The following is a 209,392-nucleotide window of genomic DNA, read 5'->3' on the forward strand; positions in this document are numbered from 1 at the left end:
GGAGGAACTTTTCAAAAAAAAAAAAAAAAAAAAAAAAAAAGAAAATTACCCGTCTAATTCGATAAAAAAAAAGAGAGAGCGAAACGACGCTTCTTTGTCAATTTCTGCGTTGATGCAACATTTTCAAAAGATAACGAAACCTATTCTTTCGCTTTTCCAATGATGGAACCAATTACTTTGACCAACGAGAACTCATTCATCTCCCGCATATTTCCCTTTCGTTTTAATTTTACATCGGAGTGCCTCTGATTCCATCCTTGTGTTTTATCCCCCCCCCCCTTCCCCTCCTCTCTCTCTTTCTCTCTCTTTTTTTTAACTTTCAGCGAATTTTTTCGCAGCGAGGAGCAGAGTCTTTGAAAGCACGTGAGGTGGAATCGGTATTGCGTTCGCGTAAAAAAAAAAAGGAAAGGGGAGAGGGATTCCGTTTTGAATCGTTAGCAAACGGGGCCAGGAGCGCGATTGTATAAGCGAAACAAATACAATTCTTTTGTAAATCGCGCGGTTAGATCAGTCTGGCGAACGGCGCACAAAGAACGAGCGTAATCGCGCGCGCTCGTTCCGTTATTGCCACGATTACAATCCTGCCGTTTTATCTTTCACCGTGTCGTGCCGTCCATCACGCTCCGCTCTTTCACTGCATTTACTTCCATCGGCGTTTGTTTTCGTTTCTTCCTTTACCCACGTACGTACCTATTTTTTCTTCTTTCCTTTCTTTCTTTTTTCTTTTCTTTTTTTTTTTTTGTACGTTTGTTTGTTTTCCGTTCCGTTCTCCCTCGCCCCGCCATTTCGTTCTATTTATTTATTTATTTTTCGAAAAAGTAGGGAAATTTCCAGGCTCGTTGAAACTTTCGACTCGACTCGATTCCGTCGTTTGACGATAGTTTTTCAACTGATGACTGTTGCTCTTTGAAGATCGAACAAGAGAGGAGGATGGGGGGGGGGATGAACTTAGGCTTATCAATTTTAAAGTCTCAATATTATAATTAATTAATAATATATTATTATATTATTATAATTTATTAATATTATTATAATTATAATTAATATTCACATCGGGATTATCAATTCAGTTGGAATAATTGAAGTTCGTTTAATTTTCATTCCTGTCTGTGTTTTCTTCATACTCTATCTATTTTATTGTCACTTGTTGAAATTTTGAACATTTTCAAATTATTACGAATACTATGAATACTGACGCAACACTGCGAACACTTGTCTCTTTAATTACCTTATCTTTGCCAAATCGTGAAATATACTTCATGTTATTAATTGTAAGTATCATAATAATTCTGTTCTAGATACTTCGTTATCAATATATTGTCGTAGCTTCGGATTTCCCTAAAATTAATAAAAATCCACAATCTAATTGCGATACAAACTTCCACTCAAAATCACATCATTGTCAATTAATTGATCAACTTCCAATTGTGAACTTCATAATTTGTTAATCTTCGCGTAAATAAATCGTACGGAAGACAACAATTACTTGATGAACTCCTTGACAAATTGTATTTACTAAATACTCTGCTCTTCGTATTCTACTTCATATATTATTATCGTGCCATATTGTACTCATTTTTGCACCTAAATCCTCCCACCGTAAATTCATAAAGATCCACGATCTGAAATCATATAATGCCTCGACTTTTACTCGAGCCTGGTCGACCGAAAGTCGAGACCGCGAGTCCGCTTGGAAAATTTTCTCGCACAGCCGCCGGAGAACAAGGGTGGAGAATCGATAAATCAGATTTGTCCCCTTCCTGGAAGCTTGGACGTTTTTCCGCAGGTACGTTCGTTAAATTGAATCGCGAGGCGAGAGCGAGAGACAGTACATGTGTGTGTGTGTGTGTGTGTGTGTATGTGTGTGTACCACCAACGCCGTAGTATGCCCGGCCGCAATTACTTTGTCCCCTTTCGCCGGAAATAACCGCGGATCCGGCCGCTGATTCCAGCCTGGTCATAATAATAGCCCCGTCGGTTAGCCCTTTGTGCACGCAGCGTTGTGTTCTTCTTGCTGCGGCCGAAAATAAGCGTGGGAGGGTTGCGTTTCGTATGGAGGAGGGTGGGTCGAAACGAATGTCACGCGTCCAGCAGAGAGGCAAAGGGGTTGAATGGTCCGACGTGATTACTACGAGTCAGGGGGAATAATCGATGGGGTTGATGCAGGTTGAGGGAAGGGTTCAATTTGTCCAAGTATTTTTCTTTTTATTTTTCTACCTTTCTTCTTTTTCTTTTTTTTTTTTTCTTTTTTTCTGTTTTGTTTTGTGTTTCTGCTTTCTGGTTAATAAAGAGACTGCTTTCTGGAAATGATTTTTGAATGGGACTTTCGTTAGTTGTATTTTTTAGTTGATTACTTTGATTTTTGGAAGGATTTAACAAAGAATGAAATTTTTGTAGGGATGATTTCTTTAGGTAGAGTATTAGGTTGATGTAAATCGAGGGGTTTTTTTTTTTTTTTTTTTTTTTTTTTGTTTTATTTCTAGAGTTTCTAAAAATGTTTTCGATGAATTTTTATAGATATCCTTTTCATCAAATTTATTACTTAGAATAGATACCTTCTATAGTGACTCGTAGAAGTATTAAAATAGCTGGAGGATAGCTGGTTCATGAATTTCCGGAAAAATGGGACAATTCAAAATGTAAATTCCTCAGAGATGGAATGTGGGAATGTAGGAATGTTTGAGAATTAATATCTAATTTCTAATCATTTTAAAATCTTGTACTTTTACACGTCGAATTCTTTCGTGTGGATCGCGATTAACCACATATTCTCGTTACCGAAATAAATTTCTGCTAGGAAATAGATCAATCTTCTTTTTTTTTTTTTTTTGTTTGCAATCTAATCAAGACTTCGTGACCTGTTTTGAAACTACAGAGTAGATTGAGACAAGAGATTGGAAAGAAGTTGAAGATGTTTGAAAGCAGAATGGAAAAGGAATTTATGAATAAAGTGTCTCATAGAAAACAATTTGTATCGCGTGATGACGTGAAACATGTCGTCTGAATTAATGTTGTAAACGTAGGTAGTTGTTATTAAACGAATTATTTGCGAGTGAATTTTTTTAATGAAATTGAAACGAATAATGAGGAGAATATTTAATTAGACGTTATGAAGTTCACTGTTACAGGAGAACTTGCGACGTTAAAAGTACTGCAGATTCTTTTGACATTAAACGAAACCTTATTAAATTCCGGGAATTGAAAAATATCTACTTCAGTGTTCCTTCATAAATTCGTTCAGTAATTAATTTCAGAGTGAAGGGAGCGATTAACGTCGAATAAATAAGAATTGTTTATTGAAAAGAATAGGCGAACCTAATTTCAAAATTATGAATTATTATGAAAGCAAGCTACATAGAATGTATCGAGAAATTTAATTACAGTGATTTTAAATATAATAAATGCGACGCATGTTTCTTAAAAATGATCTGGGTACAAAATATATTGTCAAAAAATTTACACAGTTACTATTATACAAAATATAACATATCACAAAGTAATATCAATATTATCAATATAGCAGACTACCATGCATTTGTAAGGAACTTCGAAATACAAGAATATATAAAATGCGCAGAATATTGCAAAATATTATAAATATAGAATATAAAAAATAAACAAATATAATATAAAAAATAATATAAATATAAAATATAAAAATACAGTAATAATGTAGTAATAATGTAGTAATAAAATATGAAAATACACAAATGTAGTAATCCTTCAAGATCGAACTTCTCGATCAATCCTCTAGCATACTCTTTCTAATTCCCCGGATTATGTTAATAAAAATGTAAAACTACTTTAAATTATCACTGGAAGTTTTATTAACAATTGAACCTGTCAAAAATTTTCGCCAACTTTTTCACGAAATCCATTCGCTACAAAATAAAACAACGACAACGTAAGAAGCGACAGAGATACCTATACTTCTCTGTTTCATAAATCTTGTCTCGCGCGGCGCTAGTTGTCTCATTTTAATGGCGGCATAAATTCCGACGAGGGGAGAGAAAAGAAAGCAGTGGCCACTGCCGATTCGTGCGTTCAACTTGTTACTTTGATTCCAATAACAATCGTGCCAGCCGCTCGTAAATTTCATCTGCGTAACGATACGAGCAATTACGCGATATCTATATAATTTAATCGTGTATCGAAACCGGAATAACCGCGTGATCCTTCCCGTGTTGAGCGTCCGCGTTCACCATTCCACCAACTTTATCTCCTCTGGTTATCGTTCGTGCCTTCAGACGACACGCACACACGAGCCACGCGAGTTCTACGCGTGTGTGTGCGTGTGTCTGTGTGTGTTATACACAGTGTTCTTGAAAATGATTCCACGTGTAAAAAAAAGAAATTAACCGAGACGGAAGAGTAAAATTTTTCTTTCGTTCGAGGCAAAATCAAATCGTCGTTTCCGCCTGAGTCTGCGGTTTTCAGGGGAATCAAATTTAAAAATTTATCGAGCGCTAGAACGAACGTAATCGTTTCATAAAACTCGTTCATCCATTGTATGTGCTTATTCATTTATTTATTCACTATATTTAAATACATACGTGTGTATTTAGAGGTAATTCGTTGCATGAAGTAAGAGTTGTCACCTTGTAATATAAACTATTATATATAATATAAATATTTTTTTTATATATAATATTATATATAATATAAATATTTTTTTATATATAATATTGTATATAAAATATTATATATTAATATTGTATACTATAATACACGTACTATATAACGTAATGTATTGACATCATATTATACTATAATACAAATAATGATATAAACTTCAATAAAAAAAGAAAGAGAGAAAATAAGTAATAAAGACGACGTAAAATTTATTTCTTCAGTGAATATATGTTATACACATGGAACGTGAAAGTATGCGATACTACACCCTGTATATGAATTTAAGTGTGTATGGCTGTATCCTTAATTCGGATGCAGCAGCACGTCGTGATTCTTCGCTGATATTCCGCCACGACGACAGATTTCCTCGCGTAATTTAAGCAGTGACCGAGGAATTTTCTTCGTAGGGGAAATTCTCGCGGACAGCGAGTTGTGTCTTTGGGAAATAACGCACGCTGTACGATGCGTTCCTTCCGGTTTTTCCTCGTCGATTTGGTTCTTTTCCTTTTTTTTTTTTTTTTTTTTTTTTTTTTACTGTTCTTTTTTCTTTCGTTTCTATAAGAAAGAATTATTGTCATTGTTGCACTCTTTCGCTGTGTATTTAAATTTTCGGGCGATTCTTGGAAAGTGTCAATTTCAGTGCAAGAGAATATATCATTTTCAAACGCGTGGACTAAAAGCGAGTATAACTGCGTTCAAACTATAATACATTGCGTTCGATGTCACATAATTTTCTCTGGTAGTTTTCTATTGATTTATCTGGGGATATTTTGGGCGAAACTGTCTAAAATTAAATATTCCGTAGTACGTTTCTCGTTGCATGCGAAACTTCCATTAATTTGAACATTTTGCAACTTTCTCGACGATTTCTTACCTTCGAAGTGCTTATAAATTTCTTGGAAATTACTTATGCACAAACGGAAAATCGCATGACGTATTTATCGTTCGATGTGAGACAAATAAATTGCTGTGCCTCTGTGAGAATTTTCTGTATTTTTAACTGTTTATCGTGAACAGAAATTCTTTAAGTATACGCTAGAAAACAGCTCCTCACCATATTTACTGTATTCAGCTTTCAGCATGAAATTTAAATTTCAAGGAACATTGTAATTTAACTTGCATAGCCATCGTTTTCTTTTATACGCATCCGTAGAAATTCTCCATATGTAAAATGAAATATTATCGTAAAAACAAGATTCTAGAATTATATATTTTCGTTCTAACGTTCTACATGCAGGGTAAAGTATTACTTTTTACGATGCTCTATCATGTTCATCGTTCCAGCATAAGTTTTCCATTATTTTCAAGTTTCAAACACAGAGGTCTTTAAAAATATTCCAAACACAAATTATAAACGCATTGTGGTTGAGCATAAAATTTTCCTAAATTCGAAAATTGATAATATCGTAATATCTTCAAACGAGCTAAATAAATTTACCTCTGTGTTCAGAAATGTGTTTTAAACATAAACGATAAACGTATTGTAGTTGAGCGTAAAATTTCCCCAAATTGACAAATTGATAATATCGCAATATCTTCAAACGAGCTAAATGAATTTACCTCAGTGTTCAGAAAATGTTTTAAACACAAATGATAAACACATCGTAGTTGAGCGCAAAATTTCCCTTAAATTATATCCTAACGAACTTCAAACAGATTATAAATTTACCACCGCCTTTAAAAATATTCCAAACACAAATTATTAAACGCTATTGCTGCATCCACGGTTGAGCATGAAATTTCTCTAAATTCGAAAAGCGTCTCGATATCGCCTGACCGATCTCTCCACCCTTCTTCAACAGATTAAAACAGCATTCCTCGCGATATTCGAGTGCGCAACCGGCTCGTAAATTTCACCTCTTAAATCATCACGGCATTCCCAGAATTGCCAAGGAGCCGCAACGAACCGACCGTTATAAATTACCATTACCATCGTTACGTTGTCCCATGGTGAACCGTGATTAACTTTAACGCGCGACGCGACACTGCACGTTATTTATGTCTTTATCGGTCGATGCTTAATCAGTATTACTCACGGCCAGTTATATTGGTAATACGTATTCGTCTTACATCTGGTACGAGAGCCCTCAGTCACGTGGAGTATAGCGGTATCTACTTGTACTACCAGATGTAATTGAACGTGACAACGAGATGATAATACGATCTTATTATAGGATCGCAGACCTTACGGACAGCTAATTATGTATTACGCGGCAATAACCACCTATGAGATTCGGTTGCGTGATTATCTTGCTTGAAATCTCAATCGTCGATCGTTTGCTATGCATGTGATTTTATACATGTGGAGCAATGTCGATTATCCGAACTAATTGGGAGGACGAGTCCGCACGGACAGCGACGGGCTTTTTTCGGATAATCGATCTGGAATTATGAAATGAAAATAAATTTCGTAATTGTATATGTAGCCACAAAACTACGAAAGTTATTATTAAATCTAATTTGTGTGATTTGGAAGAAAAATAAGTATGAAAACTATCATCGACGTATTATATTAAAGCTTCAAGCCAAAATTTGAAATAATCAAACAATGTTTTGTTCAGTCTTCTATTGTAATGATCACGTATCACAAGGTCAGTTCAAACAAGCGGTTTAAGTTTAGGTCAGGTTTTTCGGATAATTACTGGAATTGTAAATAAAAATAAATTTCATAATTATATTACTATTCAAAAGTTATTGTTAATTTGTATAATTTAACTCCAGAATGACCGACAATTAAAGCATAAGATTTCCATCAGAAACGTTAAAGTAAAAGAAATTAGGACAGCTTTATTATACATAATGGAGTACACAAGCTTTTATTTATGCATTTTACGAAAAATCGCTAAAAAAAATACACTGTTTTTCATCTATAAAATTTCTAACAAAAATTATAAACTCGTCGTTTTGACGTCGTGTGAAAATAATCAGACAATGAATTAAAACTCAAAGTCAAAATTTGCCAAATTCGAATAATCGACAGTTCGTTCATTCTTCTATTACAATGATTATACAATCGAGAGACAGACGTGACCGAGGAAAGACTAAACGAACATCGAAAAATTAGACTCGTGCCTAACGAGCAACGTTACAGAGGCGCTCGTAAGAATAATACAACTTCCTGAAGAGAAGCTGCTACGAGAGAACAGACGACCCGCATTGGAAATTCAAATCAGAAAATCTTCATAAAAATATGCAGCCGCGTAAACCTTCGCGGTCCGCTAACCTCTGGTAATATGTACCGGTCCGGTGTATAATTTCAATCGTCATGCAAATAGGTTAACGTCTCGTCGAATCCCTTTCTCTTCCATTAACCAAATATCACGAAACATTTTTCCGATTTCAGCTTTCTCCTAATAAACGACAAACGTCGTTGGTGAACTATAGTATAGTATATCTTCACTTAAGCATTCGGTCCCAAACTGTCGACGCTTAACCTCTTGCCATGCACGTCGAAAATATTTGGCCCAAAATTGCAATATTTTCTCAGTTTTAATCACGTTGCGCTGGCAACTGATTGCGGACCATAACGAGTGATCGAAACCGTATACGATAATTCGTCGCTTTTTCGAGGATTTTAATTTTACAATCGAAACACTAAATTTCGAACGTTCGTACAAACTCAAACGCTTTTCTAAATAAAAATAAGAAATACTATTTATTAAAATATTGCAAAGAATGTTGCAGCTTCGTGCATGTTTGTGTTTCCACCTCTGCATTCCATTAACCACGATGCGCTGGCAACTGATTGCGGACCACAACAAGTGACCAAAACCGTATACAATAATTCGTCGCTTTCTTTTCCTTTTGAACGCGTCGGTATGATATCTATACTGGATAGAAATGATTGAGAAATAATAAATTTATCATTTGTTTTCCCTGTTTTGTTTTACCTGAATATGCTTAAAACTGACATGAAAATATTACAATTTCGGGAGAAAAAGCTCTCGACGTGCGTGGCAAGGGTTAAGTATATTAAAATACGGCCCAGGCAAAACAAATGATAAATTTATTAGTAATTTCTATCCAATGATATACCGATGAATTCAAAAAGGAGACGAATTATTGTTTACTGGGTTTGGTCACTCGTTATGGTCCGCGAACCAGTTACTAGCGCAAGAGGTTAACTGGATCATTCGCTTTGTACCGTACAACAACTTATGTTATGTTTCACACAATTTTGAACACGTCGCGTGAAATATGATAGCGTACAATGAGACAGTCCCAATTACAAGAATTGGTAACGGACGCTTAAGTAGGGATTGCTGTAACGGGTCATCGATTCGAAGGGGCGACTCCTACGATGAAACGGAACCGCGCATTATCGTTTACAGCTTATCCATTACGACCATCTTGGCCATTAGCATCGTCGATCATTCGCCGGGCAAAATGCATGATCGATCGGCACGGTGGCGTACTATCTCCGCGACGTCTAATTCACGCAGAAGTCTGGCCCATTTTGGCCGCATTGTGCCCCTCCGTAATTGTCAATAGCGTAATATACGCTGTAATCGATAACGTAATGCGATTTCGAAGGGCCAAGAGATAGAATTCAGAGAGAGAGAGTGAGAGGGAGAGAGAGAGATCGCTGTACAATCGAAGGGAATAAGATAGACGGATAATTTATGGGGTTAATGGGTTCTTGAAGCTATTACGCCGCGGGGGTGAGTAAACGCGCGCGTTCACCGCGATCGTTAATTTTTTTACGTGACTGACCTTGACGTTAACGAGACTCCGATGCTCGGTTGAAATTGTTCTTAAAACGATTTCCATTCCGTCGGAGGGACGATCCACGTGGCGGGAAATTTGACGTTTCGGTTTTTCATGGGGAGTTATGGGACTTTCGTTTTGTTTGAAAATGGTTACACGCGCCTAAACGATGTTTAGAAAAATGACACAGATGAGAGTCTATATATTGAGTCGCATGTAACGTGGAATCATAATGATTATGATATTATGTAACGACTGTAAAAGTGTTGTAATTTGTCGAAATTGAGAACGACATGGTTGAAAATCCTTAACTCTAATATTAGAAATACTGATTATGTGTAGTCATGAATTTATCATTGTGAAAATGATACAGTTATTAATAAGAACTGCGACTTTATTAATAAGAACACAAAAATCTTCGTACAGTTTATAAGCAGTCATTTCTATTGAAATAAAATGTTCAAGATGATCGAGAGAACTAGTTTATTATTATTTTATGGTTTAAAGTTATTGTAATAATTTTCGATACAGTTCATAAGTGGCTGTTTATTATCAAAGAATAAAAAAAAGAAGAGAACAAATAAATTATACTTTGTGCATCGTATATTTCTGTTAATAATAACAGCCAACAGCGAAGCAACGAAATTATTTCAGAAACGCCGACCGAGTACCAAGTATCTTATAAAATATCGAATATCGTGGCCATAAAATAATCACGCTCCAATAGATGAAATTCCTCCGTCTTCCTGAAATAAAATACGATCGACTTTATTTCAATAATGTTACGTATCGATAAACGCCGCCGACGGTCATAAATTTCGCTGAAACTACGATCAGTGTGATCAAAACGAGCAATTTGTGACTTCTTTTGTGAAAACCTTTTACAACGTTGCACGGTACCAGGGATTTTCATGATTTTTCATCAAATGTACAAACGAACGCTTCTGTTCTTCGCGTTAGAAACTTGATAGAAATTTCTTAATTTAAAATTTAAGAATTGAATTCCTCTGATACTTTTGTACTTTGATCGTCAATAATTCTGCTGTTAAAACGCCAAAGAGAGAGAGAGAAGTAAACTTATATTTAAAAAGAAAGAGAGAACATCAGATGTTAGAGTAGAACACATTATAATTGCAGAGAGACAGCTTACTCAAACGAGAGTGGGCTAATTCGCTTGGAACAATTCCACCGGGCCGATTTTTGTTTCGAAAGTTTCTTCGCGCGCGCGAGATTCTCGCCACGGTCCATTGTCGGCCGACTTAAGGAACTTCAAACACCGTCCCACGAGAACTCGCCCCGATTAGCATATTACAAGCATCGATGTAATTACTTCCGTGGACAGGAAGCTGTTAAGTTCTCTATCTCGTTTGGATTTCGGCTGAACCGTGGGTTCTGCGAATACGCGGAGAGCCACAGCAATGATTGATGAAGAGGAGAAAACGTCTTGTGACGGGCGGATTCAGGATTCGTAGAATCTCTTGGAATCTTTAATAATATAATTTAATATTTATAAAATTAAATTATAATAATAATATTTATAATACAATTATAATAATTATTTATTAATTGACATTCTTTATAATATCAAGAACTTTATAATATGAACTACGTTGTGATACTAGTGTTGTATCGTATACTGTAATATTAGCATCGATATTAGTTAATTTAGACTAATTTTATAATAGTTAATTTTATATCTAACATGACGAAAATTATTAACGGTTGTAAATGGATAAATTAAATTTAAAGAGACTTTTCTGTGGATTTTAGAAAGTCACTTGACATATTATGTATTGAATTTCTTGAAATCTTCAATTTCAAGGCTGATATAAAATTCAGTGTAACATTATTATACCGCCTAATATTAAAATATTTAATTCTGAAAGTCCCAGAATAGTTGAAATAAAAGAAATACGTAGGATTTATCAGAATTATATAGACTTTCTTGGAATTTTCAACTTCGAGGTTTATCCTTTTTAGTACCTACCGATTTTTAATAGTCTTACTCTAAACATTTTTCACGATTGAATATTTCGGCTTTTCCCACTGATATTTTATTTTTACAAAACGTTTCTACTGAGAAACAGCGTCTCTGTTTTACATTTTTACACCGTTCCGTTTCTAACGATGCTTTGTCAAACATAAAAAAAAAATTGTAAAAAAAGTTAATATAAAATCTATTACAATTCATTATAATTCTATATTGTCAGGCTGTCGAGCAAAGTTACAAAATATAAGTTGGTCACAAAAATTGAATGACGCGGTAACAATGATCTTTTTTTTTTTGTGACTCGACTGCGAACAAATTGATCGAACGAATACGAGGTTCCAACAGTAATTCGTTCCGAATTATGAATAATTAGTAACAAAGTAAGGAAGAAACCTTATTAAATTTCGATGTTGCCCGTTCGCTGTTTCACTGACCGAACGCGTTAAGCCCACGATGGAAGAGACAGCCCGTGATGTCTGTCAGAAAGCAAACGTCCGTAGGAATCGTCGAAGCGACGTTGTATCCAATTCACTCGGCGCGAAGCCCCGCGCGGAAACTGTCGGCTCGCATCATTGTCTTCCGCCTTCTTCGAAGGGACACGCAAACTTCCGGCCAACGGATTACCGTCCGCCGGTCTTGTCAATTCCCTCGAAACACCAACGAATCTTGCGTAAATCTACCGTTACAAATGTCCCACGAATATCCAACAATTCGTGCTTCCTTTTTTAACAAAAGTCCGAAATTTTTCCAATCATCGCTGCTGCGATCTTTCGATTTTTATATGTCAATAAGGAGAAGTTCGATGGACGCAAGTGGATCGAAAAAAAATAACCCGACAAATGCGTTGGCGCCTTTTCATAATTGTTGGAATCGAATTTTCGTGAAAGGCGTGAAATTGGAATAAATTCGAAATTAATTTCTGATTATAGACAGCTTTACGAAGAGTATAATGGAATTAATTAGAAGTTTCATTGAAAATCGTGCGAAGCGGGTTTTTTTTCTCTCTTTTTCTTTTGAAAACGAATTTAAAAGAGGGTAATGAAACAAGTGTGTCACTTGCACAGAGAAAAATTGGAGAAGCAATAACGCAGTTTGGAGAAAGAAATAAAAATGTCTAGCGTAATTTAAATGAATATGAGACAGTGGAATTTAATCGTATAAAAACAGTGGTATTATTTCAGAGCTACGCTTGGACAAAATATAAGGATAAAGCATAATGCCTGCATGAAATATGCTGGTATTTTTTATTCGCTCGCCCCATCTCTCTCGTGTAATATAAAGCCAACGTTTTTAAATTATTTCGTGCAATACGTCAAACTAAATATAAATTATTATATTTAATCTTTAAATAGATTCGAATGAATGTATTGAATCTTTAGTTAAACATTTGAAAAAAATAAAAATGCGTTCGATTCGAGCAATAATTCAATAATGCACGACTCTCGCTGTCAGTTTCAAATTATTGGAATTATTGCACATCATTTTTCTTCCTGTAATGTAAAATGTAAAACTGACACTTTGTCGTTCAATTTTATATTCTCATTAATTCCAATACGTGTCGTGCATTTTGCGTCTCATTGATTGCAGACAAGCTACATGAAATAAATCTCTAGATATCCCTCTGTCTGCCAAACAATTTTTCGAACTACCTATTTTAATTGCCCAGAGTCCAACACTAATTTAACCCTCGAATGATTTCGTAATAATTAACAATAATTTCTACGTCGAATTTTCTTAGCTTCTTAGACTATTCAAACACTGTTATCATACTTGTTATTACATTCAGGTGATCCTTCTCCCTTCAGCCATCGAGTGGATTAATTCTCTCTCGCCTGCTAGAACAATTAAAAAGTCCGAAAGATCATCTTCATTATGAAAAAAAAAAGAAATCTCCAGTATCGTTCGTACAGGAAGAACATCGTTCTGTCAGTCACCTTTGTTCTCGTAAATTTCACAAAATACCTTCGACCGTGGCACTCCAATCTCCATTTGCCGCAATTACACCGTTCCTCCGAGTACCGAGCCTCTTTTCTCGCGGCGTTCCATTTGCGAAAAGGTTGGCTTTGCAGCGCGGAAGAGTCGAGGAAGAAGGTTTCGATACCGAGGCCCTTTGAGCGATCGGCTCTTTTTTTTCCAAACCTGTGTACACCGCCTTCTCTAAGCCTTTTAAGGAGAAATCGTGCCGAGAGAGGCCTCCTTAATTCGTAGCCAAGCAGTGACTTTAATCCCGCCTCCGAACGGGATATTACGCCGAGAGTTTGAACACCGTGGCAGCGAACTTTTAATTAGACGCGTAATGGATCCTCTGGCACGGTTTCTCGCCAGTCTCGCTGCATGGTGCTCGCTCGCGATACATTTTTTTCGGGGATCACGCATAGCTTTTATACTTGGAATTGGAGTTATTTTGGGCGAGAATTCTTATCGAATTATTCTGGAATTACTGGATTATGCGTTTGTCTGGAAGTTGAATCTATTTTCAGCATTCGTTCCTTTTTTTCTTTTTAACGGAGTTCGTATGTCGATGTAAATTATATATTTACATCGTATATGTTGAAAATTTAAGTTGAGAAATATTTTGAAATTATTAGATGGCGGATTTTCATTGTACCAGCGGATTGAATACCATCAATATTTAATTGTAAAATTATTGTATAGTATTATTACATTTTTATGCATTTATATTTATTTTATTATTATTTTATTATTAATTGTAATTAGACTACAGCCATCTATCAAGAATATGGAAATTCATTCATTTTTGGGAATCGAACGAAAGTTGAACTAACAAACGAACAAATCGTAATGTTCTGTGTCTAATTTAAATACTTTTACACTGAACTTCCCAACATATAAAACTATAAATATAAAACTATAAAGTATGAAACGTCGAGAGTACAAGTGAAAAAAGAATTTTGTTCTGTCTCTAAGTTGCGTAAAAATTCGCAGTCTAACAGTTGTCAAGGCATCAATGATCGACGTAATTAAACAGTACTGTTTTTCGTTAAACGGTTGGAGAAAGCTCTCGCGAAATGGGTTGATGCGTCATTAGTTGAAAAACACGGCGACATAATTTCTCGATGGAAGTAAAATGCACTCAAATCAACGAGATCGTCGTTATATTTAAAATGTGAGTATCCGTGAATTCATCGAGGTTACATTAAGTACAACAGTCCGCGTAAAAGCGACGAGAGGCCATCCTAGCGAAGTGAAATAGACCTGTACATAGGCAGACAAGTAGAACGATCGTACACATATCCGCATATCTGGAACTAGACCTTATGCAGTGAAATGGAACGAAGCTGTTCTTTGTCTGGCAAGTAGAACAAGAACGACACGTAGTTGAATCAGTGAAATTGGACAGTACATGATCAGAAATTAAATCACCACGTTCTGTATAATAATTTTCCTTATTGGTTTTTAACTCTATGTAACGTCGCGTAACTTGGAAATTACGTATTATATTTCGCTCTTATATTATACAGTGAATGCTCGACTAGAAAAATATAAAAATAAATTTTTATTTGCAACTACAAACTGTTACCATTGTGATAAGTAATACACCACAATTCGTGGTTGAATCAGGGAAGCTGGAGAGTATATGATCAGACAAATATAATAATTTCTTTTTTATTGATTCTCAAATAATTTTTTAACTGGTTGTAACACTCTGTAATTTGAAAATTACACAATCATACTTTTATTCTTATATTTTGTCAATCACTTAATTACGAAAATATCAAATGAATTAGTAACAATTATTATATTTAATTAGTTGCCCGATTTTAAATTGGAGCAAATAATTATAATTAACTAATAATCTTAGTAAATGAAATTTAAATTATTTAGTGGGTTAAATCACTTAAAATTTTTAATGTAGAAATTTTTAATAAATCTGGTGATGCGATGTAATAAAACTAAATAACTGATAGACGTATACAAGCTACAGGTCCATATATAAACAGACAATTACCGAGAAAAGCCGACTATAAATACAGAAACAATAGAAATAAATTTCTACGCGGTTGAATAAACAAAACGAATTAACAGATAGGAACATCTTTCTACCAAACGAGTCACCATAGAAATTTCGTAAAATAAATTAACAGACAGCAATATCTTTCTATCAAACAGTATCGTTCATTACCAACATTTGCTGTATCGATCTTCGTAAAGAGATCTAAAAAGATTAAAAGAATAGAACAACTATCGAATAATTTAAATAATCTAGCAACACATTGATTAAAGAGAAAAAGGAAATATCGGAAGATTTAAATTTGTTTTACCTACCGTCAATTAAATCGCAATTTTCTATTTCTATATCACACTAATTTATCGAACGAACAAAAAAGAAGTCCAAAGATTTTATTACCAAAATCCAAGCCCAAGAATTAGCGAACCATCAAAATTTCGTACATCCGACCGATCGATCAATATAAATTCCTGAAACTATCAATCAGGAAGTAAGGAGTCCTCCATCCATCAATTACCACTACAAAAAACTTCAAATCCGAGCTACTTAAACCGTCGACAAGAAAAAAAAAAAAAAAAAAAAAGAACCCAGATCCAATAATCGCGCGTAAAAAAACCATCGATCAAAGTTTCAAAGACCATCGCTCAAAAGGGCGAAGAGAAAGGGGGCAAAAAAAAAAAAGAGAGAGAGAGAAAAAGAGAAAAGTATGATAAAATCACGGTCTGACTGTCAGTTCAACCGTTCGTTCAGTTACATACAATTTTTCCCGAATATACTAACGACGTCGTTGGGATCTGGCGATCGAGCCAGAAACAGTCGACGAATTGCAGGGGAAATCAGGAGAGAACGTCAGGACAAATCCTTATCGGTTTCACAGGTGAAAAGGTAATGGCGATCCCGCGGGGCAGGGGAGGTGGCAGATGCACCGACGCGATGGCCATGGCCAAACCCCACGGTTCCACGGGGTTAATGGAGAAGAGAGGAATTCGAACCGATGCGGTATGCTCTGTGAAACGACCAATATCGCTTGTCGACTATTTCCACGCGAATGCAATTGCGCCAGGGCCATTGAAACGCTCCGGCCGCAGCGCGTTACATCAAAGAAACGAATCATTTCGCCGTTTCGTGAAAATCCCGGATTGCTTCCTTGCGTTCAACGACAGAATTAGTTTCATCCCTCTTTCTCTCTCTCTCTCTCTCTCTGGCTCTCTTTCATAGGGTTACTTTAACGAGCTCGATCAACCGTAACCCTTTCGCGACTTGCAAATCCATTTTCGATCCTTTAGGAACTAGGTGAAGAGGGGAAGGTTCCCCTCGGATTCCGCCTTTGAGAAATTGATTTTCAGCGGTGAAAGTCAGAAGACGGCGATTGATCCGTCGAAATTGATCAATTGGGGATTTCGGGCTCCTCGCTGATGAAGATTCCCTTGATCTCTCGTCTAGGGAATTTTTTGACGCTGGAAATATCTGGAAAAGCAGCGAGTTTCGCATTTCGAGGAAGAGATTTGCCGTTTTGGAAGTCTGGAGTATTTGTTTCGCATGTTATTATAATTATTTCGCAATATTCAAGAAGGAATTGTGTAAGATGAGCTTCGTGTTACTGTATTGAGAAAGAAGGATAGTCGCTATGGTAGAAAGCTTTAAATTTTGCAATTACTTGTTGAAAAATTGAAAAATTATAGAATTACTTGATTATTCATTTATTATTATTAATATTAACTTATTCGTTGGGTAGAGCTTCTGATAGATTCTCTGAAGTTTTCTAAATGCTTTGTTCTTTATTACTTAACTATTGTTATCGTATATTTGTCGTTAGCATTAATTTATTGATCAAAATTAATATTAGAAAAATATTTCTCTGAGGTAATTCTTTTCAATCAATTTATTAACAACAATTAATTTATCAATTTAATAATTCGAAAGTTATTAAATATCATTACGTATCAATTTTCAATTTCCTTTTTTCTAAGTATTTTAAGGAAACCTTGAGAAGAATGAATAAATCCTTAATGACAAAATTGAATATTAATATTAATTATCCGACTGCATCGAGAGTATTCGATTTAAACAGCACCGAATCTATATTAATGATGTAATGATGCAATTATTGGTAATTAATTCCCCCTTCGTTCTCCTCATTAACTTCCTCATTATTCTTCTCATTAACTTCCTCTTTAATCCTTTCATTAAATATTTTCTTTGAATATCGGTTACAATCTGCGGCTCGACATCAATGTTATAGAATACAATTAATTTCGATCAACAAATTAATTAATCCATCTTTTATTATTTTACATATCTAACATTTGACTGTATATCTCGGTATAGATATTTTGGAAAGATCGAAAAATTTGTAACCTAAAATCAAAGATCAAGATTCCTTCGAAACCTTAATTCTTCTCTTAATTCTTATTAATCCCCTTCTCTTACGATTTTTTTCTAAGTCTTCGGCAAACGTCAGTTATTATCGAAAACGTTACATCGCGTCAGACGTAAAGGGTCGAAAGCATTGTTAATTTTTTATCAAGAATGAAAATTGAAAATTCATACACCACGAGACTGTAATTTGCTTTTTCTTTCAAGTCGAATTCCTCTGCCAGGAGTACGGCTCAATATTGCTCGAAAGGGTTAATTTACTCTTCAGTTTCCTCCGTCGCCAATCTTTCCTCAACTCTAAATCGCACAATCAACAAAGGGGTAATATCGTCGTCGTCGTCGTCGCGTTATCGTCATTATCCCGGTCGTAAGATCTCCCACCCACCCCTCCTCTCCGCCCTCCGTTTTCTTTTGTGCGAACAGTATCGTAAAACGCGAGGAAATCAGGTATTCCTCGGCCGGAAGCGGTCTTAAAATTTAATAAGGTGAAACTACGCGCGTTCCAAGACGTCAATACGCTGGCGGATTACGAGGCCGAGTGGTGTAATATCGACGCACTGAGGGAAGAAAGAGAGAGAGAGAGAGAGAGAGAGAAAAGGAGAGGAAAGCAAACCAGAATTTTTCCACGTCGTCGATCGTGACTGCGAACGCTATAGTTTAATTCTGACGACGAAACGTGAATCCGCGTCTCCGACGTCGTTTACAAGAAATTTTCCCGTCTTTTTAATATCGAACCACGATTCATAGCCGTGAATACCGTCCTTCGTTCTTCTTCGATCTCTTTCTTCTCCTCCTCTTTCTTCCCCCCTCCCCCTTTTTTTCTTTTTCTTTTCATCTCTCAGCTTTCTATGAAACGAAACGATCGCGTTGTCGCGAGGAATTGAAATCGATTGGAAGCAAAGGAAAGAGAGGTGCGGAAAGGGGAGAGAGTGTTGTTGAGGATGGCAGAAGCTCGAAAGCCTTGGGAATTAAATTGGTTTATTGCACCTAAGAGGCCGTAATAATAAAAGATCGATCTATGTAACCACTCGCGATTTTTTAGTTGTACATTGATGTAACAAGGTGAATTCATCGGGAGGGGAAAGTGTCGGAGTAGCTGTTTGAAAATATCTATGTGATCATTCTTTTGCATGAAATTAAAAGGCAAGATTTAAATAGAAATACGTTTTACGTGATTTAGATTCTTCTCGTCTATTTTCGCTGTTTATGGATGGTGGAAAGAAAATTTTCTAATTTTAACAAACGAATTTTAATGAATCAGCTAACGTAATGAAATCTTCAAATTCAACTGAACGTGTCAACGTGTCGTTTTATAATTGTAGATTCATTCGTGTTTGTCTTAAATTATAAATTAGACAATTAAATAACTAAGAATATAATATAACATAATAATAATAATTATTATTATATAATGCAATTAAATAATTAATTAAATATAAATTAAGTAACTAAATAACTGAATAACTCGTGCTTTATTGGTGATAATGATTTCTTGTATTTAATATCAATTCTCTATATTTAAATTTCACATAAATGTACAGACAAAGTATAAGCTAGTGATGAATGATATTTAGAAAAATCGACCTCCTTTCTCAACAACGACTTTTTGATCGTTTCAGGTGAACTTTGTCGTCCACTGAACTGCAAGAAGAAGGACTTGTGTCTCCTGAAGGATACTTTCACCGCCGTTTGTGTTTCCAAGAAGGAACTTGAAAAATCCGGGTGAGCATTTGATTTACATTAAAATATAAAGTACAATAGATTCGTACTATACGTCTTCTGTCAGCTGTCTTATTTGTGCCTGCACGTACCAGTTTCGAAATTCGAAATTTTAATTGGAAATTAACTAACGTGAAACATGAACTGTTCTCTGAAACAGTGACTGACATGACGTAAACCCGTGAGAACGTTAAAATTAGAGTTGGGACATTGGGACTGCCTGCTGCACTCCAAATTAATCACGGTGAACGGTACACCAACGTCGAAGCATACTTACAATTTTAAGTGATCAATAGAAGCTTATCGATTTTAAAAATAAAAATTTTAGTAAAATTCGGCGGTAGAATTCAGCTTAGAGGCACAAAAAACTGCGAATTATGTTTCAAACCAATACCTATTTCTCTTAACATTCTCTCGAGTTGATATCTTTTACGAAAATAAAAATCGAAAATAATTCGAAATAATAATAAATTCAACGACTACGAAACTACTGACGTGGAGGTCCTACTTCAAGGTCTATATTTAAAATCTGTGAAATCTTACTTTCTTCAACGTCACCTCGAATCACCAAGAAATAAAATAAACTGTTCGAAATTCACGACAACCTACATTCAAAAATATTCTCCACCCCAAAGCGTCTCACCCCAGAATCTTCGAAACCCCGTTTCGTTGCTCTGAAACTTTCCAACCTCCCCTCTTTCACAACGAGATGATCCAACTGAATCGTACGATCCACACAGATTCCGAGTGTGTGACCCGAAAAGTCAGAAAAAATTATTTTAGCGTTATTTACACGCTCGAAATCATAATGCAGGGTGATTCACGCAACTTGCACACCTGAAGCATCCAGTTTATCAAAAATTGCACCAACGTGGCTTAATACTTTTTTACTCGAAATTTAACATTCTTTCAATTGACATTTGACGATGAAAAAAGTATATGGTTTGATTAAAAAAGATAAAGATGATCTCGAAAATTTATATTTTCGGCCTTATTTTACCTCCCTTAAAACGATACAACTTTTCATTGTAATTTAAAAGTTATTTCAGATGTGCAAGTTACATGAATCACCCTCTACTGAAGTTTAACTATTCGCGAACGTGTAAACTATAAACTAACTATAAACTATAAATTAACTATAAACTATAAACTAATTATAAACTATAAACTAACTATAAACTATAAACTAACTATAAACTATAAACTAATTATAAACTATAAACGTACAAACGAACGAAAAAGGTTTAACAACTCATTCCTCGGACAACTTTTTTCGATGTGTATGAAATTTTCGAAATTTTGAAACTTTCTCTCCGAACTGTGCGAGGCCACTCGAAACCCACGTCGTTTGACATCGTTTCGCAGAGAGAGAGAGAGATCGTGGAAATAAACAGTTCCATCGAGAGTTAGTCGTCGAAGATCGAGCAGACTCGTTGACGCGGTCGCGACGGATGATTAACGACGATATTATCCATGGAACACGACATTAAACCGAGTAGAACGGGGGCCGGAGAGGAGAAGGGGGAGTAGTTGTCGATGAAGAGGGCACAGGGACGAACTGGCGATCATTGATTTCCGAGCGTGTTTATTGCCAGTTAACCTGTGATTGCAGGTTTCCACCGTGGATGCGACGGAGGCATTCACAGGGGGCCTCTGGAATTTATCTAGAACGGTCGGCGCGAGACATTAAACGGCCTTCGTGGCCAATTAACGCGTGGAGAGAGGGAACACGATCCACGTACGAGAACCATGTCGCTTCTCATCGTCCACATATAGGACACACCACCGAACAGTCGCGTGAATTCGATCGTCTATAATTATCGGCGAATTATAACTCGAGAGGAATATTACCATTTCTCTCTCTCTCTCTCTCTCTCTCTCTCTCTCTGTCTCTGTCTTTCTCTCTGCATGCGTCGATTAGAATTTGATGAACCGCGAACGCGACGATATAAAATGCGTTCGGAGTCGGTGCATCGATATGTTCTGTTTGTTGGTGAATTTCTTGAAGTCAAGACCTTTTTTTTTTTTGGTTAATTAATGAATTATTTTGCAATACGAATTGATTGAAAAGTGACCTACTTCCGACTTCATTTCATTTACGTTCGAACAGAACACCGGATAGTGTTCCAGCTCTGTGCGTGAAATACATAATATATATGAAACATCAGTTACGTAATTTTAATGTTATTTTAATTTTGATACCACGGGTAGAGTTTTCTAATATATTGTACGTAGAGAATGAACACGTATAGTGGAAAGATATGCGAGAATTAAGAAGAATATTAAAGTGAGCGTGAAATACAAAAGCGATGAAAGAGTATCGAAAGTTTTAGTCAATATTGTATATAAATATTGCACCCTCACCTTAGAGAATATTCAGGTAATAAATATAAATATTCCGTTATAAATATAATATCTAACAAACTATAAATACTACGAGCAATAAACGGTGAATTCTTTTTCGAAATTAAATATGAATTTAACGAGCGAAGAAATCGAATGGGGAAAATAATAACGTAGATGTCCATCTTGAAATATTGAAATATTAATATTGATCGTTGTAATCGTTGGATGGGAACAGTCATTTGCAAAATAATGACAGCGTAAAACACGACAATAATACTCAACGTATTTCAGAAAATTTTAAAAGCACCGTCTTCGATAATCGACGACAGTTTTGAACCACTCTCAACGAACGACGCCACGTTTTAAATCATTACGCAGAAATATCAAACGACGCAACACTTATGTGTATCGATCTCGAATATATTGAGGCTGCAGTAAAATTCTATTCTATGTGTAAATTATGCTCCGATTGTGATTGTGTAGTTTTAAAAAGACTGCCTAGAGCAATCACAAACAGGCTGTGAAAATTCGTCGTTCGATCGAAACATCGCGACTCGATTCGAAAACAATATTCAACGCGCCGTTGCTGCGATAAAAAGCAACCAGTTACCTCTCGAAATATTATTCGAAGCTCGTCAACGTCATCCCAACGCGCGAGGATTGATTTTTCAAAATGTCGCGTAACATGGTTGAAACAACGCTGGAACCGAGAATTTATTTATAATCGCTAGACGATTATTTTATCTTTCGAGAATGGAAGCCTTTCGTTCTTTTCCGATTATATTTCTCGTCTCTTTTAGTTTCCTCTCGCGAGGTGGTTGTTTCATCATCTCGAAATGAAAATTTTTCATTCTCTTCTGATTGCCTTCTTTACCTGTTGTCTCTTTCTCTTTTCCAAAAAGAGAAAGTGGTTATTTCATTTCATAAAGCGAGAATTTCTGTTTCTTTTCTGACTATCTTCTCTATTTCTTTTTTTTTTTTTTTTCTTTTCAAGAAGTGGTTCTTTCATCTCCTTAAGGTGAAAATTTCTAATCCCTTTTTGATTACTTTCTCTATCTTTGATTTTTCTTTTTTTTTTTCAAGAAGTGGTTCTTTCAACTCTTTAAAATGGAAATTTTTCCTGATTCTTTTCTTTACCTTTCATCCTTTTTTCTTTCAAAGAGGGAATTTCTTTTCTGATTATCTTCTTTATGTTTTATTTTCCTTTTTTTCTTCAAGAAGGGATTCTTTCATCTTTCCAAATTTCTAATTCCTTTCTGATTATCTTCTCCGTTTCTTTATCTTTCCCTTTCATCTCCTTAAAGCGAAATGTTTTAAATTATTTCCCTTTATTTCGATTATCTTCTCTCTATTTTCGACTTTCTTTTCAAGAGGTGGTTTCATTTCATCTCATTACAATGAAAATCTCTCATTATTTCGTAATCATCTTCCTTCTTCTTTTCCACGTAGCAACTATATCTCGTCCTCTTCAAATGAAAGTATTTCACTCTTTTCTGATTACCTGATCTTTTTCTACCCTCGCTTCGTATATTACATTTCGCTGACGACACTCGCACGCTGCAGTGAAACAGATCGACAAGTTCACGCGTAAACGCGCGTGAAACACGTTGCGAGTAAAAATATTCCATTGAACCGTGCAAACTCCACGTCGTTATCGACGATAGAAATTTTTTTCGCCTGGCCTCCCTAGGAAAATTTACCACTTCTCTCTCTCTCTCTCTCTCTTCTTCCTCGTTTTGCACTCCATTCTCCTCGGCTGCTGGCGGGAAATTATATTCGAAAGCGTTCCACTCTCCTCCCGTAGCCAGGGAAATCGCTTTTAACTTATTCCATTCCAAGTGCGACTCCGGCATCTTGACACCGGTGGATCTGCTTAAATTTTTTAAATTCGCCGACCCTCTTTCGCCTCGGAGATGTTCCAACGGTTCTCTTTTTTTTTTTCTTTTCTTATCTTATTGAATCTTCGTAATATTCAATTTGCTTTTTACACACTTTTATTCGGATGACTTGTCAGTCACAGGAAAATTTCAAATAATTAGATAAAACATTTCACCTACCGCAAAAGACGTTACACACAGAAATTGACTGAATGCAGTGTCGCCAGTATATATATAAATTTAATGATTCGCATTTTGATTACACGCATTAATATATTTTGGTACGTAATGAATTTTACTAGTGACGTTTTACAATTCATGAGATGAATTTGTAATGAATTTGTGTAATTAATTTCCACGGTGAATGTAGCAGTACATTTAGCATTTTATCAATCCTTCATTATGCTAAAGTTAGTATAATTCCGATTTGAATTTGAATTAATTTTCAAATGCGCAAGACGCGGTGATCTTCAGTGGCGAAAAATTTGGCAGAAGAAGCACGTCGACTTCGAAAATTGATTCGTCGTGTCAGCTCGAACACGGAGCTACTCTACTTACTCTGTTCTTTCTTTTCTTTCTTTTTTCAGAGATATCGTGATCCCGAAATCCCGGGCGGTTCAGCAGAACCGACGAATGAGAACAGAGACATCGGAGGACGACGACGCTTTCTTCGATTCCGAAGACGACGACGAGGATCAGGACGAGTCCAAGTGAGTGTTCGCCACTTTCATTTCGTTTCTCGCTCAAAAATTTAGACCGTGCTAAATTTGTGAAAGAGATATAATTACATTCTCGAGTAGATAAAGTTGGAATATCTGTGACAAATAATTTTGGAATATTTGTAAAATTGAAAATTTCTGTTCCAAATTTGCTTCACTTTAATTTCCAAATTCACTTTCACTTTTTTGCTTCACGTTTTTAATTTTAATTTTAATTAATCGAAAGAGTAAGGATTGAAATTTAGATCGAGATGATAATTTGCAATGTCATCTTCTCTTATCGTACTTGGAACTTTGATTAATTGCACTTAAACGAACAATAATTTAAAATTGAACATTTTTATCCCAAAATTAATTTCATCCTAAAAATTGATCGTTCTGATTTTAATTTCATTCAATCGAAAGAGTAAAAATTGAAATTTAGATCGAGGTTATGATCGTAATATTCTCATTTCTGTGTTTCGCCCCAAAGAACCAGAGCTTTAGGCAAGAGTGTATATCAGTCTTTATATACTATTTACATCATCTTGGAACTTAATATCGTCGCTAGATATTCATTTAATATATTTCACCAACACTTTATGGTGCTTTCGCCTCGTGCAACGTTTTAATTTAAACAAATCCATTATTTACACTCGAAATTAATCGAGATATTAATATGGAAATTGAAGGGGCATATTAAAGAGGTTCTAATTATTATCCCCGCGTTATTTATTTAATATCGTTCAAATTACCTGTCGTTTGAAATAATTATATCCCCTTTTTATGCACGCTGCAATATATGCGATAGTTTATAAAATCACAGGTTCCTTGTACATCATCAACATTCTTATTGCTCGTCTTTTTCAAATAAGACGTTTAACACGACAAATAATCTATCTGTCATTTATACAGTTATGATATTTTCTTCTTTCTTTGCGACGTGATTATTTTATAATTGATGATCATGTTATCATCGTTGAAGTGTCTATGCATTAAGCTCATTGTTGATTTATCATCTTTCAACAAACATTGACGAAACGAACCTTTCGACTGAGAAAGTCTTTGTTAAAAAAACCCAACTGTTCCTCGCATATGTTTCCAAACGCCGTGAATTATACCGCGCGTCGTTCTCGTACATAAATAAATTATAGATATCGAACATGACGCCGCATTTCCCTGGGTCTCCGAAATTTCCATCATTTTTACCCGGACCATTACCATTAATTTAAAATTCTATCTCCCTCGTTTTCTCGCTGCGAGCTGAAAGAAATTCGCTGCTGCTCGCTGCTAAATTGCCAGAAAGGAGAAACGAGAGTTTTAATTAATTTATATTCCGAGTGAAACTTGGAACATTTTTTTGCCCTGTTTCTCTTTTTCTTTTCTTTTCTTCTTTCTTTCTCTCTCTCTCTCTCTCTCTCTCTCTCTCTCTCTCTCTCTCGTCTTTTTGGTGAAAGATGAAAATCACGAAGTTGACAGGTGAATTTTCTAACCGAAAAAGAATAACGCGAAAAACGACGGTCGGAAAAAGATGGAGAAACTGGAGCAACTGGAGAATTACTTTTTTTTTTTTTTTTTTTTAGTTTTAAAAAGTCGACGAAATTTCTTTCTTTCTCACGCGAGTCTGTTGGAGAAGTTCTCGTTACTTAAGAAAAAAAATTTTTAATTTGTGTTACATGTATTAGTTAAATATTTGAGAAAAAAAGATGTCAATTTAGTTGAATATTTTACAGCGAACAAAAGAACATTCGAAGAATTAAATGGGAGGGGTGGACAGTAATTTTACAAAGCTAAATATTCAATATAGACTGTTTTTCATCGCCATAACTTAAATATAATAAATATATTAAATATATAACTTAAAAAATTTTTGATATGTTTCAATGAATTAGAAAGCTTAAATACTTGATTAAAACTAAGTCTAATACGAAACTTTCCTTCCATTTGAATCCAAGTGAAAATATAACACGAGATTGAATTAAAAACGAGATTCAAATTTAAAAAACGGGATGTTAACATTTTATAATTACGAATATATTCTTCTCTTCGATTATTATAAGCTGAAATGTTCGGCAAAACGAAAATTTAACAATCACAAAATATCGATTCTCCGATCTTCGATAAATTACTCTCAACTGTGAAAGAACTGGCAAACACTCTTCACGTACGTAAATTCAACCGCTCCGGCAATATTCAATTCTCTCTTCTATAAAGCGCTGTAAAAATACGAAAGCAACGAAATGCAAAATATACTGAAATACATTCATTTTCCGAATTACTACCTTGCCCGCGTATAAATGTCCAGCGGCGTGGAAAACACGGATACATTTCCGTTTAATCGAACGATTACAAATAACCATAAACAGCCCGGTAAGCGTACATTAATACGAATTCATTAAATCCGGTGACCGATCATTTCTCTTTCCAGCCCGGCGAAGAATCGAAACGAATTTAAAACTCTCCCCTCTCCTTCCTAAAAAAAAAAAAAAGAGGAAGAGGAAAACGTTTATCGCTAGAATTTATCTCGATTTCATTTCGCGAGTTATTCTATTTGATGATAAACGAAAGGAAGGGGAGACTGGGTGTATTCGCGCACAGAGCCACTTTCGTGGAGGGGAAAAAAAGAATTGTAGAGAAACACTGTCTGTGACGAGTGGTCGAGTAATTCGATTTAATTGCTTCTCCTCTGTTCCATATCGCCTGCGAGTCTTACTGTGTTTCGTCAAAAAACGTTGATAAAAAACAAAGAAATAGAGAAACAAATGGAAAAGCACGCGGAGAGGGAAAAAAAATGAACGATGAAGAGCGAGCGGAAAACACGCATGCAAAGGGAGAAGCGGGAGGAAAACTTGAAATACAGGGTGCAGCAGATTTCGTGGTACAATCGGGAATTTTTAGGAAAATAGGTCGAAGATGTAGAATAAAATTTTCTCGCGCGACGGGGCCCGTTCCCGGGAAAATTAAATTTTAAAATTTATCAAGTAAAACCGGTGGCACCAAGGCAGTTCTTTCACTGAAGTACAATAAAAATCCATACCCCTGGAAATTTTATTCTGTATATCTGTCTTTTCTTTTCTCTTGTTTCGCTAATATCTTGCACGTGAAATATTTTACTGTCCAGAACGAGCACTGTGTCATATCGGGATAAAATGAACACGTGCTGGTAACAATGCGAATTCTGAAGAATTCTGCTTCCATAGAATTCATTATGGAGATCATACAGAGAAATCTAAATACCACTTAGTACAGCTCGACTTTAAAAATTATCGATTGCAAGAGGATGAAATTTATTGTCACTTGAAATCCAATGTTACTGAGATTTAATTATTAAATTCCGCGTCTAATATAATTACAGAAATTATACGAAGAAATTAAATGTAAAAATAAAAAATAAAGTATTTCTTCTGCCTCTTAGTTTGATAAAATTATTGACGTCCATTTTATTACTTGAAAAATATGCAAAAACCGATTTTCTCAGAAACGAACTCTCAAATGGAAAGAATCTTACTCTTTCTTCCTCGTTTCTCCTCATTTTCGGGATGATTGTGCAGAAACTGGAACACCCTGTATATCGTACGAGTCCCCAACGGGGACGAGAGAAGCAGACGCGGTTCTCTGTTTTGTTTTTTCACGAGACATTAAGCTGGAATTATTGGTTTCGCCGGTTTCTCTCCGTGTGCGTCGAACGCAAACCGAACTACCCACCACCCCCCATGGGGGTAGGATCGGATAAAAGGTTAGCTTTATGGGTCACGTTTTCACGGATGCGTGCCTCTTAAGTTTCAATGCGATCATCCGCACCTGGGAAAAGAGAAACCGTGCCTCACTTTCCACCTCGAGTGCTCCGTTTCGTGGCTTTCATGGCTCTCGTGTGCGCGAAACGCGCGAGACTGGAGAATTTAAAAAAAAAAAATCCCCAGGAAAGTCAATGGCGACGTAGGTCTCGTGAAATTCTTTTGATTGGTTATTTGTAAAAAAAACTGTCTCTTTTTTTCCAAGAGAAATATCACAGCGTGTTTTAGTAACCTATAGTCATTTCGTCTTAATTATACGTTTTTTTGAGAAAGCAGAAAAGGTAATTTTGTAGTTTCGCAGTTTTGCCTTGGAGAAAGTGGGCTTATGAAATTAAAGAATGAGAAAAATGAACATTCCCTTTTAGTAAAAAACTGTCTCTTTTTTTCCAAAAGAAATATCACAGCGTGTTCTAGTAACTTATAGTCATTTCGTTTTAATTACACATTTTTTGAGAAAGCAGAAAAGGTAATTTTGTAGTTTTGCAGTTTTGCCTTAGAGAAAGTGGGCTTATGGAATTAACGAATGAAAAAAATGAGCATTCCCTTTTGCTTTTTTTCAAGAGAAATATCACAGCGTGTTTTAGTAACTTATAGTTATTTCGTACGTTTTTTAAGAAACCAGAAAAAGGTAATTTTGTAGTTTTGCAGTTTTGCCTTGGAGAAAGTGGGCTTATTAAATTAAAGAATGAAAAAATGAACATATACAGTATAAACAATTGATTGTAGCTAATCAATTTATTTCACTCTGTGTGTTTCTAGACATAAAATATTCATTTCTTCATTTCTCTTTTGATTTTGGTCCGTGAATTCTCTTGCGTGTTCACTATTAAAGTCATTTTTAATAATTTCCACATTTTTCAATTTAATGCAAGGAACTAATAAAAAGTCCCTCGCAATTTCAATTTCGATCTAAATCTCATTCCTTGGTAGAATTTTCTAAGACTTCTATCAAGATGTACGATGTCTGACCATGCACGCTCCATTACTACTGGCACTACCTCTCACTTTCGCTACTATAACAAATTGAAATAAAATGATCAATTATTGTACGTTCGAAATGTTGTTCAACACTGCAATACGCTTTTTTAAATATCCAAATAATTGTCTGCAATAAAATAAACAAAATGTCTGATATTCTGATGTTTTAAAATTAATCTTGACACTTTCACGACGAGTGACGCATATATTCACGATTGGCCAAAACTATTAATATAAATAAAACAAAAGTACAATAATAGTTTAAATATTAAAATATTAAATATTAAATAATAGTTTAAATATTTATTCTCCATATTTAATTTAAAATAACCTGAGAAACGTAGCAGGATCTCAAGTCTAACAGATTGTTGTACAATTAAACTGAATTTTTATTAAAACGTGAACAATTAAATTTACTAAATATTATTTCCACGCTAGTCCCCTAAAGTATAATGATATTAAAACTCAATCTTCTCAGTAAGCCCTCTTCTTTCGACGCTCTGTTTCCTTCTTCCCACCTTTCATTTGCAACCTGAATTTCCGAGACACGTTCTCATATACCGAACGATCAAATATGCAAGATGAGAAAGCGTAAAAATTTCGCGTCGACTGAAAGGGGCAGAGTTATGGAATCGAATCCAATATTGTCTCTGCCCGAAACGAGTTGGATTTCCTTGAAATTCAGCCACTTCTGTACCTGCTCATATACACCTACAACTACGAATAAAAAATGAATTCCGAACGACACCGTCGAGAGGTGAAAGAGGAACAACGCGGAAAGACGGTAGACGGTTGTTGAAGGAACACGTGAAACCGGATGCGTTTACTTTAGCGCGAAGCCACGTCAAACAAGAGTTACCCGGATCTTTCCTGACGAGGATCAGTGGTTCTTTACTTTTCTCCAAGTCGGGGAATATTTCTGATTGTGAGACAAATTTGCAGGACGCTAACCACACCGGGATCATAAATGTAACAATAAAAAATAAACATGTGACTGCATCAGTCGCAAAAGAAAAATTGTCGATAATTTAAGCTGCAAGACGAGAACTTTCATCTGAACAACAATCTTTAAACTGAAAGATCATATAACAAAATTGATCTTACTTTTAAGTGTGGAGCTTCTACTTTGACAGTCGCGAGTCCGTCGTTTTCAAAAACGATTTTCATACAGTGAAAAAATACAGTTTTTTCCCTTGAAAATTGTAGAAATTCAAACTTGTGCGAAAGCATTGAAAAATTTGTTTCGTAACTAGATGTCATTTTGAAAACTGAAATGACTTTCTAAAACTTGTGACACGATTTTTCCTCGCCGTCTTATTGAACGTTGAACGTTGGGGTTAAACGACAAAAATTCAGGAAATCCTAATACTTCCTCATCTAATCTAAAAATTCGATAAAATGGTGAAAAAAAATCATACAACGAGTTTTAAGGGATCGTTATAAATAGACGATTCCAACCAAGGTAGATCTAGTCACGAATAACATTTTTCAACGTTTTCACTCTTGTTTGAATTTTTATAATTTTCGAGAAAAAAGGTGTTACATCTCACCGTCCCAGAATCATCTTCGAAAAAAAAAAAGAAACGAGAACGAACTCACGACTGCCAAAATAGAGGCTTTCGTATAAAATATTTCGCCAAAGTATTTCGTGGTTTAGAATGAGACCAAGTGAATCGTTACACAGAGTTCTAGCAACTTAAATTATCGAACACAAGTTTTCATTGCTACTGGTGAAGAACAGTGAAAAAAAAGAGACGAGCAGTAATTCAAAAAATATTTGTGAAAAGACTGTATAACTGAGATGAAGCGTCTTCAAACAAACCTGAGATTCTTTCTTTCTTTCTCTTCATTTGCTCGTCTATATTGGCAACTCTTTCGCGTGTCTCAGTTTCTAAAGAACCTCCCCGGGAAAATCGACAGACAAAGCGAGCGAGCTCACGCGTCCAATCATAAATCGCGTCGAAATTCCTCCCGCGTATATATTTCGCGGGACGCGTGTCTTGTCCTCGCGGAGCGAAGTTCCAGTTAAGAACCACTGGTTGGAGAAAAAGAGAGAAGGGAGAAGGAAGAGGTTTCGAAAGGGGGCTGTTCGCCGTTTCTTTCGGGGAAGGAGGGGGAGGGAGAAAGAAAAATTCCACGGGGAAAACAGCTCAGACGGAAGACGAACGAACGAGAACGAACGAACGGAGGAAAAGACGGGTGGAAAAAGCCGGCGTTCCGCACAGCGAAACATTTCTTCCTACTTAAATTTGCACGAGCGAGCAGAGCAAAGAGGGTTTTCCATCCAGAGTCTCTCCTTCTTCCTCTCTTCCCTTTCATTCTTTCTTTCTTTTTTTTTTTTTTTTCTTTCTTCGATATTTCTGTCCTGTATTCCTCGTCTTTTTCATTCTTCGTCTCGCTTCCCCCTCCCACCTATTCTCGCCACTCCTGTTTCATTTCGAGCGTGTCATTTGAAAATCCCGCGTGAAGACGATGCGAACGTTAGGCTAGGGTGAGAAACGAGACTAATTGCAGAGCAGCGACGCTGGTAAATAACAGATGTTATTTTGATTTGATTGTTCGAGTTTCATCCATTGCAAATTTGCAACGTTTCATCGATTGATTTTAAACGTCACGACTTACGCATTTAAAGATTAATAGCACGCGACGTTCTAAGTACATTTTTTAATTGTTTGATCGAGAAGATTTTTCTTCAAATATTTGAAGTCTTTTGATATCAAATACGTGTATATAATACTATGCAAAACGTTTTAATTGAGAAGATAATTTTCGGGAGGTACGTCAAATTTCTTGGAAATATTCAAGACTGAATTTTCAAGTGTGTACGCTCCATGATATAGAACAACGTTATACAACTATAATTGGAGGAATGACAGTAATTTCTGGAATTAAATCGCTCGTGATTGATTCTCCTGACAGTCCGAAATTGTCTGTTCGAGTAACTGTTCCAAGAGTGCGTGTTTGCCGAGGGAGTTCCGACATAGTTTGATGATCGATTAGAATTAATGAATCAATCACTTTATTCGCAGTAATGTCAATATCCTAAAAGTGAATAACAGTCCCCAGTTTTGCATTCGAGGTGACTCAAATTACAAATTCAGTTCCTCTGGTTTACATTTCCCGGATATTATCGTTGAATTATCCTCCCGTATCCTCGGGAAGCAAACATCGTGGAAAGTTTGAACGTACAAAAATATACAGTACATGGTAAAAATATTCAATATCAAGTATAACAACAGCCTCAAAAATTGCCTATCTTTTATCCTCATAAAAATATACAATTTCACAAATTTATCTTTTATCCTCATAAAAATATACAATTTCACAAATTTATATCAAAAATAACGATTATGTAAAATTAACAGAATTAACCAACGACAACTATCTCTCTTCTGATATAAAATCCAAATTCGCGAAGAAATGAGCAATGTTCTCCGTACAAAAAGAAAAAAAAAGTTAACAAAAATCAAATGACGAGAACCATTGTCTAAAAAAAAATGATCGATAGCCTCGAGCCGTGTCGCAAACCGTGCTAGCCAGGCGCATTATTATCAGGTATAAACGTATGGCTGGTTTTTGGATCGACGTTGCACGGTAGTGTCTGACCAGCACGGTTTTATTGTACTCGTCGGGAGATACGCTGACCTGTTCTTGTCGCGCGCAGTCGAACGCGCGATTCCATTGTGCTCGAAGGTGTTTAATGGTTTGTTCTACTTGTCGGACGGTGTACCGCGCCAAGCTTTTGTCCCGTTTAAGGGCTTAAGCTGAAAAGCTGTGACATGTTTTTATGGGCGATCTCACGCGCGGGAAGGGGACGTTGAACGTCGAAGCTAAATATTGAGATTTCCGTTTTTCCCTCTTACTCGTTAAAGTCAAGAACTCGAGGTATTTTGATATTTTTCAACCGGTCAATAAGTGAATCACACATTTTTCTTTTAACGATCGAAAAATAATATTTTTGTGATACTTGTTTCTCTGTGTTTGATACGTCGTAAAAATATTCATCACGAACGAACAACAATGTTGCGTTTCATGAGACAAGCTTTTGGGAAAGTGACACCAATCTATATTAGTTTGCTCTCTGTTTGCTTATCAAGGTATAATTATTGTATAATAATACAACGTTGAATAAAAATTCAGAATTTAATGAAGAAAGTTAATGATAAAAGAAAGAAAGAAACATAACAGGATTGAGCAATATAAAAAAAAAAATGACTCGACAATAGTTTAACACTAAAAAGTATCCAAATTTCTAAATCACTGCAACTTAAACGGTAACAATTGAAATAAATCACGTCTCTCTAAACAAAAATCAATATTAATTTTGACGAAAATACTCGTGCTCTTTCAGCAATTGTAAAACAAAGAAAACCCGAAATCCATCATATTAACAGTTTTGTCATAGTTACGACGTCAAAAAAAAAAAAAAAAAAAATCGAAATTTCTATCCAAAAGAAAGAGTAACAATTTTACTAATTGTTCAATTTTGACTACTTTCAATTCCAAGCAAGAGCGAATGTCCAAATAAAGTCACATCGATCTCTCAAGCTGTTCAAAATAAAGCAACGATTCAAGAAACAGAAAACAAGCTGATCGAATGATGAAAAACGACCGCTGGATAATTGGACAATTATCAGACGTTTCATCTTCGAAATTGCCGACTTCAACAGAGGTCGCGTAAAACGTTCCACATTTCGCTTTTTAAAATGTCATCGCCAACGAGTTCTCGTGCCTCCTTCGTTGCCGAAAAGAAAAAAAAAGAAGAGAAAGAAGTGCAACGGAAATCCACGATGACGAACGGGTCAGTGTAGGTCACGTGAGAGACTGGCGAGCACGTACGAGCCTCGACGTCGCCAGAAAACTGTACCGGGGATCGTTAACGAGAAGTGGCCGCTTATCCGCGGCCTTAATGGCCCTTTGTCCACTGGCACGCGACTTTCCCGACAAATTCGCCGACATTCCCCAGATTCCAGATCCCCGCCCCGGGCACGATACAGCGAATTATACACCGGAGGGAAAAATTATATATAACGGGCGACTGAAAAATTTCAAGCGTCTTGTTATGCGAATTATTCTCGAATTATACGCGCGAGTTGATTCTGCCCTCCCCCCCTTTCCACCATTCTGTGCCCGCTCGCTGAAAATATTCCCAACGAAAAGTTTATTAAATACTGGCGAATATTTCGCCGCGAGCCTGGCATAGAAGGTTACGAGGATTTTTGTAATTAAGAACATAATTGAGGAGCAATAATGTCAAATATGCCTCTGAGTGAGATAAGAAGGAGAATCGTGAAACGAAGGATTTAGAAGGAAACGATTGCGTGTTGAAAGATGTGTGTTGTTTATTAGAACTGTCGTTGCAGAAGTTTTATAAACAATTGTGTGAACAATTTTATCATTTTAACAGTGCAACAATCGAACCTTGAAAGATATTCTTGTCGAAATTAGTATTGATTTCTTGGACAGAAACGTAACTGTACGAATTTGTCGTCATTTAAACTACAATGATCAGCGAATGATGCTTAATCGTGCATTTCTTCAGTTCGGAACAAGTAAAAAATGAATAAACAACATAAACAATGAAAATTGTAACAAAACATTTGGAAAAAGAATAATAACAATTAATCACGAAAGAATAAAAATTATATTAATTTGTAAATTTATAAATATAATATAATTAATTAATAGAAAATAAAATATAATTTGTAAAATTGTAATTTTTCAATTACATTTGTTTCAAAACAACGACTGCAAAATGTATCGTAGATGATCATTCACGAGAACGAGAAAAGTTAAAGATAGAATTTCATCCGAAAGTTCGTGAGAAAACGTATCAAGTGGAACAAAGAGAGGGAGAATGGAAACGGAAGAATGGAACGAAGGTAGAAAACGAAAGATAGAAACGTTCTGTTTTTCAGAAACGATCGAGAAAAGCGGTGTGAACGAAACAGGCTCGATTCCGGCCAACTAAAGGGTATTCTTCGCCGGTCTAAAAGCGGATTTCAGCGAGCCTCGCTTTTCCGGTTCACAGAGACACGACCCTGGCTGTCCCATTTTCACGAGGGTTCCGCTCTGCCACTCGTCTTTCACGCTTCTCTTTGTCATAATTAGCGAAACGCCGAGCATTCGAAAACGAAAGTAAGGTTTCAAGGCTCGGCCGTGAAACAACGTCCACAGTCACGCTCTTTGTTTTTTCTCCTCTCTTGAAAAATCTCAATCTACTTGAGGGAATTGCTCCTTTGATCCGAGGATTCGTCGATTTGAATATTTACAACGACGAGAAGTTTCATTTTCATTTGTAATAATATTTTTCATTGCGATTCAAGTTCCATTGTGAAAGTAATAATAGAAAAAGAGAGAGAAGAAAGTGAGAATATTTGAGGAGAAAGGAAAATTTGGAAATTTGTCACCGAGGATAAGTGTATTTCTATCAGAACGTGTGATTCAGGTGAAGAAATGGAAAGCAAAAAATGGACGACGATGAATATATATCATCCCGAAGTTGATGATTTCATGAAATCAATTGTTCCTTTCGAAATTAAAAAAATATATAAAACTGATGAATAAAACTGCAGGAAGAAAATTATACGATGACGTATTTACGAAAATTAATAACGATATATATTGGTGGTCCGAGAAATTCTTCAAAATGAAGCGAAGAAACAGAAAGATAGAGAAATGGAATGGAAGCTATTGATATTTGGAGAAACCGAGTGGAATATCGATCGGTGAAAATGTCAGCGAATATTTAACGAAATTGCTTCCTCGACTAACAAGAATATTTTCCACGGTAATGAGAAACATAAAATAATACATAAATCGATCTATGGTAAAAAGAAACGAGAGGAGAGAAACAGATAAAATTTGGGAAATATCTATCGGTGGAAATAGCAATCCGGGAATTTCGTCGAAGTATCGGGCGAATGGTCTTCACCCGGCGAGCTGATTGCAGCTAATAAATATAAATCGTTTAATTTCCGCATAGAAATCGTAGAGAAACTTTAACGGTGGCCATAAATTGGCGATCGTAAATGATCGAGCGTAAACACAGTTATAAAACGAATGGCGGATTTACTTATTTCCCGAAGGAAGTTTCTTCGGGATTCTTTACCCAAGCAAAGCATTTTATTGTTCTTTTCAAATAACACTCGCTATCTATTTTTTTTTTTTTCTTTTTCTTTAGAGAACTTTGATGAATTGTATCAGTCGTAAAATTAACATTTATTTTGACTATCGTTTGATTATCGTTATTGCAACGTACCTACGTGTTTTTTTAATTATTTAGAACTATTTTAATTATTTAGAACTTTATTTGAATGTTAATCAAAAACCATTTGAAATTTAACGTACGATGATATTAATGCCAAATTTGCATTTATCATAAATAATTTGTAACAATGATATCATTGTTATTTACAATAATCGTTATGGTAAATTTGGTACCTTCCACTCGTTAATTATTTAATCCATCGAATCATTAATATAATAGAAATTTGTATCATTTAATTTTTACGTACATCTCTGTTGAAGAGTTTGAATGTGAATTGTTACTTCGGTGTTTAAATAATTACAAATTCGATACGTATAATTCGAAAGATTGAAATATTTAATAAAAGAACAATGTGACGTAACACGTTGTTTACAACTGCAAAATAAATACCACGCGCATCACAACGTACGTAAGTACATTTTTCCTTACAATTATTGCATTTCACAAAATGTGAAAATCCAGTGACAGAAAAATCTAATAAATAAACTCGCTTTGTCTCCCGGGGATTGAAAACACCCATTATTTCATTCAATATCATGCTAATATGCTCCAAACTTTTAAACAGAAGTGCATGATTATTATATTCTCGATCGTTATATTTATTGTCCTCGGTAAATGATAGAAATTTACAATCGCCAAAGAAATTACAAACTTCGTCAATCTCAATGTTCGCCTCCACTCGTCCGTCGCATTCGATTCGGCAAATCGTTTCATCAGAGGGACTCTACCCAGTTCGCAACTAATAACTCGGAAGTCCTTAAAAGCATCAGTGAACAGAGAAAATAACGCGTCTATCGGCTAAAGCCCGTCGGAATCGCGGCGAACACTCGAAAGACGTCGCGGAGTTCCTTTAATGCCGCAAGTTACACCCGGTAAAGGATAGTTTATTCTCTCCTTTTTCCTACATTGTTCCTGGCTGGCTCGATTCCTTCCGGGAACGAGGAAAAGGAGGAAGGGCTTTCGTTCCGGCGAAATGTGTATTTACGACTCCCACTGCGCTCCGGGAACGCGTATCCGGCTATCGATACCGATTTCCTCTTTTCTTTACCCACCACACGCTCGTCGATATATCGGAACGATACTACCAACGGAAGACGAAAATTTTGTGAAGATCACGAATTAACAGCTCCAGGTTAATACGAATTAATACATTTTACTTAAATACATAAATTTTATGTGTAATAATGTTTCTCATTATAATTTATATAATAAATTAATTTATTAAATTAATAGTTTATATATATATATATATATATTTACTATGTTTATTATGATGAAATTAATATGTTATGTTATGATTTAATTGTAAACAAATTATAAATTATGCATTTTATTTAAATACATGTACATAAATTTTATATATAATGAAGTTTCCCATCATATTTGAATAAATAAATAAATAAATATATATATAAATTATTATATTTACTATAGTTATTATTAAATTAATAATTTATACATATATTTACTATATTTATTATGATGAAATTAATATGTTATGTTATGATTTAATTGTAAATAAGTTATAAATTATGCATTATTAATTTAAATACATAAATTTTATATATAATGATGTTTCCCATTATATTTTAATAAATATATATATATATATAAATTATTATATTTACTATATTTATTATGATGAAATTAATATGTTATATTATGATTTAATTGTAAACAAATTATAAATGATGCATTTAATTTAAATTTTATATATAATGATGTTTCCCATTATATTTGAATATATATCTTTCGATTAATTAATTTTCACCTTGCAATTTGTCAAAATTGCCTGTCCATCTACTCGTTAATTTCGTTTGAGATAAATTATTTCATTTCAATTATATTTCGAATCTTCGTGTCAGCCTTCTTTGTTTAAAAGAAACATTTCGCTTCATCGCGAAATAAATTTTTGTAGAAATACACTCGAACAGTAACTACTATATTTCGAATTTCATGGATTTCTGATGATCTACGTGACACCATGATGTAATTAAAAATTCAATACGTTTTCCAAAATAAAATTTAAAAATCGACGAGTTATTTTTAAAATTCAATGTGCCAGCTATATGTGTGTTGTATATTATCTCCAAGGTTCTCCTCCTATCTGCCAAAGATAATATTGGTACATTTTATTTTACAAATAAACTGGGAAGTTGGCAAATATTTTACAACGATCGTCCAGCAGAATAACCGACGAAATCCGCACAAAGAAGCGCGGACTGCACGTCCGCGTCCAGAGGAAATAAAATTTCTATTTTATTTAAAACCAACAGAGACTATATCTATACACGTATATATACACCGACAGACAGAAAAAGAGAGTGAGAGAGAGAGAGAAAAAAAAAAGAGTGACAACGTTAATCTTTCTCCACCCTCCACACGATTTCCATTATTCCCATCAGGAATAGACTGTTTGCTCGATTTGTTTCGACGATCGAACATCGTAAAAATTCCATTATTACAGCCCCGTGGAAATTCATTACAAACGGGACGCATGCGGCCACGCGTGTCGTCCGAGCGTAACGAAATCACTTCGATAATGGAAGCTTTACGATTCCGAAACTCGAACGAGAACCTTTTTTTCGCGAGAGCCTTCTCGATATCTCCGCGACATCGTCCAACGCGGAACGCCCGAATGAAAAAGTTCGTATTATCCCGTCGGGGAAATCGTCGCCGGTGAAATTCGCCGGTCCGCGTATGAAAACTTTCAAGAGAGTTATCAACTCTTTCCGAACCGGAGTGCCTGCTCTAAAATTAGCCTGCAAAAGTACTGCGAAAGTTCGATATCGACCGGACAAGAATGTACTTAACGGATTTAGAACGTAATATGTAACTTCGCATGGAGTTCATACGTGGAATGACTTTTTTTTTTTTTGCTCTTGCGTCATCAACGCCTTGATAGCTGTTTCTTCGATTGAAACGGATAATCGATAGTGTTATCGAGCGTGGCGGTCGTTGGGCTGTTGGACAAGAGTGCACAATTGGTCGAAGGACCATTCAAGTATGGCTACGATTATATAATTTTATATAGATTATATATATAAATATGTTATTATATATATATAAATATACTTTATTAATATTATTATTTATTCATATATTTTTATATATTTTATACATATTATCTATACTTTGTTTGTAATCCATAGATCGCGGATTTTTCAAGAAATTTTCAAGTGCGGAGAAATTTCTTGAATTTCATTCAAGTATGGTCACGATTATATAATTTTATATATATTATATATATATAAATATGTTATAATATATATATAAATATATTTTATTAATATTATTATTTATTCATATATTTCTTAAAATATATAAATATATTTTATACATATTATCTATACTTTGTTTGTAATCCATAGATCGCGGATTTTTCAAGAAATTTTCAAGTGCGGAGAAATTTCTTGAATTTCATTCAAGTATGGTCACGATTATATAATTTTATATATATTATATATATATATAAATATGTTATAATATATATATAAATATATTTTATTAATATTATTATTTATTCATATATTTCTTAAAATATATAAATATATTTTATACATATTATCTATACTTTGTTTGTAATCCATAGATCGCGGATTTTTCAAGAAATTTTCACACACAATTAAAACGTTACATATATTATATACAAAACGTCCAAAGTGCAGCGCTTTTTAACTTGCGCTGGAATGACGTGTCCGCGCACGTCGAAAATATTTTCGCCCAAGATTGCAATATTTTCACAGTTTTAAGTAATATTGAAAATATAACCCAGGCAAAACAAATAATAAATTTATTACGTCTTAGTAATTTCTATCCAGTGATATACCGATGAATTCAAAAAAGAAAACGAATTACTGTATACGGTTTGGTCGCTCGTTATGGTCCGCGAACTAGCGGTTAACAAGGGGTTAAAGCAAATTCTCAAATATTTACGAGCTCCCACAGAAATTCCCAATCAAATGTCCAATAACACCAAAATAACGTCAAATAACACTGAAAATAATTCGCGTGGGATAACTCTCTGAAAGTGTTGCGGCAGAAAGAAAGCCTCGGCTGACAAAAGTCCGTGTCCGTGTCCTCCACTGGGCTGGTGGCAAGGACAAATGGCGAAAAGAGTATCTTCAAGTCGATAAGCAGCCGGGTAATGCGATGATGAACGAGCATCAAGGCTCCGGGTAGCGCGCATTTTGTCGCCCTCGGTTCTCGAGCCCTTCCCAGAGACGAGAAGAAGAGGCCTTCGTCTCGTCTTTATTGCCGAGTAAGCTTCGCTCGTGCCCGAAGTGAACTCTCCTGTTTCTTTCCCCGTCCTTGTCGCTCCTCCCCGCGTCTTTCTTCGCTCTCGTTCGCTCGTTCCTCTTCATCGTCGGCTGAATTGGCGGCTCGTCGAAACAAACGGCATGTAAAATTGCACTCGGCAGGCGCGGCGTGGCTCGCGACCACTGGACGTTTTATCGATCTAGAACGATTTCCTCTCCCCTCGCTCCCCTAGCCACGATGGTGGAAACCTTGTCACGTTTTCGGGACAAAAAGGGAAAATCAATCGTCCGTCTTCTATCGGCCGTCACCGGCCGTGAATAATTGGGAATGTAACTGGATGTCAGGGTTGCTCGACTCGGTCTCCTTTTGGCTTCTTCGTCGTGAAAAACGCGACGTTTTATTATCTCGATTGGTTCTTTGGAATTCGCGGAAACTGAGCAAATTGTGTTTTTTTAGTAGACTTCACGACACGTGGAATTGGAAATTGATTTTAGACCACGGGAAAGATCTTATTAATTACATCGATGATTTGATTGTTAATCATAAATTGTTAAAAAACGTTTTAAAATATCGTAAAGTTGCATTGATTCTCATTAAAATTGTTGAACAACGTTTAGAGTTAGGGAATTTAATTAATTTAATTTGATTATTGTAAAGGAACTATAAAAATCGGGAAGTAATGTTTGAGACATGTTCTGGGAGTAAAATAATTCAATTGTTACATAAATAACTTGTTAAAATTATTAAATAACATTTAGAATTATTATAGCAATGAACTAAAGAAATAATTAAACAATAAAGAAACCAAGATAATTTAATTATATTGTTATAAATTAAGTAATGTTTGGACATATTAAACAAATAAAAAAAAATAAATTGAACGATTAGAAATTAGTAACTGACATTTGAAATGTTGTAGAAATGAATTAACGGTTTAGTTGTTACAAATCAGCTGTTAAATAATGTATAAAAATATAACAGAAATGTATCGAATTTATTCAAAATTTTAAATAATGTTTAAAACGATTAGAATATTCGGAACTCTCATTATTTATTTTTTCGATATTTCACTCGTTGGAATTTATTGCACATTTTTTAACACGACAGCGGACCTACTCAAGTAGATCGAGCCACAAATGGTCAGACATTTCTTCAAGCAATACAACCTCGCAATTAACGCATCGCTGATTACAATAGAATGGGTCGATACGCGGTCAGACGCGATTGATATCAATTCATTGTTTGCTCTTCTTTCGTGCTGCGGATTTTCATCGAAATTTTCAACTAGAGAACGGACGTTAAACTGCGACCGTCCGCTATTAAACATAAAGGTATTTCCTCGTTGACTTTTAACAGAAGAGGAATGTCCCGACGCGTTGCACTTTCAAAGAAATTTCTGTTTACGGCGTCTGGGAGAGCTTGAATTTTTCTCGTGGCCTCCGCGAGACAGGTTGAAATTAATCTTCCACAGTGCCACGAAATTTACGACGCTTGTAATGCCACCCTCGACCGCGCTTATACCGAGTGTCTCCTGTCGTTTTTCACCTCGTAACATATTCCTCTCGATGTCAGAGATTAAAGAGAACGACGAAATTCAATTCGAGCTTGTGAGAAAGAAAATTTGAAAATCCACGTTTAATATAAAAACAAACTCTAGGTCTGCAGTTGCTCGCGAGAGTATTCGAAACTATCCGGAACATTTTCATGAGTACATCACGTGTGTCATAGGAAACATTATATTGTTAATATTTCGTTAACACTGTACTGAGATGTCTGACTAAACGTAATTATATTGGTCAAATTCGAAACCTTTTGTATCTTATTTCTAAGACTTCAAACTACTATTTAAGACAAAAGACAAAAATATCTATTTTTTTGAAAATTTCAAACTGTCCTGACCCCTTCATCATATTACAAAACACTCACAATATTTACTATCTTCCTTTCGATGTATAAATCGCTCTTTTAACTCTCCACTGAACTCCCGATCATTGCATAATGCGATTCGACAAACGAGTTAAAAACCGACAAAAAAAAGGAAGGGGGAATGAGGAAAACAAGTGGACGAAATTCATCGGCAAACAGCGAATTACCTGGATGTAGAGATACAGGATTAACAGCGGGCTCATTTCGAGCGGAAACCGCGTGTTTGCGCGCGGAAACGTATCGACGAGCCGGGGCCAGCGTGCGAATTAGTCTATCCGATTGGATTCCTTGCTGCCCTTTGCCGTTTCTCTGTGCACGCGTCTCGGCCAATGACGCTCGCGCGAATTAGGCTTCCGCATCGTCGTGTATATGCGTGTCTCTGACCGGGCGCCGAAATGAATGCCGGTACATGTAATTGCCGACTGCAATAGACTGCGGTCTCCAAGCGTATTTTGCGGCCAGTGCCACGCGCTCACGGCAGCTAGTTAATGCATTCTCGCCTGGTACAGGGTTGTGCGTTGTTGGCTTCGGTTGTGTGTTGTTATTCGTTAATCGATCTCTCCTCGAGTGACCGATAAATCGTCACCGTGCCCTCTGTTTCCGGTTTTTGTCTTTTCGTCGGGTTTTTCGCGCCGAGAAAGCACGAGGAATTGCAAAAATTGAATCAATGTTGGATTGAAATAGACAGTAGAACTTATTGACCACCAATCTGTATAAAACGTCAAGTTGGGACACGATAAAGGAGGCAAATGTTTCGGGAAAAATTTAAAACTAGACTTTCTAAAAGTGCACGGTTGCAAATGTAGAAAAATCTCTTATAAATATAATATAGAAAATAAATAATATAGAAGATATGTTATAAATAATATGGAAAATATAGCACAAATACAATATAGATAAAGAACAGAATATTCTATTCGTATATTTCAGGGAAAATTCGAGAAATGCACGGTTGTTAACGTAGAAAATCTATTAAAAATACAATAGATATAATAATATAAAAAATATTACATAATAAGAATAAGAATGACACATAATAAGAATAATAATATAGAATATCTATTACAGATAGATTTATTTATAATTCCAATTCTAACAAATAGATTTATTTATTTATGATTCTAATTGTAAATATTAAATTTGTTTTGTCTTCATTCTGAAAAAAAAAATCATAGGAAAAATAAAATCATATTAATCGATCGTCATGGACGATTAATAAATTACGATGGTATATTCAATTTGAGCTTCGTTGGAATTATGAAGAAACAAAATGGTTAATCGATCGGTATGAATGATTGATATATTGCGATTTTATTGTCTGTTCTGTTGAAATGATGAGAATTCAGAACAAATTGTGAGCAAGTGAAAATTGATGAACGTTTGCAATTGTATGTAAAGGGAAAATGACAGGTGGATTAGCGATGGATTTAGATTAGGACTGTCTGATTATCAATGGAATTGTTCTACTTATGTAACATGTTTTTGTACGTTTCCTTATATTATTTCGAAGAATTAATTTGAAAAAGACACGTGTTAACAATGAATAATAGCATTTGAGACAGAGTTGTCTGATCACTGATTGATTATTTCTACTTACGTTCTCGCTCATATCCAATATATATATTAATATTAAGTATATAATATTATTTTATTATTATTATTATTTTATTATTATGTTGGCACATACCAATTTTCACACGCGTTGTGAATTACTTGAAAAACAATCGTTAACATTTAGATTACCTTACAACAAGATTTTTTTTCTTAGTTATCGCAACTTCTAACAAGTACTATGTACACACAAATAACATCAAATAAACAAGATTTTCGTACAACCGTGCAAATGAAATATACTACTCTAGTATAAATTTTACGATCGCGACAGCGTTGGAATGGAATTTTGTAATTTCATTCGCAGTTATTAAAATAATCGAATAATCCTGGAAATTGAGTGTATCCTATGGGACAGCAATTGCATTGCCTTCTTGTATACAGTGACCGGCGACCGCATGCATACACATATATACGTAGAATGGAATATCCCGGGCGATGAACAAGAAACAAATTGAACCGGACTTTTAATTCCCCCGGAAATAATGGCCTCCTTTCCACTGTCTCCGCGCCGGTTTTCACGAAAAATCGAAAATTCACGTTCACGAACTTCGCCCGTCCTCCGTACCGAGTTAAAAAAAATACTCCTACCGAGTTAAAAAAAAAAAAAAGAAACGAAAAGAAAGTGAGAAATCAAAAATTTAGAAAAAACGTACAAAAATGTGGAAACATGTTTTTTCATGTACAGATTCGAAAAAATCGAAGCACGCGTTTTCGCTTGGCGAAGGAGAAAGTTAAAGAAAAAAAAAAGAAAAAAAATCAATCAGCCGTTGCTCGCGAATCGATGAAGCAGCGAATTAGAGACGTTCCCTTGGAATTCATAGCGAGAACGTTGGAAACGATTTCCAAGCTGAAATCGGGCTAACAACGTTTAAACTTTACACGAGCTTGCCATTAACCACTTGGATCTCGGTCTGCGCCCAGCTCTTCCCTCCCCTCGTTTCGCGGTAATTGTTGCAAGAACAAAATAGCATTTTGTACTTTCTACGGAAACGAGGCGGCTCTCGCTCTCCTTCTTTACCTCGGAATTGGCGGAAGAAAAGACGACGATTCCGCGAGGGAAACTCCGCCGTAAAGCGTGAACGAGAAACGAAAAGTATCGCGAATACTGCAAAATAAATAAATGAAAGTATCGCGACAATTGCAGAAGTACTCTCGTAAATTCGTTGTCAGGCGTGTCATTGTTTTGACGTGCGGTAAAAATGTATAAAAAGGCGAATAAATAGGTCTTGTAAATTGAATTAATTGTACCGTGAGAAGATCTCTTTTCTATAACATACACGTAGAATTTAAACAATTTGTTATGTGAGAGAAATTTGATTAACAAGATCAGAGAAATTTGATTCATTTCATAAAATCGTTTAATTTAAGAACGTTTAATTCACTAATAACATGTTATTCGTTCACTTATATGATCGTTCATTTAATAGGATCATAAAATGTCACTGATAAAATATTACTCGTTTATCTCGTCAATAAGATCATGCAATTCATTAACATCATTTGATAATTAAGATCTCGCGTTTCATACGATTGAAGAAACAGATGTAAATGCAAGGAAGTTGGAACGTATTTTTATTTTCAAATAATGGAAATAACAATATTTTCATTATTCGACGATTTCCGAACTGTTATTTCATTCTATCGATTCGATCATTTGCTTTAAATTAAAATCAACAAATCTGCAAATACCTTTTAACTTCTCCAAAACAAATTAACATTTCCATTCGGAAAATTATACTTCATAACGTTCGCGTACAACGAGGCGCATAATATCGAATGTTTTTTTCCGAACAGAGGAAACCTTTTAACGATACAGAAAAACAAAAAAAAAAAGCACGATTGGATTGAAAAACACTCAGTAGCATGGTCAGTGGATATAATGGAAATTTTCCATCCGTTTAAAAACTACAATTACACCGTAAAAAAACGTTCCGTGTTTTCTATCTCTCCCCCGCCATTGTTTCGCCGAGATTGGACCGCCAGAAATAGATTATTTTCAGATTCTATTACATTTCTTCTTTCCCTTCTTGTAGCCACGCGTTTCGGTGATGGTCGAACCACACGTAGAAACAACTATCAGCGAGAGAAAAAAAAAAAAGAAAGTTCAAATTAAATCGAACCGAATCCGCTCCATTCTGCTTCAATCGAATTCCATTCGAATCGAATCGAGTCAAATCATTTGATTATCAGAGTTTGATTAGCTCTCCTCTTCGATTCCCTCGGTTCTTTCACGAATCGTGTGCTTAAACTGTTGGACTAGACCAATTTGTATTCAAGCTTATTCATCCAGCAAAGTACTTTATACTAAATAGATTTTTATCTCGCAGAAGAAAGTAAATCTAGCTTAGAAAGAAATTTAGTTTCGTTTTAAAATACTAAAGTTTATTATTATTTAAAAAAATATCCGAAATTTTGCAAGAATTTCACAAATGAATAAAGCTTTTATTAGAAAAGATACATAAATATTATAAACAACGCCGAATAAATAAACTATTATAATTTTGTAAGAAAAAAAAAAAAGATCTAGTCACCGATAAACCTTCAAACTCACTTTAAAGCTTGAAGACTCTATTTTCAAAATGTGTCGTTCATTTATTGTTCCAGAATATTTTACATCGCATGACAAGTAGATAGAAGATGCTTTTTTTCTCGAAAATACTGCAAATTGTCACACTATGTACAAACTTTTTGTAAATTTTTTCTTCAGCTTACCAACTGCTACATAGTCTCACTTAGAATATATTTCAAACGACATATTTCAAGAAGAGAGGTTTCAAGTTCATCATTGGCACGATTTCTTTGTACAAAATTGTAACAGTTTCGACGTTCACTGTTCGAAAATTTAAATGTTCCAATTTATTAACATGACCGATTTATTATCATGATCTCGTAGATTGTGAAAACTATACGTATTTCATTGCATTTCGCAGCCTAAGAGAGACGGAAAATTACTCAAATCCCTTAATTAAATTAATTAACCCTGATTAATTAACTCTCGTCGGTGATCTAGGGTTAAATTAAATTAAATTAAATTGCGATGGAATAAAATCAAAGAACGATCGTTGCGTTCGACGCACATTAAACGAGGATCGTGATTGGAAATTACGTGCACAGGCATTCAGCTCAATGTCGAGCATTCGAACCCTATTATTTCAGCAACTTACGAGCCCGCGGGCTAATTTCGCGTTTTAATACGCACCGAACCGGCATAAAATTTCAGTGTCGGGGACATTTTACTTCCACTTTGTATTTCACGTGTATTTGTGCTCGACTTAAACGCGCGCAACATCTCCAGTATGTGCATTTCTCTCTTCGCGTGTCGCGGTTAGCATTTACATCGAACGATCCGCTGTTATCGCACGGTCGTAGAAATAAAAGAAGAAGGAGAAAGGGAAAGAGAGAAACAGCCGTGTGTAAAACGGCAGTGAAAGTCTCTGCTTTCATTTTGTTGGCCATTTAATTGCCGAACAATGAATCCGCGTTTCATGGTGGAAAATGTTTTCCATTCGCTGAAACAGCAAGTAGCTTGAAACGCTTGCGGATAAACCGTCTGACAAAGAAACTGAATAAAAAAAACCAAACGAATTAATCTTAACTTTGCACACTTACGTGATACATCCTTTGTGCAAAATTTTTTGATACAAAAAGCGACAAATAAAAGCGAATGAAATGAAAGTTAACAGTTGTACAGAGTTAATAAGCTGAGTTTAATACGTGGAAAAGAGAGTACGACAAATAAGCAAATTAAGCTAGTTTAGTAGTCCAAGCACGGTATTCTTGAAAGACGTAAGAGAAGCAAAAAAAAAAAAAACATCGCGATGGTTGTGCACACAAAGTGAATTTGTTTGTGTAGGAAGAGAAAAGTTAAAAGTTAATTAGTATACTGCGAATTTTTATGAATATTCATGCTTTTCGGAATTATGTGTTTCTTGAAAAGTTTGCACTTTAAAATATCTTATAAATAAATATCTTATAAATAAAAAAAATTCGCGAGAAAAATTGACGAGTTCTTTGCTGATTTCATAAGGAAACCGTGTCGTTTAATACTTTCTTTTCATTGTAAAGAAATTATACATTGAAACCGAAAGTGTTTACACAGGGAACATGAACAGTAATAAAATTTTATAGCATGATTAATAAATTGGTTGAAACGTCTGGGAGTAATTTGGTAAATTATAACGAAATAATGTACGCTGACTGAATTGGAACGCGTGTATGCGAGAATTTACGCTATGCGTTATTAAAATAGAGTCGGTAGAAAATGGAATAAAATTACGACCGTGTAACGAGAATAATAATTTCGGGGATAAGAATTATGTTGTTAAGTACGGAGCCACCGAAAGGTGAAATAATGTTATGAATATACAGCGAGAGCAATTATTTTGGACGCGAAAGTTATGTTATTAAATGAGAGTGTTTAGAAGCTGCAATAAAATTATGATCATATGACGAGAATAATTTCACCTGCTGGTATTATATGGTGTGAATGGGTATGAGCTAAAAGCCCAAGTGAAATTGTGAACGCAGTCGTTTCGAATAAATTTCGAAGGGATGAAACGAAAATTGCACACAGATGAGAATAATAATTTCGTTGCGAATTTAAATGGAATGACCGGAAGCCAAAGCGAAATTGCTAATAACAACTTTGAACTTTAATGTCTTTAGAAACTGAAATGAAACAAAATGAAAAACACTACAAGAAGAGGAATAATGTCAAGCGCGCAATAATTCTTTAGATTGTGGCACAATTTCATCTTCAACTTCTTGACAGAAGTAATATCATTTCTTCAACTCATACTGCTTTACGAAAAATTTTTTCAAACAACGTTCTTCATCGTGCATCTACTGTCAATCAAATTCAAACATTTTATAATATTTAAATTTACTTAACAATCTTCGGAAAGCTATTTAAATACATTCAAATACCACAATTTTAATTATATTTAGCAAATAGTGTATCATTAATATAATTCAGAAACGAGCTAAAATAACAACCTATGTAATTCACCTGCTTATAAATTTCGATTCATTACAAACACCTGATACACGCATTATACTACATTTAGATACATTTAAATATCTCAATTTTATTTATATTTAGCAACTTTTAGAAACTTTAATTTAAATAATATGCCATTAATTATAATTGAAAAACAGGCTCAAAATAATAATCTCAACTTTATTGTAACAACCTATATAGATCATCTGCTTATAAATTTCAATTACCTGATACATGCATTATATTACATTTATACACATTTAAATATCTCAATTTTATTTATATTTAGCAACTTTTAGAAACTTTAATTTAAATAATATATCATTAACTATAATTGAAAAACAGGCTCAAAATAAAACTAAGCCTCAACTTTATTGTAACAACCTGTATAGACCTTATAAATTTCAATTACAACACCTGATACATGCATTATACTACATTTAGACACATTTAAATATCTCAATTTTATTTATATTTAGCAACTTTTAAAAACTTTAATTTAAATAATATATTTAATTAATTATAATTGAAAAACAGGCTCAAAATAAACCTAAACTTTATTGTAACAACCTGTATAGTTCACCTGCTTATAAATTTCAATTACAACACCTGATGCACGCATTATAGTTCATCTTATTACCCGACAGACCGCATTGATTGCCACAAAGCTCGTGAAACTATGAAATCACTTTACCAAGCAGCAGTTCCACTTCCCACGGTCCACCTACACCTTACACAAGAGTGTCAATTCTCCGACCTTTTTTTCCCCCCTCCCCCCTCCCGCTTCCTTTCGCTTTAGATGCCTTTGGCGACGATTCCACTTCCAGAGCCGCAGAAATCGACAAGGGAACGGGACATACAATTAGATGCATTCTGAATGCAGGCTCCCCGCTGTCCATTATCGAGTCCACCAGTTCCCAGACGCGTGTTTCTACGGTTTGGCGAAGAAAAAGGAAACGTGAGAATCGCCCACGGGGACGTATTATGCCAATGAACGAATTCCTTTTGTCGAGAATTTTAATTATCCGCCGGACTCGGGTCGTTGAAGCAATTTTTTCAACCTTTCAAGCGAATTCTTCTCCGGCTAATTTCTTTCCACGTCTCGCCCCTTCGTCCCTTCGATATCTCTTGATTTTTACCGTCCGTGATTTCTTTTTTTTCAATCGACAAGTGGTCAGAAAGCTTGAACGAAAAATTCCACAATTCCTCTTTGTTTCAATTGCTAAGATTGTTTTTATTGAAACTGTTTGATAGAAATTTATTTCTAGAACATGTAAGTTTGTCTTACATTGTCTATTTTCTTCATTTGGAAATTTCTTCCCTCTCTGAGAACTTTTTATTCCGTCATATGAAGCACAACTTCTTACTATTAAAACTCAAAGCAACGCAAAAGTTTGGAGCACGTTAGAAAGCTCCGGAAGAAATAATAATCCTTCCTAATTTCAATAAATAGATATTAAAACTGTGATTGATAGACCGCAAAATATTTTGTGCGCACTGTACAAATTTTTACAGCTTCGAATTTTGCACAAGCGCATAAAAATTCACAGTCTAGTAATTGATCCTATCTAAATTTGTAACTCGTAATTGTAACACACAAGGAAGCCTGTTTCAATAATTCTATATCAACTCAAATTGCGTGAATTCAATAAAATTATCAAGAAGAAATACAAAATTTTGTATATAAATTTGTTAAATTTCAAAAATTATTTCTAATCCAATGATACAATTGTAATATTCTTATAATTTTTTAAAATATACGAAAGAACGAAGGATACTCGAGATTCGTAAGCCTGTTTCAATGATTCTATATTAACTTAAGAAAACTTCTACACTAACTCAAATATACTATATTAACTCAAATTGCGTGAATTCAATAAAAAATCATCAAGAAGAAATAGAAAATTTCAAACTTATTAAATTTCAAAAGTGATTTCCGATCCAATGACACAATTGTAATATTCTTATGTCTACAATTTTTTTAAAATATACGAACGAACGTAGGATGCACCAAACATTCTGATCGACAATGTACATGCCTCATTATCCGCCCCTCGTGACAAACAGCCTTGAAACGACACTAGTAAGCAACTTGCCCCGAAACTTATCGTCGACCAGGGGGAGGGAGAAGGGTGGATGTTCCGCAAAAGAGGGCGAAGAGACGAGAGAAATCGTCGGGAGACGCCGTATTTCGTGGACGAGGACGGGTTTGATGTCGTTTGTTATCCAGTTGGGCCGATCGAAAGGGCGAAGTTTCCGCGGGCCGGTCGACTGCCAGAAATATAGCGACGTAGGAACGCGATGGGACAGAATCGTGGAAAGGGGTGTGTTGCACAGGGGTGGTACCGAAAGAGGAATGGCCAGGGGATTACATTTCGCATTCATGGAATTCCATGGCGCTGGCGTAAATCAAAAGTTCCGCGCGTAGGACGGGGGACGTGTTCGAAAATGCGTGTTCGAGCGAACGAACCGAATCGCTTCAGTTGTAATGGCGCGGGGAAAGTAAAAATCAAACGAGTTACAGGGAATAGATAAGAAGTGAATCACGTGACTTGATTCGTCTTGAATCAACAACCTCTGTTGTTTTTCTGGATATAGGGAAACCTCGTTTAGTATAGAGGGGATATATATCGCCATAATAAGGCAGCAGTAATTTTTTTATAATTTTGAACGAGTTTGGGAGATTTCAAAATCACTCTCACTTTTTTAAACGCAACCCTATATTATTTTCGTAACCCAGTATTGACTTGTTTGTGTCGAAAAATTGAGAAGTTCAGGAACTTTGATTTTATACAATCTGTGAATGATAAATATAATAATTTATGATGTGCGTAACGATATTTAACTATCTAAATATGCTACAGTTTTCGAGATGTAAAATGTTGTTGCACATAGTAATAAAATTAAAGACAATTCAAATTTTCATTTGTTAAATGAATAGAATAGAACGAACAAATGAAACATTTCTGGCAAGTTTCGAAGATTAGACATTAAGGAATAAGTTCTTTACTTATTAGAATAATTTAACTATACCATACATTCTATACTTCTCGTAAGTTTTTGTAATTCTAATGTAAAAATTATTACGCTGCATGAAAAATTATATTTAGCAAAAGAAATTATTCTGACATTTTGTCAGAAATAATAACAAAGAAAATTGAGAACTGTTGCTGGAGATCTGTTTCTTTTTCCTTGACGAGAGAATACCCTACGGTATTCCCCAGGACAAAATCGCTACATATTTAGCGAAATTTAAGCAAGAATAACTGCACAACAAGAGGAAACTACTCCACTACGAAAAATAAATTCTCTGAGGTGGTTTTCAAGCGAAACGCACTTCGTAAGAGGTGGAAAACGCGCTACAAACGTTGTAGGCGAGCTATGCTCGAGTTCTGTTCGGGTATACAGGAAACTCCTTCGGGTATACAGTATGGTAAACGGACTTCGGTGTGGTTACGGAACTGGCGGCGAATGAAATTTCCAGAATTTGAATACAAATTGAGGCGAGAACACAGGGAATGGAATGGTATTCGGGTGTTGTTGGTAAAACTCTTTTTCTTCGTTTTTTTTTTTCATTTCCAGAGTGAGAATTGATGGATCGGTAAACGATATCGTGAATTTAACGACGAGCAAGTTCGTTGTAATGGTGTTTGACTTTTCAGCGAAGAGCATTAACTCTAGGAGAACAATCCTTGTTTGGAGCAAAAAGAAATCTGTAGTAATAATTTACGCGATTGACAAAAAAATTTAATAGCGGCGTTTGAACATTTTGTATTGCACAATGAGCATTTAAAGTAGAAAATCAAACTGACTCCCAAAGAAAAAAAATTCTCCGGGAGATAATTGAGTCGTTACACGTGACTTTACGAGAGCTTTTCTTAAGTTGTAGCTTCTCTTTTAAAACTCCTGAGATAAATTCTCCGTATACTCGTGACGTTTCAAGTTAAACGACCGTCGCCCGAAATGCGAAAATTTCGTAGAGAGAAAGGTCCGAGGGCTCATCGAGGGGCTTCGAAGCAAAAGTTTTTCCCTCCCAATGATACCACCTGATCGAAGTTTCGCGCTTCTCACGAGACAGAATCAATATAAAGACGGAATGGCACGTTCATTATGATCTAATCTTTCTTCTTCCATCGTGTCTTCTTCATCGAAGAACTGCAAGAGACCTGGAAATTTTATACCCTTGGTAAAAGTCTTGGAAGATATATTTTTCAATCTACTTTTATTTCATCATTTATAAGATACTTGCAGCAACGTTCAGTCATTTTGCTGCAAAAATTTTCTGTAAAATTGATAAGCGTGCAAATTATCTTCTACGTGCTTATTATTTGTAATTCTTACTTATATTTATCGTTTATATTTAGTTATATTTAGTTATACTAAGTTTATATTTAATTATATTTATTAGTTTAGTTAGTTATATTTATAGTTTCTGCCGAAAAATTATCGCGCAACACGTCGGAAAAAGTCACCAAGACAATATTTCGAGTAATATTTCGGGAGAGGTTCTCCCTTTTCTTTTCGTTTCGATTTAATATCTTAACCTCGCTCGAGAGACAAGAGAAGTATGAGCGTTCAAACGTGCAAGGGATCGATAAAGAGCCCCTTTCCCACTAACTCCCACCCCCGTAGAAAAGAGAAAAAAAAACAGGCCGGGAAATGAAATCGTCGATTAACAATCTGTAACGACGCTCGATTAATTACAACCAGCGGTTTCGTTTCATCGAGCGAACGAAATTGCGCGAACGCAATCGAACGTACGCGCGAATTAATTCGTTCCCGGAAACAGGCACCGAGATTACGTAGCCAATCGACTCTGACGTTATCGAGCCGATCGAATAATTGATAGGTAATAATTTTGGCCCCGTGGTTTCGACAGTTGGAGTTCTCTCTTTCTCTCTCTCTCTCTCTCTCTCTCTCTCTCTCTCTCTCTCTCTCTCTCTCTTGGTTTAACAAACTGAAAAGATGCTATTTCACGTTACGTACCATACGTGTATCCAATCTTGTAGTTTTACAAATTGTTGAACAACTGAGGTGTAGTTGTATTTTCATTTTTAAAATTGACGAATTGGACGACGAGTTATTTGATGAAATACGATATTTTAATTTTATTGGGATTTTATACGATTTCGTATTTTTACGAACTGAGAATTAAAGGAGTGGGATTTAAGCAGAGATTCGTTTACTAATTTTATGCGTTTTTGAATATTACATTTCACTTAAACATAAAATAACTAGTAAAAAATATTTCTATTATAATTAAGAAAAAACGATATCCTATCCTGGCAAAATTAATCAATAATTTATCAGTTATTTCTAACATTTTGTGTCAAAGATATTTTACACTTTTATCAAATATTTGACCATCGTGAAAGTGACAAATTCTTTTTTACGCATATCTATAAAATTCGAAACCATTCTAATAAAATATACAGATGTATACATTTTTATTTAATCTGAAATATTAAAAATTCGTTATCGAATCTTTCATCCTTGAAACGTCTGTACAAAATTCACAGAATTCGATTGACAAGGTTTTAATCCAATACACAAGCTTAAATTTTGCGTCTGAAATGTAAAATATTAAACTTTCGTTACTGATGCTTTCATCCTTGAAACATCTGTCTGTACAAATTCATAAATATTTACAATCAGTTGAAAATGTTTCAATAAAATATACGGAGATACTGAATTTAAATTTCATTGACTCTAAAACGTTAAATTTTTACTCATCAAAAAATTTGCTTAAAGAAATCTAAATTTTTTCAAATTCATCGATCTGTCAAAAATTTTTTAATAAAATACACAAACACTCTGAATTTTGAATATCTGACAATGAACCTAAGGTATCGAGCTTTCATTATTAAATTTCGCTCCTTAGTCTAAAAATTTATTTAAAAAGACTACCGAAATAAATAGAAATAAATGTATAAAATTCGCAATCAATAAAAATATTCTTTTAATATAAAATACACAGCTGAATTTAATCTGAAAATGTTGACTAACAAGTCTTCGTTATTAAATTCCGTTCCTTCGTCTAAAAAATAATAATAATAATAATTCTGAAATATTAAACCATCGCTCCTTAAAACAAACTCCACTTAAAAATCAATCTACAAAATTCGCGATCAATCAAGTGGTGTTTTTAATAAAATACACAGCTGCCGAGTCTTTTGCCGAGAATTTTGTTGCCGAATCGGAAATATTAAATCCTCGCTCCTCAGAAAATCCATTTGAAAATAAATCGACAAAATTCGCAAATCCACCAATGGATCTTTTAATAAAATGCACAGCTGTTGAGTCTAAATTTCGTCTCTGAACCTAAAATGTCAAGTCTTCGTTATTAAATTCTGTTTCTTTGTCTAAAATCTGAGATATTAAACTGTCGCGCCTTAAAACATCCACTTAAAAATAAATCTACAAAATTCGCGATCAGTCGAGAGATTTTTTTTTTATTAAAATACACAGCTGTTGGATCTAAGTTTCTGGATCGGAAATTAATAAAAATTTATAAAAATCGATCTAAGATACACGACTGTTTAAATTAAACCGAAACATCGAACCCTTCGAAAATCTATTTACTCGCGAATCTATAAAATTCGCAATCGATCAAGGGAATCTTTTTTTCTTTTTTAATGAAATACACAGCTGTTGAGTCTAAATTTTGTTCCGGGACCCGAGAATATTAAACCTTCGTCGTTGCTTTTTCCATCCCGAGAAAAATCAGTTTACAATCCTCCATCCTGGATAAAGTCTGGCGGCGAATTCTCGCGGAGGACGACGTAGACGACTACGGTCGAGAAGCCGCAGGCCTCCGTCTTGATAAAGGAGTTAAACCGGCTTAATTACCGCGTTACTCGGTTTAAACTAATTACGCGTTTGCCGACAACCACAAATTCTCGAGGCGCAAACCTGGCGGGGCCGGCATTGTGGCCGAATCCGCGCAGGGGCCGTTCTTTATTATACGCCGCCATAACCGCTCGTAATTCTACGCGGGGCCATTTGTACCTTGTGGCCCTCTTCGTTACCTTGCAACTGTTGATTCGAGGCTGGCTAATCGACAAAACCAGCTCGAGAATTTCAGCTGACGCAACCGGGAACAACCGTAATCCCCTTCCCGATATTTTTTTTTTTCTTCCCTTTTCGCGAGACCAAAGGGAGAGGAGGAATCATTAAGGGTTATTGGAGGAGAGATTAAAATTTACGATTAGAATTTTTAAAGGCTGATTAATTGGCCAAGGTATAATTGGAAAGTTTTTTTCTTGTAATATTAACGTAGATTCTCGTCGGTTCGACGATAATTGGGACAAAAGTTCATGAATAAAAGTTTATGATTAAAAAAAGAAATAGAAAAGATCTGTTTTGTAAAGAAGATCATTGTAATTAGAACGAGTACCATAAATTCATAGGGAGGGACCCGTAGGTTTCCCAATTAATTAAGTTCCTCTTTACGAAGGAACTCAAGTTGTGATTGAAACGACTGTTGTAGATCCGTAATTAGAAAGAAAGTAGGGGAATTTGTCTGTTGTTTTACGTAATAAATAAAAAAGGAAAGAAAAACTAGAGAAGATCCTTGTAATTGGAACGGAGTGTCACAAATTTGCGACTAGAGAAAAATAGACGAAAGTCATTCTGCTGTTTTTGATAATTGTAAAGAAAGTTGACATGAAATATAAATAAAATAAAGGAGTAATGTAGTCTGCAATAAATGAAAAAAAAGTGATCGTTATAAATTTGCGACTAAGAAAAATAGTAAAAAAAGTTAATATGAAATATAAAGAAATAAAAGAATAATGTAGTCTACGATAGAATCGAAATTACTAAAATTAGTTGCACATCTAAAGAAGCTTGTCACAGCTGAGAGGAGACTACTTCTTTAAAAAAACTCGATGATTTGTCTATTATATATTGATAAAATATTTAACTAAGTATAGGTATCTGGTACTATTAGTTTGCAAGCTAAAAGATAACGTTTGAAAGCTCCTTTGAAATCCGAACGGAAAAGACCGCCGCGGCGTGGCCATAAATCGTTTAATGTACGCGACGCGTGTTATCTGAAATCCGAAAAATAAATTCCAAACACGGGAATGCTTTCATTATCGAGACGCCGAGTGGAATATTCTCGGACTCGTGTTGGAGCATACTTTTCTCATCCGCCGTTTTCCAGCTTGCTTCCGGTGTGTTGCGGAGGATTTTTCGTGGTCGCGTTAAGGGAATCTCCAAACAAGGAGAATTTAACAGCCCCGGCGGATAATTTATGCCGAAAGTAATATTATAAAATTATAATTAACACGGTCGTTCGTGCAAGCACGCTAAACGCATTATAATGGTATTTCAGGTTTACGAGACCGGGGCCCCTTTTCACGGGGCGAGCAACATTGTTGCTGCGCGCAGACCACCGCCAACCCTTATACAGCTTGGTAATTTCGCGTTACGACGATGCAGTGCTTAACGATTATGAAGCTCTCTCGCCGTGCGTTACGGAAATTCTGGAATTTTTCTTTTTCTCTAAACACACACACACACATACACATCGCGAAAGAAAGAGAGGGAAGCAGGGAGCGAGAACGGAGAGTGAATTTTGACAAAGAACCCAACGCCATCACTGTTCTCCCTAGACTTTATCGACGTTATTACGTAATATAATTAGGACACGCGACACGCTCATGCACAGTGAAATTTAGTTTTTAATAGACTTTACTTTATCAACGGTGAGAAATATTCCTCGTCACATAAAAAATCCTTTAATTACTCTTCGTTACGCGACAGAAAAATCGAATACTCCGGTATCAAGTAATGGGGCAATCTAGGTGTTTTTTTTTTTTTTTTTCAATGAAAGCTGATCTAATGAAAATACCTCGCCCCGATTGTTATTTACTGCATCACGTAATAAAGAGTCCATACATCTTCGATCATTTCAGAGATATTACTTCGGGAGATTCAATTTCAGGGAAAATTTTCTCTTAGTTGTTTCGTTTTATTTCGATATTTATCTTGCACGATACAAACAACTGAAATCAATTACCCGGAAGTAATGGTTCTCTGAATTTATTGCTGAGAAGCGGTCGGAAGGATCGAGAGAGAGATGAAATAGAAGAACATTACTAGAAATTGCTAATTATAAATTCACGATACGATTCAATTGCAAAAACAACACGCCCCCGAATTTATTACTGAAAAGAGAATGAATGTTTCCAAGAAAAGATCAACAACGTCGTATTTTGTAATACTGAAAATAAAATATTGATATTAATCTTAATAATTAAAACATATTGATTGATTCAATCAATAATGTCACGATGAATCTTGTAATACTGAAGATTTAATATATTAATATTAATATATAAAATTTAACGTTAATATCAATTAAATTGTTAATTAAAATATTAATATTAATATTATATAGATATTAATTAAATTATTAATTAAAATATCAATATTAATCTTAATAATTAAAAGAAATTGATTGAATTAACATCACCAGAAAAAGATCATAATGAATTTTGTAATACTTAAAGTAAAATATCAATATTAATAATTTAGTACGACGTTAATATATTAACATATTAATCTTGATATTCTATACACGATAATATTAACAATATCGTTGATCGCGAATTAATAATCCTAACTAAAATAAGCCTGCGAAAATAAATCTCTAAATTCATCGTCAAGAGAAAATTCGCGAAAAAGGCGGAGGAAGATCTGCAGAAGAATCTGAAAATGCAGAAGAAAGTCTGCTCGTAGGAAACGTACGTACGCGATATTTTAACACCGTGCCACTTGATGCGGTGGAAACAAAGTTATGAAAATGGAGGAGACTGGCGAGAGGAGAACAGCTGGAAAACGCACTCGAGCAATTAAAACGTTAACACGGTCGACTGTTTCGTTTAACGATGTGCGGCGTCACTCTCCCCCTTTTTTTTGTTTCAGATGTCAAGAATGTCCTGTGGTGAAGCCGACGTTCCTTTGCGGAAATGATAATCGCACGTACAGCTCGCCGTGCCGACTTGAATACCACAACTGCATCCACCACACGTCAGTTCGCATCGCTTGCAAAGGATTCTGCCCGTGCAAAGGTGAGCGCATCGCGTGTAAAACGTTTTCTTTCCGAACGAGGCGAAAAAGCGCGTTCTCTGCACGAGAATCGGCACGTCGGTTGAATTCGACGTCGCGCGAATATTGCTCTTACGTGTTGAACGTAACCTTTGCAGTTACGACTCCCTTCACACAATCGGTATTCAGCAACGACTCGGCGGCTACTGTGACTTTCGAGGTACACGTGCAAATACAGTAGATTTTTACTATTTTTTTTTTTTATAGAACAAAAGAATTGTCGATAAAATTAAATATTGCAGGCAAATATGAATAAATTGACAATATATATATATATATATATATATTTATATATCGAGAAAAATTGGGAATGCCGCTGCTTATTTTAAGATGTGACATCGTGTCGGATATAAATCATTATATATGTTTAGTTTGCGGAATTAAAATTGAAAATTCAAATTCAAATTCAAATTCAGGTTTCACACGGGTCTACAATTTGCTTTTTCTTTCAAATCGAAATCATAATTCCTATCACTCGAAGGGTTCAATTACTCGTGAGACTCGTTTTGTTCAAAATTGAGAAAAAGTGGGGGTGAATATAATTTGACTGGCTGAGAATCATGCACGTGACATTTTCAATCAGTGTAAATTATTTTTAATAGGAAATTACTTTCGTTAAGAATAACTTGCGTTATAGATTCACATTGCAACAACTGAGTATCGTTGCATTCATTATTTTAATAAATAAAGATTATTTTTTTAATAAACAAAGAATATTTGCTTTTAATGAAACGTGACTTGCGTTGCATATTGTTGATCACTGTATTTCCCTAAATCACGAAAACTATGAAATTCTAAAGGAACGCAAGTTTCAAGAGTTTAAATGTATAATTATGGTACTCAGTTTTTTGAAAACTATGTCCCCGAATCAAACAAATTGCTCTTTTCTGTTATATTTATAAAAATATATATATATATATATTCTTCCCGTATGAAGTTACAAAAAAATAATTCGACTCAATCATTGAACAACGAAAAATTCAACGTGAGGAACGTTGCGTCCAAAAACGACGATTGCCATGAACGATGAATCATATAGAAATCAACCTACTTGGCATCAAATAGCATCTGGGGCACGTCACGTGTCCGTTTCCCACGTCAAAATGCAATTTCATTACCAGCATAGCGTCGAATTTAACACCAAATTCCATCCGTTTCGCGAAATTACTCGAACCTGAAGACTGCCCAATTTAAGTCTCCCGTTCGAACACAAAATCCACGATATTACGGATCAAGCAGCGGCCATTCCCTGTTTCAAATTTAATCACTTCCGCGTAAATTCTATCTGAATTTAATCACGCGCCGCTGGAAACGTGACGTACGAACACGAGTTACATTTCAGCGTTCATGTGGGCAACTCGTTCGTGCCGTGTAATTTGCATAGGGTTTTAAAGAGTCCGAAGATAAAAAGTACGTACATACATCTAACTTGATGTACAATTTCGGGAAGAGACGTAGAAAGTTTGTGCATGCAGTTTCCGCCGAGATAAAGTGGCCGCACGGGAACGGGCTGGGGAATTAGATTTCCGCGCGGAAGTCCGGAAGTAGAAGAATTTTACAGTTCTTTCAGCCTTGAGGTGGAACTCGCGTGAGGCAATTTAACCCCGCGACACCCTTTCTTCGCGTGCGGCGAAGAATTCGGGTCAACTGCGTTGTTGAACCTGTTTAAAATACTCGAGATACCGGGAACGTTTGAAATTTCTCCCGCGTCTGTATCCAACCGACATCCTCGCGCTCGATTGCGTCGATTCTTCCACCTTTCCCCCCCCCCTTAATCACTCGTTCTTAACTCGCATTTTTTTGTTTTTTTTCTTTTTTGTATATTTCTTGCATCGTGCACCAGCAAAAACAAATTTGAAGAAAGACGAGGGAGAATTGGAAAATTCAAGAGTCGTCGCGGAGATAACTTTCGAATTAGTATTGCCGAGATATAAACGATTGTAGTGAATGTAAAATTAAATGCAAATTAAAATTAGATACTCCGAGTCTTACTTAAGTGACACGAACGATATAAATTACTAAAATGCAAATCGCTCTTAGGAATTTTTAAATATTCATTGCAATTTATAAACCGCGCCCTTTGAATTTTAGTTTTCTCGTTTCTAATCTCCGAGATTGCAAAGAATTCAAATGAAATACCTTAAATTTTTAGTTGTCCGCCGTTAGAGATCACGGATAAGATAGCAACGAATCTAAAGAGCAATTTGAATTCGGAGGATGACACCGAAGGATAACTTGAATTTAAGAGAATAATTCAAAGAATTTAACTCGAAGAGACAAAACGGCGAAGTAAATTCCGGGATCGGATTGATTGAAGTTCAAGTTGTTAAGCACTTTTCCCAGCGAACGAAGAGTTAAGAAATTAAATTGATAACGGGCGCGATGTCGCGTGAAAAAGAACGCGCGAAAAATATAGGATAAAGGCCATGCAAACTCGATTTATTATCCGTAAAAGCCGGTTTGATTTATCGCGGACAGCTTTTGAGAGGCGAATTAATGGTTCTCCTTCGCGGCGTATCGAAAATTCAGAATCGATATCGATATCGGTATCAAACCGGAGAACATTCCCGATCAGTTCAAAGCGAATCTTCGCCAGTTCCCTTAAATATTTCAGAAAGATTTTATTGTTTCCCATTTCAGAAAGATTTTATCGTTTCTTTAATGAACGAGTCGACGTAACAAAGGTGAACCAAAACGTGTTTGCACGTTCGATAAAAAATGATCGATATTTGAAACTGCTTGAACTTTAAACAGTTGGCTTTGTTTTTTGAAACTTCTATTTTACCAGCGTTGAGTTCGTTTTTCCAAAGATGTTTTTATGTATTATGCAGCGGATGGAAAAAACGGGAAATTGTAAAAATTTCAAAATCGCCAAAAATCATTGAAAAATTTTTTTCATGATTGCATCTACTATGATCTTGGAGAATGAAGTCTTCCTTTTATGTCAAGCCCTTAAAACGTACTGTACAATCTTTCTTCGCCATTTTATTGAACCCTGAACATCACATTTCAGCGACAAAAATTCAAGAAGTCCCAGAATTTTTAAAGTTCAATAAAATGGCGATTAAAAAACATCGTACAACAAATTTTAATAGGTCGTTGCAAAGAAGAGATCTCAATCTTTAAGACCATGATAAATTTAGTCACGAAAAAAATTTTTTAATTTTTTCGGAGACATTGGAATTTTTACAATTCTCGGGGACAAAACTTTGTCACTCGCTACGTGACAAAAAAAAAAAGAAAAAAACAAACGCAGAGCAGTAAAAATAGAGGCTTCACACTTCAAAATGAGAGCAACTAAATTGTTACACGACTTTTTTTATGAAATTACAGCAATTAAAAAAAATAGACAATTTCTCATCGATTGTGCGAATACTTTACTTATCTCTTTGATGAATAAATTTGCATATATTTTTTTTCAACGATTCTCACATATATATATATTTTGAAAATAGAATATACGCAAAGAGGACGTTACCTTAACGAACCATTCGTAATCTCGAATCCGTGCGGACATTTTCTGATTTTACACGTGGAATTAATTCGTTAGTTTATTCATAGGCAACGGCGCATAGTCGGTTTAACAGTGGGGAGGGGGAGGGAGGAGGGCTCGTGTTTGCGTCTCTTCGCCTGCTCGCCAGGGACAAACACATCGACTATGAATATTCATAATTGCCTGTTAGAACAATAATGTCACTGTTAAAGCGTACGAGGTCGCGTGTCTCGCAATGACGGGGTTGAGAAGTCCAAGTTCAAGTCGAGTCTATGTGTTTTGGAATTCAGAATATCTCTTTGCTCCTTCAGCGATTTAACTAGACTGCAGGTTTTTATGCATATTTGTTGAAATTTCAAAGATGCAAAAAATGCGTATAACGCAGATAATAACATAGAAATATATAAAATACATTTAAAATATGAAAATACTCTTGCAGTACTCCTAGGTATATGAAACACGAAAGCTACCTCTATCCCTTTAACGACGCACGTAAAAATTTAAACATCCGCAGTCTGTCGATTAGTCTGAATATTGGCTGCTGAATATTCAGAAATCACGCGGAGTAGATTTATTCCTCTTTAACGCCGTGTAATGAATTTTAAATATATATATCTGAAATCTCAAGCTCGAGCTTAAATTTAAAAATTCCGAGCTAAATTTTAAAAGGGGTTTCAAAGAGGATTGAATAGCCGGGCTATTTCATCAATTTTTCTATCTTCTCCATTATTTGTTTCGTGCAATTAATTTTTTTTTTTTCATATCTCGAACACTTTCCATCTATTTTACGTTTTTTTATATTTTTTATTGTTTTATTTTCCGCTTGTTCTGTCTCAAACAGGGACGAAAAACACCATTGGTAGTAAAAACGGGACGCAAACAAACGCAGGCCGACTAATAAAGCTACGATGGACGTGACATAAAATATTCGGGAACGTGTAAACGTTCGCGAACGAGTTTTATCGTGTTGCGGCCGACAGTCTCGTCGCGTTTGTTTAAAAATCATCGAGGAGCTTGTCGCCGCGTGTGTCGAATGCAAATGCTCATTTATTTACACGCGATTAATGAATTTTCGTTTTAGCCGCTCGAAATTTCCACGGCACAACCGGCCGGAAAATTTTCCGGGATTTCTACATGTAGAAATGGCCTCGACTAATCTTTCGGTAATTCTGAATGAACGTTTTTTGCAATTTAGAATCGCACAAACGGGTTCGTGATCTATTGAACAATAACTGATTCAAATTACGCGTGTTTTGTTCTCTAGGCAAAAGAATAATGAATTTAAATTATACATGTGTTTGTTAATACATCTTACTATAATTATTTATTAATATTACTCGTCAATATTCCTTTGTTTATTAAATTTGGAAAAAGATATTTGTCATCCAATAAATTTTTTATAAATAGTAATAAATTACGTTATATTTACTATTATTAAAAAATTATTGAAAAACTATATATATACGTTTGCATTTATTATCTTAAATTATTTATTACGTTTATTCTATGATAAGTTTTCTTTTTTTCCACGCGAAGCTTTGTTTCCGGGATAATTAATGCTGAATATTTCACGCGAAATTGAAAGCGCAAAATGACGATGAAAGAGACGAATATACCTCGATGCGGTATTATTATTATTCATATTGACGCATGCGAAATCGGAAACCCGATTTATAACGCGTCATTGCGATTGAATAATGCTTTTTCAATCTCGGCGAAGTTTCGGCGTTCTCGTAATGTCGGATTATGAAAATTCAGAGCTTTTGCGAATCGAACTTTTTTCAGCGGCCGATCTACGTGCGCACAACAAGAAGATGCAGCTGCAGAGGCAGAAAGCACTCTCTGGCAAGCTGTCGCGAAACCGTGACATCACGCTGACCCCTCATGTCTTCAACTATGACAATCATCATTACCAATATCTCAAGTACACCAAGCGTGCCAAGGTAAGTTTGAAGATTTTTGAAATCGTTAATTCGTCTGATAAACCAGAAACGTGTAGTTTCGAAGTATTATCATCCACAGTGAGCGTAGAAAGTTTTCGTACGCTCGATGAAAGATTGTTATAATTTTGTAGGGGGGAAAAATCGTACAACAAGTTTTAAGGGGAGACTTGAATCTTCAAGATCGTGGTTACTTTAAACTTTTGTAACTTCGTGAAAAAGAAAATCTTCGTACGACAAATTTTAGGGGATTCTTCTTAGTAAAGGGGAGACTTGAATCTTCAAGATAAGTTGTCGATTTAATTATGAAAAAAATTTTCACGTTCCGAATTTGCAAAATTTTCGAAAAGGAAGCACGTTTGTTCGTCTCCTCTAAAATATTTTTGAAACAAATAAACTCGGTGTTATAAGAATAGAGGCTTTGAAATGAATCCGGGTAGATTATTATACGACTTTCTTCTCACGAAATTATGGTAGTTTAAAGTACAAACAATTTTTCGTCGATCACGAGAATATACAAAGGCCAGACAAAAATATTTTAAACTGTCATAACTTTGTAAAAAAAAAAAATTGTACTATCCAATTGGGCTCGTTTTAAAGTCTCTTACAAAGCCTTTGCTGAATTCGTTTTTTCCAAAGATATTTTTCATCTCATTGTCATTCATCTCACTATTATTATCTCAGAGAAAGTAAGTACTTGTTCTGAAAAGTTATTTTCGTAACACAGCATTCTAAATGCGTGATATTGATGATCAAAGTTCTCCCTCCCCCCGCCCCTTAAATTTGTTGTACGATTGAAAAAAACTTTAATACCAGAACTATCGAAATGGCCAATTTATAATTTTAGATATTTTATAAATACACGATACAAAGAAACAATACACTTTTACAGATTTAGATGATTCCTCGTAAAACGCATAAATAAAGTGCTCGTTTGCACTCTATTGTAACTGAAAGATTTCTGTTTCTTTTATCTCAATGTCTCTGATGGCAATTTTACGCTTTGGTCGTCGTTAACTCCAACGTTCCATCTAAATTATCGAACAATTTTTCATCGCCTGTTCTCTATACCCATTCAAGTATGAATAAGGAGCAGAGTTCCGTGAAAAAAAAAAAAAATATAATTTCAACAATGAAACCGTCGCGCAAGAAACAACGCCGGCTGAAAGAAACGCGGCGAGATGAAAGTCGGTTTGCAAAACGAGCCTGGTAGGAAAATCGCGTTCGTCGACGGTGAATTCGCGCGAAACGCCATTTCTGGGATGAAAGCGACGCGGATTCAGCGGAATTTGAAATTGCTGACTGCCGCGCGGTCCCTGTTTCCTGTTCTCGCGGTTTTATCCGGTGCCGTTCTCCCCGCGGTGGTTTCCGTGTTTACGCCACGTGAACCACCAGTTTTGGCGTATCCTCCTTTCCACCTCCTCTCCTACCTAACCGGCGACGATTATACGTCATAATTTCCGTTTAATTGACTAATATCCTCGCCACGACGGCCAACAACCGGCCGACAAACGATAGTACGAATACACGCAGCCGGTTCTCTGTTTATTAGGTTACGTTATAAACGCTCTGGCATTATCGCGGTTATTACAACGCTGGATGAATGAGCCAGTTGATTTCCTACCGTGCACACACGCGGCCAGCAACCGTTGTAATTAAAATTTGTTGCGTCGGGAACTTTGATCGTAACGGTTAATTATTAGTTGGCCAGCCATTTGGCGAGGAGGGTGGCACGTTAAGTTGAGCTATTGTAAACGACGATGAAAGTTTCGGGTGATCTATGGCTGCCTAATGGATCGTACACGTTAGATCATGGGATTATTATGGATATTGCGATAGCCAGTTTGGCTTGGTTACCGCATGTCGAATAACGTTACTTTTGATCTCGCCAAGCGATACATCGCGTCGCGGTGATTGCGTTACGCGTTGGTTACGAGTTCGCGGGGAAGTTTGTAAGTTGAATTACTTTGGTAAATTGGCTTTCGAGCCAAGGTCAATTTATTTATTTTTCTTTCGGGATCTTTCTTTCACGGAACGATGAAAGTTATATTGGAAGGATGCTCGTAATATTCGGAGTATCAATATCTTTTGAAAAACAATGATTAATTTTTCTTGAAATTCTATTAATACGATAGAACCATCAATTATATATTATTTAATCAGTATTCATATTTTCATTGGACTTCTCTACAAAAGGAGTTGAAATTGAAATAACTAGGATATCCAGTCAGCAAGAGTTTAAATTTACAAAACGTAATTTTTACTGCGTGTAGATGTCTGTGAAAAGTAACAATTAGATTGCAGACGTTTGTGCAATTTTGCATTTTCACAAAGATCATTAAAAGAAAGTAGAACGAAGCTGGAAAACTGTTTTGCTCGCTAGATATGTTAAGAAATATTTACATGCAAATTCAAATTTATATAATTATAATAATTATATACAAATGCAAATTTATATATATATATTATTATAATTGTAAATATAATTATAATAATTACAAAAATTATATTCATTTATATGCCTTCAGGTCTCTCGTAAATGCATGGAAATAATTCGTTTTCAACTGAAAATCGTGTGATGCTACAGCGACGTCATCTAATCCTATCAACGACCATCTATTTGCATACTTGCACCCCATTCTGGGTGCGTCATTGGTCACGGGGCCGGGGAGGGAATATTTCAACCTCTCTCGTTGAAATATTCGCGGCGTCGTTTTGATTTACAATCGTTAATTCAATCGTCACGTAAACAGTTACGGTTTCGTTTGTTTCGAGGGTGGTGGGAGGGAAATCCTTGCGACCTGAATATTTCAGCGGGGAGAGGGGGAGAGGGAGAGAGGGGAAGGAAGGGATTTTAAACGGCCGCCATTACTATTCGTATTAGAGGCTATGAATTATTTAAGTTGGGAATCACAGATTCGCGAGATGAACAGCATACTGTCAGGCTAAATTGCAAAATAAATCTGAACCGAGGGGGTTAAATCGCTTTCCATTTAACTATTCGCGGGACCCTCCCCCTTCCCCCCCCCCCCCCCGGCCCTTTTTTTCCCTCTTCAATCGGACTCGTTATCGTATTTCATCCAACGAAACGATGAAGCTACACGCGTTATGCGGATCTCACGGCGTTCTTCTATCGCTCAGCGATATGGACGATAGGTTTGCTGTATTGTGATCGTAAGAATCACAAGTAAAATTGAGTCGTAGGAGGTAGAAAGTTTCATAAGTTTCTTCTCAATTGAGGAGTAATTTTTCGAAAGAATCGTTTTTAGATGGTAGATATCGGTAAGAGCGTAATACTGACAAGTTAAAAAATGACTGAGAAATAGCGAGGGAGCAACTCTTAAAAAATTATTTTTAGAACGTAAAAATTAACATCCAGTAATTCCAGAATGTGTTTGCAATGCTAAATTTCAATCCTTTGCTATCCGTGGACCAACATTAAACATACTTGTTCTGTTTTGAATTTTAAAACTCGTAGAAATTTAGAGTTAGAAACTTTACTTTTTTATTTATCATTCAACAAATTTGTTAAGCTAATTGTTGAAAGATATTTTGAATAATCGAAAAGAGATACTTTTTCATCGAAAAGTAAAATTTCTTTTAAAAATAAACTCTGGAAGAATATATTATAATCTTCGCTATATTTTTATAAATTATCATAAGTCGTATGAATCCTAGTTAATAGCTAACAAGTATTTTTATTTCACTAAATATTGGTGTATCGTCTTTTGGTCAGAGAATTTTAAGAATTATTGACGAAATGAATTTTTAAATTGGCAAAAGACCAATTCAGTTTTCAATTTTTCATTTTAAAAAATTAAAATGGAGAGAAATATTTTTCGTTGAGACGATAAAAGTCTAGTCGAGGTGAATCTAGACTGAAATAATACCGAGTTGTTAAATTTCATGTTATAGAGTCCTTAATCCTAGGATTTTAGATCCTAGCCTCGTAAATTCCACAGTGCTAATCCTTAGAACGCTAAATTTTAAGATCCCAAGATATATAATACTAAATCCCGGCTACCTAAATTCTAAGGATCTACATTTTAGAAAGGAAAAATTCTCTAGAGCCCAAACTATTTGAAATTCCAAATTTTTTACAGATACCAATTCTGTTACCGTTGAAAACCATAAAATTTTTACTTGAAAAACGCTAATACTTGCTAAACTTCAAAATTCCAAACTAAAAGAATTTTAATTTAAACATTAGAATACACCCAAATCATCAATCCTTCTTTTCCATAGACCATATTTTCTTTAATATCAATCAATACTCAACCCCTTTAAAATTCAGAAAGCAAAAAGAATTAACGATTAACTCGACTCGAATTGCAAAATGAAGACTCCAAATAAATCCCCAATAGTTTAATTTTTAATCTTCAAAATCTTGTAATTCAAATTCTCACGCATGCTATGTACGATTAAAGAAAGAAAAAAAATGTTTTGATACAAATTTTTTAGTGTTCTCAATGAAAGTTTCGTTTCAAATGAGAATCTTTCAGTTCTTCGAATCAATAATTTCCTCCATTTTTTAAAATAAAATATCCAATGTTTATTCGCTATCAATCCCGAAAAATCTCCTAGCTTGAAGCACCCTGTACAAACCAGCCCCCGTGCATCGTACGAAACAAACACGATAACGTTTCGCTAACAACGTTCGAAGTCTTCGTCCCTGACACGACGACTTACACACCAGGGGATACCTGTACTTTGCGAGCTTTCTAGCGGCGACCTTGTAATTTAAGGTTGAAGGTAGGCTGTGGCACCGCTCGATAAAACACCAGCAGTGATAGAAGTCTCACGAACGTAGGGGTTGCAGAAGAATCGACCTGGCCACCCCTTGATTTACGCCATCCAATCGATTCTGCTTACCTCTTTTTTCACCCTCTTTTTTTCCTATATTCCTCGTGTCTTGCGCGGTTCCTTTTCCTCTTTATCCCCTCTCCTCCCGCCTCCCACAACCACCACGGAAGATAAAATTTATGTATCGATTATCCTTACGATTTTCATTGTCAAGCAGTCTCGATGGATGTCAGCAGATTTAAATTGGGCCATTTATCCCGACACTTCTTCCCCCCCTTCTTCGTTCTTGTTTCAAATTCGAAAATCTACGATCGCTGTTTCCACGATTATTGCTAAATTTTACAGCTACTCATCAATTAGCTATAATTTATTGCCTATAGTTGCCGAATTTTGGTAAATAAAACTTGTTTCATAAATTTATGTGAACTTCGGGGGACGAACAGTTTATCATATTCATAATAAGAATCCATCGATTCCCTTTACTCGTTCAAGTTCGAGTAAGTAAATTTAGCCAATTCGGTTCATAAAAAGTAGAATTCCACTGTAAACGTAAAATTAGGACTCGAATGTGTTCTTTAGTTGATGCAACCTCGTGAATTTTGCGGCTGTTTGGTTTATTATCAAGTTTGCTGTCGCAGTATCCGTTGCGTCAGTTAGGTTTGTTAGCCATTCTCGCTCAGTGGGGTTTGATACGCGAAATTTCGCGTGCGTCTCATATTACATTCCTAAAACTACCCTCTCCTCGATTCTCCATTTTCGATACGATACTTCGTCAGCCTGGAAACAAGGGAGAGCCAAAGGCACTGCCAAACTACAAAGTATCGGATCGCTTTCGCCGAAAGGATTAATAAACCGGGGTGGATATCGATGGGAAACGATGCCTGGCGCGGCGATAACGTCTCTCAGGAAATTACGAGCCATTCGACGCGACATGCAGATCCTCCGATAGAACGACGAAAGACTGGCTATGTACTGTTGCCTCTTCTCTAGCCAGCCCCGCGTTCCATCTATTTATACAGGCGGAAGGGCGGAAATGGGGGGTAAATACGAGCGAGATCGCGAAGGGCTGTTGGATACGTTCAGTTTGTTTTTTTACCCCCCCCCCCCTCTCCCCGGGGTAACAAAGGGTCCGTGTATCAAGTTCATGGAACGGAAAAAGGGGAAATGCAGTTATTGTTTTACCTCCTTCCCCCTTCCTCCCTCCTCCGAGGATTGAAATCGCCTTCCTTCCAGCCGAGTGTGACGAACGTTTGAACGTTCGAGGGTTGAAAAGGACGATGGGAAACGCGACGATGCGTTGGAAGCGAGGAGATATTCTGATTATTAGATTTGAGGAATAATGTTACGTTACAACAGCATGGAATATAAAAGTTATGGATACAAAAGCGTTGAGTTGGGATATTTTCGTTTAATGCAGATGCCTGAGGAATGATATTATATTAACATTCTTTCCTTCTATATAGTGTTTTAATTAGTAGAGAGTTGAACAGAGTTGTGAGAGATAAGATGATGTGGTAGAAACGAGAAAATGTTCTGGTTACTAAACTTAAAGAATAATATATAATAATATAATATTATAAAATTATAGAATAATGTGCCATATTACTAGATGGTTCAATTTTGGTATATTAAGGGTTAAATATTAAGGGTTAAAACATCAAATTGTGTTTGCAATAAATTTCAATTACAGTATCGATTTCCAATTCAATTGACAAAATAAGAAATTTTTGCAATAAATAATTTTTTAATATGGTGCGATAGATTTGAAAATTCATATTTTTATGACAATTTGACATCTTCACTATTAATTATTAGACTGCGGATGACAGAAAATAAAATTCTGCACGTATTTTACGCATTGATAGAAAATATTTTTTTGGTTTTTGGATTGAATTTTTAATAGTGATCTTTACAAGAAAAATATTGAAGAAATTCAAGGATTCATAGTGGTTTGATTGAAACACCATATAAAAGAAGAGAATATTAAAAAAGGAATTTCAAGTTCGTAACGGAAAGTTGAAAAAGAAATTATAAAGTAACTAATTCAATAAATTTACAGATGTGCCAGAGTTCAATTTGCTTAATGAAAACTGAAAACTACAACTGTATCGAAAGAAAGGATATTGAATTTCATGAGTGACTCTGAATTTTGCGCGAGCCTGTATAATCGTTCGAAACCCGTTGACAAGGAAACCACCCTCGTCGGTTCGCGATTGAATGCAGGAATATCGCCGATAAATCGCAGTCTTCCTCGGATTGCGCGCGTGCCACGCGATGAATAAAATCACTTACGAGGGACCGTGATGTTCAGTCAAGGGCTAAAAGGCAGCCCACTCCTCGTTCGTGACATTTAACGAAGTTTTAACGACGCAACTTTGAGAAATAGAAATAAGAAAGGAAGAATTCCATTTAGCTTCTTTGCCAATCCGGAAGAAGAACGAAGGGAAGCATGAAGAAAAATATCCTGCGATCCTTCATAGTTACCTACGTAGACTACGCCAGACTACGCCTCCGCCCGTTTGACTATAAATCTCTGATTCTTTCGAATACCTTCATTCAATTTTATTTCAAACTTCCGCCGGTGTTACGATCCATCTCCGAGTGGCATTAATTTCTGCAGTACAGAAAATTTGCTTCGTTCACTGCGTATTTTAATAAATACTCCACTTTTTATTTATTTTTGCTGTATCGCAAATGTTCGATATGCATTCGCGGTCTTTTAATTTTCCATAGATAGAAAATGGAATCTACATTGAAATTTATCGCACCCACTGTACCTCTGTACCTTTTGATCATTTCCAAAAGAGCGATGTATACATGTATCGGATGAGACATGTCTGTTCAACTCTCACAACTCTAACATCAAAATTACTAAATTATTTAATTAATTTATTAAATTTAATAATACTTAAATATAAATTAGTAATTCAAATTTTTTAATATTATATTTAAATATTACACATAATAAATACTCTATTTCATTTCAATTCACACAATTTCATCTCGTCCAATTTCCCACAAGTGCATGAAAATCCACTCGGTACAATAATCACAGTTCTCCAACGGAACAACAACTCTCACGTTGCAAAGATCAAACTACCTTCATCCATTCTTCGAACACCGTGTTCGATTTTCCCACCCCTCTGAAAGCGCTCAAGATATATTCAGTTTCGGTTGCTTCTTTCAACGACGTATATATAATACCGGAAAGAGAAAGAAACGTGGAGGAGTAGGCGAACGCAGTCGCGGAGATAAATAACGTAGTGAAAAGAAGGGAAAGAAGGACGAGCGGGATATCAATAAATAAAAGTTAGCAGCGAAGGGAGGAGGGAAGTCTAACCGTGGCGCGAGAGTAAGTCGCTTGCGTTATGCAGCGAGCCCATCTGAAATTCCCTAGCACCCGGAAACTACCGGCCCCGCGCCCGGAATCGGAAATTAGCGTGTTGCGTCGGTAAATCATAACTTTCTTTGGGACTAGTTTACGCCTCTCAGAGCCGACCAGCGACGTTTCCGATGTCCAACAGCATCGTGGCTCGATAAACGTCGAATTTATACGAAACGAGTGCATCAATTATTTTCGCCTGTCCCTCCCGCGGAGAAAAAGTGGTCCTAGGAAATTGAATATTTAAGGTGCCCTCTCGTTTCTCCTGGGAGGAAATGTCCTAACTTCTGAACGGAGATGTACGTATAACTTGTGGAATATATTTATGATAAAGATCGCAACTTTTCACGATGTGTATATATTAAGAAGTGAAAGATCAGAGTTTTTTAATTCCTAGGGAATTGAAGGTATTTTAGGTATTCTTTTGTTTCTTCTGAGAGCAAATATCCTAGTAACTTCTGAATGGATAGATATATGTAATTTATAGACTATGCTTATAATAATATATTTATATTTATAAATTAAAATAATAAAATAAATATACTTATATTTATAAATTAAAATAATAAAATATATTTATATTTATAAATTATATTTATAATAAAGATCGTAGTTTTGAACGTATACCAAAATACACGTAAAAGATGTATTAAGAAATTTTTTAAAAAAAGGATCGATGTTTTTAATATATGTATGCAGATGGCGCACACATAATGAACCGTCTTTAATTCGTGAACGTATATATTTGAGATATACTTGATTTTCATCTTTTTTTACTGAAATCTCTTATGAGAAATTAATTGACATGATTTAAAACATATGAAAACAAGATCCTACATTTAAGTAAAAACGCTTGGAGTTCAATTTTATTAAATTAATAATAAAATAAAAATATTTATCAAATTCCAGTTTTTGTTTCTTTTTCCTGGCAATTTTAAAATTCATTATATTTAGTACACGTCATATTATCAAAATTGTTTCTTTTATTGCCAAAATTATCCTCTTGAGCATTTTTAAAGAATTGATTACATTGCGAAAAAATGTTTGAACCCGACTTGCGTTATTATTCGTTTCGTTAACACTGAAACAATATAAAATTCAGAAAGATCTTGTCACCCCTTTCAACAGTTGTCTCAATTTGATCAAACGTGGACAGAACAGAAGGAAAAAACAACGAGTTAAAACTCGAGCGACTGTTGTCCGTTCAATTTTCCATTCGGTCACCACGCGATCTTTTTTTTTTTTTTTTTCTATCTGGAATAAGAGAAAATGAAACGATAAAGAATAGCCAGCGGCAAAGTAAACGGTAAAGTGTTCGAACGATTCGAACGTTTCCACTTCGGTAAATGTAACGTCCTGTAGTCGACTTAATTAAATCAACGCTTTAATAGAGCCGACAAACATCCTCGAATTCTCCGCGACACTTTATTCCTATCTTCTCGGGGTTGTTTTTATTCGTCCTCTCCCACCTCTCCTCGTTCTTTCCTCCGTTTCTTTCACCTTTAGTTTTACCTCCTCGCGGAAGATTCTTGAGAAAACGGTAGGATAACGGAGCCCTTCGTCACTTGGGGACACTTCGCTTTTATGATTTTCATTCCAAACGCGGACTGCAAGGTGGAACATTCGTCGCGCTTTTTCCACGGGCCAAGGAAAGGGAACGGTAATAACAGAATCTGGATAAGTTGCTTCTTCGGACGAACTCCCTTGCATCACTCCATGCTGGTTGTTCCGTCAAAATTTTCACGTACCAAAGTTTCAAAGCTCGAAGATACAAACAATGGAAGATCGAGAGATCGCGAGGTTGCAACTCACCGACGTTACGAATTTTTACTCGCCGACAACTTGGATAACTCGCTTCATCTTCGCACGAGCTCCCTTATGTTACTCTGTGTTGATTCCAAAGTTCCAAGACTTCCGAAATACAAACACTGGAAAGATCGAGAGATCGCAATTGACGAGTTACAAATTTTTGTTCGTCGAAACTCGGATAACTCGTTTCTTCACAGATAACTCCGTTATATTGTTATTTATTAGCTGTTTCGTTAAAATTTCAACTCCTCGAGGTTTCGAGGTTCTACAACTTCCGAAATACGAATATTGGAAAATCGAAGGTTGCAACTCGCTGAAATTGCAGATATCAAAATTCCAACATCCCGTGAAAATGTAAATACCGGAGCATGTCGAAGTTCGAAGATCTCGAGAAATAGACAATGTCGAAGAATTCAGAGATGATAAGAATGCAGCTTATGCTCATTATGAAAGTAACGATTGCACAAAAATGGTCAAACGCACCATTGATTGCGCAAAATGTTTAAACAGTTTTTGGATTCGAAGCATAATCCCAGTGCGAGCAAGTTCGAGATACGCGATGCGAGATGTGTTTCCATTATCTTATATCTAATCCCTGTAGGCATCTCACGATTCATCGGGTAATTTTGATATAACATTTACCTGCTCCATTAAATCAACCTGAACAGAACCGAAGAATTCTCAGAAGACGTGAAAATACCCCCATCGTGGCGATTAATAAGCCTACGAGAGAAGCAGAGGTGGTTGTTTGCGCAGCGTCACCCAGAGCGCTCGATTGAAATTTGTTCGCCAGGTATGTGTTCGACAGGGCGCGAGTGGAAAGTTTCGAGCTCTGTATCCACCCCGTTCCTCATCCTCTCCCTCAGACAGGAGACAGGATCGATCGAGTGAAATTAAATTTCCAGGCGAAAGTATCTCGAGAATGGTGACAAAAAAGAAAAAAAAAAAAAAGGAAAAAGAGAAAAAGAGGAAGGAAGAAAGAGAGAAAAAAAATAGAAGAAAGTTTTACGTGGGCCACGAAAATCCGGGCTTATTGTGAGAGCGAAACAGAACTTTTAACGAGACACACCTTTTTCCCTCCGGTCGACGTTTTTCCAACGGGAGCGCGAAATGAAGTTCGGCCCGTGGTTTTTTTCTTTTTTCTTTTTTTTTTTTTTTTTTTTTTTTTTTTTNTTTTTTGTAAAGACAATACAACCACCGGTGAAACGCGCGCCGGCAGGGGTTCGAATAAAGGAACCGGGGAGGAATCCGGTAACTAAGACAAAGGCAGAAATGCATTGAAAATCGAGAATGGAAGACACAGGCCGCGCGGAGGCAAAACGCGCGATGAAATGTTCATTGAATCGACTAATCTATTCAAATGACAAGAGGCCGTGAAGCGTGGAGTAGAATGGAAAAGGAGAGGAGGGCCGGCGGAATTACTGGACAAAAGCTTTCACTCCCATCGCTTAAAAAAAAGAAAGAGAGAAACCTTTTCAAATTGAAAATTTGTCGTATTGTCCCCCTCTTAATTCGCCTAGTTTTCATCTTAGTAGCCATTCCCGTCGCGGCATCCTCTCTCCTTCTCTTCGTTCTTGCTCTTTGGGCGGTGTCCTGTTCACTTTTGTGAGCTTTCTTTCTCAGAAAACGATGATAGATGTGTTTGTTGCTTCATCGTGTGTGTGATTCAACGTGGATAAATCGAACGTAGAGATTCGAAGGATTTTTCGAGAAACTGTTTTTATTTGGAACTTGGTTTCGCGTTTAAAGAAACTGTAGAAGAATTGTAACGATCGGTCTGTAAATGTTTATGCAAATTGATGGAAAATTCTTCTCGTTTCTTGAACAATACGAGTCTGTCTTCATTTTTTTTTTTCAGATAGAGATCTATGTTCTTTCAGTAGATGATTTATTGTTCTGATTGCAGAAATTTCTTTATGGTCACATAAAAATTGAAGAAAATCTGAAATCTCTCGTTCGACAATTATTCAAACAAAAATTTCTAAAATTCACACACCGAAGAATTGTTGCATCCTTATTACACACACACACACACATATTTATACTCGATTGTTCAAAATTTGTAGAATTTGTACATAGAAATATTTGCTAAATATTTCTTTGTCACGCGCGTCCTTTTTTCGTCTTACGTTAAATTTACGAAAATCTCCGTTCGTCGTGTAATCATTCGAGGAGAGAATTTATGGGATTTACACAAGTTCCGTGGAAGTGTAACGGAGGGGAAAGAAGAGTTAGATTAAGAACGGCAGGTTGTGGCGAAAAGCGATCGAAGCGATTCATTTTACGATTCGGTAATCAACGTCCGTCTGAAATCTGGAAATCCATCTCGTCCGCAGATTTCCTTTTCGAAGACTGGGATCTTAATTAATTTCAACGATCCCTCTGGGTCCGGTAGTTTCGCATTTTCTTGCTGATCTCGACACTTTGCAGTCTCAAAGATTCTATCGGCGCCCGGCAACGGTAAATACCGTTTCGAGTTTAACCGCTGTTTTCAGTTTCAATCGACAGTGAAATCCAACAGAAATTGAACGAAAATCAATAGTTTCTATTTTAGAGTGGAAATTCAATTTCCCTTCTGTTGAAAGAGGATTTTTCGTTGAATTTTAATCGAACTTTAACTAAATTTTTCGCGGGCTGATTGAAATTATAGAAACACCGTGTTCAAAGAGTACCGAAGAATTTTAGATTGAATTAAATAAAAAAATAATCGAATTAAAAAAAAACAAGCATTGCGATCATTGTAGCTGCGGTGAAAAATATTCTGGATAAATTAAAAAAGTAAGTTTTAATCACGTTGTATCTTTGATAGAAGCGTGGATCGTTGCAGAAACAATGTTCGATTTCTTTCGATCTCTAAAACGGAGTTAATTCGTCAATTAGATTTCCAATCTCTTGGATAAAATAACTTTCTTATTCGTATCTCTCACTTTTTCGATTCAACGAAAAAAAAATCATTATGTCGGATCCACGTTAGAAAAAAATTAGAGTTGATCTAACTGAAATTTTAATTTTATTTATGAACTATTTATTTATTAACGAAAGTTCGCAAGTAAATCAGGTTTCACAGGTTTTAATGAATTTTCGTAACTGAAAAGAGCTACATAGATTTTTCATTCACTTTCTCTCGTCCTGAATTAATCCTTTTAGTTTCTTTCCGCCGGTAAAAGACGATTATTTCTACCTAAAGTACTATATTTTAATCTATCCCCTGCCGTTCTTATTTTTCATTTCTTCACGACACAATGCGTCGAGATGTGTATACATACATATATATATACACGTACGTATCTTAAAAAGTGACAGGAACATTCGGATGAATCCATTGAGACGTGTCTCTGTATATAAAAAACACCTCTTTCCCATTTCTACGCTCCAAAACAGAAACGATAAAAGATTCAAGCTCCATTCCGCCAGGATTTTCCTATTGGTCCGTGCCATTTCTTTCTTCTCTCCGGAGAGAAACGGCCGGGGAAGAAAACGAAGAAAAACAATAAGTCGCGCGGGAAGATTGAAGATAAACAACCGAAAGAAAATGTACGGAGAGGGGCTAGCTAGCGAATGAACAAAGAGGGAGAGAAACAAGCGTCGACGAGAACGAACGAAGGAGAAAGCGAGAGAGAGAGAATGATAAGGGAGAGTTTAATTCGAGAAGCTGCAGCGGAGCAAAATTAATTCTAGAAGCCTTCTTAAATTATTCCCCACCGCGCCTGTAATTAATACTTATCCCGTCTCCGTTTCTTTATCACGTTCGACTTTCTTTCTCTTCTCTTCTCTGTGGGGAAACAAAAAAAGAAACAGGAGAAGAAACCGGATAATTTAAACGCCGCTGTTGACTCTCCCCCGAAACTAAAGGCATAGATAGAACAGTTTCTAATAAGTCGAGTTGCTCTAGACGAGATGCTACTTTCCACCATGTTAAATCACTATTATTACCTTGGAAATTTGTTTCCAAAAGCTCGATTCGAAGACAAGTTCTCGGAGAAAAATTGCGATTTTGTGATCCGTTGGAATTGTGGAAGTCACAGTGATTTGAATCATTCCGAAGAAAATAAATAATTTTTTCGATATTTAGGAACTTCTAATATTCTATATTCTAACATTCTATATTCTAACATTCTATATTCTAACATTCTATATTCTAACATTCTATATTCTAACATTCTATATTCTAACATTCTATATTCTAACATTCTATATTCTAACATTCTATATTCTAACATTCTATATTCTAATATTCTATATTCTAAAATTTTATATTAAAAATACGACTAACTTAATTAGTCAAAGGTTCTCTGGCTCCTGGAAATTTACATCGTGATTAATCCGTAAAAGGATCACTTCCTGTGATTCTAGTTTATTAATATTATAGAAATAAGTTTATTAATATTATAGAAATAATTTAAATTGCCATTGAGAAATGATAATTTCGCAATCTTCTTCCAATCTCAAACCGTATGAATTTTCTTAAAAACTCGAATCACTATAACAATCTCAACAAATTCTCATTGTATATTTTCAGTCCTTATTTTGCATTCTGATTTCGTTAATATTTCACTGTTATCTGGCTCGGTTAAAATCGGCGCGCATCTTGCTATAACATTTTTTCGAGTAGTCGGATAAAATGATTCTTTCTCTCAAACACAGTCGAATAAACAATCGCTTCCTCGAACAATCAAATGTTCACGTGTGCATAGCACCAATTTCCGTCGCATCGACGTTTCCACGCGAATTATTCACACGAAAAACGAGAAGAAAACAAAAAAAGAACAGAAAAAATGAAAAAAGAAAATAACCGATCGCGTGACGCTAATGAACGCTCATCAATAACAAAACTGAACGATTAATTAATCATCCGGCAGAGAGACGCATTGAATTTCCCGGGGAGGCTGCAAGTACGCGGCCGAAAATTGGCCGTGTATTGTCGAATGCGGAACGAAAAGGATCAATCGACGCATCAATTATCTTTCATAAGCCGGATTCGTTGGACGTGTTCGAAGAAGATCGAGGGAAATTATCGAACGATCACGGTCCATCGTCGAGGCTGTTACCAATTATCGAACTAATTTTACATGGACGATACCAGATTATTAAACGCGAATATCCCTGTATAATTTTGCTTAATCACGCGTGCCGATCCAACGAAATTGAAATATTGCCGGGAAGACACGATTCCCTCGCGTTATTAATTAAATCAACTTCTGTGATGCGATTGACGATCTGTTACCCTGAAAAATGATAATCGTTTTACCAATAGCTGTTGTACAATGAAATTGAGTTTATCTGTTCTTATTTTGGCAATTATTTTAACACTGAATGATAAATACGACGTACGATTTCGATACGTGTTAAATGGATCATAATAATGAAAGTTGCTATTTTTTTATGATTATTAGGCATTAGTGTTTTCTGATGATTCAAATTCGAATCATTTTTACAATGTCAAATACAGAATCACAACTATCGTTTTTTAAAATGGCTTCTCATAAAAATTAACTCCGACTTAATCTTCAGAAGTAAATTTCACGAAAGAGTTCATAAAAGTGGATAATAGCGATCTGATACGATCCAAAGAAGCTTTAAGTAATTAAGTTAATACTCATATTAGAAATCCTTTCCATCGTGACCAATTACGTGCAACTTTAATAAATAGCTGCAGAAAATAATTCCCGTGGTAAATAATAAATTCCCAGTTGAAATGATAAATAAATAAATTTCTCTCTCTCTCTCTCTCTCTTTCTACTAATTCCTTTCCACGATTTTTTCAAATACAAAATTTCCAAAATTTGTAAATTCGCGCTTTCGGCCAGACCAGCAGGCCTCCTCCTAATTAAAGTTTGAGACAAATCAAGGAAATGGTTAGACCAGTTAGATCTGTTATTTTAGCCATCAGCGTGTTAATAAACCCGCTATTGATTCGGTGTTTCCACGGTAACGTGGGGTTATCATCCCTTGAAAGGAAATTCTAGATCCCCCTCGGCTCGAGGTTTAGACCATCCGTGCAACGCCATCGCCGAGATAAATATGAGTTTCCCCCCGGACTAATTAAAGGATCAACGAAACGCCGTTACGTTTCTTCAAATTGAAACGTCGCTCGTCTTTAATCCACCCAAGGATCCTCTCTCTTGATTGCTTTTCTTTTATCGTTCGGTCAGTTTTCCTCGCCAGGGAAGAATCCTCCGCGAAGCCATCGACTGTCAGTGGCTAAAGTCAAGAGCAAAAGTTGATACACGAATTTATCTCTTCCGTGAGCTAATCGATCGATTGACAGAAAGAGCGACGTTTCCTCAATTACGAGGATAATTATTTATATATTTTGACATTGATATATTTTGTTAGTTGATATGTTCGTTAGTGTTTCCCGAATGAAAATTGATGAACTGGCAAGTTTTAATTCTTAGAGTATCTTTATAAATAATCGAGTATTTATACTTAGTTATAAATTAATTTATATTATATTTGCAAAATACTCGAATATTTTTATAAATTATACCGCGAAAATAAAAAATTGCATAAAGTATCACGTAATATGAAAAGCTATACAGTTGCCATTCGTACACATGTAAAGTATTTGCACATAGCATATATTGTATGAAGTTCTGTGTCTATGTCTCAGTTTCATAATATCTAATTTTCGTAGTTGCATAAAAGTGCTGGTAAATGACGCGAAATTTAATATACTTGTACCCAATCGAGTATATAGGTTACAATGGTGTGTGACCAACTTTCTGTATAATAATACAACGTTTGGTACACGAAACAATTTTCTATTTTTTAAATACGAATTTGCGTGAAAATCCTCAATCCACGTACGTAATAAATTCTCAACTTGAAGAAAAACAAGAACACAGGATAGAATAAAAATTCAAGTCCCGCGGATGTTGACAGGAAATATTTAGGACAAACTATCGAGGATGGTGAAAATGGCGAGGATAAGCATTCGATTCATAGACGTCGAGCGAAAATCGAGCCTCGATCCTTTACGAGAAGGTCGAGCATCCTTCAATGGCGGTGAAGCTCTCATTGGTCGCCTGTAAGCCCCCACGAGTCGATGGCTCGTATTTTCAAGCAGCCTAGACGTGGCGTCTTTCGCATCGATCCGACGGAAAGCGTCGCCAGACGACGAGGAGCCATAATATCGTTATGGACGGTTACAACCCCGTAAGACTCGATGACGTACAGAAGGATACTCGGCCTCGGATCTAGCCCGCTTGCCAAAAGTCGCGTCGCCATTGGAAAGCATGCAATTGGACTTTTTTTGGAATTTTTTTCTAACCATTATATGAAATGATTTTTAAACGGATCTCCACTGATCCGAAGGTGTAAAATTACCTCCAAAAACTTCATGACAAATAATCATTTAAGATTCTGTATACTGGAAGAATACTAGTGATTCATAATATTTATTTCTTCAACTATAATGGTATTCATTGAAAAATTGTATGAATTATAATAATTGTATAAAATTATACACATATCATGTTATACATGTAATATTGTAATAATGTATAAAATTGTACGTATAAATTGTATATTAATCTTTGATGATTCTCATTGTGATTTTTGTCAAAGTATTATATTATAACATTTATTCTCTTGATTCAATTTTGGACCCCTTTATTCTAATCTACGTGAAATTTCTACAATTCTAAAACCCGTTAAATTTACACAATATGAAAAATACATTTTTTTTCGAATTTCAAACACTCTAAAATTTGTGACGAAAAATCTACAAATCTCGAATATCGGTACTTCAAAACGATTTTGCCTTTAGATAATGAAATTTAATTCTAAAGCACGCTAATTTAATTGTTTTATACTAGATACGTTCATTTGATTAATGATCGCTCTATCGTCAATTTCTTCATCTTTCTTCGGTGACCGTAGCTCATAAAAATTCAAAACAACGACTACGTTCTTCCAAACAGCAAAGATCTCCACAAAATGTAATTTTCGACGAGAAAATTGAATCAGGAAAATCGAAAACCATAAGTGTATCTTGGAAGCATCGAAAGCGTGCCCTCGAGGGTTGAATGAAGGGGTGGCGAACCATGGGAAAAGAGAAGAAAAGGAAGCGACAAGAGATGAGGACGAAGCTCGATTGTTTTTACGAGGAGGCGCGTATGAAGTGGCAAGGTTGGCAAGATTTGCGAGATAAGAATTTAGAATAAAGCAGAGGACAAGATACATCGTTTCTACTTATTGTTGGCAATTCTCCGCAGGGGAGAAAATTAACGTAGTACAAGCTCGAAGTTCACAACGCGAAGACTTGAGCAGAGAAGTGAAAAACGAGAGGTTCTTCGTGCAGGGAAGTCTCGATGAACGAATCTATTATCCCGGTCCTGTGTTCCAGACGTGTATTTACACCGAAATTACACGTCCGTATGGTTAATGATCGGTCTGGGCAAACTCACCATCGTTTCATTTCGCCGTGATTCAAACCACGAATTTATCTCGAAGAAAAATTATTATTCGAGTAGTAATTTCGTGGTTGCTATCTTTCTTTGTGTTGAATCTTATACTGCAGTTATTGACTTAATATTCAGTAGAATATTTTTTTTTTTAATTATTTTCTTACAGAATATTACTTTGTTATGCAATATTCAGTTCAAAAATCTATAGAGCAAGATCTCTCGTCTGTGAAATTTTGAGTTCAAATCCGTCGAGACGTATTTGTATTGTCGATTTTAAATTCTATAGAACATCGAGACTTTTGCTGTATATTAATTTCAAGCGTGGATTTTCCAACAGAATTGGAAAATTCAAAATTCTGTAGAATATCAAGCCTATCGAATTATACATGCTTTATGCATTTTTTCGTCTTCAAAATTTTCATAAATGCAACAGAAGATCTCCCGAAAATTTCGTGACTTTTAACTTTTAACGCGTACACAATAAACGTATGAGAATACAGTAATGTTAACGATAGAGCGAATCTATAATTTTTCAGCAAATATTGTGTCTCGTGTTACCAATTGATCATCGTTAGTAAATATTAATCTCGACGAATCGTTTCAACCGTGTATAATCCGACTCGAATCAGCAATCAAAGAGTCATTGAACGAGGCGTTAAAAACGTGTAAATTCGTGTGAAAAGATTCTTGATTAACGGACAATGATTGTGTTCGCGGATAGGACAGAGAGTTATTATCGGTCCTCGTGAATTCGGCCTCGTTGATGATTAATTGCGAACGAAACACGGGGTCCTGGCTTTATTTGCCTGTGCAACCAACGATGTTTCCTTTGTTCCGCGAGGAATTTTCAGCTCTTTCTGAAAAAGAACACCGCTCAGAGATGGAAATTGGCACGATAACGAGACGCTTAATTATTCAAAACGACATACAATTCGGAACGTCCAAACGACTTTTTAAAAATTCAACAGAGCGAGAACACCGGCTCTTATTATACCGACGAATATTATAGAATATAAATAATAAACAAGCGTTTATGCACAGTAGGAAAGGAACGCAGAGTCGTTATTTTATACTTTTGACAATCGCGTTTTATGTACTTAATCCTTTATTTGTCATTAGTTTCTCGTTTGCTTTAGTACCGATGAATTCTGTATTACAGATTATTTAAATTCCTCTTTTAATCGTGTTTCTCTATTATAAAAAAAGTTTTCCTGAACTCGAAGAAAATATAGAACGATCATTAATATAGATAGAATCTTTGGTAGAAATAAAAGGAACGAAAATGATATTCCAAAAAAAAGAACATTTACTGAAATATTTTATTCATTATTATATTTCGTATTTTATGCTTGAATGTTTATTTCAGAAGATATTTAAAATTATCATTTTCATATCGGTCACGTTTCACACCTAAAGGTTAATTAACAAAATATCGATATCGTTACTATTGTAGAAAATGTATACATATTGTACAATATGATTAACAGTACCACATTATGTACATATTGTACAATATCATTAACAGTACCACAGACGAGATATAGAAAACATAAAACATAAAACATTTTGTTTCTAAAGACACAGTATTATTTGTAAAAATTTAATAATGATAAATTTGTAAAAGTTTTAATAATGATTAGGAAAAATTGGGACAAATAAGTGAATTTATTTTATTATTATAATTTTATATTCGACTTCAATAGAAAGAGAATTGTAAAGAAAAAAATTTAAATACAACATGTATATAAAGTACTTACATTTTCAACTTTTGAAGCATCATAGAATTCTTGGAGGATTAGGAGAAATGGAGACCATAGAGAATCTGTAACAAAATAATATAAAACATTAGAATTTGTATTTAAAAGCAAAGCAGAATCTTAAGTTCGAGATAATAAAAGATTCTTACATTCTTGGTTTTGGAGCCACTGTTGGATTTTCCGCAAAATCAAAAAGTTGATACTGCGAATAGTCTGTAATAAAACATCAAACATAATACTTTGTTGTTAAATTTGAAAAATTGAGTAAATTGAAGTGCAATGTATAAAATTACAATCTTGATCTCCTGGAGAGGCCTTATCCTCTTCAACACTGACTCTAATACCGAAAACGAACACTGAACAAGAAAAAATACAATAAAAGAAAAATGAAAAAACTATCAATGCGCGCATTTAAGTAATAATCGGCGGACTCACTGATTTTAACTTCACGAAATATAATTTAAATGAATTAATTTAATTTAATGAGAGCCATTTTGCTCAGAAAAATATTAAACTATTGCGCAACAAACACTGACTCTACTGACCGCATTGCACGCGGTGTAAAAAATTTTCTGAAAATAAACCTACAGAAAATAGAGGAAGAATACGTTTATTTAGAAAATACTGCTATTTTTTCTAGAATATGATTGTAAAGAAACGTGAATATGTATTAAAAATATTAGTTTTAAATTATTTCAGTACTGAATACTATAAATGGAAGACAATTATTGTATTCTTTGTTATTAGAGTAGGACATATGCACATTAGTAATATATCACGTCACGTGTTATAAATATTCGAAAATGTTTGCACAAATCAAAAATGTGAACAATGTACAGCTATTTACAGCTAAGTATATTTAAGAAACAATACGTGTGAAATCTTGCTTTGAATCGTTTCAATTGCACGTCAGCATTCGAAAGAAGCAAATACAGTATAATAAAGTACATATAAATGAAAACTTTGAATATGATAATCTAATACAAGAATATACATCCATTTGACAATATATGTAGACTGTTAATTTGATCTATATCCAAATAAAATATTAATTGACTTAATCTTTTCTATTTTCATCCAAATAATTACGAAATTACGTATTATATATTGTATCCCAAATATATATGAATTGTATATTAAATGTTACTCAAAGTGAATAAAATATTGCTAAATTTCCGTGAAAGTTCATCAAATTCCATTAATGATCGTGGCATTCTATGCTATCATTGCAACCAAGGAATAACCTGCATAAAAAAAAAAACCAAAAGTTAGAACAAATATGTTAAATGAAGACAAATATGTAAAAGTGAACCGATAATCAACTTGGAATTCTATTAAAAAAGCGTGTGAGACAAGGTACCGTGAGAGTGAAATCAGTGATTGAAGAAAAATCAAAAAAGATTCAAACTCTTATTCGATTTCGTTATTGCTTAATGAATCATTACACATGCGTATTAATTACACCGACACTATTAATAAAGTATAAATGGAAGTAAAAGAGTGTCCAAGAAACGACGCTATCGAGGAGACGCCACCGATAGGTTAGAAAAGTTACGAATCTAATGCGACGAAATACGTGTTATTGTCACGAAATTCAATAACCGAATGACTTTTCACGACTCGTCTCGTCACGCAGTTGGGAAAATAGTAGGGGATGGGGTGATCCTGTCAGAACAGACACGGTAAACATAAATATTGTGTTCGTGTTGTTTTTTACTTCGAATTTCCAGCTCCAAGGCCTTCTACGTTTTGCTTTATTTGAGAACTGAACAATTTCATTGTATTACGCAGTAAAATTATTATTTTAACTATTAAACACGTACATTCTCAATAAATTATTGTTAATACAATTATTAGAATTATGCAGTATGAAGTTATATACATATATAACAATGAGTTAGATCAATTACAAGGTTATATTTCTATTGGTTAGAATTGGAATTAAATTTTGATATAAAATTATAAATAACTTTTAGCGTAATATATTCTATTTAAATGTTTATATGCTATTATTTAATTGTGGAAAATTATATGTAATAATTATTAATTTGATTAAATCTTACCTTGAATAGAAACCAAAAATGTGCGTTTTATTTTAAAAATTGTATTTCACAATACAAACACAAATCCAACAATTATTGGTTTAATTTTTACACGAAAACTTTTAGATGATACTTCATTCTGGATAAGTCTTCTGGATAAAAAAAACTTCCTTCTTTACAGATGAGACGTGCTCTTCCTTCCCCCATGTTTCTCGTTTAAAAATCGATCGTGAGAAATATCGATTATTCGAGAATCGTAGGATGTGTATTGCGTACTTCTCCGTAGTCGCACGTTTCACACAATATTTATAGAATTGAAATGTTTGTAAAATTATTTAAATTGCAATTACATTTTGGTATAAAATTATAAATAACTTTTAGCATGGTATATTCTGTTTAAATGTTTATATGCTATTATTTGTTTAATTGTTGAAAATTATATGTGATAATTGTTTGGTTAAATTTTACTTTGAGTAAGCCAAAAATGCACGTTTTATTTTAAAAATACAAAACAAACACAACTCTAACATCTACTGATTTAAATTTTTACCTGAGAACTTCTGAATGACACTTCTTTCTGTGATTTTTCTGAATAATACTTTCTTCTTTACAGACAAGGTGTGCTCCCTTCCGCCATTGTTCTCGTTTAAAAATCGATCGTGAGAAATATATCGATTATCGTTCGAGAATCGTAGGAAGTGTATTTATGTATTTCACTAATTTACCCAATACGCGCGCATTTCGCACGAAATATCAACTAATAAAAAATAAAAAAATTCTAGTCTAAGTCGGTAAATTAATATCTTCGATTTAAATTCAATAGAAATTTTTTACTTATCTCGTTTCAGGCACTAGCCGGAAGTAAATACGACGACAAGCATCTGATGAGCAACGAGGTAATGGAGAAGACACCGTCCCCGTTGAAATCGACCTACAATTCTCAATCATCGCGAAACTCTGATTGCCCGCCGTCATCCAAACCCGCAATGGCGAATCGTCTGTTGGATTGGTTTTCCGTCGTGATGGCTGACTCTAAACACCGTCGTCAACATCCTAAACCGAAAGGTACGAATGTACATACAGGCACTGGGAACTGGGTCAGTCTTGAGTTTGTACCTTACGATATGTCGGCTCAATTGAATTTCGATAATTAATACTGCGGGGAGTCGTGAGTCCTTGAACTTTCTCTGACATTCCTGGTTATTTCAGTCGAATGATCACTGAAAAAATTATAAGCAGTTAGAAAATTAATAGAAAAGTGAATTATATGTATATATTGTAAGATAGGTTTTTATCTCAATGTCTGAAACAATTTTTTTAATTCAGGAAGAAGTTGTGGAAATTGTATTCAATTATTTTAATTAGTATTGATAATTTTCTTTCATCTGTATTTATTGGAAATAACAAAGAAGGATAATAATTAACCCTTTGATATTGGACAGTGCATATAAGCAAAGCTAAATCTTAATTGTAATGCACATTTTAATGCACTTTGCTAGAAAATCAGAAATTAACACAAGGTCTATAGTTCTATTTTTTATTATTAGTCATTAGTCAATTCCAGAAAGAATTTATTATTACCGATAAATTAAAAGAGTATAAACAAGTTAATGGATCGGTATATTATAACAGAAGAATTTGAGTGAGATTATTAATAGTGCGAAGAAGATTTCAGTGGTTGTTAATTACACTTTGAAAATAGATAGTCGATCTGTTCCTCAAGTAATGAGCAAAATGCTCGCATCGGGCGATAATTTCAGTTAATTTTAGTCGCGTAAACAATAGTCGGGCATAAAAATCGCGTGACCACTGTAACGATAATTGCTGCGCGTGGCATGCTTAACAGCCGGTAGAAACGGAAACGGCGGTGACGTGCTAAAAGTTGCCTTAATTATCAGTGAACTGCACATGCGATGACGTGGCGCAACGAATTAGGGACATAGGTAACGGCCATCGAAATTCTTGCACAGTCACTCGTGTTGTCGTGAACGACGTGTAGCGACAACAAACTAGTTCGGAAATCGTGAACTTGCTTCTAAATTATGTTTCCACTGACGATAATCGTGCGAAATTCTTCCTTAAGGGGCAATTTGGAATCTTTGAGAGGTCCATTGGAAAATTGAATAAAAAAAGGTCTAACATAATACAGAGAATAATCAAATTCCTAATTTTCATAATACATTCGTGAGAAATATAAAAGTGAAATTTTACTATTTTTACTTTATAATAAAGTTTTATGCTACTTAAAAAAAGGCAATATTTTACTACAAATAGACTCTTAAAATATTCACAATATTTTTTACTCTTAATTTTTATGTTTAACTTAATTTCGATTTGTATTTATATTTAAATTTCTTCAACCCTTATATTTTTATTTTGTTGTTATAAAATATGTTGTTTCTCGAGTATTTGAAATAAAAACTCTGTTTGGAAGAAAGATTACGATGACGTAATAGTGGGCTTACAGAGTTAAGACAGTCTCTAAGCTATTTAATCCCTATGGAGATGATTCCCGAGTTGTCAAGTACGACTCGGATGGCTGGTGATTCGTGAAAGCCCGTTAAAACGGTTCCTGAATCACCAGTCCCGATTAGAACGATCATCAAACCGATAATCCAGTCGCAATGACCCTAGAGTCGATACCGACACACTCCTGACACACCAAACCAAAGTCATTCATGATCGCTAGTATTAAAACAGATATTGGTAAAGTTACTGTTTTTTACAAATTTCCCTAAAATTAATGAAATTCATACATATAAGATAATTTGAAAATCAAAAATTTCAACAATCAATCCTTCAGTTGTCATTCTTTTGTTTGATAATACAAATGTTTGATGTCATGGTTTATCGTTATTGATTTTTCTGTTAATAAATGCCAAATAAAACGGATTTTATATTAAAAATATACATGTTTCATCAATGAGTGAAACGTTTTCATTTAATAATTTCATTTACGAGTACGGAAATAATTCTGACTCGAGATACGTTTATCTTTTGTTGTAACTTGTTATTTATATTTAAAACAAATATTTGTACCTTGATGTTTAAATATACCTTATAAATATTTAAAATCTAAACTTTTGCCATTTTAAAACACACTAAAGTTTAACTTTAGCCAAAAATTAACTTTCTCAAATTAAGATTTTTAGGACTTCTAATTTAACTCTTCATTCCACACTTTCATCATTGAAAATGCTCTAAATTACGTAAATCAAAGCTACTCAAATTCTATAATATACAAAACTGATGGAATATTCTTATATAAAAATTAATTTTTACAAAATCTCTTAACCATTCGAGGAATTGAGAGGATTATCTTATCTCGTTGAGCAGCAATACGTTAAACATTGTTCGAAAATCGTCGTTGGCTACAAACTTGAGAATGATCATGCCTCTCGTTGTAGAAACCTCGACGATTGAAGTGAATATACAAGATACTAATTGCTCCACATGAAAAGGGTGGTTTTGAGGCATTACAACGCTCACGATTCGGCATAGTTCGGAACTGTCCCACGTCACTACACGCTATTCGACTTCGATACAATCACCAGTACGAAACGGGAATTGTCCCGTTCAAATCGCTTCCCCTTCGATTATTCGAGTCTATCTCCGTCGATATTGTTTCCAATTTCTAACATTTATCAATGAAATTAAAAACTACGTATTTAATACTTTATAAAAATTCATTTATCTGCTCGAATTTTTCCACCAATCTTTTATAATTTTCATCACTTTCGCTTGTAACTAAAGAGTTTTTAATGATATTATTATATTATTATATAATATAGTAGACTATACGATATAGTATATTACATATACAATATAATACTGAGTTTTATTAGCACTATTACGAAACTCGCCCATTATGATTATATTGGCAAGATTCGAAATAAATGAAGAAATTACAAGATATTTCGCAGAGATCAAGAAAGTATTTAAACAATCAATTATTCATTATATTCAGTGGGATCAGATTATACATTAATGTTTTAACTAATTATAAATAATTGTAACTTTTACATATATTTTCAATTTGGTTTCAAATGTTAACAAGATGAAATTTCAAAACATAACATACACGAACATGATATTCCTCTGCAAGTAGCATACCTCTTACGAGCCAGTGTAACCACGTTCGTCCCGCAGTTACTTTTATTTATCATAAATAAAATGGTAACCATGGGTGTCTCTGATGTAGAGATGCAGCGATATTTATATTTCATCTGCGTCTATCTACAGTGACGCAGCCATCGGAATTCATATTTCATTCGTCCACCGTTTCCAGGTCACTTCCCCATCGGTTGCCAGAGCGAGGTCAGGTGGATGTTCGGACATTTGGACAGCGACAACGACGGCAGGCTCTCTCTTTCCGAGTTGTACGGCCTGGAGCATGATCAGAACGAGCCGTGTCTGAAACCGTTCCTCGACGGCTGCGACACCGACGGGTAAGAACATGACTTCCGGCCACGCGATTATTCCATCCACGTATCCTCCCGCCATGTTGTAAACCGTTTGTCACATCGCGGCGAATTTTTCCTCCCCCTTTCTTTCTTTCCATTTGTTTTCTTTTTTTCTTCTTCTTTTTTTTTTCTTTTTTTCTATGTAATAAAACCCTCGTCCGCTGCTTATAAATCATTAAACTCCGCGGATACGTGACCTGAAAAGAGAGCGAGAGGAGAAACGAGGAAGAAGATAGAGAAACCCTTTCAGTTTTTAATACCTTCGAGGGGCTTGACGCTCGAGCGTAATAGGTCTCGAGCGTACGTGCCTCCGAAGCGGAGTGGGCTGGTCGTTAAGAGCCTGGCACATGGATCGTGTGTGAAACTTTCGTCCCGAGTCAATTGCTTTTTGCTCCGTATGCATACCAGGCAAATAAGGAACGATGCCTCGTTGCGTTTGTTACACCCTCAAGAAGTAGAATTTCCGTTCTCAGGGCGTAGAGATTAAGTCGAGATATTAAGGGGTTGTTACGCAACCTCCATGGAAGGTTTCTCTCGCCATTCTGGGACAGTGAACTCTGTTACCTGGAATGTCGGTCGTTTCGTACAGTTAATTCATAGTAACTTCTTGATGTAATACTGTAAATGCGATGCATTCCTTTGGTATCTATGATGCGAATCAAATGTAGCAGATCAAAGGCATTGAGGATCTAATTACTGAATAGAGGGAGCATATTAGCGGAAATGAAGATCGAATTTGCTCGAGTAGGTAATTCTCGACTGACTTTAAGATCCAAGTAAAATAATTTATTCGAAAAAGGAAGAGATGTCTGAGTAACAAAACTCTCGCAATTACCATCAATCGTTATTCGCAGTATGTTTTATAGTTATATAGTTTTCAATACGCAATGTAGTTTCTACAATCTCCTATAACTTTGAGTGCGTTCTTATCTAACACAATTAAATTATTTTAAAAATCAAAACACAATGCATTCCAAAAGCAACATGTAAATCTAAACCAATTTAATCATCGCAGTTCCAGTGTTAAAATCAATAAAAATCCCTTTTCAATCAAAAGATATATTTGCTACCTACAGAAATAATTCCACATTGCTAGAAATAAACCACATTCAACAATTTCCAGAGACATCTTCGTAAATGGTCCCGAATGGTGCGGATGTTTCTCAAAGGCTGAACGTCCATGCGCCGCTGTACGTAAGCGATCATCCCCTGACGTTGCACCTGCATGCGATTCCCGAGGGTATTACCGAAGTACCCAGTGTCACCGTGGTTTGGGACTCTGCTGGTGTGTAGATCCCCATGGTGTTGAATTCGCCGGAACTAGAACACGTGGCAGCAAGCCAGATTGCGGTAAGTGTCTTTCAATTGCCAAAAGAAATGCTCTTTCGAACGATTATTATTACTTCACTCGTACGTTGATATTTCAGACACGATCGTGAACAAGATCAGCAGCGGAGGATTAAAGACAAACAGCGTGGACCTGGACGACGACGAGGACGGCGGTACAGATTCTGCTCAGGATCTCGAGGGTTCCGCCGATCAGCCGTTAGACTTCTAGACTCCTTAATATCAGCCAGTAACAGCAGCAATGGGAGCAGCACCTTAACGTGATATCGAACAGCCGGACGACGGTGTTCCCTTTGTGAAGGGGAATGAAGAACGCTTGTCCTGGTCGTCCGCTGGTTTCGAGTATCGCCGTTGTGATTGGAGGTGTCTTCAAATGAGAGACAGGTCGGCGAAGGCACGCGTGAGCCTAAAACAAAGAAGTCAGAAAAGCAACGAATAAGTACGAGGATTGATGAAGATGTGACACGAGCAGCGGATACACCCTCTGGCATCGTGGTTGCACGAATTCGGTTGCGTCCTCTTTATCGATTGGTCATGATCCTTAACCCGGGAATGATCATTTTTCAACGATTAATTTCTCGTAACAGTTCGTTCATTGAATTTGTAGATTGAATTGAAACATGGATATTTTATACGAAGGTCTTTTATACGAAAGTCTTTCTGTTTCTGGTTTTTCTTTTTCTTTTCCTTTCGTTGTTTCACGTTGGTGATTAACGTATGTAAATTGATCTGTTCGAGAACACAAGTGCCAAACGGGTTAAGAAGCTGCTGAATCAGAGAAATCGTAAGAAGCTTGTACAGTGCAATAACTAAGGGGCTACATCGTGCAATGGCAATCTCGTGTGATGCTCTATTTCGATCAAAGACCACGACAGGGGACGCGACGAAAGGATCTAACCAATGATCCTTGATCAGATACGTTGTACCCTGTGTACCCATCGAGGTACCTCCATGCACAACTCGTCTATAAATAATATAATTATATACTATTTATGCATATACAAACTAGAGGATTCGCGAGAAAGAGAGAGAGAAAGAGAGAAAGAAAGAGAGAGAAAGTAAAAGAAACAAGAAAGGAAAAAGCAGAAAGAAACAAAAAGAAAGAAGCTCATTCTTCATCGGGTAAAATTCACATGTCCACTCCACGACGTATAGAGATTATGATACCTTTAACAAGAAGAAATACAAAAACAAAAAAGAAAAAAAAGGAAAAAGAATGCTCTATGTAATTATGATTTCTAACCGCGCTAGATTAACGATATCTCGATTTATAATGTCTAAGCATAATATATATATATAAAAATATAATTATATATATATAATACTGTCTATGACTTACGATAATACAGCGGACGAAGACAAGCTGGCTGAGAGAGAAAACCTGGCTGATCGTCAGCAAATGTAAAAGATGCGTCTAACACACTCTTAGAAAGATGCACATGCTTGAAGATGTAGGATACTAAACAGAAAAAGTATTTGCATAAACCGAGTCACGAGTTATAGATTTAATTGAGCTCTCTCTTAATAACGCACCTTCGCTGATTCTTAACACAGAAAAAGAAAGCTAATATAAATTTCCGTGCTTATTTATTTTTTTCACGCTAACGATTAGTCCTCTTTCATCACTTTTGTCTTTATCTTTTTTAATTTTCTTTTCTCTCGTAGCCATCTTGCGTTGCGAGGTTTAATGTAAGATATACTGCATAAAAAAAGAATGACCTATTTCATACTCGCTAACTACTGAATCGTAGTTCAATCACGACGAGAAATTTTTTTTAATCATTATTTTCATGGATTGTAATTAATATTTGACCTTTTCTTGTATCAATAAACACATGTAATTGATTTCCACCGCTAAGAACTATTTCTTCTTTATCTGTAGTAATTTTATATAATTTATAATACAACAACCAAGGATGAAGAACATTTTTATAATGTTCAACGAACATGTCGTGATTCGTCTGCGTTTATTGTAATTATAAGCATTTTTACTTGACTTTTACTTAACGAGTGTGTGGTACACCGTAGGTACTAGAGTATAACATGTAATCCGTAGAAAAACTGATCGGTGTGACTATGTGAATATGCCCTAGTATTAGAAGGCAATTTACGTAGGAATAGCCAGTGCAAATTATACCTATCTCTCATCTAGAACAAACATGGAGATTAATTTTCAAATACATTTTATTTCACTGTACTCGTTGAAATTCAAATCATTTAGCTGTCTGATATATTATTGATTAGAGTTACATGTACTCTGAATTTCAGTACTTACATTTTTATCAAATATCTGTATTTTTTTTCCCAAACAATCAATGGTATATCGAGTAGATAACATCATTACAATGTACACTAAAAATAAATTGTATGTTTTACCATTCTACGTAAACTGACAGAGAATAAAGTTTTTGCATTTTAACAACTAACGTAATAGGTGCCGCATCACTTTGAAACATTTAAAGTAACATAAAATAAGAATTCGTAGAAACTCTCCGTGCCATTAAACATTTGGTGTACGGGAACCTCGTCCGCGATGAATTAATCAATTAACGTGTATACTCTTTGCTATGTTGAGCGCAATTTATATTCCGCCTGAATTATTATTATACCGTCGACCTAGATTAACAAGCATATTAACTTCAAGCAAACATACATAGTTTTACCAAAAGTCTTGCATATTGTATATACATAATTATATACAATGAAAAATCATCGTCTATGATCTTCGTACCGTGATGATTTTGTAAGGTATGCACCTGGTCAAAGCGTAAAGAATTTTTACTTCATTCCAGAGCTACTATTAATATTTCACCAAATTGGTATTGTACATGTGGCTGTAAGAATTCTTTATGAATAAAGATTGTTGTAGAAATCTGGAGGTGTCAGTTACTTTCAACCTAATTAATTACAAGTATAAAAAAGTATGTTCATAAAGAAATATATTAACTTTATTTGTAAAGAGTATTACAAAACATTAGATGTGTTCAAGCCATAGTTGAAATATAAACAATATAAAACCCAGTAAAAATTTTTTTTTAGTATTTGAGCACTACTCTTACGCTGCAATTAAATAAAATTTATATTAGGAAAATATACTTCGAACAACTTCTTAAACGAAAATTATTGACAACTCACCAGTCGCCTAAGCGCAATAACTCGAATCCCTCGTTAATCTTTTCAAAAGGAAGAGTATGTGTAATAAATTCATCGAGAAGTAACTTCTTTGCCATGTAATCTTGTACTAATTGAGGAACACTGTCTTTAGATTTCCATCCACCAAACGCAGTTCCTTTCCACACGCGTCCCGTTACCAGTTGGAATGGACGGGTGCTGATTTCTTGACCAGCTGCAGCTACACCCACTATAACGGATGTACCCCAACCTTTATGACAAGACTCCAATGCAGCTCTCTAAATATAAAAAATATTACTCTTTTATAAATAAAATCAGTAAAAAAATATCCAGTAATTTATTACAATTTTGTTTAAAAACTTACCATTGTATTCACATCACCAATACATTCAAAAGTAAAATCTAATCCACCATCAGTTAATTCTATCAGCACTTCCTGAATCGGTTTATCATGATCCTTAGGATTAACAAACTCAGTACATCCAAACGTTTTAGCTTGAAAAAATAAATTGATTTTATTATCTATCAACATTTTTCATGAAAAACTTCAATAAATTCTTTTATCTTACCTAGTTCGAATTTAGTTGAATTGATATCTATTCCAATAATACGATTGGCACCAGCTTGCTTACAACCAAATGCAACTGCCAATCCAACTGCACCCAATCCCCATATAGCACATGAACTTCCAGGCGTTACATTAGCAGTGTTCAGAGCAGCACCATATCCAGTAGATACTCCACATGCTAGCAAACATACTTTATCAAGTGGTGCAACAGGATCAATCTGAATTACATAATGTTTTTAGATAATGTTTGACAACAACAAGAAATATCTACAAAAATTAGAAGTACCTTAGCAAGAGAAATGTCTGCCACTACAGTATATTCAGAGAAAGTAGAACAACCCATGAAATGACTAATGAGTTGACCTCTGCAGGTAAATCTAGAAGTACCATCAGGCATTACACCTTTACCTTGCGTAGCACGAATTTTGCCACATAAATTTGTACTTGGATGTTTGCAGAATTTGCATTCTCTGCATTGGGGAATATATAATGGAATCACATGATCACCTGTAATTTATATATAAAATTTTTCAGTAATTAAATATGCAATAACACGGAATGTAATAGAATATAATACCAGGTTTAAATTCTGTAACTCCTTCTCCAATACTTTCAACAATACCACTGCCTTCATGACCAAGAATACAAGGAAAACTCCCTTCTGGGTCTAACCCACTCATAGTATAAGCATCAGTGTGGCACAAAGCCACAGCTACAACTTTTACTCTAACTTCATGAGCTTTTGGAGGTGCAACTTCGACTTCTTCCAGTGCGAGAGGCTGTTTGCTCCCCCATGCCACAGCAGCTCTACATTTGATTACCTAACAAGCAAAATTATTTTAATTCATCATTTGTTTGATTATATATTATGTATTCATAATTTCTATCTTTAACTTAAGCAAAAAAGATAATTATCAAAGTTACGTATAAAAAGCTACATTTTCTCAATGTAGTTTTTTTTAATTAATTGAAGATTGCTTCTATATAATCGGCTTATTGTAACAAATGAATTAGTTACAATTATACTACCTACTTTAATCACAACAATGAACCAAGTAATATATAATGAAAAAATCAATACCTTTCCAGTGGTACTCGACATTATTCTAAAATATAATTATTAACTAACGGCGGAAAGAAGAGCAAAAAATCGAACAATACCACGAAGGATATTAATCACACTGATAGCGATATCTTCAACGATAAAATGAATTTAAGGCCATGGTTTGCACAGTTTCTATGTAGCGACCGCTACCACCGCGCTATTTGAAACTTTTCCTGCAAGCCTAACCTCGCCTCATTATGCAAACAAATCACACAAATATCTACAAACTAATAATATCAATCTTCAAGCGAGTTAAAGGGCACTCCAAGCCCAAGGTACTGCAGACAAGACATCCTGACTAATTTAAAAAAAAAAAAAAGAAGGATATTGATAGACTAAAAGAATTACGTATATTTTGCGAACCTACGGCAGAATCCTGCCTTACCAACTCAGGTTCCTACATCTATTTTAATACTACTGGCAGTAGTTTACTCTAAAATCTTATAAAGATCTGTATTTATACATTGACTAATAGGAATTTATAAAATTTGAATGCACGATTTCTAAATGTATTGAATGTAATAATTTTTTAATACAACTCAAATAAATCTCTTATTCAATATATTAATGTCAATAATTAACATTTGATTTCTGTAATTTTTAAATACAAAAACAAAATTAGATGAAGTATTTGGCATATTTTGGAAATAGTATTTAACAAAATTTGTATTTACATAATTTATTGATCACAGTGTTTCAATAAAAAAGTTTATAACAATTTTTATTGGAACAAAATTTTAATCTGACACTTTGATTTCACGCATTATCACGTTATTACATCAGAAGCTTTATGTAATTTGACCTAACATGACATTTATCAAAGATAAAACTTATTTTGTACAGAAAAATGTTTATTCTATCGAGTTGTTTTCCGCAAATTTATACATCTATTTCTTAACATGTTTATTTTTCATATTGCATTGTACAAAATATCAAATTATATAAAGTCATTTCTCAGTGAGACTAGAATGACAAGAATTATTTATTCTGAGTTGAGTTATTTGTTTCAAATTGAGTCATTTGTTCAAAACTATGTTAGTATAAGAGATCACTTTGTTACAAACATGTTTGTATAAAATTTGTCAATTCTATAATGTTCAATTTTAGCTATTTGTCTAAGTGTATAATCACTGATATTTATCTATGAACTTTTTTACCTAATCTTAACATAGGTAGTGTTTTTACAAGAGTAATAAAATGTGCAACTGTATAACCAAGAAGAGCACCTAAAACACATGGAATTGGCCAAGCTTGCCATGGTCGATCCCAGTCTAATGGAATCACAATAGCACCTAACCATGTACCTAAGAGAGTAGCTTGAATATTTGTCTTCAAAGCATCAATTAAAACATTGCCTTTCTGTAATTGTCCTCCTGTTATTATTTCTATTGCACCATCCACTCCTAAATGGAAACTTGCAGGAATAAACGTGAGTGTAATCAAAGTGGCAGTAAGCATAGTAGTTTCTTCATGGCGCATAAATACTGGTGCACCAAACAGTATAATTACAATGTAATATATGACGGACAAAAGAAAACCAGCTAAAAGAAATTTGATAATTTCCTTCATATACTTAGACCAAGTCCTTTTATATCTTGAAGATGTTCTTAATTCAGTTTTTGTTATAAGTGTTGATTCAGAGTGAAACATAGGAAACATCAATTTAATTACTTCCGCAAAAAGCAGAATTAATAGTACTGGAATAAATTTATATTTTCCCACATTATATAAGTTATCATTTAGCTTAAGTAGAATCAAAATGCCAGGAAAATAAATGCAAGTAAATGAACAATATGACAATAACAACCTCTGACTCAATTTGTTTCCAACGATCATCTTTCTTATCTTCCTAACCTGTAATGGAAAATTGAAATGTATTCGTAAAAATACGAAAAAAATATAAGTACATTTAATAATTGCTTACTTGGTGCAATATAAAATAAATCCTTCCTAATTTAATACTTGATATAATACTAGTTTTGTATAATATATCGTCATGTTTTGTCACACTTTTCTTGCCTAGGCCTAATGAGATTTTTATACATGTTATTCTTCAACAAAATAATACTGTCAAGATATATAAATAAATAAAAACTACGCACAATTTCAACTTTTAACTGAATGAGAATATCTACATTGAAATAAAAAAGAATATGTTCAAATATCATACGAACATTAATACTACAAACGCAATAAAACATTTGAACTCGTTGACATAAAATAGCAATCAAGTAAATCACCATAAATGATTCTTTCTATAAAAAAAATTAGTTTTTCATCTTCTATAATTATAATCATTTCTCTCGTAATTCCCAAAACAAAACAACATTGTAAAATTTGATATATTATTATTTTTATATTTTGTATAAAATTAAATATGTTCTTACCGAACTCAACTGTAATAACTCAATAATCACAAGATTCGAAACAATAACTTGCATCAACACGTGTTGTACAGAGATAAGAAATTCCTCGAAAAAAATGTGGGTCTGATTGGTTATTTCCAATCCATTCTTAAATTTAAGAATATCTATTGGTTGAGAATGTCACGCAGATCAAACAAAAGCTAGTGGATCGGTTACTGAAAGAAGGAACTGTTTCCTTTGCTCTTGCAGGACTTTTCATTTTTGTACATAGATACAGCTATAAATAACTGAAAATATACAATTTGCAATTCGTGGATGGTACTAAGGGTGAAATTTCTGTAGCGGATGATTTTATGTATAATGTGAGGTTATAAAGGATATAGAAGGTGGAGTGTATTCGTCTTCGAGTTACCGCCAGATTCATCAATAGGGTTGATGTCGGCGACCCCTAACCTCAGACGCTTGATTTATTAGGAACCTCTAGCTTGCGCCAAGAAACGGCACCCATTCTAGAGGTGCAATCTTAACCTAGACATCGCACTTGATCCGTAGCTAAGCGGCATCCACTTACGATTTGTAATATTCGTGCCTTTGGTATACTAAGGCTGGACGTGCTAGCCGCTAGAGGCATTAAAATACTAGCATCGCACAGCGGTAAAACGGTGGAACTAATTTTTGTCCTTGTCACACGCTATTACTCTCCTTGTCTACCGCGCAAATATATATCTCTTTGTCACACACTATCGCTCTCCTTGTCTATCGTGTCTATATGTCTGTCCTTGTTGCACGCTAGTGCTCTCTTTGTCTAATGACGCTAGACAAGGAAAGCAATAGTGTGCGACAAGGACATCTTTCGATCTATTGAAAAAAAAATTCAATTTTTTAGACACACGTTTTTCTAGGACAAAACACACATAGAAAGAAAGCAGGGAGCCTAATTCTAAGGAGGCATATAAAAAAGTTCGAAAATTATTCCCCTTAATTAGGTTTTTTTCGTAATTAGTGCGAACTGTCACAAAATGGACATGGTGGTGCCATCTAGCGGTAACTCAGTGGTACTAATTATTTATAAAAATACTTATTTCTACATTTTACGGGTCAAATGGGGTATGAAAAGAAAGCTAAGAGTCTAATTAGGGTAATACAATCACAAAAGTTCACAATTCATTTCGCTAAATTAGGTTTTTTCGCAAAATTTCTGTTTTACGGGGTAAGAAACACTAGCGCCGCGTTGTGACAGACCGGTGGAACTAAACGCTCTATAACCATATAAGGAAAATCATTAATTTTACTTTTTCACGCTACTAATTTGCACTCCACGAGCACATATTTCAAAGATAATGCTATCAGTTACGTTCGCAAATAAATCTAAATCTAATATTCAGTATAGTTTGCACGAAATTATGCACTCACTACTGGCACTATGCTAACGTAAACGAAATTGAAACATTCTTTATATACGTAAACTATATTTAAACGAAACATAAAACGCAAGCTTAGAGTCTCTAAAATCGGAGACGCAACCATAACAGTTCACAAATGGTTCCTCTTAATTAATTTCTTCTCGTAATTTGTGGAAAAACTGTCACCTGTCAATGTTAGAGGCAATAGCGGCGCCATCTTTTCTGTTACATATAACTTTGTTTTTAATATTCATTTTTAATTTATCCATTTATGATATTTTACAGATTGTTGGACAGAATGGAGGTTAGACCGTACTGTGTGTTGGATGTACATAAACAGTTTGAAGTATTTACCAGTGTTGGTAAGACAATGATGGAACACTGCTGATAGTAAAGTCAGTGTAAAGATCACAACTCATTACGTTAGCTCTATCCTTTGTCAAGCATAAATTTCTTAAGAATAAATTATACGACGCTGAAAATATACAAGTACATCCAGCATTCCATGAAGTGATAGTCTTGTATCAAATAGATGATACAAAATCAGAACTTATATTGTCACCTAATCATCCATTAGAATCAGCTACTGTTAAATATGAACAATACGCAGGTAGAGCAAATTTGAGGAATTGTCACATCCAGTGATCTATATTTCTGGTACACCAGGTAATAATTTATTAATTTAAACTATAATTATCAATTAAATTATATTTATATTTGGATTAAATAATTAAGGAAATATTTTATTCCCTTTTCATAGAATAAATCAATACATAATAGCCTTGTATCATGGAAAAGAAATTTGGATAAAAAATTCACTGGTGTGGAAGAATGTTGTACATATTATAGTATTTTTCAAACAAATACATATCAAATACCAAAATTATCCTGTCATACGTGCCGCAAGAAATTTCATGTTTGGTAAGTTTATTATATTCTCTGTAATATTTAGTGAAATTTTGTACAATTAATACCTCTTCTGAAATTAATATTCATTTTTCTTTTTCAGCGTGGTTTAATACAAATCAAAATTTCACGTGTCCCATGTGTAGAAATACATTTTACTATGTTATACTATTTATATTAAGAATTTCTACTTTTATTTAATTTGATAAATATTTGATAAAATAATTTGACTAAATAGAAATTCCTAATATAATTAATATAACATAGTAAAATTTGTTTGTGCATATATTAAACTTACGGACATTTTTTGTATATAGAAAAATTTATCTGTACATAATAAAATTTGTTTGTACAAACATTAGATTTATGGTTTCTTGTATATAATTGTAAATTTATCTGTACATAATAAAATTTATTAGAAATTTATCTCTAGAATTACGGGCATTTTTTGTATATCTATTTTTACGTCGAACTGATGTTCGTAGAAATAGATACAAAACTTCAAAATTTTCGTATTATTTTATTAATAAAAGTCAGTAAAAATTGCCAAGAAAAGACCGTAAAAATTTTTTTTAAATTTTGCTCATTGTGTTAACGAAAGAGTGTTTTATAAATTTTTATAAAAATTAGTTTTGTATAAATTTTCCGTCCATTTGTATAACTTTTTGTAAATTATATACAGAAGGAACAATAAATTTAAATTTATAACAAATTACTTAGATTATGTTTTTTAATACCTTTTATTAGTTAATTAAGAATTATCTTTAGAAGTATGTAATATTAAATTTTTTAATTTTTAATTAGATTTTTAACATGAATAATCACTTAGTCGATAAACAAACTCCTTGATAAGAAAATATTCCAAGTCATTAATCATTTCCGGTCATATTCCGGGGAGCATATTCTGGGAAGAGCCGCCTCATCCGGTTTAACATTTTGCAGACAGTAAAGCACATATTCAAAGTTATATTGATCAAAAATTATATTATTCAAATACTTTAGGCTTGGCATTTTCTTAAATATCAGTTATAGTCAGCAAAATAGCGACTAGTCAAATCGAAACAAATAAGCAAAACATCTCAGAGCAGACAGCGGATCGTAAAGTATTAAAGAACAGAAAAAGTACGATATATGATAAGATTACAATTGCTTTTAATCAGCTGCAGTCAGAAGATAAGTTTCACTCTTTTTTGGCGAGTCAACCGATCAAGATGCCAGGTAAGTTGTACTATAATTTTATACCAGTCAATTTATTACATTAAATTTATATTCAAGTCAATCCATATTTTTAATAGACCATCGCTGTATCTCTATATATTTCCAATAGCATCTTTTTTGTTCAGGAAATTTAAACATTCTCTATTTGCAATCTCTATCTTTGGAAATATGTAACATTAAATTTTTCAATTTTTTTTCAATTGTACATTCATCCTAATAAATTGAAAGATTTACAAATTTTAATTCTTTTACTTTGCTCTCAGCAAGCAATAAAAATATTCGCTCAGAAGTTGTAAGCATTAAATGAAATAATTCTGGAAAGTTTTTTCTCGTACACATATGGGCGCCAGACACTTTTTATTTGTTATTCTCTTATCAGCCGAGAAATTGAATTCCAGAAAAGTCTTATCGAGGAATGGACGATTATCTGTAACGTTGTATATGATCCATGTTATGCCTACGCCTGTTTCACATAAGTCTTTTTTTTCTATTTTTCTGAATACGCTATATTTAAGTACTTGCAAAAATAATAATTCTCTGGCCATCACAGGCAAATATATTTTCAATCAGTGTAGTAGACATAAATTTAATAAGAAAAAAATCACGTACGACTCAAAAAAATTGCTTTGATCAAAGCTTACAGGTGGCTTAGCCGAAGCGCAGGGCAAAGCATGCCGCCCACTGCGGTTGTCGGAGGTCGTGATATAGATGGATCAACTATCTATGTCGGCAGAGCTTACCACGAGGGTGACATGCTTCCGGCAAAAGTAATCCCCGACAAAAGCGTTGCCTACGTCTGTCACAATGGTGAAGAACACCCCAAACATGACTTTGAAGTAAGTAAAACACAAAAAACTAGTGCAGTCCTTTCGTCAAAATCGTTCATTCTTTTAGAAATGATCGAGTAAAAAGCAAAAATCATTCGGTTTTTTTTTTTTTTTAATAAATAAATGTTCATTAATAACGATAATCGTTCAAAAGAACGAAAATCAAATCAATTCAGCGTCGATTATTAAAATAAATCTTAATGATTATCTTTAAAAGGAAGGAAATCTTCGAATTTTTAAATATTATAAAGTAAATTTTTGCTAAGTATAACATTCAACTGTGAGAAATTAATTTTTCACCTCGAACGATAGAGATTTTCAAGGATAAGAAAATACGACTGATTGAAAAAGAAATTACCACGTCACACCTAGTTTTACCTTCTTGCTACCCATAATCTAATCTTTTTCATCGGCGAGAAGTCCATTATCTTTATCTGTTTTTAACTTTTTATTCCAAGAACTAACGGATTAAGATGGATTACGTTCAAAAGCTATTCGGCTGAGTGGTTTCAGTAAATAATAAATTTTCCCACTAACGAGCCTAATCATCGGTGTAACCACGATCAACCTCTGTACACGCGCAAACATGGAATCGTGATTTTGTGTCAAGGCGAAGCCGTTTCGCTGCACGAAATTGAAATACGATTTGCATCAACCTTTAGCCAATTTCGAATCACACGATCGCCTTGGATTTTGAAAACGTAGAACTGATGACTCTTTACTTGCATTTGTTATCTGATTTTTTCTTTCGTTCAAATATACGTTTTGACTTATCAGTTCACGTTAATAATGAGACAAAACTGGTGAATCATACCAAATCTCCCATATTTGCTATTTTGAATAATCGACTAATTTACGAAGCTTCTTATTATTCTATGGAAAAATATAAAACATCATGTCAAAGTAGGTAGATGATCAAGCCTCGCAGAAATTAACAATGAAGTTAATCATTCGATTTCTAAGAAATTGAATTTTAATTAGAACGAAGAGTGTAAAGCATAAGGCCTCTACTTTGGCAGGACTAATTGTAAGTTCGTTCTCTTCGAAGATGCTTTTACATCATGCAGCGGGTGGGAAAGTCAGGATACTTTTGTTCTGAAAAATAGCTATTGCAACTGAGCGACTTCTAGAATTTTTAGTTCAACCCAACGCAATTCCAATGCAATATTTAAAATTAATACGTGTTTAACGACTCGGAAGTTACTCGTATAAAATTATGGAACAATGGAATGCTAAGTTCTCGTTAATTTTTATATTTCGTAGGTTTTGGCCCAAGGAGAGTTCGCATGGGAGTTTTGCAGCAACGGATCAGTCCCAAGCGATGCGGTGATGGCAGGACAGACATCCGATGGAGAACCTCTGTATGTCGGCCGTGTTCTCCATAATGGAGCCCAAACAATTGGCAAGGTCGGAGTTTACTGTTTCTTTTGCCGTACAGGAAATTTATTTACACTGATTTCAATTTCGATATAGACACATGTCACGTAAAATTGACGCACGTGTGTGTGTCTCATGACAAAAGAAAATCTCTTGAAGTTTGGAAGAAGATCTTCGAAATAAGATCATCAATGAAAATATTTTTTTCTTATAGGTTCAGCCCAGCCACGGATGCTTATACATCCCCTTCGACGGTGAAGAACTGTCCTTCAAAGACTACGAAGTGCTCGTAATTCATTAAGTATTACAAAACCAAGATTACCTGAACGACTATCACGTTTCATTTATAACAATATATTTCAACCAAAATTGTATGCACTCATCAAAATAAGTGAGAAAAATAAATAAATTATAGCTCATTCTCTTTTTATAAACTGTTTTGCTAGCCAAATATGATATTTGATAATCAAATATGACATTTGATAATCAATCGGATAAAAATGGCTGTATTAATGTTAATTAAAATTATTCATCCTGGCTCATCAACTTTTTCAAAGAACGAATTTAACAAAATCAGAAAATTTTGGCGCTAAAATTAATTATTCGCGAAACGACTTTGTATACTCAGGTGTGAAGGTGTCAATTTTGATATATTTATACTTGAGGAATCGCGCTCTCTCTGCACAAAATTTTACAAGAAAAGCTGATCTCTGGTTAATATCCCAAGTTTCAAAGTTTAATAAAGAATCGTGTTTTGCGTAAAATTACACAGAATTTTACAAGGAAAATTAATCAACAATATAATTCCTGCGAATTAACGTCACGATTGTCTCACAGACGTTGACATAAATTCATAAAGAAAAAAAAAAATCATCGCGTCAAGTATCATACGTAAAATTTGTGTTAACTAAATTAGTAACGCGTGGGATGGAAATCGGGATCGGGATGACCGGATTTCGACCGGATTTCGTCGCTTGATCATCGAGCCAGTCTGTTCCGAGTTGAAGCACGCGTTGCCAGCGGATGTGCCGGGGAAACACGAAAACAACGGGTCTGTTATACGGCTCTGGATCGAATATTTTATAGCATTGCTCGAATTACGAGCATTACTCACTTGACGACGTCATGACGATCAACTTAAAAGCCAGGGCCGTAACTTACACCTCTAATCCTGCAACGAGTCATTTTCACTAGTTTCAAGATCCCTATGAAACATCCCTTACATTCTCATATTTAAACTCTTTAGACCTGAAACTTTTTCATTTCTTTTTCTTGCATTAGAAACTGTCGAACATATTCGACAGTTTGTTCGAATAAGACGCGCGTGTCTCTGAAGTGTTAAACGTTCTTTGTATAAGTGAACGTATATCTTTAAAAAAAAGTCCATTCGAATTTTCAATTTAGAAAATAATAAATCCTCCGTTAGACGTATGAACTCTAGGAAGATATACTTTAGAAGAAAAATTTACTTCTGAATCTCTTCGTTGGTCAATAAACGACGATGTCCAAATTTCGACGAAAGCTGCGAAAGGTCTAGAAAAATCTTAAGGCCAGCGGGCAACGCGGGAACGAAAGAATGTAATTGCCAATTCGTCGCAATTGGTCGCCCAGCAAAACGTGATTACGGGACCAGAAAGGTCCGGCGTGCAAATCGTCATATACATCGTTGAATATACATATATGCTTAACACGATCTTTGAGTTATCGTTGTATGTGGCCTCCGAAGGGTGGGCACACGGCCCTGCTTGAAATAGGCTCTAGCCATAGAAGACAAGACGGTCAGTTATGATTATTTTATCAACAAATTGCTACATTTAAACGGCACCTCGGTGCTGGCCTACCGAGAGAAGTCGCTTTCAACCATGTTCTCGCTGTGTTTACGCGTATCTTCGACCACGTAGCAGAATAGCAGAACGTCCGCTGTTTCTAAGATAAAATTCGATCAATTCCTCTGGATTTTGGTAAAAATGTACAGTACGGAGGAATCTTTCATTGGCACGTTCATTATTGATGAAATTAATTCTTCCAGAAGTAAATCTATGGTTTTCTTTTATTTGTTATTAGTAAGAAAAGCAGCTATTTCTGAGAATGATTTTGTAAAGAAGACACGACACGCCGAGATACGTTTGTCATTCGGTTAATTAATAACTTGTCAAATATTATGTCGTTATTGATATCTATCAGGAATATTTTGACAAGGCAGGACGAGAATTTTGCGATACGAGATTTATTGCAATATAACGATATTAACGCGTCGATAAATATAATCTTAATGAAACTGAGAAAACACACTGTGATCTTCAACGAGACAAACGAGAGTTTCGTGCTTGACCCACATTCGTTTGGCTCTAAAGTGAAACGTGCGAAACATACGGGAATAAACGAGAAATCGATGAAATAACAAATAATAATATAACAATGAATGAAATAAAAATAAATGTAACAATAAATAATAATAAGAAGAAAAAGAAGAGAGAGATATTTCATGTAAAGTTGAACAATCCGCAAAGTTACAAAACTCCTCCACAAAGTCACAGTCTTCTAAATTAAAAAAGAATATATGTACATCCTGTAAATGTAACGAAAATTAATTAATATTCCTCCATAAGCTCGATGGTTGGCGATGGTGAAATCGAAAGGAACCGTCGTGCATCGACTCTGAGAGCTAACCTTGACCCGAAAAGCGTCCAAGAGCGGAACCGGAAGCGTGGACGTTAAGCGCGTGGTTGTCGATCGTCGCAGAAACGATTCGCACCGGCGACGTTTCGTCGTGTCACCAGCTGCATATGTTATATATTCAGCTAGGTGGATGTACCCTCGGATGTACTCTCCCCGTACGTGGAGAGGATCGTCGAAGAGTTTCAGAGGGGACAATATGGAGGGAACATGGTGGAGATGGTGGAGGAACAGCAGCATGGAGCAGGAGGTGGCCGAGAGGAAGAAGAAGGGAAAAGAGGTAACACGCGTATCGTAATGCACAATGGTGCATTAGCCAGGAGTAGACGGTCAGACGGTCTCTCCCGCGGACCGGTTGGAAATTCAACCGACCGGTACTCTATCAACGAACAAATACAACATCAAGTCGAGCCTAACATCCGAAATCGGTCCACGTTTACGAGGGAGTTAGCCGAAAGGAAGACCGAGTGGAAGAGACGAGAAAGAATTGTTCAAATGATCTAAACAATCGGCGAAAGAATCGATTCATATCGAAATCCTTGAAGTGCAAATTGGATATTTAGTACCCAAGTATTTAGTGGCCGTCTCTTCGCACCCGCATCCGCATGATTCTAATCGTCGTCGAGAATTCTTGGAAGTTTGGCTCAACACCAAAGGATCTACGTTGGGAAAAAGTTATCCGACATCTGGATACGAAGAACTTAATTACACGTCAATCAGGTTCTCCGCAAAGAGCCTAAACACGGTACAAAGATTGTTTGAACACGTTCAAAGATTATTCGAACAGCCTGTCCTTGTTCAAGGGAATGGCCGACGCGAATAATCCATCGACGATGGAGAAGAAACGCGGAGATACTGCTGGGAATCAGGTAGTGTCCGACAAAGCAGTGGTTTGGAAGTCCATGACATTGCGCCAGAAATGGTCCTACTTCACCAGCAACATCACCGTGGAGCCTATGATCGCCTGCTACGTGATTCCCTGTATGCTAGCCTCCCTAGCCACGCAGAATCTCAGTTTGGAAAAAGCGTGTAGAGTGAACCTGGCTTATTCCGACGAGGTCTGCACGGCATTAGCCGAGAGGAATACGACCGGCTACGAGGCGGAAGAAACTGCCGTTCAACAACTGGTGGCTGGCATGCAGACGTGGAAAACAGCTCTGACCAGCGGTCTACCAACGATCTTGATCCTCTTTATGGGTGCCTGGAGCGATCGTACAGGATTGAGGAAACCGTGTATGCTGTTGCCTATCGTTGGTGAATTTCTCAGCAGCGTCAGCATGCTACTGTGCACCTACTTCTTTCACGAAGTTCCCATGGAAGCCACGGGCGTGTTCGAGGCACTTTGGCCAGCATTAACCGGAGGCTGGTTCACCATGTTCATGGGTGTTTTCAGTTATATCGCGGACATCACGACGGTGGAGTCCAGGACGCTTCGAATCGGTGCTGCGAATGTTTTCTTGTCGCTCGGCGTGCCGATCGGTATGGCGCTCTCCGGTATATTGTACTTGAAGCTCGGATTTTACGGTGTATTCAGCATCTCGACCGTGTGCTACGTGTTGAGCTTTATTTACGGGTTAGTGGTGATCAAGGAACCGCCTAGACCGCATTTGAAGCAGAAGCCGGAAAAGACGGAGGAGAAGAAGATGTCCGTGTGCGCGTCGATCTTGGACTTCTTTGCATTTAAACACATCGAAGAGACTTTTCGCGTTGCCTTCAAACAGGGTAGGAACAACCGTCAGAAAAGGGTGCTGGTGCTTATGGTCATTGTTATGGTCGTGATTGGTCCACTTTATGGTAAGCTTATTTTGTTTACTCTCGGTTAGAAAAACCCAATTTCACAAGCAGTATACGAAGAATTCTCTTTGCTTCGTACGGGAACAAAATCAGAATTGCAGAGTGTAAAATTACTCGTCAATTTCTTAACTTCGATGAACATTAGTTGTTTATTTATCGTCCAACGACGAAGGATGAAATTTCTTTTGAAGATCCGAAAGAATTTCTAGGCTCGATCCGGTGCTGCGAGTGTGCTTCGCAAGAATTTGATCAGGTCAATCCAGAACGACGCGGCGGAGTGCAAACTAGTTTAACTAGTTTCGTAAATTTCAGTCTCAAATTTCAATCTTGGTATCCTGACACGCCGATAATTACACTTTCCTTTTTCTCTTTTCCTTCCGACTTGTGGCATTCGATTTCTCTATCATGTAACTCATGTACCTTTACACCACAGTGCTCAGAACTGGATCGTTTAATCACATACATTCGATATGCCATACGAGGAAAATAAAAATTGCCATTGCTACATTTTCAAAAGAATTTCTTTATAAAAAAAATTCATTCGAGAAGGTTAACTAATCTAAAGTACAATTTAACGAGGGTGAAGATTTAATGAACTTCGATGATAAAAATGCGAAATTGCAAAGAAGAACATAAATTCACCGAAAATTCTATCTAAAATCAAGTTTATGAAGATTCACGATCTACTATATTTATTTACTACTAGTTACAACTTTCAACAGATTTTCATACACAAATCAATCTAATAAATACTAATATTGATCGGATATGAGACATTTTCATTCGTTTGTCTCATCGAATAAACACTTTGCCAAACGTCTGTCCTCAACTTTCACGATGCCCATATCGAAGAAGTTTCACGCGTCTACTTTGAGATTCAGAAATCTCGCGTCTATCCCGCTCTGCATCGACAGGCGAATGAAAGTGGGAAAGTTTCGCGACTTAATCTCGCTATTTTTGTTGCGATAACCGATAGAGTAGTTTTTAAAGGTAATTGCAACATTTCGGCCATTGGAGGCCGAGGGAAAACCAGTAGATAGCGTGTAAAACCGGCATTTTTATTTTTTTTTTTTTTGAGATAGAACGGAATGGAGATCGGTGTAATGAGTTGTAATTATCGATCAGCGAGTAAATGCATGTTATCTGTGCCGGTGTGTTTCCACGCGATGAACGGAGATACGCACGTAACATGGAAATTGCAATAGCTCGCGCAGCAGCATTAGTGAAAGTGTGATTAGTGATTTTGTTCTTTGACGATATTGGCGATATTGTAACGTCGTAATCGCCTGTGCCTCTATTTTTGTAGGATTTTCATTCGACTTTTACTTTCCGACGAAGAAGTTCCACTGCGAATTTTTTTCGTAATTTTCCCGCAATAATGATCGTCATTCGTGTATGCACGTGAATCTTCTGTACGTATTAACAGTGAATATTTGTGCAACTTTACGTTTTTGTAATAGTATACGAGTTTACTTTATTTTGGATGTGAATTTTGTAGAAAATTGATGAAAATCTTTCAGTATTAAATTTCTTTCTTTCTATCGTCCATGTATTACCGAATTTATTTTTCTACGAGAAAATACCTCGAGTGAATTTCTCAACATACTCGAGCTTTGTTTATGCAAAGGAATAACTCTTCATCGTCAAATTGTATTTCACGTTAGTCAAGCCTCAAACGTACTTGCTTTTTGAATATACATACTTACTTCTGATAAAGAGATTCTTCTTTCAACTTTTTCCTGTAACGAATCTCTTATATCGAATGAATTCTAACTGCGCAAGTTGGCAAAAACTCTCTCGTTAATGCAATTAAAATGTAACTTAGTTCAAGCAATATTAAATTCGCCGCTATTATCCGTTTCGCCAATTAGAATTTTTTTGATCGGGACAATGAGCGAACTTAGTGTCCCCATTTTCTCCGAATGGTTACGATGCTAATCTCGAACGACAATACGGTTCCATCCGTCAATTACGGATTATTAGCGCATCACGAATTCGTATTGCAACAGGGAATTCAAGGCGAGCGTCCTTGTCATAATTTAATTATGACCGCTAATGCGCCGGACATTATAATGTTTCGTTGCGTCTTTATTCGTCTTGGCAAGATTGCACTGGGTAATCATGCTGCTTATAACAATTTCACGTAATGGCCTTCTTCCTGATCTTGAAAGGCCAACAATTAGACGTGCATATTCTTATGGTTTTTCTGTTGTTTTTTCCCCCGGCAACGTCGTCTCCAGTCAAGAGAAAGACCGAAGAACTTCTGCCTTTAACGTGGCAAAGAGAATCGAAAAGAAACGGAAATGGAATTCCGTGTTGTCCGAAAGAATTCAAACGAATTTGAAAAACCTAAATTTCGAGAGGAAATCTAAATTTTGAAACATAATAAATGATCAGGCTCGCCAAGTTTAGAAATATTTATTCATAATTCGATGATCCATGGATTTTTACTTTGGAAATTTATATTTTTTCTGAAAACAGACGAGTCGAGATTGTTTGATTTAGAAATGTTTTTTGTGTAAATGTATGCAAAAGTAAGTATGCAGAAATATGAGATTAAAAGATTACTAATTGTAAGGCAATTGATACGAAGGCATATTGATAACAATTACTGGAGACATTGTATAATTGGATCGTGCAATTGGCGTACACTAATTAAGTCAATCGTCAACCGTTAATTCGATCGAGTTCAAGTGCGTTTCTTTTTGACATTGGTTCGACACGTGGACACCGTCGTTAGTCAAAGAAAGCCATAGTCAGACCTCCTTTACCGATATTAATTAGAATTAACTGCCAACAAAGACGACTAACGAAGGACGAAGGAATGGGAACGATAACCGATACCTAGGTTATAGTTTCACAATGATAATCGACAGCGTATTTCGATTACCGTAACACGAATCCAAGACTTTTTTTTTTCAAACAAATCCTTGTTGAAGTTGGACAAAGTTCTAATATATTTCTTTGCAAGTAAATATATTTCGTCGTGTTGTAAAAATTCTGGCTTCAAATTAATTAGATATTTAAACTTCTCATCAATTGAAATGACAAAATATTAAACAACGGAGGAGGAGAATTCGTTCGATAAAATCAAATATTTATTTGACTTGCGAGAATTTCTATGAAATAAAGGTACGTGCTTGCAAAGAAAAAAAAAAAAAAAAAGGAAAGGTACGGGACGTCGGTATAGAAAGTGAGACGATAATAGACTGTGACCTGAAATTTATGACCACCGGTGGTGCCTGTGAAGTCAACATACCTATTAGAACTGGATTCTATGCGTACGTATGTTAATGCGGTCTGATGGCCTAAGTAGCTTGATATAATTTCAGATCTTTGACCGTCGGAAATCGGTCTAATCTTGATGGTCTGAAGGGTTATGGCAACTTCTACGATATATAACGAGATGAATCGGTGTCATGTGTCAAAGTTAATATTATATCGCAAAGAGATGAAGAAAATTGCAACACGCGTCGAAGTTTATTATTACTGTAACAACAAGGCTTTTGTGTAAAGTGTATCTTATTCCATTACTTTTTGTTGCTGATAATATTTCTTCTAATATTCGTTATACTACTTTCGAAATTTTCTTTCCTATGTACATTATTTTCTTTTTATCGTTGCAATCTCCTTTTTATTATCAAAGTGGTACTTTTTCCTACGATTTTATGATTTCCACTGTTCTTTGAAATATTTTCAGCAGGCATAGTATTTTTATTCCATTGCTTCTTATAGAATTCTTATTTTATTTTGCAATTTTTGTTTGAAATTTTCTCTTTTATACTCTTTTTTTTTTACATCACTTTCTGTCGATACAATTTCCTTTGACATCCTTATTTATTATCTAGTGAGATCTACTGATCGTAATCCATTGGCACTGGCAAACTATGGGAATGAAATTCCAGCATGAAATGATCTTACTTCCAATCTCTATTATTCCTAACTAGGAAGTTCAAACTTCTATGAGCATTTTATTTTTAAAATTCAGTGATATAATCTCTATCTATCGTAGCATCGTACACCGAAATCAATATTTTACGTTAGATCGAACGATCGAAGAGACAAGATTTTCGCATTGGAAACGGCATTCCGTTTAATTTCTCTGCCATTCAAGTTTTCAATTTCGTCATTATGTCCAGCAGACAAGAATACAAGAAGGCACAACCTAATTGAGCGGTAAGGAATGAATTAAGTACTGGAATTAGAATCAATCATTCCTTGAAAACAATCTGCAATTATTCATTTTTAGAACACTGTTCATACATAATTATTTTAACATTCACGCGTCGAGATTTATTTGCTTTTTTTTTTTTGCCATTTGCGAGTAATTTCCAGACAATTATCAATGTTCTTTACAATCTTCGAACATAATTTTCTCGAATGAAATAAAATTACATCGATGTAAAATATGCTGCTGCATCTTCATGCACAATTTACGAGTTTCGTGGAAAGAAACGTGATCAATTTTATATATCACTTCCTTTTCGTCGACTTCCTTCAAAACGAATTAATGTTGCAATTTTTTAGAACTTGCAGAATTCTTCTTCGTTTTCTATAGTTACACGTAATCGCCAACTTCTATTTAATAAATATATATTTTATTTTTATTTGGGAACAATTATAATTTAATAAGAACGACGATTCATGAAAATTGAATTGTTTAATTATGATAAATATCAAAAGGAAAAATTATTGACGTGAATTTTGTATTGAGCACAATGGTAGATGCAAGAATTAATTTTTAGGACCATCGTCAGGTAAAATTACAAAATTAAAATCATAGATTTTGTTGTTATGCAGAAAATATTCATTTCTGGCATTAAATTTGTAACTTCGTTCCATCAAATTTTTCAAAAACCAAAGCAAGGCATAACGATTTCCCTTTTTTTTCTTCTTCACGTTCTATTTTTCGAAACGCGAAGAATCGTGTTTGACAAAGATTCATCATGTCAGCGTGACGAGTTAAAAATCGCTTGAGAGTCCATCATTGCCTTCCGTATGATTAAAATACAATCTAATGTCGAAGCTGAAATAACACCGTGTGAAAAATAAATTTTCAGAAAAGCTAGCATTCATCCAAGTAGCACAATGCTCGAAAGGTGAATCGACCGATGAAGATAAAACTCGAGGTATTGTCTCTAATATTCTGGAGGACTGTTCGTGAGAAAAGCAACGATGTGATAATAGCCTAAACTCGACGGAAACGATTAACTCGAGAGCCTGACGAACGAACTTGTTGTGTAACACTATGTATATCCTTATGTAATGCAGCTTAATAACGCGTCGAAATCACTTGGGAGAGTTCCTAACTATATACAACAGATGTAGTTTCCAGTAACCTGAAGATTAAATCGATTGGGCTATTCCTGCAAATGTTCGACGAGTGTTGAAATGGCAAACGTTGTAAATTCCAGAATTGAAGATTCTCAGTAAAGGGGGTCAGAACGAAAGTTGAAGTAAATTCTTGCAGCGAGCAACGTTAAAATGAATTTAATATCTACCGTGGAATGATGTAAATTGAAAAAAATGAAAATTTTCTCTGTAGAAAGAAGAAGAAGTCGGACTAGCAAAGAGCTAAACTACAGAACTGAAATAAATTACCATGCCAACTAAAAATTAAGATAAATTTAGTATTTAGCTATTTAAAATGGGCAATCTTTTCCTCTCCTTTCAGTTGATAGTAATTTGCATGCACGAAAGGAAAAATAAGTAGATAGGAAAAAGTAAATTTCATAACCAAATGAAAAGGATAAAAAGTCAGCATTTTTAAATACCTAATTGTCGGCAATTAGGCAGGCAATATCTAATTGTCGAGATGTCGAATATACGTGATTTTAATAAAAAAAAAAAATTTGCAAAAGTTATTTGTTGGTATTATCATTAATAGAAAATCAATTACTGAAATAATTAGAAAATTATAACTCAGGAGTAATGTATAAATAAAGTCAGATTAATTTTTCACAGCGATATCTAGAAGAGTTGAAAGAAACGATACAACAAACAAACAAACAAACAAACCTTGTTACACAGTTATGCAATATTAAAACGTCATGAAGTATCACCTTTAGAATATAAAATCCGACCAAAAACTCACTGGATACGTATTATAATATTGTATCAAGGAAGTCAATGATACTTGATCCTTGCACAAACCAATTCTCGAGATTAATATGTAATTTATTCGTGCGGAAAAATGTGACTGACAAAACGGGCGAACTTTTTGCTTTTCAACGCTTTGACCAGTCTTCCGCGTGTCACATTCAACTTCGAGGCCCATTACGCGCAGTGGTACGATGAAGCAACATTGCAGAGATAGCGGTGAACCAAGCGAGCTACCAATTCTGAAAAACGTTTTGACCATGATCTTTCATGCTGTGCAAGCGGAATCGTTCCACCTACATTGAATTTAGAACATTGTAACCCGTGATTCGCCAAGTTACAACACGCACGCGATGTGTCGTAGTTTAGAGTAAATGAAATTTATTGTCCTTGTTATTCGGAATTCGAACTCTTTTCCCGCCGTTTCACCCTCGTACACCCAACACTGTGTTTTTTTTGAAAATTATTGATCAGACATATCTATCTTGATTGAAATTAATTTTAAATTTAAATTTTAATTTTAGTAGATTAAGCTGCGTTTCCATTATAATTAATTTAAACGGCGAGCCTTCGCGCATTTGTGAGAAATTTAGAAACACAAAAGTCTGCAAATCTGTAGATAAATTGTAAAGATACATGAAATATCTGAAGTGCTTGTTGTAATATTCAACAGGTGAAACAAATTAGGCTAGGTTTGTTTTTTTGGATCATTACGGGCGCAAATGCGAGAATAACCTCTCCTTTACACCAAGATCCATACGATCAAAGATTCGACTAAAATTGAACGAGAATAAAATTGAGAAGTAACAGTAGTTAGATTACAATAAAATTAATGAACACTGTTATTCATCTTTGTAATTATTATACAAAAGATACGAGATCAAGCACAAATCAAAGATCTAAGATTGACAACTGTTGTTACAGGTGAAATGGTGGTGATGTATCTTTACATGAGATACAGGTACCATTGGAACGAAGTTATGTTCAGCATGTTCACCACGTTCGCCATGGTGACGAATCTAATCGGTGAGTAAACGTTAGATAAATAATATCGGGATATAAATAAACTCTGGATATAAATATCTCTTCAAATGAATTACGAAGAACAAATCGTCGTAATTCATGATGTGTCATCGATAATCCATTAATATATCAAAGATCGCTGATGTAAGGTTACGTTCGTTACCAACGATTCTAAGAAAAATAGAATTTTTCGCATTTATTCGAATCTATAACTGGCATAAAGAACGACACTGTGAAAATAAACTCTTCGAAAATTCTTAGAAATTCTTCGCCTAAGTGACTGTAAGATTTTTACATAAATTTTCCAGCCGGAAACGTGTTAAAAATATAGCAGGAAGTTGAAAACGTGAAAAAAAAATCGTGATTCCTCCGACAATTTTCATAATAGCATTTAATTCCACATTATTATCGAAGTGATTATACATATATAGAAAAAGCAAAAAACTGAAAAGAACATGTGAATGAATGAAACATCTTGCACAGTCGAGATTGCATTTTAATAATAATGCGGAGAATCCGTTGTCATAATTGCAATCATATTCCTTTTAAATGATTTATTCTTAAGGAAGAATTCTATTCAAATAGATATATGTTTCGTGGAAATAAATGTATCTCTGAAAATCTTTCTAGGAAATCTTTCTAATAAAAATGTCATAGAAACTCTTCTTTCGAAAACTTTTCTACTTCATAGAAATTTTTCAAATAATATCACTAGAAAATATTTGTCTAATAAAACTTGTCGTTTTGCATCTCGGTTTCACTGTAAAAAAAATTCTATTTAAAACGAATGTATAACTGGTTAAAAAGATAAGTTTTTCGTTTGTGTTATTTTTACTGCTTTTTAATATACGTTTCCTAAATTTTTTTTGAGACTTCGACGAATCCACATGAAACTCGCTCAATGATCGATTTTTTTTTTCACCCATCCGATCCACAAAAGCAACAGAAATCGATTATATAATGAACAGAATTGTTACGAAGCGGAACTGTTGGCTATGTCATTTTCGAGTAAATCGTAGAAACCTCGAAACTCACAGCTACAAGGTTAAAACATAGATTAATGAAAAGAACTGTCGATTTAACCAATCTGTAGAGGAATCATTTAAATCTGACGATTTTTGAATTTTCACGACATTTTTTAGTAATAGAACCACTGAGACAATTAAAATAATTAATTGTTTCTCATAGGATCTGAATATATAGCAATATATTTTTTGAAGTTTTGAATAATATCTTTGAAAAGATATGGATAAATGCTGTCATATATCTTCTTGCATTATATATTTCTCCATTTTAATATTTCTTGGATGTTAAAGTTTCTACTTCTTCTATCTAAAATAAAGAATTCACTATAAAATTGTATCTATAGTTTGAATTCATAATTACTCGAAAGTACAAAGAACCTCGTTTAACAAATTTTTTCAATTTATTTCCTTTTCCTACAAACAACCATCATACGATTATTAAACCTTGCAATAGTAGCCTTGAAAGGAAGTGAAAGACGCGAAAATTGTTTGGTAGATACTAGCATCTAACGAAATTACTATTAATCAACTAGACATAATCAATCATTTTGCTACAGACTTGGACGTTGGTGAAAGGGTTGACTTTAAATCTTTCAAAAAAATCAAATTTATATTTATATTTATATTATAGATATATATTATTTTTATAATTATGTTTATATTTATAGGTATATTATGTTTATAATTATGGTATATTAGAATTATGGTAATTATAGTACATTATTTTTATAATTATGTTTATATTTATAGATATATATTATTTTTATAATTATGTTTATATTTATATATATATATTATTTTTATAATTATGTTTATATTTATATATATATATATTTATAGATATATATTATTTTTATAATTATGTNTTATATTTATATATATATATATTTATAGATATATATTATTTTTATAATTATGTTTATATTTATATATATATATATTTATAGATATATATTATTTTTATAATTATGTTTATATTTATATATATATATATTTATAGATATATATTATTTTTATAATTATGTTTATATTTATATATATATATTTATAGATATATATTATTTTTATAATTATGTTTATATTTATAGGAACTGCCGTATCAGTCGGTGTGTTCAGTCATATTTTAAAAATTGATGACGCTATCGTGGGAATCATGAGCTCTATGAGCAAGATATTAGCTGGTTTTGTCTATGCATTTGCAATCACGGACTGGATGATTTATTTAGGTAAGTATTCACATCAAAAATTGAATCGAACGAATATCTTAAACATCAACGCGTTACCATTATCTTTTAGAAATATTTTCAATGGGAACTTTCATTAGTTAAGAAATTACTAGCATGAAAATTTGAGTACAAATGGAGTACAATGTTAAAGAACAAAATTTCTATCTATGAAAAAATGGGGGAATTATTTGTTGTCCGTGAAATTTATCATGAGAAGAGAAATTATATTCAAAAACATTGCTCTTTCAATCCTTTTTTGCTTTATTTTACTTTCAAATGCAATCAAATCGTACGTTCATTATAAATGAACACGGTGGAAAGTGGCAAATTCACTCGAACAAATCAATAATGCGTAACACGGAAGACAATGAATAAGATAATGCAACATCATTTTCATTCATCCTTGTTCCAGCGGCCATCGTGGAAATCGTCAATGGCACATCTTTCATAGCGATGCGATCAATAGCATCTAAACTCGTATCTACAAGCGAACTTGGTGAGTTGAAGGCAAATTTATTATCTCGGCATTGTAGGCTGACGTTGCGAAACGAATGCATCTTCTTTTCTTTTTTTTGCGAAATCCAAGAAACATGTACCGTTACGTGAACATGATCATTATGTTGCACGTATTCAGGATATTCATTTTTGTAATTAACAAAATACTCAGCATATCTTTCTTCGGCTTATATAAGTAGAATATAATGCACTTATATAGTTGGAATACGTCGTATTCTTTAAGAACCTGATCAACTTAATTCACTTAATAACTAACGACAAACAATAGAAAATAAAAAAGAAAAGAAGTAAATAAAAATTTCTAACTTCGAAGACAACAAATCATTTAATCTCTTCTAACATATCGCTTTTCATCTCGAAAATTTCAACTTACTCTCAACTCTTCAACAAATTTCAGATCCTCTCTTTATTTTCTTCGAATTAAATATTTCTCCTTCGAAATGAAATCCCTTTTTCACAATCTTCCTTCGTTTGAAAGCTAGAAACTTGGTACCTCTTACACGTACGTATGCGATGATTAAAACTATCTGTGGTTGAGTACTCGAAAATTAGATGTTATTACAAAATTAGAAACGAAACTGATCCAGCATGATACGTAGCGGCCTTCGCCCTAATCGGACCGTTTTGAAACGCGTTTATCTCCGTACATTTTCTTGGAACAGCACAAATAGGATAATCTTCTTTCGTCGGATATCTTTTTGTCAAGTTACAGCACCGTTTCCAGCCAATTTTCCACGGATTTTCCTTCAAGTTGGAATAACGTCTAACGACGTTTTCCTGCCTGGCTAACGTCGTTAACGCGATCATCTTTCTCTGTGTTTCCCTTAATACCGTTATTACATCTCGTACACTAAGAAATTACGTTGATCATTTATATTGTGACCCTTAGCCAGCGTCGTGCGTCACAATAACCGCCCCGAGTTAAATTCTTCTTAACATTAGAATACTTTATCTTAATTCACGTTAATTTTATTTTAGTCAATTTTAGTTTAATTCAATCATTTAGCTTGAACCCCAACTCTAACTCGAAGCAATGCAGTAATCGCCACACTATAATCCTACGATGTTATTGAAGATCAACCATTTTGCTCCGCTGCCATCGCTTCAGCGATATATTCCTAATGCGCACGCTGTTCATTTGATTTTCCTTTCGTTAATAAAAATTTGAGAAAATGGAGATGATTACCATCTATAAATAAAAATTTATAGATGTCTCTAACTTTTTTCTCTGTAGTGAATATTTGTATTTATCTCCTCTAACAATTTAATTGAATAATAACCTAACTCTATCCAATCTGACTATAAACTTTCACTCTTCAAAGAACTGAATAAGAGAAAAGAAAGAAATACGTATATCGATTAGAATGACGTTTATCCGATTTTGTTTTCCTTTAATTTACAGGCAAAGTAAATTCGTTGCTTGGCGTTTGCGAATCTCTAATGCCACTCATTTATGGGCCCATGTACAGTTCCATTTACGCCGCAACCATGAAAACGTTTCCGGGGACGTTCTTCATTGTCGGCGCTTGCATGACCATGCCAGCAGTCGTCGCGTTCTTGTAAGTTCTTCCGGTCGCAGGTCTTTCAAATAAATTACTGCCTATCAATCAACTTTATCGAGAACTTTTTGTCAAGTCGTTTCGTCCTTTGATTTACAACAAAAGATATCGAACAATCGATCATTTTAATTGACGAATGATTTAAATAACTTTACATAGAATGAAGAAAGAGCATAAAAAAAAAGGGAGGATATGTTAAGAACACAATTTTTTTTCTTTTTTTTTTTTTTAAACCTTCCTCGCCGATGTAATGTACAATTGTCAATTTCCTTCTCTCGTATATTATCGTTTCTCATGGTAGAGAGAAAGTCGAGGAATTAAAATGAATTTCCTTACAAACAGCTGGCTGTACACGGAGCATAGGAAAGATCGACAACTGCTGGAGCAAGAGAAAGTGAAGAGCAAAGAAGGACCAGAGGAGAACGACTTGAGAACTACGAAATGGCAAGTGGTTGGCGAGAAGAAGTCAGAAGTTCCTACGATGAACGGTGTTGCGAACGCAGCTTTCGAATCTGACCATTTGTAACGCGGGATTACACGACGGAGAATCCCCATTTGAATATATACAACGCGTACGTTTCACACGTTATTAAAAATGAAGAATATTAAGCAAAAAAGAAAACGAAAGGAGTTGAAACAACTTGTATGTACATACGAATAACTTATACCGAATGGAATTTTTTTCACTTTCAAAGTGTGAGAAAGGAAATCTGAGCTATTTGTAATCGTTATTGTCGCGTTTATGTGGTAAATTTGAATTAAACACGAGGAAGGATGACGAAATTATTCCGTTTGATCTTAATGAGTAACGAAGCCACTTACTTGACACGGAAAACGTTTTAAATGAAGGATAACTTTATTTATTTCGTTGGAGAGGGACAAAGTGTAAAATGGAAATTTTTGTAAATGGGAAATTTTTCTAACTGATAATCGATCACGACAAAAGTCAGGTATCCTTTATTTCAAGCCCTAGTACAAACAGTCTCCGGTACTTAATAAACAAATGATTAACAATAGACGATATAGAGCAGACGTGTGTCTGTTCATGTGTATCAGTATTACATATGCTACTTGTATACTATTCAGTATCAAATGAAAATACGAATACGACAGAAACATTTGAAAAAAGAGAAAAAAAAAAAAAGACAAGAGAATATGCTTATAGAACGTAACGTAACATTTGGATAGACCGAGACATAAGTTTCATCTTGTGTTCGATACTCTTAAATCGCTGTTAAGTCTCATACTCGCGAGAAAAAAAAAACTAACAAGATATATCGTATATGTATGTGTATCGTTTCTTTTATTTTTCTGTAGTATCGTGCATTTTACGAGAAAATACGTCACGTGAACGAGATCGATCTGTTGTACGTTTTTATTAAAATAATATTTATGTTAAGCTCCTGCATCATTACGTACATACGTGTATTATAGTTTATTATGTGATATAGTACGATATAGTTTTGTATTTAGGAAATAAAAGTGAAGTTTACAGAAAGGAATCACTTGTCGTTTTAATTATTAGTACCGAGTTCGAAAAGGAACTTGAATGACGTAATTTTTCAATTCAGATGCTACAGACAACCTAAACAAAAAATCATGTCTTGAACAGCAATTATGACTCGAAATACGAGACAGTATGTCATAATTGTATCATTATTGCACGCTAATATTATCACGAAAATAATTGATATTTAACCCTTTGTGTCGAGTATATCCATTATAAAAAGATGGCTTTTTTTTTGTTTGATGACAAGCATACTCGTCATGTAGTAAAAAAAATTTGCATTTGCTATTGAAGTAAAATTTAAGTAAAATAGAAAAAACATATTTGTAATTTTAAAATATCTTAGAATACTTTAAGACAAGAAGAAATTGTTATCAGATGTAATTATATACAATTTTATAAAATGATACAACGAAACGATACAATTTTATAATAAAATATGATTTTAAAAAAATAACTAGAAAATTTTACTGTTTTCTTATAATTTCAATTTTACAGCAAATGCACTTGCTTTGCTTATAAATAATTAAGCACATAAGTGCACGTTCTCAAAATGAAACATTTAAAAGGTTAGGACCCTGGGAACCACAATTACAAAATACAAACTTACTTACTTTTGGATTTTGAAGCAACACTTGATCCTTTTTAGGGAACAAAAAGAAGAGAAAGAGACCCTGGAAACCCTTCAACAAAATATAAATTATTATAATTTATTCTGATTAAGTTAGTTTGGTATATGGATGTTCATATTATTCACTTCTAGTCAACAAATAACTAGATTTAATGTATGTAATATATATAATATACGTATCGCAGAAATGTTCGACAATGCATAAACAATTGTCAGAGCTATCGAGATTATAATTTTTACTTGACGATTTACCTGACAAATTCCCAGACAACGTTTCTTGCTGTTTCCCGCCTGAAACTGACTTGCGTCTCAATATAATTTACCTCGTCGGTGCTAGTGGCGCTATCGTGCAAAACCTGCGTAAATCGATATAGTAGGATGTGACAGGAAACTGGTAAGGGGGCCCTACATTGTCGACAATGGTATCTAGATAAGCTATTTCTGTTTTACCTTCAAAAATTGCGAAATCGCTGAATAGTTTACTATCTCTGTGAAACTATATTCCTGATGACCATGTCACGTCATACGCTACAGTGAGCATTGCCACCAAAGCAAGTGGCATGATGTGAAGGAATTTGGATCGTCCGAACTTTGAACATACAAATAGTCATACAGTCATACACTATACGCGCGATGCATTACACATCACATGCAGTGAGATAAGCTCGAGATAGTCATTCGATTAGTTGTGCACATCTGCAGTATTGTGTTGAACCTGATTCGTTTCACGCTTTCTACCAACGATCTGTGATTCTTGCGAGTAGAATTTTTTGTTTTTCAAGAAATAACAAAATTCTTGAACGAGAGGAACGTGAATCACCTCTTCGTGTGTGCATGCGTTCATTCTTTCTTTCTGCTTATTCGAATTCATTCTGACGTACAGTCAGTCTCTGTTCGCACGTACCACGCACCAAAATCATTTATTTATCAGGAACCGAATCGGAAAACGTGAACGTCGAGCGAAACGACGCTCGGCTAGTTAAGGTGAGCAAGAACAAGAAACTGAACTAAATCTAGCATTTTGACAACGAGCCAAGTCCCAATTAATTTTTCATACTTTCACATTATTAAATTCATCATTCATTTTATCATTTACTCCGAACATTCAATTTAAAAACGATGAATGAATAAATCAGATCTAAAATTTTTATTTCAATTCTCTAAATTTTGTATTAATTTTCTCGTTTCTGTATTATTTCATCCATTATATTTTGTTGCCAATTGCATTGCAAAGATCTTGTACAGTTGTTCCAAAAATATGTATGCTAAATATAAATGTTTTTTTACAATTACTAAAGCATGTTAAAATAGTGAAGCAATGCATGTTTGAAAATTCAGGGAAGTAATTACTTCTAAATACCATGTACATAATATCAAGGTTCAGTGAACATGTATTTAGTTAATACTGTCTTAATGTATACGGCATTTCAATGTATTGTTAGAATGTAAATTAACCGAATTATGAAAACTTCTAGATTTTGTGATTACGATAAAAACTATTAATTACGCTAGACGCAGGAAATCCTCCGTCGCTTAGAATTGCTGATAATTGATCTATATAGATTTATTTTAGCAATAAGAACCGGCTTTAGCAGTCGTTACGATTTGCATCGACTTTGAAAAAAAATTTTTAATCAATATCGTTGGATCGACGATTACTTCGAAGAAATCGAAAAAATCGAAATAATACTATCCCCTCAAGATAAAAATCTATGGTATAGCACGGACGTTGCATTGAGATTTTGAAGTAACACAACATTCGTATTAACGCGAAAAACAATATTCCAATTATATTACAAATTTATCCAACTATACTATTTGATTCAACGAAAGGAGCTAACGACATACTTTCTCAAAGAATCGTTTTACAGTAATCTGTCAACACAAAGTGTGATTTCGGATTTACTCTGAAAAGGAAGGTAAAGATGTGCAAACTGCCAGATACAATTTGCAATAAATACATCAGATATTACAAAATTTCAATGGAATATTTTAAGATACTTAAAATTCGAAAATTCGAAGCATCTGATAATTTCATTAGTTACATAAAACAAACTTCACCAAAGAGGAATTACAAATATAATTATATAGATTCTGTGTGAAATTGATCTAAGAAAACGTATTGACCGATTGTAAATTTACAATCGAGTATTTGGTCAACACTGCTTGAAAAGTACCTGCAAATCCGTTTTTATTGTAGTGCGCAGATTTATGAATCTGAAACATATTAAAAAATTACTTATTCCGCATATTTACAATGAAAATGTAGATTGTCAATTTGCATTTCTTTAATATTCATTAACATTCATATTCTTCTTGTTCTTTTTTCAAACTTTTCTTACCGTGCAGCGGAAGCGCGTCGTGCCAGGTTTTTACCAGCTGCGCGCGTATTCCAGGTTTCTACCACACGATAATTCCTATTTACATGGGAAAATACATATGTACATTGGAAGAATTCATAACGATGAGACCTAGTACCGGTTGAGCCAGTTTGAACAAAACAAAATTGATCTTTCCCTTTCATTATTTTCCCCCGGTAGTTTCAAACAGCTATGTACATATGTGCATATTTATATACATACATGTGTATACCGTCACGTTGCATAAATTCCATATAATTTATATGCGTTCGAACAGTCACAGTTAACTTGTAGATATAGCTGAATGTAAGATTTAACGATTAAACATTACATTTTCAATGTAATAGTTGTAATTATACGTGGAACAATGTTTAATAAGGCAACTTCGTTTATAGTAACGACCCTTCTACGTCGGCGCAAAATTTATTAATATGCTTAAATAAGTTTTCATTGTCTCATTTAACAATTACGCAACAACATATTGTACGCGATTACGCGATTAATAAAAGACACTTGATGAACATTTCTAACAATCAGACACGATGGGTTGGAATTGGTTTTCTTTTTTTCTGTTATTCTGGAAATTACTAACACGGAGACTTTTCACCTACAACGCAAAAATAATATTACCCATTTATTAAAGTATGCACATTGTATGTAGATCGATGGCTGTTCGAGTTAAGGTGTCAATGAATTCCCATGATGACCTTTATAATCAGAATTATTTGCTTAGGCATAGTATCGAATTGAAAGCAATTAAACATGCGAATATGGTGTGACCGTGGCCATTCGGCCGATTCACGATTGTTAACTTATGCCGACCTGCATGGAATAATAACTTCAAGTTCTATCTTCTAAGAAAACATGATACATATGTGTATTGTGGAAAAAATATAGTTGGATCATAAAATAGATTAGGCGTTCAAGTTTCTGTGTTTCAAAAATAAATATGGGGAATTTGAGATTATTTATGTAGGTATTCCAGACACAATGTCATTCCGGAATTTTTCCTGTAGTACATACATATGTACATTTTAAGGAATCGTGAAGAAAAACAAATTCTAGGAATGCACAACTTGTTATTTTTTATACTATGCATGTATATTATAAAGAATTTGATATTTTGCGAACAACCTACAGTTTAAGATACTTTCGTGAAATACTTGCTTCGTCAATGCTTCAGTTTACAATCTCATTAGTATTCACGATCTTTTCTGCGAACTATGTACGAAGATCAAGTACGACACAATATTCGTAGCAAATTATTTCCTGGATATAGATAAGTAAAAAAATAAAAAACATAAAAGAACTAAATCATATCCTCAAGTCTCAATAACTTCAATTTTTATCAAATGATTGCAAAGTAGTATGTACTGAGTAAAATATAAACATAGTTTTCACAAAAAAGAATGACGATAATGAAATGAGTCATATACACCAATAATCAATTTGATCACTTTTATATGATACATTCAAATATGTTTTAATATATAGTTTTTATCGTCAATATTATCGACATGCGTTGATTCTTTTTCGATTTAATAAATATTTAACGTATTTTTGCAAATAATAAGTCTTTCTCTCTCTTCAGTGCAAAGGGATGCCATCAAAATGGGTTTGTATAATCCTTAATCTGATAGTTTGTGTAATTGCATCTGAGGAAGACGAGGCTACTAGAGCCTACATAAAAATAACCGAATTCGATTACGAGGATACTTGCCTGAGCACAGCCGAAGCGCAATGGGAATTCATTAATTCACCATCGAATGAAAAATTATCAGCATGGGTATGTCTTGCAATTTACTAACACGGAATGTACATCGATAAATATGCAAAAATTTATTAATATGCTCGTTCTCTTATAGGAAGAGAAATTAATATCTTATGCCGCTTTCAAGAACACAGAAAAAAACATAATAGCAAACATTTCAAGAGCTGATATCAACGATGAATCTTTACAATACAAGTACGATGTTGCTGAAAAAATAGGTGATGCTCTATTGGATATTGAAGATTTTAAAACAGTAAGATTTTGTTTTATTTTAACAAAGATATTTTAATCGAACTTACAACATTAATCTTACTTGTAGCTTGTTCATTTTTCCGGGATCACAGAATTGATGAGATTATCTACAATTCACAAAGGAATTTTGAATGGTTACACGAAACAAGGTAGCAGAAATTTCGATTTATCATAAGGATATTAAAAATTGAATTAATAACAAATATATTGGGAATTTCAGATGTAGAACGTATATTGTCTCGTGATAGCAATATTAGAAATAGGAGCACTGTTTGGACAACATGGCATCAACAACTAGCCCCACTAGTTAATAATTTTTCAACTATCTTAACATTTGCTGATAAAGCTGCCAAAGAAAATGGTGAATATTTTGGGAAAATAAATAATGTTTGTACTTCAAATATAACTTTTAATTGTAAATATGTTATTACTTCCATTTTAGGTGCCAAAGATGTTTCAGAATATTGGGAACTCTTAAGTGGATATAGCGATGGTTATGACAAAATTAGATATAAATGGAATAGGATTATCGATCTTCATAAAAAAATATTGAAATTCGCAATAACTATCATGACTAAGAAATATAATATTAATATGAATGACACAATACCAGCATACTTACTTGGTAAGTATAATTACGCTCTTAAATAAATAATATATTATATAAATTACATTTGTTATAAAAGGATCCTTACAAGGAACTGATTGGATTCCTATATCAATTGATATAACACCTTATCCAGATCTTATATATAGTATTAAAAAAAATCTTTGGAAAAGGGTAATATTTTATTTATCATTTTAATAACAAATGAAATTTGAACAGAAAATTGAATTAAATTTTATTTTAGAAACTTCTTGGGAAATCGCTCTACAAAACTGCTTCTGCTATGAGTGCACAAATACTAAGTCAAGTGCCGCAAGCAGAATTTTGGGAGAAAAGTCATTTTAATCAGCAGTGTCCATCAAAATTAATTAATTTTTGCAAAAATGCTGTTTTGAGGTACTTTATAATTAAATGTTTCAAAAATTATACATTTTTAATCGTCTTCATATTACAGGGTATCTACTTGCTTTGAGCCTACTATAAGTAATTATCTTTCTGCTCACAAAAACGTAGGAAAAATTGTATTCAATCAATTATCTGTCGAAGATACGCCGATACTTAACACGGCTAATCGATATTCAGGTAAGATATTGACAATAAATATATACTTCTGACTTATGAAAAAAAAATATGAAAATTTTATTTACAGGTTTGGAGGAAAGTGTGTCAGAACTCTTTGGTATTTTAGCTGCAAGTCCTGCTTGGTTAAATTACACGCATATTATCGATGATTCTAGCGATAATGATCAAAATTTAATTACATCTCTTATGATCACTGCATTGAACACATTACCACAAATTGTTTATTACATATCTGTAGACATGTGGAGAATTAATGCTGTTAAAAAAAATATAACAAATTCTGAGGATTTAATATCATCTTGGTGGGAATATAGGTAATACTAATTGCTTAAAATATTAAAATTATATTCAATATGTTTTAAGAAATTTTTCAATACAAGTTACTAAAATTTCAATTGTAGAGAAGAATATGAAGGACTCGACTCTAATGGAATGAATTTGCCTACATTTTTAAATGACGATTATATTACAAGCAATAAGCCTTATCTGCCGTAAGTAGTAGTAAAAACTTTAAAACAATAGTATATTTACATTGTTACAAACAATGTTATAAATATTCTTATAGGAAAATAATTGGCACAATGTTAGCATTTCAATTATATGAATATCTGATGGAATCCACGGAAGTTAGATATGATTCGATCGTGAGAAAACATATGAATATTGATTTCTTGTAAGTGTTATTATAAATATTATTTACAAATAAAAACTCTAATAGTAATTTTCTAGAATAAAAGTAAAAACATCTTTTTGACAGAAAAATGATTCAGCAAGGAAGTGCCGATGATTGGATGAAAGTAATTGATAAATATTTGGAAATAGACGAAATTTCACCAGACTCGTTACTCTCATTTTTCTTACCGTTAGAAGATTTCATTGATGAGTTGGATGATGATTTCCAATTCAAAGCAATTACCGCCAAAGAGTCAGAATTAGACAAATTAGAAAAAGAAATAATTATGGAAATGAATGTTCCGTTAACGACCACTAGCACTACAACTGCTACCCCGAAACATGTGAACACAAAACCAAAAGTACCAGATGCAAAGTCTTCAAACAAACAAAATGACAAAAGAAGCGATACGAATACTGTGGCTAATTCCAGTAAAAATTTAGAATCTAAATCGTCTATATATACACCAGAGAAGAAACCAGAAAATCATAATCCATTACAGTCAGTAACAACCGAAGTTCCTTTTGATAAGTCATTACTTGATATTCAGGACACAGATAAGAAACCAAAGATTAGTAGTAATAAGGCAGTATGGGCGGTGGGTGCGGTGTTGATAGCAACAATAATCATTTGTATAATTGCAATATTCGGAAGACAAAGATGTCGCAAAGTACCAAAAAATAGACGATACGTTTAATAGTATCTATTTACATTGAAAAAAAATCTCTACATCACGTATATTTATTTTCGCATTTTAGTCTGTAATATTTTCTTTAAAGTAAGTTATTGTTATAAATCGTTTCATACAGGAAAACATTTATTAATTCGTAATATCTAATATTGTACATTCCTTACTGTTCGTTGCAAAAAAGAAACAGAAGCTACTCTCAGAACTGTAATGTGAATACTAGTCTCTTGATACAATTGAGCAGTACATATGAAAGAGCTTAATAAAAAGGAATGATGAGTATTAACAAGTATAAGCGTAAATATTGTATTCAATTAAATTCTCTAATTTGAAATTATTTAATTTTTATTGTATTATGTATATATGTATACAAATTTAATATGCATTAGTATTAAAAATAGGAAAGGAATGTAATATGCATGCTAAGTACAATAGTTCCTCGACCACTATGCCAAATTATAAAAAACTAAAACGTTTACGAAACGTACAGAATAAAAGATGTTTCCCTTTTTTGTATTCGTAGGATATGTACTTCAATGGTATCTGTATCAATGGTATATGTATCATATTTTTCAAGATATGATTTGTACATAATTACTCATACAGAATTGTAAGATAAAAAGCATAACGTGTCATAACGTTAATCATGTCACAAAACCAGTGTAACATATTTTTCTAACATAATAATATCATGTATGATATTTATACATGTTTGTATACAATATAATCTTTATATTAAGAATTTATATTTTTTATAAAAGTATTTATTTTGTACCACATAAAGCAATCTAATAAAGCATTCTTCTGGTACAAAATTAATATGCGTCAGTTTTTAAATTAAAAAAATTAATTTGTCTCTTGTCTACGATGTTGAGAATCGAATTAAGCGTTCTGTTGAATTGCAAATATAAATACAAGGATATACATAATTCATATCATTTGCTTATCTGAATCAAATAATACACAAAAACCTACATTTCATATGAAACTTATACGTACACTTCATACATTTAAAAAAGATAAATTAACGAACTGACTTCAAGTTTTAAATACAAATTATTTTCGGTTATTGCAAGATATAACTTGTTTTTTTATTTTCTATAATATTTTCTGATATGAGTAAAATATAATACAATCTCATAGATCCTTTGATATTCAACAAAAACTCCATTATCAGATAAAAATCTTTTATAAATATCTCACCATATAAAGCAAATGCTTTTCGCGTTTGCTATCGCTATCTTTTACACCAAGGCATAAGGTGCAGATCATGCAAAGAAATAACAATCTTTCTGGAGACAGATATCAAAGCGCAGAAAATCAATATGAGACGAAGTCGGGTCAGAATCGCCGCACGATCGCATATTCTCTCTTTCAAAAGATATTATTAACTGTAAATGTGTAACATTCGCTATTATCTCTTATACTTGATTATTCATATATGAGTCATCTTAATACACGGACTAATCTATTTGCAAAGGTATTTAGAAAAATATTTGTTAAAGGAGAGTGGAAAGTTGTGGATCAGTTGTTCGATCATCAATGCCTAGAGAGGGTGTTCTGGACATGCGCAGGATAACTTGAAAACATTAAGGGATGACCATACCACCGGCAGTTCATTATCATTGCGTCCTTCGCATCAGATCGAGCAACAATACTCGAGACATTAGTGGTTAAAATTACACACACGCGAGCAGAACAGCAGAAGTGCAAAACGGAATCATCCCCTTTCCTCATAAACGACCGTAAAATTCGAGAGCATGCGCGTACGACGTTAGACAGGGGTTGTTGCAGTCAGGGAGGGGCTCTCTTCGCCAGAGTGACTCAGAATATGCATTCCAGAAAGTACATCTTCGGGTGATTTTTAAGAAGTGACATGCATATATGACCACTACAGTGATATTGCCTTGGAATTCTACACGATGTCATAATTCGTGGCAGTGTTGAGTGTTACGTGGATCGACTGTCAGCTGTCCCTTCACCATGAACGTGAGTATCTCAGACTACCTCCAGTATCGACTCGTTTTCTAGCACTGAAGAATGTGGGCGTGTGTTTCTCTATTGCTCGATTAAGATACGCCTCGTACGTGTTAACATACAATCAAAAGTAGGAATCTAATGTCGTTTGTGCAGTAAAAAAGAAAAAAGCAAAATCAAAAAATTCTTGTCGTCTTCTTTATAGTTCTAAGGCATAGTTGAACCTAATACGTCATTGACCTCTGTTATACATAAAATCGATGCGAAGGTTACATCTAATAGAGAAGCTCTCCCGTTTGCACTGAGTTTTGTGCAAATATGCCGATCAATACGTTGTATCTGAAAAACATAGCCAGACATTGGTAATTTAAAAATTTTCATATTATTGTATTCAATTATTCTTTTCTTTTCGAAATATTCTCTGCGATTACCTATCTTGTATTTAAATTTATAAATCTTCTGTGACTAAATATTGGGAAACGAAAAGCAATTATCTTTTTCTAATTTTAACAAATTGAATTTTAAAGACAAATAGATTATCATTTTTACCATTTATTAACACGACTTTATTTACTGTGAAATTATAAGTACGGATAATAATGATCAGTTTACGAGGTTGTTGGAGATAATTGTACTAGCAGTGATTCATCCATTTCTCATTTAGGCACGAACTCTTATTAGGATCCAGTGACCTTGTTCCTCGGAGCACTCGGCCTTTTTTGTTTGCCTGCGTCGGAAAAATAGCTTAAGAATCGTTTGCAGCCGCCTGTATATCATGTTCTTCTGGTTAATTACAATCTGACACCTTTATTCACGCGTTGAGATTTATATGGGTATCCTCCATGTATCCTCAGAAGAAAAAGAAAGAAGAGAACAAAGCCATGTGGGTTGTAGAAAGAAAAACGTGTTTTGGAATTGCAAAAGGGTGCCCACGTATACAACAATTTTGTCGTTGATATTTGTCTAATCGTTAATTATCGAATAATATGTATGTTATTTTATTATCAATATCTTTCTCGTATCACTGAAACATTAACAAAAAAATAATATTTAACATAATAAATTTTTAAATTATTAGTTGAAGAAGAAATATAATACAAAAAAGTAATATAACAATTAATTTAACAAATTTTTAATAAAAATTTAAGCTAAATTTATAGCTTACCAAGATAAGTTGATAATGTTATAATATGCAATTTGATAACAATTAAGATAAATCGTTTCATAATGATAACTATTTATAGAATAAGAAATATTCTTTCAACAATATTTTTTTTCTCCTCTTAGCTCTCAAGTTAAGAAAGGGAGAATGCAACCTTTCAAAGGTACTGCTTCGCTGCACTTGTGAAGGTTCAAAAATAACGTGGTATTTTATAACTTGCTACTTATGAAATGACTTAAGAATGCGAGTTTCCTGTCGCAACCCTTCAATCCAAATAAAATGATATTGGAAAAAAGAAAAGTTAATTAACAACCGAGATCTTAAGTGTAGTAATTATTTCCGTGACTAAGGCGTCACTATATTTTAAATATCAAAGGTAATATCGAATTTCACGAAAATTCACTGAACCTTAAACGTCATTATATTTCAATCTGGAAAAGTTTCTAACACGGTAATATGAAACAATAAACAAGGACAGTTGCATTCCTCTTTTTTTTAACATAATAAATATTGACAAAACGTCGGCAAATAGAATTAATAATATATATCCATATTTTTTAGGCTTTGACGACAGGTATTGTCTGCGGCAACGGGGAACGCGTTGGTAAGTTGAGTTTGCATACACATTTAATTTATACTTTTGCCGACTCACTTTAAATGTAGCTTAATCTATAAAAACTGAATGTGTAATATATACTTTCTTATAATAATTAATATCTAATTATTATAGTACGGCTAAGTCATGTAAATTCATATTTTTATAACGAATATAATAAAAAAAGATAGAAAACTATTTTATCCACTAAATTTGAATCTACAATTCAAATTTATTTAAATTCATTTGAGCTCTCTGTAAATCTTTCGTACACGTAATTACTTTACATTTCATTTCATCGGAAGATATACTATACCCGTGATAGCGCTTATCGATTTGATAAATTGTTTATGTTCAGACATCTTATCCCAAATAAAATTGCATGGGAATTTATATTCTTTTATAAATAATACTGAATTAAAGCTTACCAAAATGAAAAGAAACTTGGAGCTATTTTTAGTTTTCAATCCGGAAATCGATTTTCCATAACAGTAGTTCGAGAATTGGCTCAAATTCAAACTCGAGAATCATAATCAACTGATGTATATCAAAATTTCCTACAAATACACAAAAAGATAAATTTTAATATAAATATTGCAGGATAATATTCTAAGGTCTGAAAGTCATAAATCATATCAAGCGCTAATTTGATCGTACATTGTTTCCCTATTAACTCGATCGAATCTCTCCCTGGTGAATTCGTCGATAAAAATCAAATTAAAGATAAAATCGGTTCGCGTTTGCTACGAACTCTGATATGAAACACCGCGTATGAATTCAAAGAACCGGCAGTGGAGAGCTGCTCTCTATTCTGGCCGAGGCAAAGCGGGTATTTATTAATAGAGATTAAACTCCGCGTCGTGTCGTGCCGTGTGCAAACGCTCTCCCGCGCAGGACGCACGCTGTTAGGGCAGTCTGACTCAGACAGCGGTCCAGAAACTGATTTCGCCAAAATAATCGTGAAAAAATCGTATTGCTCCTCCATCATTTTAAACTGGATTAAGTCTATTTGTTATCTGAAAACAAGCAAATGTGTATTTGTGTCTAGTGTTGTTTTATAAACGACTGCATTGGGAAAATTTATACAAGTGATAGTATATGTGGTGAACGAAGAAAGTGAACGAACCGTTTTGGAAATGAATGAGTTCGTTAGAATGACATGAACATTCGATATAAGGCTTTTCTATATCTTGTGTAATACATTCATGTGTGTTCCTTCTGTAGTACGGACTACAGGTTCGCCCTCTTTTGTTAGAATAGTACTATTACACAGAAGATAATCCTTCCGTTTTTAAATGTTGCTTACAATTAGCATTTAAGTTTGTTATCATCATTTTAGGAAACACGTTTGATTTAACATCCGTCTAAAAGAAGTTTCTACATTAATAATCATAAATAGTAATTTATTTTATATTGTCATCATTATCCTCAATAAAATTCTCATTCGTATATACTTACATGTAATTTAAGTAATTTAAGTAAGTATAGTAAAAAAAATATGAACCAGATTTTGAACAATAAAAAGTTCAAGGCAGAGCCTTACAAAAGACTCCAATGCACTTCCAATTTCTAAAACAAGAGTATAAGAAAATTATTTCCACGAAAAGCATATAATTACATTACATGCATATGATACATTAATTCTATGTTTAGTGATGTCATATTTGATTAAATATTTTATATAATTTGAACTTGACAATGATGAAATAAATAAAAGATAATTTAATATTATTTTAATAAATTTTTAAATAATTTAAAGTAACAGTAAAAGGTACATCAAATTTAAAAGACTTCATGTATTATTTGATAGTCCAATAAGTACCCAATAAGTTATTGCAGTTAATGTTGATTTACTAGGTCATTATATATGTACTATGCAATGAAACGACGATTTTGTGAAGCGCTTACTTACTGTAGTAAAGCACATTTATCCTGTATAAATATTATAATACTAACGAAATTAATCGTTTAATATTATTGATAAAGTATCAGTAGGTAAATAATTTTCTCTGATTTCATAGTTACGCGTAAAATGCAATAGGACTTGATTGATTGCTATGATTGATTTTCAATCATAGTAATTGATATCGCGATAAATTAAACTCTGCATTGATAAATAATAATTGCCACTTCTGCATATTTTCTACTTTGAATTTGAACTTCACATCAATTTCATATTGAGGATAATTTGGATTTAATCGACAATGCATTATCGACAAGATTCCTTTCAATAATTTATAAAATGCTTTGTTATCCATTGTTATGATTTACAAGCTACTTCCTTGAATCAATTATTTATGAATCAATAATCCTCAGACAATTGTCGATCAATGTGTGTCACTCAATGTTCCAGTATTTTTTATCTTCTGTCCGTATTTCAAAGCGCTAATCGGTCCGACGAACCCTCGTTATCTTAACGTTCGATTAACTCGAAACAATTGCTTCACCACTTGTTGCAATTTAGGCAGATGAACGCGTCTACTGACGTAACAACTATTATTACTATTGTCTTCTAGAATATTAGATAGATGCCAAAATTCTACGTTTTGTAATTCTATTTAATCTTCCACATCTTTGTTCAAACTTTCCCTTTTGAGTTTGCTATCTAGATGTGGTTTCTGCGAAATTCGTGACTCATCTTGATGGGCACACCCCACTGATATCGTACTTTCATGAGTATCAATATTGAAGAAATTCCAGATTCTTTACTATTCAAAATACGGTTCATATTTTCTTGCTATACGTACCTAAGTTATAAATATCAATACGATAATTATTTAGAAAATGGAGGTGAAAATGGAGAATTACTATTAAATTACTATTTATTTATTAATATAGAAAGAATAGTATAGCATCTAAATAAATTGTACTACTTGAAACTAACATTTTTGAATTCTAATCGTCTCTATAAGTAAAAATTTTAACATTATATTAATATTTGAAATACTATTTTATTTATACGTGCCTTTTTTACTCTTCAGAATAAAAGAAATTCATTTTTTTTAAATTATATATGTATATAAATCAGTGAAGAAGCTTTTTAAAGTAGAGACGACTATATAAAATAAAATTCTTCTTCATCAGTGTAAAAAACTTTTGTCTCATTATAAAAAATCTTGATATATCATTGCAAATTCTATACTGTTAGAAGATCAAAAATCAGCAAACGTCACGAAATTATCTTTTTATCTGTAAGGTTGAAATTTAGTTGAACAATCTAATATATGAATCTTAATTGTGATATCTCTTTTCCGCCAGAAACCAGTATAGCCGGTGTAGTTGTTGATACTTAAATTCTTCAAGATTTATACAGTTGCACAGTTTCCGCGCATAGACGTCGTTTTCTTCAGTAAAACCGGAAACGTGGGTTTAACTACGACAATATGCATGTTCATTGTTCGCGATGTAAACGTTGCAGCGAAGTGGTGTGCTATAAACAAAGGCATCTTTGAAAGGTGTCATCGGCTCGAGCAGAGACGAGTAATCGACTGTGTTTTACCCGTATTTCATTCGTCAAAGTACAAACATCTTTCATACAAAAAAGTGTTGGAAGGCCGTGGAGTGTCGCAGGAACTGTTCCCATTCGTGATGTAGCTTTGCAGTGATAAATGTACATATGCGCACTGTCTGTAGTAGATTAATGAAAAGTGAACATTTTAAAACAACGAACAAAAGAGTTTCGATATATTCATGTTCGGATAACTGATAAACTTTTGCACTTACTATTTATCTGTTAGTTATTAAAACGCGCGATCGAGTTTCTTTCAAGAATCTACGTGAGACACTTTCTGACTGGCTATCCAGTAACAAAGCGTTACTACTATGTTGTAACGTGATAGAACAATAAAAACGCTGAATATTAACAAATGATGATAGTGCTTCTGTTGTGCGTCATCATGAAAATAGCAGAGTTCTCTGTGGGCCGTATGAGCCCACCATTCCAGACGCCTGCACGACCGCCACATCTTTACTATGGCAAACAGAAGAGGAAAGAACGAAAATATTATCGGCGGCCCAATGAAATATGCCATTGTTTAGTTTATAATCGTAAGAATATACAAAAATTAATATACTTTATACATAATACATCTTTAATTCATGTTTAGGTATTAATATCTGAGTACTGTCAACAACGATTGAGTTTATGAATATAATGGATGAAACATTTGATAAAGTAATCCAGTAATAGGAAATAGTAAGAGTCAAATCCCAGACCTTTCTTCGCATAAAATCCATGAAAATACATGAACATGATTTTTTTTTTCATTTTTTGGTTAGTCAGCATAATTATCATTCTGCTATTCTCCTCACTTCTTCATCGTGATTATATTTGATCAAGCATCTTCTTTTCTTGGAATATTTTATTCATAAAAAGTATAGAAAAAGTAAAAAAATAGTAAAATTATGTTGAATACTAGTGCCAAACATATTTCAATAATATCTATTAAAATATAACATCTATTTCAGATCATTTAGATCCGAGGAGAATAGTAAAATGTCTCACCTATTTGTTCAAGGCTACGCGTATTAACAATCGCTAATAAACGTACTGTTGAGTATGATGGAATAATAACATCAATTCAAATGGATAGTTTCAAGAATTGCATTTCCGTACAAGACGATTGAAATATATGTGACACTGTCAAGTTCCTCAGAAAAATTTTATTTAATTTAAAGTTTGATTTAAAACTCTTTCACGACTACATATGTAAGAAATGACTCTTGGCCCTACTATTTTGGGCAGCGCATTCAATACAGGAATATTTTGCATATGCGCACAGGAAAAAATAATTATATGACATCTGAAATATAATTACGTGATGATTCCTAATATATTTTTACATGACAATTCCATTTGATTTAGAGTCATTAAAATTTTTATTTTTAATTTCCTAAAAAAAGCACAAGTAAAAAATGATATTACTTCTAGACTCCTAGAGGAATATTGCATGTTCAAAAATTTTGTTAAATTAGAACAGATTTGTTGGATTTATTTAGTGAAGAAAAAATTGCGAGTACAAACCAAGCCAAGAGAATCAGTTCCTTTTGGCAGGCAAATTCGAGGATTATATTTCATCAGTTCACATGTAAAATTTTCGTCGTGTCATGAAATTTGGCTCTTGAATTTCTTCTGCAACTTCCCTCGCTACTTCTGCTAAAATTATCCACTCTCCACACTGTTGAACGAGATACCGTGAAGAATTTTCTCTCAGATGGATGAAACCGCGATTGGTATTTGATATTAAGACCATTAAATATATTACCGCCAACAAGTTCTATTATCTAACATCACGTTTACTCAAATTCAGGTTCAGATATCTTGAAATAAAATTAAAGCTTCAAAGAAATACAAAAAACAAATTACTTGGTGATGCTAGAATTTCTATTACTGAAACATTATAATAAGTTACTCTTTGTAGTATTAAGAGGTAAACAATAAAATAACAATAATGCAACTTCATATTTTTTATAAAAGTACAAATATAATTAGCAAAGAAATTTTGGAACTTTTAATCTCACCTTATAGTTTTGCTAACAGAGGTCGCATAAAAAGATTCATTGAACAATTCCTACAATTAATAAGTAATAGTTAGATTATTCAAAAATATAATTATAACTATTAGAATTTATAAAATATTAATACAAAAGTTTTCTTACCACATCCAACTTTAAGAATTGAAGCAAAGTTTTAAGCAATGATTCTGCGCAAAAGTGTCGGCAAAAAAAAATAGACTCTTTCATTCAAGCGTGAATGTTTTTGACAAGTGACAAAACAAATCTAGCATATCATAGTCTTAATTCAGCCGTGTTGTATCCGATTTCCTTTCGCCCACCCTTTACATTGGATCGGTAATGCTCATGCGCCGCATTAGCAATCGTACCTACTCCATAGGCGCAGTTGAAATGAGTTCTTAAATCCAATGAGTGACGGGCGGATCGTCGCCATATGGTCGCGAGCATGAGTGTTTTCGGATAACATTTATCAAATATGTAAATATTTTCCGTAGAACAAAAACTCCGAGCGACCGTGGCGATGCGATGGAAAAGAATTTTTACTCGAGGTACGATTTGTAACTCGTCTTTCTCTCTCTCTCTCTCTCTCTCTCTCTCTCTCTCTCTCTCTCTCTCTCTCTCTCTCATCGTTCTGTATTAATTTTAGTTTTTCTAACGAGACGGATTAAAAGTCATTGAAGATGGGTACTGGTATCCATTGAGTTATTCACATGTGTCGTAAACTACGAATGACAGTGAACTATCAATTACATATGTATATTACTGTACCTCCTTTAATTTAGAATATTTATAACTTAGCTATTATTATTTATGGGCCATATAATATCTAAGACTAAACACAGAAGTAATCTAACATATACATATAATGATATTAAGTTTCCTGGCTCATTGTTAGTGTTTTTTCACGTTGCATGACGAAATATGAGTATTATTACAATGTTAAATAGTATGTTAATAAACAATTTATATAGAAAATTCATACTGTTTAATTGATGTTTAACAAATATTGTCAGACAATCGATTTTTGATCTTTCGATAATTCCGAAAATGATAGGCACATGGTACGTAAATTTGAATTCTGAAACAATTTAAAGTTTTCCAATATGTAGTACTATGAGCATGATTTAATATTTAAAATTCTCGAAAGTCTTGATGGATTTCATAATCTTATATAAGATATTGAAGATCTAATATAATATAAAAGATCATAAAAGTAAGATATTGGATACTTATTACGCATTTAAACTTTAAAGATTCAACGTTTATATCTGTCGCGACTTAAATTCGGAAGTCAAATCTTTTGGATGTATCAAGTAGATATTCGAATTTTATCTCATATTTGAGGAATTTTGAATTATTTCAGAGCACATCGTTACCCATTGTTGAACACACATTTTTCATCAATTTCTCAAACTAAAATTAATATCCTTCGATCGATTGATTAATTATTTATTACGTGACAACTAACCTTAAAACACGCCCTCTTAACTGTCCGGATGACGCGCAGCCTTGATTATCCCCGATACGGAACGTGAGCGCATTTGCTCAAATGCGTCCGCCATAACCTTAGCCTGACGTCATTCGCTGACACTTTACTTCGTGAACATTCCACGGTATACGAAGAGAAGTTTTTAACATGTTTGTCAGTGCTTTGATAGCACTATTGAAACCGTTCGAGTAAGTAGTTTTCTGTTGTGCTCCAGAAATTATAATTCCTCATCGTCATTACTATGGTACTGCAACTATGTGAGCTTTACATCAATAAAAAAATGGTCACATACCATTGTACTTCCAATAACATAATAACAGCGAAGCTTTACACGCAGTTTTGCACGTTCAGTTCCTATTTTTGTACATGATTTGTGTAACACATGGATTTGACACATTTCTGGTCTGTCAGTGAATGTAAACAATGTAACCAAATGATTAAATCATGTAATTTTAGCAGCAAGAGCTTTTGTATTATATGTGATTTCCAATGTTATATTGGTGAAAAAAAGAAACATGTTTAACAAACCAGAAAAGCACTTTGTTTATGCGAGATATGGTCTGTTTTTCATTGTTTTAATTAACTGTGTATGACTTGGTAATTGTTATTAATGATGCATAATGTTTCTTAGGTGCAGGCAAGGGGGCTGCAATGATGGAAGATCCACAAACACCAGGATCTGATTGTAACTCCAATCCTGCAATAGATTCTATCCAACATGATTTAATTAGTTCTGAATTTGTGCAGGACAATGTGGAATATCAATGGTTCATTGATTATGGGTAAGGTTTTAATAAGAATTATAGTACATTTATATTATAAATATATATTTATACTTACATAATACATATATATTTATACTTACATTTATATATATATATTTATATATTTATACTTACATTTATATATATATTTATATATTTATACTTACATTTATATATATATTTATATATTTATACTTACATAAAATGACAGCTATAGAGATGGAGGACTTCATGTTCATCCAAGTGTCTTATCCTCACTCTCTGCTTCATATTCGCGGGAAGATTTGGGCTATTATGACGATCTTGCCCGTAATCTGGATGCTAATTTGGCAGAGATTGATATGGAAAGCTTTCGTACAGCAGATATCCATACTTTGCTTACAGCATTGCCCGTCATGTGCACAGATCCAGTTCAGCATTCAGAGGTAAATAAAATTCATTATTATATAATCTGTTCTTTATATTATAACGTAAGTCATATAATCTAGTTACCAGAAACAATTATTTTCATTGTGGATAGTTTGCAAGCAAATATATTATAAATCTTTTCGGATATTACAAAAACTAGTATTTTACAATGTTACTAATAATGATAAATTGAGATATCTTTCGATAAATGTTATTTTTTAATCTATGAATAATCATCAATTGTAATTTTTTATTGTAACATCTTAAAATATTTCCTACTTCTTCATTATTGTTGTAAATAACATTCTACAAGCATTCTATATCTTCATTATTATGGCAGTTTAACTATCAAAGGGAACGATATGCCAGTATATCTGGATCTGTTATGGAAAAACTTGACATCGGTTCATCAATCAGCCCTCATACCAGCAGCCAGGTATGATAATGGCTGAAAATGTTAAATTTTTTTTACGGATGTTTCTTTAATATTAAAGATGCTATAAAAGTGTTTTACATTAATATGAATTTTGCTTAATATAAAAATAAAACTTGATTTGCTTGCAATTCCTCTGCATGATTAATAAAAAAAATAATTATAAGCTAATTTGATTATGTAACAACTACAGAAGATAGAAACTATTAAAATTAATAAAACCAGTTTTTATTTAAGCAGTGCATGAAAGTGAGCTGTGCTATTTATACAATATGCATGAGATTATTTAAGAATACATAGAATCTATATTAAAATCACATTTTTTATTAAAGGGAGAAGATTCCGCTTGTTCAACAACAGATACAATTTCTATTTGCAAATCGTCATTACTCTTCTCACCTTTGAAAGAGACACCCATACTACCACCAGGGGGTAGTTATAGCGTCGACTCTCTGGACTGTGAGGATATGCTGCTAACATGTCAAACGAATAATAAAGACAACTACACTATTGCTTTTGAGGGTAGTATTACAATGTATTCAGATGGTTCTCAAGATTTTGAAAACCAAGGTACAAGAACAAATGATATTAGATATGTATAAATAGCAAACAAATATAATTTTACTGACTTGTTTTTATAGAAAAACAGCAAAAAACTTATGAAACGGCAGAACCGTATTATAATAGAAATGCGGACTTGAAAAATGACTTATCAATGGCATGTTCTGATTCTAAAATATATACAACATGGAGCAATTTGAAACATTCTTCTATGAATAAAATTATAACTCGACATCCATCAGGCAATAATAATACAATACCAGAATTTTCACATGGAGTGGAAAATATTATATCTGCACCAAATAAGAGAAGTCAAAGTTTGCCAGATCTTACTCAGGCTAGACAGTTACATGTTAATATGCCTCTCAATTTTTCTGTAAGTTTCAAAACCTCGAGACAGTATCTTCTTAATGTAAAAATTTTTAATATTTTTTGAACAGGTTGATTCTGCAGAGTCAAATAATCATGTACAACAGTTACACAATTCAGGATCTGTGATGAGTCGGTCTATAAATGAAGAAAGTTCTGATAATGGAGAACATAATTCAACAGGAAAGAAATTGCAAAATTTAAGTCTTGTAAAATTGTTTATGAAACAAAAAAGTATGAGTGCTGAAGGAATGAGTCTTACATTGGATCAATCAGACTCTGTTAGTGATAATGAATGGCCTACAAACAATAGTGCTAGTGACAGTGGTACTAATACAAATACGCAAATACAACGGCAAAATATAAATAATATCTCTAAATGTCAAGTTCCAGAAGGTGATTTTTCTATTAATTGGGTCAAAAGTGATCAACATAACAATCAGGACACAGAAAATCAGAAAGATAGCTTTAATGACATTCCAAAATCATCGACGATAAGTGAACAAAAGGATGAAATGATGTCATCTGCGTCTATAGAAGAGTTATCAGAGAACATGTCTAAATCAGATTTAACACATGGTAATGATGCTGAGGAAAATGACATTGATGTCATTCCTAATGTTTTCGAACATCAGCGAAAAACTGCATGGATTAAATCATTAGAGAAGAAATATCCAATATGCAAGACGACAGGTATTCAAGCAATAGCTGAAACAGAGGATAATTCGGTTCAAACATCATTAGTATATACACCGCCTGTAAAGGAAAAAGAAAATCTGTCTCTAAAGGAAACAATTGTTAATAAAAAGCCAGTCTATGTTGTATATCCTAATTACGCTTTGCCTGACTTATCATTTCTCAATATTAAAGATACAAAATTGGATAATATAGCCTTAAAACCGCAATGCTTTGGAAAAAATAGAGTTAGCTGGAAACATACTGGTAGATCTGGTAGACCATTTTCATGTAACGATATAGACACGTTGCGTCAACGTGGCTTTTCACATGTTAAGGACTGGGAGTCGTTAACATTCCTCTTGCCTGCTGAGTACAAGAAAATTTTGCACGATGTACCAGAAGTGTCGAAACATATTAATATTCATGAAGAAATGAAAAAGCCGCTGTTTTGTTTATCCCCTCCAATGTGTCATAAAACTCGTACTATAAGTGAAATCATACCAAATAATTCATCCTCCACCAGCAGTACCGCGACACAACCATCCTCCGGATATCGTGGTTCTTCTACCATATTAACGGACTCATCAACAAATCAACAAACATTAAATGCAACCAATCCATTGTATCTTTACCGTTATGATAGTATTAGTTCTGAGGCCAGTTTAGTAAGTAATGATAAAAAGATGCATAGACAAATTAGTAAGACAAAAACAGTTTGTCCGTCTCTCCCAAAACGATCTATCTCTTTACCACACGGAGATCGTGAATCCGAATTTTCTAGTGGAAAAGTGCCACCAAGACCACCTTTACCCAGAAGTATTTTAAGGAAAAGCAAGGTTCCTGCAAATAAGAGATATAGCATGTTCGAGATGGGAGATGTAGAAGAAATAGAGGATCAGTCTGTTCCTGAAACGAATAAAAGAATGTCATTACAAGAACCATATTATATGAATAACGATTTACAATTAACGTGTCGTGGTCGAATTATTGATTCAGAGAAAGATGTCGATGAAACGGAAGAAAAATATCATGTAGAAAGAGTGAATGAATTGGCTAATACTGGCGACTTAGAAATTGAAAATTGTGAAAATAGTGAGGATGATGTAAAACAATTGGAGGAATTTTTGAAACGCAGTGGTTTTTCGTCACAAAGTAGTGATGGAGATACTGAAGATCCCGATGTTAAATTAAGATCGTATGTAAGAAAGTTTTTAGCTCTCAGGATGAATAAAGATGTTACCAAAGTTACTGATATGATAGAATCACAGAAAAAGACTGTCAGCTTTGCCGTAAACCAAAGGAAAAAGTATTTAGATAATAAGGTAATTTTACTTAAGTTTCGTAGTACTATTTGTATTAAATTTCACACGTGATTAACTTTTGGAAAATATATTTATTTTAGGTTAACTTAAACATTGTTACAAATGAACAAGAAAAAGATTCTGCATTTACAGAGGAAAGAAGAGCAATGAGCCCAGATAATAAATTGGATTTAGATGAAAAGAGAAGTAAATATATTATTTATAATTTTAACAAAGTTTTAATTCTATATTATAATTATTTGTAAATTTCCAGAAATGATATTATCCGTAAATAAAGCGGCAGATTTATTACTCAAGTATTGGAATAGTGAATCAATCCATAGACAGAATTACAATGATAAAAATGAATGCGCTCAAATCTGTGTTAGTAATTTATGTCCAGCTTTGTATACTATCATGTCAGATGGATTAAAATCGCATTTAAGTTCAACATTTGGACCAATAGCAAATAGTGTTTGGCAAGTGGTTGAAGCATCTTCTCAACAAGGTCCAGTTACTAAAACATTAAATGAATTAGTACAAAAAATTAATGGCGATGATGTTATTACTGAGGGAATGCTAAAGTTTCATGCATTTGTATTTGGTTTATTAAAGTGAGTTAATATTGCAATATATTATTTTATGTACATATATTATAATCATATTATAAATAAATTATAAATTTTTCAGTTTAAGAGCTTTGGACGCATGGTTTGCATATTTGTGTACAAGAGAATCCATCTTAAGGAAACATTATAATAGTAACAGTTTATTTGTAGCAGCTTTGGCTAATGCAAATGCGCGAGAAGTTGTCGATGCTCTCTTACATATTTTAAATCCTCTTGCATTTTGCCCTTTTCAGCTTGATCTTCTATATCAGTATCGTCAACTGCATAATAGTTTTGGCAGTTTACATAATCATACAATAAATGTTAGTATTATTAAATAATTTTCAATTTTACTTTTATTATCAAAGCTTTACTATGTAATAAAACTTTATTCTAAAAATATTTCACAGGCTGTAAACTTTAGAAATATTGATGCAAAAGAACATCATTTTGATAAAACGGATACGTGTGTAATGGTCTCCAGTCCTAGAAAAGTACGTCCGCGATCGTGCGTCGCTTATAACAACTACGACGAGAAGCCTGGTGGTACATATAAGTCAGATATGGAAACTGTTAAAAAACGCTTAAGTAATCCTATAGGTTCGAAAATATTTCGTGCTCTTGATAAATTGGCTTCCGAAGATTCTGAAGATTACACCGATAGTTTAGAACATTCACCATTGAATAGAGCGTCGAATAAACAGCCTATATCAAGGAAATCTCATAATTCAGAAAATAAAATGGACGACGAGGACAATATGTCCGGAGAAGAGAAATTTAGAAAACTTCAAGAAAAGTGGGAATTAATGATTGGGAAAGAAGACGCAAAAATTCAACCGACGATATCATCGCCTTTATCACCTATAAGAACACCTACCGGTGTAGGAAAATCGAAGATACCTAGGCTTCTTACTTCGCCAGTAAAACAATCAAATACAATATCAGGACCTGTTAAAAACACGAAATCTCCGATTTCCGGGATTCCATCCTTGAAGAAGCCTGTTATGTTATCAACGACAAAAACCACTCCGAAAAAACCAATAGACGTAAGAAACAAAGATACAACAAAACGTACTAGTAGAGTGGATCAGGAAATTATAGGAACAACAAGAACTCATCTAACACGACCTAGTTCTCTACCATACAAGTCCTACGGTGTAATGTCTAAGGATAAACATTTAGTATCTCCTCAAAGACGAGCAGCGTCTACGTCTTTACCACGACCAACTACTACTAGTACTACAAGAAATCATCCTACAAAAAAACCACTTAAGTAAGTACAGAGAAATTAAATAGGCTCAATGTGTTAAGCATATTTATTTCATTGAATTTTTAATTATCAAAAGTTTCTTGTTCTTATTATTTTGCATTTTATAAATTCTTGTAGTTTTTTATCATATTATTTATAATTTATATATATTATTTTATTATAATAGTTATTTTATTTTAAGTTTAGAGCTTAATCTTTGGTTGTCCTTTCTGTTCCCTTTTTATAGATTAATAAAATAACAGATCGCGCATCTCGATTCCAGAGAGGTTCGCACACTCACACATAGAATGCCATCAGATAATGGGCATCTTGCATTTGCAGAAGGAGAGAAGCTGAAAGTAATTTTAGAGGTAGATAGTAAATGGTTATTATGTGCAAGAGGTGATCGAAAAGGTTTGGTTCCGCGGATGTGTGTGCATAATATTCAGACTTAGCCCCACATTAAATATCAGTAAACAAAAAAATAATTTAAGTGAAATAAAGGTATAAAACTTTACTGTTACGAAGATATTTGATGAAATGAAGAAAAAACGTGTACAGTGTATTAAAGGAGAGGCATAAAATTGTTTTTAAAATATGATATAATAATTGTTTGGAGCTTCATTTATATCAAATTGCGATAGTATTATCAGTCATACTGTCATTGACGAGAAAATAGGTATCACTAGTCATAGGCTTTCAAATCAGATTATATTTAATTAATTGAACATACACCTATTTATAACCAGAATGTACATATATACAGTAAAATATGATAATAATAATGATAAAGACGATAATGACATGTAATAACTTATAATAATTATGAATGTAACTGTGATCATAGTATATAGGTAAGTTTATTAATGCGACTGTGCGATAACGTTGAATTTTATTTTTAACCTTCTAACTTATATTTTATCCTTATCTATTCCGTACATCGTACGATTAACAGATATCTTATTTAATTTTATCTGATGTATAAATTATTACATCACGTGCTTGTGGTTCGCAATCACATTTTTTTACTTGCTTCATGTATTCTTTAGTATGCTGAAGCATACAATGTAATCAAATAAAATCTAAAATTGTAATTGTATCCCTGTATATTTCCTCTGTGCAACAGTATATTCCCTGTAAGGCATCTTATTTATTTAGAATATGAAGATAATGTAAATAAACGAATAAATATAAAATGTATGAATTAAAAAAAATAATGTGCTGCATTGTTTAAAAATATAAATCCTTTAAAACTTTTAATACTTTTCGAATCAATTTAAATTATGTTATACAAAAAACGGATTTAATACAATTAAAAATATCTAAAAAAAGAGAAAATTGCGATTTTAATAAGTAGTAAATAAAAAATATGTTACTAAATATATATTTATATAAATAAAATTTTCATTTTTATTACTTATTAGATATGTTCTTGCGTTTTGTGAACTTTAGTAAACCAATTTTAATTATTTTATTTATTACAATGTTTATTATTTTGCGTTTTTAACTATGTAATTATATATTATACAATCGACAAAATAAACTGTTGTTATAAGATAATTGTAGTGGTATGACAAATGATAATTCGTTTTCATTCCTAACACATTAATAACGCTAGTTTATTATAAAACAAAGGCGAAGTTATCTACATGTTTAGATATTAAAGAATGTTACATTATATTATTTTTCCAAGCACCGCTTTTTTTTATTCCCTCTCCTATAATGTTAATGTCTATGATCGATACCATGATCGTTTCATATTCTGAGGAACTTTTTCTATAATTAACACTCCTTGCATACAATTTTGTGAAAATTATTTTTTGTTAGAATTGATATATTTCATCTGTTACTTCGTTCATCGCACGAAATAACATTTTGTTCTGTATAAAAATTTGTCAGGCCAACGTTACAAAAATCTGTTACTACATAATATGATTTTGAAAACAGTTACATTCAATGTGCATAGGAACATTCTATTGCTATGAGTCATATTATACTTAAATTATAAGAAATTACTTTTTTCTTTAATGATCTTATTTCTAAAAATTACGTTTTACTAAATTCTATTTACAATTTTTGCTATCTTAAACTGAATACAGATATAAATGTCTGATTAGTTTATTTATAATACAATGTAATTCAAATAAAAAAATACATAATGAAATAGAGTGTTTCAAAAATGTATTATGCAATGAATTACTCACAATTATATATTAGTAGTAACAACAATACTAAAAGCAGATTTAGAATTAAATGACATGTGTATGCCATTTATAATATGAAACGAATTACGGTATCGGAAGTATTTTGACATTTTAATACTACAAAAGACGTTTACAAATATGATTTTAATAGATATTTAAAGATGAAGAAACTTCTGCATTGGGCTAATGAGTGTATAATTAAATGATAAAATCAACATTATTTAAATAAAAATTGTCATGAAGTATGATAATTTTTCAAATGTTTTATAACATTTTTTAGTAATTTTATGTAGAATTAGATAATAAATTCAAAAATATTAACCAGATAACAAAAAAATAATTTAAATAACAAAATATTAAGAATAAATTTCTTAATTTATATTGAGATGTGACGACATCAAGAATTTCTAAAAGTCTGAAATCATAATATTAATTTACATTAATATACAATATAGACTGGAATGCCATTGCGGTACTGTCAGTATTAAACCTAACTTCTGTATATATTCATGGGATGATTCAATAAAAGATAAACAATTTAATGTAATGCACTGTATGCATGTCTATGATTATCTATTTATATACAAGGTGTTTCAAAATATTACTTCATCATTGCACTCCCTTAAAATTAGTACATGCTTAACAGCATAAAATTGTAAACATTATTCGCTTTTTCTTTATTATCGATTAATCGTTTTATTCATATTATGTGAACAGACTGATTTCTGTGTCAAATGCATTGCTTCCTAACTTTTTACACAAAGATATTATTGAATTACATAATTATATAACAATTAGCAATGATGTGTAAGATTAGAACATTCCTATTACACAATTTTTACAAACAAAATTCGCAGCATATACAGCATATATCAAATAAAAAATTTCTCCATGAATGCAGTCATCTGCTTTTCGATATGTAAAAGTCCAAAAATTTATTAAATTCTAATGTAGTAATTAACCCATAATTGATTTTCACTAATGAAATTGTGTGATAAATGGTATAACTGTTAAACAAATTATAATTCATTTGATCATTTAATATTACCCTAATTATATTGCAAAGATGAATATTATACAGAAACTTCTTTCTTCATAAAATAAAATAAAAAAAATACTACATAATCAATTATAGGTTAATTTTCTATTTATAACATCGTATGTTAAATATTAATAGGTACATGTTACCGATTTCAGTTTCTTATCTAGCTACAAATTAATATACAAAGATGAAGCTATAATGTGTGCATATATTTTTGGCACTGCTAAAATCCAGTATCAAACAATCTGTTTATCTTCTACTTGCTCTGAGAAATTATAATTGTGAATTATGGGAAATGTTTGAAATAGATAGACCTTATTTATTATTACAATACTTAAATCTCATACTTATTATCACAGTTTGTATAATGCGATCTTGATTGCATCAACTTTCATTAAGCCCAAAGATTTGACTATTCACAAAATGAAAGATTATAGCATAGATTTGATTTGTAATACAACTTTGTTTCCTTTTAATTAAAATAATTCAGAGCAAGTAAAAGAAATCATTTGTTTAGAACATTCAAATCATTATTTAAATATATAAATGAACCGTTCGAAACGTGCATCTTGAATAACCATTATTTTTTAAAAAATAGTTTTATATTGTAGTTATAATTATCATTATAGAATGAATAAAAGTTCAAAAATTGTGCAACCTTGTTGTACACAGTCTTCAATATAATAAACTTGGAAGAAATTATAATGTAAAAAGCAATATTATCTAAAATATTGAATACTGAATCTAGTGAAAATATTCTTTAACTAAATGATATACATCATAAAAAATTATATATATTGTAAAAAATTGGTCCAAGCAAGATGCTCCGTTTCCTTTACTATTTTCAGCATATAAATAATAGATAATAATTATATATTCAATATAATTATGTAACCTCTCTTACATATCCACCGTGAATGTACTGGATGCAAGACTTACTTCAAAGCTGGGTCATGTATGTAATAATTAGAGAATCACTTTCCTTGAGAAAACTGTGTGCTGCTATAATGAAATCATTATAGTTAAAAATAAAATACATCAGGAAGACTTTTACTTGGCTTAATAAAATTTAATCCATGAACAGTATACTTATTAATTTTGATTGTTCAATATATTTTTGTAATCTACATTTTATATACTTCGAATTAATAAGAAAATTATTCATTTAATAAATAAAATTTAAATTTAAATAAATATTATATATATTTATGCAATGTACTTTCAATATACTTATCTTCACTTTTCATATTATATAATATAATGTTTAAAATTAAAAAGAGGTCATGGAAAAAATCTTATTTCGCGAAATAAATTAGTCACCTTAAATATTACACGCTTTAAAATGCAAAATAATCAAAGTTCATTTATTTCGTGCAAAAGTCCTAATAAATTCCTCATGGCTTCCAATCAGTTAACTTGACTGTTTCTACCAGGTACTTTGTATAAAATTGAGTTATCTTTGTAACAATTCACATATGATAAGACTTTACAGATAAAAATTATTCATTGAATATCCACTTGCCGAGTATTTAACTTATTTTGTTATCTCTGATCAATCACTGCGTGATCGCTAACATCAATGAGGAATACAATTACTCTATATAAAATAAATTGCAAAATATTAGTAAAATATATTTTATTTGACACAATAAATTGAAACTTATTTCTAAAAAAAATGAAGAATAAGAATCTCAACATCTACGTTTGTTATTAATACTGTATTTATAAAGAAATATCTTTAATTGCATCGCAGTTTTCACTTAAATGAGAGTTACAAGTGAAATGTAAATTTAAGAATAAAGCTCTTTTTATGATGAACGTTTTAGTATGAACGCTCGATTTATTCGTATTATTTAATGTTCCAAATTTTTATAAAAACTATATTATAAAATTTAACTTTAATATAAATGATTTATATACAATTCAAAGATTATATACAATTCAATGAGATAAGTAACATCAAGACAATAATTAAATGTAATAACAGCTTTTAAAAGAATTTATCTTCGTAAAAATATTTCTACTTATTACTGTCATTTCTACTTATTATTTCATTAACAGAAACAATTTTATTCGCGACAATTTATATCATTTACATCATGATTTATATCATAAAACTTTTACAGAAAAGAAAAAAGCGAAAAACAATCATTATAAAATAGCATGCAATATTTTAACATTCCTCATTGATGTATGCGTAAAATTATGGTACAGAAAATGGTTGTGCAATTTAACTAAAGCTATAATACATGTACATTAACTACATACTAGACTCCTTAGTGGTAATAGTCTCGTTGGTATTATCAACTCGTATTAACGTCGATGAATTTAAAACAAGCGTCCTACTCAATGTAGCAACTCTTTCCATTACACAAGAAGCTGAAAGACGTGCTTCAGCATCATGATCCCAGCACTCTTCCATTGTGTCACATATTGATTGTAGTCCCTTAAACAAGAATATCAAATTTAACAAAGATCTGTTATTTATGATTTTATATAAAATTGACTTACGGGATGTTTACGCCATGTTTCTAAAATAATTGGCCTTTCTTTTTTATGCACAACACTTTCTTGCATATCTTCCAAAGTGGGATGAAGACCTACTTCATCCTCAAATGGTAATCTATATTCCCCAATTGGTCCCTGAAGCAAATAGATATAACATAACTTAATAATCAGTAATACAGATTTGATGGATCGAAATATATGTAAATAAGAGTTTACATCTTGCACTGTGCATCGCGAAGCTAATTCCCAGAGCACCAAACCACAGGCGTACATGTCGATTCGTAAAAATGAATCTCTTGTGAAATTAATTGCTCCTTCTAAAACTTCTGGAGCCATATATCTTCTTGTTCCAACCTTCAAATAACAGAAGATATATTGAACTATACATATTGTAATACGCATGAAATATGTACCTGTCCATGGGTATCTCCACAAGGTTTCCCAGGATGAAATATTAGTGCTAAACCAAAATCTGCTATACAAGCACTCATATCAGCTTTAAGCAAAACATTTTTTGACTTAAAATCTCTATGAGCCACAGCAGGTTTGTATCCATCTGCTTTATTGGCTGGAATTTCTTCATGCAAGTGCATCAGGCCCCTAATGAATAATAATTTCAGTTTTCATTGGAAGAAACGAATATGGAATATTACTTAACAACGTATTAAAATATTACCTTGCCATAGATTCTGCTATTCTACACATCTCAGGCCATGTAACAACATTTGCCTTCAAATAATCACACAATGAACCTTTCTCATGGTATGCAGTGATTAACCAGAATTCAGCTTGTAAATTGTCACCCCTCTTTTCAACGCCTATGAAACGTAAGATATCTTCATGATCCATGTGAGCAAGTTTAAAAATTTCTTGTTCAGTTTGCCAGGATTGTTTATCTTGTATTGGAAATACTTTAACAGCAACAATTTCACTTTTCAACTGAGCTTTCCATACAGCTCCAAAACGACCACGAGCTTTTATTTCAAGCAATTGTATCGGACGCAAACCCAAATTAGGAGAGGGTTGCGGTAATGGCAGAGGTTCTAGTGTTGGTACCTACAAAAATCATTTTATGTGATATGTACATAATAAAAATAGTTTATAGTGCAGCATGCAAACAAAAGATTTATAACAATTAGTAATTAAAAGATCTGTACATATGCCTTCCAAACCTCGTTGAAATATCCCGACTTCCGACGTCGGTAACACCAATATAAGAATGGCAATATAATAACAAGTAAGAGCATAGGTATCGATATTGACAAAACAAGTGTTATTATTTGTTGCTCTGTATTTGGAACGGGTTCCAATTCTGAAATATAATTATGTATACAATGTATATTATGTATATGTAGTATATCTCAATGAATGTAGTAAATCATTCAAAATACATGCTCACCATGAAAGACAGAAGTTTGAACAGGTTTAGAAGAAGAAGTTGGGTGAGGCTCCCATGTGAAATTCTGATTGCACATATTACCATCGCAACAACAGAAAAATAATTCCTTTTTTCTTTCTGCACTGTTTTCAATACAGTGTGGCTTGTCATAACAATCATTGCTATCCAGGAAGCATCCCTAAAATTAAAAATTCAATTAGGAATAAAAAGAATTGAAAAATAAATAATATAACATATAACTATAATGTAAATATTTCATGTTCACCTTTAATTTAATTATAGATTTTTTAGTAACATTGTCAATCTGCCACAATACATAGCAATGATTTCTTTTTCCTGGATCATGTTGCCCACATTCTTCTCTTCCCGAGCATCCCTGCTGGGATTCTGCACACATCGTTTCATTGTAAAATTCACAAACTGATGAACCTTTAACATCGTGTCCTAATGTAACTCCTAAAAATTAAAGATTTTTTTAAATTACATTTTTAGCAACGAAAAGGATTTATATAATAATAAGAAAAATTGACAGTTGCAAAACCATATAAATAATATTAATTACGGCTATTTGTATCTTTAATGTACAATGCCTAACAAAAGATTTTCAACCAACAATGGTAAGGTACTAATAAAAAGATTCGGTTTTCTTCTTTCGCTTTTCTCTTTTCAACACAAACAAAGATTTGTGTTATTCTATTGTATCTAGACAACTTATACTTCATACTTCAAATGTATGTCTTCAAGTTAATTTCGTATTATTGCATCTGATCAAAAACGTTCTGTCAGTGATCGTAATAGGAAACGAAAAAAAAAAAAAATCTGAACTGGAATACTCGTCATTTAATCGAATGCATATAGGATAATGAAGCACGTTTATAAACATAGAGTGTGTAATATTGGTTCGTGAGAGCGCATGAGATTTTAGTAACAGTTCGAAATGCATTCGGCGAAAGAAAATGGTACATATCACGATCCGTAGAAGATCGTACAGCGACGTTTTAACTTGCGGATGCAACTGTCAAGTGAATGATAATGGAACGTGCAATTACCTAACAATCCTACGGTGAGATATGGCAGTATCGTCACATGTAAGAACATCGTGAACAAATCATGAAAAGCATACCAGAAATTTTTCAAGTCTAAACGCACGGTTGTTCACGATCGTGGCTAAAGCGCCGCACTTTGGTGCGCAAGGTCCGGGATTCGCGCTTAGCCGTCACATCTGGGTTATTTCTACGTAATCCACACCATCGTGTACACCTCTTTCACAAATTCGATCGTCTACGACACCATTCTTTCCCATTCGAGTATATCAAAGCTTAAACAAATTGAAAAAAAAAAAAAGAAAAGACGAAGAAACCGAGTCTATTAGCTATTAAGCAAATTGTAGTAATTCATCCACCAACACATCTCTCTTCCTCTCCTCTCCCACGTTTATGTCGGAACGCGCACACCATGGATTTATGTCATTATTTTTGCCACTAAAACACTTCTTGTTACTTTAAGATCGCCGTATTTAATTCGGAGAATGAACAAACAAATTTTCAAGGTTTGAGTACACGTTGGACGTAACACAGTTCAGAAAAATTGACAAAAATCAACTAAGCTTGAGAGGATATAAAGCTACATGCCAGATGCATCGCAGATTAATCATAAACTAATGGATCGCAATAGAAGTACTACGCTAATAGAAAGTTGGTGTGTTCGACATTTGCAATTTATATTTTATTTTTCTTGTATTTTCTTCCTTAAGTTCGATACCTCGTGAAACATAGGAAATGTATAAAATAGAGATACGAATTTCTCAATATCTTATTTAATATAAATTATGAAAAAAAAGTAAATCTGTGAAATCTATAAAATACATTTTTAAAATTTTTACATTGTAATGCTATATTAAAACAACAATTATTATATTTATATATTACGTATTATTACATATATTGTTATATTATAAAATTATTTTAAAATTTATAAAATCTTAGTCGAGGCATATATGTACCTCGTCTGTGGCATCAATTTTGGAACACAACCATCACTATCGACCATTCGTAATCTCGTTTTCAAGTAGATAGCTGCTCTTTATATCTTGTTCGTTAGTGACCGATGTACGATTTGGAATGCATTTTTAAATTACAACCAAGAATCGTCAGTGAACGGTAGTTCATGATTTTGTCTTCTTCTAACTTAAGGTAGTCAAAAACTACTTTCAGCATCGATGATTCGGATGAGAGGCATCTGTACAGAACAGTGTTAACACGTTCATTCGCGGCATATTTTTGAGGTTAGATGAAAGGCAGTCGCACAGTGATTCGATAACCATATCGCTAATTGAAGTTTTTTTTATGAAGTGTCACAACAACGCTTAACGTTTTCCTTACTTTAATAAAAAGTGAACGAAACTTAAAAAAGAAACAACAGATTTAAATGACAAATAATCATGGCAACGTCTGGTTCTGATAAAAAGCCAAGCATAATAATTTTAGGAGGTGAGTATATATTATATATCGTGCGATAATATATAACGGAAATGGTAAACAACACAACTAAAAAAGATATTTTATCGCTGAAACAGGATGCGGTTTCATAGGACGTAATCTCGTGGAATATCTACTGGATAACGATCTTGTGTCTTTTGTACGTGTCGTAGATAAAGTACCACCGCAAACTGCTTGGCTAAATACTAAACATCAACAGTTATTTAAACATCCTTTGCTCGAATTTAAAAGCGCTAATCTAATCAATACAGGTAATTTAAATTCTGATAAGAACGTTTATCTATTTTTGACGAAGCAATTGCGATAATTTTTTTTACCAAACGCGCACTTTACGATTTACGAAGCTTTTGGATTTTTGTTTGTAGCATCTTGTCAAAATGCATTTTTATCGGACAACCCAATTAATTTTGTAATCAATTGCGCTGGAGAAACAAAGAGCGGCCAGACAGATCCAGTGTACAAAGAAGGAATTTATAAACTGAGTATGAATTGTGCTCAACAAGCTGCTAAATTACAAGTTGACCATTATGTGGAAATATCTTCTGGTAATTTTAGTACTTCTGAAAAGGTACATGAACTTTAATATTTTCATTTTGAATAATTTGTTACAAAAATTAAAGTGTAACATCTCAATAGAATCCTCTTAAAGAAGAAGATGTTGGGGAACCATGGACATTTGTTGCAAAGTACAAGTTACAAGTAGAGAATGATTTAAAAAACATACCAAATTTAAATTATACAATAGTTAGACCAGCTATTGTATATGGCTGTGGTGATAGAAATGGATTAAGTAATAATTTAATTTCTAATAAAAAATGAACAAATAAACTGAACTCTTTTCAAATATTTTATATATAAAAATTAATTTTCTATTCTAGCACCACGTTTAGTAGTTGGAGCTGTTTATAAACATTTGGGAGAAATGATGAAGTTACTTTGGGGACCAGATCTTCACATGAACACAGTTCATGTGAGAGATGTAGCCAGAGCTATTTGGCATATAGTAAATAGGCCAGAAACTATAGACCAAACATATAATGTTGTCGATGATGGTGACTCAACTCAAGGATCAATCAGTGCTATAGTTTCAGAATTATTTAATATCAATCATGATTACTGGGGTACTGCACTATCTACACTAGCTAAAGTATGGGTGAAAACTTTCTTCCATTATATTCTTCTTTTTTTATGTATTATATCATGTAACTTTATATGATATGTGTGACTGTGTGTGTATGTATAAATGTATATTTGCACATATCACATACTTATTTTTTCCTTAATATAAAAGAAAGTAATGAAATAATATTATTCTAAAGATATAACTATGAATAAATTTGAATATATGTAATGCAAATTTTAGATACAAGTTAAAAACATTATTTTGTTTATATATTTTAGACAGATATGAATTCTGTTGTTGAAGAAGTAAATGACAAACATATGGGACCTTGGGCAGAAGCTTGCAATAAAGATGGAGTGGAAAATAGTCCTCTGTCTCCATACATAGATCAAGAACTTCTTTACAATAAGCACTTATATCTGCAAGTAGGAAAATTATCAAATATTGGTTTCAGTTATCTTTATCCAAAACTTACAAAAGATGCTTTAAAAGAGGTAAACAATTTTTCAAATTACTAAAAAAATATAAATTCTGATGAGAAAAGTATTATTTTATTTATTTATAGGTTCTTGACGATTATGCAAATATGAAAATATTTCCACATTCCTTGGTTTTATGAATTTTAGCAATACAAACTGCCAAGATTAAATAATGGAGAAGCTTACAATAATTTGTATGAAGTAACTTTTGGAGCGTTTCACCTTGTGCCTAGTAATCCAAGTTACATACTCTATTGTATGTTATACAATTTACTCGTATTTTATCTTCTAACAAATATCGTTAGTTGAATTTATAAAAAAGTACAGATGGAATATGAAGATTTCATGTATAAGCCTATTGCAAATGTGATAAACTAGGAATTAATGTACTTAATTTTATTATAGTTTGAAGTATACAATTTTTGCACCTTAGGGTTGCTAGTCAAGTTTTGACATTAGTTAAAAAATATTGAAGAACAAACATAAAACTAGATATTTACATACCTAAACATGATATATTATAGCATGTAATGTTATTTGGATAAATATTTTAGAGAATTATGTGCATCGCCAAAATGCTTTTTATACTGAATTTTTCAAGACTGGGAGTATAAATAAAAACTGTTAAACAGTTAATGAGATTTATAGAATCGAAGGATTTTGTTTCCACTGCATTCCACTTAATGTATCTTCCAAAAGCTGTGACTCGTAATTTAGAAATCTTTTTATTCCAAATAAATGATATCTTATGTTTATATAAATTTAGTATATTAGATATATTTAAATTATATAATGTATTAAATCAAGTACAAATAATATTGATTAAGCTAGAAAATATTTCTAAAACGCCAAACACAAAAAAATTAATAAAATAAACCTACTTTTTACATAAGATAATATAAAAAAGCGGCAATAACTGCCAAATAAAATTAATAGCATAACTCTTCGGAAGCAATTGTTATTAATTCTTTGATAATAAAGTTATTCATTTACGCATTTATTTACTTTCCTATATTTTAATACTTTTTACAAAACAAATTTTTCTTAGGGTTGGGTATATATTTTTAATATATATTTTAACACAACCAACATCGATACACTGTCTTAATTTTATTTCAATCATTGGTTACAACAAGATACTGCATCAGAAGGGTCAACAATATCATTAAATATTTCGTGTATCGTTTTAATACTTTAAACAATAAGATTATAATTTGATGTAGTTCATTATACATAATATATTAAAATATATACTTTTAATATTTTTTGCAGATAATATATACACAATTGTAGATAAAAATATTTACAAACTAACTGCACCCTAAAAAACAGTATAATTATAGCAATAGATTAGCTGTATATGTTTCAGTAAAAAAAATGATAAGGGTTTATGAAAAAATAAATTAATAAAGTTTTCTCAATGTACAAAAATTGCTATAATTAACGGCAATGATACAAACATCAAATTTCTTTTACCGGGTTTACTTTTTCATATATATCTTATATAAAATAAAGTATAATGTCTTGGCTATATCTACTCACTGTATATGAGAATAAATTTTCTGAGGTAAATTGTGTAAATCTAAATTATAGTGCTGTGTAATAGGTACTGAGGTTAAGTTAAAATTAAGTAATGTAAGATATCTACCCTTTGAAAAAAGTGGCAATTATGGAGGTATATTTATTTGACTAGAGTCGCCGTACAACATAATTAATACTTTATTTGTGTATGGCCAATACTATTGATACTTCGTAAAAAGAACTATTGCAAATGAAATGAAATAATACTATTTTTTTATCATTTAGTAATACAAATTTAATGATATAATGGAAGGTCAAATTTAATGTATAAATGATGAAAGTAATATGAGTAATATCTTATGTACTTAACTGAAATATCGCTTAGCGTAATACAACAGAGGAATAGATTATATTTCTAGATCAACGCATATAATAATTTATAAGACAAACAAATACTTTTTTAAAAATCTTGCAATCAAAATAGCCTCAATTCCAATATTTTTTTTTATATATCGTTATATTCTAAATATAACATTTACAATACTTGATATTTTCTATCTGTAGCCTAAAGATAATAATGTTTATTGCTTTGTACTTCAATATTGTGTAATCAACAACTTTTGAAACAAATAAAAACACTCGAATAACAGCACGGCGACTCTATTTTTTGCTTTTTCTTTTTTGCAAAGTTTGAAACTTATTCATACAATTAATCAAAATTATTACGATACCAATTCAACACCATTATTTCAATTCATTTTAAATTTAGCGAATGTTGTCTTACTGGAAACATGTTATATAAGGTACAAATTAACGCGAATAGTAGACAAAACAATATCTCGCTTAAAAAATACAGTACATTATGCTGCTAAAAAGTAAAAATAATCAAAATATTACAAACATTGATTAAGTTTTGTATATTATAAAGTCAAAACAGCTTTTAAAATGATAAAGGTATAATATTTGCCTTTATGGAATATTTTGTTGTTATATATAATTATTATATCTCTTTTCTTTATCAATGCTTTTGATCTATCATTCTTTTTTTCCTTAAAAATAATATCTTTTCCTATATAATTTTTTTTGTCCTTTTTTTCCGTTAATGTTAGAAAATTGTACAAGCTTAATAATTAACATATACATACAGTGCAAAAAATTTTAATAGTTTTGATGCAGAAAGAAAAATGAATTCATGAGCGTTACTAGTTGCTTACTATTATATATCAATTCTTGTTTCTTATTTAATTCTAAGAAGAGTAACAAATACTTTCAACAAATATAAAAGTATACTACTATATGTCAGTAACATAAAATGTAACAGGTCGTGTTAAATATGATAACAAATGGAAAACAAATCAGTTAAATAAAAATCACAAAACAAATATTCTCTTTGTGAAATGTGTTTCTGTTTCATAACAAACATAATTTGTTGTAAAACTGTCGAGAATAAATAGCTACAATAGTTTGTCTTCATGAAATTGAGATTCTAATAATCGTGATCGTAAAATATGTAACGAATTTCATAAAAATGAATTTCGTATTCAAATGAAGTTACTTATTTTCATAAAGCTGTAATCAGAAATTTTTTTAATAATTCACTAATACCGAGAATTTTGATAGAAATAGAAAAGTTGAGTTACGTTCAAAAAAGTTTAGTTATAGAATATACAATATAAAAAATCTCTATTAATAGCAACATTATTTCAACATAAGGCAGAATAATTTTTTCAAAAATGACTTTAAATTATATGTTTAACAAATTATCATGTACAAAGATGTAAAACTCTGTATAATAAATATATGGTAAAATCTCTAGCATGTGCAGATTGAATTAATTCTATTTTTACACGATTTCATACTGTGCTTGTAGTGACTATATTATTGCATAAATTCAGTGTAATGTGATCATTTAAAATAGTACTGAATGTAAAATGTAATAAATAACAATTAATGGAGGTACAATAATAACATGACATATCTACGTCTCACTCTAAAAGATATAGCTTAGACTATCAGGTACTGTGTTGGGTTTTTCTGTCATGGTAACATGCACCAGTCTGGAATATGTTAATAGTTTTCTTTCGCATTTTTCACTTTTTGCTTTTGTATGATGTAGTTAACTTTAAATATCTTGTACAACATAAGATTTATCTTTATCATGTGAACAGGAAAAAATATATATATATATATATTATACATTTCCAATGATTAAATTAAAACAATTTTTTTAAGATCTTTTTATATATATTATAAAATGCTGTTTTTAAAAATTTTATTGTTATTTTTTCCTGCTCTTAAATGTTTCAATAGTGTATAATACAATCATCAAACTTGTAGTATAAAAAAGGTCCTGTTAAATTATATAATATGGACATTTCAATTACTCTTTTTAAAAATGTTTGATAACGTCTTATTTTTCAATAGAATAAATATTTGCCAAGATTTTTAATGCTATATGTATAGTTATAGTCTATTTGTAATAAAAAAAAAATCTAGACCATAGTTTTAATACACAAAATCTGATTAGTACTTTTCTTAATATCTTAAAACCTAAGAACATTTTCTTGTTAATTTAAATTTAATTAATAGAAAAAATTAAGATTTTGGAATGATCAGTACTATTGCTCTTTATAAAAGCAATATATATTATGAAATAGATTAGGCCTTACCCGTAATTTGGATATTTAATAATTTTGTCTTCTAGTGTGAAGGAATGCATTATTTACTTTTTCACTATTATTCGAAACATATTTTATGAACATACTCATAATTAACAAGCACCCTATTTTCAGGCGCATTAAGAATTTTCGTATTACCCCATTTATTTAATTTTCATCTTTATAGCTGTCACCTCAATATATATATGAGCAAGTTATCTAATGAATATTATTAAGTATCATTTGCATGGTGTATCTGTGCCACAGTATTATTTCACATAAAATGAAGTTTAGAAATTACTACATTCCTTGTCGATTCTGCTATGGGAAATATGCGAAAATACTGTGTTGATAATAATAACTTGCTTTGAATTATATACAAGACAATAGTTTAAGTGTCCAGATTCAACGCACTTTCAAAACACTATTATTTACATTAATCATGTATGCATTAGTATTTTCATTTACAAGTTATGTTGTATTAAACTTGTAAAATACAGTAACTTGCATTGCTTTTAACTTCCTTGAGAATTCTGTTCTTGTAATTCATACATACGTAAGTATATATACTTCTGTATGTATATACAAGTTGCAATCAAATGATTCGAGTTGCACGAAAACTTTTAGATTCTACCTGTTGCACGGGAGCATAGGAGGAAAATATGAACACTCAGATGTATTGCCTAATGGTTTCATCCATTTGGTCCAAGTGCCGGAACAGATATATACATAGATTTTGGTAAGGACGTATCTCCATCTGGACAACCAGAATTATTATTTAAACTGCTATTGCTACTGCCTAAAGTACAATTGACCACCGTAAGCTGCGTGCCATCTAAATCTTGTTCTGGTTCTTGTTCTTGTTTTTGTGTATTCAAGACAACATTGTCTATTGTTTTGTACTATATTTCAAAATATCTATTAGTTTTGTATATAAAATTATTTAATCATTTTGTATAATTTAAAATGAAAACTGTCTGTACCTGAGAATTTTTTGATATATGAATATCTTTCGGTTCACCATTGATTTCCCATGATGGTAATAAAGGTTCTTTCACACAAGACTCGAGAATTCCATTAGATTTGCCACCCTAGTGAGATATTTTCACAAAATTTTTTAAATATAGACTTCTGTTTATATACATTACAAACACGTGTTTACATACTTTCGTATCCGAATGTGGATTAGTTGTGATTGGAGAAGTAGGACAAAGAACAGCAAGTTCAATTTCATTAGGCGTCACTCTAGTATTCATCTGTTGACTCACTGATGTAGAAGACTGATCTGCGCAACATCTATTTCCATTCCGAATCGAAGTACGACCTTTTGTAGATTGCGCTGTTTCTCTCAAAATACGCGCATTTTCACATTTTTTTCGACAATAGATACTGCATAAACAAATTGTAATAAATCCAATACTTATGCTTACACCAAGAATTACACCTAAAGTAAATATAAAATGGTTATATCATTCAATTTTACCATTTCATTATGTTATATAATTTAAGCAAATAAATTTGTTTACCAAGACTTTGATCAGGTTTTGTATTTTGTGGTGGTTTTTGTTCATCTGGTGGACTTGGTACTTTTACTGAACCGCCAGTAATAATGATTATAGGATCTGACGGTTTACCATAACCGGCCTTTGTTGTAGCTTGTACCATAACAAAATAACGTTTTCCTGGAGTTAAGCCAGGTAAAGTTGTTGAAGTTTTATTACCAGGTACTGTCACATTTCTCAATGTTGCAGCTGAATCCATTAAGTCCATAGTATATATAACGAAATAATTTTGTATTATACCATTTATATTACTTGGTTCCTTCCACGCAATTCGTACTTTTGTATTATTTATTAAAAACCATTGTACTTCTTCTACTTTGCCAGGAACTGAAATTAATATTTTAAGTTACTATCTTTTTAATATAATTTTTAATATAAATGTACAAATGAATTCAATGTATTTTTACACTTACTATCTTCATTTGTATAACATTCTACAGATTCGCTATAAAATGTATTATTTTGAATGGCTCTTACTTTAAATTGATATAATGTAAATGGTTTGAGTTTATCAATATTTGCTTTCGTATCGTTCCTGTCAGAAATATGTTAAAGATATTTAGTGCAATATATTAACGTAAATTAAAATTTATAAAAAATTTATATTACGTACAATATAGAACATTTAGGGCCATCTGAATTTACAATATGAATTGCGTGATAACATAATTCAAAAGAGCTCACTTCATGAACGCCATTTAAAGACCACGTAACATTTATAGAAGTGGGGGAAACAGGAATTGCTTCCAAGGCCATTGGTACATTATCTGATTAATAAATAAAAATGATATATATAATTATTTCATTTATGTTATAACAAAATTTATATTGATAATGAACTTACTTGTATTAGGTTGAATAGTCTCAATTTGTTTTGTTAAACAGCCTGTTGTTTTATTAAAACTTATCATACATAAGCCCATTGTATAAGAAACATTCACATCTAAGCAAGAAAAAAGATAATTAAAAGAAATCATAATATAATAATTTTGATTGAAGAAATGATTGTGATCAATACTTACCAAGATTAGTAAATATATATTCGGTAACATTTTGTGGTAAAAAAATAGTTGCCAATTTATGTCCATTTTGATTCTCATAATAAATTTGCCAAAGATCAAATTCTGATTCAATTCTGTTATTTTCTTTAAAATTTATTTTCCATTTCATCTACACGACAAAATTTATTTCAATATTACAGAACATTAAAGAAATTTGATTAAAAAATTTGTATACTAACCTTCACAATTGAAGCATTTACCATTAATACTTGTACGTCCACAACATTTTTGATAATAAATTGATTAGGTTCAACAGATGGCATGATTACAGTAGTCCATTCCAATTGTGATTCGCTCATATTAGGCCAACCTTGTTTTGTTCTGGCTAATACTCGTAGATCGTATTGTGCTCCAGGTGTTAAATCTTTAAAAACATGATTAGTAATTTTTAAGCAATATAAAACTGATATAATCACATAAAAGAGAAAAAATTATTACCAGAAAATACATAAGATTCCACGTCGGCGGGTAAATGAAGAACCCGAGAAGATGGATGTTCATGCAATCTCCACTGTAATTTATATTGTACCACAACACCACGCGACTCTTTTTTGGATAACGGCTCCCATGATACATTTAACTTTGTACTACTAAGTATATTCACGTTTACTTTTGGTGCACCTTTAGGAACTGAATAAAAGAAAGATAAGCAATATTTTTCGTTTTTTGTTATGTTTATAGTAAATTTACATTAAAATAACGCACCACTTGGGGCTGTAGAACACAAAATGGTGGCTGATTGATCACTAGGACCATAATTGTTCCACACTCGTATATAGAAGGAATAATTAGTATATGGTTCAAGAAGCTTCGTCACTTCTACTGACGTAGAATTACCCGGTTCAGGTGGAGAAACTTCTTCTTTGCCTCCTTCTTTACGAAAATAACATATGAAATATTACAAAATATTATAAAACTTTTAACTAATTACTATTATATTTCTATACATATTAAATTTCTTAAACTTACCTACGGGACTATAATGGACGGTATAAGCTTTAATACTGCTATGTGATAGAGACTTTGGTGGTTCCCAGGAAATAAAAATTTTAACGGGTGACAGAGCACGACATTTCAAAGAGGTAGGTGCAGCAGGACTGTTACGAGACGTGTTCACTTGAAGCCGACCTGCGGCCCAAATTTCTCCTGCCGAATTTACAGCAACACATTGATAAATACCAGAATCCGATGGAACTGTTGCTGATATTGCCAGTTCCATTTTATTAGATTCTTTTATATATATCGTCCTACGTCCTGTAAAAATGTTTATACATGAGTATATAATACATACAGGCATTCCAATAACTTTACCATTAATTGTTATATTCAATGAATCCTTTAACCAATATATTTTAGGCACAGGTAACCCTTGTGCTTGACATTCAAATCTTGCAGTTCTTCCATTTGGACATACTTGATTTGTAGGTATTTTCACAAATGACGGTGGTATTAATATATCCACTGTTATATTCTAAAATATTTTTTGTACCATATTATTAAAATTATGAACACCCATGATATTTAATATTTAATATTTATTTTTTGTAATAACTTACTTGAATTTCTACGTTATTAGTAACAAAGTTTTTTACAGAGCATACATAAATTCCTGCATCAGATGCACTCACATTTACTAATGACAATATACTAATACCAATACTAGAATTAAGCAAAATGCGAGGTTGTGCAACATTATGATTATCTAAAAATTTGTAAATCATTAAACTTGTATACACTAAAATATCATTTAAAGTAAATTGTATGTATGTGAAATACCAATATAGCGAGGAATAAATGACCACATTATAAGCGGTTGTGGATATCCAGATGCAGCACATACTAAACTAAGATTCGATCCATTTAACAACCAATGATTATATGAAATTTGTGGAAATAACAATGGTGGTATATACGATCCGTTACCCTCTGGTCGTAAAATAACAGTTAATTTTGCTTCTTTACTTTTTTTGGTTTTCTTTAGGAATTCATTATTTACTATGCATCTATGAATATAGATAATATATATAGTTTACAAAAATGTTTTACAACATCTCTTTACGAAATGTTTTACAACTTTTTTACAACTCACACAGATACACACCTATATGAACCAGCATCTGATAATTTCGTTGCTTTTATATACAGAACACCTGGTGGTACCATTATATACTTACTACTGCAAATTAAACAATCTCAATTAATATGTTTCATTGTTTCAAAACAAACAAAAATTGTTTCATTGTTAATTATATACTTACTTTAAATTACTCTGATTGGGCAACAATATTTTTTCATTATGTTGCCACGTGATATTAGGAGGAAAAGGAATACTATCTATTAAACAAGATAATCTTGCAATTTCACCTTCTTGTGCAGTTACATCTTCTGGTGATTTTTTAAATACATGGGCAAGTTCTAAATAACATAATTATATATGTTGATGCCATTTATAAAATTAGACAGCTTAATAATGTGTTAAACAGAAAACTTACCTGCTATGTGAATAAATGTAGGAGATGATCTTAAAAATCCTAAATTAGTACGTGTTACACAACGATATTCATCTTTGTAATAATCTTTAAAGTTAACTGTAGTAGCATTTTTCTCTTTAAATTTCTGCACCATCTATTATAACAATAAAATGAAAAATTTAGTTGATTTAATTTCAAGATAAATACGAGATTCTTCAATACATACCTTATGTAAGTGAAGAGAACCATTTCTGAGAAGAGTACAACGTGCAATACCACATGGTGGTGCCGGTGCTCCATTGTATAACCAAGAAATATTTTGATTTGATCCACTTATACAAGTAAGTGTAATTCCTTTTTTCCCTAATATCACATGACCACTAGGTTGAATTTCTAATGTTATGCCTGAACCTTTGGTTGGACTAATGTTGAAGTTTTCTGATTTTGACAAGTTTTTGTTAGGTAGACCAGTTCCAATTTCTTTGATACCTAAAATATAAAATGTAAAATGCTATCTAAAAATTTGTTTTTACCTACTTTTTATATAATACTAATGACAATATATTGAGAAATTGATCAACTTTTTAATGTTAAAAACTATCATATTTAAAATTACAATAAATATCATCTTTCTTACGTCAAAGTTATGAAGGTGCGATTCAATATATTATATGATAGAATATAAAACAAATAAAATCTGAAATGCTCAAATAATACTTGAATAATGCTGCAGATAAAAAATTGAGCTTATAAATGATTTAAAGAATAGTCTCTAACGATTATAAAATCATTTCTACATTAATTTAAGTTTGTTAAATCATATTTATGACTCGATTTATATAATTAAGAACAAAAGAAAAAGACAAATATCCCATTTCTTTACTGAAACCATATATAGATATGTACCTGTTAAATTTTAAATGATCAAAATAAATTTATCATAATTCAATCACTTTTTTCCCAATCGAATGTACAAACATATTTAACTACTTGCTTGACAATTTATTTCCACGCATGTCATAGTGATATAAACAATCATCAGAAGACACGATTATTCCTCTCAAAATGTATTCGAAGAAATATTTAAATTTTGAGTTTGAGTTCTTATTTCAATCAAATAATACACAGTCCGTGAAAAAAAGAAAAAGATATCAAGATTATAACTATTGATAAGTTGTGTATGTGAACGAACGAACGTTAGACGCGTGGTCCAGCGTGTATCAGTTTGGCGAATATAAACAGATTAGAATGGAGAAGAGGAGGGAGACGCACCTGCGGCACAAGCGGGCTTTAGCACTTCTGTAAACAAGATGCTCAGTAAAAGTACTCGCGCCGCCATATATTCACACTCATTGGCACTAGTTTCACTGACAAATCTTAGCCGAAATACGCCGTCGATCTGGTAGACTTCCCTGCGAAATTCGTCGCCGCATGTTTGACATCGCCTTGCAAGAGTTTTTGGCTGTTCCGTTTGCCGAACTCTTACCCCCCTTTCTGCTTTGCTCTGGCTTCTCACATTATCATTAATGTTAATAATACGTCGTCACCGAAATTCCGAAGACGCCGACAATACCGAGAGTTGCACGGACGTCACGAATTATGCACGATTACCTTCGTTTGCATTAGCACGCGATTCATTCGTTTCTTGCCATCTTCTAACTCTCTAGTCCCCCGGTTCGTAATTTCTCTAGCGAAGGAATAATGTACGAAATTTTTGATCGCAATCTATAGCGCCAACTCGTGCGGGAAATTTTTGAAGCACGATGATATGTACATATTTCGTTGCGCAGCGCCACGTGCTACGTTCTTGTCCAATCACTCTACGCGTTTTGACTAATAATTGTCAAGAACCGTAGGTGACCGTAGTTACGCAGAAAATGATCGATGTTTACAACGTGCGTGTTGTTGTTGTTGTTGTTGCGTTGTACCGTACGATTTAAAAATACGCGCTGTCTGCGTCAAATCAACATTATGTGACTACTTGATGTTCAATGAAATCTAAATTTGGCAAATTTGGAATAAAATTTGATAATTTTTATGTGTAAAAAAAGTACATAGTTTACGGTACCATACAACAACAAGTATCTTGGTGTATACAAACGTTGATTTGTTAAGAAGGGAATACGTAACCTTCAAAATTTAAATTAAATATGGCGCGTCAAAGTGTTGATGCAGATTGCGAAAAAATGAATAATTTGTCAGACAATAAGAACATTGACTTAGATAATTGTAGAAAATTAATTAAATCGTACATCGATTTGGTAAAATTCTAAAATTCATCAAGTTTTTTTTTAAAGACTTTGATTTATTGTAAGCTATTAGAAAATACTGATTTATTTACGATTATTGGTTTATTTACAGCATCTTTATAGTGCTGCTTTATTTTGGGCAGATAAAGTTGTTTCATTAAGTAACGAAGATCCTAAAGATGTATGCACCTTAGCACATTGTATGTATTTAATGAAACAATATCATAGGGCTGCTCATGTGATCAGAAGTCGTGGACTAGAAAAGGTAAACTTGATTTGTAAAACTTTTGATTATAATGATTACTTAAACTTTGATTATAAAGTTTTGATTATAATATTATAATGTATTTGTAAATAAATGTAAATATTGATAATAATATACTAAATGTTGATAGTAATCTACTTATATTAATCTGATACTATTTTATAGACAGACATACTGTGTCACTATTTAACAGTAAGAAGTTTATTAGAAGCAAAAGAATATAATGAAGCATTACAAATTATTAAAGAATCAGAAGTATGTACAAATATAACACAGTCAGGTTTTGGAGCAGATGTATTAGAAGACGCACCAAAAAATGTGATTAAGTATAAATAATGCTTATAATTTCTTCTAAATATTATTTCTATTATTTGATAGAATATTATTTTATAAATTGGTATGTATTTTATAATAGGTACAAAGTTCAATATTGTATGTAAAGGGAAGAATATACGAAGCTTTAGACAATAGAGCAGTAGCAACTGATTGTTATAAACAAGCTTTACATTGTGATGTGTATTCATATCAGGCATTTGAGGCATTGGTTCATAACCAAATGCTGTCAGCTGCTGAAGGTAGTATTGAAATGTATTGGCATAAACTTTATATAAAAATGAAAATAATTATAATACATATAATTTGAATAGAAAAGGAACTTCTGGAATCTCTTCCTTTTGGTGAACAATGCACAGAAGCTGAAGCAGAGCTTTTACAACTATTGTATGAAAGTAAATTGAAAAAATATCAGGAGCCAAACACAAAGCAACCACTTGCAACATGTAGTGTTATGGGAGTTCTTGTCACAGACAGATTATTAGGTAATTTGGATATGGAAGTTACAGAAGCGGAGAGATTGTATTATAATTGTGATTATCATAAATGTTTCTCCCTTACAGAAAGGTAATACATGTTTTTATGTATATAGTATAAATTTATATAATCTTATAATTTCTATTGTATGTTTTAGAATATTAAAAAAGGATCCATATCATAATTCATGCTTACCAGTACATATTGCTTGTTTAGTAGAACTGAAAAAGACTAATGGTAAGTATGTGTGTTTTCATATAAAAATATAATACACAATTAAAAACAAACTTTATACATTATATAATCATTTTTCAGCTTTATTTTATTTAGCCCATAAATTAGTTGATTTATATCCAGACATGGCCTTAGCATGGTTTGCAGTTGGATGTTATTATTATAGTCTAGGTAATTATCATTTTTATTTCATAATTTTAAAATAATTTGTATTCTTATAAGATATATTGTATTGTTTTGATAACAGGAAAAAGTGATCCAGCTCGAAGATATTTAGCAAAAGCCACAGCATTGGATAGATTATTTGGTCCAGCTTGGTTAGCTTATGGTCATTCCTTTGCAGTAGAAAATGAACATGATCAAGCAATGGCTGCTTATTTTAAGGCTTCTCAATTAATGAAAGGTTGTCACCTGCCACTTTTATACATTGGACTTGAATGCGGTTTAACAAATAATCTTAAATTGGCTGACAAGTTTTTCCAACAGGCTCAAGGAATAGCTCCGAATGATCCATTTGTTATACATGAAATGGGAGTTATATCTTTTTATAATTTAGAGTAAGTACTGTGACATTTATTTTTAATATGAAATATGCAAAAAATATGTTCAAAATTCATTCAACGTGATTAGTGTACTTCCACTCTTCTCTGGTTTTTGGAAATCTGCCTAATTTATCAGTTGTCGTTTCATCGAATACAGTTACAAAACTGCTGAACGGCAGTTTAAAGAAGCCATGAGAAGAATTCAAGGCGGACTAAAGGATGTTATTCTACCTAGTAAATGGGAGGCACTTCTAAATAATTTAGGTCATACTTGTAGAAAAATGAAGAAATATGAAGAGGCGCTGGAATATCATCAACAGGTTAAGAAATTGAATTCAAATAAAAATAGTTTTTATGAACCATTATATAAATTCCCTAATTCTCTAATAATTGCAGGCATTAATGTTAAATCCATTAAATGCGTCAACTTATGCAGCAGTAGGTTTCATTCATGCATTAATGGGAAATACACAAGAAGCTGTTGATGCTTTTCATCGAGCACTTGGACTTAGAAGAGATGATACTTTCACAACAACTATGTTAACTTATGTTATGGAACAACTTATAGAAGAATCACCTCCATATCCTGGTATATATGTATATATATATATATATATAAATTTAATTTTATATTGACTATAATATACATATATTAATTGACTATAAATATACTTTTTAGGTGCACCAGCTGATATTCCAAAATATGAATATGCTGCAAATGAACATCAAGAGACAGATAATGCAGAACCTGTAGAAAATGCAAATAATATAGCTGGAGCAGGAAGTCAAGATATTGATAAATTAAGAGTAAATTTATTTTCTGGATGGGGAGAAGATTCCAGTAAAGCTGAGGATAATACTTCTGATAAAGTGGAACGCAGTTCCCGAGACATGGTTGTAAATTATTCCAATGATATTAGTTCCGAAGTTGAAATGTTGGATTCATCGACTGCTCATATAGAATAAAATGCACAAATCTTTTATATAATAAATAAAATTATATATATATATAGTAAAACAGTTGTATTGTTTCAAATATTCCTTTCATATTCAAACAATTTTCCTTTATTATTTATTGTATTCAATACATATATGTTTAAATAATTAATATTTACTTACATAACTTGTATTATTTTAAACAAAAGTCATATATATAATGATAATTTTTAAAAAATTTGTAATTGTAATAGTTTTTGTCGAGAACATTTAATATTCTATCGCTAACCATAAATCTTTTTTTTTCAAAAATTTTCCTTTATTTAATATATCATTTAGCAAGATATCAAATTTTGATTTGAAATATTACATGTTAAGTAATAAAATTTTCTCTCATTGCATAGACGAAATTTCACGAAGGGCGCATTCGCGAACTGCGCCGGTGGTTTCCAAGGATGGAACCAGCGAGTGTAAGGGGGAAAGGGAGGAACAGAGATCTTCAATTCAGTTTGCAGAGTGGAGCAATGTGGAGAAGAATGGGCGTTCCGTCTCCATCGTCGTTTCTGTATCGTCACTAAATCAAACCTAAGAAAGAAAGAAATTTTACTTTCAAAGAACCAACAAATTAATTATAAATGGGCGATTCTGGGAGTTGAAATAATTAAAATATTATCCCCCGGCAAATAATTAAAAAAACCCGGCGGGATTAAAATATTCCAAATTTTTTATTGTAATACGATAATTGTTGATTCAATGATTTATTAAAATACGTATATTTAATAGTTCGCTCTTACTTAAATCGAGCAAATCTTATTGGAAAAATTCATACGATATTAAGTACGCATAATTCGTTGAACCACGTTACGAGTTACCACTTTAAATTCAGTGGAGAACAGCGAACAATTGAAAAATTCATCGAGGCTCAATCAAAGATCAACATGCTTACGTTAATGCAATTGGTAAGTTGTTATATTTCTCCAGAAAAATTCTGTGTTCTTTTCTTTTATTGTTTTATATTTATTTTCCTACATTTTCATATTGCTGTTTTAATTATACCTTACTTTTCTATGTACTTTATTTTTTGACTACTCATGCGGTCGATTGGTAACCTACTTTATAATTTCGTTATGGATATGGTGTCGCTTCGAAAAGAAAATTTGTCTTATAAATCATGAGCTAGTATATGGTGATAATTGTAACGTAGAAGCTACATAGAATGTAGAACTGAATACGAAATGTCCTGCGTCCTCACTTGTAAACAAACACGCGAATCGTACGTTGAGCCGTAACGCGTCCACGTGCAAAACACGTTGCGTTTCATACGCTGATTTTCTTTCTCTTTCTCTCTCTATATATGTAAATATATGTGTGTATTACGTCTTTAACCCTTCGTTAGTTATTGCAGTTATTGAAGAAAATAATGAAAAATTTATTACAAGTTAATTTCTCCCAAAAATTATCTAATATCCTGAAATCCTACGTAGATGTACAATACCTTTTGCAAACATAGTGTAAGATGTATTAAGATGAAATGTACATACATATGTTTCAAATAATTGCATTAGTAAACCATGAATTTACTAGACTAGATGAAAATATGATTTTTACATAAAATTATAAACATGTACATATATTTCTATTCTTATATAACGTTCTTATAATATTTTAATTTCGTCTTTCAACTCATAATTTGAATCTTTCTTAAGAAATATAGATTTTACTTTTCTGTTAATATATACGTATATATGTATATGTATGTACACACATTATATGTATATATACAATATCTTTAGATGTATATTTGACGACTTTAATAAGAACTATCGATCCCTGAGTGATTCGATGAATCAAAAAGTTATAAAATCATAAGGATGTACATGTTACAATTTTAAATGATATAAGACAAAATGATAATATTCGTGTCAATTATAAGCGACCTTAGATCTAGTACGTCTTTGAACTTGACAAAGTTAAATTCTACGAAGTTTGGGATTCTTGTTGAACTTCTAGAATGCCTGGATATATTCCTTAGCCCTGCAAAATTTTTTTTTCCGAATTCCTCGAACGCAAACTGGGAGTGGCGTCCTTCAGGCTCCTGTTTTCGTTATTCTGTACCGAAAGCTCAGAGCATAGTTTGCTGTTATCGTTCGTAGCGATGACTTCGAGGAATTCCATGGTAGGTGATACGTATTAAATTTCACGATCTTTACATACGAACGAAACGTTTTTAGCAATCATTTTCAAATTCTCCGTGTAGTGTATCTTTCGAGGAATACTGCAAGTTCTAAAATTTCGTCACTTTTACCGGAAATGACGCAAGGAAAATCGGTTGACGTAACGAACGATGCGATCAATTCGAATAGCCGTTAATCAGAAGCATGTAATTAAAAAAGATCTACGAATTAATTGGGAATAGTAGAATAAATTTTTACGATGTTCTCTTAACATTAAAATGTAAATATAATTTACGTAGTCCCGCGATCCAAACATTACATACAGAGTTCAACTTCCTGTAGCGTCTATTTACATACACGCTTTATAGTTAATTACGGATTCTAAAAATTAATGATGTATCCGTTTGCAATTACTTCTTCATTCGACGAAAGAGAAAATAAATCGAATAATAATTCGATCAGTGCTTCTCAAAATGAAAAAATGGTGACAATGTTTCTATATTATCGCTTCGTAACATTGTTATCGCGATACCAAATATATACATCAAGCGTGATCATTTAACCAGAAACAAACTTCAAAATATTCTAACGATTGATTTCTTTTTTCTCGATATTGCAGCTAGATTTATCGTGTGATGCCGATGGAGTGAAAATATCAGACGTGCCTGATTGGAAAAATGAGGCGTCGCATGGCCAGCAAATGCAAGCGTCACGCAACCAGGACCATGTGCAGCTGCAAAAACGCGAGCAGTTGCATCGCGACAAATTGCAACAGCAACGGGATCGCGACAGCGAACGAGAACATCTGCATCAGTTGCAGTATATCGGTAACTTGCTGTTAGACCCTCCGCCGGCAACCAACTTCCAAGGATACTCGCACGATGCATCTTGCACGCAATCCAATAAGAACAACAATGTCGATGGTAAAAATTCCGTTTCCTTTGTTATATTTTTATATGATCATGTATGATTATTTTGTTTTGATTTCTGGATAAATTTGTAGATTGACTGTTGGCCATTTTGTTATGATAGACACGGTTGATCAAGTAACAATATGAAATAGTATGGTCAAGTAATATGAATATACAAAAATGTCGTTTTATTTATTATATACATAAATATAAGATAATCTCTTTTCAAATTGAGCCAACAAAGATGATAAATTATACAAAGACAAAATCATTAACTTTTAGTTTCATTAAACAAGGATTATATTTTAATAATTTGTTTTGCAAATTACTAAAAGACTTACTTTATTTTCGTTTTATAATTATTATATAGGAACTGACTTTCAAACTTTTACGTAGATTGAATTATTAATTTCAATATCTATTTAATGAATTACATTGTATTTTTTTTTTGTCTTTCTTTTTCTTGGACATCCGAGCTACAATAAAATTTCTTTTAATTGCCTGCTTAGTTGTTTCAAAACTAATGAGCGTGTACGTTTGTCGTTTGTCAATTGATAGTCCTCGTTGAGCTGTATCATATTTTTCTGTGATTTTATTTAAAAGAGCAACGTATTTTGTATTTTTCCCTCAAACCAGGAGACATGTCAATTTCGGATTTATTCGGACTGGGTTTACCTCGGGGATCGTTAATAGGCAGTCAGTCAACAGCTGCATCTCCCGGTTGCCGTAATTATCAGTATCAAGGGCGCAATCAGGCATCTCAGCATTATCAGGTGACATTTCCTTCTATTTTATATATTATACATAAGGTTTTCCCGATCGTTTTACGTGAAACGTTTTAGCCTCATTTAGGTCAGGCAATTTGCTTATTTATACATATCTTCAGTTATTTCTCCAGTAATTTTGTAACGAATTGATACCCGATAAATGTAAAAAGGTTTTTTATTTTCGACAAAAATTAAATAATATATGGCACAATAAAATAAAAATTGCGAATTACTAAATTTTATTTATTAAATTCTCTGAAAGCCTCAAACTACCTTATTTGTATTAATAAAATTCACTTTGAGTTTAAAGATTTTAATACGACCACTAAATACAAACGACAATTTAATGACTTCCGTGATTACATTTTAATTACTCGAAAGAAACGAGGAATTCGAAAAGCGTTAAAATGTTTTTCTTTCAATTTGTGAACGTCACATGTTAGATACGATAGTGAAAATCCCAAATGTTGGAGTAGGCAGTATTCCGAAACGTCTGCCTCCTGCCAATGCAATAACCGGAACAATGATTATCCTCATTGGAATGACTCCAACTGCTTCTCGAGCTTCCTTTTTCATCGATTGCGCAGCTAATTTTTTTGCACAATAGAGATTTTCTGGTTACCTGATGTATCGATTTTCAATATATTTTGTTGCAACGAATCTTTTCTAACATTAATTTAGAATAACGCAACTAATGATGATGGATTGGAGATGTAATCAAGCCTGTGATGATAAAAATAAAATTCTGTGAAATTTTCAAGGAGCAAACTGGAAAACGCCAAAACTAAGTATTGTAACATACGGCGATATTATAATAGGAATTTTTTACAGTGGAGAACATCATTATTGACTATGAAGAACATGATTATTAAAATATTGATCATTAATTGATAACGAATTTTCTTTGTAAAATAACATAAATAATAACACAATTATTGCAATCTATATTGCAGCGACAGTTAAATAGTACTTATACGCGGTGGAAAGGGGTAAAAGAGCAAGAAAGACCCATACGAAAGTCGTGCCTTATCGACCAGACACTTTAATGGACATTTTATCAGGCTCTTCTCGACGCCTTTAACGTTATTACCTTCACCATTTACTGGATGCATTTGTACATAAAGGACCGGCAGGACATCGAAATGCGCGTATTAGAGCCGACGTATAATGCGTTGGGCAAAATAAATTACGCATAGCCGCTCGTGTTAGTGCGACCCGGATTCCAGAGTAGCCAAGAATTTACAAGCTTGAGCCAAACGGCTCTATCACAGCCCATTCTTTATATTTTCTTTTTTCATTTTTCACTTGTAATTGCGTGCCTCGTTTTTGTTTTTTTATATTGTTATATTATTTTTAACGCAGTCTAATAATAATAATGATGTTGCAGGATTCCCTTTGTTAAAGCGCGAATCTTTTCTTATTGTTTACAACTAGTATATTATTCTCATAGCTTAATTAAAAGATGATTTTTGATTAAAATATGTTTCACAAATTTTTAATTAATGCTGTTATACCGTATTGAATGTAGAGCGATGATAGGAACGGAATTTGCTCGAATTCATCCATCTTGGACGTTCCAAGCTCTCCAAGTTCTATTACTACACCTGGCAGCCCTAGCACACCTGGAAGTCTGTACTCAAACCCTTACTCGTATTCATCTACAAACAGTAGTAATCAGACAACATCATCGCCGAAGAGTCGAGGATCTATGCAGAATGTGGGTTCACCAACATCACCCATTCATTCTCCTTATTACGGGAGACCTATTCGTGGATCACCACCTTATAGGTATTTTTTAATTAATTTCTTATAATTATGTATAATTATAATGAAATGATTGTTAAGTAGTCATTTTTTTCAACAGTGACTGTAGCAGTCCCACTTTTGAATATCCTCACGTGATGGGATGCACTGGATCAAGATCGAACTCACCAGCGGATTCAGATACGAGTGGTATAAGTAGTGTAGATGGATCTCTGTCCGATATAATGGTATCTATTTTAAGTTATAGATCGTAATTATTTAAATTCATGAACCTCAGGAAGACAGAAATTGTTTCATTTTAGAACTGTTTATCATTAAACTCGTCACACGAATGTTGCCCTCAATCTTTGGGTTCATTGATGTCGCCGGAAGTGGATTTATGTACAAATAATAGAGCAACCGCGTTTCAACGAATGGCAATGAAAAAGTATTTATCTTCGCCCCATCAAAATTCATCGTCGACGCATCATCATCATTCACATGGGCACAATCGCGGTCATCACTACGGATCAAATCAAAACGGCAGTTTCCTGAATTCTTTTATGCATGAAAAAAATTGTTGCTCCACTGGAAATCATATGATGGCTCTGAATTCACCTCCGATAAACATCTTAGACCCGCAGCTTTCACTCGAACGCGTAGCGCGTTTTCATCGAAGTGCTGCTGGTAATCATCCACTTATTAAAATACAAGAAACAAAAAAAAAATTGTGTCAGTATGTTAAAAAATTATTGTTTCAGCACTTTGTGACCCAACTTGTACTTGGAGTGGCATATTACCGCAACGTAATCAGAAACCATCAGGTTATTCATCTAAAGTATTCCTTGGTGGTGTACCTTGGGATATTACCGAATCCCTTTTAATTGCCACTTTTAAGCAGTTCGGTCAAATACGAGTAGAATGGCCAGGAAAAGATCAGTCCGCTACGCAGCCAAAAGGATATGTATATATTATATTTGAGTCTGAAAAACAGGTAGTTCGATATTTTCCACTGTATCTTTTTTCCCAATTTATTCATTTTTAACGAGAAAGGATATCTATTGTTTAAGGTGAGAACTTTATTGACATGTTGTACACATGATTTTACCAATGGTGGTAGTTGGTATTACAAAATATCATCTAAACGTATGAAAGCAAAAGAGGTACATATTACTTTTCTTTTAATCAAATTCGTTTGTACTTCTTCCTCAAATTCTTTTATAAAGTTATAATATTGTAATATTGTTGTAATTTTATTATAGGTACAAGTAATTCCTTGGATTCTTGAAGACAGTAATTACGTAAAATCATCATCGCAAAAACTTGATCCTCACAAAACAGTATTTGTTGGTGCTCTTCATGGCATGCTAACCGCTACTGGTTTAGCAAAAATTATGGATGATCTGTTCCGTGGGGTTATTTATGCAGGTAGAAATGGATATATTTCAATCATTGAATACGTACTATTAAAATTAAAATTTAATTTCAGGGATTGATACTGACAAACATAAGTATCCAATTGGATCTGGCCGTGTTACATTTAGTACAAAACATTCATACATGAAAGCAATTTCAGCTGCTTTCATAGAAATAAAAACTGCCAAATTTACAAAAAAGGTTCACATAAGTCTAAAATGTTTATAGAACATAACAAAAAAATTATAATAAAAATCTTATTTTTAATAGGTGCAAGTTGATCCCTACTTAGAAGATTCTATGTGTTCAGGATGTTCTGTACAGCAAGGACCCTATTTTTGCCGTGAAGTGGTACGAAAGTAATTTCTTTTATTTTTTACATAAAAGATATTTTATTATTTTTGTCTTATTTGCAGATGTGCTTCCGCTACTTTTGTCGTAGTTGCTGGCAATGGCAACATTCGATGGAATCAATGTGGCATCATAAGCCTTTAATGCGCAATTCCAAAACAAATCAAGTGGTCGGATTATCGCCAAATGTGAATTCCTGGCCCCGTGGAATGAATAATCCCACAATTTAAGTACAGTTACTAAGCTTCTCTTTCATGGTCATACATTCAATTCAATTTTTTTTTTTTTTTTTTTTTTTTTTTTTTTTTTTTTTTTTTTTTTTTTTTTTTTTTTTTTTTGGACTATTTGTTTTTGCGAGGACGTTGCGCTAGCTGACTTACTGACAGGGTGCAAACTTAGTTTTTATCGCAGAGCTGCGGACAGCTGGTTTGACGATATACATTGAAATACCGGATATACCAGCTGCTCCACAAATGCAACGATTTGTTTATTATCGTTACTCTCACGTACGTCCGAGACTAATTAATGGCGAAAAATCGTGTTTCATATAAAGTTCCTATTTCGAACGCGGTGATAACCGTGTTCTCAACAAACAGTATTTTTATTTAGTATGTTTATTTAGGGACTGGTTCTCTTGTTGATCATTTTATTGCGAAGAGTGTAGTTGTGCCATTAAGTAACACATCACATTATACGATAATTATGCGTTACGAGTGTGCATTTACATTGAATTCGTGTGGGTCCAATTGTGGCTTTTATAGTGACAATAATTTTTATACGATAAAATGGGAAGCCACTCGATTGCTAAAGAAGAAGAGAAAGAAAGAAAAGGAATCAGTTCACAATGTTTAAAAATCCACAAAAAATACGCCGTTATAATAACCTATCGGCGAAGAATATTACGCTTAATCGTAAACTATTTGATGAGATTAGATTATTGTGGTATTCTAGCTGCAGGAAGAATTAAGAATTGAATTATTGTTATTTTTTGCGAAGAACGCATTTAATTTGAGTACTAATCAGAACCCAGGCTGTATACCGACACTTGTCGATAACATCGCCCGTCGTTGTAGTTTTATGTTACATTGTACAGTGTAAGGGGTATTGCCAAAATGGCAATTGCAATCATAATTTATATTCTTAGCCAAGGTGATAAGCCTTTGTGAGCTTTCGTTTACAGGGACTGTTTAACTGTTGACGAAATGGAGAAGTACATGGTCTACGATTCTGGAGCGGATTGTAGTAAATTGATTCTGTTTTTATTTTTTGTTACAATATTATGTTATGTATTTTCTTTCAAGAAGATTTCGTAATATTACTTCTAATCGCGTTTCTGATGTTTTGATATAATTTTGTTGAGTGAATTAAAAATCATATTTTTGCAGATAGACTTTTATTGTCGTTCCTCTTTTCATAATTTTGTTCCTTTTTCTTTTTCTATCGTTCAAGATAATGATTCCTTCAAATGAACCTTCAGCCCTTTTTAAATTTCTGGCCTTAAAAACGTGTGCTTATGCAAACTGCTAGACACTAAATGTTAGTACATTATGAGAATTTGATAGATAGTATAAACAAAATCATAAAGTAAAACAGATTATATTAATTTATATTTATTTATTTAATTTTATTAGTTGTTTATTCTAGCTAATTAAATTATAATATTTTATTTAAATTGAGGACCCTTGTATCAAACAGTTAAAAATATATTCTTATTTAAAAAAAAACAAGAATTGTAAGGAATCAGGAATAATTATTGGTAAAAATAGGAAGAATTAAACTTCAAAATTTGGAACTTGAAAAAATTTCTGAAATCTGAAATTATACTAAAAAAATAAGATTATAATATGGTATAAAACGATACTATTCAAATATTTCATAGTTAATCTTTGATAATACAGTGATTATGATTGATATTACATTCTTAATTTTACAATTAGATCGTATATGTTGCTAATGCTAAATATTACAAAATAAAACTATAAATTTAAGATTTATATAATTTAAAATTCATATAATCAACTGCAGGATATACTATAGTACTGAATTACTTAACAAATATTAAAAAGAAGGTTGAATTTATCATATTTCTGAGTCATTAAAATTTCGCTTGGTTTAAGAAAGTGGAACAAATACAAAAAATATATCGTGTTACATCAAATGCAATTATCAAACAACATGGTTATTATATACATAAGAAAATACTCCTATGAAGTGCTTTAATACAACATACAAAATAATATATATATATATTATATATATATATAATATTCTACAAAAGCTTCAAATGTAATCATAAAGTTTTTAGTAAACAAAAGATCAGTTTTTGCTAAAGCCTAAGAATGGTTTTGACGAACGATAAAAATTCTTAGACTAAACACTAACGAATTAACGGCGAAAAAGTAATGAGCCGTCAAAAATTTTAAAGATGCTCTTTTATCGAAAATATTATCTTATTTACAAACTTTTAATAAGTCGTGCCTTTTAATATAATCTCCATAGATTTTATTCTAACGTGGAAAACACAAATTATTTTTAAATCATTGATAACCACGCGATACAGGGTGATCTATTATTAAAGAAACAAGACTGCTACTGGTACGCATAATGTCAAGTTTTCTTAACACTTTTAAGAGATTTAACCACTCGCGAGGCAATGATTACATCGTGCCCTACGTAGCAAAATATTTTTATTTATGTTCATACAGAAAGTGCCTCCTATTCTTTCACTTTTATTGATAATAGAATCTATATGTGTAATTTACAAATACCATTCGAGTAATATATAAAAATGATTCGATCAATAGTAAACGTACATATATAAGTACATTAATTAGCTTAAAATCAAGTACGCTTCATTTCAAATATCAATAATTTATATTGCTTTAGCTCTTTTCCTATTGCATATATCCTTGTTAAAACATACCTTGTAACACAAAATTGATATATTAAAAACAATAAATTGTTCTTTATTATGTTAACAATATTGTATTATTTCATAATATATAAAATTAAATACATAAATTATGCTTTAAATTATATTAAAAGATTAAACAGTAAAGATCAATTTCATTTCAATTCTTATAATTTATTTTATATTTATTACATATACTTCTTATACAAATTAACTAATAGAAATAAAAAAATATATTTATATTAATAATTGTAACAATTTTCACCACTTTCTTATTGTTACTGCTAATATTATAAACTCTTCTGCTTTGCTCGTTGACTTAAAACTTGATACAATCCAATCAATGAAGACAAAGTTCCAAGTGCTCCAACATGCCAAGTTTTTAACTTACCTCCCCAAAATGTACCAGGTGGCAAATAATTAACTGCATAACACATATCTAATATCAATCTTATGCATGTTAATGATTCATTCCGCCTTTGTTTGGTTATTGTTTTCAAAACAACTCTTTAAAAAAATTATTGATATTTTAACATTTTATTAATCAAATTAGTATAAATACTTTGCTGTATATTTTATTTTTAAATTTACCTCTTACTGCAATTAGTTTCATTAAGATATGTTTTACAACTGTTGAATTTTTTTAATTTCCGTAAAGACCTAAAAAACGTATACATGTAATGAGGATGTGTAAATATAATATTTAATTATATTTCTTATGTAACATACTTTAATAAAGACAACTGCAGAGAAATTATCCAAAACCACGTTGAAGCATTATCCCATGCTTCAATATTGATTTTAATCAAATTATGTTTGCCAGCCCAAAAAATGTGTTCTACTGGGCCAAATATAATATCCACCAAAATTTGCATTAACTCCATACATCTGATCACCCAATCTGACTCCTATTGGATGATATATGAAATTTATCATATGCCTGTAGAAGAGTAGTAGTATGAATCTGTACATTACATTAATATATAGAAAATGAAACACATTTTGCAGAAAATATTTTCATACATTATCAATATACTTTATTTCATATATATATATACCTCTTTTCCCCACCCATATAGCATTGCATGATGAATCGTTGGTATGTCATCTAATAATCTTAGAATCATTCTGCATTCACTGATTTGGCTACTAAATATTTTTAATTTTCTTTCTGTTTCATTTGAGAATGTTCCCAATGTAGCAAACTTAGCTGCATAAGACAATGTTCTCAAAAATTTATCTCTTCCTTGATGTGTTTCTAAATATTCTGATATTAATGCAGTACTCATTTTGAAATGACTATATTTAAAAATATGAATTGTGAGACTGAAATGAAAAAAATTTGGAATGTTTAATCGTATGTTATGCAATTAATAATGTTCCATAATAATTTTTTATAAAATTAATTGTTAAATAATTTAAACAAGGTGTGTAAGATTAAATGTAGAAAAATGGCAACTCACCGAACAATGCAATTTTTGCTATATATACACATATATCCCACTTATTGTCAATGAATTACATATGTGACGAAAGAATATGCAAAATTGATTAAGCTACGAAAATAATTTATTTCTCTATGCATTTGATACAAGATCTGCAAATTATTTATTCACATTTAAATTTTATTATTTTTTAAATTTAATTTAAAAAGAATTTAACATATAAGCAGATTTGAAATATGATTTATCTTTCTTTATTTGTCAATGCACTCTTGTGGCTGTATTGTGAAAATTAAATTGAAGAAATAGTCGATAAAAGAGAACTCGTGTTATCTATCGAATAAAAATTGAAAAATTAACATATAAAACTTAATTACATAATATACGTGTTGTAATTTTTTCAAGAATACAATTTCGATTATTTATAAAAATCCAGTATTCTATATTGCAAAATTAATTATATTAATAGAAATTAATATAATTAACAGCATAAATAAAACGCATTATGTAGCACTACCAATGGCACTACATTATATTATCCACATTAAACCAGGTTTATAAAAGCTGCAAAAGTGACATCTTTCGTAACAATTAATCCCTATTGGAATAGAAAATGCTCGTAATTTTTGTACGTACAATTATTTTTATTTCATTACTTAATTATACGTTAATTAAAACTTTCTTAATTGTAAGTAATTTTATATTTATGCTTCGTCCAAATAAGTTAAGAGAGACAGATATATCTGATCACGTGATACACCAACTATTCACTGGTAATTACTAGTGACTTATAATTTTTAAGAATTACGTACTTCTTTATTGTTGCAGAGTTGGTTAACCATAATACCTTTAATTACAATAACAATACTTTTACTTAATTTAGTGGATATTTTTAATTTTCCGACATAAAAAAATTAATGTCCGAAAAATAGTTTTCTATCTCATAATTGTATGATAAATTTTCAACAACTTTCCCTAGATTTTGACCACGTGGTTTTATTTACCTTCTTGACACGATTTGTTGACTCGATCAAAGCAGTTATAACTAAGTAAATATTCTTATTTAAGATTTCCCATCTATACGTGCAGTAAGTTCGTGGCTGGTGAATAGTGGGGGAACTGTCTTTTCAAAGCGTCGTATTCGTTCATTGTTGTGTGTCGCTTTAGAGCAACGTGATCAGTGGTTCGTAGACGTGATGACGTCAGACTTCGAGGCACAAGCCGAGAGCGCGTTTAAAGCCGAGTAGGGCGTGAAAGTGTGTGTCGGTGCCGCTCGTTTTTCTTCTAATTTCTTTTAATCCGATTCCGTTCAACAAATATGTGCAAATAGCATCGTGTGCCGTCGTGGACAACGGGGACAATTATGTTCGGTGCTGTTCCAACGTGATTAATAGTGAAAAAAAGGATACCATGTTCCGCTGCATTCCGATTTTTAAAGGGTGTAACAGGCAGGTGGAATACATTGACAAGCGTCATTGCTCTCTGCCGTGCGTCCCTGATGATATTTTACGATACTCGAGAAGCTTGGAGGAACTCCTGCTAGACGCGAATCACATTCGTGATCTACCGAAGGTAGACAAATACCGCTACATGCCAACTTCTGTCTTATAACCCGTATCTCTTTTTCTTTCTTTGCGTCCCCCCTCTCTCTCACTTGTCTCGTTCTATCTCTTTCTCCTTTTATCCCTCCCCCCCTCTCTCTCTTCCTCTTGCTATTGTGCCTGTGACGTATCATTCCATCGGCTATAATGTAACGACGAAGAACGCGCACGACATAACCGATATAACCGATTTTATTGTCATCTGTTATTTTCTTATCAAACGTAACTGCTCATCATTGGCGTCTTCTCTCGTTGCAGAATTTTTTTCGGCTACAGAAGTTGCGGAAACTCGGTTTGAGCGACAATGAAATTCACCGTTTGCCACCAGATATCCAAAACTTCGAAAACCTTGTGGAGCTGGATGTATCCAGGAATGGTGAGTGATCGTCTTTTCTTTTTTTTTTTGTTTTTTGTTTTTTTTTAAATCTTTTCTCTTTCTCTTTAAGTTTCTTTTCCCTTAAGTTATTTTGTGGTCTTGTGGTTGGCATCCACAACGTCTCAGATAGGAGAGATTCGATCCTCGGTTTCGTTTCAATGTTTCGTTAGTATTTTTCTGAATTGTTTTTCTCCTCGTCTTTCCGGTTATCTTTCTTTTCGTGCACGGTTGGCGAGCAAAGCACCGTCTGTCCGCGGTTTCCAACGAAGCACGTGTATGTACGTCGTACAAACACGATTGTCAATGAGAAAGTCAAGATGTAATAATGCGTGTACAAAGGGCCCGAGTAAAGAAAAGTAGAGCTAAACGAAGCAAACCGTTAATGGAACCTCACGTTTGAGATGTATAAATTGTGAATTAATGCTTGCATCAGGTATTAATCCTCGAATACCATATCTCGCATGGCATCGTGAGCATTATTATCTGATCCGTGGTAGAATTAAATTTTTTAATGTAATTTAATTTAATTTCACGTAAAAAATGTATTTATCATCCGTATTATATTTTCATTGCATTTTATTGAATTTGTAAAATAACACTTTGTGGATAGGTTATCATTATCATTGTATCTTTTTTTATTTAATATTGGCTGAAGTAACTGATATACCGAGCATCATGATTTAACAGATTTCTGTCATTGTAATGAATTTTTTCCTTCTATATCAAAAAGATCATTAGAATTTTTGCTTTGTTTCAATGTAATACATTGACATTTAGTTTTATTTATAAATAGAAATAAGATTTCGATTAATCGATTCATTCAATCGGGATACAGGAGTTCAATATTAAACTAAAATTGAAATTAGAAACAAAAATTTAATATTTTATTTACATTCCTACAGACATTCCTACAAATTTAACACATACCCTCGCACTGGGGGGGGGGGGGATGTTATTTTCACATTTCCTTCCATCAATATAATTTATGAAAAATTTAGGATAACTTTTTGTTGAAAAAATAGAACATAAAAATTCATCATAATTTCATAATTTTATCGAGAGGTTCATAAAATTTCACATTTTATAGTGTGATACTGTTTAAAACAATTTCCGAGTTGCCGCAGCGGTGCTGGCATTCCGAGTGCGAAGGGTTAAAATTACCCGAGATCGTCAAATCTCACACCGTTTTAGGATTATCGATCGATTGGATTCCGATTCGAACGATCAATTTAGGAAGAGGAAAACACAGGGACTTCTTATAGTAAACGGCGCCTCGTCTACTTTCTAACAACGATGCAGCAGCTCGTGGCTCGAAAGGCACGTTGAAACGCGTTTTTTTTTTACTCCCGCCTCGAAGTTGTTTCCCAAGAGGGAAGCCTTTCCTTTCGCGCTGTTCGTTGGATTTACTTACCGTTCCACTTCGGCGTTTTTATGTTTACCTTGTGCTCGTCCCTCACCACCCGCGTGTATACGCATGGAAACTTCATTACTTCACATGCAGCATAACTAACGCTAAAGGAGAAACGTATGCTGCACCGTGTAATGTTGCCAATGCCTCGTTTTGCCATCAGACTATGTTACTCCCTTCTTCTTTATCCGGTCCCTTCTTCTTCTTCTCTTCCTTTTTCTTCTTCTACTACTACTACTACTATTCCCCTGGAATGCTTCTTGCCGCTAAATACCCGACAGCACTCGTAACTTAACATTAGCTTACGCTTCACTGGACATTTTTTCTAGAATCTGAAACGACGTTCTTGTCAATATTTCGTGACTATTCTCGCTAAAAGTATAGAAACGTACAAGTGTGTTTAATATATTATCAATTTTATCGCGATAAGTTTGCAACAAATGTATTTTATATTGCACGTGCAACGATATTATGAAGCTTCTTCGCTGTTTGCTTAGAAAACGTAAATGACATCCAGTTAAATATGTGTAAATCGACAATATGACAGTTACAATTACGCGTACAATATGCCGTAAATAGGACATGAAAGTACAAATGATAGCCAAGTGAATCATTCGGAAGTCACATGCATCAGTTCTTCGTAAAATTGAGAAAACGGAGAAAAGTGTTGATCGATTCGGCCAATTTAGAAGAGTTTGAATGTCAAACGACGTCACATTGTTTTCTCGACGATGAAAATACGCGCCGTAGATAATTCCCTCGCATAATTACTATTTCCTGATGCGCGGTCGGTCGCGTTATCAATAGACATGCCGCCTTTGCATTCTTTCGTATTCATATACTATATATATATAGTATGTATATACACATGTAAATGCACGCGTGACACATCTCCGACCGTGTACAATTAGGTTCGAACCATGATGCCTGCGAACGCTCGCTTGTTTGTCCGTGTAAAATGAAATTTTTTCATTCATTATGTCTGAACAACAGATCTCGATCACCATTGCTCTTTTGTAATTCGTAATAACTCGTAGTTCTAGCAATAACGTGATGCATGCTCTTACCCCTTGTTTCTACCTATGTGCTACATCATTTTTAATATGCTAAGTGAAAACTAAAGAGTAATGAAATTTTTTTTTCAAAAATTGATGTATCCTCTCTTTATCCAGAAATGTGTCAGTCTATGCAATTTATTTATATTCAGGAGAAAAAGATTTGTAAAAATTAAAATGTCTAATTCAATGAATGTTTTGCGGTAGATTCACATTTTGCTATGAAAACTGCAAGTAGTGTAGCTTAATGGTCGTTAAGTTGTATCGTTATGATGAAATAATTATAATAACGCGTTCGTTCAAACGATACATTGTTGACCGATTTCTTCTAACGATCTCATTGTTGAAATTGCTTATTAAAATTTAAATTTAAAAATTTATTAAAACACGCTCTTACGCAGTTTAACAAGGAAATTACCTGGTTAAATTCCTGAAGTTTAATCATTTTAATTTAATGATCTACGAAAGTGATTTGAACGTTCATCATAGAAAACTCGTGCATATATCGTGTATTGTACGTGTTCTCCGGCATTAATTAGAATATTCAGCATATTTTATTTCATTATCTCGCGTTCGTTTAATCGCTTCGTGTAATATAATAAATTGGCGCGAAATAGTGGGAACGTTTAACGATCTAAATCAAGTCAACAGCTTCCATTTTCAGCCGAAACGATCGAGTTATGAATGGGGGGGAAAAAAATAAAAATAAATAGGAAAAAAAATAGGGAAAAAAAGAATTTCGAACAATACCAAAGTGTATAATAAGCGGCGGTATTGTACACGTTGAAAAATGAATTCTTTTGTTCGCAATGAAAGTCGAGAGTCCGGGAGCCAAGTAAAACGTTTTGCTGGTTTTGCGCCACGTCGACCTGACGATTTTCGAAAATGGGATCGCGTGCAACTTCGTTGCTCACTCGTCTGTGCTTTGTCCTTTCATACAATGAATCGGCGAAACTGCTATGACTGTTATTCAATACGCTGAACTATGAAATGTTTTATACTATATTAATGCTTGAGAAATTAATTCCTATCTCTTTTTTTTTACGCATTATTTCTTGACAATGACAGCATAAAATGCAAAACTTTTTATGTAGGTCAACATGTTAAAAATTCATAACTTTTTTTTTATCTTCTTAAAAATTATGAATACGTAACCTTAAAATGACAAAAAAAGATGATTTTTTAGGTCGTTCTAAAAATTTCAAATATTTCCATCGATAATTTAATATAAATTTTTGTATAATTACTGAAAAGATACATTTATGGAACCACTGAAGATTCAATATAGATACCTTTGAACATAGAGAAGACAGACAGCGTAAACTAGATAAGGGGAAATCGATTACCCAAATTTTCGATGGACATGTGGTCATCGACTCGTGTCACTCGATTGTTTTCGAGTGACCACCATCGTGATACACTGATAACGGGTCACGATTTCATCGATAAGATCTCTTCATCGTTGAGTAGCAGTTCAATCAAACAGTCGCTTTAACAGCAGCCTTTATGCAGTTACCGTTTCTGAGATATTACAGGTACACTGTACAGGCATCATCTTTCAAGTTTGAAACATTAAAGAAACCACTTGAAGAATATTCCTTCACAAAGGACTGAACTTTTCACTGCTCGAAGGCTTTCAAAGTAGATCTAATTGCTTCAGAAGCTTCCATCAGAGGTTACTTTATAGGTTACTGTGTACTCTTGGTTATAATCGAACAACAAACATAGGAGATTAAACTTTACTTTGATCGGTACGATATATTGATTATTATTTTATATAATTCTCCATCTATCAGTGATATCGATTTCAATTCAACAGCTTCAGAAATCGAAAAGAGAGTACTTAGAACAAAATTAGAAATTTGAAAAAATTGAAATTAAAATAGATAAATTTGATAGACAAAAATTTTCATCATTTGCAAACGCAGAGGTACAAGATTCTTTTCAAGATTTCAAGCCAATCTATGCCATACCGATTATAATCAACTTCTTACCTTTTTCTTTCCTCTGTTTGTCCAATAAAGGAGCAAATCGCTATTAGAATAGTCGAGTGACCACTCACTGATCGAGATGACATTTTCTTCGTCGTCGTCGAAGGATCCATTTATCGGTTGCTCGGTGCTCGGTCATTGATCGATAGTTCCTCTTCAGGCGAGGATCGAGTTATATCGGACTCGAGTACAACAGAAGAACCGAGTCATGTACCTAGGGAGACATTTCGCTGTTCTTCTGTTCCTATCAGGATCTTTATCGGACGAGTATATATTACGTCTATCTTCTCAAGGACGTCGTTTTATTATCGTCATGCCACGATACGCGCAGAAGAAAAGATCTGTGTCGGTCAATGACACACAAATATTCCGTACGAGACCGGAAGTGGCGTTCGCCAAATATAGGCCGTCCCGAAGTTATCACGTCTTCAATGAAGTATAGTAATTCGATATTAGGCCATGCTAATTTCCACGGGTGTGACAAACTAGGACTCCGTACTTTGGGAACGACGCTTTGTGTACTGTTTGACTAACTAGGCCGATCTTCTGTAAGATTAGTCGGTTTCCAGGATTGCATCGTGTGAGTTAATGCGAGAAACACTGGCTCTGTTCTCTGGGAAAGAAAGGAGGGAGGGGGCTTAATTTAACACGAACTTAACGCCGAGCGATGCTAGTTGAAAGAGAAATTAGACTTTCTTATTCAATTTAAGCTTGTTTCTTTTTCGAATAGTCTGCTCGAATCTTAAGTAGAGATTTTAGTTAAAATTTCAGTAACACATTAAAGCATATGGAATGTAAATATACATGTATTGTAAAAATGACAAATATCCAACTTTTAACATCGAATCTTCGAACCTTCGAACATCGTCCCTCATTTACAAAAAAGATTCCAGAAGATTCTCAACGATGTTATATCGAATGTTCCTTCAACTTCTTCATTTGTGCATAGGAAAATTGTGCAACACTCGCGAAGCGAAGGATGTGTTAATGGCACCAGCCGTGAACTTTTAGAAATACTCCGCGATGTACAAATAACTAAGCAATTTTGCGTCATCGGTTGTGAATATGTTAAAGCAACTGGAATTTCGAAGTTCCCGCTTTCTAAAATCTATTTCTCTCGCGTGGGAAAAAGATCGCTAGGCATAATGGGCCGTACTTGAAAGAATAGGGGTGGATGATGAGTTCCGGGTGTCCATTTTTAAATTCTGATGGCTTGAATTTCGCGCGCAGCTCGACTTGATTTTCATCATTCGTCGAGTAATTTTTTCGAAAGTATCCGGCGCTTTGGGTGAAAAGTTTCGCGGGGAATTTAAAGAAACAGCGCACGTCTGCTTGCTTTATAAAATGTTTAAACTTCCACAGCTTAATATTGGTGCTTCTGAAATATTGGACACCTGAATGAGCGATAAAGCTGTTTGAGTAGCTGATCCTCCAGTTATTTTGAGCTACGTATAGAGCTATCGATTGTACACAATTCGCTGTAACCTCGCCTTCGGCCCCCTTTATTTTATTTCAATATCGTGCCAGCGAATATAAGCGCTATTCTAAAACCGTGATATTTTCAACAAATAACGAAATACCACAACTATTGATAATTCTTGGATAACGTATCGAATGTATTCAAATTTGAATTCGCCGATTGGAAGTGAAGGAGAATAGATGTAAATTAAGAGGGAAGGGAAACATTTTGTCTATCTTTTTTTAATTTGTCAAAAAAGGTATTATCGTTAACTATTACTATCGTTACAATTAATTGGATGAAGAAACGTAGATCGATAATCCTTGCGTCCCTTCTGAAGAGTTAGGAAGGATAGAAACATGAAAAAGAAAGATGAAAAAAAAAAAGATATGGATCTCTAGGTTTAGGTACTCTAATTTCTAGTACTCCGTTAGTGATCCAAGATGATAATCATCTTCCTTTAAGCCTTTCATTTCTCCTACACCCTTTCATTTCTGGCCACTCAATTCATTCAAATATTCCCACGTGAAAAGGCCGGTCAGACTAGTTTTTTTTTATGACGAAGCACGCTGGCTTCTTTAAAAAATTATTTCCTGTTACTTGGATTCTCTCGAAGGGATGTGTACGCTACGAGAGAATCATGGACGTGCGACGACTCATCACGGCATCGGCTATTTCCTGGTTCCAGTTAGTTTATTGTACCGGTACTACGCCAGCTTTAATAACACCCGCTATGACAATGTACCGCAATATGCTTATTAAAAGCATATACATATAAAGTCTTGCCCATCGAACAATTCTAGTAATTATCAAAGTCTATAAGTTGTCTCTATAATCGGAATTTTGTTTGGCTTACAAGTAGACTGCACGTATTATTATTATTATTATTATTATTATTATTATTTTTTTGTGAACGAAACTAAAGAAATTGATCGTAAGTGCTTTGTTTTGAACATTTTTATATGGATTTTCTAGAGTTTGGGGGAGTTATATCAAGTTTTGCTACTTTAATTAGAAATTTTTCACAAACGAATCCGGTACATTCGACACCAATTGTAAAGAAATATAATTGGTGTAGCGATAAGTAGAAAGAATTAAATTTATACTGACAGCTATGCGAGTGTGACAATAAAATTTATTACAAAATTACCAAAGAGTGTAAATACGAATAACTTCTAAATCACAGAGGATCAAGCGTATTTACTTCTGGATATTATCTACACCAATCGTGTCTCCTGCATCAAAGTTCCAAGTTTCGTCAGTTTATGAACGTACGAAATTATAAAACGCGCGACGGTATGTAAATTTGACTGAAAACTGTATTTAAATAGATTAATTGCTCTTCGTTAATGCAATTACCACGAAATGGAATTTCAGGTTTGAGCCCCATTTAGTCTGGGGCTGTAGTTCATAAGCGTCGACAGTATGTTATTAATATTATAAAATCAACTGAGAACGTCTTTTTAATACTATTTCCGCGAAATCAGGAGTAAAGTTAGTTTCAATAAAAACGTAAAACGATAATAAATGGAACGTTTTTGAAGAAACTGTCATTGGCTAAATACATTCGTGGAAAACTTAAAGATACAGTTACACGTATATTCGCATAATTCATAGAAATGCATGAAACATCTGAAATATAACGTTCGTTGTGACTCTTCTATAGTTCTATAGAAATAGGAATTTGCATAAACATCGACAGTCTGATTATTGAATTATAATTCTTCACGTGCAAGTGTTGGTAGTTTTATGTAGAAGAGGTTAATTAAAAATTCTTGCTTGTTGAAACAGTGGCACGTTCATCACGTGACGAGACACGGACGAACAACAAATTTTCTGCCAACTGCGATGACATTGACGAACGCATACCATCGCGTTCGCGAATTGCACGAGCAAATAAAACTATTAATCGACGTGTGTACACCGTTGGATTTTCGTTAATAAAGGAAATGTTTTTCCTCTGCTCGCGCGTTTCTCCCTCGGGGGAATTTGTTAATTATTTCTCTACAGTTCACTGCTTTCGACGTGGATGCGTTTACGTTATGCGCAGGATGTTTCCAAAGCTTTAGATCAAACAGAGGCAGAGGTTTCCGTAAGGAAATGATTAACAGTTTGCACTGGGAAAGGGATTTTTTTTTTACTCGAGGTAATTTCTATCGTTCAAAGTGTATATAATTAAGTGTAATCGTTTGATATCAACTTACACATCGATGAAGAAGAAGACGAAGAAGAAGATTGGTTTGTAAAAGTAACTCGATCACTTATTCGCACGTATTTACTTTTAAGAATAAAAAAGAAGTATAAGCGACGAAGAAGTAAGTCGGGACGAATAAGGTCTAAAAATAAAATCTAGAAAGTCAGAAAAGAATGTATGCGTTCTTTCTTTTTCATAAATTAGTCGGGTAACCCACTCTTCAGAAAGAAGAGAGGGAAAAGAAAGAAGATTGGCTACTCCACTTAAGCCAAGGACTGTCCTTTATGTCTAATGCTATATACACTAGCGTGCATATAAATAGGAACAATGACAATCTGACGATTTAACTGAAATTATTTTCTAGTTGCACGTTTCATTCTTGCTTCAAAATACTGTGTATTCTTCGAACACTCAGAATACTTACATATCGCTAAATTTTTATAATTAAAAATATAATTAAAAAGAAAAAAAAAGGGATGGGAAACTTGTTTTACCTGTTAAGTAATCATGACGAGTGTTTCAGATATTCTACATGTATTTTGAGCATAAATTTCAATTTCAATTTTCATAGTGTGACGTTAATTCACAAGTAAATAGTACATATTTCATACAAATCATGCAAATGAAATATTTCTAATCTCTGTTTTGTAAGAGAGAAACGTAGGCCTTAGGCCTCCCCACTATAAAATTACTCCAATATCAAAATCAATTCATATCATCATGTGATTGCCATTGTTATAAACGTACAATGACGATAACTCTTCATTCTCGAATCTCTGGAGTGGCCCCTGGAGTAGGGTCGTATCGTCTTAAGCGGAGGATCGTGATCCAGCAATTCTGTTACCCGATCTTCATTTGTTATTTAATCGCGAAAATCGCGTGGGTCGCCGTTATAGCCGCTCTATACCATGGAATTAAGCACCCGGAAGAGACGAGCGGACGAACGATTCCGTTGGAAGCTTTGAAAAGAATCGAGGGATTGAAATGTCACGAACCCTCGAATGCTCTCAGCATTCTTGCTGGATCCGTGCTCCTCTCTCTTTTCTCTTTCTCTCTTTCTCTCTCCTTCTGTTTCTCTGCGGACGCGCAAATGTGGAAGTAACCGAGTGGCTTGAAACTGGCACAGCTTAACAAATAGCCCCAGACTCCTTCAATTAAACGTTAAAAAAAAAGAGGGGGGGAAAAAAATAGAAAAATCGTGTTTGCATAAGGATTCACCGCGTAATTAGCGGTCTGCTAGAGATTCCACGGAAAGATGAAGGGAAACGAAAAGCGGAGCGTTTAAGCTTTCCTTTTCTTTTTTTTTTTTTCTTGTTTCCAAATAATAGGTTGACTGGTTTTCGGTTGGTCGGACGAATTGTTGTTTAACTTAGGTTGGCTGTTATTGGGGAATAAAAATAAGCGCCACGCGAGCTACGCGTGCTCTATATATTCAACGCGTTTTGCGTTTGAAATTTGAATTGCTTATTTTCCTTGAAATTGATTGGAGCAGAAATTTCTATTTCAACCCGAAATAATGTTGAACAATTTCTCTAATTAGATTTGTTAAACGTACATACGTACATTTCCGTAGAATGATTAATTTAAAACACGATGCTCAGAATATGCGAATATTCGTGCAAATTCATTTCTATGAATAGAACCGACGAGACAAAGCATAAATGGAGTAATTAATGCAATCAGTAATCAATGAAAATTTTATCGAAATCAAGAAAGCTGATCAGGTTGATATTTAAACTTGTATTCAACCTATATACATATATTCACGCATGTGTTCTTCACTTTTCGTAGCATAAAGGAAGAGATATTGCCGTTCCTCTGAAAATTGCTTCGTGTTGCAATTGACACGTGCATATATCGATAGTATAACGGTTACACCAGCAACTCGAAAAATAAATAGTTCTTCTCTCTCTCTCTCTCTCTCTCTCTCTCTCTCTCTCTCTCCGTTCTTCCCACAAAAATTTCTCACATCCTCGTCTCCTCTTCTCTCGAGTGCGTTGGATATACGATCGTGAAATGTCAAGATCGAAACTCTTTGTGGAATCTGACGGATATATTTTACACAAAGGTATACATCCAGGCAGTAATTACGTGATATACGCCTAAACATCGTGCCAATTTGAAATGTTGCGCATGCCAGGACGGAATAGCTCGGGCCTCTCTTCATCTTCTCTCGCGAGCGCTTCTCTCCGCTAACAATATCGTCGGATAGATCAACGGCGTTTCATAATCGCCGTTTTTCGGACGGAACCAGGCTTCTCCAACAGAACGTTGAACGTGCAGGAAATTTAATGGCGGAAAGTTTGCCGTCACGGAAGTGGCTGATGAAACTCGCTCGCCACTACTCGCTGGCCCGTGGAATCTGCGGAGGATAGTTGGAGAGGATTTTTTTTTCGTATTTATGAGATTTATATCCTTAATTTTAGAGATAATAGAAAAGTAAAGTGTGAAACGATGGGGTTCTGGTATGGGATGGTTTATTTGATTGTAAACGGGTCAGTCGTGTGGGTGGTAATGACCTACAAGTCTAACAAAAATTAAAAATTAAAATGCTAAGAACGATACTGAAATTAATTTCAGGTGTCAATAGAGTATTAAAATTATATTCAACAGGGTTAGTTAACTTAACAAAAATTATCTGTATTAATCCTCTGGACTCGATTTATTTTCAACTTGTATTTACTTTGAGATAAATTAATGCAACGGTAGAATTCAATGTTTTTTTTTATTTATTATTATATAAATTTATTTTTTATAATTTTTTAAAGTGTGATAATCTTTAAAACAATTTCAAACCTGACACACGAGTTATATAGCAAGTTTATTGTCATCTCCAGAATTCAAGGGGTCAATATTCTATTCCAAATAGTAAAGTTGATTTTAACTATCAATAGCATAATCAGCAAAAGATTAGTTTCACGTATATAATATTTTGCAACAAGCTAATTCAGCTTTTTAGTAACTCAGGAAGCATTGGAATAAAGCATACTTTAAAACATGCTATTATCCACGTTTCAAAACTCAAAGAACAAAACAGTTTATAAATACCATCCTTAATTTTTTATCGTAAAAGCTATAAATTACGAAACGTCTAAATACAGCTCGAAAATGTATCCATATATTTTCCATGAAAGGTCGTGCTTATCAGTTGACATTTTTTTCTGTTTCTTTTTTTTTTTTTTAACGAAGAAGCAGAGGCTCCTTTCATGAAGTAACGTCTTGATGCTGGCCTCTGCTAATTAGCCGCTGACCTTTATTAAACGACCTTATTATTTCTAATAAAGTACGCACGGTTAGTCGCGTGGCCACCAACGAATCGTGACTTTCATTTCCCGTGATTTTCATCGATCTTTTGATCCATTTCGAGCTACATACGTAGCTGGCACTAGTACTAGTATATCAATGAAGGGAAGTATCGGTCAGCGTTGCTCCAGGAGGAATTGAGATACGTTGGTTCGTGCATCGCGACAGCTTGTCACGAGCAATTTGTACGATGCGATCGCTGTCGAAATTTATAATAATATGTGACCCTTCTACCGCTGCAACTCCTGGCGGTTAACCTTCGACACGACAATCTCGGGGCGAGATCGCGTTCTTTCAGGCAAGACGAGATTACAGGGTTTAATTCTATGTGAGCGGGATTTAAAAAATGAAAGAGTGAATTGAACGATTGAATTTTCACAACCTTTTTAGAACGTAGTAACATCATGCGAAATGTAACTTTTTTAAATGGAATTGAGAATCGCCTATTAATTAATTAGAAATTGACGCGGGCAAATTAATTTGAAATTGTCAAATTCAAATTAATTTGCCCGCGTCAATTTCTAATTAATTAATTTGAATTATTTTCTAGTTATTTTCTAATTAATTTGAATATGACAATTTGTACGATTGCTGAAACTTATTAAAAAGGAAAATCAGAGTCCTTCGAAACGGAGTGAAGAAATTATTACATCCGAGTGTGACTGGATACATAGTTCATCAGTTTGTTTCTCAAGATAGAACATTTTCACTTATTTAATATCTTATTAGAAAAATATGCAGAGTATTTAAGAAATGAAGTTTCAAAGTCGTATTATTGTACATCGTTGAATTTATTTTACATATGACGTTACATATGATCACGTGGTGGAAATATACACTTTGGTTAAAAAAGAAAAATGTTGCTCTTAAAGTCTGAAAATAGTGTGTCTTTAGACACGTAATAATTCGTGAGCCATTACAACTCTACCATTTTTTTTTTTTTTTTTTTTTTCAGAATATCGGGAAAGAAAAGCGAAGAATAAAAAAAAAGGTTCAATATATTTCGCGTTACATTTCGGAGCACATTGTATGCATCGCCATATGGCGGCAGAAAAACTTGAGAAACATCGCACCGACGATGAACGTCATTGTCTAACGATAAACATTCCAGTAATGTTAATAGAGTGTCTTTTATCCTGGCTCGTTGGTATGAAACTATTTCTCAGTCGTCTATTATCATCGAAGCGTGTAATAAAGAGGTGCATTCACGATTATGTAGAAATATTTGTCGCGTTTTGTACGTAGAAAAATTCCTCGGAAGGCATTAACGAGCTTAAAAGTCGATACTGTATCCAGCGAGTCATCAAAACAATCGTGCAAATAACACGTTTCTTCATTTTTCCTCCTTCCCTTTTTTTTTTATTCGTAACAATCTTAATTTTTCGGTATAATCGGTGATCTCGACTTGGTCTAGTTCGTTTGAAAAAAAGTTAGAGATATTTTATCGTCGAGACGAATGACCTTCATTTTCGACGACAATCGTTGCGTTGCATTCGATTCTGGCAGTGAATTTACCGCGACGGGAAAATGGAATTTGCAGTAATTGATTTTTCCTTTCTGCTCGAGAACATCTTTTTCTTAGTATTATGTTCTTTTCTCGCGAGAATTTCTAAAACAATTCTAGTGTGAAATAGTTTAAAAGTGAAGTATGAATATTGCTGGTGAAAATTTCCAAGGATAGAAATTCCATATGAAACATCTAGATATTTAATCTTATAATCGACCAAGTTAATTTAATTTCATTTTCTGTCAATTGCAGAAATTCTAGAATTATACTGTTACAATGGATAATACGTTACGAATTATTTTATGCTGAATACATGGATTATTTCATTTGATTAATACTAAAGATTATATCACGTCATAATATACTATGAAATACTGCATTTTACGAAAGAGAAATATATAATTTTCAGTTAGTATTCACGAAAGAATTTTTCACTACATTGTAAGAAGAGATCAAAGAATGAAGATTCCCTTCGGAAGAAGAAACAGATTTTCCATCGCTGTCGCGTAATGTTTCCCGGAATCGGTGATGAAAAGGGATGAAAAGCTCCTCGTAGCGTGCGAAATGGGACTTTTATTCCCTTTCAATTGGTATTAATAGCGGGGGTGTGATTTTTATTGAAACTTATCGCCACCTTGCGAAAGGTCAGTGAACGGGTATATAAAAGTATTCTCTCCGGTCGTCTCTTTTACTTTGAGAAGGTTCTAAAAGTCGCGCGTCTGTCTATTCTTGCCATAATTTTTTTTATCACGCTTCCAGCTTCCACGAAGTCTATTTCGATCCGAGACGTAATAAAAAATCAAGGATGGAACGATCGTGAAATTCATTCACGCAATTTCAACGATGAATCATTTAATAGTGTCCACTTGGCGACGCCCCGTAGATGCATACGATTTCCATGTGAAATTTGCAATAAATCCGATCGTTTGAAATTCCAAGTACATGTGAAGAGTCTCCACCGTGAGGGTGATCGCTAGATAGGCTGTAACTGTAGGACGTGCGGATAATCGGTATGCGATTTCGCGTCACATACGAACGCGACGATATCTTCTTAAGATTGTGACAGCGTTACGGGCTCTTGCAGTAAATAATTTTACAGGCGGTACACGTGAAACACGACGTTAATCCACACGTACATACGCGCACACAGCCACTAAGTGTCTGCTAAGCGACACGTCTTCTGTGCCTGAGCAAGTGTCACGGTCTCTATGTTGAGTAACCTTACGTTCTCTCGTGTAGACACGCTATGACAAATTAATGAAAAATGTCGCTCGAATAACTTACCATTTACGTGTATTTTTTTTCTCTCTTTTGACTTTCTAAACGTTCGGATTAAGCCACAGATCTATTCGTATTCAATAGTTTTTGAATTCATCTCAACTTTTTGGTGCAAAGGATTCCACACCAAAAATCATAAGAAATTAAAAAACGTAAAAAATAAAAAAACTTCAATCTTCTATACTTTTCTCACAGGTCCTTCATCAGTTGTAAAAGAAACGCTGGGAACTAATAATGCGAACACTTTATACATAGAGATCTATATCGTGTGACCTGTTATCACACAAAAGTAAATTAGTTTTTCTTCAAGTAATTTACCCACCACAACGATAATTAGTTGTTGTCACATAATTTCTGCTTGTACAGCATGTATACTGTTTGTTCACGATTTGTATCAAGAGACGAAAAGTGTATTTAGAACATGTACCATTTTAATATTTTTACTTAAACAACGATGTTGACACGTGGAAAGCTATTCACAGGAAGGTTAAAGTTATTCGCACAATTTCGAAAGGTCTGGTTCGTTATCAAGACCCAAATTGGATAGGAACAGGAATAACATCGTCGCTCCACTCACTGAACTCCTACTTATTTAATCGTGTCGAGAATTTTGCAATAATTACCTCACTCTGTTAATTAATACCGCGTAGTTCGTAACTTTAATTACGTACGAACGCGTCGTTTTAAAGTTCCTTGCCCGTTCATTCTCTTCGTACCGTTTTTGTTACTGTTTTTATACGTATATTTGAAAGTATCGTATAAAAGAATTTTCTATACAAAAATAGGTAAGAACTGGGACGTTTATCTCATTCTAGTTTTGAATTGAAAAATAAAATACACTTGATCACTCTTTCAATTAATTTACTTTAATTGCGTGATCAACGTGACCTCAAACTTTTAAATGCTCGTATACATCATCTATAATGTGCGTCGGTTACTTCGAAATTTACCTCGCGTAAAAGCTTATTACACGAAACTTGTCATGTATTTACACAAATAAGTTATCATAAGCTTATATTTATATTTACTCGGAGTGGCGACTTTCTAGGAAATATTTATTTTCCATTTTCCGACTTGCATTCTCGTTCATAGTTGAGTTCTCACGTCGATTCGACGACAGCAATCTACAACAATGTGCAGTATAAATCTCGTCCGTTTCTCCGATGTTTCTCTCGTCATACATACATCGAATTCAATTTGTGTAATAAATTGCATTCCTATGATAATCGATATTATAAATTTCCGTCTCTCTGGACGCGTTCTTCCTTCTACATTAGCCACCGCATTAATTCCTATTCTGGGCTTGCATCGAAATCAACCTCGTATGATCGATAGAAAAAGGTCGCGTGGTACTATCTCTGCAGAGATAGTATCCACCTCCCAATATAATGATAAAGACGAAGTTCTATGCGATTTATCAGTTATCTCGAGGAGGACGCCACACTTTATGAAATCCAGTTATAGATTTCCCCGATAAAGTTCTAGTTGATTTTCTTCGTTTCTCTTCGGTAACCCAATTTAACCAATAGTCATCAAAAAAAGAAAACAAATAAAAAAAAAAAAAAAACGAAATGGAGCGAAAGATGCTTTTTATATTTGACCGGCTACAAAGTAGTTTCAATTTAATTGGCTTGGTTTATTGGTCTGTTAGTTTCGCCAGCGAAGTTCTGTTAACAAGACCGGCTTCACTTTGGTCTTTATTATATTTGTGAAACTACACTCTCGTTTCTGTTAGGATAAAGGATTCAGTTTCTTTTCACGTAATGAGCATCACCAGTATATTCTCAAGTTGCCTGTGAAATCAGTATCTTACGTTTACAGTGTCAATTAAAAAGATTATCCGAAGAATTTAAAATCCGGTTCCAACAAGTGCTTTGTACTGAAATAATTGTTTTCCGGTTGAAAATCAAATAAAACGTCCAATAAAAAATTATATATCAAAATCTAAGCGCTCTTTCCAGCTTTAAAATATATAAAATACAAATTATTTGCGATTCGTTTAAAGTACCATTTATTTGCGATTCATTTAAAGTACCATTTATTTGCTTTTGATTCTCCCTTTTGCTGCTGTGCGTGTACGCGTGTGTTAACTCGCAATTAAATTATGAAACATCTCTGATGTGCATTGCTATTCACAAGTCATACTCGCTGCGTTCGAGATAGCTATAAATAGTTGTAATTATAAAACGAAGCTGATATTTATTAATTGCGCGTGTCACGTGCATGGAAAAATGAATTACACCACGTTTCAGAAATATCGTTGCAGATCTGTTTTACTGAAGTTGCAAGTCTCCTGTGACTTACGGATGCGAGCAGACGATCGCATCTTCTGCCATTACCAGCATTTAATCTGTCAGAAATTATTACAGACATTACTCGCGATATAATTACTATACAGGCCGGTTACGCGAAGATTACGTTCGACTGCTTGTAGAAGCTATGCACGTACAACCGTAGCGCGTTATTTTATCAACGTTGGTGACAGAAGCGACAAAAAAAATACGCGGAAAGAGAGAAACGTGGAAAACGTTAGTCAACCAAATGAGTCATGTCGAACGAGGAATGTCGGAACGTTTACATTTCGCGCCGGGCTGTCATCGATCTCGATTCAAGTACTAGATTCTACTTTCAATAATTTTCCTTGCGAGGTATGCACATTTCGATTGATGTAATATACCCGCAAAATTTTATTTCATGTTCTTTTTTTATGTTTGAATCTCAAATAAAAAAAAAAGACTTATAATGTTTTATAATGAGAAGTGTTTTTTACGTATTTTCTTTTGAACTTAAAAAATCCTTGAAAATGCAATATTCTTACAGGATGTTTTCATTTTATCAAGTACTAAATAAAAATCATTTATACTACGAAATTCGACAGATATTCAAGAATTTATGCACATAGTGCAAAATATTGTTATAATATAACGTAGGACGTAACGATAATATAATAACACGAAGTATTTTTATAAGAACCTCCCGATTCCACTTTGAATACCAAACGTTTTAAACACTGTTAGAACGGAGTCGAGACTTCTATTAGGTATTGATCTCTCCTGATCGAAGTTAAGACCCAAATACCCAAAAATTCCAGTTATATAACGTAATTCCATTAGAATCGAGTTAGAACGGAGCATTTGCTAATCATTTCTTAATTCGTGCGATCAATACTTTCGCGCAGAATGAAAAAGTGAATGTAATCGTTTAAACTATCATTCCAATTTTCAAAAGATAATACACGAACAAAAAGAAAGGAAATATAAAAATAAAAACAATATTTATTTTATGTACAGTTATTCATGTATTCATGTATTCAAAATACAATAGAAACAGTTTGGTAAAACTGCGTATTTCAAAATTGCATTACACATAAAATAAAAATTCAAGATAGACGATATCAAAGATTATATACCTGTCTTTGCGCTCTCCTACATAGCGCAATGATAAACGCCAGACAGTAATTATACATAGTATGACTTCATACGCTTGGAAAGAACATTACACTGCAAAGAGTTTTTTTCATAACATAAAACATTCATCACGAAATTTGCTCGCGAGAAAAAAGCGCATACATATGTACGCTTCACGTGTGTGCTTTCGTGATTAAAGTGCAATCTTCGCCCTTTACGTAAAGAGAATTCTCTTATATAAAAACATTATATTTTTCCATTAATTTTGTCCGTACTACACAAATTATATTCCCACGAGAAATCCCTTTACTAGCAAAGGGATCTTATTTTATGACAAAATGTATATTATAAAATTATAAACGAGAAGACTAATTAATTAATTTTTACCGGAGTAAAATTGAGTCTTAAAAATAGAATAAAAGATTAAGTAAATTAAAAAGAAAAATTTTTTTTAATTAAATGGGAAAAAATTAAGCAAAAGATTATCTATTTTTTTTTTCTTTTTTTTCAAGTTCTCTTCATCCTCCGAAAAATACGTACGCTAACGAATTTAAAGATTTGAAAAGCTGGAGAATCAAGCAAAAATTGTAAATTTCTCCGAGTTCGAAAATTTCAAAATTTTTAAATATTGTTTATAATTTTGGAGAATACATCGACCAAAGCACTCGGGCGACAACTCACGCTGACGTTCTACGTTTCTACTTTCTTCGTTTCCCGCATGCGGTATCAAGATACCGTTATACGTGGTAAAAGAAAGAAAGGAAAAAGAAAAAAAAGAAAGAGTATCAAACGATTCGTTCACTCTGGAAAATGAGTTTGCATCGGGTTGTCTCGCGACGGTCAACGTATCAACTCGAGGACATCGGTGTGCATACCAAGTCGCTGATAGAAACTCAATAAGGCGCCACAATCAGGTTACGCGAAACGCGTACACACCGCTGGCTTCCCGGACGTTTTCAGTTATAGAAACGTGCCGGGATTCTCGGTGACGACATACCGCTTCATTCTGTCTTCATTCTCGCGGTGTACAAAGCGTGACCAGTCTTCTTTCGAGCATTTCTCGAACTTGCAATCTTGATTCTTTCACTGTGCTGCGTCGATCTCTCTCGAGCGAGTATCTCTTGACGAGAACGTGGAGAATAATAACAGTTTGTTGCAGGCTAGATCGATGCTGGCTGAAACTTTTCATTTCTTTTGTCGTTCTTTCGTAACTAGAGTGGTACTGTAGTTAATAGTCTATCATGCAGCGTTCTATATATGTATAATCTTAAACAAAGTTGTTGAGATACTTTTGGTGGTTATTTAATTGTTGCATTTAATTGTTTGTGAAATAAAACGCAGTAGGTTTGTCGTAGGTTTCATAGAAATGTTCAAAATAATTATATTTATTACAGATTCTTTACCCGTCGTCTAAGTTGAACAGATCGATTAAATTTTATGTTGTATCTTTCCGAGAGAGATTTTTAATTTTCAATTTTTTGATATATTTATTTATCTGAGATGCTGAATGTGTAACAGTATCTACAGAAAAATGTTCCAATTTTTTGAAATTGTACATTAATATCGTTTCGCTGCATCGTAAAGAATTTTAATAAAATTTGCACGAGCTTATATTGTCTAAATAAAATTTCTTACTTGAAATCGTTTCTATGTGTAATATTTTCCCATCGAACGTAGCAGCAAAGGATTACGCGCGTATGTTTTTTTTTTTTTTTAATCCAAGCGAAATCGATCGCGATACAAATGAAAACGAACAGAACACTCAACGAGTCTATGCTTTCGAAAAATCCTCGCCCATTTACCGTGAAAGCTTTCCCGATGGAAGAGAGCATAAATCGAGAGAGTTTCCTCCCTCTCTCGTTTTCTTTCCGGGAGATCTGGTCCTCCCCGGTTCGTGTGTTTTGTTTCGAGCATGATACAAAGTATCGTATAGTGAATGGTTAACGATATTTGCACGCGTACGTACACGCACACGCGCGTTGCATTTCTGTGCATTGAATAAAACGATTCGCAATATCTGGGCCAGTGATTGATATTTCTGCGTCGCTTTTGAGAGGCCGACAGAGAAGAAGAGAGAAAGAGGAGAGAGGACAAAAGTGTCCCACTTTTCGAGGCACCCTAGAGTGTTCGTACCTTCGATCGAACGGCTTTGTTAAACTCTAAGGATCTATCGAAATAGGCATGTATATATATGCACGGACATGGAAAGGCGAAAATAAACGAGAAAATAGTGTGTGGTCGCACCTCACGAGGCTCCGTGGACACCTAACGAGGCTGTGAAATTGAGATTGTTCAACGCGTACAGGTAGTGGTGATTGTGCTCCACGTGGCACACGGGCTGTACCCATAGAATTAATTAAGAAATAAATAATAATACGAAGTGTGAGTGATATAACAAATAAATATAATTTTAGTGTCATTCGAGCTGTACACGGAACGAAGAAATAATTGATTAATTGTCTACAGTATATAGAAGTAATTCTGTGACTAATAGCACACGAATATAAAGTGAATCCTATGTTCAAGCACTAATTTTTAAAATGCAGAATGAAACTTAATTAAATTCGTTCTCTATTGTGCCGTAGATTTTCTTCGATCAATTGCCCGATATCAAATTTATCATCGAAATTTGCAAAGAATAATCCCAACGTTTATTTCGTTTCCTCGGCTCTCCCCAATTAAAAATCTCAGACGACGAGACTATATATAATCCGATAAGTTAATTAACGTTACCGTGTTACGAGACGGCCAGGGCGATTAGGGGAACAAGCCAACTTCCCGCGCCGGTTCTAGAACATTTGCGAAACTTGTTATAAATTGTACGAGCAACTTTCTCGCTCGCACTTGGCGCGCACTTCGCGGTCGACCTCATTAATGGTTAACAAGTTGCCCGCGAGGATGAGTTTGAGGAACAATCGAGTGGAAACTGACAACTGGAGACACGTCCCGCCTCGAGGGTGTTCCCAGTATACCACTCTAAATTTAGGTGTTCATGAAACCATGCAGTTTAATTAAAACATCCATGTATACGTGCAATTTTCGTTTACGTGCACGCGGGGAAAATTTCTGAAATGAATGAAGGAAAAAAAAAAAAATAAAAATCCATAGAACCGGTCTCCTCCTGGTTCCATTGACATCACAAATTTCGATTTTTATCGATGTTTTGTCAATTAATCGATGGCCAGAAGCAACCTCCCGTTATTGCTGAAAGAATAGCATACATATGCATCGAGGTTCAATCCATTATCGGTGTTGAATATTTAGAGGATGCGTTGTTCGTTTCCTTTGCCTTTCGTTGCTATTCTTTAGTCAAAAGAATGTATTTTTATTTCTATTTATATTATGTAAAATACCGAAGTAATACTAAAATAATTTTTCTATATTTATTATTATTTCTTTTTTCTTATATTAATAAAAGGTGCCAATTGTAAGGAAAGAATTTTGACAAATTTAAAATCGTAAAAATCTCTCTTAAAGAATCTTCAATATTTGTGTCTGTTCATACTTTCTTCAACTTATTTTGATGGTTTCATGTTTCAAGAAATTAACATAAATTTTCGCTAAATCACTAAAATTACAAGGTGGCTCGATTCATCGTGAAATTATCTGAAACTCGATACGGAAAAGTAAGACGGTAACATCACGGTTTGCATAATTCGTGTATTTATCTCATATAGTTATTAGGTCAGAGTTGAATCGTTCGCTCGCTGCTTGAAATCCGTGGCCTGTTCTCCTCTGCGTGAGTTTCCAGAAACAAACCATTTTATTTAAACTCTGAGTTTCGGCCTGAATCTCGCGTTACACGTGTCGAATAAAATGAAATCATTGTTCATGTGCTACGCCATTCGTCTTCGGATTTATTTCAAAATTGTGAACGTAGAAGGGGAAATTTCCTGCCACGGTGTGACATTTAATAAAAGCTGAACAAGAAGATCGGGAAGGATTTGATAATTTCAGCAGCCTGGAATTATTAATTTCGCAACGTTGCGTGCGTAGTGTATCCAGATTGAGAATTACACGTTTCGTGAAAGCGGTGTCATTGATTAACGATTGCATCATTATATTCACCGGTTGGTGTTTTATTCAATGTTAAGTGGGCCTCGTGCAAGCCTCACGCACAGTTTTCACTTGTTTCAATTAATGCGATACGCTCGAGTGAGACGGTTCATTGACCGTCACGAAAAAAACAAGGGAAAGTAGCAATTAAATTACGCGGGATTAGATGTGTTCCGGTTAATGTTACACGCCGCCGTTGTAATTCGAATTCAGAATTTTCAATTCAGAAAATGCGATTCGGTTACACACGGTAATAATCCAACGTATAAGCGTGGTAACATTTTGCGAGACAAACCAGGGTATTCTCTTTCTCTCGAATACCTAATTTCCATTTTAATTCTAGTACTCGAAAAGAAGATCGCCATTAGCTTGGTAATTTTACGCACGGGAAGACTTACAGTTAGAAAAAATGTTATGTTAATTAGATCCTTTCACTCGTCTCAGTCGTGAATATCATGTATATTTCGTAAAGTTTCCTCCGATTAATAACTTTCATTAAGCACGCGTTCCGTTTTAATGAAAATCGTTCTCCAGCCCAGGGGAAATTTATACAGTTTATATTTCGCCTGAATGCAACATTCCCCTTTATTATTCATCTCGGTTTTCCGGTTTGTGCAAAATTCAGCGAGCGGAGCATCGTTACGAGGCACGATGCTAGAAGAGCAACGTTTCCCCTCCTCTTCCGTTTTTAATCAACGGATTCTCTCTTCTATCGCTGCTGCATGAAAACCTGTACCCATGCAAAAAGAAAGAAAGAAAAAAA

At 33.5% G+C, this 209,392-nt stretch overlaps 15 protein-coding genes and 5 long non-coding RNA genes across 46 annotated transcripts in view; 13 read left to right on the top strand and 7 right to left on the bottom strand.

Annotated features, from left to right (window-relative positions):
* Positions 1-11,225: 11,225 nt before the first annotated feature.
* LOC122527558 (proteoglycan Cow) lies at positions 11,226-95,591 on the top strand (the record flags this gene model as incomplete). The annotated part of the gene is made up of 9 exons (XM_043651845.1): positions 11,226-11,235; positions 19,295-19,397; positions 24,205-24,327; positions 59,090-59,235; positions 64,551-64,708; positions 87,758-87,974; positions 91,198-91,357; positions 92,496-92,722; positions 92,800-95,591. Coding segments are annotated over 9 exons (1,275 nt in total), but the record flags the coding sequence as incomplete, so codon positions are not given.
* LOC122527587 lies at positions 64,883-73,304 on the top strand. Its single transcript, XR_006306370.1, has 3 exons — positions 64,883-64,894; positions 65,633-65,637; positions 72,987-73,304. It is a non-coding gene; the product is annotated as an uncharacterized LOC122527587 (long non-coding RNA).
* Positions 95,592-95,645: 54 nt separating the features above from the next.
* LOC122527583 (alcohol dehydrogenase class-3) lies at positions 95,646-97,657 on the bottom strand. Its single transcript, XM_043651903.1, has 7 exons — positions 97,501-97,657; positions 96,997-97,240; positions 96,706-96,926; positions 96,421-96,637; positions 96,216-96,346; positions 95,855-96,129; positions 95,646-95,779 (listed from the first exon to the last, which is right to left on the bottom strand). The coding sequence occupies exons 1-7, from the start codon at positions 97,519-97,521 to the stop codon at positions 95,755-95,757; spliced, it is 1,134 nt and encodes a 377-aa protein (XP_043507838.1). The 5' UTR covers positions 97,522-97,657; the 3' UTR covers positions 95,646-95,754.
* A 684-nt stretch (positions 97,658-98,341) lies between these two features.
* Positions 98,342-98,889, top strand: LOC122527586. Its single transcript, XR_006306369.1, has 2 exons — positions 98,342-98,558; positions 98,697-98,889. It is a non-coding gene; the product is annotated as an uncharacterized LOC122527586 (long non-coding RNA).
* On the bottom strand, positions 98,533-100,537 carry LOC122527584 (phosphatidylinositol-glycan biosynthesis class F protein). Of its 3 annotated transcripts, XM_043651905.1 has the most exons (3): positions 99,912-100,531; positions 99,449-99,549; positions 98,533-99,378 (listed from the first exon to the last, which is right to left on the bottom strand). In XM_043651905.1, the coding sequence occupies exon 3, from the start codon at positions 99,358-99,360 to the stop codon at positions 98,662-98,664; it is 699 nt and encodes a 232-aa protein (XP_043507840.1). In that variant the 5' UTR covers positions 99,361-99,378; positions 99,449-99,549; positions 99,912-100,531; the 3' UTR covers positions 98,533-98,661. The 3 variants fall into 3 exon arrangements, with proteins under 3 accessions (XP_043507840.1, XP_043507839.1, XP_043507841.1); XM_043651904.1 differs by lacking the exon at positions 99,449-99,549 and having other exon boundaries at positions 99,912-100,537; XM_043651906.1 differs by lacking the exon at positions 99,912-100,531 and having other exon boundaries at positions 99,449-99,620.
* Positions 100,538-101,149: 612 nt separating this feature from the next.
* On the top strand, positions 101,150-102,765 carry LOC122527585. Its single transcript, XR_006306368.1, has 3 exons — positions 101,150-101,959; positions 102,054-102,214; positions 102,303-102,765. It is a non-coding gene; the product is annotated as an uncharacterized LOC122527585 (long non-coding RNA).
* A 521-nt stretch (positions 102,766-103,286) lies between these two features.
* LOC122527572 lies at positions 103,287-106,055 on the top strand. The gene is made up of 4 exons (XM_043651868.1): positions 103,287-103,417; positions 104,054-104,253; positions 105,508-105,651; positions 105,836-106,055. The coding sequence occupies exons 1-4, from the start codon at positions 103,411-103,413 to the stop codon at positions 105,920-105,922; spliced, it is 438 nt and encodes a 145-aa protein (XP_043507803.1). The 5' UTR covers positions 103,287-103,410; the 3' UTR covers positions 105,923-106,055.
* Positions 106,056-108,563: 2,508 nt separating this feature from the next.
* Positions 108,564-122,580, top strand: LOC122527580 (solute carrier family 46 member 3). The gene is made up of 6 exons (XM_043651901.1): positions 108,564-110,091; positions 117,115-117,216; positions 119,327-119,464; positions 119,877-119,960; positions 121,383-121,539; positions 121,882-122,580. The coding sequence occupies exons 1-6, from the start codon at positions 109,104-109,106 to the stop codon at positions 122,063-122,065; spliced, it is 1,653 nt and encodes a 550-aa protein (XP_043507836.1). The 5' UTR covers positions 108,564-109,103; the 3' UTR covers positions 122,066-122,580.
* A 1,629-nt stretch (positions 122,581-124,209) lies between these two features.
* On the top strand, positions 124,210-131,429 carry LOC122527579 (angiotensin-converting enzyme-like). 2 transcript variants are annotated; one of them, XM_043651899.1, is made up of 13 exons: positions 124,210-124,661; positions 127,629-127,823; positions 127,903-128,061; positions 128,128-128,209; positions 128,281-128,421; positions 128,503-128,685; positions 128,747-128,841; positions 128,912-129,063; positions 129,122-129,249; positions 129,317-129,563; positions 129,651-129,740; positions 129,815-129,922; positions 130,007-131,429. In XM_043651899.1, exons 2-13 carry the CDS (start codon positions 127,638-127,640, stop codon positions 130,617-130,619), a joined length of 2,184 nt encoding a protein of 727 aa, XP_043507834.1. In that variant the 5' UTR covers positions 124,210-124,661; positions 127,629-127,637; the 3' UTR covers positions 130,620-131,429. The 2 variants fall into 2 exon arrangements, with proteins under 2 accessions (XP_043507834.1, XP_043507835.1); XM_043651900.1 differs by lacking the exons at positions 124,210-124,661; positions 127,629-127,823 and having other exon boundaries at positions 127,909-128,026.
* Positions 131,430-131,813: 384 nt separating this feature from the next.
* LOC122527578 lies at positions 131,814-148,817 on the top strand. 9 transcript variants are annotated; one of them, XM_043651890.1, is made up of 14 exons: positions 131,814-132,599; positions 134,311-134,353; positions 141,804-141,905; positions 141,979-142,129; positions 142,323-142,536; positions 142,860-142,955; positions 143,285-143,522; positions 143,594-143,889; positions 143,954-145,882; positions 145,963-146,068; positions 146,136-146,475; positions 146,552-146,792; positions 146,880-147,742; positions 148,002-148,817. In XM_043651890.1, exons 1-14 carry the CDS (start codon positions 132,594-132,596, stop codon positions 148,171-148,173), a joined length of 4,797 nt encoding a protein of 1,598 aa, XP_043507825.1. In that variant the 5' UTR covers positions 131,814-132,593; the 3' UTR covers positions 148,174-148,817. The 9 variants fall into 9 exon arrangements, with proteins under 9 accessions (XP_043507825.1, XP_043507828.1, XP_043507832.1 ...); XM_043651893.1 differs by lacking the exon at positions 141,804-141,905 and having other exon boundaries at positions 131,815-132,599; XM_043651891.1 differs by lacking the exons at positions 131,814-132,599; positions 134,311-134,353 and adding an exon at positions 140,263-140,406.
* On the bottom strand, positions 132,769-141,379 carry LOC122527581. Of its 2 annotated transcripts, XR_006306365.1 has the most exons (6): positions 136,257-137,268; positions 135,002-135,913; positions 134,773-134,901; positions 133,753-133,923; positions 133,137-133,611; positions 132,769-132,926 (listed from the first exon to the last, which is right to left on the bottom strand). It is a non-coding gene; the product is annotated as an uncharacterized LOC122527581 (long non-coding RNA). The 2 variants fall into 2 exon arrangements; XR_006306366.1 differs by lacking the exons at positions 133,753-133,923; positions 136,257-137,268 and adding an exon at positions 141,327-141,379.
* LOC122527582 lies at positions 138,291-140,093 on the bottom strand. Its single transcript, XR_006306367.1, has 6 exons — positions 140,003-140,093; positions 139,865-139,914; positions 139,368-139,663; positions 138,849-139,236; positions 138,560-138,694; positions 138,291-138,314 (listed from the first exon to the last, which is right to left on the bottom strand). It is a non-coding gene; the product is annotated as an uncharacterized LOC122527582 (long non-coding RNA).
* Positions 148,818-149,306: 489 nt separating the features above from the next.
* LOC122527562 (activin receptor type-2A) lies at positions 149,307-156,540 on the bottom strand. Of its 5 annotated transcripts, none has more exons than XM_043651851.1 (10): positions 155,921-156,540; positions 155,137-155,327; positions 154,872-155,049; positions 154,645-154,784; positions 154,149-154,528; positions 153,886-154,072; positions 153,689-153,826; positions 153,476-153,607; positions 153,233-153,410; positions 149,307-151,966 (listed from the first exon to the last, which is right to left on the bottom strand). In XM_043651851.1, the coding sequence occupies exons 1-10, from the start codon at positions 155,967-155,969 to the stop codon at positions 151,905-151,907; spliced, it is 1,635 nt and encodes a 544-aa protein (XP_043507786.1). In that variant the 5' UTR covers positions 155,970-156,540; the 3' UTR covers positions 149,307-151,904. The 5 variants fall into 5 exon arrangements, with proteins under 5 accessions (XP_043507786.1, XP_043507785.1, XP_043507788.1 ...); XM_043651850.1 differs by having other exon boundaries at positions 154,630-154,784; XM_043651853.1 differs by lacking the exon at positions 155,921-156,540 and adding an exon at positions 155,596-155,617 and having other exon boundaries at positions 154,630-154,784.
* A 400-nt stretch (positions 156,541-156,940) lies between these two features.
* On the top strand, positions 156,941-159,607 carry LOC122527560. 2 transcript variants are annotated; one of them, XM_043651849.1, is made up of 8 exons: positions 156,941-157,155; positions 157,223-157,360; positions 157,447-157,620; positions 157,735-157,937; positions 158,006-158,159; positions 158,248-158,516; positions 158,771-158,986; positions 159,058-159,607. In XM_043651849.1, the coding sequence occupies exons 2-8, from the start codon at positions 157,312-157,314 to the stop codon at positions 159,109-159,111; spliced, it is 1,119 nt and encodes a 372-aa protein (XP_043507784.1). In that variant the 5' UTR covers positions 156,941-157,155; positions 157,223-157,311; the 3' UTR covers positions 159,112-159,607. The 2 variants fall into 2 exon arrangements, with proteins under 2 accessions (XP_043507784.1, XP_043507783.1); XM_043651848.1 differs by having other exon boundaries at positions 156,941-157,360.
* Positions 159,608-163,824: 4,217 nt separating this feature from the next.
* On the bottom strand, positions 163,825-169,926 carry LOC122527559 (protogenin-like). Of its 2 annotated transcripts, none has more exons than XM_043651847.1 (20): positions 169,516-169,926; positions 168,470-168,732; positions 168,265-168,397; positions 168,031-168,187; positions 167,874-167,948; positions 167,549-167,775; positions 167,329-167,474; positions 167,084-167,243; positions 166,742-167,026; positions 166,478-166,642; positions 166,211-166,402; positions 165,952-166,136; positions 165,734-165,881; positions 165,556-165,654; positions 165,325-165,478; positions 165,125-165,246; positions 164,676-165,038; positions 164,316-164,593; positions 164,133-164,240; positions 163,825-164,051 (listed from the first exon to the last, which is right to left on the bottom strand). In XM_043651847.1, the coding sequence occupies exons 1-20, from the start codon at positions 169,580-169,582 to the stop codon at positions 163,842-163,844; spliced, it is 3,537 nt and encodes a 1,178-aa protein (XP_043507782.1). In that variant the 5' UTR covers positions 169,583-169,926; the 3' UTR covers positions 163,825-163,841. The 2 variants fall into 2 exon arrangements, with proteins under 2 accessions (XP_043507782.1, XP_043507781.1); XM_043651846.1 differs by having other exon boundaries at positions 166,478-166,645.
* Positions 169,927-170,063: 137 nt separating this feature from the next.
* On the top strand, positions 170,064-173,351 carry LOC122527571 (cell division cycle protein 16 homolog). 2 transcript variants are annotated; one of them, XM_043651866.1, is made up of 11 exons: positions 170,064-170,138; positions 170,605-170,757; positions 170,923-171,075; positions 171,173-171,332; positions 171,405-171,657; positions 171,725-171,804; positions 171,883-171,972; positions 172,049-172,358; positions 172,501-172,663; positions 172,740-172,932; positions 173,023-173,351. In XM_043651866.1, the coding sequence occupies exons 1-11, from the start codon at positions 170,121-170,123 to the stop codon at positions 173,307-173,309; spliced, it is 1,860 nt and encodes a 619-aa protein (XP_043507801.1). In that variant the 5' UTR covers positions 170,064-170,120; the 3' UTR covers positions 173,310-173,351. The 2 variants fall into 2 exon arrangements, with proteins under 2 accessions (XP_043507801.1, XP_043507800.1); XM_043651865.1 differs by having other exon boundaries at positions 170,080-170,504.
* Positions 173,352-173,992: 641 nt separating this feature from the next.
* On the top strand, positions 173,993-182,031 carry LOC122527566 (cytoplasmic polyadenylation element-binding protein 1). 2 transcript variants are annotated; one of them, XM_043651860.1, is made up of 13 exons: positions 173,993-174,238; positions 176,073-176,376; positions 177,001-177,137; positions 178,660-178,919; positions 178,996-179,122; positions 179,198-179,561; positions 179,636-179,868; positions 179,945-180,037; positions 180,137-180,302; positions 180,364-180,491; positions 180,561-180,641; positions 180,707-180,914; positions 180,957-182,031. In XM_043651860.1, the coding sequence occupies exons 1-12, from the start codon at positions 174,218-174,220 to the stop codon at positions 180,869-180,871; spliced, it is 2,079 nt and encodes a 692-aa protein (XP_043507795.1). In that variant the 5' UTR covers positions 173,993-174,217; the 3' UTR covers positions 180,872-180,914; positions 180,957-182,031. The 2 variants fall into 2 exon arrangements, with proteins under 2 accessions (XP_043507795.1, XP_043507796.1); XM_043651861.1 differs by lacking the exon at positions 173,993-174,238 and adding an exon at positions 175,315-175,455.
* Positions 182,032-183,710: 1,679 nt separating this feature from the next.
* LOC122527589 (peroxisomal membrane protein 11C) lies at positions 183,711-185,285 on the bottom strand. Its single transcript, XM_043651914.1, has 5 exons — positions 185,016-185,285; positions 184,611-184,878; positions 184,282-184,460; positions 184,144-184,212; positions 183,711-184,059 (listed from the first exon to the last, which is right to left on the bottom strand). Exons 1-5 carry the CDS (start codon positions 185,045-185,047, stop codon positions 183,843-183,845), a joined length of 765 nt encoding a protein of 254 aa, XP_043507849.1. The 5' UTR covers positions 185,048-185,285; the 3' UTR covers positions 183,711-183,842.
* Positions 185,286-185,427: 142 nt separating this feature from the next.
* On the top strand, positions 185,428-186,241 carry LOC122527590. Its single transcript, XM_043651915.1, has 2 exons — positions 185,428-185,767; positions 186,063-186,241. The coding sequence occupies exons 1-2, from the start codon at positions 185,608-185,610 to the stop codon at positions 186,239-186,241; spliced, it is 339 nt and encodes a 112-aa protein (XP_043507850.1). The 5' UTR covers positions 185,428-185,607.
* Positions 186,159-209,392, top strand: part of LOC122527588 (protein lap4) — a 45,996-nt gene continuing 22,762 nt past the window's right edge. For 6 of the 7 annotated variants that reach the window (XR_006306371.1, XM_043651908.1, XM_043651910.1 and 3 more), the window contains exons 1-2: positions 186,159-186,566; positions 186,854-186,971. Coding sequence is in view for 6 of the 7 variants with exons in the window: in XM_043651908.1 (XP_043507843.1) it covers positions 186,405-186,566; positions 186,854-186,971 (280 nt within the window). In the remaining variant the exon portion in view is untranslated. The remainder of the gene's footprint in view (positions 186,567-186,853; positions 186,972-209,392) is intronic. The other variant, XM_043651912.1, reaches the window with a different exon arrangement.

The sequence above is a fragment of the Frieseomelitta varia genome, unplaced genomic scaffold (genome assembly GCF_011392965.1).
Source record: "Frieseomelitta varia isolate USP_RPSP 00005682 unplaced genomic scaffold, Fvar_1.2 scaffold_227, whole genome shotgun sequence".
Classification (NCBI taxonomy): domain Eukaryota; kingdom Metazoa; phylum Arthropoda; class Insecta; order Hymenoptera; family Apidae; genus Frieseomelitta; species Frieseomelitta varia.

What these genes read in the sequence shown, in the direction of transcription:
- LOC122527583 (XM_043651903.1), bottom strand. Translation starts at nt 97,521, where the DNA reads ATGTCGAGTACCACTGGAAAG. An exon ending in CAGACATTTCTCTTGCTAAG is followed by an intron (nt 96,638 to 96,705) that starts GTACTTCTAATT and finishes TATGTAATTCAG; the next exon opens with ATTGATCCTGTTGCACCACT. An exon ending in TTATTGCGCTTAGGCGACTG is followed by an intron (nt 95,780 to 95,854) that starts GTGAGTTGTCAA and finishes ATTTAATTGCAG; the next exon opens with CGTAAGAGTAGTGCTCAAAT.
- LOC122527584 (XM_043651904.1), bottom strand. Translation starts at nt 99,965, where the DNA reads ATGCAAGTTATTGTTTCGAATCTTGTGATTATTGAGTTATTACAGTTG. An exon ending in AGTTATTACAGTTGAGTTCG is followed by an intron (nt 99,379 to 99,911) that starts GTAAGAACATAT and finishes TTTCCATTACAG; the next exon opens with GTTAGGAAGATAAGAAAGAT.
- LOC122527572 (XM_043651868.1), top strand. An exon ending in ACCCCAAACATGACTTTGAA is followed by an intron (nt 104,254 to 105,507) that starts GTAAGTAAAACA and finishes TATATTTCGTAG; the next exon opens with GTTTTGGCCCAAGGAGAGTT. An exon ending in GAGCCCAAACAATTGGCAAG is followed by an intron (nt 105,652 to 105,835) that starts GTCGGAGTTTAC and finishes TTTTTCTTATAG; the next exon opens with GTTCAGCCCAGCCACGGATG.
- LOC122527580 (XM_043651901.1), top strand. Translation starts at nt 109,104, where the DNA reads ATGGCCGACGCGAATAATCCATCGACGATGGAGAAGAAACGCGGAGAT. An exon ending in CGTATCTACAAGCGAACTTG is followed by an intron (nt 119,961 to 121,382) that starts GTGAGTTGAAGG and finishes TTTAATTTACAG; the next exon opens with GCAAAGTAAATTCGTTGCTT. An exon ending in CCAGCAGTCGTCGCGTTCTT is followed by an intron (nt 121,540 to 121,881) that starts GTAAGTTCTTCC and finishes CCTTACAAACAG; the next exon opens with CTGGCTGTACACGGAGCATA.
- LOC122527579 (XM_043651899.1), top strand. Translation starts at nt 127,638, where the DNA reads ATGCCATCAAAATGGGTTTGTATAATCCTTAATCTGATAGTTTGTGTA. An exon ending in GAATGGTTACACGAAACAAG is followed by an intron (nt 128,210 to 128,280) that starts GTAGCAGAAATT and finishes TGGGAATTTCAG; the next exon opens with ATGTAGAACGTATATTGTCT. An exon ending in AATACCAGCATACTTACTTG is followed by an intron (nt 128,686 to 128,746) that starts GTAAGTATAATT and finishes TTGTTATAAAAG; the next exon opens with GATCCTTACAAGGAACTGAT.
- LOC122527578 (XM_043651889.1), top strand. Translation starts at nt 138,211, where the DNA reads ATGATGATAGTGCTTCTGTTGTGCGTCATCATGAAAATAGCAGAGTTC. An exon ending in ATATGCCTCTCAATTTTTCT is followed by an intron (nt 143,890 to 143,953) that starts GTAAGTTTCAAA and finishes TTTTTTGAACAG; the next exon opens with GTTGATTCTGCAGAGTCAAA. An exon ending in TTTGTATTTGGTTTATTAAA is followed by an intron (nt 146,476 to 146,551) that starts GTGAGTTAATAT and finishes TAAATTTTTCAG; the next exon opens with TTTAAGAGCTTTGGACGCAT.
- LOC122527562 (XM_043651850.1), bottom strand. Translation starts at nt 155,969, where the DNA reads ATGTTCTTACATGTGACGATACTGCCATATCTCACCGTAGGATTGTTA. An exon ending in ACGAGGTTTGGAAGGCATAT is followed by an intron (nt 154,529 to 154,629) that starts GTACAGATCTTT and finishes TGATTTTTGTAG; the next exon opens with GTACCAACACTAGAACCTCT. An exon ending in TATTACCACTAAGGAGTCTA is followed by an intron (nt 151,967 to 153,232) that starts GTATGTAGTTAA and finishes ATTTCATTATAG; the next exon opens with CAGCACACAGTTTTCTCAAG.
- LOC122527560 (XM_043651848.1), top strand. Translation starts at nt 157,312, where the DNA reads ATGGCAACGTCTGGTTCTGATAAAAAGCCAAGCATAATAATTTTAGGA. An exon ending in ATTTTAGTACTTCTGAAAAG is followed by an intron (nt 157,938 to 158,005) that starts GTACATGAACTT and finishes ACATCTCAATAG; the next exon opens with AATCCTCTTAAAGAAGAAGA. An exon ending in TGGTGATAGAAATGGATTAA is followed by an intron (nt 158,160 to 158,247) that starts GTAATAATTTAA and finishes TTTCTATTCTAG; the next exon opens with CACCACGTTTAGTAGTTGGA.
- LOC122527559 (XM_043651846.1), bottom strand. Translation starts at nt 169,582, where the DNA reads ATGGCGGCGCGAGTACTTTTACTGAGCATCTTGTTTACAGAAGTGCTA. An exon ending in ATCCACATTCGGATACGAAA is followed by an intron (nt 164,241 to 164,315) that starts GTATGTAAACAC and finishes ATATCTCACTAG; the next exon opens with GGTGGCAAATCTAATGGAAT. An exon ending in ATATATCAAAAAATTCTCAG is followed by an intron (nt 164,052 to 164,132) that starts GTACAGACAGTT and finishes TTTGAAATATAG; the next exon opens with TACAAAACAATAGACAATGT.
- LOC122527571 (XM_043651865.1), top strand. Translation starts at nt 170,394, where the DNA reads ATGGCGCGTCAAAGTGTTGATGCAGATTGCGAAAAAATGAATAATTTG. An exon ending in GAAGTCGTGGACTAGAAAAG is followed by an intron (nt 170,758 to 170,922) that starts GTAAACTTGATT and finishes ACTATTTTATAG; the next exon opens with ACAGACATACTGTGTCACTA. An exon ending in AGAACTGAAAAAGACTAATG is followed by an intron (nt 171,805 to 171,882) that starts GTAAGTATGTGT and finishes ATCATTTTTCAG; the next exon opens with CTTTATTTTATTTAGCCCAT.
- LOC122527566 (XM_043651860.1), top strand. Translation starts at nt 174,218, where the DNA reads ATGCTTACGTTAATGCAATTG. An exon ending in TTTTCATCGAAGTGCTGCTG is followed by an intron (nt 179,562 to 179,635) that starts GTAATCATCCAC and finishes TTATTGTTTCAG; the next exon opens with CACTTTGTGACCCAACTTGT. An exon ending in AACGTATGAAAGCAAAAGAG is followed by an intron (nt 180,038 to 180,136) that starts GTACATATTACT and finishes ATTTTATTATAG; the next exon opens with GTACAAGTAATTCCTTGGAT.
- LOC122527589 (XM_043651914.1), bottom strand. Translation starts at nt 185,047, where the DNA reads ATGTGTATATATAGCAAAAATTGCATTGTTCG. An exon ending in AGCAAAAATTGCATTGTTCG is followed by an intron (nt 184,879 to 185,015) that starts GTGAGTTGCCAT and finishes TTTTCATTTCAG; the next exon opens with TCTCACAATTCATATTTTTA. An exon ending in GAAACTAATTGCAGTAAGAG is followed by an intron (nt 184,060 to 184,143) that starts GTAAATTTAAAA and finishes ATTTTTTTAAAG; the next exon opens with AGTTGTTTTGAAAACAATAA.
- LOC122527590 (XM_043651915.1), top strand. Translation starts at nt 185,608, where the DNA reads ATGCTCGTAATTTTTGTACGTACAATTATTTTTATTTCATTACTTAAT. An exon ending in GATACACCAACTATTCACTG is followed by an intron (nt 185,768 to 186,062) that starts GTAATTACTAGT and finishes TTCTTATTTAAG; the next exon opens with ATTTCCCATCTATACGTGCA.